This window comes from Corticium candelabrum, chromosome 6, assembly GCF_963422355.1.
Source record: "Corticium candelabrum chromosome 6, ooCorCand1.1, whole genome shotgun sequence".
In the NCBI taxonomy this organism is placed as follows: domain Eukaryota; kingdom Metazoa; phylum Porifera; class Homoscleromorpha; order Homosclerophorida; family Plakinidae; genus Corticium; species Corticium candelabrum.
In genome coordinates, this window is record NC_085090.1 from 771586 (window position 1) to 1047487 (window position 275902).

Consider the following 275902-nt stretch of genomic DNA (forward strand, 5'->3'; position numbering starts at 1 on the left):
ACATTCTGTGAGGAGTTGCTTGCTTGTACTATGTTTAAATTATGTAAACTGAAGAAATGAATTTTTGTGATATGTTGTATTATAACTAGCCTACACCTGGCAAGTCCGAGCGCATGCGGTGGGCAGTAGAAATCCAACCTACCCCGCCTTGATTCTAAACCCCGTTTAATAGCATGATGCAACTTTCGCGACGAAACGAAGCCCACCTGCATCGAGTCCCCAAGTGGGGTCCTGGGAGAGTCGAGCACTAAGCCAAGTTGAAATTGCACCTGTCCAGTAGCATCGGCACATTGATCCAATCCGTCCATCTGTCCCGCGCTGCACTGCGTGCATACGGATGGTCTACTTCCCGTTTCCGGACATGATGCCACTTCTGCGTACGGATGGGACGGGACAAAATTGCGATTGTTGTCGATTTATAGAATTGGGGACATAGATAATATATTAGGCATTACAATTTTAATCCTAATTATGATTTCTGAATTTTGTTAAATTGTGGAAATTATAGTATTTTTGTCTTTTGCATTTAGTTGTCAGTTACTAAATTTATTGTCTTAACAAGTTTTCTTGTTGTAGGCATTGATGGTGTTTATGGCTTTGTCAATGGCAAGGGATGAGGTGGTGTGGCTTGTTAGACACAGTGGGGTTGAGGCACAGCCAAAAGCTAGAGGGAGAGTGAACCCATCAGATTATAAGGACAAGTATGTTTGTACTGGATAAGGGTAAAGTGCTTATAGTTACGTTGCAAGTTTGTGTTTCTATTGTAGAGGCATGCCGGAGCTTCTCTTCTTTACTCAAGAGCTACGAGGTGTTGTCAGATTGTTGCTCAGTAGATATTCTGAATATATTCTGGTCACATGCACACGAACGGTTGCTTGTTTGTATGGTGTGACACCTAACTTAGGAATTAATTAAATGCTTGTTGGCAAGTAATGAAAATGAAGGTGTTTGTAGGTTATATGGAAGGTGACCATTTGGTGTTATTTTCTAGCTCTTGTGAGGAAGTATGCACAAGTGATGCAACGCTACTTTGTGCAATACTTGTCGAAGTTTGATGTCACATCACTTAGAAATTGTGTCCAGGTGCTGTGCTTTGATTACGATATGTTTATTGCTGAATAATTGGTTTGTCATGGAATAATTACAGAAAATTGCTGTTTGTCCGGATGATGAGAGTTTGCTGCTTACTTCCTTTATTGAAACAATGCAGAATCTAAGCGTCAAACAAGGTAGGCCACGTTCTAACAATGTCAAGATGGGAAGTAGACGTGTAGACATGCTTGTTTGTTCTCGTTGTAGTTGATGCAAGAACCGAGTTTGATCTTCGTGGATTCAGACTGGATTGGTGTCGATTTCAGGTAATGTATGCTGAAACTTGTGATGTAGCATACTGTTGGTAGAATTCTTAGTTTGTATTGTTGGATGACTTCTCAGCAGTAGCAAATAAGGTGCACCAATATTTAATACATTCTTCACACAGTTGATTAATTAATTAATTAATTTTATAATGTACATGTTTATATCCTACCTATGAAAACTGACAGTGGTATACTTGTTTATTGTCTTTTGGAATCGTTGCCAGTCTTTCTGTTTGCTTAGAATGGCACCAGCATGTTCAAAAGCACTGGTTTCTGACATGTGTGAGAATTTTTTTGTAACTTGCAGAGACTAAGGACTGGGAATGAGTCTATGTAGATACTGCACTGATACCTCTTTATCTTTTTGCGATATTTATAGTTGGATAGTGTTTCTGTTGTGTTTGTGCTTATTGTGCTATACTGTAGGCTTACACAACTACTGCAAAGGCTTCTTTGAATCTTCACGAGTATCATGAGGTAGCATGTTTAATGAATACAGCTGTCTTTCATTCAAAACTTGTTGATCAACTAGAAGAAGTGAGTAGTCTGCTATTGTCTTACATTTATTGGTAAATGTAGAAATGTTTGTGTACAGCTGCTTTATGAGACATCTGATCTCTCTATTCTTTGGTGAGTATACAGCAATTGTGATGTAGTTAGTACACAATAGTGCGTGTACTGGTAAATGTAGGAGGATTGCCACTATTATCAATGAATTTTTAGTATATTATGGTTTGATGTAAACAAGGGCAACATGAAATAAGTGGTTTCTTACAAACAAACAAAGGAAAGGACGGCATTTAAATTTGGAGAAACGTTTATCCTGATTGTATAGGAATCAGTAAGGCTGTACAGGATTGAGCAGAGTAACAAAACAGTTTGTACATAGCAGAGACTTTTAATATTGATGAACGTTGGGAGACAGAGGCCACATCCGTAAACTCTGATGTTACTGGCATACCTACACAGTGGCAAGTTGACTCACTGTTGTGGAACTGTCTGATTGAAGCCTAGTTAGTGCTCATTTTATCATTGGTTATAAAATTATAGATTAAAAGTGGACGTGGCTTTAGAAAGAGTTTGTGTGTTTCTATAATTCTAATTCTCTTGTAATTTTATGAAAACTTTGGCACCCCTGATGTGGTTTGTTGCAATAATCTGTAAATAATTGTGAAAGTTTTGGAGAAATTTGTTTACTTGTGAGGAGCAGGCAGAAAGTCTAAATATTGTGAGGAAAACCAGTTAAGAAATCATGAAGTTTGACATTTCAAATTGGTAAATCTACCTGTCTAGGAATTCTGGAGTATTTACTAGTGTCTGGTTTTGGAAACGGAAAGTGAATCATGACATGGTTGATCACGAGTGGATTGATTGATTAAATAATTTATTACACAAAACATAAAGTAGAATTATTAGTAGTGTTTTACTTGGTTATGATTGTAGGATCACATAGTTTCATTGTACTGTCTATCTCTGTGATTTTCTTTGTAATTAATTAAAGTGAGTGTGAGAGACTTGAGTAATAGGAACAGCATGCATAATTAAATGATATGCTACTCGTGAATCAACTGTTCTAAGGTAGAAATATTAGGGTGTCGTAGTTTTTTATTTAATTAAGGCAGTAGTGTAGTCAATATGTATATGTTACTTGTTTTTTGTCTCTAGCTTTTATCCAAAAGCTATTGATGAAGCTTTCAACAACTGTATAGAATCAGCAACAGAAGCAAGGTGTGCTGTGTTGTATTTGTTCGATGCACATAACTTTAGACTGCTAGGATTTATTTTGGTTGTTTGCTAGATTCTCTATAGCATTTCCTCTGATAGCTTGTCAGTTTATGGACTGTACTCACCCTCTTTGTCCTGAAGAGGTATTGAACTTGATTGTGTTGCTTGTAGTTGACCGTAAATATGTAGTTGTAATATTTACAAAGTTTTTTAAATAGTAAAGCTTGTGACTTAGCATTTGTGCATATGTGGTTTACTTAACAATATCAAATTACTTTTATTTGTTCCTGTTTTCAATGTTGTGATTCAGCAATGTCTGTAAAGCACAGATAATTTGAAGTCTGTGGCTTGTACTGCTTATGTAACAAACTAGTCGGGATGTTTCTGTTGTTGTAGCGTCTTGCACAAGGCGATCGTTGCCTTTCTGCTGTTAATCATTTTCTGAACACAATGTCTAAGTTGGCAAAAGGCGTCATTGCTCGAATATTTGAGGAGTATGCAAAACTTAACTCACAAGTATGTCAGACTCCATCTTTATGACAGAGCTGTGGGTGTAGTGTACATTTGGTTAGTTGTTGCCTGTCAAAGCAGCAGATATTATGCTGGAGGCGCGTCGTTCAAGGCGGGAGAAACAGCAGGGGAGATTGCAGCCAACACAAAGAAAACCAGGAGAAGAAAGCATCAGGAAGACAAGAGAAGAATCAACGGAGTAAGATGATTTTGATTGACTCGTGTTTTTGGAATGAAAGGCAGAAGGTTTTCTTGGTATTGCAAACGGCAAGTCTGTTTTACTCTAGTTCACGTGCATGCACACACACACACACACACACACACACACACACGCACACACACACACACACACACACACACACACACACACACACACACACACACATGTAACAGACAGTCAATTGGTATAGGATATGTCTCATTTGAGTTTCGTACTTTCAGACTAGACAACCACATGCTAATGCTGATTGGAATTTGCTCTGCACTGAATCATGTGCCAATGCTGACCGCATGGGAACACAAGTTTGTACCTCGCGAGTATCTTGGTTCTCATATAGAAGATCTCTTGTCAAGGTATAATTGTGTTCTTTGCACTGAATTTAGTACATGGTTTTAAATCTCTATGCACCAGGCATGTCATGTCTTTGCTTGGAAACTACCAACAGCTCGGGGAAATTTCTCGACCATCTGAAGTACTATCGGGTATCAAGGTAGGCATATGAATTACTGGTTGTGGTTGCTTTGTGAGTGTTGATACTGATAAGACTAACTTAGTCAATTGATCGGTTTCCAGTTCCTGTTTTTTGGTAGTAACCATATTTGGTTATCATCACTCCCTCTCTTGCTCATTCAGCAAGCTACCAAGTCTGTGTGGTGTGGTCTTTGATTTCTTTGATGCCTACCACTTGTTCTGTTTGTGAATGTCTAAATTACTCTGTCGGGCAATAAAGTATTGTATTTTTGCTCTCACAATGTACCCTTAGGTTTTCACAAGTTTCACTTTGCTAACACCCAAATGGATCATTCCTTGATAATGAAGCCACTTGTGATGCTTTGATGGCTTACACTTCAGTGTTCTGGTGGATAATTTGGTTTTATTTTTAGAAAAACGTCAAACATGTTGGATCTAGCATTGCAGAGTTGATTTTAGACAGTTAATTTAATTTTAGAATGTGTTTTTAAATTAAATGGAATATTCCAAAGGTGGTAAATACCGAAATGGGATGCTCAGCATATGTACTACTTCAACAACAGGGAAGCTGGTCAATTTGACATGAGAAATTCAGTTAAAAGGAGATAACTTAGAAGTACAAATGAACTAACTGGCGTAAACCATGTTTGTTCCCTAGGATTTCAGAATAGGGATGGTGATCGTTATCTATGGTACTTGTCTAGTCCATGCTCACAATTGCATCTATATCTATGATTAGTAAATATAATGGGCGTATGCATTTGTATGTCTCGACTTAACTGTTGTAATTCGTGAACCGTATTACCTCACCGTCTTGCTGCATGCTGGTATAACTGTATTCTACCAGAAAGTAGTGGGAGCCTATCTGGTAACTAAACCAACATGTTGGTATAAGGCGGAGGAGCGCTGGTATAGGTGGGGCACGGGATACCTGGTATGCAAGGAATACCATTGTTCTTGCGCATGCTCTCAACGTGGCCAACAACATTGACGTCGTTGATGTTGAGCTTAAACAATTGGTATGTGCAGCTGCTATGGAAGGATCGGTACTGGGAGGTGAGAACATTGTCCACAGTGATTCTGTTGCAGTAGAGATACGTACGTATGTCCATGACTGACAGCGTCTTCTCTTTGGAGCACGAGGAAAGTCTTAGTTTCTCTGATCCAAGCTGTCTAGGGTTAGAAAGTGTGAGAAGTGACCGACAATTAAATGTCAAAATGCGGCGACCGAGTGATGATGATACGGCAAGGAATCACGGCAAATTCCCTCATTTAGAAACAGATATCGTCACATGGATTTGGAAGTGGGAGGAACACTTTATTTTCTGTTGCTGAGCCTTATAGCTTGTTCTCACCTTGTAGTTTGCTGCATGCTGTTAAACTCTGGGGATTACTGGCAGTTTAGTAAACCTTAGCCTATACCAGCATGCAGCAAAAGGTGAGGCAATACGATACTCTTAACTAGAGGCAATGTCTTTGTCTGTATGAACACGTGACAATTATTAAAATTTTGTTATGATTGCTTTGCTGTTTTCAGAATTAATTTGTACAAAGTTGACTTAATTTTTTTTATTTTAGAGGTAATTTAATTAAATCATTTGCAGTAATGGAATATGTAATTATTGTAGGCGTACATGTCAGTATTGAAACTGGTGGAGAACTATGGTAGGTTTATACATTGGTAGTTGGATTTCTGCGATACCAAGTGTAAGCTGTTTTATTTTGTAGTGAACATTGACATTGTGAAAGCGTTTCATTCGGTTCTACTACAGCAGACTCAACCTCTTGATGTCAATGGACAGCCCACTCTGACAAGTGCCTTTTCTCAGTGGTAATACAAACTCTACCACATCTAGTGTGATGTCAAGTTTAGATTTACCTATCTCATCTTGTAGACATCCCCCCCGTGTGCACATGCGCAACGAGGGGTAGAGTGATTCTCTGTCTGTCTGTCTGTCTGTCTGTCTGTCTCAATACATATATTTTCCATTTAAATCAAACGTTTTCATCATGAGCAACCTAACACAACAGGACCATTATGGTCCTGAAGCATACACAATTATACTGAGCCTGTCTGTTTGTCTGTCGGTCTGTCTGTTGGTCTGTCTGTCACCTAATCATGCTGATTTAGATAGATTATTTGATTTTGACAGATTATTTGAGTTTGACATTCAAGGTCAAGTCCATTAGTTAATGACTTTGTTGTTTGCAAGGACTGATTTGTATTTTAAAAATCCTAGCATATGTACAAGTAGAATCTGTGTGAGAATAAATTATCTGTCTGTCTGTGCCAACTTTTAGGCTTATACAAGAGAATGGCACCATATTAGTAACATTTTTGCACTCAGACCATTAGAAATGAAATTTCTGTATATTATCTTTGTTATTCACAACAATTAAAATGTTAATTATTTTACAAAATTAATGAAGTGCAGTAGCCTGTTGAATTAGTTTGTTGTGTACGTAGTTATGTTGACATGGTGTTGAGAGAAGTTACAGTTAGTGGCAATATCTGTTTCTCACCGTGGCGAAAATCATTTGTCAGTCGTCATGCAATGGCTTTCAAAGCAGAAGAATTTACAGACATTGCAGGTGTGTGATTGACGGGGGTTGTAACTGCAGATTCTCATGTTTGTTCTCTACTTTTTTTAGAATTAAAGGCATTAGCTGAGTTGCTGGGACCGTATGGAGTCGGTCATTTAAGCTACAGGATGTTGCAGCAAATATCTAGTCAGATGCAGGAAATAAAGGTAATAGAACAATGATGAGGATGTTGTTTAAAGTGAAATGAGGAATTTATGCAATTGAATCAATAGTTACTTGTTGATTTCTCACAGTCTAAGGAACATCCCACTCTTTATCTTTCAAGAGTTCCCACATGTTTGGCACTTCCGCCGAACATGACGTATTGTTTCTCCAAGTCCTGAACTGTCATGAACACAACCATGTGCGTCAAGTGGCTGCTCCAGCAAGATTTTACGATGAGGATCCATTCAGCGGGCGAGATAATGGCCACATTGGCTAACTAGAAGACTTCAGAGGGTGTCTCAGACATAACATGCAGTCCAGATGCAGAAAAAGATATGAAGATTGAAGTAAATCATGATACTACTGGAAACTGAATAGCATTAGCAACATATATGTCCTGCCTACTATAATTGGCATACAAGGTGAAATACGGATATTGCTGAGCACCCTAGACACCACCAGAGAACGATGATTCTAAACGACTAGTGGTAAACAAAAGATCTACATCTTTTCTGATCATTGGACAAAATGCAGGGAGGCTCAAAAGTTGGGCTCCCACACCGTAACATGTTGACAAGCCTCAATAAATAAATTATCCCGTGAGTACCCAAAATCGGCAACAAGCGCGTTAGAATGCCACAACGGCATGCTATAATGCCTACAGAGTTCAAGAAAGTTGTAAGTACTTTAAATGATGAATCATTGACAATAATGACCACTTGAAAACCACAAACTTCCAGTCGCTAAGCGCCTTGTTCCTCTTCCTACTCTGTGCACTAGAAGAGAAGAGTCGTACTTGAACTCCTTCAAATAGTCAACAAAGGTATATGCCACCGTAGGGTGATGAACACTTTGTTGCTGGCTCGGTACTTTTCGTGGACAAAAATTGACAAAGGAAGGCAGTTTGATTGCCATGGCAATAAAACACCCCAACGTTTGCCATCTTCCCATGAAGGCAAGTGGTCTGACACACTCCATGTGTCAAATCGATGCCTCTAGGCTTCCTTTTGCTATTGACAACAGCAATTGGTGAAGGAAGGCTCTACTGAATGCATTTATCACTCGTGAAGTATGCAACTTCGCCAGGTACTTTTATACGGGCCTTGGCATTATAAGAGGATAAGGCTTATTTGGATCTTTATTTGGAATATAATGTGATGGGAGTTTCCAGAGACTGTCATGTGTCTGCTATTATATAATCCTTTGCTTATCATGTGCTAAAGGCTTGCCATTGTCTCTCTTTAATTGGTTGTGTATTTGCAACATACAGTATTTATATTTCTGGTAATTTTGTATATTTGCTAATGTAATTTGGCATCACAAAACAGTATGAGACACAAACTTTTTCATGAACAAGTGTTTGTGTAGTCTCGCGTAGCCAAAGCCTTCCCACCTACATCCTTCCGGTGCTACACGAGACTATTGTTTGTGTGGATGTCTGCTTTGTCAGTTGTTATTCACGCAGTCAGAACAAACGTTTACAGTTAGTTCCGAGCAGGTCTAATAGTGGCAATAATATTGAGTGTTTGCTGTTACAGCACTTGATGTAACAAGTAAGTTATAATATTTAATTCTCTACCTTTGAGCAATGTATAGAATTGTAGCCACCAGACACATTATGCCAAATAGTTGCAGTCAGTAGTTGAATTCCTTAGAGCGTGTTCACAGTGGGCCTAATCATGATTAGTTTGGCATTAGTGCACTAATGCCAATCGTTCACACCGGTCTTAATCATGATTAGTGTAACGTCATTCTAATGCCATTCTAACGCCACAAAGAGTAGTGTTACAACCGCATTAGTGGCATTAGTGGTTGCATGTAACTTTGGCACGTGAGGTAGTATGCAAGAAGAGCACGCTGCTGATGTTTCTGATGTGGTGTTGTCTGTTTAAATGTACAAATGCAGCAACAACATGGCGACTTATACGGGAGCACAGACGGATGTATACTACGTGCGTGCCTCTACATGTGACAACTTTCTGTCGTCCCTGAAGGAGCTGCCAGAGAAAGCAAACTAAATGTTTCCCTCTTCAAAACATACAGCAATGGTTCGTCAAGACAATTCATGCGAATTCTTACTGGATATGACGAATGAAAACGGTTGAGGCTAATTACACTCACGTGCCCACGTGACTTACTAATCATTGTTAGTCCAGATGTCGGTGTGAACACACTCTTAGTTTTGTATGAAGTAATAAGTTGTCATCATGCACTGTGAAATATTGAGCATGTTGAGAAATGTCAGTTTTTGCTAAATGTGATATGTGGTAGGATAGCGAGAGCCAGGTTTTTTCATACAATTGCATGAACTAAAATTTCTGTTTTGTGTTGCAGCGGATAGTTTTGGCCAACAAAGAAGCCTTACATACCCTCCGATCAAGCATCGATAAACCCGATGTTTCAGCCGACTTGATCAAGAGACTCAAGCGTATGATTTTAATATGACAGCATGATGACTGTTTAGTTAAAGGAGCGCTTCACCGATTGATGCACGCGCATTAGCTAATTGTTTCTGTCTTTTTTCGAGTTGGGAAGTTTGGCGCTATCTCAGAGCAAACTTGATAGCTGAGCATTATGATAACGCAAAAAAATATTGTACGAGACGTTTTCTTCAAATAACGTCCATCATGTGTAGGTTTTGTTTTACCGCTTTGTGTAAACTTTGATATTTGCATGCGAAAGTAAAGTGTGCTTTTGCATCACTGACTCACCTTCAATTGACTGCGAAAAGCACACATACGGCGATGGTTCGGCTGTAGAATGAAGACACTTTGTAGACCGAGCGATTGCAAGTCGCTCAAGACGATCATGTGGAGTCTACAACGTACGAATTACTAAGTCGCTTATGAACTGTAGCTTCTTTTTTTACTGTTAGAGTCGCCTGAAGTGTCTAGACCCGTCTCTTGTGTACTCTCGTAGTTGGCCTCGGAAAGCAAGACCGAAACAATGCGCCGCACAACACAGCAAGCATTCGGTCCGCATTTCCAGGCCTTACCGTACGTTAACGTCTACTGTGCGTGCGTCAATCGGTGAAGTGCTCCTTTAAGTAACTTCCCATTCTACAGAACCTGAAGATGTTATTTCTCGACTCACGACTATTGGCTGCATTCTTGCCTTCAGGAAACTTCTGATGGAGGCTCTTCGTAGTGTAAGTCACGTGATTGCACTAGACAGACTTTTGTCTTAGAGCTTTTGATATGTTTTATAGGTACTTGAAAGGAGGATCCCATTTTTGTTTGGTACTATCAAAGACTTCAAAGATCACTGTCCCAATGGTCGAGATGCAATGGTCAGTGAGTTTGTTTTGCTATAAAATAAAAGTTATTTTTTTGAGTAAGTGCTGCACTTACAAGAAACATTTATTGACTGATTTATTGAGGTAGACAATATGAGATGATATGATATAGTGCAGCACTTGTCATAGGCAGTACAGGAAAACCTGTGTAATACAACCACAGACGGTTCCACAAATAGTGATCACATTAGACAGGTGGTCTTAGTAGAAAGATTGCCTTGCATCCCCGGATGTTTCACCTACAGACTCTCCTCTTCTGCAAGTTTGATAACTTTAATACGGTCTCTGAGGGTCAGCTCTTTTTTTGTCTCTTCATGACCATGCGTAATACCAGAGATAACGCTCTTACAGTGGAATGCAAAGCTGACATCGAGCTTTTAAATACTAAATATCTCATAAAGGATGGCGTACTCTGATGGCAGTCAAGCCCAGTTATGTGGGAGAGTTGCATCCAGTTGACTTACAGAGTTTGAGGCCTCGGCTTGGTCACCATGACAGTGGTTGCTGGTCACGTTAGCCATTCGGTCGCATTAGCAAGGTCATTTGTACTACAAATAGTGTGTGCACAGAGTAATAGTTGCTTTATCTAGGTGGTTGCACTACTGAGGTGGTTGCAACTACAGGGTTTACTGTAGCACCAATATGGAATGTCGTGTCTGTCACAGGTGCCGAAGGAAAAGTAAATCCAATATGAGAAAGCTAGACATGTTCTATGTGATTGCACTGAAACAGCATGGAATTTTTGGTAATAGTAGAAGCTGTAGGCAACTTTGTGTTATTGCTTAATTAAGGAATAATGACAAACAATTTTCAGGCAAAAATTAAGTATTGTATTGCAATTGTGGTTGTAGAGTGTGTTCATTGCAAATGAGATTGTTAATTAAGTATTGAGATAGATGGATTATGATAGCACGTGTGAGATTTTGGTAACCAATTTTTAGTTACGAAAGTAAGCACACGATAGGCAAGATCTTTATTCATTGTTGGTACTGTTTCTATACATTACATATTGGTGTTGTACACTGGAGTACATCACAAGTCTCTGCTAAGTGATGCCCTCCTTTTGAAAAGAAAGATTTGAGGTGATTGATAAACATTGAACGTCATAACTTTTTGCTTTGAACCAATTTGGAATTAACTTTTGATATAACTGAGTATTCAGAGACAGTCTGTATTGTAACTATAGCTGGTAATCTTTCTTAGTTAATTAATCATCATACTTTAAATTTTTGCGAAACTTTTAGGTGACCTCATTGAGACTGATTAGACTACCATTTTGCATGAAGTCAGTATTGATGTAACCAGCTTATGCTTGACTAGTCTTCACTCTGTTTTCAAATCGATATGCCTTAACTTTAGACAGAAGGTACTTTGAAAACGTTTATAATGCAAGATTATAGGGACAGAATTTATTTTTTGCAAGACTTCATTTTATATACCATTTATGTTGTGACTCTTTGAGCAGGTGGTCGATGAGATGGCGACTGCTGCTGGCATAAAGTGTGATGTTGATCCTGTTTTGAGTCGTGCTTTGGCACAACATTGTAGTAAGTGTAGCACGTATTATTGTTTGATTGTTGCGATTTAATTGGTACTTGATTATGCTAATGATGGCAGCTCATCCTCAAGAAGATGCAGTGACTTGGTCTCTCATGTTGGTAAGTTGCAAGTGTGTCGTCGTACATTTTTGTGCCATAATCATCTGTTGTTGCAGGTGCTAATTGGTGTTAGTCTTCAAAGTCTTGCTTCCGATTCTCAGTGTACTTACCGCTATATGCTAGAAGGTAATCCTGTTGTATACTGTAGACGTGCCATGTTGACTGTATCTCATTACTGTGGTAGAAGTCAGTATGTAGCAAGGTGCAATGTGTTGTTTGCTATGCAGGTTCCTTGTCTACCCATCCATGTATTGATGTTATAGGGCTAATCGTGCGATGGGATCATTTTGACTCTCACTTGTAGTTAGTTGAGTAGAAGGGGACTGACAAAGTAGTGATCATTGTGACATGGTTGAGTCGATTGGATGCTGTTGCCAGTGATGTTGGCTTTTCAGTGCTTATTACTTGCAGCTTGAAAGTTACTGTATAAAGATTTTGGTCTTGCATCATGTCGTGCATACAAAGAGGTTTTTTCTTCAATCATAATTTCCCAAAACTTGTCCCCTCTGTTATGCAGTATGGTCAGGTGGAATAACCAGTGCTGGCAAACGTTTTCAAAAGACAGTGTCATATTGTCTGTATAATAAATATTCACACCTACTGTCAAAATGAAAGCATCCGGGCTGCTGATGCCTCCGTGCAACTGCTTTGAAATTTGGTAGGACAAACACACAAGGCAAGTTGTCGTATACTTGTACTGTGCGTACACACTGAGAAATCACTGATAATCAAGAACAAAGCTTTATCTTGCAAATCCAGAATCTAAATAAGAAAAACATCACTTTGTATCCATAGAAGCCCTTTGTCCGTTAAATTCATCGTGTATTAAAGTAGATACACTAGCAACGTGCGCGCGCGCACACACACACACACACACACACACACACACACACACACACACACACACTAGCAGACTACAGATGCTTCATTGTGCATACGCACTGAGGCATAATTGAATTATAAAAGTATAAGTAGTAGATAGATAAACTAGTGAGGGAAGGCTTTAAGAGCAAATATTAGAGTAATCAGCCGATACAGCTATCTGTATAGCATGTGAAATTTGTTGATCTGTTTTGTGTTGTATGTGTATGTGCTAACGTGTTCCAACTGTGGTATTTCTCTGATGTTCACTCGGTTTTCATAGCACACGAAAACAATGCTCATTGCATTGCAACAGCTTTGAACAGTCTATCCGGCGCTCTCTTCAGTTTGTGTCAACTTTCTCATGTTCAGATAGCCGATAAACTAAAAGAGTTTCTAGCGGTATCAAACTCATTCATAGTTATATCTTTGTCATCTCCTCATTGAACTCTATTTTCCTAAGATTGCTTCATCTAGTGTCTTGAAGTTGGGAATGGAGACAGATAAAGAGAAAGACCCAAAGTGTCGTGAAGCTGTGTACATTCTTCTAGATCTCGTATGTTTGAATGACACCCTTGTTTGTATATTACCAGACTCGAAGATTGTGATTTCGTTATATTTGCAGATTGTTCAAGAGTCTCCATTTTTGACTGATGACTTGCTGGAGCGATGCTTTCCTTATGCGTTGCTTCGTGGAGCATACAGTGTTGTCTATAAGGTTCTTATATGCTGTAGTTGCATCTATTGTTTGAGAGTTCGTATGTTCGTATTCTATAGCGTCGTCCAGCATCATCCAAGAAGAGAAAGGGCGTGTCGGATGACACACAATATTAGAAACTGTAAACTGATCGGAATGTAGACTGTTGCAGTGATTGCCAGTATTTCACTAGGACGATAAAGTCATACTTGAATCACTTTGACTTGTTTAGTAGTCTTATTTGATGCAATGATTAATTTTTCTCAGTTTCGACCTTACAAATGGACATGATTGATTCTGTGCCGTAGGTTGGCCAATAGTGATGAGAATATGTTGGTGGCTGGTGTTGAACTGCATACCTGTGTGAATTACTTGTGTTGCAGACAGACTCTGCCTCCTTAAGCGCTCCGACCGTCTGGCCACGCGAGACTAGTTAGCATATTATTTTCAAGTTTTAATGAATTAAAGAAATAAAATGATTCTTTGCTTATTCTTTGAAGTTTGGAATTAACTATATGGCTAGATCCCTTCAACGCAGCAGGGTGAGGTTCAGAATCGCTTCAGTGTGGACTCTACCTCAATCTGTGCTCTTGCCAGATTCCTCGCACATACACAAAGTCGACTTTGCTTTGTATGTCTAGACACCGATAGACTGATGCACTGATGACCAACGTGGTCAGTTAATTAATTAATGTTGATAGATTGAATATTGTTGTTTCAACCCGTTGATTTACTTTGTTTGAAACAGTTTTAGCTAAACGAGATGACGTCTTGCACTTACACTCACGTAGACCACATACTCGGCAGAGGCGGAGGAACCGAGGGGGAGAGATAGGGGCATTTGCTTTCTCCTATTTCAAGCCGATGGGCAATGCCTTTCAACTAGTGTAATAATTATCATCCAGAATCGACCTACTCTAAAACAAGAGCCTACGTCACACACACACACACACACACACACACACACACACACACACACACACACACACACACACACACACACACACACACACACACACACACACACACTTTGGAATTAACGAGATACCGTAAAGCTTCAAAAACATGACAGCAGCAGTCCACACCAATTCAGCAGCCCTGAACATCTTCAAGTAAATGCTAGACAAAGACAACCACACACCTTCTTAGGCTCTTAAAATATTAAGGGCGTATTGCAATAACGTAGACCTAGCACCATTGTGCTCCCAATAACTCTCAGACGCGTACCTAGGGGAGGTTAGAGGGTTGCGAACGAACCGACTCACTAGACGACCAATCTGCATGCAATGTGTGCACCAGATGTCAATGTAGCCAGTCCTAGAGCTATAGCTGCATGATGCCAAAATTGTGGCCTCAAAGCGCTTTCCGGTACACTTGATTAATTAATATTAATAGTGAGTGATATCAGAAAATTGATCAACTCGAAAAATCAGCTATTCGAGCAAACCAAACTGCATGCTCTAAACGATGCTTCTCAATCAATAATTGCAAAATTCTCTATATACAGTGCTGTTCATCTGTGGCCCTTAGATATGAATGCCACAATTTTGAATCCTGGTGCCACATTTGGTACCATTACCATGGCAACGGCATCCTTAGATGTAGAAACTGTAACTGCTAGAGTGCTGACCTCTGTCCCACGTTCCAGCAATGTAAGCATTTAGACTTCAAAACTCCTTGGTGCGCAATATGCGGTGTTTAGCAGTATTACATATAACGGTATACTATATACTTATATTTACCAATGTCTTCCATTAGACCTGTAATTAATAAATAAAATAATTTAATAAAGACTGTCTTATCGACTTTGCTTGCTACTGTTTCGTGGATATTAAAAATAGACAATACAAAAAGTTGCAAACCTTAACAGCTAGAGCGTGCAAGCGAAGAGTGGGCCTGGGCCAAGACAAGGCAAGCTGATGGCGACATACAATAAGCTAGATATTTCTCCGAGAATTGTTCTTGCTTTTTTTTACGTTGGATATTTAGCTAGCTGATCGTAATTGTTATTCTATGGTTCGACGGACGGTGTTGGCACTTGCCGATCGAATTTAACAGTGAGGTTTAATTGTGGCGTCAGGCCCAGAAGACTGCCACAACAGTTAATATTAATTTATTTTTAAATCATTAATAACAAGTTTGGTACATTTTAAGCAAAACATATTAATTAATAATGTAACACAAGATAATCGATTGTCCAAGAGTTGTTGTAAAGAAAACAGTTGATAACATATACTCATTCGATAAAATTCTTGATGTGCTGTATCTTTTCAGGTCCGTGGAAGACTGCAAACTTGCAACTAGAGATGGGCCGGCACTGCTCCTTTATTACATTGGCAGTCTCGCCTTACATGGCAGAGTGTGCATGGTTTAGCTAACTGTCTTGTTACTCAGGGGTTGTTAGGGTTTCAAAGTTAATATCAATGGTAAAGAAGCATATTTATTAGCTTAATTAACTTAAAACAATTATAAAAATTTTCTATTAATGTCATTTACTTTAATTAATATCTCTTTATCATTTAGCTATTTAAACACGACATACCTTTTTTGCCCGAGTACTTTCCAAGTCATTTCAATCGTACCACATGCAACTTGTCTACCCACCTTAGGTGCTTAATTAATTAATATTTTCTAACAAACAGTCAAGCTCTGAAACCTGGTTGTAAACTGATAACTTTTGCCTGGGGCCACAAATTTTAATTAAATCTGAAACAACAATTTTTGTCACCATAGCAACGGCAACCCTGCGTGAATTTTAGTGTATTTCATATATAGTTTTACAAACATCTGTCGAAGATCTACTTATCGTTCTTTGCAATTTATTCCTAGATTGTCAACTGCAGCCAGTCCTTGCATGACACAGACAGATGCTCGTCTAGACACGCACACACTGCACTGGGAGAAAATGCAAATTTATACTCTTTTGCTTTTCGAAGCGATCAGGTAGACTAGATATAGCCCGTACGTATCTAATGTGAGACACTCGGCTTTAAGTTTTCAGGAAAGTTTGCCGTTGGCCAATACTCCGCTACTAAGTTTAGAGACTCATGCAGACTATACGTGTATAGCTTGTGCGCCTCATCGTTTCTGTTGCGACATGTAGCTGCATGTATAGAGCATCGTAAAGGTCATGCAACGTTTCTATCCGCTCTACTTGATTATATACGCCAAAAATATTTTTGCTTGCAGACATCTAGATTCCAACATTAGTAAATTAAATTTATAGCGTGGGTAACTTGTAACAGTCAACATCTCTACGTACAACTCTGCCAAGCTAACAATAATACTTCGTGCTAAAGCCATGCATATATATGCGAGTATTTTTAGTATGTATGCCCTACGTCTGGAAAAGGATTGGTATACATCTCCGACCGCAATTGCATGTGCATGTAATTGATGGCAACGTATAGTTTGATTGAATAACTTTCCAACCACGAAAATGCTTCTTCGAACACAGTGACATGTCTAGCATGCAGTAAAACGGCGCTGCAAAACAGCACTATCTAGTATAGAGGATGTCGGTAGAAGTAAAAACCTTAATTAATTAAGATTGTGTCTAAATATATGTGCTATAATTATTGAGGGCGTTGTGTTAGTGTGGATCTGATTTTGTACTGGTTTAGCATTGAGTTATATAAACTATAGTGTCACTGTGGGATTCATTCTTTACTGCCTCGTCTGTATCGTTGCAACTGCATGAAGCCATCATGTATACCAAGCCTGCATGCATGCATTCTTATGCATTCTTAGATACATTCATAGAGGGTGATGCTGGGATGCTGGGATCCGTACAAGAATAGTGTTGTGAATTCAGGCTTCTATAAAGTAGTTGAAATTAATGTTTGCGCCTTTGAACAATTTAAATTAGCACCAACGAACCGGTTAGAAGGATTTCCCGCTATTGTGTAATTTGGCTTGTGATAGACGGTTCTCTCTTTAATTAATTTGGAGTTCGCGGTAAGACGACGTTCTAGATAGCAAGCAAGTGCAAGAGCTAACGTGTCCAGGCAAAGGCCAAATTTAGGAAATTATCATCTTGTAGACATTTAATGACGTTGAGTTAGGATACATAAAGAGTCGAGTCTTAGATAGGTAACTGTCATTCGCTCGAGCGTTGGTGCTCGATCTTTTCAGTCTAATGGCGAGAGCACGGCTTGCTCTTCTTCTCTTGACGGTGGGATATAATATAGAGAAATCTTTCGCCATTGATTCTGCGACGAATGACACGAATCACACAAATGGCACAGATCCCACTGGTCACGACCTTACAGATGGAGCGTCTGCACCTACGGCGCCTCCTGTAGATTCTTTGCACACAACTCCGCCATTTCTAGCTACAGATCTGCCTGAAACCGATTCTGTCGTCACGTCACCGACTCGTCCGATGGTATGGCTAATAGACGAAACCAACTTGGCGACGGAAGGAAACGGAGTCGCTCAGATATCTGCCAAACTGACGATCGACGCTAGAACCTTCAGCGCAAATTTGGATAATATCAATCTTCTTTTCACAGACGTGCCACAAGATTCTTTGACATACAGAAGTTACTACAACACCAATCAAACTCTTGGTTTTACTGCAAGCGGATCATCCGACGAAACGAAATTCGAGATGTCTTGTGACGGGGCGAGAGCAACGGTCGGCGGCATAGCCCACTCGGATTTATACGAAAGATTGAACGACGGCGGAGGCTACTACAGCCGTCAATATCACAAGAAAGACTCGAGCTCTTCCGACAGCGTGGAAGACGACTTTAGTCCGACGCAGACGGTAGCGGCGACGGCAGACGTAGAACTGACTTCCGCAGATGAAGTGGATTCCATGGAAGAAGACATTAACACGATCAGCACGTTGCCTCCTATAAACGGCACGCGTTATATGCGAGTTCGAATCAGAATCGTTCTCTGGATTCACCCCACCCAAGATCAACGCCGTCGAGGAATCCTTCCGGTGCGGATCGTCATAGTAAGAATCATCGTAACGATTAAGGTATAGATATGGTATATTTATACGAGTGCGTTATTACGCAATAAGTGTATGCGAATTCCTACGTTGGCAGGTTATTATTCTTCCATTGCCGTACGAGTATTATTTGTTCCCATGGCATATCAATTTCAAACGTCGCCTTTGCATACAACCGGTTCGAATTCGTTATCGTATCCGTTGCTTGCGTTACAGATATGCTAGATTCTGGTGGTTAAGACGGGTATGCATTCAATATCTTTACGGACAGACGGGTGCAGGTCTGCCGTTTGGTCAACCGGGAGCGACTACTCAATGGGGAAAAGTCGACGTCGTGTTCAACTATCGAGCGTGGAAGACAATTTCCAACTCAAATTTTTTGGTAGTCAGTGCGGCAAGTGGAGGAACGTCGGCCGAGGAGTCGTCTCTGCTCGGTCGAGTCGATGACTCTGATTGTATTGAAGTGTTTTTTATTAAAAGGTTTAGTCCGTCGAGTGCGCACGGCGGCGGCGCCACGTGGTGGACGGGGACGGCCGGTGCAAAGGTGATCACGTCGGATGAGCAAGTGCGATGCAGTCAGACTAAGGCGGGAGTCGATATTACTCACCTTGCTCATGAGGTCAGTCGTTCTATCAAGAGAAATACCAATTAGTATCTGTGTACAGACAAATCGACTCTAATTAGGTGCATGCCGAAGCCAATGAAGTGGGCATGCGTTCACTAGGTCACACTCGGGACGGATTACAATATAGTTCTACTGCGCATGTGCAACAAGAAATTACCTAATTAAGAACGAAGATTTATCTCGAATCAAAATCTCTATAACAATATTTTTACCCACAGAAACCAATTTTTGTCTACTGTGCAAGTAGATACAGGAGTACCACACTTGCAAACAAACAGATTACTAGGGGCATCTTCTGCACACGTGCACCGAAGCATGAGAAATTGCTCAGCCGACCGACAATCAGACTGGCACAAGTAGATGACCAAATTTTAACTTAGACGCATACCATAGATATGTATGACTATCAGAGACAAACTTACGCACTTACACTGTCAAATTAATGTCCGAGTGTCGCTCAAAAATCAATTAAAATTTTGATGTTCTTAGTTGGGTCACGTGCTTGGTCTGAAACATCCCGGAGATGGTACAGCAGCATTCCAAGGCGGCAGCACCGGCACTCTCATGTGTCCTTCAGGCTGGAGAAAGGACAATCCACGTCGCAATAGTGAAGAAAATGGAGATAATCTAAAACAGCCACTACTCAAATGGTTTGTCTCCTTTACACCGAGAGGTGTGGCTGACTGCACGAACAGCGCCAATTGCGGAACGTGTGCGGCACACACTGGACCGTCGTGCTAATCTGAAATTTCTGTGACAAATTAGGTAGTGCGTCTAGCTGTAGACATTGATGTTAAAGCTTGTAATTATAGAATAGAATATTGTCTGACTATTTTGAGAAACTCTGTAGAGCTGGTACAATCACTAATTATTAGTATTGCTGCTTTCACTAATTAGCTAACAGTCTTTAGTCGTGAACGGATCGAGTGTCGTGCGCTGTAATCGCGACGTTTATCACGGACAGATTCCGGGTGTATTACGTCGTAAACACTTAATTAAGTGAATTCAACAGTGCTTTCAGGGAATACTGTCGGATTACTGCTGTGATCACGCCCGGAACTACTTGTAGAGGCTCGGATATCCGGGCTAAGAGTACAGTAGTTTGGTGACGACCGACCGACTGTATCTAGACTCGACTAGCTCAGATGCAAATGAAGCTATTCCGACCAATACACGAAAAGTGGTGTCATTTACCGACCAATGGACACAAGTGATGTCATCATAAGACTCCACCTACCTCTCTTTGTTTGATAGCTGATACAAGAATTTGACCATCGGGTCGTCCATCCTTTACACATGTGTTTAGTCCTTTGCTTTTTGTAAAGGTTTAGCTCTTAGAAACAACGCCTAATCTACATTTGCACGTGCCTTTTTGCTACCAACAACCAGGCTTCTAGAGAGCTCGATGGTGATAGTAATTATTCAGGCGCCATACGGTACATGTAGCTGACAGCATGAATTTTCGGTGTGTCTGGCTGAGCGGTGTTTTTGCAGCTGCAATTATAGATGATATCGTCTTTAACAGAAATTTGGCGCTTTACGGAAATTTACGAAGGAGAACGTGCGTGCATTGTCCACGATAGACTACTGTACCGGTTCTTGACCGCCTTTGTAATGGTTATGGGAAGCTAAAACTACTTGCACGTCCCAGCTATGTAAGGGTTTTAGGAAGATAATACTGCTTGCACGAGCTGGTCTAAGTGTAGGTAGTTGTCAATTCTATAGCGCGTCGGCTATTGTTGCGCTGGTCCACCCACTCTCTCCAGTCCGCGAGTCTACGCGCACCCCCACTCGGCGCCCGAAACGTCTGAAGAGCATAGTGAAATTGCGTCCTATTAGACAAATGTAATCTATAGTATATACAAAGATGATATATCTCTACGAATATTCTTGCCGCTGCTCAAGCGGTGCGTTATCACGGGTCGACTCTTGCCGAATTTCCTGCATACACATAAAGTTCTAGAAGTCTATTGGTTGGGTGTTTGAATGCATCCCAAAGGGAGAGATTTCACAACAGATCAGTATACCCTTTCTCCTAATGAAGTCATAAAACTGCAGAGGAGGGTTATTGACATTGTCACAGCATATAATATGATAGAAGACACTAGGAAAGAGATCACTGATCTTAGAGCTAACATCGCCATGAAACATGAGCACTGGTACAAAGAAGCACAAGAAATGGCAAGAAGAGTGGGGGAAGAGATCACCATTCCCCGTATCACTGGAAAACAAATTTACAGGGGTAATGTGGAAATAACTACTACCAGTAACTACTATCAAGTCAACGTACTACACTGCCAAATTTGTTGACCACCTGCTCAGTGAATTTTGCACCAGGTTCAGCAATGATAGCCAAATATGGGTGTGAAATTACTGCATATACTACCAGCATATATATGTGCCCGACTTTTGGGCCACCTAGACCACGTCATTACCCAGGGCCGGATCCAGAGGGGTTTAGGGGGGTTGAAACCCCCTCTTTTCCAATAGGCGCGGTTCAATAATTTCATATTTCATTAGAAAAGAGAAAATTAGTAATGCTATAAATAACTGCTAACGGTGAAACCCCTCTTTCAAAAATTCTTGGATCCGGCGCTGTTACCGAATTGGCTTTCTGGGAAGATGACCTCCTTCATCCTGCTATGTTGAAGAATGAAGTGCATGATTGGGTTAGGCTATGGAAGGATCGTGCTGCTACTGGTCAGGAGCCTCTACCAACTAATTTGATTGATGCTCTGCAACAGTGTGACGCAGATATCTTTTCATGCATCTATCAGCTTCTTGTAATTGGTTGCACTTTGCCCGTTAGCAGCTGTGAGGCTGAAAGATCCTTCTCTGGTTTAATTAAGTTGCTGTTCATCAAGGTACAAACATGACGGCAATTTGATCGCTACAATAAACTAAAATGAAAACACAATAAAATAATTCATCTAGCTAACATAGTTGCTCCAAACCAAAGCAAAAACAAAGTCACAGCTTATGTGCTTCTTTCTATCTGTCTTTCAAAATATATTTCTGCTGAGCACTGTGGAGTTCCTGGATCTGGCAAAATATCATTCAGTAATGAGAAGTCAGCATGTGCCATTCCATCTTTGACACAAACTACAGGTTTGAATCTGAAACCCCAAAATATTTCATCTGGAATGTACGACACCAATTTCTGAGTGATCATTCCCGTTGCTTCCATCGTACCTTCCAAGTTGATAACAACTTCAATGTGAGCAGATTGTAAGTCTTCTGGCGACATTTTGTAAAACGGACTGTTGGAATCAATCTTATGTCGTACAATGACAGGAAGCAGAAGAAAGATTCGATCCCGACCAGTATCATACCCTACATCTAAATCTTCACATCGTATAGAAATTCTACTTTGTTCCGATGTAGACTCCCAATGTTCTTCCTTATGATAGAGTGATGCTCGTATATGAGCCTCCAATATGTGACTCTTTCTAATATCACCAACTCTACACATCAAGTAGAAATAATCATCTTCGTGATTAAGTACAATCACCGCCTTATCACTAAACACAACTGTCTGGCCTCGTTCTCGTGGTCTAGCAACCTTAGTAAAGATAACTCCCATCATAATCGCATCCAATAGAATGCCAAACAAACACTGTAGTGACAGCACGATTAGTCCTACAGAACAAGAGGAAGATATGATGACATCTCCAAACCCGATCGTTGTCTGAGTTTCAACTGAGAGAAGAAATGCAGTAGAGAAGTTGTGAACATTTGTAGTACATGGACGCTCATCAGACCCTTTAGCTGCTGACAAGGCCCACCAGATGAGTGCAAAACCAATCCAACTCAACATATAAACGGCGCCAAATGCTAATATCAACCAGTGCCAGGGGAGATGTAGCAATGTAGTAAATAAGTCTTTAAGGTAGAGAATGAATTTGTTCTCGACTCTCACGTTTGTCACCAGGGAATCTCCGTCCTTGCTGATCAAGCGGAATGGCTTTCTAGTCGCATAACTCAAAGTACTTCCAGACGGATCTGAAACTTGAACAAGTGGACTGTTCTCGTCGCTGCTTTGAATGTTTGTCGCACTTTTACCGCTCGTGGTCTCCATACTGGGTAACCTGCCCTCGAAGTACACTTGCGCTGCTAACTCCCCGTATACCGTCTCGTCACAGCGCCGCCGTCAAAAATAAAATTCAATTCTTTCGATAGATTATTATTATAGTTTATGCACGATCCGTTTAACATTAGTTTTCTTTTGCTAAGCTTCAGAATGTGGAGAAGTGAGACACGCAAGACCACACTACATACAAAAGCAGGTCGATGTAGCGTGCGTTAACCAAAGGCGTCAAGTGACAAACATGGTCTTTCTCACTCTGTTTGTGGACTAGTGACGATGATGTTCTTCTAATGCTGCTTTGTTTTGGTAGTCTGCACTGTTCAACTTTCAGAGTCTACTGGTTGTTATTGTTTTGCTCATCTGCACATGCACGTACATCCACGCCGTCACACCGAGGATTCTTGACAGATACAAAACTGGGTTGGTTGACATTGTTGCAATCCAATGTTTGACTAACGCCTACAACAGTGCATTCGCATGTTTTATAGAGTTTTAGGAACTTTTTGGAAATGTGCAAGAATAGGTGAGAATAGGAATTAATTAATTTAATATTGATTGATTCGGAAATCGATAAAAAAGTTATTATTAAAATTTTGATGTAATTAAAAGCAATATTGATCATGTTGGGGTTATTAACATTTAATGTGTACTGTATCTACTTGCCATGCTTTTGCTTCTGCAGTGTTCCAGCCAGGTACCATACTTTGAAGGGGCACAAAAACAAATAGGGGCACTTGACATAGGTCATTCAACTTACATCTAATAATGGCGTCACATCACGCAATGGTGATTTCATAACATTTGACAACAGTACATTTGCTAATGACATCATAACATTTGATTGAATTGACAAAGTGGTGTTTGTTAGAGTGACATAAGTGAAGTCTCCAGCCAGTCTTTCTTCTCGTGGAGGAGAGACGACCGGCTGGACACTTGAGGCTAGAACGATTTGGGCACAGCATACCGAGTATATACAGAGCAATGTGCAGAGCCATGCTCAAACAACATAGCTGGAACACTGCTCAGGGAATTGTGATTTGTGTTTGTGAATGTTTGCATGACCCAACTGACTAGGAATTACAAGTCAATAATAGACTTGCTGGTTTGTGATGTGATACTGGTGACTAATCTATATCAGTAGCAGCATGGATTGCTGAAACATTGGTTGGATTGTATATTGCTTATTAGAAACAACTACTGTATGGAAAAATCCTGTGGTTACATACAGATATGAATAGTGTGCATTTGAAAGATACGCCTATTATTTACGAACACTTCAAATAGGAAATTTTGAGGTGAACATTTTGGGTGGTTAGACAACGCACATTTGTAGGTAAATCAGCTTAACATGGATGATTTTAAGTTATGCTTTAGGCAGACTGCAAATATCTGTCCAGCTATTGCCAGGTTAATTATGATTGACAGTCAGTACACTGTAAGTGTTTCACCTGTTTGCCATGTTTGCACGTCATCTGAGTCTTTGTATATCTAATTGTGTTTGCATATTGTTTTCTACTCTGAATTTACTGCTGTATATCATTGCCATGATACTTTGTTTGATATTAATTAGCAAATTAATGCTTGTAGGACAGATTGATGACACGTTGTCATGCTACACTTCTTACAATCTGTAGAGTTTTTAGTTTACTGGTTTGTTTCAAAGAGTTTCTTAATGAAACCCTTCAAACACCAACTTTGACCTTACTCTAATGGTACTGGTTAGAATTTTTCAGTCTTTAGGTTTGTGCAGTGTTTAATTAATATTGAACATATGGTGAGATTATGAGCAGTGATTGTTGTACTATAGAAGTTGTAGTTTTTATTTTTATTTTAATTTGAAAGAAATCTAACAGACATACTTCTTCTAAGAACTGTTCATCACTCTAACTTGGAGACAGTTTGTTGTAACAGTCAGTCGGTTTGTCTACATAGAGTAAAACATCTGTAATGCTAATTCATAAGCAAAAACTACTGTTCTAAGCAGTTGACCTCCAAATTTAGTTAATTTACTGAGTGTTGTTGTTGATATCAGTAGACTAAAACACTATTGCTGGAAATATTTCAAGCTATATTTACGTCAATTGGTTGTTGTTATTATATCAATATTTTTGACATGGCTGTTGCCAGCAGACTAATAGTGCTGTGGTGTGTGTGTGTGTGTGTGTGTGTGTGTGTGTGTGTGTGTGTGTGTGTGTGTGTGTGTGTGCGCGTGCGTGCATGCGTGTGTGTGTGCCTGCCTGTCTGTCTGTCTGTCTGTCAGAGTGTCTGTTTGTCCAATACATATATTTCATACATTGAAACTAGTACACTCACACTAAACTGTAAAACAAACAAGCAAGCCCACAGGCCCTACGCTAAAACTAACTGCTAACGCCTAAACAAATGAAACGAGTACGACTCAAAATTACATGAGTTACACTGAGCAAGTCTCGAAAGTTTTCTGGTAATTACTGTTGCATTACACCGTTGCAATGCAATGGAAATACAGCGCCGCCAGTATACAATGAAGTCAGTGCTGTTGTTCTGTCCATCTTTGTTGACTGAAAGGGTTGATAGATTATGTAATAGACTCTGAGCTCTTCCACCCCAACGACCAAAGTGTTCAAACACAACAGGTATACATGTTGAAGAATTCCCAAGAATGTTAAACTGCTGACCATATTTTGTCACTTTCTGCTGCTCTCTTGTAGCTGCAGCTGCACCATCTTCCTTGGAAGCGAGTGATAGGATGTCACCATTCCGAGGACAGGCAAGCGATATATCCAATTCAACGTCAGTGCCATATTGAGGGTTGAAATACACAATATCTGGTCGACAATGGTTGCCATCATATAGGTCCCTAGGCTCCGTTTTGTGAGTAATGTGGAGATCGCTCAAACAATTTGCGTACATGTTTACAATGGAACCGTGTGTCCAGATAGGTCCACCTCCGTGTTTGCATGTTAGTAAGTGATATCCTTTACTATACAGCGATTGACCGCACTCACAACTATCAAGAGCTGCAGCAAGGGGCATGTCACACCCCAACCTCAAACGATTTGCAAGACAAAAGTCGGCAGCGTTCAGTGCAAACTTTGTTGAGGTTGGAATAGAATCCAGCCAGGTCCCAGCTCCTTTACCTTGCAGTGACCTGAAACGAGAAGCCTCATGACAAGACTGGGAATTTTCTTGAATTGAAGACATCATTTGTTTGAAATGTTCTTGAGATAGTTTGTGTTGCAACTTTTTAGGATTGATAAGGAGATCTTCCAAAGCCTTATTTACTGGTAAAGAAAGCTGCAATTCATGAGCAATCGAACCACCGACAGTTACATCCTTAGGACACAGGACTTCATTAATCAAGCTCTCCAGAGCTGGAAAACTATGAGGAAGATCAACCAGACTTCGAGCTCAAGAGGATACAAAGGAAATAGAACTGATAGATTGCGCAGATAACATGCCAAAACCACCAAACCTTATTGGTAAAGTTGCTTGCAGCCACTGTTGGTCATTAAAAACAGAACACTTGATCAGTTGCTGAAAAGTGGATCTTGTTATTTCATCGTGTTGCAAAGCAGCAGACTGCATTAAACTAGGAGCAACTGTTCTCCCAAGGTAATTCAAACGTGGCACATGACAAAACCGTAGCAGCAACATTCCACTTTGTGGCTCATTTAGGCCACAACTTGGTCACACAGAGACTGCCCATCCAAAGCACTGTCAGAGCATGAACTCTTGACGTATTCAGGTTGACCAATTGGCGTACCAAGAATCTTTGTTCCAGAGGAAGACACACGGATCGACTCATGAGAATTGCACATAGCAAACCTACCCCTGCTATAGATTTCACATTTGTTCATGGCTACTGACAGGCCAACTTCAGACATCTGATCTCTCAAGTCATCAACGGCTGGCAAAACATCTTCCAGTGAACCAAGAAGAAACACGTCATCTAAGTATGCTAACAGTTGAACTGAAGAGTGTCTCTCTTGAAGCTCAAGAAGTAAAGGATGGGTAGTGAGAGAAAAAAGAAAAGGACCAAGGGGATCCCCTTGCTGAACACCTTCTTGAGATGACAGCAAAAAAGATTCACTTCCCTGTTGAAAACAAGAGGACTGTATTCTGAGTACATCCCTTGTACATGCTCAAAGATATCAGGAAATGACTTTTTAACCATTGACAGTAACGAAGCTCTTTCAATGGAATTAAAGGCATTTTTGATGTCGGATTTTAGGAGAACCCAATCATCATGGGATTCTAAAAGCAAGTTCACGTGATGAACAAGACGCCCTGTTCCTCCCTCAACAGCCACTTCATGTTGAATAGGCTCCAAATAAGTGGCAAAAGATTCCTTTTTCTGTCTACAGATTACTTTGGCTGTAACACGACATAAGCACTCGCCTATGGCTATAGGCCTAACATCTCCAGTCTTGGGCAAAGCTATAAGTCTTGATCCAGATAACAATCCACTGACACTTGAAGGAAAAGACCCCTTGGCGATCAAGTCACATACAGAGAAAAGCTGTCAGCAATCACAGAATTACCGGACAAAACTTTTAGATGTTCATATTTCCACCCAGGAGGCCCACAGCCAGATCCTCTTGGAAGTTTTGCCACAGTAACAAAAAAATGCAGACCTAGATAGGGTGATTGGCTCACAGAATTTGGATGGTGTTGGAATCGCCTTTACTCTAGCTGGATGTTTGGAAGCTAGTTTATCAGAAACCGCCGCCGAAAATGGAGCCAGGCCCTGACTCACCAGCAATTTACCAGCTCTTGAGATCTCACCACATCTGACTAATCTGAGAGCTGCTCGGTGTTGGTTACTGGCATCAGAAGAACGAAAGTCTCTACTAGATGAAGTAGAGCCATGAGACAGAAGTTGCTCCCACCGGAAATCTAAGAAAGCCTTGAAATTGGAACGAGCCTGCTTTAGATCGCATGACCCTCCTCTAAGATGATGAAGTATCATTCTTGGAATAAGCATAATAGTTTCCAGCCCGCTGGATCCAAAGGTTCCTTTAGAATCTGGCGCATTGCCAGACCCGCGCATTTTTGCAGCAACAGTTTCCAAGGTTGGGGAACACCTTGCACAATCCTTGGCAGGTTATCACCAAGAATAGACTCAACAGGTAACTGTCTGATAAATGACCACGCCTCCTTCGCACTCGGACCACAAAAACAAGTCTCTTTGTCCGAAGCAGAGGAATGGAGAGAGACTGAGACGCCTTCACTTCCCACATGCTTCACGGAATGTGAGACGCATCCTCCGATAGCTGCATTCTTCACAAGATGTGAGACATCATCTCCCGACCAACTGGCGTCAAACGAATCCGACTTCACAGGACAAGACGGGCACTTGGAACGATGCTGAGAGAGTTTGGAGAACCATCTAAGACAGTGCTCACACTGCCGAAGACGAAAGCTGTTGATAAAGTGTGGAGGCAACTTTGAAGACTCGTGAACCTCACGGATGTGCGCTAAAACACGCTGGACGCTTCCCGACATGGGGCAAACAGCGAAAGGACACTCTATCTCCCCAGGCATATTGCTGTAGACTATTCCAAAGAAAAATTCCACAGCCAACACAATCAGTGGGCGCCAGCCATCTGTTTTCTGTTTTCTGTTTGTCTGTCAATACATATATTACCATTACAATGAAATTTTCCATCAAACTCTAAAAGCAAACCTAAAGTCCACTACATAATAATTACTACATAATAATACATTAGCCCCATAGGGGGGGGGGGATAAAACTTAAAAGAAGCTACTTAACTACAAGTTGTGCAAAGTCAGTGTTTCTACTAAGCGTCTTAGGTCCAGAACCGATCATCATAAGTTTTCTTGTCAGCTCTGTCTGTCTGTCTTAGATGCTGAAACAAGCATCTTTTAAGATCAAATTGGGAGGTTTTGGCATTACAACCTTGATGCAAATCTCCACTGCTGCCTTTGTGGGATCATGGTGTAATTCATTATGCAAAATTCTTCAAAGATTTCCATCTAGAGTAGATCTATGTGACAATCTAATCAACTATGCTAGTCCACCTCCTTTTTATCAGCATTTTTGTGAGGCAGTTGCAAGCCTCCCTGCCACAGAAGGATCGGATGGAGAGACACTCACACCTCAGACTTTGTCTGTACTTATGGCAAATCCAGTAAACTACAAAATTGCCTAAGCTCTGATACCACTGAAGAGAATGCTGCAACATGTATTATGCAAACGTCTTCTGTCAAGCATGCTGCAAGGACAAGGTCATGTCAGGTACGTGGAGCTGGTTCATTTCTTCAAGCTATTTCTTCAGCACCAAAATTTGTTATTAAATCTTCAGAATTTCGGTTGGCAGCATTCTTGAGACTTGCCATTCCTTACCTTCTTCTCAAATTGTTACCAAGTGTGACTGTGGCGCAAGTCTTGATGAACATGGTTCCCATCTAGTAACCTGCAAGTTTGGCCGGGGCCCAGTCTGGCAACATAACACAATCGTCTCAACTTGTGCTAAATGTTTAGATGAATTAAACATTCCTCATCAAGTTGAGCCTAGAAGCAGATATATCAACTCAGAGAACCGACTGGATATAGCAACATACGATCCCACTGAATATTCCACAACAGACTTGGATATTTCAATGGCTCACCCACATTCACCACATCCTACAATCAGCTGCCAAAAAATTAGGCTACTTGGCGGAGATGCAAGAACAGAGAAAGATGGCAAAATATGGTCAACAACAATCCATATCAGAGTCCACCACACCATGTATCCCATTAGTTTTTAGCACTTCGGCTTTTGGGGCCCTATATGGCTGAAGAATAAGATCTCCAAGAAGTCGAAAGATGAATATGGGAGGAACAATGAAGCAGACTTTGGAGGAAGCAACTGTCTGTAGTTGTACAGTCTTGCAACTCTCGAGTGATTTTTAAGAAGTTGGCAGAGTTGTCTAAGTGCAACTTCGATGACTTTACATATGTGATAGAGACATTCAACATTTGTCTATTGACTGTTATTGTTTTGCATAAATTAGCGCTTGTTATGGGTAGAGTAAGCGTTCAAATAAAGCAATCTGTTTGTCTGTCTGATGCGACGCAAAAGTTGTCCTCAGAAACTTCCAAATCCGTCACCCAATCATGGTGATTTAGATAGATTATTTGACTTGACATTCTAGGCCAAGTCCATTAGTTAATCTATGACTTGTTGTTTGCAAGGACTGGTTTGCTTTTACAAATTCTTAGCATATGTACAAGTAGAGTCTATTTGAGAATAAAGTATCTGTCTATCTGTCTGTCTGTCTGTCTGTCTGTCTGTCAATACATATATTTTCAAACATGAACTACGATACAATAGCAATAACCGCTAATTACTTGTGTCTAGGTAATGTTCCTAAAGCAACTGCGTACTAGTAACTACATAAAGGGACATAGATGTCCCTGTCTAAATAATTAAAGAGCAACTTGTGTCTGACTGTCTGTCAACGTTCTTCGCTTGACAGCTGATCTTCTTTGATAAAACTTTAGCATTACAGGATTGTAGAGCAACTGATAAGCATCGCCTCCAATAATTCTTGAACTGGCCTCCGTTTTTCTTGCCAAATTCATCAACTGATTTCTCAGACAGTTGATGGAGGTACTTGTGAGCCTCCCAGCCCCAACACCCATTGTTCCAGTGCTAAAGGAATCACTTTTGCGTGTCTTCCTTCTACTAGTATCTTGTCCTTATCCTTTTTCTCTTTCAGTTCATTCTCTGGCTTGTGCTGCAAACCCATCTTGCTCTGCTGCTCTTTCAATTATGTCTTGATTCCAAGGGTGATCCAGTGAAATATCAAGATCATAGGATGTTCCAATGCAAGCATCAAAAACTGAAATGTCTGGTCGGTCGTTGCTGTTAGCGTAACAATCTCTTAACTCGACATGATGAGGGATTGAAAGATGAGGGATTAACGATCTCAACCTCGACATGTCTGTTTGTCTGTCTGTCTGTTTGTCTGTTAGTCTGTCTGTCTGTCTGTCTGTTTGTCTGTCTGTCTGTCTGTCTGTCTGTCTGTTTGTCTGTCTGTCTGTCTGTCTGTCTGACTGGTTTTTGAATGTCATCCCCACTTCTGCTAATAATGCCCACTTCTGATAAGCACGCTTTAAGAACAAACGAATTTTCTTTAGCGTCTTACCTGAGGATGGGAGTGGCTCTACCTTTCACCAATTGGATTAAAAAGTGTGATTGTAGTCATGATTTGGATGAATACGGATACCATCTTTTAACCTGTAAATATGGGGTGGACCTGTGTGGTCTCACAATTCAGTCTTAAATGGGTGGAGTGAGCGCCTGTCTGACCTTCACCTTCCCCATCAAACAGAACCAAGACATCAATACATCAATATTGCAGACCGTCCAGACATTACAATGTTTGATCCAAATAGTGGACAGAATTTGTATCTTGATGTGTCCCTGTCTCATCCGTGGAGTCAGGGCATTATTAGGAGGGCTAGCAAGGAAAATGGTCATGCTGCCACGACAAGAGAAGGAAAGAATGAAAAAATATTCAGAAGAGCTTGTTCCAGGAGGATATGTATCAAGATGTGTTCCTCTTGTGAAGAACATTTTGGAAGGTGGGGCACGAAGGCAGAGAATATTTTGCAGCATTTTTCACAATAGTCAGCAAATCCAGAAGCCAATTTTAATGCTTCCATGTTCATGTCGTATTGGAGAAAATGATTTTCTACAATTCTGCGAAGATGCAATGCCAAAGTTATCCTTAGAAAACTTTCAAAAGTGTCACCTAATCATCGTGATTTAGATAGATTATTTGATTTTGACATTCAAAGTTAAGTCCATTAGTTAATGACTTGTTGTTTGCAAGGACTGATTTGTATTTAAAATATGTACAAGTAGAATCTGTATGAGAATAAATTATCTGTCTGTTTGTCTACCCAAATTCATGCTCATGTCCAACAAATGTATGGAATCACAAGTCCGTTGCTGTACTTCAATGGTAAATCTGTGTCAGTTATTCCATCAGAAGAAGGAGTTCACCCAGGTGACCCCTTATGTCCATTCCTATTTGCTTTGTCTATACACCCAGTTATCAATAGGCTTCAAAAGAAGCACAGCAATTTAACTATTTTGGCTTACTTGGATGACATCTTTGTGGTTGGCTATAGTCAACAGTATGAGTCAGTGCTAACTGATCTACGGAAAGAGTTTCAAACAATCAACCTGAAAATTTGTGATAGAAAGTGTGAAATATATTTGCCATCAGCCAAAGAGAATAATGTAAACAGATTCTCAGTTCTCATAGTATCGTCTGGTGTTGATATCCTTGGTGTGCCTATTGGCAATGATTCTTATGTCCAGTCTAGATGTAGCAAATCAGCGGCTGCAGGTGAAGGCCTTTGTTCTCAACTGCTCAACTTGAATGATCCTCAAAGTGCACTTCTCTTACCGCGGTATTGTCATGTGCCTACACTGAATCATTTAGCAAGGTGTGTGCCTCCTCCAGTTTTACACCAAGCTTGTCATATTCATGATCAGTTATCAAGAGATACTTTTGCAGCAATATTGGGGTTGAGTGCACTTGACGAGCTGACATGGAAGCAAGTTGGGAGGTTTTGGCATTACAAACTTGACACAAATCTCTGCTGCTGCTTTTGTGGGTTCGTGGTGTTATTCAATGAGCACGATTCCTCAAAGATTTTCATCTAGAATAGATCTATGTGACAGCCTCAACTGTATGAGTCCACCCCCTTTCTATCAGCATCTTTGCAAGGCAATAGCAAGCCTTCCTTCCACCTTAGGATCAGATGGAGAGACACTCATACCTCAGTCTTTGTCTGGGCTTATGGTAAATCCAGTAAATCTCCAAAATCGCCTGAGCTCGGATATTGCTGAAGGGAATGCAGCAACATGTGTTATGCAAGCATCCTCTGTCAAACATGCTGCAATGATAAGGTCATGTCAGGACATGGAGCAGGATCATGGCTTCAAGCTGTTTCTTCAGCACCAAAATTTGTTCTGAAGTCCTCAGAATTTCGTGTGACAGCAATTTTGAGACTTGGTATTCCTTTACCTTATTCCCAGATTGTTACCAAGTGTGATTGTGGTAGAAGCCTTGATGAACCTGGTTATCATCTATTAACCTGCAAGTTTGGCGGTGGCTCAGTATGGCAACACAATACAATCGCGTCAACTTTGGGCTAAATGTTTAGAGGAGTTAAATATTCCTCATCAAGTTGAGCCAAGAAATAGGTATACTGACTCTGAGAACAGGGCGGATATAACAACATATGATTCCACTGGACACGTGATAAATGACCTGGACATTTCACTTGCTCATCCACATTCTTATGACACAGTACAATCAGCTGTCAAAATATCAGGTTACGCAGCTGAGTTGAGAGAAAAACGCAAAATGACAAAATATGGTCAACAGCAGTCTATAGCAGGCTCTGATACAACATGTAGTCCACTGGTTTTTGAACACTTTGGCTTTTAGGGCCCTATGGCTGAAGACTATCTCGATAAGATCTCCAAAATTTCAAAAGATGCAATTGGAAAAGCAGCAAAACAGACTTTAGAGATAAATGGAGAAAGCAATTGTCTATAGTTGTACAGTCTTGCAACTCTCGTGTTATTTTTAAAAACTTGTTGAAGTTGTCTAAGTGCAATTTTGATGATTTTCTGTATGATAAAAATGACGTTCAGCATTTGTTTATTGACTGTTATTGTTATGCATACGTAAAGTTAGCGATTGTTATTGGTACAGTAAGAATTCAAATATATCAATCTGTCTTTTTGTCTGTCTGTCTGTCCGTCTGTCTGTCTGTCTGTCTGTCTGTCTGTCTGTCTGTCTGTCTGTCTGTCTGTCTGTCTGTCTGTCTGTCTGTCTGTCTGTCTGTATGTATGTATGTGCATGTGAAAAAGATAAAGATATTGCAGTGTTTGTTTTAAAAGTCATCAGCTTAATCGAAATATAGCAATGTGACTATGTATGTACATGTGTTTATTAAAAGCGTTACGTTTTGTATTTTGAAATACTTCTGTTATTAGGTGAACGATTAAGTCCGTATGTTTCTTTGTGCTGTGTTTTGATGGCAGTCAGCATTCTGTTCTATCAGTAACACAAGGCTTTCACACTACCTTCTTGAACTATTAGCGACAGCTTATTATCAAAGAGAATACTATACTGGTTAATTAAACGCATAGCGGATAATATGTCTTACAGATATTGTTTCAATATCTTTATAATTCTCAGGTGTTTTCTAGAGTCTACGCGTCATGCATACCAATCATCACTCAATTAACTTAACTTAATGTATGACTTAAAATATACAGTGAGTATAAAAACAGTTTGAGAAAATATTGGGTATGTAGAAATGGGTATGTAGGAATGGGTATGTAGGGATGGGTATGTACTTATTCATGCTCATCTCCTACATCACAATCACATCCATAATTACATACCCATGGTACTGTCACACATGACTGCTGCGTCAATGTATTACTATAGATTGTGATGCACGCAACTGCTGCAAGCGATCTAGGTAAGAAGATTATAATGTAGAAGATGGGCACACATACCCATCCCTACATACCCACCATTTTCTCAAAATGTAACCTGCATGTGTAATAGGATGTAATTAGATTATACACTTGTATAAGTAGTGATCATATATCACAATACAATCAGTCCTATAGTGTATGTCTAGAGAGCACATTGCATGTTACATGGTGACACGAGTGGAGCTACACACAGCCGAGAGAAGAGAGATAAACGAGCGAAATGGTTGAACAAGTGGAATTCCCGTTGCAACTAGTTGAAGAAGCACACATAGAAGCAGCTCGTCCACTCAGATTGCAGAGCAGGATACCGCTCCCAAAGCCACTAGTCGTGAGGGGAAACATATCCCAATCGTGGCGCGAATTTCGACAGATTTGGGATTCATACGAGATCCTGGCCAACCTCAAACTACCAGATATGAAGGAGCACAGGATCGCTACATTCATAACGTGCATAGGACAAGATGCTCTTAGAATATACAATGCACTGCCATTTGCAGACGATGCGGACAAGAGGGACCTGGATAAGGTTCTTGAAGAAATGGAGAAGTATTGCCTCGGGGAAACTAATGTCATTTATGAACGTTTCCGTTTCAACCAGAAAGCTCAAAGAGAGGGTGAGTCTTTTGATCAATTCTTGACAGACCTCAAAGAATTGGCCAAGACGTGTCAATTCGGACAGATGCATGATGAGCTACTGAGAGACAAAATAGTAGTGGGTGTTAGAGACGACACATTGAGAAAACAACTACTACAGGAAAAGGAACTTACGCTAGCGACATGTGTATCAGTCTGTCGAGCATGCGAAACGACAGCTGCACATATGAAGGAGATGGGCAACAATGAAACGCAACAGGTTCATGCATTCAGAGCCAAACAGAAGAGCTTTGGCAAGCAACGCAGACAATTACCACGTGCAGAAATGTCAACACACAAGGAATGCAAATATTGTGGTAAGGACCACAAGTGGGGCAAACAGCACTGTGCTGCGTATGGGAAGTTGTGCAAAAAATGCAATAAGCAGAATCATTTTGCACAGATGTGCAGGTCAAGTGCGAAATCCGGAACAAAGCAAGCAGCCGTCCACATGATGCGATATGATTCCGACAGCATGTATGAAGACAGCAGTGATGATCAACGCTGGAGCAAACAGCAAGTAGTGACACTAACGTTGACGCCGCGTGATGACGAAATCAACGTGTTAGATGGCAGAAGATATGAAAACAAGTTATGTACAACGTTGACAGTTGATGAAACGCCTATCCGATTTCAGATGGATACAGGTGCCACATGCAATGTCATCAGGAAACAAGATATTCCACATAGAAGATTGAATGACTTGCAGCAGACAACACAAACACTTACTCAATACAGTGGAGCAGAGATTAGACCACTTGGGAAGTGCATACTGCGTGTCAAAAATCAGAAGAATGCGCAAACCTATGATGTTCAGTTTGTTGTGGTGGATAATGCAGCTACTACATCCATATTAGGAGCTCAGACATCACAAGCCATGAGTCTAATCAAAGTGGACTATGACAACATCCAGATGATACAAGAGACTGAACAGCCACAGGGGAGAGTCACATGGAAACAAACCATGCTCACTAAAGAATTGATTACTCAAAAATATGCTGAAGTATTTGAAGGAGAACTTGGCACACTTCCAGGAGTAACACATTTGGACATCGACCCCATGATACAGCCAGTGAAACAGCCACCGAGACGACTTCCAATTGCCATGAAAGACAGATTGAAAGCAGAGTTGCAGAGACTTGAACGCTTAGAGATTATACAGAAAGAAGAGGCACCCACAGATTGGATCTCAAGCTTAGTAGTGGTGAAGAAGCAAAATGGGAAGCTACGAGTCTGTATAGACCCACAACCACTCAACAAAGCATTAAAACGAAGTCAGTATCAAATGCCGATACTAGAGGACATTCTACCAGAGCTATCAAAAGCAAAAATTTTCAGCGTGTTAGATGTGAAGAATGGCTATTGGCATGTACGACTTGATGAACCCTCCAGCAAGCTTACGACATTCAACACACCATATGGGAGATACCGCTGGAATAGATTGCCATTTGGGATCACGCCAGCACCGGAAATTTTTCAAAGGGCACTGGACAGTGCAATTCATGGACTTGCCGGAATATACACGATTGCAGACGATATTTTAGTAGTTGGCAGTAGCACAACACATGATGAAGCAAGGAAAGATCATGATGAGAATTTGCTACGACTACTACAGCGATGCAGGAATCAAGGAATAAAGTTGAACAAAGACAAATGCTACATTGCAACACAGAAGGTAGCCTACATGGGACACGTGCTTACGTCTCAAGGGATTGAGCCGGATGATGACAAGATAGAAGCAATAGTGAAGATGCCACCACCACAGGATGTACAGGGAGTGAGGCGATTTATTGGTATGACCAACTACTTATCAAAGTTCATGCCACACCTGTCCGACCTCCTCGACCCGCTCCGACAGCTAACTAAACAACACATCCAGTGGGAATGGACTGATGTCCGGGAAATAGCATTCAATGACATCAAGAGAACAGTAACAGCAACACCTGTACTCAGGTACTTTGATCCCAAGGACGGAACAACTATACAGTGTGATGCATCTCAAACAGGACTAGGAGCTGTATTGATGCAATCAGGTCAACCAGTAGCATACACCAGCAGGACTTTAACTGACACTGAGCAACAATATGCTCAGATAGAGAAAGAACTTCTAGCAATTGTGTTCGGAATGGAGAAGTTCAACACGTACACCTATGGAAGAATAATCAAAGTAGAAACGGATCACAAACCACTCGAGACGATCCACAGAAAACCATTGCACACAGCACCGAAGAGGTTGCAGAGGATGCTCATGCGCTTGCAAAAGTACAGTTTTACCGTAGAATACAAACAAGGGAAACAAATGGTATTGGCAGACACATTGTCCAGAGCCTACCTACAACACACACCACGAGACTGTGAACGCATAGAAGTATTCCAAGTAAAACATAACTTGGCAAAAGAGTGTGAACAAATAGATATGCTACAAGATGTTCAGGTGTCACAAGTGAGGCTAGCTGATATCAGAAATGCCACAAAGACAGACACGGCCATGCAGCAGCTGAAACAGACGATTCTACAGGGATGGCCCGACAACAAACATACACTACCAGGATCCATTGCTGAATTTTTCAATGTGAGAGATGAACTAGTCATACAGGATGACATCATTCTCAGAGGAAACAGAGTTGTGGTACCAAGAAGTTGCCGCCCAGATATGCTACAGCGGATTCACACATCACACATTGGAGTGAATGGATGCTTGAGGAGAGCCAGGGAGTCATTATACTGGCCAGGGATAACAGCCGAAGTAAAAAACCATGTTAGCCGATGTCACATATGCCGGACCTATGAAACTAGGCAAACAAAAGAAAAGTTGCAAACTCATGAGATTCCAGACAGGCCATGGGCCAAAGTTGGAGTAGACTTATTTACATTCCAAGGACGTGAATATCTACTCACAACGGACTATTATAGCAACTATTGGGAGACGGACAGATTGTTAACTACTACTTCAGAAGAAGTTGTCAAAAAGCTGAAAGCACACTTTGCTCGATATGGAATACCCGACATACTGATATCAGATAATGGTCCTCAATTCTCTTCCAGTTACTTTCGAACCTTTATAAGGAAATGGGACATTACACACAAGACCAGCAGTCCGGGGTATCCACAGTCGAATGGCAAAGTCGAAAACAACATTAAAACAGCGAAAAACCTCATGAAGAAAGCCTATCGAGCAAATGCAGATCCATGGCTGGCGATCGTAGATTTTCGAAACACCCCTACACAAGGTATGACCACTAGTCCAGTCCAAAGGCTGATGAGTCGCAGGACTAGAAGACTACTGACGACAGCAACATCATTATTGAAGCCCAAGGTCACTCAAGAACTTGAAGCTCTCAGACAATCCAAAGAACAACAAAAGAAATACTATGACAGAACAGCTAGAGACCTACCTGAATTAAAAGAACACCAAACTGTAAGAATTCAACCGTTTGGAAGGTCTCAAGAATGGCAACAAGCTAAAGTGATTAAACAGCTACCCAACCGATCTTACAACGTTGAGGCAGCCAATGGAAGAACCTACAGAAAAAATCGAGTTCATCTCAGAGAATCAAAGGAGACGTTTTGCAAACAACCAATTGGAGATAGTATGACTGAGCTAGAACTACCCACCAAGCAAACAACACCATCAAAGAAGACTCAAGAAACAACAGCCCCTCCAAGCAAACCAAGACCTCAGAAGACAGTTACTACCAGAAGAGGCAGAACAATCAACAAGCCAGTCTATCTAAAAGACTATGTTTTAAAGTAGAAAGAAACTGTTATGTTCTGTTTTGTTTTAGCAGTAATGTAGAGTTGAGATTGTTCCAAGAGTATAGAAGCATGCTAAAACTAAAAAAAAAGGAAAAGGGATGTAATAGGATGTCATTAGATTATACACTTGTATAAGTAGTGATCATATATCACAATACAATCAGTCCTGTAGTGTATGTCTAGAGAGCACATTGCATGTTACAGCATGGAATGAAATTTTCCTATAGTAATCATCCTGTACATTCAAGTCCTATCCGGGTATTAGAGGTGAGTTACAACTGTTGCATTGTTCTTCGCTGGTAGCACTGGTACTGCGACATCTATCATTCTCTCAATATTCCTCAACATTTAACTGGAAGTACTGTACTGCTCTGCTTTCACCCTGTGACAATGCACGTGCTAACTGGGGGAGTTGCGGTACGGGAACCGTCAACGGGAGCCACACCGTTTGACTCAACGCAAAGACTGGATAGGGCGTGGTTATACCGATGTCACTCAATATCCGCCGTAATTGGTATATATATATATATATATATATATATATATATATATATATATATATATATATATATATATATATATATATAAATCCCCAGTTAAAATATCCTATGATAGCTAAATTTCCCCGGATCCGGAAGTTCAAAATGTACTATAATGTCCCGGATGTTTTAGGCAAGAGCATTTTATTCCACCCTGAATATTCCGTGCTAAGCTTCTTATAAAAATATTTAGATTACTGTACTCAGGATACAGATTGTGTCTCTACATTTTTCCTCCCAAGCCATGTTCCTATACTTATACCTATTTTGTAAAATTTATAGTCTAATTAGTTTAGCATGTCATTTGCTAATATAGATATCACGTTTTAGGTAAAGTAGTAGTGGCTCTAGCGTAAAGGAGCAAGTTTACAATAGAATGATGTAAACATGCAAGGCATGCAGATTACAAGTCTTTCGAAACACGGCCAGTACAACTAGAGGTAAATACCAAACGGCAGCGAATCTTGGAGAGGGTCAGAAGTGAACTAACAGAGCAGAAGCAGCAAAAACTTTGTTGATTTAACGTCATGAAGCCTAGGAAGGGTTAGGAAGTTATATCGACAACGTACTGCACAATCAAGCCAACAAAGAGAAGCGTGGTAGATGAGATTAGGCGGAGAGATTCTTCCCAAAGCCTGCAGATTACGCCTTGTGTTTCTGGTCGCGACCTTGCGTGTGCTTAGAATGCCTTATCTTGCCGTGGCCGAGAAGGGTCATGCAAGGTCGGTTTTTTGCAAAGTCGGTTTTTTGCAAGGTCGGTTTTTTGCAAGGTCGGGTTTTTGCAAGGTCGGGTTTTGCAAGGTCGGGTTTTGCAGTGACAAGCTACTGCCGTGATACTGTGGCTGTTTGTATTTACGTTGCTAGTCTGAAAAGAACTGCTCTAGCTGTTGTAGGGTGCCAATACGGTCTCGCCCACGCATTTCTCACGCCTACTCCCCGCAATGTTTTCTTTCTGACGACACTCACGCAGTGATTGTTCAAAGGGAACGGTCTGAGACGTGAAAATGGCTCGCTAGATTTGATACTTTTATGGAGATGTAGTTTCTTGCTGAGTTTTGTGGCTGTTTACGAGCAATTTGTGTAGAGCTCTGCAAGAACATTTCGTGTAACACGCACGTTTCCTGGCAACCATTTGCCACCCAAGTCTGATATCCAACACCTGGCTGCTCTGCAATTCAATCTAGCTAAGTCAGCCAACAACCTCAACACACTGCATGTTTCTACATGTTTCCAGGGGCGGATCCAGGCATGGGCGCGAGGGGTGCGTGCCACCTTTCGGGCAGACTAAGGGTGCGTTCGAATACTAGTTCCAGTTCTAGAACTGGAACTGCCAGAACTGTTGGAACTCTTGCTAGCAATCGAACGCTTAGAACTGTCAGCAAGTTGAGCATGCGCAAAGGCTCATACTTCCTGTTAGCGTCAATTCGAAGTAGCATGACGTTTCGACTCCATTTGTTGTAGTCTGTTCGAACATCAGCAGTGCTTTCGCTTTCGGTTTTTTGGAGCTGCTCGCGCCAAGAAGGTCACTGTAATCAGTCCCAAATGTCGTTCTTCTGGTGTTCTGCAAGCCAATGGTCGCCACAAGTGTTCATTATAACAAACAAGAAGGTCCACAACGGCCTCGGCATCTGTACCCGTCATTTCACTTCGTCAACCTCCGGGAATTTTGAATTTAGGGCGTGACAGTTCCAACAATTCCAGCTCGTTAGGCAGAACTGCTAGAACTGTTCTGACAGTTCTAGAACTGTCAGAACTACCAATCGAACGCTATACTCCCCCCTACAATTCCAGTTCTAGAACTAGTATTCGAACGCACCCATAGTCTCTATGTCTCTAGACGCAGTGTCATACTATGTAAGAATTTATGTATGAATCTACCAGTTTCAATATTGTAAAGGCTTTTTGATTCTCTTTACACTGACAATCTCTGCGTACGACGTTGATTTGTGCGTATTAATTAGTATGCCAAAGTCATCTTTCAAAATCAGAAGCGGTGTGATCTCGTTGTTCGATCTTGCATTCAGTGATTGTGACTACACTTACGGTACATACACATTACATGTGCGTTCGCGTGTGTGCTTGTGTCATTTATTCTTGCATAGGATGCAGCTTGGCTCCCCTTCTTAGTTAGACAACTTTCTGACCACGCCCACAATTGACAAAAAAAAAGAGAATTGCTATACTTTGTTGCCAGAACTAATTAATGTGCATATATTCAATAAACGCTATTAAAAATTTATAAACCATCACACAGTTTTCTGAAGCTATGTCTGCAGCTCTGATTCCCATCACACTAAGACAACTCTGAGCGGCGTCTTCAAACTTTTGGCTATAGAAGCTAGGCTCAACAGAGGCCAGTTGCTCATAAGCCTCGCCAAACACCTCAGAATCAATAGGGCACAAGTAGTCCTGCGTTCCTGTAATTACAACACACACGCACACAAGTATAGGGCATCGTTGATGATGATACTCTCCGTTTTGTAGCCTCTGGCCACAAAGACGGTCTAAACTAATGACACACACACACACACACACACACACACACACACACACACACACACACACACACACACACACACACACACGCACAATTATAACAGGTACATGCTTTATATATATATATATATATATATATATATATATATATATATATATATATATATGTCCATTAGCAATTACAAACAATTCATCATGCGCGCACCGGTTAGCTGAGGCAAAGCAAAGATATCCTCTGGAATGCCGCCGGGACATTGACCAGTTTTCGTCTTCCTCATTCTGTGGGTGTTCCACCACTGACGAAATGCGTCCAGTTCTGCTTCTAGAACGCCAGTGAATGCATACCAAAAACAACACCTGTACATAAACGCATTTAGAACGCTGTAACCAAAACGGAATAATAGTGCACATTTTCAGTTCATCGTTGGAACATATCCATCCACCATCCATTAGCTCTTGAAATTTTGAAATCCACTGGTCACTCATCTGTGCTCGCAAGTGGGACCAAAGACCTTCTATTCTCTAGAAGAAATTAAAAACTGAAACATGTACAGTACAGTCGATCCGCCAAGTGCGCTACGGCGCTCTCTAGATTTTCTAGCGAGGGCATCCGCGCCCCCGCAAAAGAGTACACGTGGATGGTTGGGCACTCGAGGAAGAAAGTAATCAATAAATAATCATATGTACGTCCTCGGACAGTCAGATACTCGATATCCGAGACTGCAGTGTACGGGTACTCTAGAGCCACACACACATCTTTTTTGGATTATCGCATCGACGTAGAAGCTCTCTTCCAATTCGCGTGCCTAGTCGTCGCGTGGGATGGACATTCTGAAAGAATCGACTACTTCAAGAGAACGAGCGTGACACACACTACGGCACTTTCCAAGATGGTGGGGACACTATTCGCCTGTACTGCAACAGTATTGTCGAATTCGAACCCCTCAACAGACGATTTTGCACAGATCTTTTTCGCGAACGACTACGGGCAGTTTGGAGGTATGACACAGCTAATGCAAGACGTTTCGTTCCTTCGGAAATTAGTCACATCAAACGTACTTTCAGAGCACCAGAAATGTTTTTTCTTTGTTTTCTCTAACTTGTAAGAACTATAGTGTGATGTAGTTGTCAACTACACCTAGATTCTGTTCAGTGTATGGTCACCGCTCTAACATTCATAAAACTCCATAACACAAACATTGCACACGCAAGCTTATGAACCAAGCAAAGACAATAATTTGAAGTACTCCGTGTCTCAATTCTATCAAGTGATTTCACGTTAGTTGGAGTAGATCTTTCCAGGTCTTTGCTGTCAAATGAGCTCTGCGACATCTCAGTAACCTTGAAATGACACAACATCTCATGAAGACATAGTACACAGAACTTGTTTGTGTGCATATACATTATTTATTATTATAATTTCTCATTATTATTGTCATTATTAATTATTTTCATTATTATTTTTACCTGGGATAATAATAATAATTATTATTATTGCTGTTGTTGTTAAGATAGTCTACAACTCATTACAAAACATTCATTTAGAATAAATAAATTAAAACTTATTTCAACAGCCTCTAGGAAATGACTCTCTCTGATAAATTTGGATTTTTGAAGAAGTAAAATGGACTTTCTTCTGGTCGCACAAATGATGAACACATGAGTACAATGATAGCATGAAAGCCACAACAGTCAATAGATACTTGGCGAAAAAGAATCAGATGATGAGGGCTCTTCTTCCTCAAATTCTCTTGGCACATCTGCATCCATTTGCACACATATGCAAAAAATTTCCCACTTCTGTCTCAACTATCTACTACACTTTGGAAACAAGCAAGACTGCATATCAAGCTGAGATGACGTCATGATCCACTCCTTGAATTCTTCATTCCAGTTGTCTGGATGACAAAATCTGCCTCCACAAACACTACATGACACACAATTCCTCCCTGGGTGAACACCCTCTCCTCTCTTCCACCTGCTCATTTTAGTGTTGAAAAACACTGGAAAACCTAGGACTATTCTTGCAATACAAATTTTATTGTCAAAGTTAGAAAACGGCAATAAGAGTAGGCATAGTTGTCACCTACCTCTGGCTGTTGCAGTAAATAAAATCCAAGAACTATTGGTAAATACAACTACACAACTAGAAACGCGACCCAGATCAAGAAAGTCGCTGAACAGACACAAGATAATCAGCTCTAATCGATTGCAAATCGAGAAGCCCGCCAACTACTGCTCAGGCGCAGAAATGTGGTCTCTACACACTTCTCCGTGCGTGACCACGGTCGCTAAATGGGGCGCTTTGCTGCACCTGAATTGGTAAAAACGCCAGTGCACACAACATCATAAAATCACCAGTAACGTTAATTCGTGTCTTCTACTTGTTACATGCGATTTCAAACAGAAATAGCCCAAGAGACAAAAGTGCACAGACAAAGAAGTCACCTACCCCCCGGAGGTGTTCGCGCTCCTTCCCATCTGAAACGCAGCTGATTCCAGTCAAACTCATAGAAATGATAGATATTTAACAATATCCATAGTTTCAGCACACGTTGCTGGTTGTAACGGTCCTCGTTTTTGCTAAAACGATCAGGCGTCTTCGCTGCAGCAAGCGCATAATCCCCGGATATTAGAAAATAAATTTTGACCTCGCCTACGCAAATAACGCACTTACCAGGTCGACTGTGCAGAAACATGTGCAGTGACTGTGTGTTGAGGGTGTTGGCTGACTTAGCTAGATTGAATTGCAGAGCAGCCAGGTGTTGGATATCAGACTTGGGTGGCAAATGGTTGCCAGGAAACGTGCGTGTTACACGAAATGTTCTTGCAGAGTTCTACACAAATTGCTCGTAAACAGCCACGAAACTCAGCAAGAAACTACATCTCCATAAAAGTATCAAATCTAGCGAGCCATTTTCACGTCTCAGACCGTTCCCTTTGAACAATCACTGCGTGAGTGTCGTCAGAAAGAAAACATTGCGGGGAGTAGGCGTGAGAAATGCGTGGGCGAGACCGTATTGGCACCCTACAACAGCTAGAGCAGTTCTTTTCAGACTAGCAACGTAAATACAAACAGCCACAGTATCACGGCAGTAGCTTGTCACTGCAAAACCCGACCTTGCAAAAAACCGACCTTGCAAAAACCCAACCTTGCAAAAAACCGACCTTGCAAAAAACCGACTTCGCAAAAAACCGACCTTGCATGACCCTTCTCGGCCACGGCATTATCTACATAGCATCCGTAAAACTGTTTATTGCGAAGCTCTATACTGCGTAGCAACTGCTAGAAAAATAATTTATTAATAAAAATAACAGGCTGTTGTCAGGTCTACAATTATTGTTGCTGAGATTAGTGTCTCATAGTATCCGTACTAATCTTTCTATTTCCTGTAGGTGTGTCATGTCAATTTTCGTATAAATTTTGGTGAGAACTGCAGCAGCCAGCAGTTGTTGATAGCAGGTCAACTGCAAAGGTCTATAGTTTGAAGCTGACGGCTGATAGAGATAATATGAGGACTTTATATATTGTTGTCGTTGCTGCAATTGTGAATCCCAATCTTCTACTTTGCGTCTCAGCTCCTAACAAGAAAGTGTTCGACAAACTGTCTACAACATGTACGTCGGTAGCAACATATATTTTGTCTAATGTTTTAACTCTTCCTGTTGTGCGTGCGTGCGTGCGCGTGTGTGTATGTATACTTGTTGTCTATAGATGTTCTAGTGGACGATATTATTTCTGATCAATCAATACAATTTGTGATCGACGAAGTGGCACGACAAACAGTTCGTGATAGTTGGAACTTGACGAAAATCCATCACTTCGAGGTAGTCAACGTGGAGAAAGACGGTGAGTGATGAAAATTATTTGATTTGACGACAACGTAATTTGTTGACGTTGATCCGAAAGGATTTAGCGTCAAGCAAAGGTCACGTTTCTTTGACCTCTATTCGCTCATCTGCATGATGAAGCGAGTAGCCATAGAGAGATCGAGGTATTTGTTTCCATATCAATTGACGTTGGTGGAGCTTCATCAGCTAAAGCTTCACTAGTGCTTCACTAGTATGTATAGCCTCGTACCAGACCTTCTCGCGCGTCGTGTTCGGTTCCCGTATAACACGAAAACGCTGGAGAGGGTCTGGGATCATACCGCCTACTTTCTTCACCTAGTGTCACCCCACGTCACCAACGTCAATACTTTCATACTATTAGTTCATTATGCTGTAACAATACACCTTTCTATCAAAGCAAATTAGGCATTACGCTATCTGTGATATCCCAGAATTGCATACATTCATTGTTTGTTTTTCGTTCGTCTATGCGACATGGAAACCGATTCATTCACAGAGCGATCTCCTGAGTTCGATTCACGTTACCTGAAGCTGTAAGGTCCAATGTGATTTGATCACCAGTAGCCTGGAGTCTATGCATGCACTAAGCGCTGCTCTATGACTGTGCTAGGCTACAAGAACAATATGAGTCGGGAAGCTCATCAGATAGAGTTCCAACGAAAGTGGTAATGAACAGCGTCAACTGCAGCTTGTTGGCCGCCGGAAAGGCAACGCTGTCTTCTGTGGATGTTGGCAAGCTAGTGCGCCTTGCCTTTGGATCAACTGTAGAGAGGAAAAGCGCCAGAGTTCACGGCTGCCGCTCATACGTTTACTGCGGTATCCGGAGAAAGAGTGATCATGAGGAAAGTCCAGCCAAACGTTCTTGCATACAAGAGTCATCAAAGGATATTACATCACCGACCTCTGACCATCTACTACGAATTACACAATTAGAAGCTGAGCTCAAACGTGAAAAGAAGCGCGGACAAGACTTGGAGGCTGAACTGCAACAATCAATTATTGAGAGTCAATCTATCCAGTGGCATCAAGTAGATACAGAAATTAACGCAGAGCTGAATGCGCTACAGAGAGCTGGAGGAATCATGTCAACAGGTCCAGTTGATGCAGCAGATGCATCTTCACTGACTGCAGACTTTAGTTTACATAATCTACACAGCCAATTACTTACACACGCTCCCAAAATTACATCACTGCTTTCCTCAATAGGCCAAACTGACACCACTACAGGACCAAAAGATATCTACAGCTTGGCAGCAGTCTGCTTACTAGCGAAGAAGGCAAGTGACAAGGTCAAAGGTTTTCAGCTTCTAGTTAGTTTGATGTTGGTTGCCAGGGCAACTAGTAAACAAGTCATTACTACTCTTAACCATATGGGTGTCTGCTTGTCATATAGTCAAACTTTTAGGTATGTGGAAAACGCTGCAAAGGCAATAGAGCAGAACAGAGAGCTTCAACATGGAGACTGGATCGTTGCCTATGACAACATAAATATCGAGAAACGTGTCACCCATGAGAGACATGCCAGACATACAGAGGCATGGAACTTCACGAGCCGTTTGGCTGTCAAAGTAGCCAGACTTCCCCCACCTGATTACAACATAACAGAATTACCACAATGCACTCGAGGAGATTTAGCTGTGGAAGACATTCTACCGAATGATGATGACGACAAAACATTTCACGAATCTGCTCAGACAAGAGTTCAGAAGGTACTCATACACAGGTTCAAATGCTGCAATCACCTTAAAGCAAGACATCAATATGACAACCATGACCACCCAACAACAAAATCTATTATCCACCCTATTGCAGTGATAGACATAGATGAAAGTTACACTGACAATAATGTTACTATTCTTGAAGAATTTCAAAAAATGCTGGAGATAGATGACACTGTTCAACAATGTGTTGTCGGTGACCAAGCGACTTGCAGGGCAATTCGTGCAGCTCGGCGTAGAAGGGTAGCAGATATTCCTTCAGCACGCCTCCTATGGGCGAAAGAGAATCCTGGTGATTTCCACTTCGCATGGGAGTGCCTAAAAGTCATCTTCCTCATATTTTGGGAGTCACATGATTTTCCTGGCTCATTGGCTCATCTCAGCAAACTGATCAACCGAAGTGGAGTCACCGCTGCTGCAAAAAAATTTCAACAATCCGATGAGTTCCTCAAACATGCATTAGAAGCACATCTGACTGCATCCCTCATCACCTTTCTCAATATATCTGCTACCTCAGATTTAATTGTACAAGATGCAACCATTATAACGAACTCATGGCTAAACGAAACAGCAGAGAGATTCGCCAATGACGTGCTAGTTATAGGAACAGATGAAGATGACCATGATGCAGACAACCTGTATAATTTCCATCGTTCTTTTCTGCGCATGGCCCTCCTTTATGAAGATTTGAGGGAAGCCATCAAGTACGAAGATGGCCCAAGAGTTATCCAACATTGGCGAATGTGGTTACTGTACTTCCTCGCAACAAAGAGAAGCAACTACAGCAATGAAGCAGCAAATCTCTTAGCCAATCTGAAGGCTGACTTTTCCAAGAGGCTTGCTTACATAGTAACTCACAACAGAGCTGTTAATTCTCTGGGCATACCTGGTCATGGGAAAGCAATAGACATGGCAGTAGAACACCACAATCTTGTCATCAAAACAGCTTTACGATCTTCTGGTGGCAGTATCACCCTCCATCATCTAAGAGTAATAAGCTTAGCATCTCAGCTATTACATGATGCTGCACTGTTATGCGATCAGGAAGTTCATGCTCCTCATGTAGGTACAAGGCATACAAGTACAAGTGCTGAAAAAGACATCCAAATGATGACATCCAATCTATTGGCCAGTCGAGTCACTTGTCGGATTCCCAAAAGAAAGTTGCCATCTAACAGACATTTCACAACACCAGAGAAAAAAGGATATGAAGTTGCCTTATCCAAGCAATGGATTGCAAAGTTCCTAAGTAAGACAGACCTGAGAATTGAGGACAATCAGTCCACTGAAGACCATGAAGAAATTGATTTTCTTGATGACATACAGCTATGACAGAAATAGACACATGTACATAATATCGTAACTACTTGTATTGAGAAACATAGCCTAAAGTGAGTTACTAGTGATTTGTAATCTCTCCTAAAACATGTCTACAAGCTGAAGTGCTCCTTGTACCATCACTACTAATATTGGCTATAGTGCAAGGAATGTGAAACTCAATTAACTTAAAAACTGCTAAACTGAAGTCCCTTACAACTCCTAGTGACCAAACATCATTTTCTGATCGAATCTTATTACATTTTTTACTAGTTTATCAATCACTAACATGGATAAGACCCCATCTAGTCCTCTCATTCTGTATCTTGTGCCACCTGCCGTCCTTCTAAGTTCAAGTAGTGCTTTCCTCAAAGCACCTCTCTGACCAGCAACAACACGATGTGATCTCAACGGTGCAGATCTGCATGGAATAGGAGGAAGTGGTAAGGTGCAATCCACCTCTGGCTGAAAAATATGAGGTCGCTCATCAGATGCATTGCAGAAGGAACAGCACAAATCACTATCAGATAATGGCTCATCTGACTGCAAAATCTTGTAAACAAGAACTCTTCTCAAACAGACCTTATTGAAGGCAAGAGTCACAATTTTGTTGTTGCACACTGACAGCCTACGGTCCTGAGAGTGTGCCACAAACCGAACAAGGCACAACCTTAGTGGATCTCTCCCTCCATGTCCAGCAAGTTGCACAAGCTCAGATCCACTGTCTGGCAAACCGAATAGAATAACTTCACTGATGTCATCAATGTCCACACCAAGGCCAAACGCACTAGTAGCTACCATGACTCGCTGCTTGCCACACTTGAATTCTCCATAGTGTTGAGATCGCCCCTCAAGTGTCATTGTGGCATGGTATTGTCCTACTGTACCCCTGGTTATACTACTGCAGCTGTACACAAGATGAATATACACTTTATACAAAACATCCTTTGATCTGCAAAATATAAGAGTTTTTGGAATATCTTTAGAATACTTTACAGAGGACAACATAGAAGCTAACAAGTGGAAGACTGACGAAATAGAGGTGGATGAATCCAAAGAAAAATATAAGTTTGGACGATTTAGAGATCCAGATACTAGAACATAGTCAGGCATATTCAGATGTTGGGTTACAGAAGTAATAAGGAAAAGTGGAGCTGTTGCTGAGAGAGCCATAATAGGGACAGTAGGCAGGCAAGAACGAATAAAACTTAGTTCCTTGTAAGAAGGTCTAAATGTAGACCCCCACTCTTCGATCAGATGTACTTCATCAATAGCAATGAAGGAGATTGCTGTCTTCAATTGCCTAGACAATGCGTTTCGCCAAAAACTTGATGTGATCGCTTCTGGAGACGTATAAACTAGACAAACCACTGTTACCCACCATTGCCTGACCAAAAAATTGTCCAATACTACTCACTTAGTTTGTACTTGCTGGAAGAAATGTCTTTCAACAGTTTCTCGTCTGACAAGGACTCAATTCGTGTGACAAACACTCCCTTTTTTTACCAGTTTGGCGACCTTGAATCATCAGGAGGCTAATAACTAAAGCAAACTGGCTGCTTCAAGCAACTACACCTACCTGATCATGCATCAATGATATCAGCGGGCTAATGATCACACACACTCCGTTCAAGAGAAGGGCAGGCAGTAGGTAGCACAAAGACTTGCCGCCCGAAGTCTTCAGTCGAACAAACACATCCTTGTTCGAAAGAATCGCCTTGGAGGCCTCAAGCTGACCTTCACGAAAACTATGGTGTCCAAATACGTCGGAAAGAACAGATTTCAGTCCGAGTTCAAAATTCGCGCTTTCAGAAGCCATTCCGTGCTTTGTGAAGAGTCTGCGCACAGCTGTGCGGATCAAGTACCCTATGCTATGTCTGAGACCTACCACTCTGGTACTAATAAAAAGATTCTACCATTCCGTAACAGCCTACCCAAAGGGTTCCCACCTCCCAGCTTACCGTGTCTTGTACGTCTTCTGAAAACATCCTGCAGGTTGTTCAACGTAAGAGATATATTGGCGATCGCAGGAGAAACGCGTCCACGTCCAAGAGACTTTCTGTGTGACACATGAGAATAGCACTTACACTAATCGTGTTAGTAGCCCGAGGCTTTGTGACATACGAGCTAAGATGATCGTCTAACAGCATAAACGGTAGGCGGTATGATCCCAGACTCTCTCCAGCGTTTTCGTGTTATACGGGAACCGGGCACGACGCGCGAGAGGGTCTGGTACGAGGCTAGTTCTGTGCCTAGTCTTTGTTTGGCTAATCAACACCATCTTCAATTCTTTCTGGACACATCTTACTTAATTAAATTTAAGTTGTGGAATGATTTGAAAGCCACGGTTAGCTAGTCTGTGTGACAGTGCTCGAATCGACTCCACCGACGGATGCACGCCCAATCTATATGCCCTCGAACGATGTGCGGATATTTGTCGACATGGATAATGTATGCATGGTTGTTCGGTGACATTTTGTTGGTCGTTATATCTGACTTAATGTTACCGTCAAGGTGTATACTATTTCCTAAAGTGGTTAAGAGAGAAATTTCGTAATCAGTTCTTCATCCGGATTGCAGAGACCGAACAACTAGTTACTTAACCGTACAAATGGTTAACTGGTTAGGAATCGGGATGTCCCATTTAAAATCTGGACGTCCGATTGATTAACCGGCGTCCAGTTCATTAACCGGACAGGTTATTAATCCGGATATAACAGTATTAAACGGTGTTTGTAAGAGGAAGTAGGTGCTGCCACAAGTACCACTTGACAAACACACGTGCACGTGCAACGAAATAACGTAAAAATTGTACCAGTAAAAAGTACTAAGGTACTTTTTCTTTAGATAAAGCCTGCCAATCGTGCTACATATTTCCCGTTGTTCATCTAACCGAAAGATGTTTGCCCTCCCGTATGTCTCTCAACCCACCCGTCGCTTCTTTTCCTGTTTCAAACAACAAGACATCGAAGCCGTCCGTGTTTCACATACAATTCGGATATGATGACACATCAGAGATTCCGGCCGTTCTGGCCGTTGCTGACAAAATGAAGTGGACGTCAGCTGTGTACGTGGGTGACAAACATGCAGGTAAACATACAAATATATTAGTTGATTACAGACTGCAAGTGTATGGAGACTAAATATCTACAAATTGGGTTCTTACTTGTAGGTTCGTTTTACGATTCGTTGCTGCGTTGGGCAAGGACATTTCGCATATTGGACGTGGTATCAGTGAATGACGACGTAGACCTTGCACATTTGCACACAAAGATTTCTCGAAGGGAGGTTGACTTTGTGATAGGTCACTGTCACACGTACGCGTGTTACAAAACCGTGAAGAAGGTAAAACATGCATGTTCGGCTATCGTTTTGTATACACGTGTAGGTTGTACTTCACGTTTGTGCAGTTGCTCGTTCTTCATTCAGAAGAATCAATTGGTAAATCGAGTGTGCCATGGTTGATAACCGAGGCAATAACTGAGAAAGTAAGTTCAGTGGTGTTCTTGTTAACCCGAGACGCGCATATGCAAGATCGAATCCTAACTTAAACAATCTCTAATGTAGTAAAAGTTCCATTTCCTCCAATACTACTCTTTTGTTGCAGATTCGAGAGGAAGGCGCTTTTACTTCACTAAATGTTCATACAGCAGTTTACGGACTGCAACTGCCTCTTCCTGGTCTTCCTGTCATCGACACTCTTTTGGAAAAAGTTCCGTCTATTTACGATAAGCAACAAGATTGTCGTCTCAAGAAGCATTGCGCTGTAACTCTAAGGAAACAGGTAAAATTCGTTTTGTGCATGTCGCTAATTTGTTATAAACGTTTTAATTAACTTTAATCATGCGTGTTTGCTTTAGTTGAATGTTTTAGACTTTTACGACGCTTTGGTATCGACGATCTACAAAGGCGGACAACATATGTCTACAGACGACGAAATTGTGTTTCAGTTCGTCAACAATACGGTAAAAAGTTTAGCAAATAGTTGGGTGTGTTTCGCGTAGTGACTCTCCACCTATTACTGTATAGATAATTGACACAAAATAACGTTACGACATAAATTAATGTAATATTTTGCATAGACTTGTTAGAGTTAGGCACCAACCTTGCTAGCAAGAAGTTAATATCACTTTGGCTGACACGTTCTATTAACCATTACACAGGACGATTTTTGGTGATGTGACTGTAATGTTTACTGTGTATAATATCTAAATATCTTAGCTGTAATTCGGTCAATGGCAACTTATCTTATACTCATGTTTACATTAATTCTTTTCAATATTCTTTAAAAACTACGGAATGAATATGGAATTCTTACTTTATAAAGTTTCGTTTTGACACCCCACACGCACACACGCGCGCGCGCGCGCACACACACACACACACACACACACACACACACACACACACGTACGTGTTTATATGGCTCGCCTATGCCCATTATCTACTTACTCATATTAAGTTAAGACGTTTGTTCTAGGATGATTTCCGGAGTATTCGTGGTGCCATACAGTTTGCTGAGACTGTAGAAAGAGTATATCCGACAGTCTACAACGTTCTAAAACTTTGTCAATTTTCAGTTGATATCGTGCCCATTTCAATTCTACTTTCTTTACCTAGCTAACTATTGACATTCGTTTCTATTGCACAGGTTGGAGTATACAACAACAGCGACTCAGATTGGTTGCACGATCTAAAACCTCTAATAAACGAAACTTACAAAAATCACCCAAGACGGTACCGAAGAGAAGCGAAAAAATGTGCACCAGCTGGAAACCATTTTATTACAACTACCGTTAGAGTAAGCAAGCAACTATAGTTATTGTTACTTTAGATGCTTGACAATTTTCTTCTCTAGGATCCTCCGTTTCTTTTTTATGATCCCAATAATACAATGGAGGGATATCATCATGGTCCTTTCTGTGGTTTCATAGTCGACATGATGGAGTGGCTTGCAGCAGAAATAGGAATTTCGTACACGCTGAAAGAAAATCCGTATCTAAAATTCGGATCTGTGGATGAGAATGGTGTCGGCAATGGAATGGTTGGAGAACTAATGAACTGCGTAAGTGTTAATGATAACAATGTGTAATGACATAACGTAGGCGTGTCGACTGTTTTGCAAGTGATGGGCGGTTTGCGTGCGCAAAGACTGGATTAGATAACGTGCGCTAACCATACAAAGTTGTTATACAGAGCCGTTTACTCAGACCAACTTACTAAGTTTTACAACACAGATAATCTAATAGACTAATACATTAAACAAATGGGCTTTGCTACTCTATACACACTTCTACCAATATAAATTAACTATTTAGTTTAAATTACCTTGCAAAAACGGAAGTATGTGTTAATGTATCGCTGACTGACGTACAGTGTTTTTGAAAATAGTGGGTCTTTGACTCCTACTGTTCTGCATGACAGCTCTGCTTTGTTTCAGTTTCTAATTTTTGTCGTCAGCGTTATGTTATCTTATGGATATTTACATTTTTAAAAACAAACAAACAAATGGGTACACAAATAGACATACAGATAAACAAATTTATTATTAGCTCAGGCAGTCAGCTTGCTGAGTAGTGATTTGCTAATGCGAGTGGATACGTTGAACGGTTTGGCGTGCGTGTGCACGTATAATTGTGACTTCTGTTTCATATATTCAGTTGTTTAATTACATTGCATTTTCTATTGACTTACCAACTTGTTAATTCTTTATTGTTTTTAAATTAATCTCTAGGAAGTGGATTTAGCAGCTGCTTCCCTAACTATCACCAGCAGTCGATCTCAACACATTTCTTTTACCAAACCTTATATCGATGTCGTGTCGGCAATTCTCGTTTCTAGACCCGAGCAAGAAGGATCCGACATCTGGTCGTTTCTCAATCCATTTGATTTTGCTACTAAAGTAGTCATTATCGCCTCTCTTGCGACAGTGTCGATCGTGTTTCTTGTTTTGCAAAAACTCAGTCCATACTTCAAGTCTAGTGAAACAACGGCTGGAGAGGAAGCATCTCCAGGAGACGATCGAAGAAATACATTTTGGTTTTTCTACACTACTTTTGTTCAGCAAGGCCCGGATGATGCTCCATCTCTGTCCGGAAAAATCATCGTTGGTGGTTGGTATTTCTTTGCGCTGATCATAATAGCAACATACACCGCCAATCTTGCAGCTTTCTTGACGGTAAAGAGTTTTGCTCAAAGCGTTAATTCGATCGACGATCTCGCCGCGCAAACAGAAATTATATACGGGACATTGAAAGACTCCTCAACTCTCGAATTCTTTAAAAATTCGCCCATAGACGTGCACAGGCGGATGTACACGTTTATGACAAACACTGAAGGCTCTATGGTAGACACCGTTCGAGAGGGACTTCTTCGAGTGCAAAATAAACGAAACGGTGAGTACGCGTTTATATCGGAACGACCAGTTATAGACTATTTTGCATCTCACAAACCGTGTAAAACTCAAGTGGTCGGAAGAGGATTCGACTCTCATGGATTTGGTTTGGCTCTTCCTCGAGAAATGCCATACGAAACTAATTTTTCTTTAGCTATTTTGAAAATGAGAGAGTCGGGCTTTATTGAAAATTTGAGCAATAAATGGTTCGAAAAAGGTGAATGTGCAAGTTCAAATGACGATTCGTCGTTGTCTGATGTTGAAAAAGTTCGCATTACGGATATGGTCGGTGTGATGATAATTCTTGTGTGCTCGATTGGTGCGTCTATTGTGATTGCAATCATTGAGCGTATCTGGTGGATAACAAAAGAAAGGAGAAAAAAACTTGTATCATCTGACGTAAGTCAGTCAATAACGCCATTTTAATCGACATTCGACGTTTTCAATTTTAGATTTCTGAAGTTGATGATCTAACGCCATCAGTCAAGGAGACTTCTGTCGTCTACGTGTGAAGAAGGAAACAACTGCTGTCACATACACTTTTGTTCAATTCGCTATTATCGTTTGAGGGAAGTTGGCAGCAAACACTATTAATAGACTTTCTAGCTGTTTCTCGTTTATGTCAAAAACAGATATAAATATATACGTATCAGCGTAAGTAGATTTCTTTTTATTTCTTTCTCATCGTTGTTTAGCCTCTTAGATTTGAAACGGTTTTTCTAGTTGAGTATTGCACTATGCTATTTAGCAGTTGTAGATACACCCTAATAAAGTAGGCCAAGTGTAACTAATATTTGGATTTTCTATGTGATGTTAACATTGCCTAGTAATTGAAGCTGTGTTTAACACCTTTGCTTCCACATGCAGCTATGAACCTTGTGGGCATGCATGACCGACATCGCTTAGTGTCTCAAACGTGGCGTCTTACGCATGCGCCTGGTAGTCAATGCCTCTAGTAAGTGTGACTTTTATAGACAATATACAGAGTCTCATACAACGTAACCCCAGCATTTGGCTTTTCAATTTCTCCAACGACGCCCTTGTCTTAACTAACTAGGTTCGATTTGTTCATATCCGCGATCTATATATATTTTGTGATAGGACAACTTTCGTTCACAGTTGATTGTCTAGATAGCGAAAGCTTCCAACCAGATGCAACAAAGCGAAAGCATTTAAGAAAGAAAATGGATAAGTTCTATGTTTGATATATTTTGTAAAGCATTTTAGTTTACTCAGTTGCGCACGTTTTATGTGCTAAGTATTTGACATTCTGGTGAGTCCACGTCATTTTTTCTTGCATTTAACATACTCTGTCATCGTATAAAAAGATATATTCTAACTCTCGCTTTATTTTTGCAAGTAAAACAGTCAGTTACGCTTAAAGATCAAACTCACTAAAACCGTGTCTTTCCGTGTTTGTCGTTCTAGCGGCAATTGTTGTTTGACCAACCATTTTCCTTAATTAGGAGCGCACGGTCAGTATCGCAACAAGTTTCTGGTAGCAATGTAACTAGAGGAAAGACGCGACAAGTCGGGTTTTAGTTACTTTTAATAGCTTGACTTTCCGCATCCGTTCCGTTATGATTTTGAGTCTACCTGCGGCACTTTTCAATCTCCTAACCATAATTTGAGTTAAACAAATCTAATTTCGAGTAGCTTCAAAGATATCCTCACTTTATCTTTGCTTGACCAACAATCTGAAAATGAAATTAACTAAACGGCTTCTTCTGTTTTTTTTTATACTTAATTACAACAGCACTCACGCTGCCTCACAGTAGTAACCTTTCAAATAGTTGGTAGTAAAATATCATTTCTGCAGGCGTGTCATTTCAGTTGCGCTTGCGTATTAATGAAGTCTTTTGAGAACCGTTGCATTGTGCAGTTGCAGCTAGAGAGTCCAACTCTTCACATACAAAACTGTTGCTCGTGGACGGTTATAAATAACGACAATATGAGGGTTTTCTATTTTGTTGTCATTTTGTCTGCAATAGTCAAACCGACTCATCTAGTTCATGTTTCATTCACTGAAAGAAAAGCGCTGGACAAAGATTTCACAACTTGTACGTTGCTAACGACATTCTATTGCGTTGATCTGGTAGAACGTGTACATGTTTTTCGTTTTATGTCTGTGTTGTCTGTAGACGTTCTAGTAGACGATAGTGTTTCTGATCAAGCTGTACGGATTGTTATCGACGAAGCGGCGCGAGAAACAGCTCGTTCTCGACGAAACTTAACGAAACTGAATCGCTTCGAAATAGTTAATGTGCAGAAAGAAGGTATATATATATATATATATATATAGTAATTTCTAAATGTATTTGCTGTGTCAGCTACGTTTGATAAAGAAACTACCAATTAATTACAATTAGGAATGGAAGCTATAAGATACGGAACTCATTATCTTTGGAGCTAAATTTGAGTTTGGTTGTACTGTAGATGACAACCACAAACAGTGGTCAGACGACCAATCAAAAACCTTCAAGAATTTTTGCTACCTCATTCGTGTTTGCAATTACTGGGTCTTGCATTTGTTGAAACAAAAACGAAAGATACCCGTCTGCTTCGACTACTAACAAAGGAATCGTTTTCTTGATCGTGGCTCACTACAATTCTAGGAGAACCCAACGTGCTAGGAAATTCATGTCCCGTATGATAGATACATGTCTACTTTAATTAACTATTTTATAGATGTAACAATGAATTGGTAACGGTATATAATACAGTCGATCAAGTAGTGCGTGTCGAAACTAAAAGGGTAGAGTCCCGTATCTAGTTTCGGCTAACAGCTAGATTCGGACGCGAGATCTTGGTCCAACGCAATTGCCTATGGATGAAATATAGGACAACGTAGAGACGTTAGGTAACTATTCTTGATTCGCGACAATCAATGGATTTGGCTCGTTCTAGCGAGAACGACACTAGACTAAACGTCTACCACGCCCTACCTCTAGACCCGGACAAATACCTCTAGTTTCGGATGGCCTCTCGTGTAGAGCTACCAAAGCACAGACACAAACCGAATCTATTTGTTGCAGTAGCCTAACATCTCATCTTCCAAACGATCGTATGGCCAGCGTCGTCGTGTTTCGTGCGTAGCCGTGCTAGTCGTCAGAGTTGAGTGAAGTCACGCCCTATAGTTTCGGATGCCCGAAACACGGTAGATCGTCATTTGACGAGCAAATTTAAACACTCTGGAAAGATTTTGAGCATAGAATCTCGACGTCTAGTGCTAAAATCAACTTTCAAGACATGTTTAGACATGTTTCTACGTATTTCTAGCCAATTTCTCATCTCTCTCTGCAGCGTAGAGATCGTACGGGTGCCGTTTGAACATCCAGGGAACAAAATTTCCCTTTGTAGCAGTATTTTACTGGCTTGCTACGCAATCTAGAGTAAAAAAGATTCGACTTGCACAATCAAAAGTAGGGTATTCCCCTCTGATAGTGGATATCTTCTAGTTTCCTTTTCTCGTGAGATGGTAGGACTAATTTGTTCCACTTTTCATACTGCATTTCCTATAAACACGCGTTCCTGACCTCTCTTTTGCTTTAGGAACAAACAGGGGTAACATACGGCTGATTTTGTAATTGGCGCTACATTGGTCTGGAAATCTTAGGCCAGGGCGCGCAAGAGAGCCCGGGTACGAGGCTAGGTATGTCTTAGCCTCGTACCCAGGCCCTCTTGCGCGCCCGGAGAAGAGGGCCTGGTACACGTTGTATCCGCATGCGCGCATAAATTAGAAGGAAATCGTGGTAATATATGCACGCATGCGGAACCGACATTGTTTAGAATCTCGAGCCGATAATGTCGCGCGCAATGAGACCCAATTTGGCAAATGGTGAAGGCAGAGCTTCTGGTTTTGATAGGGCGTTGCACTACGCTCTAGGCAAGCTTAATGTAGAGCTGAAGGAGCAGTAGCGTGTTGTCGTAGAGCACATCTGCAACGGAAACGACGTGTTCGTCTGGCTTCCTACAGGATACGGTAAATCGCTGTGCTATCAACTTATACCGTCTAGGGTTGACTGTAAGCTAGGGAAACGTGGTGAAGAAGATTGTGGATATGTCGTCATTGTCGTGTCTTCTCTAGTATCGCTGATGACAGAACAAGTCAAAGATTGTGTGAACGCGGAGTTTCACTTGACCTGTGGTCTAGATCTAGGGCTTCGTCACTACTGAACACGGAAGCTGTTTCACTGTCGATTGAGCGCGACATTATCGGCTCGAGATTCTAAACAATGTCGGTTCCGCATGCGTGCAACATTACCACGATTTCCTTCTAATTTATGCGCGCATGCGAATACAACGTGTACCAGGCCCTCTTCTCCGGGCGCGCAAGAGGGCCTGGGTACGAGGCTAGGTATGTCTTGCCCTCGTACCCAGGCCCTCTTGCGCACCCGGAGAAGAGGGCCTGGTACACGTTGTATTCGCATCTAGACCAGCCGCATGTTACCCCTGTTTGTTACTGAAGCAAAAGAGAAGTCAGGAACGCTTGTCTAAAGGAAATGCAGTATGAAAAGTGGAACAAATTAGTCCTATCATCTCACGAGAAAAGGAAACTAGATATCCAATAGCAGAGGAGAACATACCTTACTTTTGATTGTGCAAGTCGAACCTTTTTTACTCTAGATTGCGTAGCAAGCCAGTAAGATACTGCTACAAAGGGAAATTTTGTTCCCTGGATGTTCAAACGGCACCGTACGATCTCTAAGCTGCAGAGAGTGATGAGAAATTGGCTAGAAATACGTAGAAACATGTCTAAACATGTCTTGAAAGTTGATTTTAGCACTAGACGTCGAGATTCTATGCTCAAAATCTTTCCAGAGTGTCTAAATTTGCTCGTAAAATGACGATGTAGCGTGTTTCGGGCATCCGAAACTATAGGGCGTGACTTCACTCAACTCTGACAACTATATAGCACGGCTACGCACGAAACACGACGACGCTGGCCATACGATTGTTTGGAAGATGAGATGTTAGGCTACTGCAACAAATAGGTTCGGTTTGTGTCTGTGCTTTGGTAGCTCTACACGAGAGGCCATCCGAAACTAGAGGTATTTGTCCGGGTCTAGAGGTAGGGCGTGGTAGACGTTTAGTCGAGTGTCGTCACGAATCAAGAATAGTTACCTAACGTCTCTACGTTGTCCTACATTCCATCCATAGGCAATTGCGTTGGACCAAGATCTCGCGTCCGAATCTAGTTGTTATCCGAAACTAGATACGGGACTCTACTTAGCTAAATTCGTAGAGCTTCGCGACAACAGTAATTTAAAAGTTTTCTAGATGTGAAAGCGAGGGTGCATGCAAACACAATGTAATAAGTCTTTCTACTTTGTCATACAGACTAATGTAGCGGGGTTACGAAATTAATGATTACTTATACGTATGCACCAACGGTCGCTTTCCAATTGTAGGAGTTCACAAGTAGCGAGCTTGGAAGCAAAATGGCGGCTAACTTTGCAGAATAGTCTGCGACTAATCAATCGCGGTTTATCGAAACCTAAGCCAGGTAGTTGAAAATGGGGGGGAGGGAGGGGGGAGGGAGGACTTACATTCAGCTAATAACGCTGGGTAGGAAATGGCATTGGAAGATCTGTACCACAATTGTCTGTATTGGTTGTGTAAGCTGTGCATGGACGCAACTTTCAAAGTATATATATCTCGATTTTCTGGACGAGTTTAAACCTGCATGTGTGATATTAATTTTTATTCACCGGCTAAGAAATATAAATTTTTACAAAAAGGATATTACCTATTTTTCAACTCTAGTTTTATTGGCAATGAAATTAAGTACATGCATGTCTCATTAAGGACACTTCGCAATGCTACAAGAAGATGTCAATAAAACAATTTTGGAATACTAAACGAAATCTAACATCAGTGGACCGACTATACAAATATCGGTGAATGTAGATATTTTCGCGCAGAACTCAATTGCAGTACTGTAGTGCTATTTCCCTCAAAATTGTAACCATCCGGAAATAATGCTAATTTTTTTGTTATCTCGCTGAAGGAATTACGTTCCCTGTTACAGCCTTAGCTCTCTGCTTGTTTTTGAGATGTGTGTGTGTGTGTGTGTGTGTGTGTGTGTGTGTGTGTGTGTGTGTGTGTGTGTGTGTGTGTGTGTGTGTGTGTGTGTGTGTGTGTGTGTGTGTGTGTGTGTGTGTGTTGGACTATGACACACACACACACACACACACACACACACACACACACACACACACACACACACACACACACACACACACACACACACACACACACACACACACACACACACACACACACACACACACACACACACACACACACACACACACACACACACACACACATATATATATATATATATATATATATATATATATATATATATATATATGAGAAAGGGGGTCAGGAAAGGTCTCGGCATGAAGAAATGTGACTCCATTAACGATCGGTTTAATGAAACATTCCAAGAGGCAGAAAAAAGAATTAGGGCAGCGCAACAAAGTTATTTTTAAAAGAGCTTTTTATTCAGTAAACAGGTTAGTGAGACGAATGTTCGCAGCAGCTGTTGACAAGAAGTTGCAATTAGGTAGGTGTAAGTAACTAGGGTAGGTAGCGGGGAAGTTTTAGTGTGTTTGCTTGCCTGTTGTTTGTTAGTTTGTTTTGTTACTCATTGTTGCCCCCAGTGAAAACTGAAAAAATTCAATATATATATATATATATATATATATATATATATATATATATATATATATATATATGTTGCAGTCACACGGACGTCTGCGAATTCGGTCAACACGTTCACCCTGAGTGCAGTCCTCGTACTAGAGCAACACATGCATGCAGTAATTGTTTGCTGCTTTGACTGTCGCTGTATGAACTCACTCGGACCTTTCCTCATACACAATGACTAACGTATTTCTTGCTTTATACTCTACTATAGATGACGCATGCCAATTGTGCTACGCATTTCCTGTTGTCCACCTAACCGAAAGATGTTTGAACATGTCGATGAACACACACGTGACTTCTTTTCCGATTCGAGACCACGAGACATCTAAGCCGTCTGTATTTCATATACAATTCGGGTATGATGACACATCAGAGGTACCGGCCGTTGTCGCAGTTGCTGAAAAAATGAAGTGGACGTCAGCTGCTTACGTGGGCAACACACATGAAGGTAAAATATAAATGCGTCAATTAATTATGATTAGAGTTTGCAAGTGTGGGGCGACAAATATCAATTACAAGGTCTCCATTTTTGTTTTGTAGGTTCGTTTTTTGATTTTTTGATGCGTTCGACAAGATCATTTCGTATATGGGATGTGATATCAACCAATGATGACATGAACCTTACACATTTACAAACAAGAATTTCTCAAATGAGAGTTAACTTTGTGATAGCTCACTGTTCTACATACGTGTGTTTCAGAAATGTTAGAAAGGTACCATATAGTTAGATATTGTTAATTGTCTGTACGCTATGCGAATGATTTATTTGTGCAGTTGCTCGTTCTCCATTCAAGAGAATCGGTTTCTAAATTGAGTGTGCCATGGTTAATGACTGAAACATTGACTGGAAAAGTAAGTCAAATTGTGGTCTTCCTTTAGGATATCAATGCTTTTAGTATCATACATCATTTCTGCGCATGAACACACACACACACACACACACACACACACACACACACACACACACACACACACACACACACACACACACACACACACGGACACAAACGCACATACACAAAATGAAAAAACTATATCTTATTTTATGCTATAATGTCTATTTCAGATTTTACAGGAAGGCACTTTTGCCACACTCAGTGCTCATTCAGCTACTTACGGCCTCCAACTGTTTATTCCCGACAATCCATTCATCGACACTTTATTTCAAAAAGTTTCATCTATTTACGTTACTCAACAAGACTGTCCTTTAAAGGAACACTGCGCTGTAACTTTAAAGCAACAGGTAACAACCATGTGCTACTATCTGCATGTGTGCTGCATGATGTTTTGTTGCAGTTAAAGGTTTTGGACTTTTACGACGCATTGATCACAACAATCTACAACAACAGTCAGCATGTTCTTAAACAAGACCAAACCATGTCTCAGTTTGTCGGAAATATGGTAAGAATTTTATCTAATAGGTTTGTGTATATAATGTTAGTATAGACGTGACATTCCACGTGTTTCTCTCGATGCACGAACAACTACAACGCATAAGTCAAGACCTAGTTGATTGAAGCATACGTAAGCAGATGTGATTAAGCTTGCGTGCTTTGTAGTCTCACAGTTTATTTATGTCTTTTAGTGATCTTATTGCGATTGCATGGCGCAGCTAATGAACAAAAATCGTGCGCAAAAGAAACACTCTTCAGTGCCATAGACAAGTTTGCTCGCGAATTAATACAGAAGTATACTTTTGGTAGGGTACATTGTTTTAGATATTAATCCATATTAATTAAACAAGGACTTAACTTTATGTATACATATATATATATATATATATATATATATATATATATATATATATATATATATATATATATATATATAGACACACACACACACCTTGGAATTGTTCGCGAAAGATGTACGACTCGTAGGTTGTAAATCTTAGTGCTTTACGATTACAGGCTAAAAAATTAGTTTAGGAGTGTTACAGAATTTGTAGTCAAGTGGAAAGACAATCGTTTCTTTTTAGACACATTCTAAATAGTGTGCTCGGAAGCAAAATGGCGCCTATACTTATCACTAATTCGCTTCAAATTAATCGATTTTTAATTTCTTAGACAGCCCATATAGGTGTTAGGAAGCAAAACTGAAACACAAATTTAGTTAGTACTGTAATGTATTGTAAACTATTTGCCTATGTCAATGTTTGTTTCAGAAGAATTTTAATGGTATCCGCGGTCGCTTACTGTTTGCTGAAACTATGGAAAGAGTCTATCCAACACTGTACAACATTTTGGAAATCAAACCATTTGCAGTCGATATTGTACGTACGCTTAACTTATAGTTTTCCTTCTTGCCCACTATACCTGCTAACACATACTCTCTACTGCACAGATCGGAATATATAACAACAGCAAGTCCGATTGGCTTTATGATCTGAACCCACACACGAATGAAACATTAAACAACCAAGTACGACGGTATCGAAGAAAAGCGCCCAAACAAAAATGCATCCCAGCTGGAAAACATTTTACAGTCACTACCGTGAGGGTAAAAGACACATTGATTAATTAATAGAATGTATTTTTTAGTATAAATAGTACTAGCGTTATCAACTGTGTTTAGGATCCTCCGTTTCTTTTCTATGATCCCAACAATACAATGGAGGGAAATCATCATGGCCCGTTCTGTGGCTTTGTAGTCGACATGATGGATTGGCTTGCTGCAGATATGGGAATCACTTACACTATGAAAGAAAATGCGCAATTAAAATTTGGATTCATAAACGAGAATGGCGTGGGCAATGGAATGATTGGAGAACTAATGAACTGCGTAAGTGCTAATGATAACCGTCAAAGCATCATTCATGCTCAGTTACCATTCTTTGTCAGTGCAGGTTATTATACACAATATATTAATGTAAGCTACGTGACTGCTGGAACAAGCTTGAGTCCTAAAAACGGATGATGACGTATGAAACTCCGTAAATCTCGTAAACTTTTCTGTCAAATTTTCCATTGGTGGCAAAACCTTATCAGCCCATCGAGCCATGGGCGAAACTCTTTCCAAGAATATATTTTCGTCAGTCGTCCACTAGCGTTTGCCTAGCCTCGATTTGCTTCTCCGTCCCAGTCTACTGCGTATAGGTCGAGGTCATCAAGTTGCAGTTAGCCACGCCTGCGTAACGCACACTAAGCCTGATCGCTCTGCATTTGCTTCCACTGCCCCTGAAATATGATCAAGAAATGGTATAGTACGGTACTATATAGGAATTTCTGTATATTATTACATTCGTTCTCAACCTTTGCCTTCGACGTATATCCTCTAAGTATGTCCTTGACACACATCAATAAAGTTAGGCAAACAGTGAACAGTGCATGCAGTCTGCAAGGTTGGAGTGCCTACGGGCACGTGCTCCATGTACCCCACCTTTGATATGCCCTCATGCACATGTCTTTCTGTAATAATGCGCTGCGTTGGAGTGCGCGTGTGAATGTGTATGTTGTGTGTTTCTTCATTGCCGCTTGTCTTACTCAAATTTTGTCCGTGAACATTTTTAACATATTTTACCATCTCTCTTTTAGGAAGTGGATTTAGCAGTGGCTGCGTTAACTATCACTCGAAACCGCTCTAGATACATTCATTTTACCAAGCCCTATCTCGATGTGGGATTGTCAGTTCTCGTGTATAGACGCGGAGAGGACGGTTTCGACATCTGGTCGTTCTTCAATCCGTTCGATCTCGCTACCAAACTAGTCGTCGTTGCATCGCTCGCCACAGTGTCAATCGTGTTTCTGGCCTTGCAAAAAATCAGTCCATACTTTAAGTCTAATGATGAAACAGAAAAGGAAGAAGCATCGCCAGTAGAGAACGGAGGCAATACATTGTGGTTTTTCTTTACTACGTTTATGCAGCAAAGCCCGGATAATGCTCCATCTGTAGCTGGAAAGCTAATCATCGGTGGATGGTATTTCTTTGCGCTAATCGTGATATCAACATACACCGCTAATCTAGCCGCTTTTCTCACCGTCAAGAGTTTTTCTCATAACGTCAACTCGATTGACGATCTCGGTTCGCAAACTGAAATCATATACGGGGTATTGAAAGATTCGGCGACTCTCGAATTCTTTAGTAATTCTCCTATAGAAATACACAGGCGGATGTACACGTTTATGACAAACACGGAAGGCGCTCTTGTCGATACCGTGCGAGAGGGATTACTTCGTGTGCAAAACGAACAAGACGGTGAGTACGCGTTTATCACCGAACAGCCAATTCTCGACTACTTTGCATCTCACCGACCGTGTAAAACTCAAGTGGTCGGACGCGCGTTCAACTCTCACGGATTCGGCATTGGTCTTCCGCTGGGAATGCCATACAAAACGAATTTCTCTCTGGCGATTTTAAAAATGAGAGAGACGGGATTTATCGAGAGTTTGAGCAGAAAGTGGTTCGAAGGAGGCGAGTGCGCAAGCGCAGATGACGCATCGTCGTTGGCCGACGGTAAAAAGATTCACATTACGAATATGGTCGGTGTGATAATTATTCTTGTGTGCGCAATTGGTGGGTCTATTGTGATTGCAATTATTGAACGGATTTGGTGGACAACAAAAGAAAGAAAGAAAAAGTTTGAGGTAAGTCGGTCAACAGTGCATGCTATACTAGATACACACACACACACACACACACACACACACACACACACACACACACACACACACACACACACACACACACACACACACACACACACACACACACACACACACACACACACACACAGATATATATGTTTGACTCAACATCACACGTTCTCTTTAGATTTCCAAAGCTGAAGATTTAACGCCATCGAGCAAGGAATCCCCTGTAGTTCATGTGTGGGTTAATCCTAGCACGGACAACTAGACTGAAGAGTTTTGCAATATTTGCTATTGTTTGCAAAGATTTATTAGTTAATATCGACAAAAACTTGCTGTTTGTCTTTTAGGTAAAAGTAGAAGTATATATATACCTAGCTACTAAGCTAGCGTAATATAATTGACGGAGCTGCTTTAGTTATTAAGGTCTCTGTAGCATTTTAAGATAGCAACTGTTTATACACTATCGCTACCACAGCTCTAGGATTGTTGTAAACATTGAGACGCTATTTTCCCTTTCAATTATGGTCGCCACTTGTAAACTGTATCTATCTAAGTTCGTACAAAGAGACTGTTGTTTAGTTTACGACCGCAAATCCCATAAATATTCTGTAGTTGTCAAGTTCACAAACTAGAGATATCCCATACGAGACGTAAATATCGATTGTGTAATGTTAGGTTCCCGTATAAGCAATGTAAGCTAGAAAAACGATTGATTTCTCGTTAGCAGTTGAAGACAGGTACGTTTTGTCCTAACGACCTGGTAATCGCAAACATATGTTGAGAAGCTGCCTGAGAGCATTATATATTCACAATCATCAGTGAATGCAGTTGAGTCGCCTCCCTCGCCTCCCTCCCCTCCCTCCCTCCCCTCCCTCCCTCCCCTCCCTCCCTCCCCTCCCTCCCTCCCCTCCCTCCCCTCCCTCCCTCCCCTCCCTCCCCTCCCCTCCCTCCCTCCCCTCCCTCCCTCCCTCCCTCCCTCCCTCCCTCTCTCCCTCCCTCCCTCCCTCCCTCCCTCCCTCCCTCCCTCCCTCCCTCCCTCCCTCCCTCCCTCCCTCCCTCCCTCCCTCCCTCCCTCCCTCCCTCCCTCCCTCCCTCCCTCCCTCCCTCCCTCCCTCCCTCCCTCCCTCCCTCCCTCCCTCCCTCCCTCCCTCCCTCCCTCCCTCCCTCCCTCCCTCCCTCCCTCCCTCCCTCCCTCCCTCCCTCCCTCCCTCCCTCCTCCCTCCCTCCCTCCCTCCCTCCCTCCCTCCCTCCCTCCCTCCCTCCCTCCCTCCCTCCCTCCCTCCCTCCCTCCCTCCCTCCCTCCCTCCCTCCCTCCCTCCCTCCCTCCCTCCCTCCCTCCCTCCCCCTCGCCTCCCCTCCCCCTCGCCTCCCCTCCCCTCCTTTCCTCCCCTCCCCCTTTCCTCTCCTCTCCTCCCCTCTCATCCCACTTTCCCTTCCCTTTCCCTTTGCCTCCCCTCCCCCTCCCCTTTTCCTCCCATTTCCTCCCTTTTTTCCTTCCCTCCCCTCCCTCTCCCTTCACCTTTATATATACTTGTTTCAAACAATTTTTGTATTTTACAGAAGTTTATATTCTACAGTAGACATTTTAATAAACATCCTAAAAAATTATTTTGTGTTTAAAATTAATTAATTAAATAACTTTTGTAGCCTAAAGTATCTCTTATAGCACAATTTGTTTCCTTGACAAATTGCAAGCTCTTAGCCTCGAACTTCCAGACCAGAGAATAGTCTGAACCAGAACGCCACTAAAATGATTTCGGAAATATTCTTGCTAAGCCAATCAGCGTCTTAGAACCGGAATGTTGGTTGTAAATTCTGATTGAGTTTGCAGTAATTGGTTATGCTATAAGTGCACTATACGATCATGTGAAATCCTCTTGGGCGGCTAAGTGCACAACAGAACGAATCTGATGCACGCACGCGTTTTAGTTTTAGTTTCAGGTCCAGTTCCTCCATCGTTTCAAGCTTAAACGGTGACAGGACATGCACAGCAGCGTCGCTAGTTATAAAGAGCATTACCTTTCAAGGCTTTGACAAGATTAACTGTTCGAGCGGTTAGCTTAGCTAGTGTTCTGTCACAGAATCAAAGAGTCGTTGTTTCATTCCGTCCTCCAAGATATCGGCCGCAAACACGGCAGACGTCTCTTCTTCATTCGTGCATGAGATTCGGTGGCATTTACAAATAATATCCTTGTATGCGTAATGCAAACGCACGGCAATACCAAAAGGTAATCTGGTAAACTGGTACCAACCCCTGTGCGTGTTGATAGTTACCAACTCTCTCTAGAGACTCTTCATTCAGTAGGACCTATTGATAGGTATTGGCCAAATCAACTTTGGAAAATTGTCCTCCTCCTACCAAGGTAGCGAAGATGTCATCAGGCTTTGGCAAGGGATACTGGTTAACAGACAGCTCGGGATTAACTGTAACCTTGTAATACCCTCAAATGCGGACGCTGCCATCATTTCGGAACAGATCTATACTATTGGTGTTGCAAGCCGACTAGTATGGTGTCGTTCTAGTACTCCATTTGCTTCTAGACGTGAACCTGAATTCCACTGAGCTAGTTTTGCGTTGTTACAAGAAAAATTCCAGACTATTAGTTTGCTTTTTTTCTAACCTGTTGTATCAACGTTGTTTGTCTCGAAAACGCTTCGTTTCAGCGATTTTCCAAAGTCTCGAGCTCTCTCTCGTAACACATCATCAATAGCAAAGTGTACTGCTTCATCAGACATGCTGGTATCCACGAGAACGTCTGCAACAGAGTCACGGTTCAGAATATAGAACTGTACGTTCCTTATTGTATTCCACCGTGAACTTACAAGCTTTGCTGTTTCCGTCAATAGCTGCAGCCATGTCAGTGACTTTGCCAATAAGAGTCAGAGATGGTTTGTCGATTGCAGTCAAGACGACGACAAGATAGAGACTTTTCATGGTATGTCGACCACTAGACTTGTTACGCACGTAATCCCAAGACTATTTTCGAAGAAGAACGTATAACCTATCTGCAACTGCAGAATGCAACGGTTTGCAAAGCTCTTTTCTAGTAGCAACTCTGATGACACGGCCACAGAAAGGTATCGTTTTCTCTACATACACTTACATACTGGGGTATGTCTGGGAACGTCACACCCATCTCTTGCAAACATGATTTGCCACGAAAACACGGAATATAACTGTCTAGGCAATCGTAGTCACGACGACAACGAACCGGAGAATTCTTCCCAATCAAGCGGCCTAACTTACGCATGCGGAGTCGACAAGACAGATCCGCGATATGCGAATATTCTTAATTGTATCTGTGGTCTTTGACAACCCTGATTGGTCGATACAGCGGGTACAAATCATTTGTACGCTGGTGTGCGCTGATACCCTATCTCTTCTAGAGGAAACGCGTATACCATGGTATACCCTACCGTTGCTATGATCAACAGCACTGACACGCAGATGATTTGATATGCCCGGTATGCACCTAGACTCCGTCTAATTGGTTACAAACGGTTACTGACAAACAAGTAAGAAATAAGATTTACGTACTCACAGCTCGGTAATGCAAATAATCAATGGCCGTGTTCACACTTGGGTTAGCAAGCTCGAATTTGCGCTAATTGCCGAGGCTTCTAATCCGGGTCGCACAACAGAAAGGGACGAGGTCGTGTGTGTGTGTGTGTGTGTGTGTGTGTGTGCGTGCGTGCGTGTGTGTGTGTGTGTGTGTGTGTGTGTGTGTGTGTGTGTGTGTGTGTGTGTGTGTGTGTGTGTGTGTGTGTGTGTGTGTGTGTGTGTGTGTGTGTGTGTGTGTGTACACACAAATGTCAAATTTCTCCTCCCCACGACCACGCTTCATGATAGGACCTGTGTAGCCTCGAAGTTCCAGACCGTCTCCCAAAAGAAATAACTTCGAAAAAATTTCTTTTGGGAGACGGTCTGGAACTTCGAGGCTAGGTTTTGGAGACGGTCTGGAACTTCGAGGCTAGGACCTGTGCATCTTTCATTCTGGATCCTTCGTGCAAACGGGATTCGAAAGATTTCTTGCAAATGGGATCCGAGCCACGTGCTGATACCGACAGCTTCAACCTCTTCATCGATAGCAATGCAACGTCTCTACGCTTACTAGTATAGCAGTTGTACGGCCGCGCTCTTTACGGCGACTCGGAGGTCGGCATTTGCATAATACTTTCACTGTGCCAAATGCACCGAAACATGTCACAGATCGCCTTCCAACTATTTTTTGCAGACTCTAGAAAATTAAAGAAGTCAACAGAACAAGTTTGGAGTCGCTGTGTTGTTTCCTCGCTTTACTACAAAAAGGATTCCGTTTGCACGAAATTTCTTGCAAATGGGATCCGACATGTTCTGATCTTCCATTGTACTCCGCTACACAATTTGACACTGTATATACACACATTACGAGAAATAGAACAAATAGAACAAAATGAAAACTAGACTGCAGCTGTTTACGCACACTACAAAAATTACTACGATAAGTTTCACAATTTGACCTCGAGAAGTCAACTAGGAGTTACTGCATACGTTAGATAGATGGCATGTTTTACGTTCAAGGGTGCCTTTGTTGTTGAACTAGAAATAATTTCTTTGTGTGACTACAAATCACAAGTGTCTACCCCATACCCACGAAAAGCATTTACTAGAGAGGAGGATCACTTCATATCCTAGGCGTAGAAAGCCACTCACCAAAGCGCTGAGGATAGATTGGAGCCTATAGCTAGATTCTACAGCATACGTTTCTCATTTTTACCACAACTAACACAATGCATTGTCTAAACTACGAAACTTTCTCGAAGAAACCGACAGCAGGTATACAACTCATCTCCTACATATCAACATTTCCTGTTATTGAATAAGTCTTTTCATTAGATAGTCACTTGTAACTTGAGACAACCAATAGTCTCACAGAAATCATTTCTAAAATGACTCTAAGACTGACACTATTCGAATTCTCTTGTCAAGGTTTACTTTTGGATCATGGAGGCAAAGGTGTTTTTGCGAGACCCCCCTCCAGACACCAATCTAGTATATTAGATCCATTTCATTAAAATAATACAAAAAATTGATAATACATATGTCTAAATCTATCTATTACATATAGAAAATTTAATAAGTCTATAGATTAATGTTTAGTGAATAAATATATAAAATCAGATAATGTTGTACTTAGTTCTATCATTCAAGAATATTTTGAAATAAGTCAACAGATTTCTATATTTTTAATTTTTAAAAAAAATGGAATAAATATATAATATAACAGATAATAAAAATATTTAAATACTTACATATGATTCTATTATAAGTAACTAACCTTTCATAAATTTTATGTAATCGTGTAGAATAATATTTAACTAGACAAATTTTTCAATTGTTATAATACAAATTTGTTTTCGACTACTATTGTTTCAATCTACAATTTTATAAATAAAACAATTAGCCATGTAACGTTTTTACATCAATGTCATTATTTGTGGTACGTTTAGAGTTGTGATGTTTTCCGTAACTGCTATAGTTGTTATTGAAATGACTTGAGCCTTCAAATTTAATTTTTGCATATAAATAGTTTCTATAATATAACAAGACTTCTGTTCAGTACACATCAAATAATTCTTTGCTTTATCTTGATGTAGAACCGATCTCAAGTGGCTTCTCTTCACTTAGATACTCAATCTGTCACTAATCTATATTTCAATTTTGTAGCAATGGCGTTCGAGTTATTTTTGAATAACGTACTTATGTTACATATAATACATTATATTAAATCTTAATGTACTTATACTAAAAGCTTAAAAATAGTTGGAAAGCGATCTGTAGAGGAGAACATGTCGGATCCCATTTGCAAGAAATTTCGTGCAGACGGGATCCTTTTGTAGTAAAGCGAGGAAACAACACAGCGACTCCAAACTTGTTCTGTTGACTTCTTTAATTTTCTAGAGTCTGCAAAAAAGTAGTTGGAAAGCGCTCTGTGACATGTTTCGGTGCATTTGGCACAGTGAAAGCATTATGCAAATGTCGACCTCCGAGTCGCCCTAAAGAGCGCGGCCGTACAACTGCTATACTAATAAGCGTAGAGACGTTGCATTGCTATCGATGAAGAGGTTGAAGCTGTCGGTATCAGCACGTGGCTCGGATCCCATTTGCAAGAAATCTTTCGAATCCCGTTTGCACGAAGGATCCAGAATGAAAGATGCACAGGTCCTAGCCTCGAAGTTCCAGACCGTCTCCCAAAACCTAGCCTCGAAGTTCCAGACCGTCTCCCAAAAGAAATTTCTTTCGAAGTCCCAGACCGTCTCCCAAAAGAAATTTCTTTTGGGAGACGGTCTGGAACTTCGAGGCTACACAGGTCCTATCATGAAACGTGGTCGTGGGTAGGCTCGTCCTCAGACTCTCTCGTGCTAGTCTTGTCCGGTGCCCGTATGACAACTCCAGGCGCGAGAGAGTCTGAGATCATCCCGCCTACTTCCTGCCATATCTCCTTCAGGCGCGGATCCAGCATTCAATTTCGTTTAGTGCCCAAGTTAATATTAATTAGATATTTGAACCTCCCCAATTTAATATTAATGAGAAATTTGAACTTGATATTGTTGCTAATATTAAATTTAAAGAAGAACAATACGACTTCATGACAACGAATACTATCAGCAAGAGCCATCCTGTGAAAATGCTTCATCAATAAGGTTTGTAAGTTCCATTCTACGAGGATGCTTCCTAGCAAAGTCATTAATGATAGCTTCATAGTCAATGTCTAAACCATAATGAAAATGCATGAGTGCGAAACCATTAAGGCGGAGTTGGCCAATGGTTGACCGTAGGTAAGTCTTTAGGCGGCGGAGACCACTGATACTTCTCTCACAACTGCATGTTGTGACAGGTATGGTGCACATTAACTTCAGAAGTACGTTGATATTAGGGTAGTATAGGCTACCGAATATCGATGCATGCAATCCACTGATATCTACTAGTAGAGCTGCGAAGTTTCACACTTTCTTAGCAGGTATATACTCGTACCCAAGTACCTGTCAGAAGCACTGAGTTTCCGCCCATTTGTATATCCTATAAGCCCAAGATCATATGGCGGATCGACTGCATCCAGACCATCCAGAGGAGCATGCGATGGTGCTGCAGTTCTCCTTGTCGGGCCTTCAACTTCAGTATCTGGTAAAGTGTCGTTACTTGTGTTTTGAACCTCCAACCGAGGTACTTTAAACCCGAAGAGCTCTAAACTTGACTGCCGCTTAGACATCGCCGCCAAACATCCGGGAAGAACGTCCGGGAAATGGGTGACACACCCCCTAGGGACCTTGGTGCCCGGGCACCTCGGGCCTTATGGTAGATCCGCGCCTGTCCTTACTAAATGCTCACTAAGTGTCACCCCCAACGTCATCAACTGTTACCCCAGCGTCATCAACTGTCACCCCAACGTCATCAACTGTCACTCCAACATCATCAAATGTCCCGTAACTTCAAATCAAATTAGCGTTAGTCTAATCCAATAAACGTACCACACGGGATGCTATGACCTAGCCTCGCAAGCCAGGCTCTTCCGGGCAGTCGCTGAGCTAACCGCACGTGAATCACACGAGGAGGAGGAGGAGCTTTTACCGGAATTGCTCCAGCGCGAGAAGAGCCTGGTCGCTTTCGAGAACGTCATAGTGACGTGGGACCCCCGATCCGGTTTCATAGCTTGCATAAGGCTAATTCGATTTCCTAAAGAGCTCGTTAATGTAATTGCGCTGATACATGAAGCAGAGAGGTAGCCCTTCGCGGAGAGCGCATGAACATGAAATCCAGTGAAGCCGTTGATGGACAAAGTGCTGGTAAATAATGAGCGTAGGAATGGCCTACATGGGACTGGTCCGCTGAACCTACACTCTCCAGCAACGTTTCTTTCTATTGAACTCATCTGCAGGTTTGCACGAATTGAAACCGACGTAGAACTGTTCACCACTCCTGCGCGTCTACTCTGACATCTATAGTCTGTGGGGGAAATGGTGTGAGAACTGCCGGCCCAGTTTCACTCAACGGTTCATCAAAACAGTGGCCTAGAGCTTGTTGACCTCTTCACGTCGTGATCAGATTGGCGTGTATTGCTAACGCAGTCTATGTGACGTACTTTCGACTCAGCAAGCAGCACTTTTGTACGATATTGGCTCTCCTCACGGTGAACTGGAAACATCTAGGCATGGGAAAACAGCAGTGCAGTGGACCTACCATGTTCAGGAAGTGTAGAGTTGAGTCGTAGTTGCACGTGTACTACGTACGACTTCTTTCAATGCACGGACTCTGACTGCTACATATATACACTAACCGCGTACAATGAGTTCATTTCACAAACTACCGCGCTGCAGATCTAGATTCGGCGGTGTGCTGTTGGCGAAACTGAATGCTGAAAAGGAGTCGTGACACTGCAGAATATTACATGGCTGAGCTGTCTACATACGTACTAGAAGCGAACGATGATGTCAACTACGTACTTCGTGCAAAACAAGCAAGTGCGTGAAGCGATGTCGCGTGTTCTCAACTTTCATACCTACATGCTTACCTAATAGAGTTAGCTTTATCAAGCTATGAAACCGGATCGGGGGTCCCACGTCACTATGACGTTCTCGAAAGCGACCAGGCTCTTCTCGCGCTGGAGCAATTCCGGTAAAAGCTCCTCCTCCTCGTGTGATTCACGTGCGGTTAGTGACTGCGCGGAAGAGCCTGGCTTGCGAGGCTAGCTATGACCATTGTTTGGTGTTTGTGGCATATCCAGCACTTGCAGACAACTGAAGCATCTTGAAAAGGTAAGTCTATGGAGTGTTGGTGACGGGTGTCGTGTAGGAGACCTACAATTGGCGGAGTGATGACCTTCTACCTAGTTCACACGCGGCCATTAGCGTTTGCGCGCAGACTAGACTCTGTAGCAAAAAGCGCGCAATGGCAAAGGAAGGCGTTGATCTTGACATGAAACTAAGATCTGGAGGGTCAACTTGAAGCTTCCAGGGCTATTCTTTCGCGAAAAGATCTATTTGTTTTTATACTTGAAGACTTCTCGAAGGGTAGACGGTAGTTTCATGTCAAAATCAACCCCTTCTCTTGTCATTGCGCGCTTTTTGCTACAGAGTCTAGTCTGCGCGGAAATGCTAATGACTGCATAGGAGATGCGCGTATGAACTACGTAAAAGGTCATCGCTCCGCCAATTGTAGATCTTAGACACAAGGGTAAACGCGACACCCGTCACCAGCACTCCATAGACCTACCTTTTCAACATGCTTTAGTTGTCTGCAAGTGCTGGATATGCCACAAACACCAAGCAATGGTCATAGCATCCCGTGTGGTACGTTTATTGGATTAGACTAACGCTAATTTGATTTTGAAGTTACGGGACACTTGATGACGTCGGGGGTAACAGTTGATGACGTTGGGGGTGACAGTTGATGACGTTGGGGGTGACACTTAGTGAGCATTTAGTAAGGAGATATGGCAGGAAGTAGGCGGGATGATCCCAGACTCTCTCGCGCCTGGAATTGTCATACGGGCACCGGACAAGACTAGCGCGAGAGAGTCTGGGGACGAGGCTACAGTAGTCGTGGGGAGGAGAAATTTGAGATTTGTGTGTACACACACACACACACACACACACACACACACACACACACACACACACACACACACACGCGCGCGCGCCCCTTTCTGTTGTGCGACCCGGATTAGAAGCCTCGGCAATTAGCGCAAATTCGAGCTTGCTAACCCATGTGTGAACACGGCCATTGATTATTTTCATTACCGAGCTGTGAGTACGTAAATCTTATTTCTTACTTGTTTGTCAGTAACCGTTTTGTAACCAATTAGACGGAGTCTAGGTGCATACCGGGCATATCAAATCATCTGCGTGTCAGTGCTGTTGATCATAGCAACGGTAGGGTATACCATGGTATACGCGTTTCCTCTAGAAGAGATAGGGTATCAGAGCATCGACCAATCAGGGTTGTCAAAGACCACAGATACAATTAAGAATATTCGCATATCGCGGATCTGTCTTGTCGACTCCGCATGCGTAAGTTAGGCCGCTTGATTGGGAAGAATTCTCCGGTTCGTTGTCGTCATGGCTACGATTGTTTAGACAGTTACATTCCGTGTTTTCGTGGCAAATCATGTTTGCAAGAGATGGGTGTGACGTTCCCAGACATACCCCAGTATGTAAGTGTATGTAGAGAAAACGATACCTTTCTGTGGGCGTGTCATCAGAGTTGCTACTAGAAAAGAGCTTTGCAAACCGTTGCATTCTGCAGTTGCAGATAGGTTATACGTTCTTCTTCGAAAATAGTCTTGGGATTACGTGCGTAACAAGTCTAGTGGTCGACACACCATGAAAAGTCTCTATCTTGTCGTCGTCTTGACTGCAATCGACAAACCATCTCTGACTCTTATTGGCAAAGTCACTGACATGGCTGCAGCTTTGACAGAAACAGCAAAGCTTGTAAGTTCACGGTGGAATACAATAAGGAACGTACAGTTCTATATTCTGAACCGTGACTCTGTTGCAGACGTTCTCGTGAATACCAGCATGTCTGATGAAGCAGTACACTTTGCTATTGATGATGTGTTACGAGAGAGAGCTCGAGACTTCGGAAAATCGCTGAAACGAAGCGTTTTCGAGACAATCAACGTTGATACAACAGGTTAGAAAAAAAGCAAACTAATAGTCTGGAATTTTTCTTGTAACAACGCAAAACTACTAGTAGCTCAGTAGAATTCAGGTTCACGTCACGTAAACATGGCGACTACGTCCGGTAGGCATTTCATTTTACCGGACGTCACTAGGTGTGTTCACACTATGGTTTTGCGAGAGATTGTTATCATAATTGAGTTAGTGTTAAATGTTGCACCTGCCTCATGAAATGCTGGTTTGCGCTGGGTTTGCAAACCGTACTTGCAAAGGTAGGTTTGCGGTTACTTGAGTCTGGTTTGGAGCTATCAAAACATTCCTAGCTGTTTAGCGCCTAGTAACCAGAGTAGCAGTCTGCCTAGCGCATAGCTACGAGAGTAGCAGTGGAAATCATCGTCTTACTGTGGCGGATGCTGCTAGAAACAGGGCGTCAACAGCAAGAATCTCGCGCGTGCAAGATGACAGATGACGTCGTTTTCGTCGTTATCGCAGTGCTAACACAGAGTACCGAACTGTTGTGTCGTTTGTCATGCGGAGTATTCTAGCTCTGTTGTCAGACGCCATGTCTAGAGATTCCTGCTCAAACAATGGATCACAATAGCGTGTTAGGTTGACAAACCAGGTAATCAAACCCAGTCCAGTCTGAACACAGGTTTGTACTGTATGCTAATTTATTTCCTGGTATCACGCAAATCAAAACATAGCACACCATGCATGGTTTGCAAACCATAGTGTGAACACACCTACGGTGTATTTAGAACATTTGATATGATATCCACCTGATAGGCCAGCTCCCATTTCCTACTGTAATGTGCAGTGTTTCTAGAGGTCTTTATCCTTTCAGCTGGTCTTCTAGCTTATCTAGAACAGCTGTGATGCTGTTCTGGCATCATCAGCGTAGGAACCGGGTCGATGGGGGGGGGAGGTAAAGCCCCCTCGCTCAGTGTAGAAATTGAAATTTTCTATGCCAGTGACTTTTGCATATCTGTTCACGGTCTGGCAAGCGAGGTAGTTTTGCTTACTCATACGATCCACATCCACTGTAGACCTTGCCCACAGCTATTAATGACTAGGCACTTCGCCCACAGCATATTGTGTGGTCTTTTGTATAGATAATAATTATTATTTATTAATGGTAACCGCTCTAGATTTACTAATTCAGTGCCTTGCTAGCTAAAACCAGGAACTATTTTTATCAGATTGAGTCTCATTGGCAGTGTTTTGTTGAAATCATTCTGATTAATTAACTAATGCCATTCTTTAGTAAATTACTGTAGTATGTAAACAGTTTTCTCACCCTATTTCAATTAAAACGTTTTCTCAAGTTTCCTTCTTCCGATTTAATTAGCAAAATATATTATGTAAAATACGTATATACGCACTGCAGATAAATTGGATTACTCATAGACAAGAAAGTCGCAGAACCTTCCATTAGCCACGGATAAATTGGGAGATATAACGACTCCCAACAGTTAAAAGCCTCTACAGCAAGCACACTAATCTCGTAATCTTACTAAGTACGCGTGGCACCTTTGAGAGTATATTTTCCATCTTTGCTTGCAAACCTTTTGACTGTCATAAATTTTTAATGCAGTATCTGCTGTTCCTTTTCGGAGCCCTAGACAATTTTTAATTAATTAAGAAACAAAGGCCTCGCAGTCCGAACAACTGATAGCAAATGAGTCACCAAAGAGAGCTGCTCTGCTGTTTGTGTAACTTATGCACGATATACTAGATGTATTAGACTCGCCTACTTATAAAGGAAAGTTTGGGAATTAACACAGAACATACTCATATGATTTGTCATATTCGCAAAATATTTGCTTACTCAAAATACGATCTGGCCCACCTGCATGCACTTGTTTTTTTATTATTTCCACATGCGGTATTAGCTATAGAATTATAGACTCGAGCCAGTCTCTCCCCGCCTTCGTCATTCCCCGGATAGTCAATCCTCGCCATGGACTATCCGGGGAATGACGAAGGCAGGGAGAGACTGGCTCGAGTCTAATAGAATTAGGCGTAACAGACAGAACTTCATATTTCTGACAAAAAGCTCGTTGGTTGTCGGAGTTGTTCGTATAACCACTAGTAAGTCATTTGTTTTCTGTTTTACTAGATAACCCTTGCCAATTGTGTCACGTGTCTTCTGTCGTTCATCTAACAAACCATTGTTTGCCACCAACTATGTCTCTAAAGACGCCCGTCGTTTCCGTTCCCGTTCAAAACAACGTTTCATCACCGACGTCCCTCTTCCACATTCAGTTTGGCTATGACGACACATTACAGATTTCAACCATTGTAGCCGTTGCTGACAAAATGAATTGGACATCAGCTGTATACGTAGGTAACACGCATACAGGTAAACATTTCAAATATAAGATAATTAAAATAGTAAAATTGTATAGTTATATTTATTATTTGCAGATACGTTTGTCAACAGTTTACTGCGTCGACGAAGATCATTTGCTGTACTAGACATAGTGCCAGTGAAAGAGAATGCGGACCCTACAGATCTCCATACGAAAATTTTTGAAAATAGGACTGACTTTGTGATAGCTCACTGTCACACCTACTCGTGCTACAAACCGTCAAACTAGTAACAATAATTATGATGTTGCCATTTGATTTGGAACCTAGAGTTGCCATGTATTTTTGTGTAGTTGCTTGGTATGCAAGCAAGATCGTTACAACATGCACGTGTGCCATGGTTTATGACCGAATCACTAACTGGAAAAGTAAGTCAAGTAATAATCCAGAGGCAGAAATGTCGCATCTTTTTCTTGTAAGTTGATTTACTCAACTTGCTGTGTGAAAAACAAAAGAGTATCCAGAGGTGCATGGCGTGCACTTGCAGTATAGGGATGCATGAATCTTGAATTATTAAAGAGGCGTTTCCGTCAGTTTACGCAATAATCATATAAAATTTGTGCATGTGTGATATATTTAAATAAACTAAGACCAGATCTTATCGTTTTGGAGATTTCAAAAACATTTGTCAGTGTGAGTACTTGACAGACTCTTAGTTTATTACAGCTACCGGAAACTTTTCGATCCCGGTTCTGCAAAACCCCAAGCAGCCCCCCTCTAGATCGGTCGTTGAGCAGCCTGTCGACACTCATTTACAGCACAACATCTTATTTCAGAAAAATTGGAAGCCCGAAAATATTTGTTTGTGTGTTTGCTTGCAGTACGCTAAACGTTTGCTTAAGTTTTATAGATGCTGACATTGAATTTGTATATCATGTACTGGTAGGGTTATAACATTAGGTAATCGGTCATCTTTGCATTTGTCCAGAAGATTCCAAGACAGTGTACGCTGTTACACGACAGCTTGCTTGACAAGACATTGCAACTAACTTACAAACATTAACAACAAAACGTAGCGACTCGTTAGTTAATTATGTTATATATGTATATACATATATATTGACTGGAGTATATACATGTATATTTCAACTTTCATACGTTTAGAACTTTGGGCATCTGACCTTTAGATTGATGTTGCAGATTCGGGAAACAAGCGCATTGGCTTCAGTGAACGTTCATTCAGCAACATGCGGTCTGCAACTGCGTCTTTTCTTGAAAATCCGATGGTTGAAACGTTTCTTCTAAGAGTTTCATCGATTTACGTTTCTCGACGTGATTGCTCAGACATGCGTCATTGTCCTGTAACTCTAAGTCAACAAGTAATATTGTCAATTGCATCTGTCTAATTAACTATTAATTGCATGCATATAATATGCATATAAAAGTAAAATAACTGCAAATCAAATTACAAATTAATATAATATTTTAAATAAATAAACATGAAATGTAAGTATTGATTAATTAATTAAATAATAAATGTTAAACTGGTTGTACTAAAACAAAACCATCTTGTTTACTGAAGCTCAAAGTTTTGGACTTGTACGACTCACTCGTAGCCGCCATCTACTTTTCTCACAACCTCAACGGCAAGTCTAACCAGCGCAGTTTCGACAACGAAAAACAATTTTTCAGCTGACCAACAACATGGTACGTATTCAATCATTGTGTTTCAACGTAGTGTGAGCTTGACTATAAGTGCATGCAGAAATGGGTGGTGACTCATTCGTTTACACTAGACTTACTAGACACTCTGCAGATGTCGTTTCTCGTCACTCGGCAGCGCATGCAAGCAAAAACATTCATTAGTGTAGTAGAGTGCTTACTAGTTAGCTTGAGAAACCACACGATATTGAAGGAGAAATATAGTGCACATCTGTTGCATTTATTATTGTATACTTGTATAATGTTTTCTTTTTAATTAAGGAAAGCATTCCGAGTATTCGTGGATCCATTCGATTTTCTCAGACGAAAGAAAGAATTTATCCGACTCTCTATGATGTTCTCGACGTCAGACAGTTTTCAATCGATATCGTACGTACTCTTCATCGACACATTAGATATCTCTCCGATTGTGCAACGTTTCTTAATCTACATTTACAGATCGGAGTGTACAACAACAGCAGATCAGATTGGCTCCACAATTTACAACCGCAAATAAATGAAACAGCAAACAACCGACCAGGACGGTATCGAAGAGCAGCACAAAAGTGCACACCAGCTGGAAAACACTTTATGGTCACTACCATTAGAGTAAGAAAATTCACAGACATGTAGCACCTACTTAAAGAGTTTGTGTACTAGTTTTAATTATTTGGGTTATTTTAGGACCCTTCATTTCTTTTTTATGATTCAAACAAAACAAGAGAAGGTTATCATCACGGTCCTTACTGCGGCTTTGTGGTCGACATGATGGAGTGGCTAGCTGCAGACATGGGTTTTACCTACACGATGACAGAAACTCCGGACTTAGGATTTGGTTTATAGACGAAAATGGCGTGGGGAACGGAATGGTTGGCCAGCTAATGACTTGCGTAAGTGTTACTGCATGATAACAGATATATTCGCGCGCGCACGCGCAAATACTAAACGTTCTCAGATATCCAATGTCATGGAGCAATTAGCGTTAATGTGTTATTGTATTTTGATGTAGAACGCAGACTTAGCAGCCGCTTCATTTACTATCACCGGAGAACGCTCAGAATACATACAATTTACTAAGCCTTATCTCGATGTAGGATTATCACTCCTGCAACTTAAAGGCGATCAAGAGACTGCTAGCATCTGGTTGTTCCTCAATCCATTTGACTTTACTACTAAATTGGTCATCGTAGCCTCTCTTGCTGCAGTATGGATCGTCTTTATGGCTTTGAGAAAATAAGTCCATACTTCGATCCTAATAATACAACGGAAGAAGAGAAATCATCTCCATTGGAAGATCAAGGAAATAAATTTTGGTTTTCTACACCACGTTTGTGCAGCAAGGACCAGATGACGCTCCATCTCTGTCTGGAAAACTGATTGTTGATGGTTGGTATTTCTTTGCACTGATCGTAATATCAACGTACACTGCCAATCTCGCAGCTTTCTTGACGGTGAAAGGATTTTCTCAAGGTATCCATTCTCTAGACGATCTCGCTTTGCAGACAGAAATCGTATACGGGACAGTAAAAGATTCGTCGGTGATCGAATTCTTTAAAAACTCTCCGATAGAAGCGCACAAGCGCATCTACACGTTTATGACAAACACGGAAAACGCTCTTGTAGAAAGTGCCGAAGAGGGACTGCATCGCGTGCAGAACAAAAGCGATGGCGAGTATGTGTTTATGTGGGATCAACCCATTCTCGACTACTTCGCATCTCATCAACCGTGTAAAACGCGAGTGGTAGGCACATCGTTCAACTCTCACGGATTTGGTTTTGGCCTTCCGCAAGGAATGCCATACGAAACGAATTTTTCTTTGGCGATTTTGCGAATGAGACAGTCGGGGTTTATTGACGGATTGAGCGAAAAATGGTTCGAAGGAGGCGAATGTGGAAATGCTGTTGATGCGTCAGAGTTGACTGATGTTGAAGAAGTTGGCATTACGGATATGATTGGCGTGATGATTATTCTTGTGTGTGCGATTGCTGGATCTATTGGGATTGCAATCATTGAATGTATTTGGTGGATAACAAAGCGAAAAATGAAAAGGACTTTCCATTCCAAAGTTAGTCAATAATGGATAATGTCTAATTCAATGTATGTTACTATAAATTGTTTGTTCTAGGACGTAGAAGATACACCATCGAACCAGCAGTCTATTGTCTTTTACGTGTGAAGAAACTGTTGAAATATGTGGACAGCAAATTTCGTAGTTATTGCACTAGAAATGACGGCATACTCTAGCAGACAAGGATGTAGGATGAATGAACTAACTAAAATGTACCTAGTAATATTTATTGATATTATGTATAGCAATATATTGATGTAGTTGAAATACGTGCAGGCATGTACTACAACTGCGATCATTACTGATAATTATTAATCTTTACCTGCTCTTAGACTAGACTTTTGCAATTGCCACAAACGAGAGCGACTTTCGTTCGCAATACGCAGACACGTGTAGACTAGTACAGATGTTGTCAGTATAGTAAGAAGACCGATCTGTTCAGCCGAACTGACTTAATGGACTGCGGCCCCGGGCACAATCTCTAGCAGAAATGAAAAATACATTAATTAAATATGCAAAAAGAAAGTAGCCAAGTCTTACAATCGACGTTGTTGATAGTGTGTAGACTCCAAAACAATCGAGACGTATATAAAGTCACGTACAGGTCAGTATGTGCTCTAGGTAAGGTTTTTTCAGATGACAGACTCTACCTCTCTCTAGAATGCATGTAGTCATCCAAAATACTGGTTTTGTATCCAATCCTCAATTGCCACGTCTCATCGAATTAACATAACACTATGAATGTAGCTCAAACTCCACAAGAAATGCGGCAAATCGCAACTAGGCTTGAATTGTGGGTTCCACGCTTGTTAGACTAAAAGAAGCCACAAGAACAGCACGTCAGTAAGTCTTTCCAAACTAAAAAAGCGAGTCCAAAGACAGAGTATATCTACCGACTACGTGGATCTTGTACACATATGCATGCATCTATACCTATGACAATATTACATCAAGGAACGAGTAAATAAATATTGCAAAATTGGCCAACTCGAATAAATTTCTAGCATTACGGTATTATACTTGTAAATTTTTTGCAAACTGTTCAAATGTTTGTCTTCGATACATGTACACACGCACAGACGCACAGACGCACAGACGCGCTTACGCACACACATGCACCATCCATTCATCTTCTGCCTTCACTTGAGTAGTGGTGCAGACCACATTGTTAGATCACTTCCGTAATCGGTAGAGAGCGTGCTACCCTTAATTAATGTAATCTCTTGATTCTGGTAGGATTTTGATAGCTGAACTTAATGGTCTCTATCCGTGGTGTCTAGAGTTTGGTGGCAACAAAAGAGGATCTTCTCAAATTTGAGCTTCTGCTCCATGTTTTTGTCGTTGATGATTGGCAAAGACTTGCCTTGTTTTGTGTTGTAAAGGTGCAACCAGGTTAAGTACACTGTAGGCCGGTTTGATCTGATAATTGCTTTTCTCCCTTCTTTCCTTTCTTTTGTCGTTTTTCATCTTTTCCATTTCCTCAGCTTCCTCATTCAACTTTGTAGCTTCAGCTTCCACTACATATCTGCACTTAGCACGATCTTGGCAATGTGCATCCATTCTTTGTTGAGCTTACATTTCTTCAAATCTCTCATCACAACATCTACCCATGCATCTCAGCTTCTGACCGCCTACAAAACGCTTACCCCCCTCCAACTTGCAAACCAGCAGTTGCTTTGGAATACTGTGAGGCTATATCCTGCTACGTAACCATAGCATTCTCTTTCTGATCGTTGTTTCACAGTCTCAAATATTATATACAGTACTTGCCTTAGACCGAACATCAGTATTCTTCTCCTTCTCTCTTACTATAATATGCCCAAGATGATTCGTAAGCAACGCATGCAGAAACCCTGCAGTGTCTTCATGTGCTAATGTACAAGTTGATGTACAAGTCTCGCGTACTGCCCTAAAGTAAAGTTGTTATGATCGCTGTCCTATTAATAAAAATTCAAGACAGAGGTCACCTTTCCATGCAGCCTTGTTTTCCCTTTGTGGTTTACAGATCAATTGGTTTCAGATCTGCAGGGTAATCAGCCCTAGGAGTCTGTTGCCGCTGACATGTAGCCATCCCATCAATAATGTTACCAGGGCCATGCACCGCGAAGTGGCGTCAGCACCAGCCACACACACTTACGACATACGCACGCACGCACACGCGCGCGAGCGCACACACACACACACACACACACACACACAGAGGAGCGCTCACATCTTTTCTATGATCAAAGCACTCGTGTCTATTATCTCAAAAGCATCAAATCACTTAGTAGTGAAGGTTCTTTTGCTAACAGCGTTTACCCAACTAATCCACGACCTACTAGTATACCACCTTGTGCGCATTAGTTGTACAACCTAAAATGCATTCCTAGTTGTTGCAGTCTAACAAACATAAATTTCATTAGAGGATATAACCTGTTCTAACTGCTCGAAGTAGATACAGTTGAACAAGAATACAGGAAGTTGCTTCTACATAATTCGAATTCTGCATTAGCGTACTCTAACAACTGGTGGAGATGGAGATCTGTCTACTAGATTGGGTTGTGCTTATCAACTAATTGACCCCGACGGAGCATGTCTGCTCAAATGTTAATGACGTCAATTCAAACGATTGCAGCAAGTTCGCAGACAGCAAATAAAACACCGGAAAGAACTAAAATAGCAGCAGCGCCAAGCGACAAATAACCGATAAATGCCGCTCTCACACGTTAATTGCTGCTTAAACACGAGTATTGGTTTGTTGGAATATAGCGTGCATTCCTTTAATCTGCAAAGCAGTTAGTCACTTATAGACAGTAAAAACAGTAAGACTATTTTATTACTAGGAAAGCGGTATGAATGATGGTATGCATAGTAATTTATTTAACTCCATTGCACACGACCTAATCACTCCATTAATCGTAATGTGTCATTACCAGATCTAATTTTAGGTTACATCCCTTGGTGATAAAATGACGTCAAAGTGAATGGAGCTCGCTATTGCAATAACAAAAGAAACTTGCACACGAAGCAAAGCTGTAGAGATGATATCAACACTGTCTGACGTCCTGCAAACTAGATGGTGATGAACCTAAAGCTATGGAAGCCAATTGATAGCTTTTAAGTTGTCGATGCCATCTCTGGTAAAGTGGCAATATGCATAAACACCTCCTGTTCACTTCCTGAAATAGTCTACATGAACGAAGGTGTAACTTGTCGTTCACAGAGACGCTTTTCTTTCTCGTGTTGTTATTGTACATCAATATGCTCTTTAAACAACGGTTGAGTCACGTCTATACATACTGTTCATTAATAAATAAATAATATGTTACAACATCCAACACGTGCGTACTATTTACATTGCAATATGCTCTTAATCAAGGGCCTCTTTACTAATTACAAAACTACAGCGATGACATCGCCGCAGCGCCTCTAGAAATGCTACTACGTAGTGCTCTCAAGCTGACTTCAGGTTGAAGGCTGCGGAGTCCACCAGCAGCTTGATTGTTCGTTATGCCAATTCCCACATACCACAAACTGTATTGCCGAATTATTTTGAATAAAATGTTTCGATCCCTTGCCGCCGGTTCTTGTTCTCGACTTCTTAGCGTGAATTCCCTGTCTTAGTGAGCTGGCGAGGTAATACGTCCTCGTCCCAATTTTAGCATCGGTTGTGGCCTCGAGCGTGGAATGAGTCACAGAAAAGCTGCTCACGTTGTCACGACATTTCCATGAAGTGGTCGTAGTGCGTGTAGTGCCGGACTCACACAGCGAGCCATTTGTATGAGTAAAGTAAATAGATTCATCTTGGTGAAGCTAGATGAACGTCACGTGCCAGTTAGCATGTTATCGAGCAAGGTAAACACAGATGCCACGTCATACTGTACCTGTAGGACGACTGAACCAGCAGCGTTAATACCAAGATACAACCCACTCATTGTTCGCAGCACAAAATAGAATCCTCCTTTGTTCATCGTCCTGAGCCACTCAAACTGTAGATCGTATTCTGATCTGTCCAGCCAATGAATTGTGGTGATGCTGTTGTCACTGGCAATAGCCACTTTACCTCTGGAAGCCACAGAGTAAAGTTCAACTCGTGTCTTTTCATTCTTTGCAGTCCTTCTTTCAGTAGGGCATCGCTTTGTGACAGGGCTGCTTTCACAGAAAAAGCAAAGGAAAGCTAGTAGGACGCACGTATAAAGCATGATGCACGTGTTGGCTCAACCCTAATGAAGCAATACATATGCTATCGGAAAGATAACACAGTGTGTTGACTACTTGAGATATGCAGTGCGTCGTTTCCGTTCAGTTTCCGTTTACTTACGTCCGCATCTTAACTTAAAACTTGCACCTCTCACGCCTTGTGGGTGATCTATAGAAATCTTCCGTCAGATCACAGTTGCAGTGTCAATTTGAACTCATCAAGAACAAAAACGCAGTCGGCACGAGAGCTAGACTTCCGAATCACTAGACGCAAATTGCTATTACAAGCTCAAACACTGTTCAACGGCTGCAACCCACTCAGATACACAGATCTACATATGCTAAAGACAACCAAATATCCATAGTCTACCTACTTCTCTCATTACCATTACTGAGACTTCAGTACAAGTCGGTTACTCCTACGTTTGAGCAGCCAAAACGGATTTGACTACCAGACTACAAATATTTATAAACAGCAACTGTGAAGTTATGAAGGATTTCTTACCCTATTACCACACAGCGTGAACCTGAGTGTACCGCTGAACCCAAGAAGTGGATAATTGAGCGGTTTTCGCTTGCTAAGTAAGGAGTCTGTTTGCCAAATCTAGAGTGCAACACCCGTGTTGCATGAGGCTTCCATACCTCAAACTACTACTACTTAATGAATTAATAAATAACAAAAATAGCAATATATAAGGCAGCCACTATGGTGGGTAATATTATCTTGTGTGCAAGTGTGCAAGTGTGTGTGTGTGTGTGTGTGTGTGTGTGTGTGTGTGTGTGTGTGTGTGTGTGTGTGTGTGTGTGTGTGTGTGTGTGTGTGTGTGTGTAAAGAAAACAACAGAAGACACAAAACACAGACACAAGAAAAAATACTAGAAACGACCCAACAAAGGGCAAAGACATCTACGCACACTGAGATAATAGAACCATATCAACGCAAGTAAATTCAATACAAACCATATATGACTATATAATAGTTCTGAAAATAGCTACCTAGACCACCAACAATAAACCTGCTAAGTTGCATCAGTAGCTACATTGTCTATTCTGCCTGTTCAACTTGAATTGATATCTTCAACCATCTTTATCTAAAATCAAAATGCACACTGTAGCGGGTACAACTTCAACAGAAAAGCTAAAGTCCTGTCAACTTTCTTCAATTACAGAGACAGTAAGTATGCAGTACTGAACAAACTCAACACAAGCACTACCTAACTAAGACATATCTTACAAACTAACCAATACAAAACATCTACGTAACAATCAAGCAAAAGACATAGGAATAAACAAACAATCAAAACGCCATACAAACCCACAAAGACAAACTCACTGTTACTGGTATCAAAGAAGCAGCCAAGCTAGCAGACAAACAAGCAAGCATACCAATACACAAGGCTGCCGGCCCTGCTCAAAATCGACACATGCAGCACACACACACACACACACACACACACACACACACACACACACACACACACACACACACACACACACACACACACACATCAGGTAAAACAATAGCTACCTCTTTTAGAAATGCTGCAACAACAAACACAGGTTACCTGAATCTGGCTCACATGTTTCACAATAAGCAGCATCAGCCATTACAAGTTTCAATATTGCTGGATACAGATGATCATTCCCTTCCCCCAGCATCTCTCCCACTTGCACAGCATGTTTGTCATTCACACTAATTGCCTCATCTTCATCTTCTTGTATTGCCTGCATACAATTTCATAAAATATAAAAATCTTTAAAGCTTAGAAGCTGACACAGAATGCAAATGCAGTGTAATAATGGTGATGTCAAGAGTACAAACGGAAAAAGTTCGTGTGCATACGATGCCTTCATCATACCATTTAATAGTTCATGGAGAAACATTATTTTAGTAAAATGTCATCAATTCCTAATGGCCTACAAAATGGCAGCTTCTGAAATCAAATACAATGAAGCATTTTTATTGACATACTGACATAGCAGTTTGAACCAAATAGGCAGTTTTCAACCAATTTGACAAAACTAAAAATGAGCAACTAGTTTGTTTGGATAGCACACAAATAAGCAACAACTCGCAACAAGTAAACCCCACATATATGTGTAGATACATCTGGCTACCCAATGCTGCGTTTCGTGAGATTAAACTTATTAAACAGTAAGTTAAAATTATCAGATAAAACCTTCATTCTTACTAAATCAATCAATCAATCAATAAATAATTAAAGTACGTACATACATACACACAGACATGTCACACACAAGTATGCATGTATGAATATTTATGCATGTAGGACATGTCATATGTACAATATGTTTGTTTAATAAATCATTTCAAAAGACACACAGCTGTGTTGTCTTTCAACCTTGCATACACTCCAGGCTCAAACAAAAAATTACCATAAACTAGCAATCTATTTGAAGCACAATTTCTTAGTAACATGCAACACTAAAACATACTCAAACACTAGTAAGTTGCATTTCACTGCCAAAATTTAATTAAATATCTGATCAACATGATCTTGCATTGTTACCTCAATAAATCTGTATGCCTTCATAAAGCGATCAAATCCAAGCTGTTTTTCAAGCTCATGCCTAGTCTCTTCCAGTCGTCCAAATTCACTAGCTACCATTGCCTCATTATCATCATTACTGACATCCCCTTGATCACTAGAGTCACCATCTAAAGCAGAGATTAGCATTTAATTAACAATTAATTAAGCTAATTTCATAGCAAAATTAATAAAACAATAGCTACAATTAACTGTCAAAACAGCAAATTCTTGCCTAATCTACAGAAATGCTATATTACCAACCTGAATTGGTCCAAGACTCATTTAGAGAAAATGAATTCTTTTGGTTGTCAGCATTACTTTCACCGTCACTATCTTGTTGACTGCCACTTGTGTCGTCTTCTTCATTTCCCACATCTCCCATGGTTTCTTCTTCTTCTTCAGCATCTACAAATCAAGGCCATTTGCAATCAAACTAGTTTTTGCCTCCGACAAAGTATATTTACAGCTGTCTTCTAGCAATGTCTTCATTGTTGCCAACATCTCAAGCATCTCCTCATCATCACCATCTGATGATCTACATGACACAAACTCGTGTTCCCACATTGATCAAAGCAATAATTACCATCCAAAAAATGTGCCTCAAACTGCATTAATACAACCAGTATCTCAACTCTTTACCAAAGTGACTCAAACTTTTCAACACAAACTTGTTTGCATTAAATTAAATTAAACAGGTAAGTGCAAGAAATGTAGCCTCGAACTTCCAGACCAGAGAGTGCGAAGCGCGCGAACTCTAGTCTGGACCAAGTCGATACTAAAATGATTTCGGAAGTATTTATCACTAGCGATGCTAAATGGTAGTCTAACAGCGTAGGATCGTTTTACCTAGATCAACATATCATTTGTAAATGCCATGAGATCTCACTAACAAAGAAGAGACGAGACGTCTGCCGTGTTTGCGGCAATATCTTGGTGGATGGCATGAAACCACGACTCTTTGATTCTTCGGCAGACCGCTAGCTAGTCTAACCGCTCGACTAGTGAGACTACCACTTGACCAGTTGTCAAAGGTGATGGTCTAGCAACGCTGCTGTGCATGTCCTGTCACCGCAAGCTTGAAAAGATCGAAGAACTGCAGCTGAAACTAAAACTAAGATGTGTGCGTGCAGAGTCTAATCACTGTTCTGGCGTGCACTTAGCCGCCCACGAGGATTTACACGCGCGCAATCAGCATTAGTGCACTTAGCAGAACCAATTATTGCTAAGCCAATCAGAATTTACAACCGAGACTTGGGTTGTAGGAGCTGATTGGCTTAGAAGGCTATTTCCAAAATCATTTTAGTATCGACTTGGTCCAGACTAGAGTTCGCGCGCTTCGCGCACTCTGGTCTGGAAATTCGAGGCTACAAGAAATGGTACTCTGGAGTCTCATCATCCCTCAAAAATGATTTTAACAAAAACTAAGCAGAGCATCCATTTAGATCTCAACAAACAATACCCATAAAATAGTGAAAACAAGTTTATACACAACTGGCTCATTGCAGTATTCAATCAAGTTTGCCTCCAACAACAGAATCTGAAATTCACAATGTTACAAGATAATAAAGATGGTTTATTGGTAATTCAAATTATTGTACTCGTTTCATACGTTAGCTGTTATAAGGCATTTAGTTAGCCTTAGCCTAGACACAGGAGAAAGCTATGATACACAAACATGGAAATACAAAGTTCATGATTAGGTCATAGAGTTCTCAAGAATAAATGTGCTTTGAGATGCATTACTGAAGCCTTGACCTACACCTAACAGGAATCCATGCAATCACTGCAAACAAACACAGTAAAAGTATAAAGAGCTCAACTCTGCAATAAGCAAATGAGAAAGGATGGGAATGACATCCATAAGCTACCAGCCTGATTTCGCTATTGCTTATTTCAAAGCTTGCTCATTTTATCAAGCTCAATGTATCATATTGCCACAACAGTTTACTAGATATCTTTCATGTCTGCACAGTCAACACAGAAACCCTTTGAAGGAAACCTCTAAAGTAAACAAACCAGCATTGTAAATATGCTTATGCCCTGCGTGTAGTTCCGTAAACTACAACCTAACAACAACTAAACAAGAGTGTTTACAACTTGGGAGGTCCAGGTAGGTAAAGCATTACAAATCTGAGCACATGCAAGTAAGGTGCACAAATGACTAAGCAAAAGATAAGCATTTGACAATCTGGGTTGAGTGCCAAAGTCTTGATATATGTCCATGTACAAACCAAACCCGATGATCAGTTACTTAGTAATACATTTGACCTACAATATGCCCTAAACGTTCTCTTGTCATTAGACAATCTTACTAGCAACTAACCTTTCTTATGTGTTTAATTGTCAGTCTTTGTGCAATCACAAAAAGTAAGCCTATACATTGTAATCTTAAATAAACAAAAAGATTCAGTGGCAGAAGAAACTCCCTCTAATTACATCACCAACACACTTCAACATACCACACCCTACAACTTTACATAATTCTTAACTTGCATGATTTCACCAAACGATTTGATAAGTTCCTTCATTAATGCATCTGATCACTGCCAGTAATATCATTTACTATGCTACAAGTGCATTATCAGCACTCCTTATATCAAATAGCAACAGACATTGTACAACATCAACAACCATAAACGAATGAAATAGTAAAGCCTCACATAGCTGCTTCCAAAAAGTTTCTCATTAAAGCTAATAAATTGTTTCACTCCCAAGTTTGCGGTCATTTGCTATAATACAAAACATTGACAAACTGTCCAGTTTGACTTGGTTCTCTGAGTTGCATATCCAAATAAGCAAGAAGTAAAATTGCTAGGCAGCAGTTGGCTTTCATCAGTCAATGTCAGTGATGGTACATTGTTGTACCAGTAAACAAATGAGGCTTTATCAATAACTAAGAAACATTAAAACATTCGTATTTGACTTGTTCCAAAAGCAGGAAGGATTACGCAACGACTACCACTGTAAGCTTTGTTAATGGTCCATAAAGCATACCCAACAATGCACATAATATAGCAGTAACAATGACTTTGAAAGATACCAGCTAAACAATCACAATAACACAGAACGTACACTTCTGGATGGTCATCTTTCAGCTGTGCTTGTTCCATTGGAACAACAGCTTGATCATCAGCTTCTGCAATTTGTGATCCTGGAATGTTGTTAGACACTGCTCCTTCTACATGATCACTTTCATCAATGTTCTTATGACCAACTACAAAATCCCCATCCTCAGGTAACTCTGCATTAAGCACCTTCTTTAAATCAGGCATAGAACAAGTACGAAGAATCTGCACATCACCACCATAGCATTGTAATAAGTACTGACCTTCTCCAAAATTCTGTATAAATTACCTTGACATTAACATCAAATGATCCCGTCTTTAAACCATCGGAGAAAGAGCTATTTAGACCACTGCCACTGTTATCGACTTCATCACAACTGCCCAAATCACTAACAGTCAATCAAACAAATACTATTTATCATGCTTTCAAAAACAAAGTTCAAGGCTTGTAGCAGACACAGCCATGAAAATACAAAATATACAAAATTGTCTCAAAATCAAATGACAACACAAAACAGAGGTATGAAGTAAGTTTAAAATTCAGCTGCCATAAGTGCACTATAATAACAAGAAGCACTATAATCGCTCTCTCACCTTTCTTTCTCTCCTTCGAATGCTGCATTTGCTAGCTGTTCAATTGGATTTGCAACCTTCTCAACTCCTTTATCAATGTCAGTCACATCAATATCAATCTCTTCCTCTTCACCAGGTGGAGTGAGTGTTGGAGTCGGAGACGTACGTGGAGGAGAGCCTGCTACAGCCATGGCACTGCAAATAGAAGTGGCCTCACTAGCACATTCAACATCTAGATTGTGTCCACCAGTGAAAGATGAAAATTCAGGTGACAATTCTTTAAGCTCAGAATCGGATTCGACTGCTTCTGAGTCAATTTCTTCAACCTAAAGAACAAAAGTGGTAACAATATGATGTTCCCTCATTGCCATCAGTAACATAAGTGCCATCTGATTGTATGCTAAATGAGTCTAGTTCATTCCTGCATAGTCCAGATAATTATTACTACAATTCAATAACAGTAGTATATCTAGTGTTCTATATCAATCCATTAATTGAACCATATGCCTGCACATTTACATTTGGTCATCAGGAATTAACCAAGTACCAGACGCACAATGCTAGTAATGTTCTCAACTTAAACGTAATTTAAAAAGATTGTACTTGTCTGTAAAACGTAGTATATCAGCTTCTTCTGGCTATTTTTCACAGCTTTGACATACCAATATACAATTACTATCTGCTCTAGCCAAACCAGGCCACAAGATGTAATCAAATACAAATGTGTAGTTTGATTTTATTACATTCACATACGAGTACTAATGTGCGTATTGCACTTCCTACTTCACAATTTTATGCAACTCTTTCTACACCAAAAATATACAACACTCACTATCACTGTTTACCTCTAAATCTCCTTCTACAAATACTTGCTCTGGATTTTGTTGACTACTTTCCTCTTGCTCTTCTTTAACATTATATTCTGTCTTTCCATCAGGCACATTGTCATCCATCTTTCTATGTTCAGAAGAACTGCCAGGTTTAGGTGGAGCATCTTCAGCTTTTAATACTTGATTGACAGTAACAGGTCCTCCGACTTTCTTGTTAGCTGAATTTGACAGAGTTTCAACTGCTCCAGTATGGTGATCCAATTTATCTGTACAAAGACCACATTCAACTTGCTGCAAGAATAGCAACTAGTGATCGAAGTGGCATGCATCACTTTCAAAAAATTGCACAAAAGGCATACACCAAAGGCATAAATCATAAATATATCATATGTAAATCATAGTAATGTCTATAATGTCATGTCTATTCCAGTAAAATCAAACATACGTACAGATCACATGACCACCAACCAAAACAAACATGAGAAAGTCTAAGAAGCCTAACCAAGTCTTAAAAATGACCTAACCTGTCAAGATGTTCACTTCCTCCTTGCCATCAATGTTACTGTCGCCCTCTATCGCTTGCAAAGGATTAATAGTGTGAGTGCTTTGAAGTGCAACATTGTCTACAGCTAAAGCTACAGCATAAGCTGGCTTTGCCCATTTCTTTCTGTCTGACTCTCCTGGACCTTCTTGTACAGTTTCCAACTCACTGACAGAAGAACTGGGAACTACAACTTTATCATTCGCACTAGTAGCTAAAACAAACATACACCAGAATCAACTCACGATTAACCTGCAAGATACAAACAACAACTTGGTCATAGTCTAATTATGTCTATAATTAAATGTTAGTCATACCCCAAAAATTGATGGCTACATAAAAATATTAGACTTAACTTTTCTCAGACTTTTGCATTTAGACAACCCACTAACCTGGACAGTTAAAATCTGACTCTTGAACGACTATATCTAATAATAATTAACTAAAGAGTGAATATGCTTTGTCAGTCTACACTACAAGAAGTGTTACAAGATTACAATATGTTGATCACCTAATCATCCATGGGTAAAGTAGAATAAGAGAGTAAGCTATAAAACTTAGCCATATAAGAATTTGAGAAGTGAAACTGTAACAAAGATGAGAATCAAAATATAGCTGCACCAGTAATGGGCACTTCATAATATGTTCACTGAACTAGTAATGCTCTCATCTCAAATAAGTCCAAGCTATCACTATTATTAGGACCTACATTCTCCATCAATTACTCCTCTAAACACACCATTCACCAACTAACTACCTACGTCAACAGAATTTACTTAGTGTGGACACTAATAACTTAGAACACTCTTCCATGGCTGTAACTGACAACCCAATTCATATACCACAATTATTCAAAATCAACTAAAACAACACCTCAAGGTACCAACTACAGATGATAATACTGGTATGTAATTAGTGATACCTGTATTGTCCTGTTCTAGCAACATAAGTCTAACTAGTGTGTTGCATCAAGTCAAGCAGTTTAGATGTTCTCTTAGTTAAATTGTGAATATTGTTGTATGGCATCATACATGCTGTAGTCAATATGGTTTGTGACATGCTTTAAAAAAGGAACCAAAATGGAAGTGTCAGTCAGGTGTGCGGCTATAAAACATGTAACTTAAAGTATAAACAATGTCAAATTTTAGTTACAATCAACCTCATGCATCTAAAGTAAACAAAGGACACAATTAAACTTAAGTCCAAACTTATGCAGTAAGTCACACCTTCCATATTAGATGAAGTAACTTCTAGATTCATACGAGAAAGGGGGACATCTACTGCTGCCTCTGCTGGTCGGTTGCCCCACTTCTTGCGAGACGCAACTACAATACAAGATAAATGTAGCAAATCAAGAAACGATAAACAAATATGAACAATATACCATCAGCAGCAATTTCAGAAACCATGTGAGCCTAAAAATCCATCAAATTACTACATAAAATAAGCAACTAAAACACAACACAACAAAACCGACAGACAGGCAACAAACAAAATAAACTGCAAAGGACAGATTGCAGACACAAGTCAACGCCGATCACCGTTCATAATTACAACTACTTTCTATCATAACCTGCTGAGAAGGCTTGACTACTCTTGTCACATTCACTTCCTTCTCCTTTACTGGAACACTGAATCCAATATCTGCAAAAACAATTAGAATAGTTCCTGCTGTCTTAGAAAAGTAAAGTAATATCAAGCTACAAACATTACAATATTGCACATCATCACTCACTCTGCTCCTGTCTCTTTCTATCTGTGTCCTTGTTTGCTTGTGCGTCTTGAACTTTGCTCTCAGCAGCACGTTTCTTCTCCAATTGTTCCTTCAATTGAGCTGCTCTCAGATCGGCTTGAGCCTAATAAAAAGAGCTTCAATGACTCCAAGGTCGCAAACATCCTCTCAATACACCTGTCCCTCTAATAGTTATGTGTTACATGTATCTGCAGTCTACAGACTCTACACACCATTTCGTTATGATTCCTCACATACAACTGCTGATTATACAAATGATATGATATCAAGAAGCTATTTCAGCAGCTTATTAATAAAATAAAATAATTACAGCAACTGTTCTCTTGATCATTCTTATTAACAAAACTCATTTCTCCATGCAATCATGCAACTGGTACACTGTCAATCCCTGTAATGTAAATAGCTAATTAATTAAAATTGAAGAAAGCTATAAAACACATGTCCTCAATACCATTCAAATATTTACCTTACCATTCAGTCTTGTTGTACAATAACATAACAGTAAAACCATTGACATTTGTTAGTAAATGACAACATCAAATGTCTAAAAAGTTTCCTGCTACTGTAAACAGTATCTAAACTAAAGCATATAACTTTCTTGGGGCCATATCAGCAGCAACTGCTACCATATTGATTAGACCCTCAAAAGTGTGCTTCTAGATGTGTGCTAACACATCAACTGTATTTCTCTAACTACATAATGTAATTCCTCTATCCAATTAATTCCTCCATAATTTCTCCTGGTGCTCAAACACCCCAAAAACCAAATTTACTCTCCCTGAATAATTCCTTAGTCCCAATACTTCTGAAAAATAAAATTTTCTTTTAAGATGTCATTCAGGTGCTGTGGCATCAATGAATACTCCACAAGATGAAGATATTGTATAATAATACGACTGTATTTAGAATGGGAGAGCATGTCAAAATGGTTTATGTTATGCAACAAAGGAAAAACACCTCTCAATAAGGACAATAGATACAGTGAGCATTGATCCTGTTGTTGTGATAGTGACTGATAACAGTTGTGAAAAAGCTCATTACCTACCAGTGCGGTATTCTATATAAGTAATTCCAAATATCAACAACCACTAGATATTAAATCCCTAGGAAAAATATTCAGACTATAATAACAGGTAAAATAAGTACGTAAATGAGCGATGCATATGCCTCTATTAGTAGCAACTGACTATGCATGCAAATATGTACTAATTGGTTGAGCACTGTGTCAACAAAGATTCATGTATTATTCATAGTAAACCTAAGGCAAATCTCACTACAAAGGATTTCATTAGCAATTAGACAGATGTAACACACAAATATGCATGCCACGATGAGATAACAATTATGGCAGGCTTTTATTGCAAATGCTTAGTGAGGTGGTAGCCACCTTGGAGCAATTAGCAAAAGAGAAAGAATTACTGTATGCATTAGACTGAAGCTAACTCTAGTTGATCATTTTGTAGCAAGTAAACAACACTGATCTCCACTTTCAAAACCCTCAGTATTAACAATACAAAAACCTATGATCAGTTCAGCTGACATATTTCTACATTTCTCTATTTCTTTAGATATTTACCTTCAAAGCAGCAATTTTCCTTCTCCTTGCATCAGGATCAAAATGTGGGTCATCTCGAGCCTTTAGTGGACTGGTATCATCAGCTGCAGGCTAAGAAAGTCAACAACTTGTACATTCCATAGTATAAAACATTGCTTACTAACAATGGCATCATCACAAAAAGACCACCATACTGTTCTCATACAATTACAGTGAAAGTCAAACACCAATCAATCTGGTTCAATACAAAACCAAACAATAGAAGTAAAGCTAAAAATGAAATATTCCAAACCTGAGCAACCAAATACAAAAATAAATCACAAAATAACTACGTCTGTCAAAACATGTGATCTACATGTACACACTTATGGTCTTGTGTGAGTTCTGAGCAATATACTTGCATAAATTCTCATGAATGACACATAAAACTGGACTTCGACCACAATTCAACTGTGCAATGGCAACACAACATAAGCTATAATAAAAGAGATAACACGGCTTTGCCGCAATTAACAGCATACAGACAGCTTGATTGAGCCCTTGTTTCACTCGTCACTACTTAACACACAATTTAGTCAGTGTGGAAATATCAAATAGTGCCTCAAATGTTTCAATAAAATACTCTTGCAATACTTTGCTGCTTGTGCTGCCTAGCTGTTATGCCATTCAGGAAAAATTACAAGTGTATAATATCATACATTGCTGCTACCTGATCAACATTAACAAGTATTCTAACCTTTCTGTCACTCCGCTTTCTCGCATTTTGTGCCCAGCGTTAGAAGAAAGTATATTGTATATCAAACTATCTTGCTAACTCTATACACTAATGGTTCACGTCTTTCAAAAGAATCCAATCATACTACCAATTTCCATAAAAGACCTTGTCTACATTTATGCAGAACCATCAGCTGTACTAACTTAATACATGTACAACACACTACACATGTCTGTAATTACAACTTGAACTGAAATGAGTAACAACGCTAACACAACATACAACTGAAGAGATACAACTTGTACCTCTGATACTTGCTGTCTATTGTTTCTCTGTAAGAGATTGCGCCTCTCTTGGAAGTTTTGTCGCCGAATAGCTTCAAGCCGAGCCAGATATTCTTTTTCAGCTGCATTTCTGCCTGATGGTTTCAAATGCGGCTCTCGATGCTGAGATAGAACATCACCCGCTTTAGGTACTACAAAAGACAATCAATTACTTAACAGCATGTAATAGACTGAACAAAGCTATTTGCAAAATCTGTAAAACTATATAGTTTTGGGAGTAAACAGAAAGAAATACAAAGCAGTTACGACAGCGCTGCTCCAGTCTTAAAACAAACAAAACCAACTCAAAGTATTTGTATCTCTCAAAATAAATGAGAAATATACATGTAACTGTCACAAACTGTATGCATTCATCGGTACATATCTGAGTCACTGCCATCAAGTGTTAATTCATTTGCCTTGTTTGTTATTACTAAAATCAATCCCTACATAACCATACTAAACAATGTAATAAGTACCATATGGCTAAGCAAACCCACCTGATTAAATAATTTAACTGCCACAAAATACTGCAAGAATTAGCTCATCTCAACAGCTAACATCAAGAAAAGTATCTGCTAACGCCATATACATGTATATTTACCCAAACAAAAGTATCAGGTAACACCTAGTCTGTTGGCAATATCTAACCTCAATTCAAGACAACAACCATTGTGAGAGAAAAGCATTAAACAAAGTGCACCAGTGCAATTCACAATCTATTCTACCTAATAAGTTAAAAATTAAATTCAACCTTGCACATAGCAAGCATATTGTTGATAATAATGCAAACACAAAACTAAATTAATTAATGGCTTACCTTCACTAAATGCCACAAAGTTTTTCATCTGACCCTATAAATGTAACAAAATTCAATCAACATAATCAAGATACAAATTTATGCAAAAGAAGCAATCAGTATAGTTACAGCAACCCTGTGCCTAAATCAACATGTCCTAGCCTTAGTTCTCAGTGTCTGAATATCTCATGTTGTCTACTATTTAAAGGCTGTCACAGAGTGATTGTAGTAGCCAAACAGCTGCCAATGGAGACAGCAACAAAGACAAACATTAGTTACTCTTAATATACATTGATCTGATTATGAATTGCTCCAAAATCTGGGAACAAACCCAGGGCATAATTTATCCGGTATGGCATCGCAGTTTGTGAATCAATTTTTGTATGTTGCGAAACAAAGTCAGCTAAGTGTCGCAAAAACTGCGATGCGGAATCAGAATGTCTCATCCAAGTACAGTAGGAGTCTAACTAAAAACCTCATAATGGTGCACCCTTGTACTGCAAAGTGATGAGAGGATACTATATATAATATACTATTACATCTTTATTCAATTATGAACCATCTGTACTTGAGTGGCCATGCTATGCAATACATGAAACTAAAGCACATTACGAGAACACCTGCCCAAACTATCATCTCATTAGCAGAAGGGATGGCAACAGAAACAGAAACTTGAAACAAGATAGCTATTGAGACTTCCATTGTAACTACGTAGCAAGGTAAAAAAGGAACAAAAGTAAGTAACAGTGTAGTCAATGTACTTGCACTTTTACATCGTAGCTAATGTCACTACCAACTAAAATAACAAACAATCATGCAATGTGTAGTTGCATGGGACTTTCCAATGTAAAGGTCAACACAAACAGCACTGTCACAGAAAGACGGGAAGTACAAACAGCACAGCTTTTCCAACATACTTGAAAAAGTAGACAAGCTTTAAGTTTGTGTTGCATATGCTGTTTTTCAACGCTCTGCTGAACCCTCTAGCTACATTGCCATGTCATCTGCAAGGTCATTCCGCTGACTTGCCTTTCGCCATTGCTAACTTAGACTCGGTTCATCTTATCTTTGAAAATTTGAAGGCTGACAACCCTGAAGTGCCATCGGAGTTGTCGCAGTTTATTGCAGCCGCAGAGAAAGATGACCAGCTGCATTTTCAAAATGTAAAGCTGTCAGGCGTACAGCCAAACGTATTTAGAGTGCATTTATGATGTCGAGATCACTTTTCACCAAAGCTATTGGGAAATGCATTCACAATCGTTGTGATGATTTACAACAGGGATTTTTTAAAGCAGTTTGTCTCCTTGACATTAATCTGTGGCTGACTGACCGAGATGATCTTGCAGCCTTTGGTGTAGCTGCTGTGTCTCTTGCTGTAGAGCACTTCCGTCGTCTTCTATTAAATAACAATGTATTGCTGGATGGGGTAATGACAGACTGGACCTTCTTCAAGATGTACTGGATCGATAACTTAATTGCGACACCATCCAAAAATACTCTATGGTCACTGCTTCTGTCCCAGTACAAAGAGATATTTCCAAACTTTGTGCAATTGGTGTGCATACTGCTGGTGTTTCCAGTCAGCAATGCCATAGTGGAGTGTGGTTTCAGTGCTATGAGGAGGATAAAAAGTGACCGGCGGACAAGTCTTAGTGAAGATACCTTAGATCACTTGATGAGGATTAGCGTTGATGGTCTGCCACTGGCACAGTTTGACCCTACACTTGCAGTCCAACGGTTCTTCAGCACTCCAAGGAGGCCACACGTTCAGCCATATGGTTAAAAAACCCAAAAGTTAATGAATAGCATATTTAGCTTCTAAAATTTGCATGGGCAGGGTGCCACTTGCTACTATTCAAATAACTTTGTTTCCACTTAGCTAAAGGGACTGGTGTTATAATAACAAATTTAATAGTATCATCACAATTCACAGTTTGGCACTGACTATGAACTTGTGCCTGTAGACTAGAAAGCATGAACTGTCTGGGTATTTAATTAATTAATTAATTAATTGCTCTGTTTTGCAAAAATATGGTTGCGATGCAATTTTGCATTACTGCTACTCAATTTGCAATTTGTGTAGCAATACCGCTACGCAAAAAGAAAAAGTAAATTATGCCCTGAAACCTAACATTGAAATATGCGTACATGCACTGTCTTCAGATGTCATTAATTGAGCTACTCTGTCTCTGATTATAATCATATTATGGCACCCACCTAAGCACACCCATTAGACCTAGCTTGAACTAAAAAAACAAAGTATAATATACTGTCTTGTTCTTGCATGTCTATTGCATAACTAAAACTTCCTGTCCTCATACTTCTCTTTCTCAAATTAATATGCACGCTTATCAAGCTACTACTATCGCATTAAACGCTTACTGCCAGCATGACTAAGCAACAAGAGGTGCTTCTAACAAACAAAGCACAGTTGACACAACATGCCAACAAATTAGACAACACGACTATCAAGCACCCCACATGACTATCAAGCACTCCACACGCTGTACACAACAGAGTCAAAAATAGAGTCAAAAAATAGAGTAAAAATAGAGTCAACTAGTCAATGCATAAATTGTGCTACAACTCCATCATCATCTTTACCCAAATAGTTTCCACTACAACTGAAAAGACAAGCACTAGCTGACTTCATGCCTACAACATATTTGATTAACCAATCTGTTGCAAGTCATTACTAAGCATGAATACATTACTGTACATACATACGACAATGCCAACTCCAATGTTACTGTTCACTTGCAAGTTCATGTACATATGTTTTAATTATCATGGCCTAAACTCTGTAACATCAACTTACCTTCCATCCAAGTTCAATTTCAGCTCGTGCTCTGTTAGCAGCTGCTTCTTTTCTCCTTGACAAAAACTCTTCAACAATGCGAGCACGTTCAGCTGCTACAGCAGCCTTTTCTCTACAATAAAAGTGCATATTACATACGGCATAATACACAACAACTTTGCAGCAAACTGGTCAGCCAGCATCCCAACCAGTGAAACAATGTCCACCAATTTCAAATAACATAATGAACAACTACATTGCAGAACAAGCACTATCAAAATCAAGTGTCTATGTTACAATAAATGTTCACTCTGTTCGTATCATTCCCCTAGATAATGTACAGTTTAGTGCAGTACATGTACTACAAACATTAGTAAGAGATGCTCAACAACTCATTACAATATTGTTATTACACCATTACCTCCCTTATCGGGCATCTTGAGACCAAACAAGTCTGTAAATAGGAAATGTCCATAGGTCAGAAACCAGAGTCAGAAACATAGCAGTTTAGCCAAAATTAAATGCATATAACATGTAATATTTTTGCAAATTCAATATTTTTATGCTTCACTGCACTGAGCCAGATTGGAGTGTCTAGAAAACAGGAATGCCTAAATCTCAAGAGCCCAGATATGGAAAATAAGAGGACACTATGACTAATGCCTCACATTATACCATAAACTTTATTCTAGACCTCATTACATAGGCATAGGAACCACGGGGGGGGGGGGGCATGAGGCCCCTGGCCAACAGCCTATAGTCACTATAGATAAAATGTCATCGTGAAACAAGCTACAAGTGGAAGAAAACGAGAAGCTCCAATAGCTGACAGTGCAAACTACACTTGCGTGCAGACGTCCTGGGTATGTGAGGCTACACTTGCTGCGCATAATTTGAGGTTTGGTCCCCCAACCTGGATGACATTCCTACACCACTGCATTATATCAAGAAAAGCAGTTATCACGCTGGTTGGTACAACAACATGTTGTATAATATATTGTGTTTAATCATATTACATCCTTTCCTCATTTCTGTAAGCACCTTGTGACCAGAAGATGTACACGGGAAATGTCCAGAATTTATAAGGCATTTTAGCCATAATTACATGTGTATATACAGTGTATGCACACAAAGTCAATATTTTTGTTGCATTGAATAAGGTGGAAAATTCTAGTAAATAGAAATACCACACCTCTAAAGTCCAAATATAAAGATAAGGGTGTATAGTCAATGACTGCTATGTACTAATATACCTGTAATGCCTTACATGCAAGTATCTACATGTGCAGCATAATCATAAATGCCTTAGCAAAATATTGTAACATGAAAAATCGTCATTGACGGAACATTCGTCACCATTTACCACCAACAGTCTATGCATAATTTGCATATGCAATTCAAAAACAGCATCGCTACTGAAATTTCCGAAATGAGATAATACAAACTCGCCACCCAAACCAAACATAATCTCTGTTGACTCAATCCACTTAGTGTCACCTCAGTACCTGTTTTATGACTCAAACAGCAATGCATCTACAGAAATAGGCACGTATGGCAAGCCATCACATAGTTGAAGTTTGATGCTTCAGATTACAAAACACAATAACAAACATGCATAATGAAAACCTTGTAAAGAATTTCAGGTGGACCAAAACAGGACATTTTAAAACTAAACACCAAACACTACTGGACCAAATAATTCTAACATTAACAATGAGTACTGTACCAATAATCTCTACTCCTCACCTGTCAGCTTTTGCTTGATAAGCTGCAGCTACAGCTGGATTGGCAGCTGGTTTTGGCAAGTCAAAACCTTCTTTCAATTCTTTGGATTGCGCAACACAAACAACATTCTCATTTCTTTTCTCATCACCTCCAAAACCTTGCTCTTCAGGTTCATTTGTAGAATCCTGAGGTTGTTTCAGTTCTGTGACTTTCTCAACAAGTTCATCTTTGTTCGCTACCAATGGATCAGGAGGTAACGGTCGTGTCTAATAAAAATAAATTTAAAACAGAACACATTTCATGTGGTGTTATTTGTATAAATGTTGTCTAAACTAAACTAAAATCTCCCATGTATGCATGCATACTGATTATTTCCCCACTTATCTGTTCCCATCTGCAGTTCCAAATTGTTTAACTAATTGTTTAACTCAAAGTAGCTCTATTCAACAAAGCAGCTCACCAACTGACACATTTTTGGCTTCAATAGAGACAGAGTATCGATTACTTCCTTTTCATTATCAACATCATGGTAAGAGTCAGAGCGATAATCAAACAATCTGCCTCCTGTAAGCTGTTTAAATGTGCTTTACTTAATCTACCATTGCTTATATATTGTACGCCAACATTTAATTAAGTCAATATTCCCTATATTCCAATACCCTATCTGTCTACATACACCTCATACATTTAACAAAAACTGTTAAATCAAGCCTACCTGACTTTTATTTTCATTACTAGCAACAGCTTTCACTCCCACTTTAGCTTTCTCCATATTATTTTCATTACTAGCAACAGCTTTCACTCCCACTTTAGCTTTCTCCATATGTAAAAGGGAGCTCCATACCTCACAACCTGATCCCAAACATGTCATGTAGCCAAAGTGCAATCAAGTACGACAATGTAAACACAGTTAATTATTACAAGTGGCTCCAGGAGTGCACAAGTTTATCAATTTTGATCCCTTGTGGCTGAGAAGACATTGAAATTATCATTCCAATCTTATACCAAAGCACTGGTTGTTGGCTACTCCAATGAAACAATCCCATAAACTGAAATGACTTACAGTGTGAGACTAAAGAAATAAATGTGTGTTCATGCATCTATAATTACTAGAGTTTCATACCATCATTGGAGAGCCATAACCTCAACATAAAATTCATCTCCTGATAATCAAGAGCCAAAGCAAACCATTGCATCAAGCTACTAGTTCAAATGCATCAGACAAGCAGCTAAACATACAATCCAATCATTATGCCCAGCAACAATTGGCAATCAAACACACTGAAACACATCAGACCTGCATTCCATTCCTATTGGAATACAGAAACTAAAATGTATCATCATGTTAACTGCTGCCTTTCCTTATTATACTCAACAAACCTACAAACATTATTTATATTATTTATACCTCTGCCATGGACAAAGTCTTCTGCCAACCTTTGGCTGATTCAGCTCTCATTCTCTGCTGCTGCCTATCAGCAATCTGTTGCTGACGCATTTTTACATTTGCTTCATAACGGTCTCTCTAAACAACTTGCATTATGTAGATTACAAAAAATTAACCCGCAACAGCAAAAGGAACAACAAACAAAATAAGAAACACAACTAATTACACCAAAAACTCATACAAACATGTGCCTGGCACACACCTACGCGTGCACACACACACACACACACACACACACATCAAGGGCTGGCTTTATCAAGGTCACTTGTCCAGCCGCGCAAGTGCATACACACACACACACACACACACACACACACACACACACACACACACACACACACACACACACACACACACACACATCAAGGGCTGGATTCTTTAAGGTCACGCCCCAGCCTTACCATCAGCTGGCTCCTGTATGCTACTCAAAGACTCAGGAAAGCTACAGGTCAGATGATCGTAGAAGCACGGGCTTGCAACACAAACTGAGGTGCGAGCACCCAAAGTCCTACCCGCTGCTCATCAGCTGATGGTCAAGTCACAGTCAGTGACCGTTACCATTGCCAGTCAAAACCAGGTACTCATTTATAGCCCCGAGTTGAGAGAGGCAGTTGTGTGTAAGTTTCTTTCTCAAGGAAATGACGCCTGTGCTCATCCAGGACTTAAACTTGCAACCCTAAGGTCCTGCATGTTTCCACTCTCCAAATGCAACTCTCTAACAATTGAGCTACAGATCTCTCCTCTCTCTCTCTCTCTCTCTCTCTCACACACACACACACACACACACACACACACACACAAACACACACACACACACACACACACACACAAACAAACACACACACACATACACACACACACACACACACACACACACACACACACACACACACACACACACACACACACACACACACACATAACACTACACAATACAATCACCACTAATGCCACCCAGAATAATAAGAAAACAGGCGAGTGCAAAAATAAAGTCGACGAATGACACAAACATAAACCAAAACCAATCTCTATGTCAACAATTCCAATCAGTACATACCTGCTCTCTCATATCATCTTGCTGCTTCTTATACCTTACTTCCGCTTCTTTCCGTTTCTTTTGCATTACAAGCATCTGAAATCACAATATTATGCATTAGAATAAAGAAGACAAGTACCACAACTGTGAACAGAAACAACTATCTCTTCAACTACACACACAGACTCATAGCATTCATTGACTTTTAAATTAGAAAACACACCACTGACTGTCACACCCCACCTTTTAAATGCAACTGTCTGCTATCACGAATTCTCACCTTTTCTTTCCTTTCTTGTTCTTTCCTTTCTTGTAGTTTTCTTTCTCGCTCTTTTCTCTCCTTTAGTCTCAAAGCAGCTGCTTTAGCACCATCTGCAGCAGGACGCCTACAATAGTCAACATCAAGTTAGTAACACCGCCTGCCCTTTTGTACTTATAATCAACAGCAGTGGCACATGGACAAATGCAGTATATCCCTTTACTTGTCTGTCATTGCATAATATAAGGAAAGCTGAGATAAGAATAACAAGGCTAAAAGTAAGGTCTACAATGACCGGTTGTAAATTGGCCCCAATACTTTTGCATTCCTACACCAATCTTTTTGGTATAACAGATAGATTACAAGTCACTAAGCACTAACGTACTTTTCTAACTGTGCTGGTAAGTATGTCTAACTTTCCTTAGCAACTGACTTCTCATCTGCTGATCACATAATGCATCTGCCACACGTACACCTTGCAACAGTATAAAAACATCTGCCCATTTCCTCAATAAAGTTACAACAACATGAGACTTGACCATGAGTAAACCAAACCAGCATTTTAGCAGCAGATAGATAAATAATCATTTGTATATGTTATCATAATAGTAACTAAGCTAAATTCGAAACATTGTTGGGGCGAGCCTCAGCGAGAACAGACACTAAACTGTTAACAAGTGATTAGTCAAATGGTTTTGCATAGAAGAAACTCGAATTTATACGTACTTAATTTAATTAAACACAAACTGATTTGTACATGTCCACAATGCAGAACACAAACCACTTTGTGGTATACATTGCTGTGATTGCTCACACTGTACATACTCTAGCAAAGAAATTCACCAGTGAATTCTGCCGCTTCCAATCCAGCTATGACTATTTCACAGCCGACATGGACTGGACATTACAGAGAACATGCACATATAGCTAATGTAAATTTCTTTGTAAAAGCGAAGTGTTCTTACATTTAGTTGCATTTCGGTCGCAGTCATTAAGCCATTTCTAGGAGCTCAAGCCTGTTTGCACATTCTCTTATTAGGCCCGTGGGACTGGCGTGCAGCAATCTGAAAAGCCGTGCAGCTATTACACTTACATCTGCATTGTGACATCACAAACCATCATGTCTGTGATTGGTTCAGTCAACGTCATTTCCAGCCAGTCATACCAAAAACACATCTCAACACAGTACAGTTAGGCTCGCTACAATGATTAGCATGCTATATGGCTTTTATTAGCATGAGGGCTGGGGTTATCAACCAAGGCAAAGCTGAGGGCTACAACTCAGCCCCTCATGCTTGTAAAAGCCACATAGCATGCTAATCCTACAATAAGTAATATATACCATGGTCACATGATGTGTATATGTATAAGCGAGAGTGCAATATTAACCAGAAGTAACTTGTTGCAAACTTGCCTTGCAATACGTCATATACACCATCTAAATACGTGCTCGTGACTGGTGGTATGTCATGTAACCATGTTATAATAGATATACTCATTTGCATTTAGAGCTGTGAGTGACTTCTAATATGTGAGATCAGTGGTCGAAAGCAACAGACAGATTAACTACGACAGAGAGAAAAGAGTTATCAAACTTGCAATGCATAATGTCTTTAAAGAGACAAGTGACTATAAAACGAAAGCCAAAACTAAACTACAAAAGTGAGTCTACTTCTTCATGTCTCAAAGTCTCAAAGTCATTTTATTCTAGGGTAGAATAGCCAAACAACTAGAGCCATTCCACAATCAATGGGTGTAGAAATATTTTACATTCATCAAAGTACAAGTTAATGACTGAGTACATCAGTTCTGTGCTTATTAAAAGTCTGTTCTTGTTGCCCTAAGACTCCACTAGTTTAAGAACGTAACCTGCATAAATAGTGATAAAATCCCTATACACTGTAGTTTCTTTACCAAGTCAATGGCTCATAACCTCAAATTGCAATGACATGACATAATAAAGTAAAAGATTAGATTTTATGTATGGTGTTTGTGCAAGATCAAGATCAAGATCATATGCAGCTCTACTAAGTTAAAATGGTGTAATGTGGTACACCTATACCAATTCTTTTCCTTTAACTTAGTGAGCTCACCAGGTGTTACCTCTACCTCATTACTCACTTCCGAGTTGACTTATGGGGAATAGAGACTAGCTAACTTGCAGAGATGACAAAGATGACGAAGGTAAATAAAACAGCTCTCAGTTCTCTTATCTACGAAACAAGTTGTATGAACCTTCTATTCCTCAAGTTCTTCAGTCTCAGCCTCCCCTCATAAGACCAACAACACTAACCTTGCTGCTACTCTTGCACCTGGTCTGGCAGGTCGCTGTTGAGGTCTAACGGGAGCTCCATATATTGCTGCCGGGTTCCTCCGATTAAATGGTGCTACAACAGCTGGTGGTGCCGGTTCTGCTGCTTTTTTGACTACCAAACCAGCAGCTTGTCTAACAGGTGCAGCTGCAGGAACTGCCGGTCGTCGATGAAGAATAGTGTGAGCAAATTCATCAGCAATAATCTAAAAAATTCATCGTTTATTGTACAAACAAAAGAAAAGGAACATGAATGTAAATGCCTATACTATTAAATAGAATAAAAATTGCAAGTCTACAAGTAAATTGCAAGTCTACAAGTACAGATGTAAAAAATCTGATCGATTACACATTTAGTAATCAAATAATTTGCGATTTAATAAACATTAGTCTCACATGCAGCAACACAAGGAACAAACAAAAAGTTAGCTTTATTATGGTGTACAATATTCATACATACAGTACATAGCACATACAAAACAGAGCTACATTAAATAATACATACACCCATATCCAATCATGTTGGGGCCAAACAATGCCTGTAAATAAGAGATGTCCACAAGTCAGCAAGATAGCCCTTTGTTCCATTTTAAGCCATAATCACAACACACACACACACGTGCGCGCGCGCGTGCACACACACACACACACACACACACACACACACCTGAAACCTGGATTCCACCAATACTCACTATGAGCTGAAACACAAACATGCATGCACACATGCACTCACACACACAACTAAGAAATGTCCAGGTTTTCAGAGTTTGCATAAAGAAGACAAGAGCGTATGTATATTACAGATACTCCACATGCAGTAAAATCATACCGACTGTGACAAAAAGCCTTCAATTCTTCTCTGAATAAATCCCATCCTGAGAATGGCATTCACTGTTGGGCGATCTCTAAAAACAACAATGTATTAAACTTAATACAGTGAAACTAACTGATCTCCATCAAGCCATAAAAACAACTCACGAGAGTCTCATCACAACACAACAATTTTATACCCAAATACAGCAAAGACACTACAGACAAATCAACTATCTATGACAACATGCAACCACGTAATCAAAGTATTAACAGTAATTTGGTTAACAAGTCTGCTTAATCATCAGAACACAACTGACTATCCGTTAACATTTACTTTACTATATCTACATAAATCTGTTAAACATTAAATAATAAACTAAACTGAAAACCCATTATAAAAATGTACAAACAAGGAAATACACGAAGAAACAGAGCTCTTAAAATGTGGAAGACAAATAAATCTTTCATCTATAAACATGGGAATTTGCAGCCCAACAAACATTTCCCCTGTCTGGATGCACTGATCACAACTAGATGCAGCAGCTACAAAGAGCTATTTACTACAAAGAGCTACTATTACCTGCAATACTATTTACTCACATAGAGCCCAACCTATAATGGTTAACAACCATACAAACCAAATCCCATAAATATCTATAGATTTAGCCAATTGTATTTCTTCGTTGATGTGTCTTCTACTTTAGTTAATTGATTGTTTATATCTAACACACTGTGTAACTAAACTGATATAAAATGACAAATGTGATAAAATTACCACTAACACAACTCTGCCCTTATTTCATTGTAAACCACTGACCTTGGACCCCGTTTAAGACACTGTGCTATCAGATGTCTGAGGTCATAACTGTAAGACGATGAAACTGGTGGATATGAACCTCTACAATGAAAACAAAGACGGCAATTTCTCAAGTGACTTCCTTTCAAGCCACATTACTCTAACAGATCTACCCAAAATACAGAGTTGAGTGAACAATAAATAAGCAACTGAATACAACAGATGATACAAACACCATATGAGAACTCGAAGAACGAATGTAGTAACTCATATGAAAATAGCTACTTCAACACTCCACCCTAAAGAACCCATTTACAGCAACCCTTAATTAAGACTAATTATCAACTCAGAGGTGACTTTTCAAAGTTCTTAATTAAAATGCCAACACAAATTGTCAAACATATCCTAACAGCAAACTTCACATCTATGCAATACCATACGAGGCCACATTAGAGACGAGTTTAAAAACAAAAATATTTTATGCAAATGGTGACAGTAAGCATCATCACCTACCTGATGATCTTCATGACAAGGTTCTTCATGTTTCCTGCTTCAAACTATACAATACGAAAGCCATGAGAAATGCTCTACACAGAGGTTTACTAGCATGGTGTCTTACAGCATGTTTAAGAGTCGTAGTTTCATACAACACACAGCCCATTGCCCAAATGTCGCTAAACAGACAAAAATAGTAAATGGCAATTTCAATGCATCATGAAACGAAATGAAACTAAAAAGTTAATAGAAGTCCTGAGTGTTTTCCTAATAAATTAAAAATATAAGACCAAGTAAAAGTAGCTTCTTAATTAATTTAATGAAAACAATAAGGGCAAAGACAGGCAGTTTCATCTTTCTGGTGCTTGCTGAAAGAAGGTAGTACACACAGCTAAAACGACTCTACCTTTTGTTGTTGTATGGGCGATTCTCACATATCTCTGGAGACAGATAGTATGGCGTTCCAATACAAGTTCGAGCCAATTCCACAGTACTACAACACAACAACAGAGTCATGTACACAAACGCACGCATGCACACACACACACACACACACACACACACACACACACACACACACACACACACACACACACACACACTTTGCTGTACTGTTGCATCTATAATACCATTGACACCAACTAGTACATCTTGGTTACAAATATAGCAAATTAATGGCTCATTCAATCAATCCATTTGTCTGCATGTCAATTATTTAATCTTTGTTTCTTATGAACACCAGGCTCTTGTACATGTACAACAGCTTGCTGCCCATTTATGCGCATATCTTCCAATATATAAATTAATTAACATCTAGAAACCAATACATCTGTAGCAGAATGTCACTTGACCAAATGCACTGACTGGCAGTTGTCTAAACGCATCAGTCAAGCACACTGGCACTGCATTGACGTACATTGCAGACAATTAGAGATGACATCTGTTATTCATAATATTCAGACTCATGAACGGTGTGCAAGGTGCCCAAGTATTCGAATAAGTGCCACCCTACCATACTGTATATGTCAACTAACTCAGGATATTCAACAAAAGACTAAACTACTTCGGTTGTACCTCACCTGTTCAGAACTCTTGCAATTCCAAAATCTCCCAACTTTACTCTACCAGACTTTGTCAAAAAGATATTCTAAAAACAATAACAAATGCAGCCAAAATAAGCATTAGCAAGAGGTAATCATCACATCCTGTCACCTGAGTCTTGATGTCTCTATGAAGTATCTTACGATCGTGAACATGTTTAACAGCCAAACAAAGTTGAACAAACCAGTCAACAATCTAATACAACAAACCATAGAGGGTAAACTCAAACCTACTGAGACACCAACAATAACAACAACAATAACATTCTCAACAACTCTACCATATATACAACTAACTTAATTATAATAATAAAAAAGTTTGTATTCCATTCATTAAAACCCTAACCAACAAAAGTGAACCCTAGTTTAATACCCTTGCCGAAAGTTACATACTTGCATGTTAATGACCAAGTTAAAAAATGTACAACTCTGACAATTTAGATAAAATTTCAATTCAAACTGACAACAACCACTTCATAGTTTGAATTCAAATCATCCACAAATGCATACAGTAGATGGTCTTTTAACTATTTCCCTCACTGTTTAAAGTTAAACACATTTTAAAAGTTATTCTATTGAATGGGTTGTCTGATACTTTGAAAAGCTTTGTTGAATTCAATAGACATCTGTGGCATTTCAATCATTCTTAGCTAAAGACCATATCTGTTGACCTTGCTAAATCATCTTCACTTTCATTTTCCTTTCTTTGTAATCAGTACGTGTAGCAACCACTTGTTGTCACAACCAAAAATATTCAAATAATCAATATTAAATATAGTTTTCCTTCTAATTACTTATTTATTATTTAGTTTCTATTAATTTATTATTTATTATTTACTTATTATTTATTTATTTATTTGGTTTACTTATTTATTTATTTATTTAATACTTATTTATTAAACTATTCTTCTCTAACATTTGCTTTTTTCCAAAATAACAATACTCGTACCCACAAATGTGTGTAATTGTCAACAAGCAAGATATAATGTCTTCCTTATATCCCAGTAGGACAACACAAAGACAACACAACACAAATGTAACAGCAAAGCATTAGTACAGTACAGTTGGCAACATACTTGATCTTCTGGAAAAGGTTGTCCTCGCTGTTTGTTGATTCTTGAGTAAAGATCACCTGAAAAAGAGAGACAAGTACTTATGTTATAACATAAAGTCATAGCAAATGTTCTGTGACATCAACACTAACCTCCATCACAATAATCCATCACAATGTACATGGTGCCACTTGCTATACAACAAAAATGTGTAGCATGAATTACAACAATAAGATTAATAAAATACAAACAATACAAATTTGTAGAGATACATATGAAAATAAGCGCGCGCGCGCGCACACACACACACACACACACACACACACACACACACACACACACACACACAGAGTCTCGCCACAGAAGATGCATGTAAAAATTTCATAGCTGCAACTTACATGCTTTTAAAAAGCAAACGTTTGGTCAGTACTAAGACAGTTTTTCAACATCAATTGCTCAATAGATATTATTTATCGAAATAAACTAATTACTATGATTTGAAAAGTAACTCCTACTTCTACTCATGTAGTAGTACATAATTTAGTGTGTCTAGTGTACCTTCAAATGACTCTCTATACGCCACTATATTGGGATGATGCATCTGAGCTAGGACTTTCACCTGTAGTCAACACCGCAACACACACACAAACACCTCTTTGGCACCTTCACTCACACACAGCTATTCTAACACACCTCCTTCTTAGCTTCTTCTCGCTCCTTGTTTCTCATCTAACACGCAAGCAAACAATTTCTGTTGATCACGTGACCATCCAAAACCAAAAATTGAGCATCTTACTCTTGACGTATTGACTTCCTTGATAACATAATGTTTTCCGTCTTCCTTTTTCTTCACAAGAAGCGCTTTTCCAAACGCTCCTTCACCTATTTTCTTGACTTTCTCGTAGTTGTCCATCATACCGACCTCAAGCGCGCTAAAAGGCAATTGAGCGAAGCGAGTGCGCAACATCAACAATTACCCAAATTGCTATGAATTAGTTTTAAAATTATATTATAAGTGTTATGATTAATTTTTTAAAAGAATTTGTGAGAACCGTACAGGCATGCCAAAAGGTTGCCAAAAGATGCGCCAAAAGGTTGTTTGATCTGGAATACCGAGGCATGCGTGGACTGAGAATCATATATAGCAGCTAGAAATTGAATGGATGTAAAAGAGGGCATTGCTAGTAAAACCAATCTAGAGAGACTGAAAGCAGTTCATCATCAGGTAATTATATTAAGCTCGAGCTCTAGATCTACTGTATGTTTTAGTAGACCATAGTCTGTAGTCTGACATATGTGTGTTACAACTCTCGTTCTAGGCGATCAGAGAGTGCCGTCAGGAGATCGACAGATGGTAGGGACAACAAAGACTTTCATTAGTTAGTAATAGGTGATATATGGTTATATCTGTATTTATTACCTTGCATTGGTTTTCGAGTGCGACGAGGAACTAAAATAAACAATACATGTACAACAGACAATAAAATAAACAATACAACAGACGATAAAATAAACAATAGAATAAACAATAAAGTAAACAATAAAATATACAATAAAATAAACAATAAAATAAACAATAATAAAATAAACAATAAAAAGAAATAGTTAGTATTTAAATGTCTGTAGTTATTGTCTGTATAATTTTCCAATCTCGACATTCTGAAGATTGATGTTAAAACCTGATTCTTGACCTACATGGCTACACACATGCATTTACACCACGGCATTCAGTATTGTCGGTATTATCTAGAAATGTTTGTACAACTTTTAACTTCACAACATGAGACGTAGGATAGTTCTGTGTACATGTATGTTTAGTAGAGTTCCACTTATCCAGTTATATAAATTATAGGGTGACACCAAAGTATTTTGATAAGTGATTCCTCTGGATAACAGATGGGAATTGCTATCACTACAAGTGGTCATCATTGCATGTGTAGCATGTAGATATTTGCAATTATCATAGTAAGACTGAGGAAATTTGTTCCACTACACTTAGTATTAGCCCTATTATGCAAGAGTCACTGATATTTATTTATCTGTCCCATGGCTTTGATTTTTTTGTCTTGAATTTATCGGCATGAGGTTTCCGGTAAACCAATACATCTGGATAAATGGAGTCTGGATGAGTCATGCTTTGCTGTACTGTACATTTGGAATCTATAGTAGATACAGTTGATACAATATACTGTGAAAGTCTATTTAGCAGCCAGCTGATAAGTGCTGCTTGTAAGGAACAGTTTGTCTCATACACCAGAAATCTGTAATCTATAGAACTCACCTTCATTGAGCATGTGAATGTAAATGGTAGAGAACAATTATAACGACTTACTACTTCAATACCAAACAAAATTGTTGACAATTTCATGAGGGTGCAAAGTGCACGCTAGGGTAGGGGGTTATGGCGTCTGTATGTTTTATAAAATGTTGATTGGTAGTAAGTGACTCGTGCTATAATTTCTCTGTTTCCTTTGTTTCTGTGCTAGTCTCCCTTATGTGCGGGATTTGCAAAATGTAGGACCGAGGCAGCTTATTCTGAAGTTTAGTTCTAGTACAACATCAGCTGTTCATATACAGATCTCAGCTGTCTGTACCACAACTTTGTCAAATGTTTGCGTCTTTGTCCATGTGACCGGAAACCTCGAGCTGACATCATTTGAGTGGGTCAACAGGAATGGATGATCGAAGAACTGTTTCAATGCAGAATTGTTGAAGACCACCCGTCAACCCTCTAATAGATAAAACCATGGTCAAGATATTGAATTGTGCATCAACAGTATTGCGTAGGCTTTGAAGAGGAGAGGAGGCTTCAAAAAAGTGTGCGCTTTGTATGCTTGTGAAATTGTTGATAATTTTGAATGACCCCTTAGTGTCTTTACTCTCACAAATGAATGACACGTGTGTGTGTGTGTGTGTGTGTGTGTGTGTGTGTGTGTGTGTGTGTGTGTGTTTGTGTTTGTGTGTGTGTGTGTGTGTGTGTGTTGATTTGCAATTTGTTTTGGAAACAGGAACAAATTTAAAGCAGACTATGAAGCTGTTCAGTCTCGTTTGGCAGTTTTACCACAACAATTAAAATATGATGTCATGGTAATGAATCATTGACACACTTTATGATTAGATACTATTACTATTCAAGTTGAACAGCACTTCTATCCGTACTAGGTACCTCTTGGTCGTCATGCCCTCATGCCTGGTCAACTAGTTCACACCAATGAGGTGCTGGTGTCACTTGGAGATAACTGGTTTGCTCACTGCTCTGCACAACAGTCAGTTGACATTATTGGAAGGAGATTACAGTGTAAACAATTTTTGACTAGCCTTTTAACTGATACTTTATTCAGTTTGTCTCATTTAGATGTCACTGAGCAACTTAAGAAACTTGCAAGTCAGCTGAAAGATCTTGAAGCACGAGCAAACTTTGCTGCTGATATTAATGAGACATTAGAAGTGAGGAGGCAGTTCAGAAAAACTAAGTGATTATAGTGTAGTAAACGATATGAAATAGGGAGGATTTATGGAAATCAGAGAAGAATGTCCAGAAGAGGAGCAACATGATAATTTAGGTACACTGACCGACTCTGAGACACTAGATCTAGAAAACACAGAACAGCTTGTGTTGAGACATTGTGAGTGGGTATAGTCAGATTCCAGATGAGTTTGACAACTCTGGGAGTCGAGAGGCTAGCAGGAGGCTAGTAGTCATGTGACTCTGACAGGAATAAAGATATATTATTGCACTCATGTAAATATAACTTAGACTTTTACATTTGTTACTAGAACATAAACCTTCATTTCATTGGTATCTTCAGTAGATGATCCATTGCTTTAAATATGGTAATACCACTCTTTTTAATTTATTTTATATTTATAGTTTTTTATGAGAACAGAAATAGTGCTGCTGACATGCATAGATCAGCTACAAAGAGACAGACAGATTTATCAAGACAGCTGGACATGTCTGATTTAATTGCTTCATAGAAATGCGTTTATGTCTAGCTAGCTTCATTACTAACTTTCAGACACAATAATAAGTGTTATAACTAGGTCTGCCAAACTACCGCAAAGCTCATTCTGGTACCCAAGTACAATTGTAGTCTGTGGATATCCAAGATGTTATTTTAGTATCTGGGTTTGCACACTTAAAACGTAGAGTGGTCACGATGAAGCAGTCAATACAGATGCTGTTCTGTATAGTATCTGTCATTTGCATCTATGTAATAGCGACTTCTCCATTACTAACATAATATTTTAGAACAACAATCAATAACCTTAGTTGTTCATAGCCGGGAGTTCTAATGATGATGAAGGACACAATACCTATTCCTTGTCATTACAATATATCCTTACTGCAAATATGCAGACATGGTATGTTTGACCATATCACTTGCTGCATGCAGATTTTAGTGCAGTAAGATATTCTTAACTAATGATGGTTGTGTGTATCATATCTACTAAAAGCTTGTGTTCAACACGTTTGCAGTTAGAAGATCAAGGCACAAGATTAGGCACCCGAAACAAGAGCCTTGTGGACAAAAAGATCACGTTGATGTCATGGCACATTTAGATGAACTAGAAAAGGCAGAGAGGCAGTCTAAGGACGAGCAAGAAACACAAGAACAGGAGACTGATCATCTACATGACAGATCTGTTGCCCAATGTAACCCTGAAGTGGTTACACTTCCAACAAGGTAATGATCATTTGGTTTAGCATTTATAAGTTGCATGATGTGCCACTCAGATTTGGTGTCTAACAGTAGGATAAATGACAAGAAACAGACGTCAAGGTCTTGTTCAGTCATTACGTTTCGACATACTCCAGTGGATCAGGTATTAATTAATAGACTTATTTGTTGGCTAATGAATGTAGTAAATTGTATAGTCAATTTATTACTTTACTGTTTTACTGACACTTTGAGATACTGCTAGCCTAGAAATATATATATATATATATATATATATATATATATATATATATATATATATATATATATATATATATATATATTCTCTCTCCAGGTGCAACCCAACTTCTTAGAATCTACCATGATATCGCACAAGGAAATGAAGATTTAATGATTGCATAACTATTAGTGGATGCCTGCAGCTGCACCAGAGTACATGTACAGGTGATTACAGTTAGTGATGTCTAGTGTACAAAACAAACCCTTTGAGGTTTCCTCTTTTTTTGAGGTCATGTTGTGTTTTACTGTATTTGTTGTAATCCATATAATTTAGCATTACAGAGTACACTGTAGTAACTTTCATTCTCTAGTGACAATGTGATTGTCTAACAGATTGGTGCACTTACACCAGTACTATGCTTCATTATACAGTTTGTAGCATGTAGATATCTTTTTGTCTCTAGCCAAATCTAAGCAGTACTGATGTGGTTGACTGTGACATATCTCCTGGCAACATTGTGAAACTTCACAGCAGCACAGTTGAAAAACTTAACCAAACCGAAGAAAAATTCTCTTCCAACCGGCATGTCTCATCGCGTGTAAGCAAACATGTTCGCTTTGCTGACGATTCAAGCAGCAATGTTGCAGAAAACTCTTCAAAACCAGAAGAAACAAGGGCTGTAAGAACAAGTCGGCTGGTGAGTGCATGTACAATCATCATTCATACAATTACAAGCTGCCTCCATATGACATCGAATGTGCTTGTGTCTATCTTGCAGCCATTTACTGGAGTGATTGTAGAGAAACAGACAACAAACTCAAAAGTACGTGTAGTGCAACAAGGCAGTATATAACGTTGTATACTCATTAAAACTTTCAACTAACATTGGCAAATCTCTATAGGAAACAATTGGTACAAAGCAGCCTGCTAGGGAGTCAGCATTCAAACGGTCAAGACAAACTAACGATAGCTAGTACTTTAGCTTACAATTTGTGTTATAAAAATCGTTGCATTCTTCATAGATAGTGAACCACTTCTTGCATAGCAAGTTTCACCAAAGCATTAAAGTCAACATCAATATAACGTCTCCAAAATTGAGTGCGTCCCCATACGTTTGCTGGATAACACGGTGTAGATATCCCTTGGAATATTCTTGCAATTGATTGAGGTCTAAACTGATTGCCATGTACAGACAAGAAGGTTCTAATATCTCGTCTCAATTGTCCTGCCATACTGTCAGCTAGAGTGTTATCATTTGGCATACAAGGAGGGTGGAATTCCTGCATCAAATAAGAGTTGATGTTGTGTTTGAGTTGAGAGCTAAGGTCTGATTTGGCTCGTCCTATGGAGGAATGCCACGTGACCTGAGCTGCATGCAAGAGGTAGTCATGAAGGGTCTTCAGCCTTGTAAGTGATCGTGCCACCTGGTCATGCACTTTGTCATTGACATAGTCACACAAATCATCTCGTTCATCATCACTGAGATTACCAACAGAAAAAAATCGGAAACTGAGGTCTGAAAACTCCACGATAACTCCAGTCTTCTTAGGACCGTATTCAGTTTGTGCCCACACTAAGCGACGAAGTTCTCTTTTAACAGCAGCTGAGTCCCATCCCATTCTACGGCTCATCTCAATAATATTGAACTTCACACTATTTACTCCATCTACATCTTGACCCTTCTCTCTACATAACAGAAAAGCAGCTGCCACAGCGGGAACTGTGGAAGCGAACTGTTTTAGCTGTCGTGCACCACGATAGCATGTGATTGAGCAAGTAGAATATGATTGGGGAAAACAATGTAACAACTTCTTTGGATGTAGCTCCAAATAGCATAGCAACGTCAACAGCGTCTCTTCCGTCAGGTCAAGTGACAAGCAAGTCTGTTGAATGATCACAGACATCTCATGACCACTACAGCTTTGACTTGAATCTACATGTTTTGAGCCCTCATCTGATAGTTTGGTCAAGCCATTCCTGAAAGCCTCCTTACACTGACACACAGGTAAGACCTTACTGATAAATTGTTTGATGGAACACTCATCGACAGCACTTGAGTACACATGACGTCTCAACTCACAGAGATCTGTACCCTACACATAAGAAATCACAGTTAATATGTCTTTCAATTCATCGCATGTTGTACGATCTGCTGTGTAAACAAATTGCCCTGAATTTAAAAGCAACACAATGTCAGACTTCTATTTCTCAACAAGAGATCTTATTCAATGTCAGTGCATGTACTTGATACATAAGCTTGTAACAAATGAAACAAGGAGAGGTCATCCCTGCATTTGTGCCACATAGAATTTTGCAGAATAACTAGTTTTTCCTTGCTGTCACTCACTTTGATATATTTATGTTACAGTGTTCCAGAGTCACACTACTTTCACTCTGAATTATGTTTCAGGCACGATCGACCCACAGCATGGCTGTCTCATACAGTGGTGTGTGTGTCTGTGTGTGTGTGTGTGTGTGTGTGTGTGTGTGTGTGTGTGTGTGTGTGTGTGTGTGTGTGTGTGTGTGTGTGTGTGCGCGTGCATGCGTGCATGTGATCTGTAACATTTTGATTTACCGAAGGCCAATACAGTCACAAAAATATTTACTTGCGATCTCAACATGCTGCTACACTACTTGCTCAAAAAATCTAGTGGGTCCCAAACAACTGGATGTGACATAAGCAGAACATCACAGGTGACTCACCTCTGCATCAATGAATGCATGACAGTAGGCAAGACTCCCGTCTCTGCCTGCTCTCCCTATCTCTTGGACATAATTCTCGATGCTTTTAGGAAGATTGTAGTGAATGATTCCACGAACATCTGATTGGTTGATGCCCATGCCAAATGCCACTGTTGCTACCACAACTCGCAACCGTTTGCTGTTAAATTGTTTCTGAACTCTTTGTCTTTGACAGGCTGACAGTCCAGCATGGTAAGCTTCAGCAGACCAGACAGGTGACTGACTCAGATTATCACCATTCAACTTTCGTTTTGATGGCTGAGACTGAGAGACTTGAAAATGCGTTCTCAACAATTGAGCTATTCGTTCAGTCTCTTGTTGTCGTGTACAATAAATGATAATAGGAGATAGTTGACTGAAACAACCTTCAGTGAGGAGTGATATCAATGCCTACAAAGAAAGCAATAAACAAACTATACTACTACTGTATTAATAGTGTAGTATAGAAGCAACAGCAAAAGACAACTCCAACAAACATTACAGATAAAAATCATCATACCAACTTGAAATGACCCGTTAGGCTGTACCTTCAAATTGCATTAGAACTAATGGACAAAGAAGTGCATAAGATGTTTACTGATCAAATCAGTTATGAACATATCTGAAGCCTTCAATAAATTCCTATTACCACTAATTGGTTGATGAAGCTGTACAAACAAACCAGCAACTATTACATGCAGTTTGACAAATTGTTGGTTTTATTAATGCTCTTTAGTACACACCTAAACCTGAATTTCAGCCACAGCCACTGAGGTTATACCTTGCAGAATAGATCGCCAAACTGGGCGATTGTGTGGATCTTCTATAGATAAGTTCAATACTTTAAATATTTCTAAACTACATCAATCCAGCGTTGTTGAGTAGTGTGAGCTGGACGTTTATGATTAAGAAGTCTACTGCGTGGAAGCTGTTTCTGGGGACAGCTGTTTGATATTCTTAGAACATGTCCCAACCACTGAAGTCATTCATTGTCTTTGAATTTTCACTTCTATGGGATCTTTTGCAATTACCAGATTTTCTTTGCTGGTTATTTCATGCCATTTAGACACTCCAAGAATCGTCCTAATACATCTCACGTGAAATGTGTTCAGCTTAAGAATGTTTGCTTGAGTCACAGGACAAGTCCCACAACAATATTATAGTACGGAAAACTTCAGTTTGATGGCTCTAGAGAAATTTCTATTGGAAGACACTGCACACGCACACACACACACACACACACACACACACACACACACACACACACACACACACACACACACACACACACAATGATAATTAGCATGTACGTATCACTTAGTAAGTTACATTTCCAATTAATATAAAGTTTCCCATTTCATAGTCTGTACAGTGGGCTCCTACTTGAAAGTGTCTACCACCAAGAGGACATTCACAAACAGGTGGCTCACAGGCAAATATACTAAAACTTCTACACTGTAATGACCTTGTCTCTATCTGTGTCACAAGATACTGACAATTGAAGATTGTCTGGAATTGTTCCTCCACGTATCACAGCATCAGACTGATGATCAATATGGAGATGTCTACTCACTGACCCAACTGTCTCGCTAGTTGCTGTAGCAGTGAGGCCAAGAAAACATCTCACACCATAACGTTCTCTCAGTACCTGCACAGTTAAGTTACACCATCAATTTAGATTGAAAAAAGCATGTAAGTAATGGAAACATAAATGACATCCTTTCACGTTACTGTATTATAACACCATACACAATGTTCTACAGACTAAAGTAGGAAAAGTAATAGCTGGCAGCGTGGGAAAAATCTTAAATCTCGCTAACTATACATCGCAAACAGATAATTCTAACATCATTAGGAAGTTAGTGATGACAAGAAGACAAATATATAGAGCTTGTTTCTGATCAGTATTGCACAACTACAGAATTGGCTACTTCCTGTATAGCACGCGATGTGATTACGCCCTCATGACCAATTAGAACGACCATCTGTGACTTCACATGCGCCGTCAGGTCAATTGTGGCATTCTAATCACTACAGGGGTCATCTGTTCCAGAAACAAAGGCTTCTTCGCTTTCCAAAGTCTCTTCTTCTTCACGCCTTACTTCAATGAGAACACGGTCGACCGCTTCTTCAACTATCCCGCCGGTCACTCGATGAACTCGCTTCCGTTTTGATGTGTAATGTAATCTGTATACCTTCCGTGATGCTCCTCCTAGGCTCCTATATCTACATAAACGTTTGCCGCAATTCCCACACTGCCAGCTATTGCTTTTCCTACTTTAGGTAAGTGATTGCTATCCAATACTATAAAACTTTAGTAAGTGATAATACATGTTATCAGTATTGTAGGGAGACAGAATTGATATTCAGCTCTAGAACATGACAGTAGCAAGACAGACAACAAAATAGACTTGCACAAAACTACACTCCCAAAAAGCTACTGTACCTCCAAAAGTACACATCATACCTCCTTGAATAGAATATCATGATCAAACAGAACAAAATGCCATTGTACAGTACGAAATGCCACTCTCAAACATTTTTATGACAGTAAAAGTATGTCAACTGTGCCATGCTCTTATACTCCAACTTCCCTTATCCAGACACCTTGGGTCCCTGAACCCAAATGTGTAAGCAAGCGAGAAGTGTCTGCAACTGGGATATGTCTGTATATTGGAGAAACATTCAGATACCATACGTTTCAGTTTCAACTTAATCTTGTAACTTTGTTTAGTCTAATTAGCCGTACATTTCACGTGTGACAATTAATGATACTGTATCTACTATATAGATATTGCTGATCATTGACTTTGCAACTCCAAATTTGTCTGCAACGAATCTCAATTTCCATGGACAAACTAAAGTTTATTTTCCAGAGTTAGCATGAAGTGCTTGGTTGTGGAATAATATGGAAGGTCCGGATAAGGGGGGTTTGTGTATACTTGTAAATACTATAACGTCAAAAAGTTACAAATTCCTAGTTCAGCACACAATACACCCATAAGTAGCAGGCGTGTCTAGTATATTACCCAACACGTGAAACGCATAGGGCTAGGGATAGTAACACCGGTTGGTCACGTGATTCTCAAATAAGTGACCAGATGTCAATCTCTTTCTCATGCTCTTCTAATTGGCTTTAATTACATTCAAGCTGCAAAGCTATGGCAAGCGGAGGATTTGCACTGTAGACTAGTGTTTCTTCATTTGTAATACTTTATAGCTAAACTAGCAGCGGGACCTGACGTTGCCCAGGTAATATTGGACACGTACAGGGTTGCCATTCTGTGCATTTTTAGATATTCCACATGTCTCATCAAAGATTTGTCCTGAAATACACCTCAGCCAATATTTCTCCTACAAGTCCCACTAGTATGCATGCAGCTGAAGACAGAGTGAATCTTCTATTCAGTTAGGGTCTTTTACTACGAGCAAATGTTTCTCCTAAAATACATGTATGCCTCAGCAAATATTTTCTACATATCTTGCTGCAGCAGTGGCAATTCTGTCTCCGAGTTGACAATATTCACAATCAGCAATAGAAGGATCTTTGCAAATACAGACGAGTTCCTAGATCTCAAAAGGAGCCTCTTTAAATTGTTACTCATACAACCAAAATGTGCATTTGCATTGTGGTGTGGAATGCAGTCTTCATATGTGGTTTCATGGCAATTAGCCTGGCAGTTTTGGCGGGACTGACGTTACAGACAGACAGATCAGCTTTCTATAAAGAGAGACTATCTAACCTAAAAACATCAAAGTGCACGTAAAACCCACAAACAATGAATCACACATCATGTGTCATCTGGCATCATTACTCAAATACTATAATATATGACATCACCTTGCAGAGCTGGAGATAGCATGGACGGAAATTGTGAGACCATTCGGATATACAGTGAACTTCATCAATGCAAGCAAAGGCGATAGGAGGTATTTGCTTTGTAAGCATCTCACCACCAATAAATCCACTGATAACAACCTCAGGTGACACAAGTAACAAGTCAAAATCTCCTTCTTTCAATCGACTTAGCACTGTCTGTCTTTGCTTGCTTGATAATCCACTGTGTAGACAAGCTCCTTGCAAACAAGCAGGAAGTCCACGTAGCTGCACAACAACATATACTACAACAAACTACTAAGAAGGCGTTAATTTAAATAGCATATCCACTACAAGAAACTACAAAACTCGTATTATTTATTTCACAAAACAATACGAACATTTATCTTCTTACTTGATCTTCCATCAGTGATACAAGTGGTGACACGACAAGCGTCAAGCAACGAGAATGTCTAGAGTACAAATACGCTGGCAACTGGTAGCAAAGAGACTTTCCAGATCCTGTTGGCAGTACAACAATAGAAGATAAACCTAAAAAAATGACACAAAGAAATCACACGTTCCCCTCATTGAAATTGCTTCAACATGTAATTAATTAATTAATAATATTGATATTACAAACCCAAAAAATTAAAAGATAAAATTGCATTTCATCAAGTTGCCTCTCACAGGGACAAGATTCACAGAAACTCAAGTGACATCCCAAAATGTGTCTACATGTTTGCAGGGTTTGACAAGCAATAACCAACAGTAGATCCTTAACAATATCAAGAAATTCACCAGCAGTACAACTTAAAAGACAATTCACAATGTTTTTGACTAACATTAAACGTCCTGATCACCCAAATGGAAGTTTTGCACTGTTCTCATAGATGTGTACAAGTGCTAATTACATTGCTTGATGATCAACTTCAGTGCTAACTCCATAGTAAATTTAGAAAAAAATGGACAGTCACTTGCTACTTACGAATACACAACCAGTTAGGACTGTTAAAGGAACACTTCACCAGTCCGCGCATCTGACTCCACCCTCGACGCTAAACGTTTCTGGTCACACATCAAGTTGGGAAGTTTGGCGCTATCTCAGAGCAAACTTGATAACAGAGCATTATGCTTAGGTTAGAAAACAAAAACGTAAGAGGTGGCTTTCCAATTAGTGTCCACTAGATATAGGTTTCTTTTCTCGCTTCGTCTAGACTTTGACATTTGCTTAGGCAAAAGTAAAATCTGCTTTCGCATCACTGACTCACCTTCAATCGACGGCGAAAAGCACTCATACAGCGATGGTTCGGATGTAGGATGAAGGCACATTGTGTCACGTGATTATATGTGGTGACGCACGTTTCCGTGTGTTTTCGCATCACGCATAATATGGCCTCCATTTGTAGAAAGAAACACGAAGAAAAGTGCGAAAGACCGAGTGATTGCAAGTCTTACAAGACGATCTTGTGGAGCCTACAACATACGAACGACTGAGTTGCTTATGAACTGTAACTTGTTCTCTTTCACTGTCAGAGTTGCCTAAAGTGTCTGGACTCGTCTCTTGTGTGCTCTAGTAGTTGGCCTTGGAAAGCAAGACCAAACGATGTGCCACGCAACACAGCAAGCGTTCGGTCCGCAGCCCAAGGCCTTAGCATACTCTATTGCACGTGCGTCAATCGGTATCGTGTTCCTTTAACTAGGTAGAAGAGAGACCTCTAGAGGCTGGACTGTGAATGCACACATCACACACACACACACACACACACACACACACACACACACACACACACACACACACACACACACACACAGAAGTCCGTCCACAAATTTCAAATTTCGAGTGCTGTGGGAATGGCAGTTTGGTGATAAAGACGTTAAAGGTGACCACTTACGATTCGCAGCGCACGTGCAGACACACCCACGCAAACTTGAAATCAAGCCTTTATGCACACAATATCCATTTACAAGTTTGAGAAAGCTTGCTGTTGAATGACAAAGTGATTTCTCGATCTTTTCCTTGTTGCACGTGACCCAAAAATGGGTAGAGCACAGAGCACGCACTATCGCAATGGCATCCGGAGAGACATCACGAAGTTGTAGACTAGCTTATCAGTGTACCAACGCATACATCTGACTTACAGTTGTTGAATTTCTGTAAAAGAAACACCGCTACCGGCACACGTATGTCGCTACGGGTATAGGCTAGTCCTCAATTCTAGCCAGCGATTGTAGCTACCATGTAAAGATAGATGCGTCATCTGCATTGCCGGCGGCATCCGGCACCTCTCCATGGCTTATTTCACGTTCCGAGTTTCAGATGCCATCACGTGATGCCCTGTGCTCCACCCCTTTCGGATTCACGCAACTAGAAAACAATCAAGAAAGCGCTTTGTCATTCAACAGCAAGCTATTTCAAAGATGGTAAATGGTCAATGTGTAGATAAAGAACTGAACACACTTGTCATTAGCTTTCCTAAAATGTCAAGTACGAGTAGCGAAACTGCCGTGGTGGACAAGAACGTGATTCGCCTTTCTCTTTATACTAGGAATAAAGGCTGTATGTCATAGAACGTGGTGCATCCTAAGATGTTCCCTTTTTCTGCTTCATTATGACACGACTTGCAATCGTGACACGTTTTCAAGTTTGCGTGGGTGTGCTGCGCGTGCATGGTGAATCGTGAGTGGGAACCTTTAAGGTAGCAAGAGGAGAAGTCTTGTAACCTGACATTGTTGGTACGACAACTTCAACTTTACATACGTACCAGTATAATAGGACAAAGTTAAAAACATTACTCTGACCCTCAAACTTCTGTTTGCAGCACCTGAACTTCCAATTTACCTAATACGTAAACACTTCATATGTATACATGTAGGCTAATTACACATACATGTAATTAGCCATATAGTTCCGACAGCCTCTGTGATCCTAGGCTCGAGTGTCCAGCTGGTCATCTCCCCCCCCCCCCCCCGCGGCGGAGAAAGACCGGCTGGAGACATTCGCCACTCAAAGGAAACCGCTGCCTCTCTATCTCCAATCAGGATTTTACACATTTGGTTAGTGTTTGTGCATGCACGTGTATTTACGATAACTGCTGATAGCAATGCCTGTCGCTATTGGCTCTCTACTAGTGGCTTTGTGACTGAGTAGTCAATTGCTTTTACCGTCTGATATCACATTTCGTTAGCGTGTGAGCTACACTTGCCTGTCGTCTTCTCTTTCGTCTTCCTTTTCATACTTGGAGAACTAGGCAGCGCATGCAAACAACTTCTAGTCCCTTAGGGTGTCGTACGTTGCATGCATTGAACGAGTAGACCTTCTACAAAGCGTGGTATTTGCACTCAACGCAGGGCAACGTGCAGAGCTATGATTTGCGTACGACCTTTGGTTGGCCTCTGTGGTAAACATTGAGTCTAGCAATCTTAGAACGAGAGACAGACAATGAGAAGAGCTGGAAAAAGTCGACCTGTTGTTCGTAGACTTGGATGGCACGTGTCGAGACTACACGCACTTGTGTCAGAGTGAAATTACATTAGCAAAGAGCCAATAGAGACATGCATCCCTATCGAGGATGCACAAACATTGAACGGCACTCTGATTGGAGGATAGAGAGTCGGCGGTTTGTTTGAGTGGCGAATGTCTCCAGCCGGTCTTTCTCCGCTGCGGGGGGAGATGACCGGCTGGAATCTCGAGCCTACTGTGATCCTAGCTGGTGGTAGACTAATGGATGAGGCTAGTTCCGCCTGCCCAACAGGAAATAGGTAATTGTAAAGCCAAGCTTAGCCAGATTGAATAGATGATGACCGATCTGGCTTCGCCTGGACAAGAGCTTTCTAATGATATGAGTAATTGCTCCCAGGGACGTCCCACTGCCTAGCTACATGAGTGTTCCCACAGTGTGTGAAATTTGTGGACGAACTTTAATGTCCTTGCTGTCGCCAGAAATTAGAATAGACGTACACCTGCAGTGTACACTACTGCACATACTTGTTGAAAATATTACATACAGCAGCTAATCTCACCACATAACACTCTCATCACAGCAGTCTCTTGTCCTGGACGAAAGTGGCTAAACCCAAGCATCTCAAGAGCATCGTACACATCCTGTGGTGTAGCTAGTAAACAGATATAAGACAACAAAACAAACATGACTTGATACATTACATTGTGTATAAAGTTAGTTACCAGCCAAAGTGTTGTCTTCTGACACTGAATGAAGAGGAGACACAGAGGCAGGTGGACATGGTTCGTCCCATTCATGAGTCACAGGTAATGATTCGGGTAAGCAGACTTGTTGACTCATTGTCAACAAATTTTCAGACTCATCATCTGCATTACTGCAGAAATCCTCCTCCGCATCAACAATCTCAGTGCTCTTACTGCACTTCTTCTGTGGGCATTGACTGGCCCAGTGTCCCTCTTCATTGCATCTAAAGCATCTACCATGTGCTAGATCACCACCAAGTTTTTTCTTCATCTTGCTCTTCCATATTTGTCTCTTGATGTGAGCACCAGATAAACCATGTCCTTTCCGTTTATAAAATCGTCTCTTCAGATTTAGTCGTACAAAGTTGCCATTGTCCTTACTACTGTATACACAAAGACAAGTAAATTGTCATTAATTTAAACAGTGAAATATATGACAAAAAAGAGGAAAACAGACAAACAAAATAACTGAAAGAGAGAGACAAACAACCAGAAAGACAAGGGCAGAAATAAATACTTTAACAGTGTCAATCGCCAAAGCTGGTAGGAGATTGTGCGATAATTGTCTGATAAACAACCTGCAATGGTCATCATTGCTACACACCGTCACTATCCAAGACTTGACCATCTGACAAAAACTCTAACATCTCAGCAGCTGGCAATGGCTACAACAGTGCATCTGATAAAACTTGCCTTTAAATCATGAGCTTACAATCAATCTCAATCGTCAAAGAACCAATGGTCCTGGTGAGTGTACCATACAAGTTAGAAATGAGAAAGTTAGGTTGTCCTCAGATATAAACACTAAGTAATGACGTAAAAACCCTTCTTCATACCCAAACAGTCTTGAAAATCGTGTGATGACGAAGGTATATACAACACAGTTAATTTGAGGGAAACTGGGAATTTGCTTCAGTAAATTATCCTCAGATGTGAAATGCACAAGTCATAATGACTAGACTAAACCCATCTCTATCTCAATGCTACAGTAGCTCTTCTCTGTTTGCTGCATACAAACTCACACTCTCATGCGTCAGTGTATGTGACATATAATGAGTAATAAATAAAAGATAAACAAATAGACAGACAAATAGATAAACAAACAAACATACAAGTAAACACATCAACATCTACTCACACATACAAAACACAGTAAACTACCCTTACCTGATAGTTCTAGTTCTGTTTCCCTTCTCCAGCATTGGAGACTTGGAGCAAGCTACAGTCATACTTTTCAACTCAGATTCATTCATTCTACTGTGATTTTCTTGCCTAGCAGCTTCATCTCCAACAGACAACAACCCAAATACCGACTCATCAGTGCCATTTGAAACCAAATTTGGGAAGGCTATCTCATCATGCTGCATGAAGGTATTTTCAAAGGCATAACTCGTTTCCAAGACTGTTGACTGTTTAACATCAATTCCAGTATCAACTTGTGCATGTGATTGTATTAGATGAGTTACAGCTGGAGGTGCACACAAAGACGGTAACACCGTATGCTCTTGGTTCAGTGTCTCAACATCAAATTCAACAGTCGATGCCAATTTTTTGTCAATCATCAAACTTTGTGTTTCTTTGTTTGGATCATGTTCATCCAACCATTCTGCCTTCAAGTTAAATTTCCTTTTCCTACTCACTCCAGATCTTCTTGACAAACCACAAGACGATCCATGAAATGTAGGAAGTACAACCACACCTTCATCACATGCTACCTTGTGCAGCTGACTTGACCCCTTCAGCTCTTCTAAAGTAGCAAAATGGTCCTGAAGTGGTATATTAGAATCAAGATATTTCAGTACATTATTATCCTCTTCTGGTTTCGACACGATGCCTACTGTCTCTTGTCTAGGAGAGGAGGTCTGCTTGCTCTTTGCCAAACTGCAACTCTCCATTGCCCAACGTTTCACCCGCTTCATCATAATTGACTCGCTGACTTCCTTCCGTTCTGTCCGAGTGTCTTTGTCTATAGATCTTGATTTATTAAATGCCGCGCCAAACACTCCATCACACATATGGCTTTCTCGTCGTTCCTTCTAAACTCCAACAATCCATCATATACAGTAAATCCAGAATATAACGATCTTAAATTTTACGATTCGACCCAAAATAACAAATTTTGAATACCAATGTTTATTATTTTAACAAATTTTGACAACCAACCAATGTTCCTTAATTGAACGACTTAGTACATTCTAGTACTTTTCCAGTATTATGTACTGGAACTCTAGGTTCACTAAGTAGGAAAAGCAATAGTTGGCAGTGTGGGAATTGTTGCTATCGTTTAGAATGAGACAAGGAGGGGCATCAAAGAAGGCATACAGATTACATTACACATCACAACACAAGCGAGTTCAGCTCCTAACATTCTAAAGTTTTGATTGTTATACATAGTCCAGCAACAAATCATTCATTCTCTAGGTCATGTGTAACATCCAAAAATTCCAAGTACCTAGAGCTCTACAGTGCGTGGTGGTGTATGTGAAGTCACAGGTAGTCTTCTAATTGGCCACTACGGCGTAATAACATGGTGTGCTATAGAGAAAGTAGCCAATTCCGTAGTTGTACAATACAGTTATACTGATAAGAAACAAGCTCTATATCGTCGTTTTCTTGTCATCACTAGCTTTCTAATAATGTCTAATTTCTAATAATAATAATAACTGCCCACACTAGACCAGAATGGATAGCGATCCGATCAGGATAGCGAGTGTCCACACTGCACTTTGAAAATGCTACCTCCGCCTCATTTTCGATATCACGTGACTGATAACTGGTGTATATGCGTGGCTTCTTTGCTTGTGGAAAGCATTGATACAATGACGTAAAGTGAGCGAGAACAAAAACGAGTGAGGAGTGTTAGATGGTCCGACTAAACGCATAGCGTATGTGGAGGTAACGACCACTATTTCTAATTGGATTCAACCGATCGCGATCGAAACCACCTCGCGATTGCATCGCGATCCGATCGTGATCCAGTTGCCAGTGAGCAGGCCTTTAGAATTAGCTGATTGAGGTGTATACATTGTGAGATTCAAGATTTTTCCCATGCTGTCAACTATTGCTTTTCCTACTTTAGTACTAGTAACCTGTCAGTTACTGTGTAACATATTTAATACTGTATTCTGTCTTTCCAAGCTCTTGTTAACACATTTTCTTGCTTGATGGCCATTCCATGTTCTGGATATGCACTACCACACGTACCCTCGCTGTCCAAATGGCTTATGCAGATGTCATCAATGCGCATGCTCAAAGTAAAACAATTAAAAAGTTACATTTTAACGACCGACAATAAATCATTATATTGTTAACATTAAATGATCTTTATATGTTCTGGATTTACAGTACCCTGTATTATACTGTACCCTGTATTATTATATTACCAAGGGTATCGGAAGGGCATCGACCAAACCACATTTCATGAAATGGATTTTTGTCAGTCACCCATAACTTGATAAGTAGAGTTTTAGTTCTGTTTTAGGGGTAGGTGAATAGCTAATATAATATATGTTTACCACATCATGCTGCATACTAGTTTAAAATATTCGAGGTCATCAATTGGTTCGATATTCGGGTTTCCAGTTTCAGAGTGATACGTGTTAGTGAGGAGCAACTAAGGCTATTTGGCAAGTCTGCAAGTATTATAGTTGTTGACATGAGAACTAATTAGCATGTGTACTTTTCATATGACTACACCTACTTTAATATATTATTATTATTATAGTGTGCATTAGTTGGGACCTGGCCACTCTACATTTGCTTCCGATGCCGCTGATTACATTGACTCAATCAAACAAGTTATCATATTAAGATGTCTTACACTGCCATTTATGTCTTGTGATTTTGATTTTGATTTCTTCTTCAATTGTTTGTACTTTTCATACTTCTCTATACAACACAAAGCGTATGTTTCATACTGCAATGATAAGAGCTCTATTCTTCTAATGCTCTAGATTATAATTATAATTAATTAATGAATAGAACTATGAATGTCTGCCTATTCCATCCAAACAATAAAGTGATACCTGAGATAACTTTCATAACACAACCATACTATTACCTGAATGCTGCTTCATTGTTTGTCCTTTGGATTTATTTGCAGACAGACAGACAGATTATTGTATTCTTCGATAAACACTATTACATGATCTAGTTGCAAGAGGTAACAGTTCTAGAATTTCAATAAATGTCTCTGTCATATAAGAAGTCCTCTCATGAGTCAACTTAGACACATTTCTACTGATCACTCTTGCATTGCAGCTCTGTATGCACACTGATTAGCGATCTCTGACGTCTCCATCTGTCTCGGAAATCAGACAGACAGACAGATCGACAGACAGCGAAGAAACTACGTGCTATTGGGATGGTCTCACATGATGGTATTTACACGTACAATCTCTGCCATTACAACACATGTATCTTGTAAAGTATGTAGATATATCTATTCAAATTCTCTTCTAGAGCATGACAATACAATTTCTTACCTCTCACTTCCATCGGTGCAGCATCAACGTCAACCTGCGCATATAATCCTATCCAAAATCTAACAATCTCACACACCCTAGTAGAGATGCACAGACCTTGGTTGGTTTGTGTGCATGCGTAGAGAAGAACTCGCTTTCCCATTCCTTCAGCTTTCGTCTCAATTCGCCGTATTCAACTTCTAAAACACTCCAATTGTTATTTACAAAAGCCTAAAGACGTTGAATTAGACAACTAGTTACCTTCCGTCGACATCCCAAGTTTCCCGCGTAAATGCCTTGTAAACCCGACCGCTTTCTCGCAGCTGCCATTTTTAGACTAGAGATTCAACAAAAAGAAAAACTTTATTTTACTAAAGAAAACATACTACTTACTATTTTAAAATTACTTAATACTTCTATAAAGATAAAAATAAAATTAAATAAATTTAGGCAAAAATTAAATAATAATTATTAATTAAATAAACATTAATAATTAATTTCTTAACTTAGTCATTAATAATTGCTATTTAATATTATTAATTAATATAATAATTATTAATGTATAATAATTATTAATATATAATAATTATTAATATATAATAAATAAATAAATTAATTAATTAAATTCTAAAAAGATAATTTTAAATTTTACTAGACTTTTAGCTTGACACCTGTCCACATAAAAATATCATAAACGTGAGCTAGAGAATAATTTATCACCTAAATATTCACCATCAGAGTGTATGGTCACTCTGTCCAATTATCCGGGTATTACATTATTAACAATACAAATTACTAACCGACCAATCGCAGCACACAGCGGTCCGTGTGATTTCTCAAATCTCGCACTACCCTTACGCGTAGACGCGGACGTCGCTCAACTACTAGACAGCAAGACACGTTTACTACGTCGCACGAGCTCTCGTCTGTGTTGTGTAGCAACGCAACTTGCCACAATGTTGCTCTCACTAGCGCAGACCGCCGTCATTATGGAGGACGAAGATTACGGCGACGACGACTGCGACTCACGTTGCTCGGTTGAATCTTCACTTTTCGTCAAGAAACAAACAGGAACGAAGCAGAAATGGACGAGAGATGATGTAAGCCACGCCCATCGACCACATATGTTCCTTTCTTGTGTCTAGTTCGCCGACTCGAAGAGTTTTTTTTGTTAGCCACGTTAAATTTCTTTTAATTTTTGTTTTGTTAAAATTAAATTTGTAAAATAGAGTGTAATTTGTCTTTGTTATCCGGGACTTTTGTAACGGTTGCAACAATGTAGCTTGCAGCTGCGCTTTGATTTGCGCTGGTGCTTGCGATTTGAATGCAACTGTTGCCTAGGCTTTGACATTGATAAAATGCGTGTGATTATATCTTTTTTTTCTAATTTTTCGTTTGTAAAAATTCTATTTTTTATCCGGGCCGTTATTAGCGGTTGCGTAGCGCTCAGCTGCGCGTTGACTTGCGCCGAGGCTCTGATGTGTATGGAACTGTAGCTTGTCATGTATGCGTGTGATTTGGTTCGTTTTCAGCTGTTAGTCGAGTGTCTGGTGTAAGTTATGCTAACAGTTGTGTTGCAATTATGTGCACAAGTTTGTTCTATTTTTGAGCACACTCTAATTTTAATAAATCTGTGAATCGATGCTAGACACTTAATCGCACGTGTTTTATTGTAAACAAAATTTTGCGCTCTCTGTATGCATTGTGTTTGACTAGATAATCTATTGAAGAAAAATTGTGAGATGCATGTTGCTACTAAGATTTTTTTACATTTTCTTCTATTTGTTGTACGTTTGATTTAGGATCAGCTGCTGCTTCTTGTCATAAACAGTGATCGTTGTCAACATCCAATCAACTGGCAAAATGTGTCTCAAAATTTTTCTGGGAAAAGTGCTGGAGATTGTCAGCAGAGGTTCCACAAGTTGAGGCAAGCTGAGATGGTGAAAGGTGGATGGACTAATCAGGTTAGATTTTGTTGAATTGAGTATTACACACAGTGACACACACACACACACACACACACACACACACACACACACACACACACACACACACACACACACACACACACACACACACACAGTGACACACACACACACACACACACACACACACACACACACACACACACACACACACACACACACACCTTTACCTTCAGCTTGAGAGCCGTCCATTGAAGCATCAATGATAACGGTGTCACCGAAGGGGCAAAAACCAGAAACAAGGTATTTTTATTAAGTGACTGTCACTGTGTTGTCACTGAACAGAAACGAGAATGTCGTGTTTGATCTCCCTGTCTGCGGAAAGATCTTCCGCACAGGCATCTATACATTGTTTCTTTTTGGTTAACATTTAGAGCAGTATGCTATTGATTTTGTAGACTTGCTATGGCTATAGTTGGCCGACAATCATTGACCAGAGTCTTCCACTTAGCTCTATCTTGAGCGAGGGTGTATCAATTTGCCTCGAACACATTCATGGTTTCAAGTCATTTGACAGTGCATCCTTTCATCTCTTTTTACACACACACACACACACACACACACACACACACACACACACACACACACACACACACACACACACACACACACACACGAGTTATTGGAGCACACCAAATCAGTACACAGATGCACTAGTGAAGAGACAGAGTTCTTCTCTACCACTTGTTTCTTGGTACATGTAGGAACTTGGCATCTATCTGTTTATACATAATAATTGGCTGGTGTGTGTGTGTGTGCGTGTGTGTGTGTGTGTGTGTGTGTGTGTGTGTGTGTGTGTGTGTGTGTGTGTGTGTGTGTGTGTGTGTGTAAAATCAATCACACCAAAACTGTTGCCTCAAAACCTTGCACAAAGACTGCACTCTACACTCCAATGTACAATGAAAGTTTTGGTTTTATGAGGGAAAACGCATTTAATTTAATTAAGGAGATCCCTTTCAAGGTCTAGGAATTGAATCTAATAGTGAGGATGCTCTTATTGCTGTTTTAATTAACACTGCAAATTTTGCAGCACAAATCTGTGAATCTGACCAACAAGTCTTCTTGTTCTGGAGGAAGCGTCTCTTAATTAAAGGTGCCTGCTCACGATTCAACACGCACGTGCAGACACACCCACGCAATCTTGAAATCGTGTCTTTATGCACACATTTATTCATTTAACAGTTTGAGATGACATGCTGTTGAACGACAAAGCGATTTCTCCTTGTTGCACGTGACCCAAAAATTGGTGGAGCACAGAGCTCGCACTAGCGCGATGGCATCCGTACAGACATCTACCCATGTATGAAGTTGTAGACTAGCTTATTAGTGTACTAACGCATACATCTGACTTGCAGTTGTTGAATTTCTGTAGAAGAAACACAGCTACCGGAGTATCGTTTGTCGCTACGGGTATAGGCTAGTCCTCAATTCTAGCCAGCTCTTGTAGCTATCATGTAAATATAGATGCATGATGTGCGTTGCCGGCGGCTTCCGGCACCTCTCCATGGCTTATTTCACGCTCCAAGTTTCAGATGCCATCACGTAATGCTCTGTGCTCTACCCATTTCCGAGTCACGTGCAACTAGAAAACGATCGAGAAAGCGCATTGTCATTCAACAGCAATCTATTTCAAGATGGTAAATGGTAACTGTGTGGATAAAGAACTTAACACATTTGCCGTTAGCTTTCCTGAAATGTCAAGTATGAGGAGCGAAACTGCCGTGGCGGACAAGAATGTGATTCGCATTTATCTTTGTACTAGGAATAGAAGCTGTATGTCATAGAACGTGGTGCACTCTAAGATGTTCCCTTGTTCTGCTTCGTTATGACACAACTTGCAATCGTGGCACGTTTTCAAGTTTGCGTGGGTGTGCATGCACAGACACACCCACACAAACTGGAAATCATGCCTCTAGGCACACATTTATTCATTTACCAGTTTGAGATAACTTGCTGTTGATGGACAAAGCGATTTTCCTGGAGGGTTTCTTGTTGCACGTGACCCGAAAATGGGTGGTGCACAGAGTGCGCACTAGCGCGATGGCATCCGAACAGACATCTACCATGTATGAAGTTGTTGACTAGCTTATCAGTGTACCAACGCATACATCTGACATGTGGTTGTTGAATTTTTGTACAAGAAACACTACTACCGACAGGGTTCTTGCTACAGCATCGCTACGCTCAGAAACGGCGGATAGGAGTCCAAAGTCTTACAGCTAAGAACTGTTTGAGAATTCCATACTACTGAAACACGATACTAAAGATGACAATAGCCACAGATCTAGGCTCTTGCAAAATAACGCAGGATGATAGCCTCGCTCCAGATGTACGCACAAGTGTTGATTACAGTCTTGGATGCCCTTCCAGTGACCCGGAAAGCACATCTCTTTAGGTTCTTGTCTGGGAAGCGTGCACCTAGAATCTACTCTAGACTAGTCATGGCTTTACGGGAAGCAACAACAGTGGTCCACGTCAATCAACGCCTGACTAGACAAACTTCCTGTAGTTCGTCAAAGAAACTTGCGGATATGCAATGAACATCGCTAGAAAGGGCTTACTGGCAATCGAAGTTTATTTCCTTGCCAGGGCACTTGAATGTACGTTACACGCAATAGCTACAACGCAAAGTCTACCTCACTTGAGATCAGCTCCAGTGCGCATGTCTGACTGTAAAGAACAAGGACTGCATGCGTCGTGGACCTGCCCATCCCGCCACATTCTCAAAAATCTCTAGCGAAAGCCCTGTACCGGCGCATCGTCTGTCACTAAAGGTATTCCTCAATTTTAGCCAGCTCTTGTAGCTACCATGTAAAGACAGATGCGTGATCTGCGTTTGCCGGCAGCATCCGGCACCTTTCCATGGCTTATTTCACGCTCCGAGTTTCAGATGTCAGCACATGATGCTTTGTGCTCCACTCATTTCCAGGTCACGTGCAACTAGAAAACGATTGAGAAAGCGCTTTGTCGTTCAATGACAAGCTATCTCAAGACGATAAATGGTAAATGTGTGGATAAAACCCAGCAGACTTGTCGTTGGGTTTCTCGAAATGTCAAGCGAAACTGCCGTGGCGGACAAGAACACGATTCACATTTCTCTCTATGCCAGAAATAAAGACTGTATAGAACGTGGTGCACCCTAAGATGTTCCCTTGTTCTGCTTCGTTATGACACAACTTGAAATTATGGCACGATTTCAAGTTTGTGTGGGTGTGCCTGTGCATGTACGGTGAATCGTGAGCGGGCACCATTCATCTTCATCTCATTTTGATTGACTGCGGTTCTACTTTCTGACATCTGGGAACCGCAGAATGTGTGAAGTTGCATCAGATAGTCATGGTGTGCCACTATTATCTAACTAATATTCCCCGGGCAAAGGCCGGATCCTCCACTAGGTTCAGATTGATCACATTTGTAACAATATTCGACTGTACTGATTTTTGCATTTGACGTTCTAACTTTATTTATTTATTTGTAGGAGGACGACCAGCTGCGAGTACTTGTTGAACGGTATGGACCACGTCAATGGTCTAAAATTGCAGAACACATGCCTGGTAGAATCGGGAAACAATGTCGTGAACGATGGCACAATCACATCAACCCAGAAGTGAGGAAGACAGCCTGGACTGAAGAAGAGAACTGTAAGATACTCAATCTTCACCAAGAACTGGGAAATAAATGGGCAGAAATCGCAAAGCATCTGCCTGGAAGGTTAGACACACGCACGTGCCCCCCCCCCACACACACACACACAACTCGTGTGCCATACCTAGATGTGAAAATTGGAAACGAGTATCGAACTGAAGCCAAGAACACGGCACAAGCCTTGTCAACCAGAAATGATTGCAGTCGTTTTAATTAGAAAATGTTAGTTGTGACCAATGGGTCAGTAGATAATAGCCATAATGTGCACAGGCCATGTGAACTGATGGATCATCTTGGTGTATCTAGGGGCCCACATTCATTGACTTTCAAGTGTAGGTTTAGTATGATCTCACACTTGATGCGGACAGAATCATGAGTGACTGGACAAAATATTAGTTTGTATGGTAACTGTCTGCATCATGAGGTCCAGCTGATATTTCCCGTACTCAACCTTCACTCATTGATGACTGCTGATAGTATATACGTATACTCAGCAGCATGATACATCACTTACAAGTTGTTTATCATTATTAAATTCATTATTAGATTTTGTGTTTTTTGCTCTTGCAGAACCGACAATGCTATAAAGAACCATTGGAATTCTACTCTTAAAAAGGCTGTAGAGAATGGGTGGATGTCACAAAAACAGGTTTGTTTTCATCTTTATATATGTAAAGCTGGTGGCCAATTTGATGCTGTGGAAGTTTGCTTGTGGTAAATGGCAGGATGTCAAGCATTGTTGGTGTTTTGTTGGAGGGTTGTACTCTTACAGTTACTACCATGATGGCATTGCTATAGTTAGTTACTGCAGACTTTCATTTTTAGGACCGTGGTCACACTTGCTCTCCTTAATTCTAAAGTTGGAGTGCATTCTGTAGTGCTCCCATGTCATTAGGACGACTTATGTCTGAATCTGTAGCTCATGGTCAACTATAGCCTCGTACCAGACCCTCTAGCTGTCGTGGTAGTTTCCCGTATGTTACAGCAACGCCAAATAGGTCTCCGAGGCCTGGGTTTTCATATCTACAACACGTAGCACGACAGAAGTTGTAGCAGTGGTATTAACTATGGCAGATCTGAAAGAGCCACAAACGTGTAACTTGCTAAGTTCACGAGTTGAAAAGTTAACCATTCTTTTGGCTTTGAAACTAAGAGAGAAGACAGTCGCTAGCTAAGATCTGCTGTAAGTATTGGGAGAAAATTACACGAGATTATTGTTTGAAAGCAAGCAAAACATGACAGCTCCCAAGTTTGCCAGTGGTACCGAGTTCGTGACAAACACACTATCACTAGCCATCTTGGATCTTTGGCAGTAACAACTGGTGACTCCGACTTAGAAACTCTTGATCCTTTCTATGACATAGACACGGGTTAGGATGGCTGTGTTTAATTAATGCACATGTTATGGTAACTTATGGCATTTACTAAAGTGTAGCACCCGTACAGTAGATGTGTCTATGTAATCTGAATTGTAATCAGCAAAGTTTTAGTATAATGCAGCTGCTGAATTGTTGTCACTGAATGTGTGACTTGGAGTGACACTCTTCTTAAACCATGCAGGAGGGTGATTTGTCACTCTCCTTTGATTCTCAAACGTGAAGTCTAGTCTACTACTGCTATATAATTTACACAGTGCTAGAAATAACAGACAGACATTGGACGTTTCTGATTGGTTTGACAGCTTGTTTGGCCAGCTTGGATGTCGTTCAGAAAACATGTGACCCTACAAAAAACTAGACTAAGAGTCCACAAGTGAAATGTGAAGAAATTGAAATGATCAATGTAGAGGAAAGAGATGCTATAGTTGTGTTGGAAACACTCCTAGTAGGCGACATCAAAGATATTGTGCATGGCATGACCTGGACAACTTTTATGGTTAAGATGTTGCAGTAAGATTGCATTAGACCATGCCTAGTGGATAGGCCTTTAGATATACATTTAGTTCTCGGATTTGTCTGTCTGAAACTACACTGCAGGTTGGGTAAAATTTAATGGCACTTAATTAACATGAAGTGACTTATATGGGTATTATAGTGGTACTCTACATTTGTGCTACTTTCTTATGGTACTACCAGGGTACTATATGTTTTCACCATTCTAAGCATTGATATCACAGTCAACTCTTGTTTTTGTTTAGAATTCTGGGGTGAAGTTGGCTTCTGCACCTATACGAAATGGTCAGTACTGTTTACCTGTTTCACACACACACACACACACACACACACACACACACACACACACACACACACACACACACACACACACCATAAACCAGTCCATCTCAAAACTGCTGCTTCTTGCCAACCCAACAGTAGAGATCGCTCGCACGCACCATGACCATCGTTCTACTTCTTTCTACGCTGGAGATCAACTTCTTTCGTTCATGCCGTGATGCCATTTTCACTGCTGGACTACGTGCATATGGCCTCCGTCTCCAACGGCGATAACCGGAAATAGACGTAAAGTCGAGAAAATGAGTACTTCGATGTTGCAAGCAATCGAAGCACTTTACAACGTGGGAGTAGCACGACGGGTGTTCTTCGCAAAGAAACATGTTGCCGTAGGCTCGCTCCCAAACGCTGGGTGTGGCACTCCTGTCGATCTGAGATGGTTTATCTTGATGAAAGCCAGATGGTAAGCCGAAGAGGGTCAAATCTTCCAGAGCCGACACTCTCAGGAGGCTGTCATGCTACATTCGGGAACACACACACACACACACACACACACACACACACACACACACACACACCAGGTGACTTCTTTGGTTGTATTTACAGCAATTTCAAGAGGTGCGTTTTCTGATTCTACTAATGTGTGTCAACGCACACCAGATAAGGAAAAGTATCAAACAACAACTCGCAGTCCAGTAACCAGAGGAGAATGGTCATTTGATATTCCTGGACCCAATAACACAAATCGGGTAAAATACAACATGACAGTGATATCTGGTATATTTGTAATTAATTAATTATAATAATATTATTATCCTTTTATATTCAAAATGAACTTTTGCATGTTATGGTTAATTTAACTAAGTGTCAGACCAATTTTGGGTTTGCTTTGCAGGCATAACATATCAAATTGTAGTGTTCAGTAAGCCCCTGTTTACTACATGTCTGTTTCTCATCACTCGCTTGCATCCGAACGACAGGTTGCACTAATTTCACCATTACACGAGTGTGAGATACAACCAGAGCATGTGGATTGTATGTCTCGGCTTCTTCTTTGTTCGATTTTTGTGGGATGCTGAACTACATTATATATTGGTGTGGATTCCCCAAATCAGACTTCTAGTCTAGTACCACATAGACTAAGAGTAACTTTGATCTGTTGTGTTCCTTGAGTAACTGTGGCTGCTGGCTTCCGGTGTCACATGTACATAATGGATAATTGAAAGCTACGAGTCAAAGGGATGGGACTTCGAAGAAGTCACGTAGGGATGGGAGAAATCACGTGTCTTACGAGGAGTGGTATACTAATTCAGCTATGAGCCTATAAGAAAAGGACTTTGTAGAAGTCACGAGACTTAGCGAGTAGCGTACTCTAATCGTATAGGGCTGAACTGACTTCCGGTCTGGGGACTATGTGGCTGACTATGTCTGTCACACTGCAGGAATGTGCTACGCTTCCTTAGTGTGGCCCAATCACGAAACATTAATTCCTTTACGTCGTATGTGGCAACCAAAGATAATGGACGAACAGCCAATTGTATGCGCAAAACTTCCTTGAGAGAGTTTCTTACCAGAACAGTGCAATTCATGTTTGCAATTGTTAGTTAGTACTTGTCGGAAATAAACAAAAGAACTCACCTGTCTACGACTGATGACCTAAAATCGTTCACTTTCTTGGTTTTATGATATTGATATGATGACTCTGTACAGACATTTACGGACTTCGTTTTCATGTGAAGCGACGTTCGCCATGATTTCAAAACCGACTCTCTAGGGTGAGGAGGAGCGAAGCAACTGGTGGGACTGGAGCATCCACCTGGCAGTATTCTGTTCAGCACCGTTGCCGGTGTTGCCAACAGGAGTTGAGACAAATTCGTAGGGCGGTAGCATCCGCTTCCATTCTGTCTACAGTCGGTGGAAGGAGCAGTCGGCAGCCGGTGTTACATATGATCACATGATCTATTTGCGTAGATGAGACTGAAAAGGGAAATTTGCTCCAGTATTGCTTCGTAGCTTTCATTTGGAGCAACGCTCGACGGATGTTCATATATTGCTAGTGGTAATGGCTCACCTGCATCAGTTTGGGAGAGCCTGGCCCAGTGGGTGATGAGAAACAGTCATGCAACAAATTGGGGCCTTATCACAAGTGATGGTATTGAAAATTACGTTTTGTACCTTTGAGTGGATCAGTACTAGTCAATAAATCTATAGATATTTATAGTTTATTAGAGATTGGGGTTTAGATTTTATTTACTAGTTATCGTATGGACATGTTTAGGATTTTATGTACTAATTATCATATGGACATGTTGAGGATATCGTTGTTATTTCCTAAGGGGAGTGGCAGGTAAAAGTGAGATAGTTACTGAGGTGAAGCTGAAGTAGTTATCGATAGACTTGACCCAGTCTCTCTCCGCCCTCGTCATTCGCCGGATTGTCAATCCTTGGTGCAGAGAGACTGGTTTCAGACTGCCCATTGACGTCACTAAGTGCACACTATTATTGCACCTAGTTACCGATCTGTATCAGACACGGGAAGTCATCAGACATATGTTGTTCCAATAGACATCTCCTGGGAGCTGATAACATGCCTTTGCAACACAGCAAGGGCGGGTATCAGGGATGTGGAAGTGTGCCCAAAGCAGCTGGCACACAGTGCACACTATTGGCAGCATTTAGTGACGTCAGTGGGCGGTTTGAAACCAGTCTATCTGCGCCGAGGATTGACAATTCAGGGAATGACGAGGACGGAGATAGAGAGACTGGGTCGAGTCTAAGTTACCGAGACAATTAGCTGCCACTCACTCGATGCGGAATAACAACGATATTCGAGAGTCGTCCATACGATGAGTGATTTGTATCATGCAAGGCCATTGGTTGGTTTGAATTACCCTCATTTTGAGCTGTGAGTATGTAAATCTTACTTCTTACTTGTTTGTCAGTAACCATTCTGTTACTAATTAGACGGTCTAGATGCATTGGCCGTATAGTAGCTCATTAAAGGCATATCAAATCATCTGTGCATTATTGAAACCAGCTGTGTTGTGCTGTGATCAAAGCAATGGTAGGGTATCAGCGTACAGACGATTTGTACCCACTGTATTGACCAGTCAACGCTTGCAAAACCCACGTGACATGATACTAATGATAATTTTATAATAACTAGATTGGGTAATAGGCTGATTGCAGTGATGTCGTTTCAGCTATATATGAGCCATAACAAAAAGGATATTGTAAGTCACTTGACTTATTGGGTAGCGTTTTCAAGATGTAGGAGCACTGTCCAGATTTACGTGCATACTCAAAGACATGCCCTTTTAGGGCACGAGATAGACGGGAACTGGAGGCTGTGAGTCAATAAATAGAGTGCCATGTGTTGTGTTAGTTTACAGAATCTGAATGTGTAGAAATGCGGATTGTACCAGTACTCTAGCTAGTGCTAGATGTATTCATCACGTAGTTTACATTTACCACGATTGTTGCCTAGGCGCTACGGACGTGTGAAGATTGAACTACTGTCAATGTGGAAGCATTTTTTTCAGTTGTACATCTTCTGCGTAGAAACATTGTCACGGCCCTTGCAGTTCTGCTTCTACTCGCACGCCATTGCAGAATATGATATTCCATCGTTTCTGTCCTGAATGCACTTTGAAGTGCATGAACAAACGTTATGTGACACTTACTTTCTGAACGGCATTTCCACACATTTCTACGTGCAGGATCAGTAAAATTAGCTGTCTCTTGCGATCGCTGTTTGCGTGCAGCCCAAACTTGCAATATATTACAAGTCCAAAAATTCTGTGAAGTAAGAACGTAGAGTTTGTGGTAGGGTATCACATCTTTTAAGTGTTGTCGTGCTAAGATTGTCTGATTTCGAGATTTTGATTTTGTGTATACATTTTTTCAATCCGGTATCCGAGGCACCAGCGTGCAAAACATCTGGATAGTGCTAGACTATATGTGTGGATGTGTAACTTACAACAGACTATATTAATTAGTTTATGCTCAGAAATGTGTCATGCTTTAGTGCAGTTTTATCACAGAGCAGTATTTGTGTTTAGTTGTACATGGTAACCAGACACAATAGACGTACCGCCAATCACATTTTTTGCCAGAAAAGTTTCATTTGTGTTTGCAATTACAAGGCCTAGTCAGAAATAAAAACAGAACTTACTTGTCTGCAACTGTTAATGTGAAATCTATATAGACAGGTTTGCAAAGAAGCCTACTTGTTGAGCAAACAGAGCAAAGATTTTCCAAGCAGTCGTGATTTTAGTTATGCAAAACCACTAGCTGTGGTGGTGTAGCAAATCTTAGAAAGACATACAGAGAATGAAAGAAGGCATGCCAGATAAAGGGATCTAAACGAAGTCATAATGAGACACGTGATCATAACAGTAAGATGGTGATTTGTGTAATTTTGTTATTTTTAGGCAAATCAATTGAATATCAGAGAAGTTATGCCTTTATTGACATGTATTTGTGAAGATGAAAAGCATGTACAAGAATGTCCTGTTGACTCATCGTGTTTCTCAATGTACACTCATTATCCTTTTTCAATGGATGTGCTCAACATGTCTTTTAATGCTGGTGAAATGAAGGATACAGAATTGACTTTAACGTCAACAATGCTGCCTTCTCCTCACAAACAACTGGACAGGTATGAGAACACTTGGAATATGACTTACTATTAGCCTCGACACTAGGCCTTTGCTTTCGATGGTTCATCCACGCGAGGATAGCAATGGGGTGGTATCACATGATGTTGTCTCCGTAAAGCAAAGGGAGGCCTAGTAGCTCTTTATGTCATTAGACAATTTAACTAATTATGTCATTAGGAAACCCACTCTTTGTCGGTTTGTTTCATATTGCTAAAGACTTGCAAAAAAGATCAGGTGTGTTTTCGTTTACAGCAGGTATGCCATCATACCAAAGGTGTTGGAACGGAAAGGCGCGAAATGCAGTCAGTAACTATGCATGCTGGCCTTTGCGATGCTGCTTACTGTTTAGTTAGCGTAGAGAAACGAGCACAAAGACTGTACGGCCATGTTGTGCGCAAAAAGACAACGCGCAGACTCTGTCATCTCTTGTCGTTGACTAGAAGACTACGCAATAGCGATTAGGCTACTGTACATGTACACTTTTGTCTTAAACTATCATCGTGCTCCCGGAATTGATCGAAAGCCATTGCGACTACGCGTGAAATTTTTACGTGGCTGATGTCAGCCTGAAGCTACTCCAGAAGCAATCACTGCACACGACTAAAAGAGATACCTTTACTCAATGCGATGTAGGGAGAATACTGGAACTGTTTGCAACCTACAAACGCCCCCAAACGATATTCTTTGGTCGGTACATGTCTGGCGCACAAGCTGTTGTAGCACACTAAATGACACCTGTGACGTGGACGATTGTTTGCTGATCTCCACATGTTTCAGAGGAAATAATCAGGAAGTAACTCAAATGTGATTTACAGTCGACCAATCATCATTTGCAAAATAGGTCAGCTGACAAACTAGTTTGTCTCATGACATAAAGAGTTACTAGGCCTCCCTTTGCTTTACGGAAACGACATCACGTGATACCGCTCCGTTTCTATTCTCACGTGGAAGGACCACCAAAAGCAAAGGAAGGCCTAGTGTCGAGGCTAACTTACTAGTAAGTCTTTGTGGAGTTTTGTTTTTTGTGTCACTCGATTTGCAATTCACACTTTAGCAGACTTGTGTGTGTGTGTGTGTGTGTGTGTGTGTGTGTGTGTGTGTGTGTGTGTGTGTGTGTGTGTGTGTGGTAGCTCTAACTTGTACTGTTTGTCAGTTTCCAGGCTATAAAAGTCAATTTTGCAGCACCTCCAGCAATTTTAAGGCGTGGTCATAAAAGAAAGGTAAGCATCTTTATATGAATGTCATCTGGTTATAAGTGCTGAGTATAAATGTATACTGTAGATTTCTGAGTGTCAATCTGTACCTCATTCTGTGTCTGTCTCTACTCCTCAAAGCACTCCAATAAAGTCGTCATTTTCTCCATCGGTTTTTCTGAATAGTCCAGATACAGTCAACAGATGTCGTTCAGTAGCTAAAGAATCTGACCCATGTGCAGGACCATCATATACATCGACACCAAGGTTTGATTTCAACGAATACTTTAGGTTTTGTTAGCAAAGTCATCCTTGACCTGAGTGTTGATAATCTCATTCTCTCAAACTGCTCGTAGTAATAACTAATTATCTATAGTGTGTACCTCTTGTATAGTTGCATTAGATACAAAGTCCCATTTAGTTACCATATTGTGCAGGTGCAGTGTGGACAGTGTTAATTTAGATGATTGCGTTCATGTGATTATTAGTGATCAAACTTTTATTTACCATTTGGTAGATCTACTGTCAAGTCTGGTCGCTGCACACCATCTGCCAAGAGACTTTGTAGTAGTACTGTCAAGATGGAAAATGTTAACAAAAGTCTTCTGGATTGTTCTCCCTGCACTCCTACACCACTTAGAACAACAATTAGCAAAGACAGAAAAGTGGGACGAGCGTCAGTCAAGGTGTGTCACAATGTCGTCGATATTAGAACAAATGAATGAAAGAATTCTCGTTTAGGTTTTATCGCACAAGCTGAACGACATTTCCTGTAAATCAGACATTAAATGTAGTGATTCATCAAAGTTATGTACAGAAGATATGTCACAACAGTCAGAAAGACGTACGTTAGATCTAGAGGAAAAGTTTCAGCAAAAGTTACAATTGCAGCCGGTTGCTGATGTTACATACAGACCAACAGATGAACCATCATGTGACATTGCACTGGTAAGGCTGACAAGTTTGTCTTATTAAAATTAGTTAATTATGTAGGAATATGTAATGAAATTCAATGTAGCATTAAGCGTGTGTTATATATTATTGAGAAAGTGATTAAGTTATTTTGAGATATGAATGGACAAACAGAAAAATGAGTTTACTATTTACATTACAGTCAAAATGCGTGTTTCTAGGGAGTTACTCCACTGGAGGATTATGAGCGAGAGTTGTATTCTAGTGAACCAGCGTTTGCTCTCAACAAGGTTTGTGGCCTATGAATGTAAACCTGGACTGGTTTGTTGCAAACTATTGTTTGTCTTACATTTGTTTGCTTCTATGTAGCTGACACATTGGGAGCAAATAGCTTTGGGTCAATCAGAAGACCAGAAGACGCTGACTCTTCAAGCTCGCCGTTGGATTCGTCATTGTAAACCTCGATCTCTTTGGCTTTGATAGTCTGATGCCTGTGAATAGCAGATTTGTTCACTGTACAGTGACTTATTATTCATTTGTTGACGACGGACACAATGATGAATGGAACTTATATATATATATATATTATTGAAAAAGGACACTTTTAATTGCAAACATGACTTGTGCGTTCGCTCTGTTGGTACAACTAATAATCAACCAAATATTTCTTATTGCTTCTACAGGTTGCATGTTTTCACTCACTCATGCCCTTGCAACTCAGAAACTAACCTAAAACTTTAACTATTATTGGAGATGGCAAGGGCATATGGAAGGCATAGAAAATCATATTGCTGACTGTCTCTAAAAAGTTTAGTTGTGTTTACTCTAAGTTGGATATTCACGTGAAATCACTACTAGGTAAATCCATCTGTTTCAATATGATCACATGTGAGGTACTGCCATCACAACTCAATTTAGATGTTGCTATCTTTATTCAAAACGTGGGTGCAGTAACTAGCTATAGACTTCTGTAGTTACAAGCTTCAAATAAAAAAGACTTTGATGTCTTGGCAGGCACACGTTGTCTCTGTCCTTTCAACATACTTTACCAAGTCTGCATCAAATAAGGAATTCGCCTGAGCTTTCTTGTGCATTCTAAGAAATGTTACAATAATCAAACGACATTTAGCTTCTCTGTCCAGATCATTGGTCAGTCATTCAGCATTTGATGAGCTTGATGAAACAACAAAAATCTGTGTTCCTGTTCTATTATACTGACTGTTGACGAGGTAAACTTGTCTGGAGCAAGCAGTGCAGCAAATTTTTTCCAATAACCAGAAATTTCATGAGCTGAAACAACCAGATGTTTTCCACTCAATTTGCAGTCAGCCGCCAGCTTCATTTCTGTAGAAATAGATTTAGGTGATGCTACAGCTGCTGCAACACTTGATACTAAAGAAATGGATGGAAATTAGTACAGAACTTTCTAATCAATTATATATCATTTATATGAAGCTCTATTAATCTCTTAAATTACTTCTAATTTGCAAGCATTTGCTAAACAAGGTGCAAGCTCAGCAGTTCCAAGACAATTGCTAACATATTCAGTAAATATCAAAGAAAACTCTAACTATAAATAGCACACTTGTCACACACTGTCACCTAAAAACATGTAATGGCCTCTGTGAACACTCACAGTTCATGTATTTACTCAATGTTTATACTAATCACACAAAATGCACTACACTTACTAATTCTGTAGCCTCGAGATCCAAGCCTTGCCCCGTGACGTCGCGCAGTGCGCACAAAGGAAGGCTTGGCTTGCGAGTCTACTAATTCTGCATCCCACACTGAGTGACCATCTAGGTGCCATACCCACTCACATTATATTAAATGATCTTATATCTCCATCTCTATTGTGATGCTTGTGACTCATTGTTAATACTTTACAAGTCTGTCCTGTTATTAAGTCATGTTATCTAATAGGCACCGCTCATCACATCAGGTTTCACTGCTTCTTTCTTCATAGACAATACTATTTTGGTTTTTATTTTAATGTTATCAGTCAGTCTGAATATTGTTACTAGTCAATTTCAAAGATGTCACCTTCATTGTCTTATTCCGATATACAGAATATTTAAGTAGATATCCTGTAGAGATCATAAACTGTTTATCATTATAATTTGTGTGCTCACTTGCCAGTTGATCCATCACTGCCCCTATAATTGGCTGTGGAATATTACGAAAACCTGCTAGCAGTTGTTTAGCTGCCTTATATCTCGTCCTACTTCTCATGCCTTTACTTCAAACAAAGCCTTCAACTTGTTGGGACCAACAGAGATACCATTTGTATTATCACTGACTTTGCCCAATGTAAATCCCATCTTCAGACCAATAGAGAGCCAACAGTCACACCATTCTGCTATACAGTAGACAGAACCATATCTGGATCATAAACACTGCATGTCAGCAACAACTGTCAAGAAAAGAAAAATAATCAGTCAATTGCAATTCTACTAGTCTGTTGTGTACCCTCTGTTGTATCACTAACAGAGATGTCGTGATACCACATATCAAGTTTAGCAGGGGAGCCAATAAGTCAATGTTGTTTGTCTATCAGCATGTCGATCATCTTCTGGATAGTCATCCAGTGAAGTCAATCATTTCAGATCATATTCGTCTGGAGCTTCATCAACTGTGGCATGAACACAGACCTCAAACTGAAAGCCATATGCATCCATACCTCGTTCTATATATAGTGGCCGGCCTGCATGAGTTTTTCTATTATAGAGTCACGTATTAGCACATTGTCACACATTGGACAAAGCGCTTCATCTGGAGGTTAATTGTTGCTTGCAACTGGATGGACAGTAGACGGTAACAATGACAGCCTTCACAGTGTAGACCAACTCCAGATTTACATCTTTGGAAAGATGAAGCATCACCTGGTTTCTGCTGAGCTGAGGGCCTCTAGTGTACTTGCTGATCAAGCGAGTCACAAAATAGTAAAAAAAAGAGGTTTGAGAAAAGCAAGAAAACCAAAGAGCATTGAAACCCTTGGGAATAAAGAACAAAGATAGAGGAGATATAGAAAAGCAGAATGCTGATTGGTAGGCAAAGTGGCTGGTGATAAATTCTGTGATGACCATATAGAGGTGAAGAAAAAGTTCTGACCACGTTGAGCTGTGATATCTGCAGTGACTGAACGAGAAGCCAAGAATAATCCGGAAATTATATTATATTAAACAGCTGCAAGAGGATAAGAATGACATCATGGTTCACTTCTTCTACTTTTGCATTCTCCACCAGATACTTGGCAAGATCCCAATGCACGATCCCTTCGTCATGAAGCTTCTTGAGATCATTCCAAAACTGAGGATGAATCATTGACCGATCACGAACTGTGACAAAAATGGCCAACACATCAGCAACCCACTGTAAACGTTAGGAAGCACTTTCTTGTTGAGACCTGCAACATTGTGGTAGAAATTAATAGTTTCAAGGGTGCCAAAATATCGCTGAGCATGTCTGCATTCCTCACCTGATGAGATATCACACACCCTGGCAGCTAATTGGCAGACATCTTGCAGATCGAGAACTTTGTGCTTTTTCATTCTCAAAGGCCCAAACCCTTATCCAGCATGGCTTATGGTAATGGAATCTTCTCTTCCTCATCCCAATATTCATGAGCTATTTCAACAATCATTTTCTTAATGAGGAAATCGTTGGATCAGGATTGCCTGTTCCTGACTTTGTTGTCAACATGGAACAGCACCTGATAAGGACCTTCACTAAAGGGCACAATGTGATCACTAAAATTCTCTTCAGCGATTATTTCTTGCACTATTTGCTCCTGTCTTGCCATTAAACTTTTACCTCTTGCTTCGTCCTTTCTAGCCAATGATGTCTGAGTAGACGGTTCCGTTCATAGAGTTATTGAGAGAGGATGCCCCATGGGTTTGGAGCGCCAAGACCCAATTTGCATTCGATTAACTCAAGCAACGGTGTATGTCCTTGCCAGTTCTAACAATGTATAACCCAAACCTTTCTAACCCAACCAGATGGGGAAATATATTACCAATATAGCCCAAAAATCAGAACCACTAAGAGTACTCCTTAGCTCCAGGGCCACTTGGGACAGGGGACACATGCAAGAGCATGCAAGCATTTATCAGAACAGACTCCATTCAGCCCATCAAGAGATTACCAAATGCCGTCTGCGAGCAAGAGAATCGGTTTGGTAGCCTGTACTAAACAAACAGTTGAAAGATGTGGTCAAATCTTGTCATATTTGTACTCAAGAGAAAAGGAACTATGCAGATCTCGAGCCTATGATTGCATCAACGCTTCCGAGTTGACTCATTCGAATAGAAGAACAGAAGTTATCTACTCGTGATCGACTATTATTCATGATACATTGAAGCAGTGCCACTTGCTGGAACAACCTCCTCCGCTATAGTTTGCCATTTGAATGCAATATTTGCAAGACTGAATACCAGAGTTGGTAATCTCTGACAATGAACCTCAATTCTCCTCTCTTGCATTTAGGGCGTTTGACTTAAATTATCATACGGATTCAGACATAACACATCAAGTCCTCGGTACGTACCCCCAGAGCAATGGAGAGGCAGAGAGGGGAGTTGAAACAACAAAGAACCTAATCAAGAAGTCAGCAGATCCATATATAGCATTGCTAGCATATCATATCACACCACTAGCCAGTGGATTTAGCCCCAGTCAACTTCTGATGGGACGGCAGCTGCGCACTACTATTCCAACTCTCAAAGCAAACCTAATACCATGCACCGTCTGTAATCTTATTCAAACAAGCCAACGACGGCCTCAAAGAAAATCAAAAAAGCTGACTTCGATAAACGCCACAGAGTCAAAGAATGAACACCACTGCTAACAGGTGATCGACCCTGTCCAGACAACCAAGAATACGGAGAAGTTATCAGGCAGGCAGCGCCTCGCTCCTACCTCGTCAACAGTTCAGAGGGAATCATCAGAAGAACAGAAGACACCTCAACAAATTAACTTTCGACCACCGAAAGACAGAAATCAGATCAGCATGCAGACATTGTCCATTGATACTGAAGAGCAAGAAGACCAGCAGCCTACCCCATACGACAGGAAGCAGAGCCACTAACCCTGGGTAATGACAAAGAAGAGGGACAAACAGGGATGCCGTCGGGAACTCAAATCAGACAAACACAAGGCACGGTAAAAAGGTCGGGAAGAATAATCATTCCTCCTAAAACGATTAGATCTGTAGTACACAACACCTAGACATGCTTAGAACACTTAGAAAGGGAGCTGTGGTATAGTAAACTGTAGTAGTGTATAGTAAGGATGGACGCATACGGGGAAGTACTTATCAGAGGATAGATATACTCATCTAGCTAGCGCGGGAAGCAGTGTTCAGCACTACAGCACATACTACTAGTAGACTCACCCTGCATGTCGCTGGCGCCTTTGTCTGAACGTGTACCTCTCTACCATTCCGTCTTTGGTGTAGCAAAGATGCGCCGTCTTTCGAGTGGTTGCCATCCCGTCCTCGTCGCCAAAATGTGGTGTTTGTAAAATGACAGCTAGTATTAATACTAAGTATATATATATAGTATATGCTCCGTACGCTAACTCAACCAAAGCAGGAATGTCCAACCTCTATCCACTCATTCTCACACAACCTTCCCGGATGCAGGAAACCATACAACACCTGGTTAATTAAATGCGATGCCTTGTTAGCAAGTGTTATTTAGCACTGACTAACCTCAAAATTTGCTTGGCGTCTTTTCTGAGGTTGGGTTTTCCTATTTTAATGGTTGCCAGCCTGAATGGCCAACAACGTGCAATTTTGTTGCTTCCGTAGATGACAGCGATGCCACCTGTTAACTTGTAAAACAGGAATGGACCAATGTAATGCCACAAAGTTTTGGCATCTGTTTGGTCTGACTGCTTCCGAGAGCTCCAAATTCACTACCGCAGATCGAGGTGATACACCAGTTCGTATTTACTAAGCCAGACATCATATTTTTTGTTTGGTTTAGGCTACAACATTAATCTAGATGTTTTCCTCGCTCATTCATGGAGTATACTACTAACATTTGCTCGATGGTTGATAGAGCCGCGGCAGCACGGAGAGACAAGACGAAGAAAGAGAAGTATAGGAAAGGTGTTATCAGGAGGGCCTAGTGCTCAAGTCATCCCACTAGTGTTTGGACATGCCAAGAAATCTGCTGAAGATGTGAGGACAAATGGAGCGGAGTTTGTTACTAGTTGGAGAAACGAAATTCTTGACACGACTCTAAACTACGCAACGCAAGGGTTTGATGAGACTGTCACTAATGAGACTGTCACTGTAGGGGGGAAAAGCACAGTTGACTTATAAATAATTATTTGAAAATTAGTTTTCTTTTTCTTCTCCGTACCCAGGACACGTCATGTTCGTGGGTTTAGTTTTAGTACCCGTGCATGTTGTTCTAAATATACCGTTTACGTTGAGTTTCATAACTTGAAATGTATTAATTAAAGTGAAATGTTTAGATATATGTATTGACAAACAAATAGACAGACACCAGCCACATGTACAGAACACAGAAAGCACACGCAGGCACGGGCGAGCCCATACACACACATGCACACCCACAAACATACAAACAAACAAACCAACATGCATTACCATGCGGTCTTGGCCTACCAGAACTAAACGCATTACTCACTTCTAGCAAGATTGATCACTTAGGAAAAATGCTAGATTTTTACTTGATCCATATTTTCCCGTAAACAACAGCATCTGCTCTGCAATTCAAGAGAGACGATTTATGTCTAGAGGAAGAGAAGTTGAATTTATAGAGCCACTCGCAGTTACTGAACGCGTCTCCAACTATTCCATGTCTGCTGGTCGTGTAGAATCTCCCATTCACTCTCACGACGTGTGCCTCCCAGTGATGCAGCTGTTTACTCCTATTCGAGTCAGTTAAACTGTGAGTCACGTGATTATACGGATTACTCAATCCGTCGCGAAAGTAATTAAGTTTGTAGTCGCCTTTAGTCCTCACTCCCCACAGCGGCACATACCGAATGGCGCGAAATGCGTCAAAATTAAGCTTTTCGTTATCCATCTTTTGCAAGTAGTATGTGCGTGGGCTGGGCGACCGATCACCTGTATGCACACTAATAAAAGCCGACGTGTAGACCCTCATGATCGTGTCGTTATATGCGTTGTAGACCTGATTGAGTTGAATTTGACTGAGACTAGCCCACTTGTCTGTGCGATCAGCCAACATGTTGTCCTCGTTTAGTCCGTTTACTGGGTATTTCTTCTCGTACGAAGCATTGGCCGCCTTGACGACCGTCACCAGGCTCCACCCGCCTCCGTCCGTTAGCATGTCGCAGTAGACCTGGAAAGCTTTGCTCGCGTTGCCACTCGCACTCGGATCTATCCAATATGATCCGCTTGGTAGTTTCCCACGCTTTTGCAGCACGTCCCGGCAAGTGATTCCCGCTGTTTCGGGTGTGTCGCCAATCTGGTTGACCCTCAGCGCTTGCGACGACAACCGTTTTATTTCCGTCTGGAGCGCATCGACGGAGTCAACGAGAAAACTCGAGCAGCGGTAGCGATTCTCTCCCACATTCCAGACGAGAATCTCACCGTCTCGTGTGCACTCGGGCACCATGGGCACACACACATCTAGAGTTTCGTTGTAGCTCATCCCCTTCCTCTGGCATGCAATGAACCCCTGCAGACGAACATATGCGGATGCTGCGCCGGATTTAAGTGTTTTCAATTGAGAAAGAGCCTTTTTCAATTGGGATTGTAAGCCTAGAGTCTGTTGGCTGAGGTTGGAAGAGCAGGAGAACGTACTGGTTGTGTGTTCCCAAGCTATCACCTCTCCATCACCGGAACAAGAAGGCAGCGACAGCATGCAACCATCTGAAGACACATTGAGCCACAATCCTTTTTTAATTGCGTCGTTGCAGTTTGCTGCTAAAACGGAAGAAATCTGGTTTCTCATAAGTTGAAGTTCTTGTCGCACGTCGTGCAGACTCGTTTCATTCCCACTGTTGTGGCGTATTACGACGTTTCCACTTGCTGCGTCCAGAACCAAATCGTTGCCTCGATAGTATATTTCTGCCTCGTCGACGTCATCGGCGTAAACGAGATAAAGCAGAGATAGAAGAAGAGACAAGAACAGTGAAGGCATGCTAGCCTGCAGCGTCGAAGCGTTTCGTGGTAACTTGATAACGGAAGCTGACCATAAACACGTGCTTCCTGCGAAGCTTGTCTATAATTTGCGGTTCGTTAGAGTCTTCTGGCAGGAGAAACTGCAATCGGCATTGCGAAATACGAGAGAGAAGAAAGAGAAGTCAGAGACACATTGTCTGAATTCATGACTTGGAGTGTAATTTATAGCCTAGACATGCAGCTAGTTGACAAGTATGTTGCAAAGAACCTTGAGACGGGTATACTGTTGGACGGCTGCCAAGCAGTGTCTGTCTTCTTAGTTAAATAAAGACTGCCTTCACGAATACTGTACTACAGTAGTACACTACGCCAAGAGTTTGCTCTATATACCCTAGCTAGCAAACTACACTGCAGTAGTAAGAGCAGCGTGCAATTGGTATCAATCTACACCATAATAAGTATGAAACAGCAAATTTGAAATGACTGATGTGACAGATTTGAAATGACTGTAAATAGAATTTGAAATAACAATTAAATGACTATATGAAATGACTGTGAATGAATCTGATTTGACTAATATTAGCATAATGACAATTTGAACTGACAAAGTACGAATTTGATCTGACTTAATGCAAACTTGAAGTGGCTAATTGCGAATTTCATGTGAAAATGATGTACAACAAAACCGAAGTAGACGCGCTGCCGCAGTCGTACATGTTTGCAAATCCCGTACACACGGGTGACTAGCACGAGAATAATGCATGATGCAATTTCGTCTATGGGGGAGAAAGAAATTAGCACGAGCCATTTGCTACCGATCGACATTTCGTAAAGCGTACAAAGGCCAGTAACCCCTTCTCTCTATTGCGTGCGCTTTGTGCGCTTGTGACATCCTCTATAACTTTAAACGATCCCAAATAATTAAATGTTGGTACTTTTTCTCTTCCCTAGTTAATTCGCAGACGAAATTGTGACGAGTTTCAATTAAACGGTTAGCTTTTTCACGTAGTAGCAAGCAAACAAAAAGTGGTTCGGCTTAATTAATGTGTGCTAACAGGCATGTGTAAGGTAAACTCGTATTTCAGCGGCCTCTGGGAGCTGCAAAATTGGTCTGGAAGTTTTGAGACTATACCCGACTCTAGTCGACAATTGCAAAATGTGCAGTTTGCATGTATGTGTCACAGTGATCACTAACGTAAGCTGTTTTTATTATATAAATAGACTATATTTATCTGAAACGGAAGTAGATACTTATGGCTTTATATAAATAGACTATATTTATCTGAAACGGAAGTAGATACTTATGCCTCTGGTGAAAGTCCAGTCTAGAAAAATGTGGCTCGATACTACGGCCCTGTAAGTACGGCTTCGTCTCGTAGGCACGAGTTCTTACTGATTTGGCTGGCGCACTCCTTACACCAGTCCACTTTTTGAACATCTTTTAGACATTTGAAACCCTATACAAGTATATTTGTTGTATTTCCGCAAATGTACACCACTCCATCCCCATATAAGCAGGACATCCAGTTAGCTACTAGCTAGGTAATCTGCATGGTTATTAGAGTTAGGGTCACAAACGGGACAACAGCTAACAAGCCGGTTAGAACAGTTCTAAGGAGTTTTTCTATAGTTATATCGTCGCGTTAATTAAATGTATTTGATTTGTTGCGTTGCAACACTGTATAGTCTGATAGTCAAGTAGGCTAATGAACTTTCAGCAGATTGCTGTCAGTAGGAACAACACATGGGCTGGTACAGTTCTTGCTTGTGTGTCCGTGATTGCTATAACACAGATGAAGAAAGCTCATAGCTAGGGGGTGCACGCCTACCGCCCACTTTTCATGATTGGGATAGAAAGCATAGTGAACAAGAATATCATGCATTCTATTAATAGTCAGTTATTTGACTCAATAATGAAGTAACCATTGACGATTGTACTGTATTATAAAGTGCTGTATTGACATCTGACAGCGAGCTACTGACAAATTTCTAGTGTATTAAATTTAATTAACAAATATTGGTCTTGTTAGTGCATGGTAACCTAATTTACTCTCTATATAGAGTTGCTAATTTTGAAACAAAATAAAACAAGTGCGCATAATTTCATTTTAAATAATTCTAATCGTTTAGGTAAAGATTACATTTTGAAACTCCCATATAAAAGGCCATGCTTTTCTAGAAAGAAGCCGTATGATTTTACTTACTTTTTGACATTGGTCTGTATGGTCTAATTGCGCGAGATGCATGAGTAATATTAATAGACAGCTCTAGCAGTAGAAGTACTTATGTGATATTTTGGTCAGTCAAATGTCACGGATAAGCCATAATCCCTTGGTTATTAGACAGTCTCGACTCTTGCGTACTCCGACGTAGCCATGCAGCCTCTCCCCCTTTTACTTCCGGACGACGAGGTGCAATATGTGCGATTCATTGTGTTGAGAATTAGACACACTTTTGTAGCCATCATATTTTCCTGTTTTGTGATTATCTTCAAATGCGTTTAACTATAACGTTGTTTGATAGTAATGAGAAGACGGCTACCTGGGAAGCCAAAAGTGATTCAGAAATATATCTGTTCACAAGTATAGTTTAACTAAATAATTATAACAGGTATACGCAATGGCTATTGCACAAAGATCCAGTTCATGTCAATCAAAGTTGGGTCAACAGTTCTATACATATAATAGCTTAGCATTATAATTAAGCATGTACCCTAAGTAAAGTCTGCAGCATTGAGTAGTAACCCCTTTTAGAAAATGCCGCGTCTAACAAAGATATGGCATACATATTAAATGTATTAGGTGCCTTCTTAATTGCCATGCTGGAAAATCATTTGTTAATTAATTAAGCGCCTTCCATTAATAAAAGCACTTGATGGTTTTGGTGAATTTCTACTCCTAATAAGTTTTCCACTTGAAAAGATACTGCTGTAATTAGACAGACAATAATTATTAGTTGTCAACATTCACAAGACAGTCTATTTTGTAACTATAGTCAAGTGAAGTTGTGGCAGTAATTATTGTACTACAAGATGGTCTCAGTAAAATTGTTTCAACAGAAAACTACATTTACTATTAAAGAGAAATGATTCAGGGGCGTAGCGTGACCTCTAGAAAGTGGTTAAACTTCACGATGCTACAAACCACGCCCACTTTTATAAACACGCCCGCTTTTATAAACACGCCCACTTTTATTTTGCTTCTAATTGACTGGTACAGTAGAATCAGTGCCAGGTGTATATACTATACACGGCTGTGGTCCTCACACGTATTTACAGTCCACAATTTTTATGACCACGCCTACAAACAATGGGGCTATATATCCCGGTCTAGCCCATGCTACGCTACGCCCCTGAATGATTCATTTTACCAACAACGTATCATTATGACTGGACTAACTCTAGGATTCATATTAAAAAATACACAAACGTTTGACTTTAAATTTCGCAGTTACTTCTGCATTGTGCTTTGGTTGATTGGAGAGAGAGATAGAACAATAGCTTTATAGGCAGCCTATGTTTTTAAGGAGTGAATGTCTCTAATTCAGTAGCGTAATCCATTGTAGTTAAAACAAGAATCCACTTTATAATACCATCTATAAAAGGTATCTTTACTTACAGTGAAGAGACCAGGTCGACTACATTTCATTCTGCTGTGCTCTGAGATACTGTCTCAAACTCTTGCTCCTTGACGTGATGGTTATATCGTCTCATTACTAAATTCAATGTACGTCTTGCAGTTGCAGTAAGCAATCATAAACCCAATTTAAACAACTATAGAATACACTTGAATGACTGGAGTTTGATTTGTTATTATTGTTTCAATAGCTCTATTCATTTTATATACGAACATGATATTGACGTCCAACACGCAATTGATGTCTGTGACAAGCTATATAAATCCGAAGTCCAGTTTGATCTACTCTTAATCTATATTGTACTCTTAAATTTAATTAATGTAATCTACTAGCATTATTTTTGTATTGTATACAAGCCTTTGGTTAGACACCATCTTATTTTTGTGTGTGTGTTAATTGTTGTCAGAATGCATGGTAAGATCGAGACTATACCAACTGACTGCTGATAGTACTAAGAAGTCGACTGAAAGCAATAGTAAGACGTTAATTTAAAGAGACAAGGTACCATGTGTAGAATCGATGGGTTGTACTGTCAGGATGAACAGAAGTATGCTTTTCTGTATGCTGAGGGCACAGTGAAATCGCAGAAGTCATGAAACTGTGTTTTATTGGTTCAGAAGGAGAAGGGGTAAACGAAACTCCTAGAGGCTTTCAAACGAGGATAGTTGAAGTGGATTTTCACAGACGAGAATCAAGCAGATGGCCCATAATATGAAGAGAAACGCACAATTAATTGGTATCAACGTGATGACAGCCGATGTTCCCCAGTAGTAGGTCGCTTCTCACTGGGACCATGCAGGTCAAAAGAACTTCCACAAAACTCACCGTCTCTTTTTGTCTCCAACTCGTTCTTCATCCTGCTGGTGAGTTTAGTGAGAGAAAAAGAGAGACGACTGTGCAGTGACGAGGAGTTATGACAAGAGCTTCATGCAGTACTGGCTTTCGTTTCTTAGAGCCAGCCTTGACAAATGTTTTCTATACCCATAGTGTTGATAGCTGCCAGGAGATTACTGTCCCGGAAGACGGGAGGTTTTACAGCGTGTGGTTGACGTCTATTGTAAGCTGTTCAAGGCAAGATCCACATCATTCAAGCTTGTTTGTTCTCGACTGCAGAATGAGCAGGTCACCTGAAATGAAACAACTAAGAACTGTTCTCTGTGATGTGAAGCGCCTGTTACATGAGGTATGATCATAAGACTAATTTTTCGAACGTAGGGGCAGCTGTGCCTTGTCAAAAGTCGTGGTAGTTGGGCGATCGAGACGGTTAGCTGCTGGACGCAAGAAATTATCCAGTTTGTTATGCTAGCTTGTGATTACACACGATGTGTTCTTCAGTATTTTTGTTTTTCCATTTCGTCACCTTCCTCGCTCTACATGTGCAAGAGCATTGTCATTTGCACGTTCCTCGGCTGCTAAAGACAGAAACTGCGTTTCTATAGTGTTTGTTTATACTTTCAGAGTTAATTTAGCCTGTAAGGAAAGTCAGAGGTCCAATTCCTGATGAGGTTATAGCACTTTAGATCATGATGGCTGGTTCACCTTGCTTCTTGTGCCTAAAGTGACGACTGGTATCCATTCTTCCAGTGATCTTTCTTGACACGAAAACATTACTTTCTACATTATTGGAACCAATCAGCCTACGCCTAACAACTTCACTAGGTTGAGAAGAAGATACTGGGGGAGGTCTGGTCTGCATGCTTTCCTCAGTCTGTTAATTAATTTCAATAATGCAGTTGCTACTGACAATGATAGATTTGGAATCAAAAGCAACTAAATGTAACCCAAACAGAGTACGTTGTACTCAGCTTTTGATGCCTCCTTTCTAGTTGAATCTGATCTGCAAGCTGCTCTGAAAGCTTCTCGTTTCCTTTGTAGTAAGGCAGCCTTTTTTCACAAAGTAGAGTTCAATGGTATTTTCTATTTGTGCTCTCCTTTTTGCTGATGTCATAGCTAGCATACTAGCAATGCTTGCAGGTAGAGGAGAGAAGAAGACAGACAACGTGTTTCTAGACAGCAATAAATCCAGCAATGAATCATTTATCTTAGCTTGAGATATTCAAACAGATTTTACCTCCAGAGAACTTCGCAACGATTCTAAAAACTACACGCACACCCGGATTCGAACCGATTTCGTTCTGAGAGTAAACATGCGCAGTAGATGCATTCTTTCGTTGCGAGGCAACAAACGCCGCCATTTTGCTGGTAACGGTGTGCAGTACAGCGTTGGCGAGGTGGACATTGACGGTAGAAATCGACACACTCCCCGTGTAGCGCTCGGTGCAGGGAACGTGTAAGTTGGATTCGGTGCAAATGCAATCAGAATTTAGAGAGAAACGCTAGCGGTACAAGAGCGGCTGCAATCAACATAAGGCCTTTCCACACTTGCAACTGGATCGCGATCCGTCCGATCCACATCTAGCCTCTGTTGTAGACGTTTTCCAGTACGTGCTACTGCACGTGACAGGTATATGGGGTCAAAGTAGGAGGAGAGATCATCTGGTGTGGGCGAGTATTCGAATAAACTGGAAGGTGTAGCGTTCGCGTCATCGAAAAATTTTATGCGGAAGTTGGTCCCTCGAGAGGGGACCATGCACTGCAATGACAAATTTGAGTAGTCATGGAAATGCTCCGTTGCAAGCGCAGAGGTTTGGTATAGAAATCAGGTTTGTATACGTAGCATAAAAGGTTGATGCCGATACCCGCTCTTACAGAAGAACTGAACACAAACTCAACCTTACGTACCAACGCTATAAAACAAATTGAAGATAACTATATATATATATATATATATATATATATATATATATATATATATATATACAAGCTCCAATGCCCGGCTTCGCCCGGGGGACAACACATGCCAGGTGCTTCTCCTTTCCACTTCATAGCGCCGCAGTTGACACACACGTTTGTCATAGAGCCAATACAACACAGAAGTGGAGGAGAGACAGGTCGCCTCTATTTATAGGTAGAGATTATAGCATTAATGACAGACAGACAGACAGACAGACAAACAGACAGTCGGGTCGCCTTTATAGGTAGAGATTATAGCAGAAAGTATCTAAAAATGCGTTTGATGGTTGGAGAGGCAGAGGGGGTGAAGCCAGGTCACGTACAGTTTGTATAGAGAACCGTTTACTGTCACTAATTAGCCGTGGTGTAAGTGCTTTTACTGTACCGTTTAGTAGCAGCCAGACAGAATTCTCATTCATAGTTATATCCCATTCAATTGCCGTTTCCAAAATCCCGTTGATTGGATTAGCGATTGGTTGAAACCATTTCGACTTGGACGTTGCTGCCGTTGCGAGGAACAGGTGTATCGAACTTGGCATCTATTCGACACGTGTCCAGTTTCAAAAAATCCCGTTGATCGGATTCTAGTGATCCCGTTGAAGCCATTTCGACAGTCCCGTTGCGAAGAACAGGTGTATCGAACCTGGCATCTCTAATTTCGACGTGAATCCCGTAACGTGAAAGTCACGTGCAAAACTTACCCGGATAATCCGTTCCCCGTATATAACGAATGCCGACTCTCGCCATTTCGACAGTCCCGCTGAACGTCGTCTCTTCGAAGACGTTGCTGGCGTTTCGGGGAACAGGTGCATTAAACACGGCAGCTCTTCGACGGTCGTATCTAACGAAGTCACAACGCGTACCGACTCTCGTCATTTCGACAGTCCCGCTGAACGTCGTCTCTTCGAAGACGCTGCTGGCGTTTCGGGGAACAGGTGCATCAAACACAGCAGCTCTTCGACGGTCGTAGACTGGCAAATGACTGTGGGCGTATTTTTTCAAGACCCGGATATCAGCAAAAATATCTTCCGTTTGCCAGCGTCGCCCGCAATAAACGACACGCTTAGCGCGTACCGTCCGACGTCGGGAACGGGCAGTCTAAATTCGGTGGAGATACGATGCGCCGTTCCGGAGATATTCGCGCGCGAGCGGAAGCGAGAGCGATCGGCGGGAAATGGCGTCGTCGTGGGAGAAGTCAGGAAGACGACCACGGTCTCACTTTCGAGATTAATGAATTCGGCGTGCGCGAGCCAAATTCGGCCGAGATCGGACTCGCCGTCTTTGAGAAACGCTCGTACGGACGGACAGACAGACAGACAGACAGACACCTCTCCTTTATATATATAGATATTCATTACTTAATGATACTAAAGGTATCAGTTTACTTGTATGCTTAGATGTATCATAATACTGAGCCACCTCATTCAATGTCTTCCTAATTTTTATGCTGTAACATTTTCTGAAGAACTGTCTCCTTCTAATCAAAACACTTGATGGTTTTGGTCAAATTCCACATACTTTAGTAAGTTTTCTACTTTCGCATCTATTGCTAGAATTAGACGTTCAATAATTATTGTTCATCAACACTAACAATCTATATAGTCAACTGAGGTTGCTGCAATTGTACTGGTCCCTACATGCATGTTCTTAGTGAATTTTTTTCAACAGAATGCTACATTTACTACTAAATGATTAACGATTTCTCACATAAACAACGTGTCGTCACGAATGAACTAACCCTACTGGGTTGGGATTGATACTCTCCACAAGAGTTTGACTTTAGAATATCACAGTTTGTTGCTTCTACATTGCAGTCTGATTGATTGGAGAGCAAGCTCAGCATTTAGCTTCTAGTCAACCAATGTTTTTAGAGGACACGTTCGATTTGCAGTTGCGGAAGTTTTAGCTAGAATTGTCGGAACTGCTGGAACTTGAGTTCTATTCATCGCATTGTCGCAAATAAAAGCCGTGACTATTTTGGTATAATTCGAATTATATTTCCAATTGCAATTTGCTGTTCCCTGTACTGTCTCAAAGACTTGCACCTTTACTAGATAAAGTGATAGTCACTTTACTAAATTCAATGTACCTCTTATAGTTGCAGTAAACAATTCTAAAACCTATTGTAACAATTTCGTTTAATATTTGTTGTAATTGGTTTGATACCTCTTACAATGGGTGCTTTCACACTGACCTTAGGTTAACCTAGGCTAAGCTAGCTGAGTAAACACTACCAAATGGAACATGTAATTACTGGGTAATTGACCTAGGTTAGCTAGTTGAATCAATAAACAGAAACCATGTGGGTAAGTCAACAGTCTAGCTAGACAAAAGGATGAACAGTACTTCATATATCTAAATAGTATGTCACTACGAAGCTGTCGACATCAGTCAATAGATGTAAGGGATCATTTTGTAAGGCACAGCTTCAGTGTACTTCTTCCAGTACGACTTGTACTTGTTTAGACAGCGACGATCATCACGATTTGTCCTGTCGACCAGGAGCATGGTGAGATATATAACGTAGAAGTATGGCAACCCGCTCTCAAACAGACAGGGCAGTGTCCAAATAAGCGATGTCAAAATCTCGGGAATGTAATGAAAATGTTTGCTTATACCCCACCATCCAGACACGAGAAGGATCTGTGAATGCTCGACTTTGTTTTCGTCTGTGTACTTTGCTCGGATCATCTTGGGTGGTTCTCCCCAAATCAAACACCTTCCATCACTCTTTCTCACTTCCTGTTTCTGCCAGTCGGCCTGATAATTCAATCCAATACACAGCAGACCAGAAGCTATCAATGCAGCTGCGACGAGAGTAGGTAAAGAATTTGGGTTTCTCACAAGGTACATAGCTGGACTCGGATAGATGCTGGGTACATAAAACATGCATCCCCAGCAGATATAGTAACCAGCACGATCATGCATCATATCCAATGTCCTCATATATCCCGACTACCAGTGAAAAAACTTTGTAAGATAGGCAAACTGTAGGAATGCAGCCGTCGCCATGGAGTTAGAAATGTATCCATAAATTTCCCATTGTTTAGCCATACAGGAGATCACGATCAATGGCCATATCATCATACCAAACCTACAGTTGGTGACTTGCTTGAGCTCGAATCCCATTACCCTGGGATGAACCTCACGACCCCAGTAGAACTTTAAAAGAAGACTCATCTGTTCATTAGCCGATTCAGTTCTTGTTCCTGTGAGTGTGTTGCTAGTCTTTCTTACAGCCAGCCACAGACACAACACAATACTAGCAATCTCGGCAACCCACAGTATCTCCAGTAGATTGTCATAGAGGATTGTTGCAGGAAACAGGCCGAAAACGATGGAAAGTAAGACGTAGCCCGCCGTTGTTAGAAAGAAGGAAGCTAGGCCGTTCGTTTTGTAGACAGGAGTGCGGCCTGTAGCCGCAACTCCTTCCTCCTCGCACCCGGGAACGCACCGCAAAACGATTAGCTGTGAGGCGACAAAGGCGACGAAGATGGTCCATGCGGTTGGTGATCCCAATCCTTGAGCAATACCAACAGCAGTGGAGAATTCGACGAGTGAAGAGCCGGAGTCGTTACTTGAACGTGAGAAGTCATGGAATACAGCAGCCAGAGAGCCTCTCAGACAGCCTGCACAGATGGTGAGAGCAAAAACGGGAATGAAGGTCATCATGAAGATGGGACCGAGGATGAGCCTAAATCGGCCCTGTTTGGTGTCGTTGTCCGTGCCCATTCTTGCTTGCCTACGGATGAGCAGCGGCGCTATGCATCAAGCTCTGACACGTACTGATTACTGATTGGTAATTTCTAGATCTATTCTAAGGATTCATAGCGACTGGTGGAATTGAGTTAAATAATTAGACGTACACCGTAGGGTGCGGCCTACAAAAAGTGCTTGTAATGTTTTTATATCCCCTAGACTTTAATACGCCAACCCACGCATCCGTCTGTCTGGATGGATGGATGTTTGTAACGCGCCGATCGACACGACGCCGGTCCCCGATCGTCGCGAAACGCGGCGGCCCGCTCGAGTTCGGCCGTCGGAGACGGACGATAGAGTCGGATTTCGCCTACACTGCCTCCGACGGGCAGAAACGAGACTTTGGCGGCCTGAAATGAGATGCGCTGGAGTTTGTTCAATTAATTAACCTTATTCGCGGAAGTGGCGTACAACGATTACACGATATTTGGGAGCGGAGCTTCTACAGCATGCGCAATCTCGAAAGTAAAGCCTGGTTCACAATATGACGCCGACGCTCAGTTGAGTGTCAAACTTCAAAGAAACAGCCTCGACATAGGCGGCATCCTTTGATGTTGACGCCGACGTCGACGCTGGAATAGAATTCATTTCTATTGTTGACGTCGACGTCGACGTCGGCGTCAATATTGTGAACCAGGCTTAATACGTACCTTTCGCTGATTTCGCTGTACACAAAGTCCACATTTCCGGGTCTGATTCTGGGTGCTTTCACACTGACCTTAGTTTAACCTAGGTTAATTAAGCTAGCTGAGTAAACACTACCATGTGGAACATGTAATTACTGGGTAATTGACCTACTCTCTGTTCGTAATGAAGCATCTTTGTTGGTTTAGAAAAACTTAACTAATTGCCTGTGACCTACTAAGTGATTATGACATCAATAGCTTGTTTACTGTGACTCCGGATTTACTGCTGCTGACACAGACGTGTTTTACTGTGACTTACAATACCTGCAAAACACTTAGAAAAAATAAAATTTCTAGAAAAAGATGGGATGCAGGAAAGACATCAATCATGGAGAGCTATAACATCACAAATGAGATAGATGACGACTATGAAGTGACGGAAGTCGATAGTGATGTTACATTGACCAGCCAAGCCCAGACGAACACGACCAAGCGTTGCTGAACGCATAAAGCTTTGCACTAGAGTAATTAATAGTAATGAAGTAATTGACATGGCGTCTGCTTACGTGACCACTTATCTGTAATCATATCCTAACCATAACGTTCTAATAGACTAGTGGTCTTTGATATGAAAAAATCTTATCCTCCTGGCTGTGTCTTATTTACATGCTATGTTTAGCGTCTAGAAGAAATCCAGCCTCTTGCGCTTTAGAATGATGCCAAGATCGTCGCTTACCGACGAAGGACACAGGAGTTATAGCGATTTTGTGAATACACAGTGAACGCGAACAGAGAGTAGGTTAGCACTGAGCAGCGTTCACACAGCACAGAAATGGCCCACTAACCAATCTAGATACTAATTATGTATATCGCTTGTCATTGTTGCCCCGTCAATGTCTGGAAGGTTTGGAGGGTTTCGTCCTCTCACTAGAGACATGATCTTTACAAGCAACATCTGGTGGTACATTTTGCACAGCAACACTAGGAGAGTAGTAGAAAGGACCTCTCGTTGCCGACGCGCTTTTCTTCGCCTTCTCCTTTTCCACTGAAGACGCGCCCGTGTAGCTTGAAGCGTTTGTAACACATTCTAGAAAACGCACCATTCTTCGCTATGCCCAGAAGGCGGAGTGACCTAGCTGTAGGCGGAGCAACCGAGTTCTAACCTAGCTTGCAAGTGGGTTAGCGTTAACCGAAGCCATTAATTAGGACCAATTTGTTAAATGGCGTTTGGAGCTAAATTAATTAGAGTTGAACTAGGTTAGAAACGTCGTGTGAATGCACCCAATGAAAAAGCACTAGAAGTGCAAACCCTCGGCTGCTACGCAGCTTGAATGTAATTAGTCGCGTCATGACAGAATTCTATGTACAGGTATGTTTACTGCAGGGCCATGTATGCAACGCTAAAGGAAGAGCCACCATTCTCCTAAACGCTACTTGTAAACACACCAGTCTAGTTAATAGTTTTTTCAAACATGACAAAAGGTACTGAAGATAGCTTCAAATTGTTAGCTAAACTCTGCAAAGGCATGCCTAAGACCTCTAGACAAAGCTTTATCATACGTCTTACACATGTAATATATATATATATATATATTAAATAAGCACCATGCAATAAAACTAGCATACAGAGTATCATCGCCCAGTACTTTATCTAAAGACTCTAGGTAGTTTTTTACTTATTCCTATTCAAGACCAGTATATTCTTTCTGTACATTAATTAAACGATGACAAGACACACAAACATCAGGCTCTTCTTTGCTTTAGCAATAATAGTATTGATGGCAGCATCCTTTCTGAAGCTTTGTATATAGAGACACGGTGTTTAGCAACCGATTCCTTTTTACGCATTCTATGTGCATCAGCTTGGTCAGCTGTTTCTACAGTTTTCCTTGTAGTTGCCTGTTCTCTTTGACGCCTTTTACGTACATCAGCTTTGTCTGCCGCTTCTGCAGCTTTTCTTGTCAATGTACCATCCCTCCTAGGCTTCCTACGTCCATCAGCTTGGTCTGCTGTTTTACAGTTTTCCTTCTGGCAATCCATTCTCGTTTACGCTGTCTACATGCATAGAGGTGATCTGCTCTATCACCAGCAGGTGCAAATAACTGTAACTCACTCTCTAACTCGAACCCTGACTCTAACCCGTTGTTTCCGGGAGGCGTAAAGCGGCTACTGCCATGCTCACTCATGATGGACTGTGAAATAATAAAGCTTGCCGCTGATTATTGCTTCCAGAAAACGAAACGTAAAAGGTCGTAGTTGATTATAAACAACGCGTGATAGCTACAAACACAGTAACCGACAGATGTTACAAAGGCACCGTCAAGCAAAGACGATCGAACGAAGCCTATCAACTTCGTTCACCAATCTTTGTTCCCACAACACTGATTTTAGCCGCGACAACACATCACCGATAATGTACTTTACACGCAAGAACAGCGGCGTAGCCAGAGCAAAAATTTTAACATTTAATTGTTCAAAATTAATATTAATTTGTTCAAAATTAACTGTATATGTATATACGTAAACATTTACAAACTAACAACGTATCATTTCGGTACTGTATAATTATGTACATAAATCACTCTATTTGACTATAAAAATTGATGAGCGACCACCCCCCTAACTGAACCCACAAAGAACTCCCTGTAGCTGCACCACTGGCAGCAACCGACTACAACACTGCAGAGGAATCCTACGAAACAAGGAAAATGTTACAGTTTACTTAGAGACACTTCAGCTACATGTACTGGGCCGTAAATCTTACTACTAATCAGAGAGTGCTACCACACTCTCTAGGTAGGGATGCGACGATTTTAAAATGGCCGCCCTTACAAAGTATACAACACGTGCTATCCAGATTTCTTATAACTCAGTAAAATATCTCAGAGCTACCTGACCCTCGACTGTAAACGGTCCGAATGGTAGTCTGACTACTAACGCGGACACTAGACGCCTGAGAAGCCGTATATCGGCAAGTAAAAAATTCGATTTATTCTTTCACATTCTGACTCGCTTTTGTCAGTCAGGCTAGCGCCTCACTCGAACAGCTATGCATGCAGCTAGACAACAAAGTCACCAAGTCAAGTGTTGCCCACCAGTCTGTGTTCTTAGTCTCTGATGACGTCTAATGACTTCATCCTTGATCGTAGCAGCACAAATTGGAAAGCCAATACGCTGGCAAGCCCGCAAGATTGTAAGAACAATATTGCTGGCACCAACAGCAGCTGCTTTTGCTATAAGTATAGCATGCAGCTTGCAGTGAGGTGCAGTAATTGTAGAGGTAAGGGAGGTAAGTTCAGGCAATGTGTAGCCTAACTCGAGTCCAACATCACTCCATTGATCACATCCAAGCGCCCTAACGGCATACATGATATCTTCTGCAAACAAATGAGAAACGTTAAAATCGATGTTTCTGATACGTAGCAACTACCACCTCTCACCTGGTGACTGTGACAGCAACCAAGATTCATCAGACATGTTGCTTTCAGCAACCTACATAACAAATGTTGCTACAGATACCACCACGCGCGCGCGCACCCACGCACCCCCACCTATCCACCCCTCCCCACACAGACACACAAAGACACAGACAGACACAGACACAGACACAGACACAGACACAGACACACACACACACACACACACACACACACACACACACACACACACACACACACACACAGACACACACAGACACACACACACACACACACACACACACACACACACACACACACACACACACACACACACACACACACTCAGTCGCAGTCAGTCCAAACAAATTCTAAACAAAAAGTCACCTACTATAAAATGTTTCAACAACAACTACCTGCCTTTGACCTTAAGGCTCTAATTAACCTTATCAAGTAAAAGCAAGGTAAAGAATAAAACCGTAAATGAAATAAACTACAATTGTCAGATAAATTGAAAAGGAAGCACTCACATACTAAACGTTATCAGTCGTACATAACTACAACCCTTACAATAACTTTCTCAAAAATTTAATAGTGAGTATTTGCTTAGAGTTGATAACATGACTTCACCCGTATGTCTTAAAGTGTAAATTACCTACAAGTTGACTATACAAGCAAGTTTAATTACCTCCTCTCTTTGCTGAATCTCATTTACAGTAGTCACTTCAATCTCACTGACTGATTGTGTCAATGCTTCTTTCATGTTTTCGACTTCTCTTTGCAAATCAGCAATCTATGTGTGCAGCAAAACGACAACGTGAAAACAGACAAATAGAGCTGACAAAGTGACATTACTTTCTGTTGGTCTTGCTGCCTCGTAACAGTCATGTGAGACAGCACATAAGGATGACATCTCACTGCAAAAAAGGTGTCAATGAAAATGCCCAGAAAATAATGCAAATGCATAGTCACCTATGCACACTTATAATCAGTCACACCGAAATCATTTCATAAATGAAATGTGACCGTTATAAACCACACTAGAAACCCACTTACATCTTATAGCTTTTTCCATTATCTCAACTACACGCCTGTGACCACGTTCCTTAGCAATATGCACTGGAGATACTTCACTCTTACTATATCGCACAATTACATTAGGTTACTATAATATTACTGACTGAAGAACACTAACTAAATGCATCACCTTGCATATTGAGGACACGCTCCATGCTTTAGAAGAACAGTAACACAACGTGCAGCACCATTATAGGCAGCATACCACAACGGCGTACAACCATCATTATCGATTACATCAACAGGAGTAGAACGAGACAGAAGTCTCTTTACAATAGTATCGTGATTGCATCTTGCAGCGATATGAATGGCTGTCCTCCCAAACTAAGTAAGAAAGAAAGTGATAAGGTAATGAGAGAGTTTTTATGCTAAAACGTATAAAATTTTAGTAACATGTACACATTCCGTTTAACCCACGCAATTAATTAATTAGTGAAGCATTCAAGAGAAAGATCATAATCACAACTAAAGCAAAATGAATGCATGCCACTCACATATATGTTTCATTAATACATGCACAACAGAAAGCACAATATGAACCTAACCTCTGAATCCTTAAACTTACAATGTCTCTCTGCATAATATTAATATCTTTAGCCTTCAATAGCTCTGACGCTATTTCTTCTCGTCCATTGGCTGCCGCTATAATCAAAGCGGTCCAGCCCCCCTGCACATACAAATATGTATTATTATATCGTTATTTCTTTATCACAAATATATACCAGCTGAACACATGCGTACTGCTAGGAAAACGAAATAGAAATGAAAACGACCTGCAACTCATGTAAATTTGGCAAAAATAATCTCCATCACTCTAAGTTTAATTAATGATAGCACGATGGATGTAGAAAGTTTGGTCAGTTGGTTGAGCATGAGTATCTATTGCGCGAGATCTATACATACCTGTTTATACTACGTACCAATAGAATTAATTCTGTGTCGAGCCGCAACACACTTTCTAGAACGAGACAGTGACGGCAGACTCAACACTACCGGCAACAATGAGATCCGACCTAACGCCTAAAAAGCAGGACCATACTATTCCTAAATACCCTCGATGCGGTGCTATAGTATACAAAGACTTCAAACGTATGCATGAGTTCGAGATGAATCAGACATTCAAAGTAAATGCAACGCATTTTGCAAGACTCCGATAAATATTGCGATCACGTCATCTCTGCTAAACGTCTGCACCATACATGAGAAAGCCATCACTTACATGCCGCCACCAAATAACTTCGACTAACTAGCGCCGCTTCCTCAAAACATAGTTTAATTAAGTTAATATTATGCAAAATTCCTCCTTTATCTGGCTAGTCAACTGGAGCCTCTACATCGATTGTACTGCAAAAGGTCGTGGAATGGATTTGGGGCAGGGAACAAGAACGCATCTTCAAAGGCCTTACTGTCACAATTACGATAGTGTCTTTTTGAAACGGCAACCTAGAACTAATTCTGACTGGCGACGTTACAGGTCGTCGTATGGACTTAGAGCAGCTCTGTTTCACTGAATGCATGGAGGAAAAAATAGAGCGACCTATTGCTTATTTAAGTGTCCGGAACTCTGACTGAAGTCTGTTTCTCAACATGTGCCGTTATAAGCTGCGGGGCAACAAGCGACGGGTCGCGCTTCAGAATTGAACGAAAACGGTAGCATTGCGAACAAATAAGCGTAGGAACCTACATTTGGTTGAGGGGACACACGTTTGCCTAAGTGGGCGTGTCTCTGCACAACCCGGCTAAATATGTTATTAAGTTAATTAACCTAATCATATCAATATGCATGATACAAAGCAAAAACAGGAAACCAACATTATTGTTACTGCAGCAATACTGTATGTCATGTCAGTGTTATCAGTTTCTACGTTTTTCATCCTTATACATTAGCAGGTCACGTGACAGCTGGAAAAGTTAGAGGCACGTGCCCCAGTGCCTTCGGTTCCCTACGCTTACGGAACAGATGTCGCGCGGCAAACGCGGCAAACTTCAAATGAGAGCGGTGTGCCACTGAGGATAGACTAGTGTTTTATGTCTGCAATTAACCGCACGCTCCCGTTACGTTAAACTTGACCTAGGCATAATCTATAACACGAAATATCGTTTAAGGTTAAGGTTTTCCGCGCGGGTACACTGTAATTACCACGGTTCGGGAACCAGACAAAAGAAACAGTTGCAAAAATGTTATTTGTGAACAAAGACTTACGTGAACAGAAGCAACTCGTTTGCGGAAGACGTCAGCAGTCGCTGAAGTCAATGGCACATATTGTGAATCAGGCGAATGCTCCCGAGTAGAAGGGGAGGCCTAGAGACTGAGAACGGCGAAAGTATCAAAAGCATACTTGGAAGGACAACCATTCACTAAGGTGACGGACCACAACTAAAGGCTTTTTACAGTAACTTATGGAAGTCGAAAGTAAACCCAGCGACTGGAACCTTAATTCTTCTCCCTCCTTCCAGGCTACCGTGGCTGGTTCATGGTCCAATTTAAGTCCTTGACTGATGGACCATGCAAAGCGGCTGATCACAACTAATTCATTCAATGAGATCGTCTAGATAGATGATTGCGCACACGTGTCTAAAATTTGCATGTTCTGAGCTGAAAAGCCACGCTCACCCTCTGTTGTGTTGATTGGGAGAGTGGCAACCAGCAGCACCAAGCGAGCTAAAGTTGGAAAAGATCATGCACTGCAACTTAGAATTGCTACATTTTGTTCTTTGAGTTGTGACCATGAACAGCTCCTCCCATTCATTATGCCTTACCAACGACACCACCTTCCCCTAAACAAAATCATTATTTTCATACACAAGAAACGTAGCAAAATGACGTGCCATGAGTTCAATCTTCTGGGAGCCATAATTGTCACCTTTGAGGTTGCTGGCTGGCCAGCTCAGCGGGTCAAAGATGTCACATACTGTTACTACAGAGTCAGTCGGTATCTCTTTGAAACGGCCTTTCAGGTGTTGTATTGTGCATGATGTTCAAACAGTATCGGCATCTGCTTTGGCAAGCGTTTCTTAGTTTGTATCTAGATTTGTGAAGTGACAATGCTTTGTAATTCATTTTTTTTCTTTGTCTTAGGAGTCGGTGCAAACAGCATGTTGTCCACTTGGCTTTGGTGAAGTTCCTAACTTTCAGTCGCTTTACAGTTGCTTCAACAGCACTGGGTACACGCAAATACAATTGTCATCCGCGCTGAAACTCCTCAGAGAGTTTGGTAACATAGCAAAATGCTTGGTCATAAATGCAGCTTTTAGCCAAAATGGTAATCTTTAAGTAAGGTTAACACGAGGCCCAGAGCAGAGGCATTTTCTTCGGTTGCTCTCCTATTCACTGCATTATTTTTTAAATAGAACACTTGAGTCTTCCAGATTACAATTGCAGTACTAATAGCTCGCTGCTTGCCACCTATTGAACTTGCTTGATATCATGAAGATGACGCAAGAGTGTTGCAGCACGTAACTGATAGCTGTCAGATTTCTGAGGCGTTTGCTTGAGTAACAGTAAAATTTGAAATTATTCTTGATTGCTGGTTCAAAAATGTGACCAACGTAGTACAAGTAAGCTGCAAATCAAAACTGCAAGATTCAGCACATGGGGAAGAGTCTTAGACACTGAATTGTCACCACGTGGTATGTTCGAACTTGATTACAAATAGAACATTTTTTGACACTATTGCATCAAAGTATAACACTATAGCCGTTTCTGTCCCGAGCCCTATCATGTATGCACAATTCATCCTTTGCCGGGCAAAGCAGTCCTTTAATGCAGACTTGGGCGAGCGCATCCTCTATGGTGCCAAACTGAAGAGTTCTGTACACGGGGACTCATCTAGGTTGACGCAGAAGCAAACGTAAAAGTTGACATTCTCCACCATCGTGACATCGCAGAAGGACTCTGCTGGTAAGTAAAGAGAATACCACACAGGTTGGCTTTTAAGCTGCTGACAAGCCATCTGTACTGCTCATGAAGATAATTGCAATCTACTTCACAATGTTACGACATTGCATTCGTTAACAGTGAGTGATATTCACCTAATTTGTACTGCATTTGAACCACATGTGCAGAGTCAAATATTGGTCGTTCATACTTGGCCTAAGCTGGGCACTCATTTCACTGTTCATCCTACTATTCTGTAAAGCAGTTGCGAGTGGCGTTTTCTGTAGATCTTTACTTCATAGCTAGTTCAGATTCTTTATGTGATCAATTGACTCCTTTCGAAATGCTGTAAAGCCGTGAACAAACGTGCATAATTTAGTGATTAGTTTTGGATAACCTGCAAACACAAGGTTTGACTTGATGTAAACTAGCCATGAGTATATCGAAAGCTTTTGCTTGCTCCATCTTTTTTAAGGCTGTCTGTGTCTGCCATGTTTTGCAATAAAGAACTCCTTGCAGGTGATTCTGTTTCGATTGACAGTTTAGGTAATACTTGAAGATCTTTTGTCGAAATTTAGCTTAGAGATAGGAAAAGTGGAGATGGATTTGTGAGAGTCCATGCAAGGAGGAAGCAAGAAAGGTAGACTCCGCTTTAGTATAGCTTAGGTAGCACTTTCAGGTCTAGCGTCTTCGAGGCGGGAAAATCCATTACTGCATGGTTCCGTGGGAGAAAGCAGCGGTGGTGGACTGGCGGACTTTCGTTTGATTGACAGAGAATTGAAGTCTTGGAGGAGATGCCGACACTTCCAACAGCCATCTTACATGTCGATCTTCGCTTGCGGCTTTCCACTTGAAGGCGTTTTCCTCTCAACAAAATTGCAGATCGTAGCTTGGCGTGGCTTTTCTTTTTAAAATTTTTATAAAAACTGCCTTGATGACTGGCCATCATCTTCCAGTAGCACTAAAGGAACAAACTGGTTTGGCTGCCGCCACTCCATTTCTTGGCTGCCAGCAGAACGTTCCCAAAGGCGAGACAACTGGACCACCTTTATAGCGAGGATGTGTCGTCGTCTGCAAAAACGGTCGCAAAGCAGGCGTCGTGATGGGTAAACGCTATCCAATAAAATGCCAAAATGCTTGACAACGCCTACCTGTGTTTTAGAAAGGCGAACGTACCGACTGTTGGGTTGCACCATGGCAAATCCAATTTATCAACGCCTATTAGAACGCAAAGGCTAAATCAGAGCTTCTCGGTTTCTTCAGCAAAAATTCCTCAAATGCTTCCAGCTGATCTCCAGTAAAAAAACGTTAACGAAAGCATCGCCGATGACGAATAACAATTCAGTGCTCAGTTGGCACGATTGTGAGTTGCCAACTCGGTCATCTTGTAACCGTAGAAATCCGAGTGAGTGACCAGTTTCAATATAGCAGGCAGACGGAGCTCTGCGTAAAAGTTTTCATCACCTGTCATAAAGACGGACGCAGCGCGGAAGAGGCAATTGCCATCGCCTATACTTGAACCGGCCGTCGCTCCTGCAGGGGTCTGTCATGAGAGAGAAGAGCAGCTGCGCTCCGATCGACAGCCAAGGCGTTCCATTGCGTCAGCAAATTTGGACACAGCGACTGAACATTCCGTACCTCACGTTCGAACTAATTTCTTCAGCAAGTCAAAGAGCTGCGGTCTCTCAAGCAGCAAACGATATATATATACATCTCGACAGAACTCATAAACAAAAATCTTGTAAAGCACAGAAAGATTGGGGCTGTCAGCTTCAACGGTTTGCAAACATTTCAAAGATCAAGAAATGACGCAGCCACTTTATCAATGAAGAAATCATAGCACTAAAGTTCTAAACCCTCGGTTGCTAGTTTTGGTTACGAAACAGCTGCTGCATGCATACGTACTAGCAACTACTATAATTAACATGAAAAGACTAGAAAAGGAGCTGACTGCCACGTAGAATTGTCGATCTGGCAGGCTACTTAACATCAGCCATAAAAGATGAGCGCATGCGCTGGAATCCAATTGTCCGGTCGTCGCTTGGTCCGGCCGTCCATAGAGGCATTACTGTAACCCTAGCGCAAGGTGCCTTGGGTTCATAACCAAAGCAACGAAATTCAGTAAATATTTCTTTGTATGCGTATACATGTGCTTGAAGTTAGCTTGCACTATATATATATATATATATATATATTTATATATATATATACACACACACACTAGTATACATGGCCCGTCCTTCGTACGGGCAAGATACTGTAGTGTAAAGATAGGTCTGTGGACACGTCACGTGCAATCTTTGTTGCGAGATCCCGGATATGCTGAATGAATTCGAATCTTGCTCTTCGCGTTTGTTTTGATAGAAATCGACACACTCTTCGTGTAGCGCTTGCTGCAGAAAACGTGTAGGTTGGATTCGGTGCAAATGCAATTAGAATTTGGAGAGAAACGAATGCGCTAGAAGAGTAAGTTTCGTCGGCAATAGATATTCGATTGCTCGAAGCTTTGCGAAGGACGGCGATGCATACAGTCTACACAGGACTGGTGTGGGCGTGTGTTCGAATAAACAGGAATGTGTAGCGTTTGCGTCATCGAGAAATTTTACGTGGGGGTCGATCCCTCGAGAGGGGACCCAATGCATTACTTTTCTAATTTTTTACGCAAACCTTCCTCTGTGCGTGCCGAGTGTGCGCACCGATTTCGGTTGCAAACGGACAAAAGACGTGGCCCCCAAACGCGAACACACACACACACACACACAATATGAGTTCTCTCTCTCTCTCCCTCTCCCTCTCCCTCTCCCTCTCCCTCTCCCTCTCCCTCTCTCTCTCTCTCTCTCTCTCTCTCTCTCTCTCTCTCTCTCTCTCCTCATATATATATATATATATATATATATATATATATATATATATGTATATGCCTGGCTTGATGTTAGCCTTTGAAGTTTCCTACTTGTGTTGCGTTGACACTTTAGGGTCGAGGTTACGGTTAATTAGTATGCTGGCGATTCTCCGCTATTTTACGCGTGTACGTTTTGCATTGCTTTGTAAGTATGGATAACATGCTTGTTTCGCACTACTTTCGTGTCCCGCGTTTCCACGTTGATTTGATCGATTGTTTTGCGAGCAAGCTAGACAGCGGGCCACATACCTAATGCACGTGCCGCAGTTGTAGGTGTAGTAAAACGTTATATATTGACTTGTGCCCTAACGATTGCCGTCAAGTCTCTGTATATACCAAGTCGATCAAATTGACGACCGATTTATTGCTCACTAACCGTGCTAGTGTATACGTGAATACGGTATACGTAGACGGATGCTGAGGACGAGACAATAGGACCAGTATAGATTAGACAGAAAAAGTGTAAGGTAGAATTAAGGTAGAAGGATGGGTGTGGATATAAGGATTTTGTAGATCATGCATACATTTTCTGCGAATAAAGTGCGGTGGTGCCAATCTTGTGTTGGGGTCGAGACACACGCACACTCTAGAACGAGACGTATCTAGAGCACATGAAACATAGAACTGTCAACAACAACCTTATCTATACGCATATCTCCATGAAATAGCTCTAGCAAGCAGAAATCAGCGCTTCTGCTGGAATCTGCTTCTGGATACGAGCAAGAAGAACTGAATGTTGATTTTTGGATATATCTAATTGATATCTATCATCTTATCACAGTTTCACACGCTCAGTCAACTCACCTTGCCGCTCGTCTCATTAATATCTGCTGAGTTAGTGACCAACAACTCGACCATCTTCGGGTCATTATTCCAGCACGCTTTCATTAAAAGAGTGTAAATCTATCATATTTTGAGATCAAACGACATTCGGTATATTTTAACATCGAACACACACACTATAGCTCATAACACATACTCCATGTTTATCACGCCCATTGATATTAACTTCCATCTTTAGAAGACGCATGGCCGTCTGTATGTCACTTATTTTGACAGCTTCCCATAATTGATTCTGTCTCATTTGATATGATCTCTTGCGTATACCCCACATATCTCAAGTCAAAAATACTCAACTCTACAAAATAAACAAACAATAACACTACACCAAATATAACTTTTATAGAATTTACGTTAGTACATTATTAATTTCTCATCAAACGTGGAAATCTGCTACGCAATTTACAACTTTTGTAGCAATAACTGCTACTCAAAATGTAAACATTAATTGACACATACATTACAACAGTGATGTTGATAGAAAAGCAGAACATACACATTATGATTAAAAAAACCGCACTGGTGGACAACTGATAAATTTCGTCGGAAAACATGCACCGCAGTACATAGGGAAGAATCAGTAGAAAGTGACCTAGGCTTACTCGTTACTATGCCCTAGCGATATATTTCGATATACATATATTATTTTATTATATATCTTTAACACCCACATCTAGTCATCCACTCCCTAACTTTATACTTAGTAATACAGCGTCGTGTCATCTAAAGAAGAAGAAACATCTCAAAACGCAAGATCATGCTCTAATGCAATTCCCTTTAAGAAACTTAACTTTACAGTACCCCAAAGCTTAGCCGCTAACTGTTCAGAAAGATTTCGGAAAGCTTGATTCAAAGTAGTCCCAATAAATGCCGTTAATTTCAACGCAATAGTTTTAAGAGTCTTAAGACGGGCCGGAGTCCAATACCCTAAACTTTCTATAGAGATGGGGGAAAATGTACTCCACATCAGTCACATTGCACTCGTGTCTCGTCTTTTTCCATTTCTCCAGCATTTTCAGCTGCAAGGATTCAATAGTAGCAGCGCAGACAAAACGTGGTTGCATGAATTGCGGACAGTGATGTCAAAAAAGCTGGGATCAGGGTTCGAAAAATTCGGTCGCTAAGTCGCCATATGGCGACCACTTCTAGGTTGTTGGCGACAAAACGAACGGTGTGGTCGCCAATTTGGCGACTAGAAATATTTGGTAGTTTTTCAGTCATTCGCGTGCCAGCGGCTCTTGATGCGAAACCGTTTACTCAGCAGCTGCTTTTCGTTGCAATTAAGATATGTTGCCACCTTCTACGTCTACCATTTAGTGGCACTATGCGACGTACGCGACATATGCCGTCCACTTAGCACCTTCCTGCATATCGCGTCACAACGTATCACCTACTAGAAATCTATTGCAAGTTGTTGCTCTTCTCTCATTGGCCATCATTTTTATGGACTCTACTGCCTGTACCGATGTCAGTGGTCTCTGCCATCAGCTCCAGACAAACCCAACTAGAGACCAAGCGCGTATAATTTTTCAAACAATCGGTCACTCTTATTCTTCGTACGCTACACCAGCAAATCCAAGTCAACAGCTCTATCATCGACGAGACGCCATTGCGCAGCAGCTTCTCCCGAATGAAACACAAAATCTGCAGCCAATCGTAGTTGAAGGTGACGGCAACTGCTTGTTTAGATCCTTTTCTACGCTGTTCAAAGGAAACAAAGAATCTGACCATCTTGAATTGAGACTACGAACGGCGCTTGAGCTCATCACAAATGAAAACTATTACGTAGATCTTTGCAAACGGCGGGCGTCGGAAGTGGCAAAACAAACAGCTTTTTCCACAGCAAGCTGCCCGAGTGTCTTTCTATCAGAACAACAGGAGTTCGTATGTCTTCTAGTGCTACTAGGAAAGTTCGTTCAGACAAAAGTTTCTGCATGTCCAGTTCAGCAATTTAATCTAGATTTTGATTGATGCCACAAGCTATTGAAGCACTACAATAACAACAGTTTATCAGGTGCATTCCAGAGATTAAGCTAGCCATATGGGGTGTAGGGTTTCCCCTGAGAGTTACCGCAAATTAGATGCAGTAGCCGGATGTACTGTTCTCAACAAATTAATAGTGGCACTGACTCATCTAGAGAAGAAACGCGCTACTCAACCAAAGAATGTTCATGTCTTCTTGGATGGATTGCCACGATGTGGATGTCATGAGCAACCACATTGTCCTTAAATTAACATTTCAAACCACACAACCACATTTTTGTTTGGTTGTACAATCCACCTATACTGCAAATTGCTAGTTAGGTCTCAATTAGTTAGGCAAGAAATGTGCATGAACAAACTTCTCAATTAATTTTAGTTTCAATTACAAACGTGAAACCCACCTTTTGCTAATATGATCATTTGCAGTTGCAACTAAGGAACCAAATGAAACTCAGTCTGGGCTAACTAAATTGAGTTGACGACAGAATGTACATGATATGTGCTACTCTGTTGTAGGTGCAGTTGATGATAACTTCACAACAGATTTGAGAAAAGAGGCAGCTCTAACCTGTTGCCTGGGCAGGCATGCAACGATGCTGCATGTTTTGTTCATCACCAACGTGGTGGGAACCAACGACAAATGCATTTATCCTAGTCGCTACTACAATGTACTTCGTCCACTACTCAACTATACAGCTACTCCCTAAGCCAACGCGACAGACACTTGCGTAGCTCTAGTGTGGTCAAGCACAAGATTGCCTGCTACTTCATCTTCTCCGTTGCAATCGACTCCCAACCATTTGTTCCTCTACTGCCAGTTACGTCTATCCAAAAATGCTTGACTATAATGCCAAGCGAAGGCATCCCATTCCGGCTAGTCTAGCGGGTAGCAAATCACACCAACAGCTCACGCTGACAAGTTTCGTTACCACTGGGAGCAAAAAGAAGAAGCAGTGTGATGAAAAGGACAGTCCTTTGATCACCATTCTCTAGATGAGTCTTGCACCCTGCAGTGTTCTCAACAAGAAATGTCTGAATCTGGATCTTTTGTACTACCATCCATTACTAATAGTGATCATAGTACTGAACACAGTTACTGGTCCACACTGACCGTGTTGGTCAAATTGATAGCCCGGGTGCTCCGGACAACCACAAATATTGGATGGGCAACCAAAAATGCATCTGCAGGTAGCCCGGGACAACTACGCAATGTTTGGGCAACATAGTTGTTCTTTGCTAAGATCCAATAGTTTCTGTTGTCGATAAAGAGTCATACTGTTTTTACCTAAAGGTCTAGCTAGTCGTGTTGTTCTATCTTCGTTTCTTTGTAATCAGCAAGAGTGAAGGGTGTGACTACTAATAGCATCTATTGTTCTGAGTATCAATTACAATACTGGTCTAAGTCGGTCATGGGGCAACAAGTAACAACAACTTACTGGTGCCTTGTGATGGCAAATAGCCTTAGCAAGTGGCATTCAATTATGAAAACGCCTACCCAGTGGCTTACTGCTGTCAACAGTTGTTGTCAGCAAGTATATTGCTCCTACTTTTCTAGATATCGATAAAGTCATTGTAGAGGGCATGTAGATAAATCCTGTAGATAACATAAAACCTTTGATTTGTTGACAGTCACAAAACTGGTTCTTACTGTAAATACACTGTACAGCTAGCAAGGCATCAAGGTCAGATTCCTAGAAGCTGACGTGACTTCAAATTAATGGTTTCCTCTCTTGTAAGCTTAATGGTTGTGGTTAGTAAGTAGAGCAAGTATTGTAAGTTCCACAGCTGAAGCATAGTCCTTTGTTTCATGAGTGTTTGCCATTCTCTGCTCTTGGTTGGTTTTGTTCTTCTTCTTACTTAATTAATTGAGACTGTGTAACTAACATTACGTTACAAGAAAGGCTCATAGTAATTATCACCCACCAGATTACAACTATATAATAGGCAACCTGATATCACATGTAGACCCATGATGCTCCCTCACGTGGATGACTCAAACGGACAATGACTGTGACTCAACCGGATGATGACTGTGTCTCAACCGGATGACTAGAGTCTAGGGTATGCACTGAGTATGGGGCATGGAGAGATAATGATCCAGATAGTCTATGCCAAGTACACAATCTATATAAGAACACAGTTTCTAGCACTAGGATTAGAAGTAGTAGTTGTTACTGTTCAGCAAGTTCAACACGAATTTTAGTAGTGCGGTATGGCTGATTTTTTGTTTTCAACGCCCACCATTGGTAGATTTGAAATTGATCACGTTGCTACTCAGTTACTGCCAAAGGATGCTCCTGACAATTCAGTACCAGTGAAAGTGTTAGGAGATGGTAACTGTCTCTTTCGGGCTGCAAGCTTTCTAGCTTATGGCAAAGAGGACCACCATGACCAACTTCGTGGTGCTGTGATGACAGAGGTAGATGACAACGTCGAGCACTATGCTGATCTGTTTCTAGGCCATGCGCGTCAAGCCAGTGGTGACTGTCAATGTGTAGGTCTACTTTCCCAAACTCTTGGCGATGGACCAAGCCACACGTTTTCCTCATTGCTGATGCAAAAGTCTTCTCTTCGTGATTCATACATTGCTGACCTAGAAGCAGAACTGAGATTATGTTCAAAGTTGGGTACTTGGTGTGGCATGCTTGAATTAGCTGGCTTGGCTACTGTCTTTGGACGCTCAGTACGCTCTGTCTACCCAACAAAGTTTCGCTTCGCTTGCCATGCTTTCATGAATGCTACATTTTATCCTCGTCAGCTAGTGCAACAAGAACTGCAGCAGGAACAAATCCCCGCAATAATCATGTGGTATTGCATGACAATGTCGGCGGGAAAATCACCCAGTCCAAACCATTTTGTGCCCTTGGTCATCCCAATGACGGTCTCATCTGGAACCAAAAGAAAGTCAACGACCGAGTCCTTCGCTAAACCAAGGAAACACCTCTCAGCAAGGAATAAATCTTCTCATCCAGTTTCAAAAAACAAAGCATCAAACTTTGTTTGGCTTTGTAGGACTAGAAACAGAACAATCTCATGTGAAGATTCCATCACCTGAACATTCCATCTCATCACTTGATGAAAGTAGCCACGCTCAACATGACCAGAAATTGCAATTACTAGCAACCTCGCCTACGGCAATAACACAGGCAACAACAACAACAATAACAACAACAACTACAACAGCGTTGCGATTATCAACATCAGCGTGTTCTCTTTTTCCAACTATGAAACTGAGTGTGTCCTCATCAATAGAGTCCACGGATCCACAGATGGGTTCAGTCTGATCACGGGAAAACCAATCCGCGTATCATGAAAGTGAAGTAGACAAGGCACCAAAAGAACCGAAGGCTACATTTCGAAATTCTGACAGACAGTTGCATGGAACCAAGAGAAAAGCAACTCGACGCGGGCTGACCGAGAAGCTTGCTACATACAGTTGGCTTCGTCATGATGCAGAGAAAAACCATCTGTATTGTGAGATATGCCGGCGCCATTGCAAACCTGACTCGTTTAGGCATTGTTCTTCATTTGTTAGCGGGTGTTCTATTTTTAAGGTAGAATCTTTAGATAAACACCAATCCTCCGTTACCAACAAACGCTGCTCTGAAGCTGAGTCTGCCATGAGTTCTCTATCATCTTTACCAGCTGCAGTTTTTCGTATGAATGAGAAAACTACAAAGCAGCTGACAGTGTTATTCAATATCTCTTATTTTATTTTAATGAAAGATCGGCCGCTGTCTGACTCCCGTGATCTAGCCTCGTTACACCAGAAAAATGGTGTTGAACTGATTGAACAGTACATCAATGACAAACAATGTCGTGAGTTCATACGATGCATATCTCAGAGTCAAAGACAGCTTCAACTTGACAGAATCAACAACAAGACTTTCCAGTTCTCCATTATGCTAGATGCATCAACGGACAGTTCACAACACGAAAACGTCATCTTTTACATTCGTTACTGCTCAGACGAGGAAACAAAACCCGTAACCGAGTTTTTTGCATTTGAAAGTTTGCCCGGTGGAGATGCTGCATTATATATGAAAGTTTTGGAAGATACTTTGACTGATCGGGGCTTGCAGGACTGGAAGCAGAGACTGATTGCTTTGGGAACAGACGGCTGCAACGCCATGCGTGGTGTGCACAATGGCCTAGCTGCAAGGATTGAGCGACAGGTGGCTGGGGTTACAACCATTCATTACATTGCACATAATCTACAGCTGGTAATTCTAGATGCTTCTAGAGATGTACCATACCTGCGAGAAAAGTTTGAACCAACCAGCAAAAAGCTTTTTAACTTTTATTATTACTCTCCTTAAAGGCAACGTAATGTCCATCACATAGCTGAGGTGTTGGATAACCATATCATGCAGCTTGGAGACATACGTGCAATTAGATGGGTGGCAAGTAAAGTTCGGGCATTAGAAGCATTCAGGCAAGATTGGAGTACAGTTGTTACACATCTGCAGCAACTTGTTGCAAGTGGAGGGACTTCGGCTTCATCTGATGAGCGTTCCACGGCCAAGGGTTTACTTTCAACCATTTTGAGCAAGCGCTTTATCCGGATGTTGTACTTCTTGCTCGACCTTCTAAGAATATCAAAGAAGTTGTCTCTGTTCTTCCACAAGAGTAACGTATGTGCGTCAGAAATCCCAGATTCAATCAATTCAATAACCAGGCAGCTCAGAGGCATGCGTGAAAAGCCTCGAAAGGAAGAGGAGCTTGCTCTATATCTGCCTCTTTACCGTGCTGATGGAACATTTCAAGGACACAAACTTAGCACACCGACAATGAGACGCCATGAAACAATACTACCAGACCTTGTTCAAGATGAACAGAAGCTTGTAGACGCTGCTATTTGCTGTATGCAAGAAAGGTTTCTTCTGTATTCCAACATTCCATAGTTGGATCATGTGAAATATTTGATCCAAACAACTGGCCTCTTGATGATGCTAGCGAAAATTACGGAAACAACGAAATAGATGTGCTGGTAGAGAAATTTAAAGATCCTCTAAGTCAAAGTCTCAGTGGTAACATTAATGTTGCTGAACTGAAGGCCACTGCTAGGGACGAGTGGCAGGAACTCTTAGATCTGCTGAAGCGAAGAAAGGCAAGAACGTATGAAAGGGTCTACGAAGCAACAGTATGTGCCAAAGAGCGGTTCCCTATAGTGTCTCGATTAATTCAGCTGACTGCAATTCTTCCTATGTCGACTGCTGAGTGCGAAAGAGGCTTTTGACTCTCCAACCGAGTCAAAACTAAACTGAGAAACAAATTGGATATCAGCACCATGGATGACTTGATGTTCTCTCGCTGCAATGGACCCAGTCTAATTGATTTTGATCCTTCATCCGCAATCTTGATTTGGCAGAAAGCTAGACGTCATATCAGAGGCCACTGTGGTAAAATAGGGAGTGGAAATTATGTTCGAAAGAAAACGGAGTCTGTAAAATCTGATAGTGAAAACTGATTGACGTTCAGTAATTTAGATTAATAAGAACAGCATCAGTTGGATGTAGACGGTATCTTTGTCTTGTTATTGTACTAATGTCAATGCCATTTGCCATAGAGGTGATGAGTTTCGTAGGCTTGCAACAGAGGCATGCTGACTTTTAGTATAATAATGTGCTAGTCAGATTGTCTATTCAATAGCAGTGTAAGGTCAGTCTGAGCTAACGTGTGACATAACGGTGAACTACTCATGATTACATGTTACTATGAAGACCAACCTCAGGCTACGTTGACCTGATGTTGATGTTCATTGTCAACCCAGATTACAACTGTACACATGTGGTATCGTGAGTAGTTCAAATTCGGAGTAGTATGTTTCAATAAAGTTTGTTGAACAGTCCTGCTTTGTTAATATAGATGCATTACTTAGTACTATATGTATCAGCAAACAGCTTAGTATCCCCTTATTGACAAATTGAAAAATACTTTTGTGCCAAACGTAGAAAAAGAAATTAGAGGCACCAATGGAAAATTTAGAAACTTGCTAAGACTTATTCACTACATCTGAGTGACTTCAAAACTCCTTGGCACGTATTGTGCATTGTATATCAGTATTACATGTACATATACTATGAACATTAATTTAGCAATGTCTTCCAATAGACCCGGGAATATAAATACATGAACTCACTAGAGACTAATGGCTGGTTCACAATATGCGACGAAGATGTGACGGACAATGACGGAGTGTTACGGTGTACGTTCCGTTCCGCTAGAACCATTCCCGCGCTGCATGATTAGGTGATCCTCGCTTCGCGCTCCGCTGATTGGATAACAGTACCTAATCACTTCCTGTTGCGGTCCGTCAACTTCCGACGGATGGAACAAAATAGGATCGATTCTATTCGTCTGTCAACGCTCCGTCAAGCAATCCGTCCGTAGTCCGTCTTGAGTGGCGCCTTTGATGTGGTTTGACGGAACGGAACGGATTGCTCTCCGTCGCATATTGTGAACCAGCCATAGAAGCATGTTCAACTGACGGAAGGTCCACTATATCTAGAGAGCACTGAAAGAACCGACACATCAAATGCGTCAATTACGCGGCCCTACAAAGAATGACTAAGCTTAAGAGTATAGCATTGTTATGAAAATACGCTCTTCTGGCAATAATCTTCAGAAGCTGAACTTGCGGAGTATTGGCGACCAAGGATCAGTTAGTCTCGCGTAGCCAGACCCTTTCCCGTCGCGCCGTACTTCCGCCCAGAGTCTCCTGTGCTTGAAACCATGCTGTGATGCCGTTGATCTTTCTCCAGCTCTCCTGCATCTGCTGCCCCTGCGCAAATGCCTGATTTGATAAGGAAAGGTGGTTGTAATGAGTTCCTTGCAGTGAGGTCAAAGTATAGGTTGGCAGTATCATTATTTGATATATACGCTGCAAATGAAGCAGCTGCGAGGTTTGATGAATCGGAAAAAGACAACAGACACGCGACAATGTAACAGCAGCAGGCGGTCTTCTCTACCCTTTGGTGGTGGAGACCTACGGAGTATTGTCAACTCACAGTCTGGAAGTCATCAAATTATTGCAAACTCTTAGCAAAACTCTTTGCAACTTGCATGAGCAGTTGTCATGCAGATTATGGCAATACAATGCAAAGTTGATTTTAGAAAAATTAGCTTTAGTTGCTTTTGCCGTTGTCTCTTCTTTCAATTAGAACAAGGTGACTCTACTGGGTCACCATTAGTCTGTTACATATATGTTGAATATATATATATATATATATATATATATATATATATATATATATATATATATATATATTGCGGTATATACCTATTCCGTCCATTCAAACCCAAACTGACACCCAAACCTCCCCAAATAATCCGTAAATAATCGTTAAAATAATCTCCAAAAATTTCAAATCCTAACAGTCCCCACACAGTCTGCAAAGCGTTCCCAAAATTCTGATGAAGACGACTCCACGGCTCAAAGCGAAGACAGCTTGTAAAACTTGAGTCTTTGCGGTTGATTGATGAATAACGCATGTACGCATGTTGTTTTTGTGTAAAGACTACATAAACAGTGTCTCTCGTAGCTAGCTCCCTAAGCTCCTCCCAAATTCTCATTAAATTGCAGGAAGTAACCCTCTTCTAACATAGTCCTAATTAATAGGAAACCGCAATAGTGTTAGAAGGAAAACGAGTCATGAAACTCAGCACAAAGGTAGGCTTCCAAGAGTACAAACTCAAGATGCGATTTTCACGTGTCAGACCGTTCCCTTCGAACAATCACCTCGAAATTAAGTGTCGTCAGAGTCACCTAGTACATTTGTCTAGAAAATTCATCTAGCGTCTGTTTCACAAGAAGGAAAATCTCCAAGTAGGACTTTTCCCCATTCTGCAAAGCTACAACCAGTTTGAGAGAAGTTCACATCGAGAAAACAACGACCTCGGAAGCCTCGAAACACGTTCACAATGATGTAAATTTAGTTTTGCAACAATCACAAGTGGAAATAGAAGAAGCTGGTCCACAGCCGGGGTTTGAACTGACGAAGAGCGCGCAATTTAAAAACATAGCAGAAAAATGAGAGGTGTGCCTCTAGAGAGCTGTACACCTGAGTAGCATGCACAATACGCCAGTGTTCAACTGTTGTATCTTATCTTCTCTTCCATTTGTCTCACTTCGTAGAAAATTCAGGGGGTGTTTCCCAGAATCTGTCTTAGCTAGCTAGAGTTCCAGCTCAGCTGCTGGCAATTCCGTTACTCACCTGTTCACTTGCAAAGAGTGTTTCTCTGCGGTTTCACACGCTTTACCTTTGCTACCTCGTCGCCAATAATATTGTTGTAGTCTCACAAGCCTCGATCGTCAAGTCCAACTCTACTAATTTCCCGTATATATGTCTCCTAACTCCTAGTATTCCGGCCCTAGCTAGACACTATTCGTACACTGTACAACACAGATATCTTTTACTATGATCTAAGTATTAGCGTCAGTAAAAAACATGCAGCACTCACCGCCTACAGTACCTAACTAGACACCAACCGACACACCGAAGGGAAAGTTCATGACGTCGCGCATGCCGAACTATTTATTCGCGTGACCGATTAATTAAAAAACACGTTAATAGACTATACATATGTCAAATCATACCAAAGTGTTGTGGAGGCGCATGTAGAAACAATTATACACACAAGTTGACAACATATGTATACGAAGTTAGGGCATGCATGCATTCATAGAAAGTTATGACATATAACTAAATATGTTACTGTCCATGTCTAGTAATTAATTAACAGAAACAGTACTAGCTTTTCTCATGCATGCATGCAGTGACCAAGAGTCAATCATCCATCTTCCTGATGCATGCAAAGAGAATCATTGTGTGTTTAGGCTGCTGCAAGACACAAGTGTATAGCCTGTGAAGTCCATATAGAAATGATTGTTGAAACAGCGTATCTCCAGACATCTCTTCTTGTCTTGAGCAAAAATAATTGAAACTACACTACAAAACAGCCGATGTGACTATGTCAGTGACAGGCTACAATTAATTAAAGAAAGAATTGTCAGAACAGACCTTTTCTTGCACAGAACCCTTGCCTTGTATGACCTAGCTGTAGCACTATAGTGCACATGGAAAAAGGAAATGAATTATTTTCAACACCCCAAACGTACTGCAGACACACACACACACACACACACACACACACACACACACACACACACACACACACACACACACACACACACACACACACACATAGACAGACAGAGACATGAACATGGAAGCATTAAAATTGGCTTCTGGATTTAATTTGCTGACTGTTATGACAAATGCTGCAAAAAATACTCTACCTTTGTGCCCATATCTTCCTGGAACAAGCTCTTCTGAATATTTTTCTTTTTCTTTTCTTCTCTTGTCGCAGCAGCATGACCATTTTCCTTGCTAGCTCTCCTAATAATGTCCTGACTCCACGAACGAGCCAGGGACACATCAATATCCAAATTCTGTCCAGTATTTGGATCAAACTTTGTAATGTCTGGACGGTCTTCAGTATTGATGTATTGATGTCTTGGTTCTGTTTGATGGGGAAGGTGAAGGTCAGACAGCTAGGCACTCACTCCACCCATTCAAGACTGAATTGTGAGACAACACAGGTCCACTCCCATATTTACAGGTTAATTAAAAGATAGTATCCTTATTCATCTAAATCATGACCACAAGCACATGCACGTTTTAATCCAATTGGTGAAAGGTAGAGCCATGCACTCCCAACCTCAGGTAAGACGCTAAACAAAATTCGTTGTTTTTAAGTAAAGCGTGCTTAATTAGCAGAAGTGGAGATGACATCCAGCCATGCACCAGCCCCTCGTCCTTGCAGAGATCTCAACCGTGTTGCAGACTGTGTTTGTATAATAGTATCAGTAGCACTATCACTGGCAATCTTTGTAGATAATTGATGCTGTAATTTCTTTGAATATAACATAAAGTCATCAAGAGACTGTTGTTCTTCATTTTCGTGGTTTGAATTGCAATGAGTATTGGTGGTAACTAAGGCTTGATAGGAAGAGGCCACAGTAGAGCCGATTAACCCTGGCAGTGATTTACTGCTTTGAAGATAGTTGACTAAATTAAAAAACTGCTTTGAAGATAGTTGACTAAATTAAAAAAAACGACGGAAACCTCTCAGATAATTATAATTCTTTCATGGCTTAATTGACACTATGAAGATAAGAAAGCTGCTGGTGAAATTTGAATGATCTGTGTCAATCCAAAACGACCAAATTTGATCTTTAAAGTTGCTTGTTTCAAAGTGATATCATCCAGATGATTGTAACCTATAATGCTTTCAGACAGACAGACAGACAGACAGACAGACAGATAATTTATTCTCATACAGATTCTACTTGTACATATATGCTACGATTTTAAAAATACAAATCAGTCCTTGCAAACAACCAAAGTCATTAACTAATGGACTTGACCTTGAATGTCAAAATCAAATAATCTATCTAAATTACCATGATTAGGTGGCAGTTTTGAAAGTTTTCTAAGGATAACTTTGGCATTACATCTTTGCTGAATTGTAGGAAATCTTTTCTCCAATACGACATGAACATGGCAGCATTAAAATTGGCTTCTGGATTTGCTGACTGTTGTGACAAATGCTGCAAAAAATTCTCTGCCTTCGTGCCCCATCTCACACAGACAGACAGACAGACAGACAGACAGACAGACAGACAGACAGACAGACAGACAGACAGACAGACAGACAGACAGACAGACAGACAGACAGACAGGCAGGCAGGCAGAAAGACAGACAGACAGACAGACAGACAGACAGACTAGAATGTAGTAGTGTTGTTCTTTGAAAATATATGTATTGACAGACAGACAGACAGACAGACAGACAGACAGACAGACAGACAGACAGACAAACAGATAGACATGCCAGCAGGCATGATCGGCTTTTCATAGGTACAGTATAGAGATTATGTTCATGATCATGATTCATAATCTATATTGGCAGATGCATATGCACAACTTAGTTTTCGTTTGGGTGGTCTTTTAAATTTGTCTCCAAAAATCACACCATTTCATTGCAGAAAAATATCATCAAACTATGCACCACGATGTTGATTACGTGACGGTATCAATTGCTTTCAGAATAAGTCTAAAATCAAACTAAAGAAATTCTGAAAGGAAAGATCAGTACGCGTGGCGTAGCTAAGAGGGACACGAGGGAGTACAGTTAAAAGATTTGTCTGATTGACATTTACATTTGCTGGGATATCTAGTCCTCGATCTGTACGTATCTGCATGATTTCAGAAGCAACTGCATTCATACAGACAAATTAACGGGGATCAGGTAATATTCGACATAATACAGTAAGACAAATAAATACGAGACTTACCACGACACTAGTTAAAGAGCTATCTACATAGCTATACAACATGAGGTGCATGACAGTTCCTTCTTCAAGTAACAATCAACATTGATAAAGAAATGGAAACTCTTGTATATTGAAGGCCATCATGATTGCTTTCTTCTCTGGCAGATACTGTAGAAAACCACATGGCACACATTGCAGATGTAATGAGGACCACTAGCCAATATTTGCAATAACACGGATATAGCTAATTACAAATTGACCAGATGAAATAACCTTTCCTGCGAAAAATAGGCACAAACTAATATTTAGTAACAGTGCAAGTCAGTGCTTATCTATCTCCCCCTGTAATTTGAAAAGTCTGAGTTACAGGAATTATGCCATCGATAAAGCATACAATGCAAGGCATATTCAGTAACTCACGAATGTAATAGTTAGGTACCATTTTCATAAAATATATATTGTCTGACAGCAATAGAAGACATACCACACCAATACCAAAAGCAGTTATCTGACTGTTGCAACTAACATTCAGTAACCAAGTCAGTATTTCATAAAACAACCCTGTTCATCACGTGGCATACCCAAATGCCCGTTCACTCAAACTACCACTCCATTAGAGTTACTGTACATTCACATGACAGCTAGTTATACAATGATGCGAGATATCTCATAGCGTCCCAAACGTCCTGCTGTTCTTTTGCATTGATGACCATGCCATGAAACTCAAGCAGTTGCCCTTCCGTTGCTCTAATGATGGCACCAGGTTTAGAGTCATCAGCTAAAAGTTGCACTAAAGCACTCTTTACCCAGTCTGATAATACATGAGGTGAGTAGCACCGCATCTCCCACAAAATGTCACCTAAGTCGACAAATGTATACGATGGTAGTAGACTGGCACAACCAGTGATAACTTGGCATACAATGGTTGAACCAAATTCTCCCAACGTTTTCTGTATCTGAGTCAGTAAAGTGTCTTGTTCATCACTAGACTTAAATTTGTTGTTTCGACTTCTGAGAAGCTCATAGATAAATTTGCAGACCGAAGCGTGAGCCTCACGATGATGCAACGTCAGTGATGCAAGGGCGCATTCCATGATGTTCAAAATGACAGAAGATTGAAGAAACGGTAAGGCTGCATGTTGAAGAAATCTTGAACAGAGCCGAAATAGATCATCTACGGTGTCAGGGTTGTGAACTAGTCCATCGTCTTCAGCAAGTAATTTGAAGGCAATCGGACAGAAAGCTTGCAGCATATCAATTAATCCTTGAATACACGCTGGATCTTTCCCGTATTCGTCTACTAAAATGCTAGCGAGATACAGAAGACTCGAGTGAGGTTGCATTGCATATACAGTAACCATTTGATTCGCTAGAGATCCAATCAAGCCAGACGAATGAGAATGGAGACAACGTAGACCATACTTGACAGTGCGACACCACCGCTCCATAATCTTTGCATCGTCGGTAAAACAACCACAACAAGACGACAGCATCGGCCACAATTGCTCAATAACTGATTGGCAAGGGTGGCTGGTAGCTCCATCTTCAACTACGGGTGTTGTGTGGCGAAATATAGCAGCCAGACGATCAAGGCAATCAATAATGCTGACACCACCCTCTTGCTTCTTCTTTCTCAATGAGACAAGCTCTTGAAGAGGAATGGAAGCAAGACTACATAATTGCTGCATGTGCACTGTGACTTTCTCAGCAGGTAAAAGAGACAATACCTCGCATGCTCCACGTAGAAGACCAACAATCGCCGACTTGGTCATTTTTAGAGAATCGGCTGCTGCAACTATCTGTAGCAATCCATCAAAGTGTTGTCCTAACTTCTGTTTACATCCTTGACAAAGATGATCAAGAGCAAATGCAGCCTCTGAAGCCAATTGCGGCATTTTCAATGCACGAACAAGATATCCTAATACAGCCTCTAGTAAGTCACTGTGAGTGTTGAGCCAGTCGGATAACTGTCCTACTAATTTCAGTGCTGAATGATGAAGTAACACGTGACTTTCAACTGGTAAAACAACTATTGCTTGCATGACTTGATTTATAATATCATCATCACAGGCAGTGTTGATTCGTTTTGCTATGGCTTGCATCACGTAAAGAGTTGCTTCAACATCAGGCCATGCAACCTGTGAGCCAGAAATCAAGCTGAAGAGCTTTTTGAAGCAGGTAAGAGATCCAACGGCAAACACAATGTCATATACCAGCTCGATGGTGTGGTGACGAAATTCAATAAAATCATCTTGAGAGTCTGGAATATCCTGACGGTCATCATCAAATCTACACTGGCCACGAAGTGCTTCAATCAATGCCTCAACATGAGGCTTAAAGAGATCCCAGAACTTCATATCATCTCGTTGATATAAACGTTCAGACAGTCTGTACCAGAAGTTATACGTCTTCTCTGCAACTTCATAGTCGGTATGCTTTACACACTCTAAGACCAACGTGAGAGTATTAAAACTGCCCAAACTTTCATTTGGACTATAAATCAAATAGTCGATGAACGATTCGGCCATTTCAGTAAAGATACGACAGAAATTGATCGCCCTGTCTGTGTCTTCATCTGCCACTGCTTGCTGATAGGATGGAAACAAAGAGTAAACATGAGGTTGTAGGAATTGAGCTAAAGCAACATTGTTAGGTGAGTTCTCGCAAATGTAAAGAGATGAACAAATACTATCAGCAGCCGCCTCCTGAAGTTGGCAGTCAACATCAGAAACAGTAAGGTGTTGAAATGGCATCAGCATGAGATGAGAATTTACGAGAGATTGCATTGGAAAAGCTTCAAGACACATCCAGCTTGCTAAACAACGAAATATCTTGACAGTAACATTCAAGTCTGCATGAAACGTCTCGTAACAAGTTGACAACAACGACAACACAGTGGAACCAGATTTCCTCATCTCTTCTGCAACCTCTCGACGTCTATTGCTTCCCAGTTTGAACTGTGGACTCTCCACCTCTTCAGGGAACAACGTCAGAGTCTCAAGTAACATTGGCATATTGCTTCTATCCTGAGCCAACTGAGATATCAAATTCTCAACAGCATCCTTCCACTCGACCATCTGCACTGCTAGATCAGCAACAGCAAGAGCTAGTTGAGTAACAACCGGTTGACTTGCAGACCCAAAGCGTGTCAGGTGACCGAGAAGGGAATCTCTCAACGACACTCTCGAATCTGCCGGCAGCTCCTTGTAGTTGTAGTAGACTTTCGTTCTCATCGTGTGAGCAGCAAAGTAGCTGACGTTTGTGTCGGCGCTGAGTTGGTGTAGCAACTGGTCAGCAACCTCCCAGGCAAATGGAGATTTCTGCAACTGATTGAGAAAGGTCGACGCCTGCTCTTTGGACTTGGCGTCTGGGTCGTGGTATAGAGCTCCCAATGCCTGGGCGACAAGCTCCAAAGACGGTTTCTCCATCGTTTCCGCGCAAATTCTGTCGTCACGTGGACAACGGCAACACGTGAAGCGCATGCGCTTTAGTTATTCTAACCTACAGTACTGTAGCGATTTCGAAATCGCTAGTATCTGAATCAAGCAGAGCAAACTGGTCTTATTCGAAGTGTTGGACTACGTTTTTGGCTTGTAACCTGTCGTAACGCGCGTTACCAAGTCCATATAATGTTCGTAGAATGAAGAAATGTACTTCTACTTACGTGTAGTATTGTTGCCGTGATATTTTGTAGTTCAGCGCACATTTTACAGGAAATAAACTGACGCTAAACAGAGGGAATTGACGGTATTTTTGTACCAGAGACTTAGCACATGCGCACTGAGGAAACGTGGGCATAATGGATATCGCTCGTCTGTTCTCTTCGATGAGTGATGCGAAGGAAGACAACAAAGGCATTACGAAAGAGGATTGGATGGAGGAACTACGAAAAGTACGTATTCAGAGAAGTGAGATGAACCGTATTGTGTTGGACTACCTCGTGACGGAAGGATTCAAAGAAGCAGCCGAGAAATTTTCACAGGAAACTGGTCTGAAACCGGCAGTAGATTTAGATATGCTTGATGATAGAATACGGGTCAGAGAAGCTGTACAGAGAGGAGATATTGACGAGGCCATTCAGCTAGTCAATGATTATGATCAAGAGATATTGGACACAAATCCAAGGCTTTACTTTTTCTTGCAGCAGCAGAAGCTAATCGAGTTGATACGAGAAAGCAAATTTGAATCAGCTGTAGAGTTTGCACAGACAGAATTATCAGATATTGGAGAGAAAAACCCTGAATTTCTCAATGAGTTGGAACGAACAATGGCTTTGATGGCTTTTGAAAAGCCCGAAGAGTCACCATTTGGAGATCTCCTTCATGTTTCTCAACGGCAAAAGGTAGCTGGTGAGTTAAATAGTGCGATGTTGGAGACTCAGGATCAAAGGACGACATCGAAGCTGTCGAATGTGTTGAAGTTGTTACTGTGGTCGCAGAGTCAGCTAAATGAAAGGAATGTGAAATATCCTATGATGACAGACATAGCTACAGCAACTTTAACAGAAACACAGAAGAAATGAGCATTAATGTACATGTTTGGTGTATATAATTATTTACATGTATTGCTTGATCAGCTCTGAAGACTTTGCGTGTGTTACATTTGTACTCTAGTAAATAACGGTTTCTGGCAAGCTGGCAAATATATCAGATCCTGTCAGACACAGATCAGAATCTGTGTTTAAATTCTTAGTTAATATAGCTAAGTGAACGTTTGGTGTATTAGATGATTTTTGTTGACACAAATCTGAAATCGAATAACCACCATCATCAAATTATATCTCCCCCTTCATTTGCGTCTGTCGATGAGAAAGAATAAGAACAAACAAAGACCTCTGCCCTCGCATCCTCTCGAGCTCCCACTCATTTGCACATGTGAACACCTACATATATACCTAGACGACACACGACAAACAGCGCCAACGACGTTTCTAGAACGCGCCACTCTTCAGCCTATCCACGATGGAGCGATGATGCGTCTACTGTACTGTTTCTACATCAATGCTCATGCGTGGGTGTACACGCGTGCGTCAAAGGTGGGCCGCAAAACGCCGGACGAGTACGCATGCGCGTTCTTATGCAAGCCATCGCACTGAAGACGTTCGTTCCCTCTAAAAGATGAACGGAACAGGTAATGCGAGATTCGATCATTGACAACGTAGAGCCTACCGTCGATGACGAGTGGTGCTCGTTAGAGTGTTTGTTTTGCGACGTCGTGTCGTCGGGTGACATTTTGTCTCTCCGCTCGCTTATTTCTTCTTTTTTTGTCTAGATACGCAGTGTAACTACGAGCTAGACGACTACATGGTAGGTTGTGAGACTAATTGACGCGTAATATGGCGTCTGTTGTTTCTGGTGACTCGTTTTCTCAATATCCTCCTTTTTCCAGCTTGATGTGTACGGGTTGAAGCCGGAGGCGAAGCGCAAGCGCATTATTGAAGACTTTGGGACGTTTTGCGGTCTTGTTTTAGCCTGGGAAGCAAGGCAGCAGGTGATGAGATGTGCATGACGTTCGTGTGTTGTCTTCTTGCTCTCTGAGCGCTGGTTTTTTGGCGGATTTCGGCGTATCGCACGCGTGTGCGGACTTCTTGTTGGTTGCTCGTGCCGATCGCTACGTTTGCGTTCGCATTCACGTTGGCTGACGCTTTCCTTTGTATGGTATCGCGGGGTTGATATCAATAATTACTATTGAAGGGACCATCCCCACCACAATCATCATGAAAAGGATGTAGAGTGACATCCGAGATTTGGTCTTAGTAGTTGATTTAGTGTGTTATCAGTGTAGGTATATACAAGTTGAGCAGCTTTTTTGAACACCAGATTATTTCAGAATTTTCTTTGGCGGCAAATATTTCTGAAACAAAAATATAAATACTCGGATATTTAGCTAATGCTTCCAGATATATACAAAGTCCACACGATTTTACTTTTGAATGACAGGAAGTGTTTGTTGAAAATCTTCTGAAAAAGAACACAACACCAAATGTGCTTGTTTCCTGTGACCTTTTGGAGAGTTTGATCCAGAGCCATTATTGCAACCCTGTTAGTAGTGTGAAAGTTCCCTGACACATTGCAATGTTGGCTTGCATTTTGGATCCATGGCCATTTTATTTTGTTATCAAATTTCAAAACAGCTGTCACTTAGGGGTCATTCAAAGTTATCGACAATTCCACGAGCGTACAGAGCGCACGCCAGGGGAGGGAGGGGTTATGGCCTCTGTACTCTTTACAAAATGTTGATTGGTAGTAAGTGGCTCGTACTAATTTCTCTGCTTTCAGTGGCTGGAATTGCATCATGGATTGTTCCCATGCTAGTCACCCGTATGTACGGGATTTGTAAACATGTATGAGACCGTGGCAGCCTATTCTGGTTTTGTTCTAGAACAACATCAGCTGTTCATAAAGAACCCAGCTGTCTCTACCATGACTTTTTCTCAGTGCTTTTGTCTTTGTCCACTTGAATGACCGGAGGAAACCTCGAGCTGACATCATTCGAGTGGGTCAACTGGAATTAAAGAAAAACTGTATCACTACAGAAGCATTGAACACCACACATCAACCATTTAGGAACCCATGTCAAGCTATTGAATTGTGCATCAACAATATTGCGTACACCTTGGGGGAGGGGGGACTTCAGGAAAGCGTGTGCTTTGTATGCTCGTGGAGTTGTTGATAATTTGGAACGACGCCAGACTAGGTAGGTGCCTCGTTTTGGAAATATATGCAACATCTGTACGTGTTTGTAATTTCATGCCGTAATAAAGCTTGGCCCATTTGATTTGAATAACCCCATCATCAGTTGTTAGAGAGCTTTCAGTTAGGTGAGTCAGAGTGCTAAGTTGAGACACCTTAATGCAGTAAATAGCTTAGTAGTTGACTCCTTGGTAGCAGTGTTGGCTCTGTCATGATGTATCACCTTTTGATAATATTTCAAGGTCTCAGTCGGTTATGCAAGTGCAGCACGATATATTGCACCTAGTTTGTCTGGGTATCCGAGGGTTTCTAACATGTTTGACACGTGAACGTTGTGAAGCACGTGCAAATAGTCCTGTCTACGCTACAGTCACTTGATAGCTGCCTTGAATCAATGCTAGCGTAATGTCCTCAGATCTTGTTTTGCAAAAGCAAATATGACATTGCCAGGCTGGCAGTAAATTGGGTTGGAGAGCAACGAAGATGGCAAGCGCAAAACGTCTGACACAGTGATACGTTGCACCTGCCATAGGAAGTCTCTTGCAAGAGCAGCGATACGAGCATGATAGACCATTATGTCATCATCATCCTACTGACTACAGCAAGATTAAGGAAAGGAAAGCTCGAAGGTTGTGTTGATGGTCCAGCCAACGATAAGGTGACAAGTTTGCAGCCACTAGCAACTATAGTCGTTCTTCCTGCAGGTAGAAAGAGCCAACGGATGTTGTCACGACATAGTACATGGCTAACTTTAGACGTAACCGACTGAAACCAGATATGGTAAACATGTTAGTGTTTTTATCCAGAATCCTCTAGCCCTACTGTAGGAAAGAGTTATGTATGTGAAATGTTGAGCGTCTTTGCAAGATGGGAAGAGTTATTGTGAGGTTGCAAATTTGGTGTTGCAAATAGGCATTATACTTGATATTGTAGACTAGCTGACAAACATATTGCGGGTGAATATTCTGATATTGCCAACACTGCTTGGTAGAGGACTTGAGAATTGCCGGGCAGACTAAATCATAGAAACTTGTGTCGTCAACTGCATCTGCTCTACATGGGTGCATTTACATGGCTGTGATTCTTGGACATACACAAAGTCATCATTACTTTATCTATTGAATAATGTCTGTTGGATCTGTTGTCATAGTACTAAGAAACCATTGTTAAAGAAAGGTTTTGTCAGCCTTTTGTGGTTGTGCCTGGTAACTAGGAATGTGAAAGAAACTATAGATATGCAGTGTGCGAAATAGCCTTTGACCGACCACCGGACATCATGTCCTGTCAATTTAAAATTTGCCGGACATTAGAAATGTCTGGTCGGACATTCCAATCCTGGCAAATACTACTTATCATTTACAATTAATCACATATATATACATATATTTAACAGACTGTATATATATATATATATATATATATATATATATATATATATATATATATTCTTGCCGGGTCTAATGGACACCTGCTTGGGAGTAAAGACTTTGCAATACCTTTTCCAGGAGTGCATCAATGACACGTGCAAGCAGACGTGTACACACACTGATCCCACCACATCTTTTCCAACATCTGAGTCCACCACACTAGATATGCAAGCACAAAGAACAAAGTGATTTAATTGGGTGGAGGGAGGCATATGTTTCCCCATTTCAGATCTAGTTACTGTAGTGGATCAATTCATGACGATTATCATGGGTTGCCGCAGTAATTCGAGGTTGACACACATGTCCATCTCTTTGTGTTGCCAAACCAAATCTTTGGGATACTCTGCACGAACAGGTTGACAAAGACTTTTGCCACTGCAGCTAGCTCGAGGATATGCCTGACCAAGTGCTAGGTTTCATGGCTCTACATGACACTTTGATGTTGCAAGCCTTTGATAAAGAGTGATGAGTCCGACTCATATACACGCAATTAGTACAACCCACTTGACAAATTTACTAAAAAAGTCTGACTAACCATTGACAGACTTTCATACCTCTGACAGCTGGTCATCCCCCTCCCCCTCGACGGAGAAAGACCGCTAGACTACGCCTTGGCTACAAACCCATCCACTTATTAATTAAAATGCTGCATGCCCATTCAGTTCTTCAATTGTCGTACCTAGTGAGTTTTGGAAACGTCATCATTGTCCGCATATGCGCCATACCTCTAGACGTGGAACTGCGATCGTTCCAAGAACATGCAGTACGCTATGCTAGTAGCAGTCTAGCTGTGGTCTACCGTGATATGTAGTTTAGTGACTTTGTGCTATGCTATCAACCTACTCATCTTCAGGTTCTTACAGCCCCTACAAGAAACATTACACGCAAACATCTCTGAGTTTCCTATCCTGCCGTGTTCACCGTGTACTGTACACGTATCTCTATGGCCGTGGCTGTCCGTTGCATTTTTGTTGTGCACGCAACCCTTGGAGCCCCAGCGTGTGTAAGTGGCCGCTACATCCGGGATTTGACAAAATACACATACAGTACAGCATGCAACTGTACAGTGTACATGACGACGCGTGGCTGTTCGTGTTTGTTTGGTGCGCGAACACCGGAAACTACGTTTTTTGACATAAAATTGGGATGTGTGAGGATGTGGGTTGCTCATACGGAATTCCACATCTGATGCTACTCCACCGGACAAAATGTCCGGCAAAATCACGAGTGGCCGGACAAATGCTTCGTTTGGTCGGTAAATGTCTGATGTCCGGCCGTTATTTCGCACACTGGATATGTTGTGGTTGCCACCTTAGCTAAATAGACATGCTAGAGCTACATATGCAGCTTTCTTCTTAACCTGTTGATGTCTATTTGTGTTTTATGAAAACCATGCCTTTCTATTTTGTTGGAAACCACCTCTTAAATTTAGATTTGGTGTAATCATATAGCTTGATGAGATTGTTACACGTTTTGTTACTCGAGCAACTTGTAGTCATTGTAGCTTTACTGTTTTCAAACTTGTTTGTATATGTGCAGCAACTAAACAATTGTCATAAGACTTCAACAACCAAGGACAGGTCGACTTCCACAGCCAAACAGCAAAGAAGGCTCTCAAGTAACGGTGTGGTTGGCCCTCGGCCTCGAACACCACAATCAACTACTGACAGTGAATCGACAGTGGGGAGTAGTCGTGATGATAGACACAGCAGCTCACGTAGTCCTGACTCTGTTGTGGATGAGAACATTGATTACAGTTCAGGTTGGTTTATGTTTGTCTCTCATTGTCTCATAGATTGGATGGTATAAGTACTGTAGTGAAGTTAAGCGGCATTGCTTTGGAAACATAAGTTTTATTATCTGAGAGTGCGCTAACGCTCTGTAAGTAGGGATGGCACCAGTCGTTAATATTAATCTGATATTTAATATAGCTCTGAAATGCTTACATAAAATGCCCCAATTTTTATATCATCTTGTGTGGCTACGCAGGGGCCATGCTCTTGGTCTACCCCTTGGCGCTAGCACGTTTGGACGACGTTGGGACTACGTTTTTTACTGTAAAATTTGCCATGCCATTTGCCACGCCTTTCTTTGCGTGTGACATAGAGTGGCATGCATTTTCCGACTTGCCAGTTTCGTGGGATCTTCGCCGTTTTTGAAGCTGCTCACAGGATGTGCCCTTCATTCATTCTGTACGACTTGAAACACTCGACAATTTAGCATATTCACGAAACTTGAGTGCTGATGATTGACTTGCCAGTTTGGATCTTTGTTTCATTCACGGGATGTTTGTGTTCCTCACAGGATCTTCGTTTTCCCGTTGTTTGCCTGTTACTTGAAACGCTCTACAATTTACTCGCGAGATCTGTCAGTGCTGTTCAACTTGTCGACATTTTTTGTTGGATTTTCGCTGTTCTCTGCGTGGTCCCGCAAACAGGATCTCCGCATCCCTCACAAGATCTTTGCAGAAAACTTGCACGTGCATGTGATAGAGACCGTTCTTTCTAACTGGTAGAAGAGAAAGTACGAGTCCTGCTTGCATGAGACTTGAACCCATACACAGATTACCATATCATAATCGAATTAGCTTGTGATATGGAAGTCAAAAAGGGGAGGGGCTGACTGCGCAAGACTACTATCGCTTTGCCTGTACTGTACACACTGAAACTCTACTCCTGTATAGATCTAGAGTAGAAGCATTAACATAGCAGTCTAAGCGGTTTTTAAATATACTATGAGTTGTGACATGTTTCTTTCTAATAGATTATCCTGTGTACTATTAATTAATGTTCTAGCATTGCCTGCTACTAATGAAACTTTACTTCTGTATATAGTATTAGAGTAACAGCAGTCTAAGGAATTAATTCTCAAATATACTATGAGTTGTAGCAATGCATGTGTTTCTATAAAAAAGGACATGAACAAGAATACAAAAATATTTATGTAATATATAAAAACCAAAGTAGGGATCAGAGTTTTCCCAAGGGTGTTTGAGCGTAGCGCTGCGCTATGCTTGAATTTCTACTTCGCTCTCAGAGATCACTGACTTGAAATTGTCGAGATACGCTCCAGATACCGGATAGCAAGTGCATGTGAGGGAAACATAATCTTAATGATGTAATTTGCATGTTTAGAACCTACCTACTAAGTAGGTGGCTTGAAGAAAGCCAAACTGAATTAGCCTCGGAGCCAGACTGCTTTAGCATGTGAGGGGTGGATGGGAGGACGGAGAGAAAAAGCGGTCTGGGGTAAAACCTAGTTCGGAAGAGGAGGGCTCTTCTTTGCTTACTTGCAACTGCGCCAATCTAAACCCACGCCTTGAGAAAGGCGGCCAATCGGTGATGAGCATGCTAATAGCAACGCAGCAGGATGACATTAATGCGTCTGCAAGTGCAAGAGCTGATGAGGTAAGTGATCACATTTACAGCTTTAAGGTGTTGGTGTGCGAGCGCCTACGAGTGGCCGTCCAGTGTTGTCTGTTAGCTAGTTAGGGATGACTTCTGAGCAATGCCTGATGATGAAGCCATTACAGCCACCGCATCCAGCATTTTGCCTCTGATCGGCATGCAAAATTCAAGCCACTGCAGATGATTTCTCTTCGCCTCCTTGTGTACGGCTTTGGAAAGTTGCTCATTTTCATGTTCTCCCGTAATCGTTTGTGACCGACTAGCAGCCAATGGCTTCCGGCAATATCCCGCGGATTCTGTGGTGCTTGTGGTAACTCCGTTGAAGTCGCTGATGAGAGATCAGGTCACTCTTATTAAAATAATATTATGGGTAGACCTCCCCTGTACAACAATGATCAAGTATACTCTAAAACGACATGAAACATCGGAGTGCTATAATGCAGCTAAGATGCTGGAAGCTAGTCTCTGCATGTCTAGAGAAGATAAAAGGGATACAGGAAGTGTTTGCAGCGTTAATGGGTTACTGATAGCTGACAGCCTGTAAACAACTAGTATAGACAATTTTCATGGGCAAGTCTAATGTATTGTTAGTAGATTAGTATTGCAATTGGGGCTTTGTCGTGATGTTATTGGATGGGTGTGGTCTTAGGGAAGGGGCTAGCGCTACACTTTCCTGAAATCCTGGGGAGAACCCTGAGGAATGGCTGCGTACTTTATGCTAGTGCTTGAAGAACTAGGGGTCAACGCTTTTGCAGACAAGTACTCATACTTTATATCTGAACCAATCTCCCATAATTAAACCCCTACTTCACTCTGTTTGCTTTCAAGGTGACTGCTTGGATAGGAGTGAAGTAGGGATTTAATTTTGGGAGATAGGTTTCAGATGTAAAGTATGAGTACTTGTCTGCGAAAGTTTTGACCCCAATTTCTTCAAGCACAAGCAGAAAGTACACAACCATCCCTACTTTGTTTTTATTTATTACATAAGTATTTTGTATTCTTTATGAAGGTGTATTATACATGTATATTATACATGTATATAGTATACCAGCCCACCATCCTGTTCTTCCCACGGAAAATTAGCTATTAATATAACTAATGGTTACTAAAGTTAATTAGTCTAACGTTGTATGCAAATTTATGTTGTTGCTTGAGTTCACATGCATTTTTACTCCATTCTGAAAAAGTAGCGGCCAGACGGAATTCCCATTCAGAGTTATATCCTGTTCAATTATATCCTATTCTGAGAATTTAGCAAGAATCGAGTATCCCAATGTATGCAAATTTATATGTTGTTGCATCACGAGTATCTCGTTCTAATTTATCATGAACTGTATCTCTGAAGAATTATTAACCTGACAGAATGAAGAATTTCGTTCAGAGTTATATCGCGGTCAAATGGTATCCTGTTCTGAGACTATCGATTGTTATATAGTATCCCGTTGAAGACAAAGAAAATATAATGGAGTGTCCTGTTTCCCAAAAAATCTCGTGATTGGATTATTGATTGGCTAGTCGAAGCCATTTCGACATTCCCGTTGGACACCGCGTCACTTCGAAGACGTTGCTGCCGTTGCGAGGACAGGTGTATTGAACTTGGCATCTGTTTGACACGAATCCTGTTCGGAAAAATACACAGCATAGACTTGTTAGTCACGTGCAATACGTACTCACCTGGATAATCGGTTCCCCATATGTACCAAGTCACGTGTCTGACACTTGCCATCTCGACAGTTCCGTTTAACGTTGTCACTTCGAAGACGTTGCTGGCATTGCGGGGAACAGGTGTATTGAACTTGGCAGCTCTTCAATGGGTGTAGACGGGCAAACGACTGTGGGCATTTTTTTCAAGACCTGGATATTCACAAAAATATCTTCCCTTTCCCGATGTCGCCCGCTTGTACCGCCTGACGTCGGGAACTGCAGTTTAAATTTGGTGCAGATCCAATTGGCCGTTACGGAGATATTTGCACGTGAACGGAGACGGGTTCAAGGCGGGTTCTGTCAGCTGGAAAATGGCGTCGGCACGGGAGAAGTACGGAAGACGACGACAGCTTCACTTTCGACCTCTATGGATTTGGTGTGCGTGAGCCACATTCAGTGGAGATCAGAGTCGCCCTCTTTTTATCCTGATTTACACACAGACACACGCTTAGACACACACACACACACACACACACACACACACACACACACACACACACACACACACACACACACACACACACACACATGCACGCGTGCACACACAGACAGACAGACAGACAGCTCTCCTGTGTGTGTGTGTGTGTGTGTGTGTGTGTGTGTGTGTGTGTGTGTGTGTGTGTGTGCGTGCGTGCGTGCGTGCGTGCGTGCGTGCGTGCGGGCGGGCGGGCGGGCGGGCGGGCGGGCGTGTGTGTGTGTGTGTGTGTGTGTGTGTGTGTGTGTGTGTGTGTGGTGTGACAGCACATGAATGATTCGTTTAGTAAGGCGTATCAGGCATCTTGAATTTTTGGCTTATATTTATTTCTAGACAAAGTCAACGTATGTGTATGACATGCTATATGGTGTATCAGCCAATGGTAGTATGCGGATCAATATTGACTAGGCACAAAGCATCTTATCAATGAACTGAAAAGCCTGTTGTCGTTAGTATGTAGAACTGTGTCTTTGTGTGCATGCATTTGTGACAATTAGCATAGCACATTTGATGTTACCGGTGTTTCATGCACACATATGAAGACTTGACTTGAACCTGTCCATCGTAAAGTGACGATAGCCTTGTCTTTGAGCATAGAGCTCTGGACAAATGAGTAGAGCGTTTCATTTACTACAGAATCGGCTGTGTCTGGTGAGATAGCCCTTCTGACGAAAAAGTCTACCACAGGGGCAAAGATGGTCACTGTTTCTGTTGTTGGCCACGCAATCATTGGTCCTCTTACTTTGACTTCTAGTTCTTTCATCGCAAAATGTGTGCCCCTGAGATCTATCATGTGCTAGACTATCCCCAACTCCAGTGGCTCACAGATCAGATGATAATCCATCACACCACCTCTTCTTGGTCCCATGGCATTGTCTCTTCTTTCCAGCTCTCCAAACAATAACATCTTTGGTAGTCTTTCCTGCACACACACAGTAAGTAAACTAACTAAACTAAACGTTAGGAGCTGCCAGATACTGGTCACACTCCACTAACAGCTGGGCTCCTGTGCGCTACTCGGGAGAACTCTGGTCCTGTAGCAATCTCCTGGGGCTGGGCCAGGTACTTACGGGAGCATCGGTTTGTGAAGCCAACTGTGGTGTGAGCACTCGAAGTCTCACCTGGACCCCAGTGGATGGACACACACACACACACACACACACACACACACACACACACACACACACACACACACACACACACACACACACACACACACACACACACAAGAGAATGGAGGTTTAAATACCTTTCTTGGGATTTCATTAGTCTAAATTAAATCAGTGTGTATTGATGGTAGTGAAATGATTTGTTGATTGGTGAAGTGTAGTGCTCTCCTTGATCGTTGTCGAGGGTAGTTACTAGGTCGCAAAACGCTACAGGCTACTTCACCTAGTTGAAATGCTCTGTCTGCTTTATAAAACCATAATACACTTGTGCCTGTTTTTGAGCTTGTTGACTTCCTTTTATAGATGACGAATCATGGAATCTTGTCACCTGTTTTTGTGAGAAGCCATTTGCTGGTCGTCCAATGATAGAATGCAACCAATGCAGTACATGGATTCATCTTGCATGCGAAAGAATTCGAGAAGACCATGTTCCGAGCGTGTTTGTCTGTGCAAAGTGTCGTGGTTCGCCTATCCCCGTGAGGCGGCGTGGACGGAAACAGCGACGAGCAAGAGACACACAGGAAACGGAACAGACTGCGAGTACATAGCATGTCAGTTGTAGATTTGCACTATATTGTTGTTACATATTGTAGAGTGTATGATCGTTGTGTCGTTGAACACACACAATGTTGTTGCTGACCTGCAGCTGTAGCAGTGGTTGTCTAGCAGCAAACTCGAGTAGTTGACGTATTTGTATAATAAACTGTACACAATCAAATGAGTAAATTTGTGCACATTGCAGCAATTAGATTGGATTGCCTTTTCATGATGGTTTGAGGTGCAGACAGCAGTGCTATGAGATTGTGATTTTTGCTGGTGGGTAGTTGTCTTATTCCAAAGCAGTCATGTGTCATAGAGTGTGGATGCATGTATTGCACTGCTGAAGTGTTTTGTGGTTTGTGCAGTTGTCGTAGACATGTGATTGACGATGTTGGAACATGTCTCCATCCAGGGACAATGCAATAGATTTAAAATATTATATTTAGTGTAAATTTAAAATTATATATTAACATTTTTAATTTAATTTAAAATTTATAGAAATTGCAGAGTGTCTGTCTTACTTTGCTGTGACCGAGAAAAGGTAATTTTCACATTGTAACTAAAGCAACACATTGCCATCAAACTTTGTTGCCATAGACTTTGGGATTCAACAGCTTACTAGATATTTGACTTGTAATAATATATCTTCATTGTTTATGTTGTTGACCACTTGCTCTTTTAAAAGTCTAATATATATATATATATATATATATATATATATATATATATATATATATGTTATCTGTGTTATCTGTGGGCGGATATGTGTTATCTGTGTTATCTGTACTATATACAAATATATGGTTTATATATATATATATATATATATATATATATATATATATATATATTCATAAATATTTGTATGTTTATTGCTTCTGGATTTAATTTTTCAAGCGTCTTTATAACTACTGTGCATGTACATCAGTTAATACGATGAACGCGTCAAATTGCAACGTGATGACAGCTGCCTCATTTATTGCTCTTTCCTGATTTCATCAAAGGATACTTGAAAATACATCCGGGAACGTACGACAATATACGGGTTTGTTTCGTTCTACAAGCATGCCAGAGGTCGTAACTGTAGCTGAAGAGAACAGAGAACAGCCAACGTCTAAGCCGTTGGTGGGAATCATCTATCCTCCTCCAGAAGTTAGAAGTATCCTTTACGTGAACGCTGCAGCACATTATTCTAACATTGTCGTTTCAGTCTTTTCTGTTTTTTTCCGGTTTGTTAGGATGTGAGAGTGTTGATTGTGTCGTGATGTTACTTTTACACACCTGCACGTAGGTTTTAGCATTGCGAGAGGTCATTTTGCTGCTGTGTGTTTGTTAATTAAATGCGCATGCTCACTGAGTTGAGCCACTTTACAGTTTCATTTCGGGTGGATGGGATGGATAATTGGCTTAAATTATGGCTGTGTCGTTTGTCTAACACTTTATATTATAACAGAGCTTGAGAAACGAAGTTGAAATTTAAATTTTTATTAAATTTGTCAAGTATATCCTCGACAATTTTGTAGTCAGACGGAAATAGTAACATGACTGGCACTGTTTGGCACGTTATATGTAGACTGCGTCTCTTGAAGACATTGCTCCTGAACTGACCAGTGTCTGAAGTATTTATTGCAGTGAAGTGGCTTGATTGGTGAGGGAAGCGAGTCTGTCTCGTCAGTTCAAGTCGTGATATGTAGTTTATTTATTTATTTATTTATTTATCTATGCATGCAGCAGCAATTGTCATATAGATTTGGGGCAAAACGGGGAGACGGATCAACATAATGATGATGCCAGGTGAATGCAATATTGGCTCAGCAACACATGCGCTAAAATTTGAATGAAGGGTCCCCTCTTGTGGAGTTGACTTTATTAGCATTTCTTTGCGATAAGAGTATATTGACTCTTGATTTTGCTGTCGTATGCAACTAAGGAGAAAGGAGACTGAAACTTGATGAAATGAATGGGAAGGAAAAGGTAGAAGAAGAGGAAAGTCTGTTTTCTGAGTTCCCCCCCCCCCCCCGTGTTACTTTGACAGAAATTATGGCTAGGTAACCATTGTTACTTGACTAAGTAAAGACAGAATACTTTCTCTGGTCTGTTAAACGCAATGTTACATGAAAATTTAGCTAGACTACTGGCTGTATTTGGGATGTGGTCGTAGTGACATGTTTACCTGTACAAGGATGTAATCTTAAATTCACAATTACCTATTGATGCACATTTAGTGCAACACTGTGGAAGAGCTAGTCCTTCTCAAGCTTTTGATTCCACAATTCACCCATGACAGGTATTTTAATTCTGATCTAATAATTACAGTATATCTTTATGTTTTGGAGGAAATTGGCATAGTTTTTTTACTTTTGAGTAGTCACACTTAAATATGCAGATTTTTATTGCCACTTGATTCCAATTGTATTAGAAAGAAAATTTTTAATTGAGTCAATGGACTTTAACCATTTCTCAGTTTTTCAGCACATGCTGGGGTTATTTCAGAGACAAGTGCTCAATATATGTGAAAGCTAACAGTGAAGTATGCTGCAAGCAAAAATTGTCTTGTTCAGTATATTGTGTATTGCTGTGCCATGACTGGCTAATGTATGTTATACAGACATGAAATGCAAGTGCATCATACTTACACGTGTAGCTATTGTCATTAGTTAGCTCTTGTGCTAATTCTAGAGATTCGTAGATCTGTTGATAGTCTTTCCTTGACGTATTTTTGTAAGATATTGTTGACAAGACAGCTAACTTTGTTGCTCGTAATGGCGTCGAGTTTGAAATACGCATCAAGCAGAATGAGCAGGGAAATCCAAAGTTCAATTTTTTGAATGCTGAGGACCCATACCACGCATACTATCAACACAAGGTGAGTACAGGGTAATATTTGGGGTAATCTAGCTATTTATTTTAGTGTACTGGAGAACTGAGTGATCTTCAATACTTCTAAATTGGCTTTGTAAATGGTTGCTGTCCACTTGTATTGAATTGCTTTGCAGTAATAACTGTACTTACACTCTTGTTTGGAGAAACAGAAAGTTTGTCCTTTGTTTTGTTTGTTTGAAAGCTGTACAGTATTGTCTTTGCAGTGTGTGTGTGTGTGTGTGTGTGTGTGTGTGTGTGTGTGTGTGTGTGTGTGTGTGTGCACTGCATGTGTGCATGCAAGAGTTAAACCTCATTGTGGGTATGACTGAATTTCAGGTTTAGGTGTGTGTGCATGAATTGTGTGATTATGCTGAATTACTTGTCCTAGCTGCTAGAGTTCTTGATTTCAGCAGAGACAAGACTTGAATCATAGAAGGTGTTGTGTAAATTAACTGAATGTTGCAAAGAAAGCTTTGTTCAAAAGACCGAGTTGGCGTTGTTGGTTGCTCTGCACACATCTGCACATGTTAGTTAATCTGATGTTAGTGTTTATGTGAGACACTTGCTGGCTTGCAAAAAATTGTCGACAGGTAGGATCTTGCCACAGCAACAACAGAGAAGCAAGTCGTAATGCATTGCTTAAGCATCTCACGCTTCTTGAATCGTATGACATACTTTGTGACATGCATAGCTTGTGCAATTGTGAATTATTTACAAACAGCACTGAGACCTAGGCACTTTAGTGCTCTTTATTTTTGGTTGTTGTGTATCTCTTTTATTCTGAGAATGTTGTTTCTGTGACTTTGAAAGCAGATTTTTTTATCTCTGTGCATCTGTAGATGAAAGAATTCAAGGAAGGTAAAGGGCAAGAAACAACACCGGGTGTACAGAAGGTAGTGTAAAATTACTTGTATGTGTATTATACTTGCACTTAGTTAATTAATTTGGTAAGTATTTGCATAATTTGTAACTGTGCGCTTGCTACCTATCTGTTTGTCATCAGCATCAACATCACATATTTAGTGGTGTGTGTGTGTGCGCACGCGCTAGCATGCATGGTGATGTTTATGTGCGCATGTGCAAATCTACTCTCTGCTTTTTGTGTGTTTGTTATTGATGCTCAGCCGTTACACTTGCTGAAATTGTCCTAGGTTGCAAAGCCAGTTCAGCAGCAGAAAGTGATTGAAGAGATCCCAGTGCCTACCGAGCCACCTTTAGAATGGGAATTCAGTGCAGAGCCTCCTTCAATTTCAGCATTTGACTTGTAAGAGAGTGTGATGGTATTTATGTGAAACCTGTTGCTTTAAAGTTGCTGCCGTTTGACCTAGTTCTTTATTTATTGCCAGAAACTGTTCTAGTATATCATGTTGAATGATCCATTTATAGTTAAATATCTTACAGCAGTGAAAATTTAGTGTTTGTGCTGGATGCCGCCAAATAGCCAAATGCTACAAATTGCTGTCACTGGCGATAAAATTGTAAATTACTCCTCACCAATTTGTCTAGCTGTTAAGTCTGGTTCACAATATGCAACGGAGAGCAATCCGTTCTGTACCGTCAAACCACATCAAAGGCACTGCTCGAGCCGGATGACGGATGGATTGCTTGGCGGAGCATTGACGGACGGTTAGAATCAATTCTATTTGCCAACAGGAAACAATTAGGTACTGTTACCCAATTAGCAAAGCACAAAACGAGGATGACGTAATCATGTATCATGAGAATGGTACTTATTGGAATGGAACGTACACGTATTGTGAACAGGATGTAGAGCTGTCCATCACAATTCGTCACGTCTTCGTCACATATCATGAACCGGCCTTTACAGTGTACTGTGTACACTTTCCTGTGGATTGTGCAAGCACAGTTGCTGTACAGTGTGCTAAGAATGGCCATTAGCGCAAGGTATTGGAGCTCCATGGCATAGAAGCCCGATCTATCGTGCATGCTATTTATGTTCAGCACATTGTGGGCATTCTCTTTGTGTATGGCTTGCATAAGTGTCGAACTAGAAATGAGTACAGTGAAGATGACAGTCGTGGTTCTGAAGACGACTGCGTGGAACTAAAACAGAAGCAGACTGATGGAAGAAACAACGAGGAAGATGATGATGATAATGATCTCAATAATGCTAAAGTTTGATGATGCTGAACATAGAAGGGCCGAAACTTCAAGACTTGGATCTTGACAGAGCTTCAAGATTTTGGTAGAAAAAGGCAAAGAGGATGGCACTGAATCTATTTAGTTTGTTGACTTACACCCTGTTTACACAAGCACTTGTAAGTGAGCCAGGCTGTGCTGGCTCGGTTTCTATGGTACGTGTGAACGCGGGCCAAGCCATGCCAGCTGGTCAGGCACATCGTGTAAACGTGTAGCGTGCTGGAAAATGAGCCGCACATGCACATTTGGTACAAATGGCGTGGAGCAAGACGGAGACTGAGCATCTTATTCGATTATGAAGTGACCGAGATGTGCAAGAAACAAATCTTTTGAACCATTGCTGCAACAGTAGGTAGTTGGCGATGGATCTACGTCTCCTATGAATAGTTCGATGTCTCAGATGTCTTACGCATTTCTTAATATGGCTGTTGTAAAGCCATCGAGAAAAAGCCGAGCAGCTTGGCTTCTGTCCATTGCAAACATAAGCTAATGCGAACTATGTCAATCTCCAGTAACTAATACACGTTAATGACACACCCATTAAAAGCATTGGCTTGCTTCTACAGAGTGTGTTGTGTACATGCGGGCTTGCATGCTGGGCTGGCGCCTCGGCTCGGCTTGCTATGTGTGCTCGTGTAAATGGGGTATTAGTTTTATTAGTGTCATGTTACTTTGAGAATGGCATGTGTCAGATTGTTTCCATTTGTTAAGTTGACTTGTGACAATTGGTAAATACTGCCTGTTATTCAGACCATGTTAATCTTGAATCAGTAGTAGTAGTGAGTTGGCTATTAGATTGTTAGCTGTTGATATTTGGGCAATTTTCTTCGCTCTTAAGTATAGTGCTTGGCTACAAACTAACAAAACCCTTCAGCCAAGTGGCTACTAATCGAAAATTTCCGGCGGAAACACTGAAGTCTGTGAAATGAGCTGATAGTGAGTCTTGCTCAAATAGATTTTTGACTTGGAAATTTAAGCGAAGGTCTTTGTCTCGATTACTGCACTGTAGTTGTAGTTTTAGATTTTCAACAGTTGAATTTCTAGGCTATTGCAATATTGCATGCACAGAATTTATAGTGTAAGGTTAAAGAACAGATATTCCTGTATTGGGCTGTGATCTCACAATTTTAGAGGTATAAATAAGTTAGTTAATTACACAACATTCTGGCTGGTGGCAAATTGCAAGGAGTGATTTTGTCTCTTATTTCATAGCACTAGGGAAAAGGTGTGAAATATTGGAATGAGTTTGACTACAATTGGGTTGCGGTTGAGGGTTTACTTGAAGGATGTGCAGTACTAGGGCAAGTGCAGTAATTTTGTATAGTAGTCCTGTACATGACTTTTGGATATCTTTGGTATCTGTGATTCTATTGACTGCCATTAGTGCTTTGACTGCTGCAAGCATGGATCCTCTTGTCAAACATATGAGACAGGAGATGTTCTGTTTGTTTAGTTGTAGCAGTTTTTTATGAACGTTATTGGAAATGCTAAAGCTAAAAAATGTTGTCATCACACGAGACTCTCTTCTAGCAAGAAAGAGACAGTTGCTTGTAATTATCGACCTTTATGCATGATCAAGGTACTGCTTTACTGAATGTTTGTTTAATTAATTAATTAAATGGACTGACATTCCTTGGTGATAGATTGGATACTTCTGATTATTCTGGTAGTGTATTGTTTGTTTGTAGACTGGATTTAATGCATTCATTAATTACTAGTGACTTTGTTGTTGCTGCAGGGATTTGGTGAAATTAACTGCACAGTTTGTAGCTCGTAATGGAAGACAGTTTCTTACAACGTTGATGAGTAAAGAACAGGTGAGAGTGATAAATGACAAGACTTGACGTTTTCATTGTTTGTAGCTCCAGGTAGTTGTTGATGAGTTTTGGATGTTTATACCATTGCACAGTTACTGTCTTAAGAGATGGTTGCAGCGGTGTAGCCACACATATGCGAAAGTTGCAAGCGAAGCAGCTGGCAGAGGGGCGTAGTCTGTCTCTATCAGAGTATTTGCCAGTCTCTGATCTCTTGATTTTGTGTGGTATCCCTGTACTTGGAAAATTCAGTTAAAGGAACACTTCACCGGTCTGCGCATCTCTGACTCCACCCTTGGCAATAAACGTTTCTGGTTGCACATCAAGTTGGGAAGTTTGGCGCTATCTCAGAGCAAACTTGATAGCGGAGCATTATGCTAAGGTTAGAAAACAAAAACGTACGAGGCGGTTTTCCTAATAACGTCCACTAGGTGTAGGTTTCATTTACCCGCTTTGTGTAGACTCTAATATTTGCTTAGGCGAAAGTAAAACGTGCTTTCGCATCACTGACCCACCTTCAGTCGATGGCGAAAAGCTCACATACGGCCATGGTTCGACTGTAGAATGAAGCCACTTTGTGTCACTTGATTATGTGCGGTGACAGACATTTTTGTGTGTTTTTTGCATCACGCAAGCCCTTTTGTACTGTAGTATGGCCTTCGTTCGTACAAAGAAACATGGAGGAAAGTGCGAAAGACTGAGCAATCGCGATTCGTTCAAGACGATCATGTGGAGTCTACAACGTATGAACGACTGAGTCGCTTATAAACTGCAACTTGTTCTCTTTTGCTTTAGAGTCACCTGAAGCGTCTAGACCCGTCTCTTGTGTGCTCTAGTAGTTGGCCTCGGAAGGCAAGACCAAAACAATGTGCCGCGCAACACAGCAAGCATTTGGTCCGCAGCCCAAGGCCTTAGCGTACGTTAACGTATACTGCGCGTGCATCAATTGGTGAAGTGTTCCTTTAATGTACTGTACAGTTGTACTAAGCAGGTACAGTGCATGTAACGTTCATTCATGATGGAGCATCTCTTGGCTAGCGTGTGCTAGTCTGCTATATGAGCATCAAGTGATTAGTGACTAATGTTGAAAAGTGAGATGGTACTGTTGCTGTGGAGCATAACTCCCCTTTCCGAAGCAGCTGATGTAGACTTGGCAGTGAGTGTGTTTACATCAGGCCTAACGCCACTCGTTCACACCTGTCCTAATCATGATTAGTGTAGTGCCATTCTAACGCCATTCTAACACTGTAAAGAGTAGTATTACAACCACGGTGGCGTTAGTGGTTGCACGTGACTTTGGCACATGAGGTAGTATACAAGAAGAGCATGCTGCTGATGTTTCTGATGTGATTTAAACATACCAGTGCAGCAACAACACAGTGACGTATATGGAAGCACAGGCAGATGTATACTACGTACGTGGCTGTACATGTGACAACTTCCTGCCGTCTCTGAAGAAGCTGCCAGAGAAGCAAACTAGAAGTTTCCCTCTTCAAAACCTAGAGCAGTGGATTAGTCAAGCCAATTCACGCGAATTATTGCCGGATATGACAGATGAAAACTGTCGAGGCTAATTACACTCACGTGCCTGTGTGACTTACTAATCATAGTTAGCAGTGAGAACGCGCTTGCTCTGATGTAGGCCTAATCATAATTAGCCTAATCATAGTTAGTCCACATGTTAGTGTGAACACGCTCTATGTTACTGAATTGGTGACATTAAAATATTAATAGTTGCCACGATCTAAGAGTATTTCCGTTTGTTAGTTAATTTATTGATATCTTTGTAGCAAATGTAGTTTTGTGCAGCCATTAAAGCAGTGAAGTTATGACTTATAGTGTTACGAAACTTAGCTTACAAGACAAAGTGGCAGAGATACATGCAGTGTTACATGCACATTAGTGGACTGTACAATTCAAAGTCTTGTGATTTACATTCGTCAGAGATGAAACACAACTGCTGCTTAGTCATTTAATTGACTGTTGTGTGGCAGAGCTGGATGGTCTAGCTATATACAAATGGAAGGGGGTACAGTGCTTCTTGTGTTTCTTGGGGGCACTGTACTGCTTTTTTGTTCTGTTCTGTGTTAGTCTCTTGTGATGTACAGTTTGTATATCAATGCTAGGGTTTAGAGACTTCCATGATGGGAATATGCATGTGGAATAACATATGTCCATATTGTCTGATATTTATGCTTCTTTTCTTTGTCAATTATGTAGCACTTTCAAAGGTATGTAAAGTGTACACATTGCCAAATTTAGGGACAGAACTTACTGGACATTGGAAATCTACTTTTGAGCAACCACTGTAGAAGGTTGTGATATCTTATTCACTCTTTTACCTGGAATTTGAAAAATTATGATATGTTGACATGTCATTCATTGTTCATGGTTTTGCAAGACCTTTGTATCATTGTATTTATTGTCTTGGTATCATGATACAGTAACCTAAGAGAAACATAACTCATGGGCATTTTATAAACGCTTTGTCTATCAGCTGCTAAAGTGTTTTCATTTGCGTTTACTGTGGAATACTTTTTCCCTTTACGTCTTCCACGTTCTACTTATAAATCACATTAAATGACTCTTGTTTACTGGTATTTTGTGTGATCAGATAGACTTGTATGTTTCATTGTGTGTGCTGTCTTAATTACTGTAAATCCACAAATTTTCGTACGCATCTATTTTCGTACCTTTGACCAGAAGACCTTTTGTACGCATCTTATTTTCGTATGGGCTCTAACGGATAATTTTAGCGCACGCTACAGTAGACAGTAACTGTTCCATTCTGTACATGCTTCATCGTACTTAATTTATGAGTGTTAAGCTAAAGAAACATTGTATTCATGCTTGGCTCAAGACAAAAGATCAAATAGAACTACCACTACCAAGGAGATTGCGAGCTGCATTTGGGATCCAACAAGAGGACACCGCACACTAGTTGTGTAGAGAAAGCGCTGGATTGAGATCACTTGGCATCCAAGCACAGAAAGAGAGGACAACATCACATCTATGACTACAAGACTAGGCTGACCATTGCCCAAGTTGCCGAAGAAATGTGGACTTTTATGAGGTCACGAGCTCGTCTGCAAAAATTGTTGAATCAAAATCACAAAAGTCAACAGTTCAATCAATCTGCAATGTGTATCAAAGACAGTTACTAATATCGGATCGACGGCTTGAAGAAATGGTACAACTAATAATTTTAGCAGAAAAAGTTGCGGCAGCTAGACGCCTTCTTCTTGGACCAACATTGGACGAAAAAGTGATGACTTATTACTTGCATGCCTTTCAAGACAGCAGCTGCATTGTCAATCGTAGTGTTGGAGTGCGTATTGGGACTACTATTAATTTGAAAGAACAAACCGTCGCTGCTGCAAGAACATTAACTGTCTGTTGATGCCATGCTGGATGTCTGTCAGAGTACTTTCAGAAACAGTTTGAGTTGAGTGATATCATAACGTTGCAAACTGGACATGCTGTACGTAGAGAGTTTCATTTTTGGTCATTTGTTGTTGTAAAGCTAGTGTACTGTTCAGTTGGATCTTGTGTTGTCGTACTGTACATCATCAACATCAATATAGTGGCAGTTTGTAATAACAGTTGTCATCCAAGAAAACTTTAGTATGCTTTTTATTTTAGTACATTTAGGAGTTGTACGAACAATACGAAAATTAAATGCATATGAAAACTTGTGGATTTACAGTATTGCATATGTACTTGTGTGCCTTACTGTTGTGCCTGACTGTTTGCTCATTGTCTTGATTAATTTTTTTGTTTTTACCAGTACAATGCCCAGTTTGACTTTCTGCGACCACAGCATCATCTTTTTCAATACTTCACAAAGCTTGTTGAGCAGTATACCAAAGTAGAGAAAAATGGCAAGTTTACATTTGAAAGATAGGAGTGTTTGCATTGCACTAGATTCTTATTCCGGCAAAAGACTTGCTCGACAGATTAAGGAAAGAATCTCAGTCTCCAGGAGGGGTAATGTTTTGTTTGCTTAGAGGTGTAGTCACTGACTGATTGAGTGTTGGTTGCAGCTACTTGACCATGTTAATAATCGTTACTACTGGGCTCGCCACCAAGAGAGACAAAAGAAGAAGCTAGAGGAAGAGGCAGAGAAGGAAAGAGGTTATTTTAGCAAATTAGATTGTTGTGTCAACTGTCAAGGTAATGGGTATTGTATAGACATGGTTCTCTCTTTAGGGTCTTAAGGCTCCACCCTACTTTTGAGTGCATTGATAACAAGTTTATTGTTGAGACAGTCAGAGGCATATATCTATAGCTTCAATGCCTCAACTGCTGTTTGCATGTGAAGTGACAGGGAAGGCGAGCGATAGTCTTGCATAGCCAGACCCTTTTTGTCACATCATACTTCTGGGCAAGAAAGGTCTGGTGAACAGCCTTTAAAGCGCTGTGTTGCTGCTTCTCTGAAAATCGGTGATCTAAATACCGGATTTGGTTTCTTAGACGCTTCACTAGAGATCAGATTTGTATGCACACAGTGTAATCCTATCTCAATTTTCTTTTTGTGTTTTGTAGAGAATAGACCGGTTGCACTCACATGAGCTAAACTGACCACCCCCAAGCATGGAGGACAGCCGGGACATTTTTGATAAGTTGGAGGCCAGTTCTTCTCGGTTTATCGCGACAGATTGGTAGATTCCGACAACCGACGTTGCTACAATGCTAAATTGTGGTACGCTGATCAACGAGACTGTTACAAAACTCTTCTTAGCGAGTTGTCCGAGGACATCGACTTGTGGCCGTGGCGTTTAACCTGCATCCACGACGGATAATTTTTTTTCTCTAAAGTAAACCGCTTTCAAACTGGAATGCCGTAAATTGCTGCAAAGTTCCTCCGGAGGCAGTCCAATGGCTTCTTTAGCCTGTCAACATAACACGCTAAATAGCTCTGCAAGGTCCTGCTCCTATTGTTATCAGTTTCAATGTCGTCTCTGTAATTTTGCTTGCACATACACTGCTATTCAGTGGAGGAATGGTTTCGCCGTCTTCTTATCGCAGTCTCTTTGCATCCTTTGCCGTACTCGTTCCGTACCGTTCTGTGGTCACTGGATGCCTTGATGAACATCGCAGTTTTTGACTAGGAACCAATCCAGATTTGTTTCGTCTTCCTTTGCAGATGGTTTTACGCTTATGAATTGATCGGAACAAACGCGTGTGTACTTCAAACTGATCTGTTTCAGGTCGTTGCTGGTGATAGCAGTGATTCACGTCCCTCTTCGCTGTTTCGTTGGTTTTTGAAATTCCTTGCCTTGGCCATCACAATCGCTGGCAAACTAAAGTAACTAATGTCTTTGTCACGGTTGCCACAACCCACAACAGAACAGAAGTTTACATTGCGATATTGAAGTCCCGAATGTCCTCCAGCACATGCGCACGTGAGTAAGTTCACGCCCACTGCAACCGGTCCATAACTCGAAAACTTCAGCTAGTCTTTACTGTTTGTGAAATCTGCATGTCTACAGTAGCAAACACGACTGAGGGAATGTTACTGTCGATGGGCTTTGATTTCATGCAGTCATAATCGACATCCAACGTAGCGTTGTGCACTCGTGTTACAATGGAGACTGAATGCAAATGTACTGGATGGATGCGAACGTACTCGATGCTGTTTGCAATGCATGAAACACATCCGATTACTACCCAAACAAAGAAAAGCGACTTACAGTGTGGAAAATAGGGAATTATTTTGGCTCGGACAGACTGAGCCTAAGTAGAACATTCTTGTATGGTGTTACATGTATAACTACTGAGCCTAGGTAGGACATTCTTGTATGGTGTTACATGTATAACTAAGTGCCTCCCCTACTGCAGCCATCTGCATGCAATTTTTTACAACCAACTTCCAAGGGAGAAATGGTGTTAAAGGCAGCTGAAGTTTTTTCTGGGTAGGAAGCACCCAAATTCATGAAATTAACAGTTACACCATTGGAAAGGCCATCACATGCTAAGAGACAAGGTTTACACTATGATATATGTGTAAGAATGGATGCTTGTCCAAACACACCCAACACAGGTGCAGTATTTGGTCGGACAAGCAACACATTTGGTAGGACATTGTCCTGTGTGCTACAGTTATTTTCCACACTGGACTCATCTTCTTTCGATGATGTCAGCTCCACTGAGCCCTTCCAGATATCTCTCACATGGACGGTCTGTGGTCGCTTTGGACAAACAGCATTGAGGACATTTGTGTCCAATCTTCCGTAGTGACACGAGTGCATAAAGCTACGTTAGACGTCGATCATGGCTGCATGAGATAGAAACCTTGTTGACGCAACATTCCACTGGTCACGTTTGCTACTGTAGCATGCAGATTTCACAACACAGCAAAGACTCTAGCTGTAGTTTTCGAGTTGTTCTCTACATAACAAGTGAAGATAAATGAGATAGGATTGTACTGCGTGCATATCAATATAGTCTTTAGTGAAGCATTTATTATAAGAAACTTAATTCGGTATATTTAGATCCAAATTTTGGTGAAGCAACAACAAAACGACATCAAAGGCTGTTTATCAGACACTCTCTCACCGGGAAGTATGAAGCGGCCGAAAGGGTCTGGCTATGCGAGACTAGGCGAGTGAGACGGCAGGGAGAGAAAAGGGCCTTGTGGCTTTTAAATTGTTTTCATCTGTAAAAGAGGATGTTCTGCAGAAAAGTCTAGGAAAAAGCGTAATATGCATGTATTTCTTTGGTAATACCATTCAGACTGCTGATTGTGAGCATGATTAACCAGTTGTGAAGAGAGTGAAGACTCCACTTAGAAACAGACTGAAGACAAGCTAGGGTTGCTTTCCGAGAATCACTATTGAAGGTCGGGAGCTTGAAGACTTTGATTTGAGGCACAAGTCAACATGTTGGATAGCAGAAAGAACAGAATGGTTGATTACCTAACATTGGGTTAATAAGCTGGCAGGGAGAAATAAATACTTCATTAGCAACACGTTTATAGAAGTTACGAATTTTAAGAATTGACAATAATAACGTATATGAGCAAAAGTATCCAAACCACAAACTTATAGAAAGGTGTGTGGTCCCACATTACTGTATTCTAGGGAGAACTGTGGTTGACATTTCACTGTGTGTTTTGTGTTTATTCTAGTTGCGTTTGCTCAAGTTGATTGGCATGATTTTGTGTTGGTGGAAACAGTTGACTTTCCTGAGTCTGACCCAGGTTTGTTGCAATGTTCTGTTACTTAAGTTAAGTCAATGAGAAATTTATTAGACAGTAACAATACTTGCATTATCTAAATTTCTTGATTATAATTTATTTTACTCGAGAAATTTGCGTTTCTATTGTCTTGCTTATTTTAAGTTCTTTTGTGCTGTTTACCAGTGCTGTGTAGTCAAATGCTACATAGGCTAAAATGGAAGGATGATTATAGAGTTATTGCTAAGTGTATGACATACCTTTGACTACTTTCCGGGTTTGAATACTTTGGTGGTAACTGGTGGTAAAATGCACCCTTGGTAATGTACCCTACAGCCTTGTGACTCTTTGCAATTTTTAGTCATGTGTTTGTGGCTTTCAAGCTATTTTGCTAATTAACAACAATAAGTAATATAATTTGACCTGCACTAAGGCTGTTCCACAAGAACTGCTTCCTGACCCTTAATTGCTTCCATGACAAACAGCTATGTGTGAAACTTTTAAGCTTTGCTGCACTTCCAATAGAATGGTAGTCAATTTAGCCCCAGAAATGTCAATCAAAGGAAATTTGTCATTACAGAGTCACTATTGAAAAGAAAGTTTATAATGCACTCACTGACTATGTCATTATGTGTATATGTCATATATGTTTACTACGAAACGTGGTTGTAAGCTAAAATGTGGTGGTCACCTTATGGATTCGACAACTGGAAACCCATCAGTTGCATAGACAGGTTGTTGTTTGCAGAGTGAAGATATCAATACATGAGGAAGCAGCTTGATGGCTTTGTTAAAGTATACAATAACCCACAGCGGGAGAAAGTGGTCGGTATACAACAAGCCATGGTTAACTTTCCTAAACTGTAGCATGTACTAGAGGGTGAGAACAATGTAAATAATCCAATAAATTGTCATGACAGATAAAAGATCCAGTGGTTCGGTGCATTTGAAATACTTAAGAATAAGGACATCCTTCTAGGCTGGTTTCATACTATAGCCTTAAGCTAGGTTTACAATATGACGCTGGCGACGCTCGAGGATGCTGGCAAGGATGCTAGCGACGACGCTCAGGCAGGTGTCATATTGTAAACACTTGCATGTCACGTCATGAGCGTCGTCAGCGTTGCCGACGCTCGAGTTGATTCAAGTTCAACTCTAGTGTCCAAACCGGAAGTGCTCTAGCATCTACCAGAAGCACGTGCCTTTTTTTGAAAAGTCAGAAATCAAATCCGGGAGTGAAATAACAGGAAGTAAACTATGGAAGAGAAGCCTACCGAAAGTGTATACGTGTATGTATGGCTGCTTGCGGCAGATCAAGTCACGGTAGCTTAGAGATGAGAGGCGCAAAAAAACACTTGGAAAACGTATTGGAAAAACCGGGCTCCCAGCAGCAGGCTGCCAAATAATGTGGAAGCGTCTCTGCAACAACTTGGTGAGGGAGAAATTCTGGAAATGAAAACCAAATCACAGACTTTTGTATATGATTATTATGAGCATGCGCATAGTGGCTCGTCGCTGACGCTCATTAAATGATATTGTACATGGTACAGCGTCAGTGTCAGCTTTTTGACACGTACTCGGTGTTTTCACGTGAGTGTCTTCGCAAGCGTCACGGGTGTCGCGGGCGTCATCAGCATCATATTGTAAACCTAGCTTTAGGTACCAAATTGGAATTAATTTAAAAGTGCTACAATAGAATGTATATCTTGTTTGGGCATACCGTACACACATGCACAAATGGACTCACATTAGTCCTGTAACAAATTATGAGCACATTGACACGTAGAGTAACAGACAGATTACTATGTCTGGTTGAGTAGTTAATCGTTATTGTTAGTACTAGTATGTGTATTGACACTTAACTGCATTCTCCCACGAGCTCAACTAGTCCGGGTGACACTGAGTTGAGGCTTGGAAGAGATATGCAAGACTGATTCCATTACTTAGGAGGCCATCACTTTATTGTAATGGTCTTCACCTGCTTTGGGTACATACTTCATAACTAAAATGGGTTTATCTTGTTATCCACTTAATTATTTAATCACTTGGACCTAATGGATCTAACCACAGGTTGTTATGGTGATTTATTTAGCTCTGAGTTATCCTCCTCCTGTCACGTTGGAGCAACTGGGCAGTCGAATTCTTGCACAGCAGAGATATGATCAGCTGCAAGTTAGTATTTGTTGATTGACTTGTTTTTGTTGTTATATTGTTTCTGATGGTAACAGGAAGAGCGTCGAGCTATGGCAGATGACACGGCTATGGATATCGATGAGGATGATGACGACGACATGACAATGGGAGATACGTCTACAAGAGAGAGAAAGGTATGTTGTTACACTGCATATGGCAATTGTTATGACAATTATTTTAGCTTTGTGTGTCGTATTGGTATGAGCTTTACGTCTGTTGAATTTTGTAGAATGATGCACCTCCCCTACCATCGACTCCTGCTCCACCTGCTCATCCTCCTTTACCTTCTATGCCACCACCACCTGCACCACCTGGCACTCAACCAAAGGCACCAGGAGTACAAACAAACACACCTATCAGAAAGGACTATGATCCAAAAGGTAACTCGACTTATTTGCCAGGTGTTTTTTATTGTTTGATTAGAATTTTAGTCTTGCGTTGTTTTTTCTTTGCTGTTTGTGCAATTGGCTGGTTCTCTTGTCATAGTGCATTTGTTATGTTGAGCTTGTTTTTTTTTGTAGCTCCAAAGGTGCGTCCACATGCTCCCAAAGGTCCCACAACAGATGAGTACATGGTTTCTCCAATTACTGGTGAAAGAATCAGAGCTGACAAGTTTGAAGAGCATATGAGATATGGTGAGTGCTCTATGCATCTTGCATTCTAAGCCTACACTCTAGTTCTTTCACGTGATGTCACAATAATCCAACGCTTAGTTGTTCGATGCTGAGACTTCGAGCGAATATCTGATGTATTGGCAATGAACAGTGGTTTTGCATGCTGTTACTTTTTGTCTGTGCTATTTCATGTTTGTTTTTAGGTTTGTTGGATCCACGCTGGAGAGAACAAAAGAATAAGGAAATTGAAGAGAAAAGGGAGCAGGAAGAAGTATTTGCAGCTGGTCAGTTTATGAATTTAATTATATTGTTGTGTACTGTGCTTGAATTGTTGGTAATATATTATAATGATATTTTGTTGAAGTTGTGAGTCAACCTTGCATTTGAATAGTTTGCACACTTAATCCACTTTTGAGGCGATTGCCATCAGATTGCAATAAATTCATTTCACATTGAGAGGTTGATTCAATCCACATATTGATCAATGTGATATCGAGCGTAATTGGTTGAATTCAATTACAAAAATAGTGGGCGTTACCTTCCTGTGTGCTGTGAGTGTAGTCAGAACATCTTGCTGGGGATTGATGACTGAGTGGAGCAGAGAAGAGGTGAAAGCAGTGGTGTGCATTGTGGCTATACTTTCTCCTTGTCTGTAGTTGTTGCTCAAATCCAATTTGTCTTCTACAATACACTGTTGCCCTTCTCATTCTTCTTTGTTCTCGCTTAATTTCAATTGTCTGAGAATGCTGTATCAATCAATGCTTTCTACAAGCAATGAACCCAGTCGTTCACGTTTGCCAACTTAAGTCTATTGATCACCTGATACTGAAGAGAGGTGGAGATGTTGTTTCAAACTGAGTGTGGATGCTCTTTGTCCTGATCAGATTGTCATCATACTTGGATTGCGATCCAATTTTGGCCTAGTGTGGACAGGGCTTTACATTTGATGGGTTTGGTTTTGTCAACAAGTTGTTGAAACAATAAAGTTTGGCTGGTTCATAGGACTACATTATAATTAGCCTTAGCCCGGATATCCGGGCAAAAGGGTACAATAATCTAGTGTTAACCGACTGTACGTACGACCGTATACTCGATTAGTGCAGATGCAAATCAAGCTATTCCGACCAATAGACAAACATGATGTCATCATACCGCTTCACCTCTCTTTGTTTGGTAGCTGTGCTGTGAGAATTCAGCCATCGGGCGTCCATCCTGTACATGGTGTTTAGTTCTTTAGGTAAGGGTTTAGCACTTCTCTCTGTTTGCTCTCACTTTGGACTTACAAAAATGGCAATAAAATTTAGACTATAATACAGCGTTATTGTTACGGTATCCAAAGTGAGAGCGAACAGAGATGCCTAATCTACATTTGCACGTGCATGTTTTCCCACATTAATGTTTTGTTTTGGCTTTGGGGGCTCTGGGGTCAGCTATGCCCACACTTAGAACTGCCCATAGTGGCTCAATATGACAACCTGTGCCTGTTTAGCTGATAGCTATGTAAATACCGTAGGCGTAACCAGCATGTGAGGAACTTTTCAATGGTGTCAAATTCATGAGCGTACGTGACTCCTGATCCTCGGATGCCTTACCTAGGTTGTACACATGTCTTAGCATGTGGTGTGCACGTGACCCTGAGTCTCATATGAGAATGGAATGACTGATTCAGTTTACTCGCGTCATGAAAGGCGACGTGTGAGAAAGTGATACATTGATATTGCAACCTCAAAAGGTGCACAAACAGCAAGGAGTCTAGAAAGCGATGGTGCTGGTAAGATTCAGGCTCTATGCGGTACTGTAACTGAAATGTACCTGACTTGTAACATTTTGCTTATCATGTGACCAAACATGATTACATACACCATCGGAGTGTTTAGCACTGTAGTGCTTCTCTATTCAATTAAGTAATGTTATTTGTTATGTGGGGTACTAATAATTATTCTAATTACACAGCACTTTTTAGGAATATGGAACACTACGAATTTTATTAGTTAGGCTTAGAAGTAATGTGGTAGTAAGTAGTACAGTCGCTTTGTATAACAGCTGTGCTGTTTTAATAATTAATTTGTTTTAGGAACGTCTGTTAGCTCAAGTCTTAAGCATCTTGCTGAAAGACGAACTGATATTTTTGGTCAGGAAGAGACATATATCGGAAAGAAGGTGATATCATGCTAATTTCCAAATTTGTGTTTGATTGTATTAGTGAATGTTGAGTTTAGGTAGGAGAGGAAGAAGAAAAGAAACAGAATCAAGAAGCATGGGATGTACGGCCAAGGTGATTAATTATATGATATTTGTATTTTGAACATGACATGGTGCAAAGTAGTTAACTTACGTATATGTTTGTTAGTCCCGATCACACTTCAACAGGAATGGGTTCTTCAGTGGGACTAATCCAGCTACCACCAAGACCACCAGCACCACCTACATCGATACCCTTTACACCTCCAATGCCACCCCTTCAAATGCATCCTCCTCGTTTGTCATTTCAACCTCCACTTCCTCCTCCACCTCCTGTTTCTGTACTTCAGCCACGAATACCAATTGGCATGGGTATTCCTCCACCACCACCTTCTATAGAAGAGTCAGCTGCTAAAAGACCGAGGGTAGAACAGGGTGAAGGAAACTTCATTCCCGAGCAGCAATTTATTTTATCTCATCCAGTAAGTTCATTTTTATGGGTTTTTATGTAGATTAATTAATTGCTTGTCTGAGAGGTTTCATGATTGTTTGAATTGATAATTTTGACATTGTGTGTAGGCATATCCATGGTCTTGAGTAGATATCATGCACTTTCACTGAATATATTCTAGTAGTGTGTTTGGATATCATAGTAATTTTGTTGTGATAAATTTTTTGTTAGGGTCCTGTCACTATCAAGGTGCAAGTGGCTAAGGTTTCTGATAAACCAGAATGGAATCTGAATGGACAGATTTTGTCACTTGCTTTTCCCATCACAGATCAGGTTGTTGTTATGTTGTTGTTGTTGTTGTTGTTGTTGTTGTGTATGTGTGTGCACGCATGAGTTTATTTACAATGTAGTGAATGAGTTTGTGCACAGGTGTGTCATATACTGTGGTGTTGTATGTGTGCTTCAATGAGTGACTTTTTTGAATTGCAGGTATCTACTATTAAATCAAAGCTCAGTGATATGCTTGGAATTCCTCCAGGAAAACAGAAACTGCAAATGGCGGTAAGGGCGTTCACTGATGTAGAAGCACAGCATACACCAGTAGTCTTGAGAAGTATTGTTTCTTGCAGCGAACATTGGTTGCCGTTACATAGATCTTCTGTAGAAATAGTTATGTAATCCATTACCCTAACGCACCTACTTATGGCAGCTCCTTGATGGCACCATCTTTGTCTGAAATTTTATTCGAAAGCTTCAATGAAGATACTGTTGGCAATGGCAATTACTGTTTAGGCACACGTAACGAAGAGTTTTCAACTGTTGCATCATACACTGAAGTGCACTACTTGCATCATAATTACTTGTAATAATGCAATATAGTGTCTGTTTCCAATATTGCTGGAACTGTTCAATGGAACAATTGTAGGTTGCCCTTATTATGGTGGCAGAATCTGAGAGGGTTATACAGCTAGTTTTATGGGTTTTAATAGTGTCATCTTATGTTTTGGGAATTCTCATGTAGCTCCATGAATAGGTTCTTGAAGGTATAACGTATAAGATGAATCATTGGAGGGAATTTATGTGTGGTTTGCTAAGAAATTGACGGTAAGAGCATGTTGATCGATTTTATTTCGGCAGTTAGACATCGTTGTTGTAGAATTGATATATGTACGATATTGCCCATCTTATGTGTGACCTTCCTGCTAGACGGGTTATAAGCACAACAGACGGGAAGCATGGTGTACCATCTTGTGGCTTCATCTGCGTGATGTACCACATCATCATGATGCCTGATCCACGTGGATGATGCCACATCAGCACAATCCAGTGGCCAAATTGATGGCGGATTTGAAATTGGCACTCACTGAAAAATCCGCCAATCTGTCAAATACAGTTTTTCATCAATTGTTCATCTTATATGGTATTTGAAACCAAGTTCGTAAGAAGGCGTATGAATTAATAGTGGAGTTCTCTGCGTAAAAGTAAGAAAATCGAATTGCAATTGGAAGCCAGTGGAAGATGATTTGTCAGATGTCAGATGTGTTTGATACCTTTATGAATTGATGATAATTAACTCTACAAATGAATACCAGGCACTGTGAAAACTGGTTCACAGGTGCATTAGGTTAGACATGGATTTCTACTTTAATTAAATAGTGCTAATTACTCTTCCTGAAAGTCAACATTTGGGCAGACTAACATGCAGACATATTATGTGTATGCATAGATTTTTACCTAGGAAATGTAGACACTTAATTAATTAACTCTAGCCAATCTTAGACAAAGTTGGTGATCATCAGATTTAGAAGCAGTCATGGGAACGTTTGTAAATGGCAGGAGTCTGTTAGGATCAATTGACTCTGGTAATACTTTCACGTACAGAATAATGGCGTGGCGATGTGAACCGCAGATCAAAACTGACTGCTGCATCTTGAGGAGTGCTCTATGGGGGATCGCGCATGATTTATTCATTCATTCAACATCTTGGTTTTTGCAAATTTATTGTGCACTGGTAGATAGTATACAAAGTAAAACTTTTAAATTAAGTTTGCAAACAGCCGCCAAGTCTAGATCAACTGTGCAATTTCAGTTGTTGATATTAAAATTAACTAACCTTGTTCCAGACGCCTTCCCGTATGTACTGTACTACAGGCTAATGATTGGGTGGGTATGCAGGCCCGTAGCCTGGCTTCCGAAGCGGGTGGTCCATAATACATCAAAATAGACCAATGACGTCATGTACATGTTACTTTTAGCCTTTCGAATTATATATGTACACACACACACACACACACACACACACACACACACACACACACACACACACACACACACACACACACACACACACACTAGCGGATATATACTAGCTGATTAGCCCAGTCTTCACCTGGGCAAATTCTGTTAATGAACACAAATTTCCGCGTATATATAATTGGGGCATCATACAGTTCGCTTATTGGACGGAAAAAAAACACAAAATACCGGATAGTATGTAACCCTGTATAAGTAACCAAGTATTCACGTGAAGCTGTTTCGACTGTCCCGATTTAGAAGTAGCTTTCGTGATCCGTCTACGGGCACATGTGCTGCACGTGCTTCAAGCCGTCCAGCAGCTTCGTCGTCTTTTTTCTGCTGCAATGTTAACTTTTGCGAACTACAGACAAACGCATAGATGCAGGGGAACTGCCATATTTCAAAGTGTGAAAAGGCTGCGTGATAGCTAGAGGTGGAGCCCAAAATTGCAGCTGTTTGCGAGCGCATGGGGAACGAACATTTTGCGTTACGACCTACAGACGAACGCCAGCACAAAGCAAAGTACAAGAATCGAGCCACCGGTATGCAAGGGCACTAGTTGCTTTACGAAGTAGAAAAGGTCGCGTGAATTTAAGAGTGAAAAGGAGCAGATAGCGGTTTGCGAACACATATGGAACAAACAATCATACGGCTGCGTCCATGCATGGAGCACTTTTCGTTAGACCTGTAGGCACTGCAATTAGAAACATATTCTAGAGAAAGGAGAAATGTAGGGATTGCATGAAAACTATAGAGAGAATTTGACGTAATAGGAGCGCATACAAATTTAAAAGCACCTTTTGTGTACTATACGCGTCAGTATATAATACATTGGATCGAAAGCGGACCTTCAGGGCTGAGCGGGCGGTTCTCCCCAGCCTACGGGCCTGGTATGATCAAGCAACCAGAGTAGTACTAGTTTTTACAGATCACAGTACTAGTATTTACTGTAAGGCATATCCAGTATGTGTTACTGTTGTGCTATGCTGCTGTTGATTTTGACTAATCTACTGATGTGTTTTGTAGAACATTTTTATAAAGGATTCAAACTCCTTGGCATATTACAACATGACATCTCAAACCATTGTTCAGCTGGGTCTCAAGGAACGTGGTGGAAGAAAGAAATGACAGTAACCAGTTCGTGTATACCTGCAGGCTGCTTTACTAAATAGATAACTTTGATGATGCATTGTGTTCATTACGTGACTCAGCTCTAATATAATATAGTAATAAAAATTAAGTTTGGTGGTCAATGCAAGTGATCTAAAACAAACGAAAACCCTATGCCGAACCAGTGACCGGCAGCTTGTCTGCCTGTACAGAATGACAACGTCAGCCAACGAGGCAATCCGGGAGATTGAGTCACATACGGGATTTAGCCGACATTCTAACATGGCTGCTTCCATGGTTCGCTGTTTGCGCTCAGCGAAGCGTAGTTTTCGGGCTTTGTCGCCATGCTTGGGGCGTTACGTAGTGATTTAGTTAGCTAAACACGGCTAGTTTCAGTTAGGACGTGGAATTTTTACAGGGTATCTAGAGGAGCCGCTTTGCTTCCAACAGCCATCCAATTGTAATGCTAGGGAAATGGTTTTGCCTGCAATGGATTCATCGCCTCGGTCCGGGCAGTAGATGGTGCTGGCTTTGCCGCATATTATTATTGTACTTGATCTCGAGTTATTTGATCATGAACTAGAATTGAACTAAGCAATACTACTAGTAGCTAATCAGGGGCGGATCCAGGATCTGAGGAGAGGGGGTGCACGGACATGAAACGCTAGACCACACCCATTTCAGGGAAGTAGTATAAGGTGAAAGTAGACTTTGCAACCAAAAATGACGGTAGATCTGTTGTCTCGATGTTGACTGCAACCATCAAAGACAAGCAGTCCACTATGGGGGCGAGTCAAACAGCTCAAGCGCGGATACAGGAGTTAAACGGGGGCACGGGGTACACAGAGTCAAAAGAGAATTTCTTCAGGACGGTACGAAAATTGCAGTATAACGTGAAGCAAGTAGTTGTAATATATTCAAGGCAGATCTCTCACATAACTATTTAACAAACAAACCATTGCTAACAAAACTCGGACAGCTGAAGCCGCCGTGGGTTTCGCTTTGCAAATTCTTCCACGACGGCTTCAGCATCACACGGGATATCCCGGTGAACATGGAGCAGCGTTAGGCCATTCAAGCGTGACTCTCCCATGCCGCTACGCATGCAAGTTTTCAAAAACCGCAGACGGCTAATGGAACGTTCGCACTCCGCACTTGTTACCGAGAGTGTGCATGCTATCTTTAACAGCTGCCCAACATTTGGAAAGAAGTCCTTGTCGATTTGGTTGAGAACCTTCGAGGGTGTATCTTTATCTGCTGCAAACTGTACCGACCCGCTCCATTTCACTGTCCAGCTGTGAAGCTCCGTATCCAGAGCAGCTGCGGCTGGTAAATCATCGCCATACATCTTGACCAAGTCGGGAATATCTGCTGAAGACAAGATGTTGTCACTCACTGCCAAGGATGGTGGCAAAAGACGCGTGATTTGAGAAACAACAGCTGAAGAACTTTCGCTAAACCGGTAACCCATTTCATTGATGAGATGGTCCAGCATTGGGATGGTCAGCTGTTTCCGGTAGTAATCGGATGCAGAAGATGCAGGCACATTGCCGCGGTGCTGTTGACGTCCAGTCGTTCTTGGCAAGCTCTCTTCTACATTAACCTTACCGGCTACTTCCAAAGCCTTTTGATAGACTCGTGAATGGATTGTAGTGACATTCACCCTGGCACTGTGAAGTGTGGAAGTGACAAACCTTATTTTCTGGTATGCCTTCACTATGTCAACATAACGGCCCTGCAACTTGACACTCAGGGCTTTAGTGTACGCTAAAACATCCTTTGTCAGTATTAAAGTGAAGATGAACGGAAATCTTGTTAAAGCCAGAAAGAATGACTGTGCATCAGCTCTGGTTTCTCTGTTCCACTCCACCGAATCTTTGATCTCTTCCAAACAGAAAATCAATGGCTGTAAGAGATCTGCGAAGACCTCAAAGGCCTGGTGCCTTTCCACCCATCTAGTTTTGCAAAGTGACTTTATTCTTTTGCGATGCTCACCATCCAAAACCGCTCCTATCGACTTTTCTAAAGCAAGCTGTCTCTTTGGCGAGTTGGCAAAGAAACGGCAAATCCTGTCAGCGGTGTCCATGGCATTCTGGATTTCACGAATGCGACAACATTTTACCACACAAAGGTTGAGAACATGCGCATTGCAATGCGTATAAAGAGCCTTTGGGTAGAGCTGTGTTATGCGTGCTGCTGCTCCTTTCTTTCTTCCAGCCATGGCTCCGGCACCATCGTACGTCTGACCGATGAGATTATCGGCTGGAAGCTGCCAGTCGACTAGATGCTGAAGAATGCGATCTGCTATGGCTTCTCCAGTTACGCCAGTAACACACTCACTAAAACCTAAGAATCGCTCTTCGATACTTCGTGTAGCCTCCTTCACATACCGGACACTGATAGCCAGCTGCTCCTTATTGGCAGCATCTGTTGCTTCGTCTGCCATGATTGAGAAAAAGGGGCATCTCGGACTTCGTTTAAAATGCGGGTGCGGATTATATGATCACATACGTCAATCAACTCATTTTGAATGGTTTTGCTTGTGTACAGAGCGTTTCCTTGGTAACCACCAGATTGAAGGTGATCAGCTAAAACTTTGTCTCCACTCTGAATCCGAAACTGAAGTAGGGCCATGAAATTTCCGTGATTAGCGTATGGCGTTTTCTCTAACCACTTCCAATCATCGCGATGGCCTCTCAAAGCAAGCCCTTGCCTGCCACAAAGTATAACAGTTTCTGCTACAGATCTTAGGATTTCTCTGTTTTTGGCAATACGCTGAGCTCGAAGGCTGGAAAGTTGCTGGTCAACTGGCAACTGTTTCTTTTCCATCACAGCCTTAAAATTCTCTGCCTTTTCAACAGCTTGTAAGTGGTACTTCCTTGCTGAACTCCCTCCGACACCAATGAAATGGTTACGCAGCTTCTCACTGGCCTTCTGGAGATTAGTGAGTGGTTTACTAATCAGAGTACCGGTAAAACTGTACACAGAGTACGCAGCTTGACCAAACAGGACACAGTATTTGCAGTAGCTTCCCTGCATTGTCTCAGAATACACAAGACCGTTATATTGGTGAAGCCAGTCATGTTGAAATGCACGCTTCTTCTTCCCATAAAGAACAGATGGAAAGCGGTAGGTAGCGCTGGGCCGGAAATGGTTAGTAAGTAGATGGTACTTTTCCTGATCTGTCAGAGTTCGTTCTTCCTTCAACTGTACAATTGTAGCAAAATCTCCGGAAGACACAGCTGGATGGATAAAAGTGGCATCGTCTGGTCTTTCCAGTGATGGTAAGCTACTGTTGTCTCCATGCAGATCGTCACCTCCAACATCCGGTACCCTGGATGAAAACATTTGCATGAGCATCCTTATCACAAACGTTATTTGCTGCCGTACCAACACCATATCCTAACCTAAATACGTACTTAGATACCTACCTACCTACCTACCTACCTACCTACCTACCTACCTACCTACCTACCTACCTACCCACCCACCTACCTACCTACCTACCTACCCACCCACCCGCCCACCCACCCACCCACCCATGCACCCACCCATGCACCCACCCACCCATCCACCCACCCACCCACCCACCTACCTACCTACCTACCTACCTACATACATACATACATATTGGTCGAGTGGTTAGCACTCTGGTTTGCTAGTCCACACCGACTTACTTTGTAGAGTCCGGTCGTCTGTCCTCCTCATCCAAGCGAGGCCGCTTTGACACAGAGCCAAAATACTTCGTGAGAGTCTGAGACTGAGGGTTGGAAGGACGACTACGGGAAGCCATGTCAGACTTTACAGTACAATGAGCCTGTCACAAGAACGATCATCTCTAGTAAGCCCGTAATAGGACAGCATGCAGCAACCACGTGCTGTCACTTACGGTTTGCGATCGACCCCACGCTAGGACACGAACACTGCACGTGGCAACGTATATACGGGAAATACAAACTCGCGGTTCCACGCAGCGACACAGTGCGCAGTTCACAGTTGTCAGTCAGGTTGTCAGTCAAACACGAGATGGACACGTGATCGATAATCTTCGCATTAGCTCGTACTCTGTACCCAGACGCAATTCTTCGTGCACCCACATATTTCTGCTACGTGAGTGCGCCGCAAGAAAATGGGTATGGAACTTCGTGGCTATCTAGACCTTCCTCAAGACTGGCGGAGGGGGGGTGCACGTGCACCCGGTGCACCCTCCCTATATCCGCCCCTGCTAATTATAATGCTAGTGCGCATTTCTTTGTTCTCCACGACCTAATCCGGTTGTGGTTGTGGATCTCTACCGGGTCTCTTTATCGCCACCACCTAATTCTAGGTCTGTTCAGTTGAGCTCACCCGAACTCGGCAAACTAATCCAGTGGGACCGGACTAGGTGGAGAATAAAGAAATACGCCCTAATTAGTAAAACGTAACGTGCTACATTGCCTATGACATCATATGTTCAATTTTTTATGCGCGCCAAGGTTGTCGCCAGAATTTTTCAAGGCGTAGCAGGATAACGTCATTAATTAAATTAATTTTGCGTTTTAATTAATATCGACAAGAAATAGATAACAGTGTTCGAAATTCGCGAATATGTTTAGTCGCCAAACAAATTTAGCGTCGTCCTCGAAGTCCCGACCATGCAAAATGTACAGCGTGTCGCGTGGTAGTGAACAGTTGCGTTGAATTCCATTGCCTCAGCGCTTACATAAATTTAAGCTATTGCACAAAGAGTGTTGAAGTTGTACCAACGTACACGTGTATACAGTGCTACCAAATGCAATTTAGGATATCACCTATTCCGAAGATTTCTCGACGTAATTCTATGCACAAACACTCAAGCTAGTTAGTAAACTAAAACAAGCCATACACGTAGAAAGGTTAACTAAATCAAGGTGATCTTTGCCAACAACAATTGCATGGTGTGTACTACAAGAGTCACCTAGGAAGTTATATACGTTCACGTGTTGTTGGTTGTACTATCGTTTCGTTGCTAGTTTTTTTGCGTGTTTGACATGTGGCTTAATGTAAGGTCGTCTTTCGCACTCACTGGAGCTTAACCATGTGTTAATGAAGGGAGTAGGGTGTATGTCTAGATTTATCTCAGATAATTTGACTGTCATGAGATCAGAGACTGTTGATGGTGCCAGTCGATTACGCCAATCTGTTTTAATTCGTTTAGATAATGAGAAGTTTCTTTCCAACTCAGCAGTATGCATGGGCAAAACCAGCATTATCTCCACAAGGCCCAAAACATTTCCGATGTCCAAAGATTCACTTTGATCCAACCAACATCTTCCACAAGGAATTGTGTTACCATTGTTTATTCTTGCCATTAGCATATCGAATATGGTCGCGAACTAGCTGCTTAACCTCCGTCCATTCAGACAAACAAAGAGAAGGATTTAATCCTTGTTTCTCTAGAGGAGTTGCAAAGTGTTCGGAAAGAAACACAATTTGTTCGTCACCAAATTCGATATCGTCGCTATCGTCTGGCCACAGCTGAGGCGAAAATACAGACAATGAACTCAATATGCGGTCAGCAGCAAATGAAGCAAACCTTTTATTTACTTGGCCAATGACAACGTTGCGTACCCTGCTAAAATGTGACTGTACAGCTTGGCATGTTTGTTCTATGCTCTTCTGGTGCATACAACACCTCGATGGACTGGTGCACCTTCTTCTGTATCTATATTTACATCACCTGGAATTGCATCAGGATCATCACTATCAGCAGAATAGGGCTGAGCACATTCTGTCTCGCTTTCATCACTGCTGCTGCTGCTTGTAGTTACAGTTGGCTTTTCCAGTGGCGAGTCTCTCTCAACTCGCGAAAGTGCTTACTCTATGCGCTTTTTTTGGAAGACTCTTCACGACCAATCTTGTGAAGTTCAGTTTTAGTGGCTTTTATTGACCTAAGAACGCTGTATATGGTAGCTGTGTTCTTTTGTAATGCTGTACTTAACCGGGCCAAGATGACAAGAAGGTCTTGCAACAAGTACATAAACATCAAAACATCAAGTCTGAGGATCGTTGAGTTCAACTTCACTGCTCGACCCCGCATAGCAGTGCGACCTAGCCTTACCTGGCTCGTGTGTTCTGCCAGGGCTGGCCATATGCGAAGGACCACATCTAGAGCTCTTTTTCGATGACCTATCTATCGTGTTCCTTTCAATTTGATGGGTTTCACGACAGGCAGTCCCAAAGCCAGCCCTGTTTTCTGTAGTCCCCTCCAGCAAAGAGGAGACTTATGGTACATTTTGTAGACGTTTTCCATGGCGTCATCAGCGAGAGACATCAGATTACAGTGCTTTAAAGAATCTCTTATGGCTAATTCTAAACGGTGTGCACAACCATGTATAGCTATTAAATGAAGGACGTCTGCTTTGAGCTGTACAGCTGCTCCGTTTCGATTACCAAGGTTTACAGGAGCACAATCAGCGCCGAAAGCTACAAGCTTGGTCTTCCAGTTAGAAGAATACTCATCTAGACCGTTAGATACGGCTCGGACTATTCCTGTAGCATCACTACTTCTCAAGGGTCGAAAATCAAGGAATTTAAGCACCAGGGTGTTATCAACGAGCCATCTCACAACGATGATTTCTTCATCAATAGTTGCAGAGTCTGTACTTGAGTCGCAAAGAACGGAAAAAATGAAGATGAAGACAACATTTCACAAGTTTGCTCTCTAATGTACTAGGATATAGCGTGAATAAAAGTGTTAGCTTGCTTGTCATTCCGATATATCTTCAGTATTTCGAGACCGTTTTTTCTTGTAAATCCGGCAAAGCAGGAAAATCAGAGAAGGGACGTTCTTTAAGCGCAAGATATAAGCTTGTTCTAAATAAGACTTGTAGAGTGGCCAATTCTTTCTCGCTTACTTTGTTGACACGGTGAAATCCTTCTTCAATAGTTCCTGGTACATCGCTAGATGATGACAACTGAGCTCTCTTCATAGCATTAGTGTGAGCCTTCTTGGCATTCAAATGCATCTTTGATATGCCATGTAATACCACTGTTTCCTTTTTCTTTATTGTAACCCCAGTGGTAAAATTGCTTTTAGAAGTAAGGAAGTATTTAGCACACCATTGACAGAACATTTTGGTTTGGTCATCATTGGTTTGTAGCCACGGTCGATCAATCTTCCACCCTTCTTGGAACAACCTTCCTTTCTCATTGTCATTAGGGGCTAGTGTTTCACTACCTGGAAGACTAGACGGACAAGATGTTTCTCGAACTGCAAATGAATCAAACTTTCCTGTCTGTGTTTTTCTCAGATGAGCTCTCTATAGTGGATGGAGATGTTAAGCCGGGTTTTTTCTTTGATGGAACCGATGATGATGCCTTTTGTATTCAGTTCCAGAGCAAACTGCCTGAACCTGACAGGACTCTTTTACGGCTTGGCCTACTCACCACCGCTGTTTGGTTTGCGGCTTGACCCATGCTGACTAAAGGTACAAAGTGGTTTGGAGACCACATTTGTGAAGTGGGGACACTCCCAAGAGGACACCACAGGACGACTTTGGTCGGTAGTTCCTGTTGTAGCTCAAAACAACGCGGACAAACGGTACAGTTATAATGCGCTCGAAGTCCTCTTGTGTCGGGATGATTAGAATAAACTGACTGAACATTTACCTTGCAAACACTTGCAACAGCCATGAGGGTCAACATAGAGCTGTATTCTCCAGGTATTGCAGTCTGCCTAGCGTCAACCAAAACTGCATTTTGGATACACTCGTCAGACATGGATGGAACTTCTGTCATCGACTTGTTAGAGAACACGGTGGCTAAAATATTTTAAGGATTGTTGGACTTTTGCTGAACTGATGCCCACGCAGTAAGACGAGAAGCGTAGTACGATGAGTGCAGCACAAGCTTGCACGCGGTCATGAGACGTAGCTGGAGGTGACGACTGCCATCAGAAGAACCGTGCATGTGAACTGACATTGCATGAAAAAGACAATTGCCATCGCTGTGACACTTATCGGAACATGTCCACTTGGTGCGTCTGGTGGAATCTGTTGTTGAGCCACTAGGTTGTTGGGCATGCTTGCCAATGGTTTTCTCACGAGAGAACAGCTAGCTGATGTGTCCAGTGAAGCTAGTATTTCTTGTGCCACATCTTCAGTAGTACTTTCAAACAGCTGTTTGCACACACCTTTGAGAGTCTTCTCATTCATTCTGTAGATTCTGGAACATTGGTCTGAGAATGAAATAGTTGGGGAATCAGTTGTCATACACCAGGCAGGGTTCTGCCGTGGTTTTTTCTTGTATGGGTCATGAGCGATGGGGGTTGGGGGGCGAGGCCCCCGAAAAAATTTTGGGGGGCGTGGTTTTTACGGATAAATTTTGACTCCATTTTTCACATTTATTTCAACAATCCAAACGCTTATCGACATGCTTTATTTTACCGAAAGTCTGCGATTCTTCTTTAGAGCCCACAGTTTCGCAGCATCTTTCACGGGAAAATTTTCCAAAGAAGGACCGTTTACGGCAATTCTTAGCAGTGCGTCCAGGGTTCTTTCGCTCATTCGATTTCGTATATCCGTTTTTATCAAGTTTAGTTGAGAGAAAGTGCGCTCAACACTGGCTGTGTGCATCGGAATAACTCTGCAAATGCATGCTATTGATGAAAGCTTGGGAAACATTCTTTTGGTTGATAAGTCACCGCATAGATCGTCCAGAACTTCTTTGCAAGTGTATGACGCCGATTCTCTCCTATTTATCGCTAGACGCTCCTTGTAGCTTGACCATTCCTCAAGGCTTTCCTCAACAAATTCGTCTACGTCAGAAGGATGAAAATGAGTGAAGAGCTTTTCTATTTCACCGTTGCCGTACTCGGCAAACTCTTCTCCAGAATCAGGCAATGGCAACGCATCCGGATTGAAGACGGTAAAGGACGTCATTACTCCTTGATCTTCAAATCTTTTTTCGATGTTAGAGAGCAGGCTGGAGAGATAGGGTGTTTTGATGTTATTTGTGAAAGTCATTTCATTGTCATTCGGGTCACGTGTAATAACGATCCCCGATGACTTCAGTTTCTCCAAAAATTCCGGCAATTGGCAAAGATGCATACCGTCGACAGTTTTTAGTCGCTTAAGAGCCTCCTTCGTCAACAAAAGCGCTCCTGGAATACTGCTATAATCGCAGTGTTCATGTTGAAATATTTTTTAGAGGCGCGAAACGTGCGGCAAAGCATCGCACATTAAGAGCATGGTCGTTATAAACTTGTGCTTTGTTATCATTGCGTTAATGCCCAAAGCTCTAGCGTCGTGTCTCTCCTGCGCCTCTCGCTGGAGACTGACGCTGACAGATGCAAAGCAGGCTTTAAGACGGCTGACACTTCGCTCGATGCTCAGCCATCTTGTTGCGCAAGGTGCAACCATTTTTCCCTTTTCATGAAGCAGCGCCTGGATTGCTTCCAACCCTGCCGTCCTAACGGCACTATTGTCAAAGAAATCAAAAATTTGACGAAGAATATTGTCAAATGCTTTGACGTATGGCACTGCCTTTGATGCCTGAGTTGATGCAAGATTCAGTCGGTGTGCCGCACAGTGGACTCCAACAGCAGTAGGAACCGTGCGTTTTAGCCTAGCAACTACACCGTTTCTGCAACCAACCATTGTCGATGCACCGTCTGTTCCAATTCCTCTAAGTCTTCTACGGTCTACGCCCGAAACCTCAATAAACTCTTCGATGCGACGTGTAATAGTTTCTGCTCCTGCTCTAATGCAGCTATTCCCGCCTGCAGCAGCGCTCTCAACTTCGGGTTGCAATAAGTCCACTACTTTTAAGAAAGTGCATTTGAGTTCTCCTGTAGCATTATCAATGTAGCGACCGTGAATTGCCAGCTGCTCTTGCGTAGTGCAATCCGTCGTCTCGTCAAACATTAAAGCAAAATGCTCAGAATCTTTCAATTCGTCGAGAGATCTTTTTTCAAGGAGCTCAGATATGACGTAAAGCATCTCTTGTATCGATTTATGACTGGTGTAGATAGCATTTCTAGCTACTCTAATCTTGCTTTTAATTTCTACTCCCAACCACGAAGCCAGATCTAGGATCGGTTCAAAATTGGTAGTGTGAGCCAAACGCCGCTTAGCAATGAAATAGAGACAACCAATTGCTTGCTCGATTCCTTGAGCAGGAACAACAGGATGGATAGCAGACGCAACGTTTGGCTTGGAAGCGAGACGCTCCAACCTCACACACGTGATATGTGACTCGCATTCTTCGTGTCTAATTATACTTTCAAGCCGCAATCGCGTACAGGGCTTCTTTAGCCATGATTCGTGCTTGAATGGCCGAGCTCCAGAGCAGTGCTTCTGGCAAATATTACACGTCATACCCCTTGTAGAACGATCGTACTTAAGCCAGCTTCTCCCCGTCAGCCACTCAATTCGAAATCGGGACGATCGCTTCGAATTCGAACTCTTAGAAGTAGGATGACTCGAAGTAGACGCCGCTACTTGAATCGCATTCTCGGCGTCGTCGTCGTCGTCTATAAGCTCGCTGTCCGTGTCGTTATCGTCGTCGATAAGCTCACCGTCTTCGTCGTTATCGTCGTTGATAGGGTCGCCGCAGAACTGCGACGAGCCTTCGTCGTCGTTGGATTCTTGATCAGAGACCAAACTAACTTGGGAGATTTGAGGCTGTTTTTCGTCTTCACTTTCAGAAGAATCCGATTCCTCGATTCGAGATCGCTTTCGAAAGTATCGCAGGAGAGACATGAGTGAAAGAAGAAGCTCCGCAAAAATCACGTGAACAAGCAGGAGAGAATCACGTGATGTGGCAAAAGATTCCCGTACACGACCTCCATGAGAAATGTGTACGCTCTGCGACAGCCGCCTCGATTTAAATAAGGTAGCGTGCTCTCTGTACGCTTATGTGTTGCCTGTATGCTCGCGGCAATTTTATTCATATGGGTAAAAAAGCAGCTCATATGGGTTCAAAAATGGGGAGTATGGGTCGATTTGCCCCATACCGCCCCATGTGGGCAGAACCCTGACCAGGCTATTTCCTGTGGTGAAGCGATGAGATACGAGGTGATTATGGTATCTGCTACCTCATTCAAAACATCTGCTAGAGATAACCACGAAGGGAATGATGATTGCCAGAATAAAACAGAGGCATCTTAAACAAAAGGCGTGGCTATCTGCCAATTATGCTATATAACACCTGTACCTAGGCGTGTTGTTCCTGATATCAATTACAAGATGGCTACTTCACCCAGTTGAACATTGAACTCGCACTCACTATCACCAATAATATTCATGTCTACCGAAGAAGAGCCTTTTGCATAGTGTAAGGAGTCGTTCTCGTGAGTTTACAAAGTAACATATTGTACAATATTGACACAGGTGCATTTCATTCTCTAAATCGCTTCCTGTGACAAGTCTTCTTCATCCTACGTAAGACTACCCCCTCTCCTCTGCACTTTCTACATATTACACTACACTTTCTCTGTCATAATCATAACGTCTTATGTAAACACCCAAAAAGGCCAGGTTGCTTGTAATTGTTAGTCATAACAAGCTGTGAGAACTGTAGCAGAATGCAGCTAATGAATTGCGCACTATACTTCTTAGTTTAGTTTTTCGCTCCGCTAAATTGAAATGTTTTCTGTCCCAGTTTCATCTTGTTGCAAAGCAGAACTTCATTCTCAGAAGGCATTGTAAACCTGTAAACCTACCTGCCTAATTGCCTTACCAGTTTTCAATTAATTAGGTAGCATTTGTTTATTCTAGCACTACCCCTCTGCGTTTGTGGTATATGGTTTCGATTCTGATTGCCCGTTAAACGCACTCAATCTAACTCGTTACCTAGTAGAATAAGCCTCATGTCACGCTTACTACGATTATTCAATACACAACACGCTAAGACGGGCACAATTAAAGTATCTAATCGCGGTACACTGATACAGAGAAGTGGACGAGTCCCACGCAAGGTTTGGCGACTAACCCCGTAAAGTCTGGTCGCCAGACGGTAAGTCTTAGTCGCCTAAACCCCCCAATTTCGAACACTGGTACTCGTCCGTCAAATAGGCGTAAAACACTTACAATTCAATTCATGGTGTTGATCACGTAAAAGTTTTGACGTTATTCCGGTGAATTATGTCTGGGACACTTCAGTGAAATCTACCTTGGTTTCAGCGAATACTGCCGTATTTCTGGTATGACCCTAACTGTAAATACTCGTGATTACTGCTGTTATGGTCTCCGAAATATTCGTTAGTGTTGTTCAAAATTGTCAACAGCTTTACGAGCGTATTAACCCTAGCTTTCCTGAAGCCCCCCTTCTCCCTTTTATTTATTGTTTAGCAATAGGTTTGAATGTATTTGAAACCTTATACGTTGAGGTAGACATTTCTCTAGACGACTTCTTGGAGCACCACTTTTCCAGTGAGGGGTGGAATTCTTAACTGATCGTCGAGTTCCATTCTCGTGACTGCTCTTGGGCATGAGACACAATTCATTGTACATTCCAGAGATAAAGTGGAAATTCGAATGAAACGTATCATCTAGTCAAAAGTTTTGACAATAACGTGAAACAAAGCTAAGGGATAGGTAAATATACACCTCGATTACTATGTTTGTGTTGTAAGATTCTAAAATGCTTGGAATGCATGTCTGTTATTGGGTGAGCTTGGTGACGTCATTTTCTACTCGAACGATTTATCTTTTATTATCTTTGTTTTAGACATTTTCTAAAGGTGTACGCAAAACCCGACTACCCTCCAAACCTGAGCAATCTCTACACAGCTGTAGGGTACTACCGTGAAATGACTTAAGTCGATGTCACTGATGTGCGCTAAAACTTGTACGTCCTGACGCTAACTGCAGACGAAAAAGCAATCCCATCTGCCTCAAACTAACACACATTTTTTCTCGCGCTGAGGCCATTGGTGAAATTGGCATTAACTGTGGCTAATCGTCGATCGCAGCCAGAGGCTTGATCTCGGAGTTGAAGTTCTCTAAAAGACCTCTGCGGATAACGATGTTTAGCTGTTTACGTTTATCGGATACCAGTTCGTCATCTGCACTGAGAGTGTCGCATCTCTTTATTTCAATCAACCATTATATCGTCACGAGCAATACTAATGGTACCATCAACATTCTCTTCGTGGAAGTGCCTGATGTCACCTGCTTTTTTCATGCTCGGTTCAGCTTCTCTTTGGCCGCGTCGCGTAGTGCCGTCACGTGATTTTGAAATGGATGTTCTCCCATGGAACCTGGCATGTTCATACAGCCACAAAAGCGCTGAAGCGGTTCTAGTCCACACCCTATCATCCTCATTGCAAGAACCACTCGTCTGTTGACGTCCAAAGCTCCACGCTGAGTCTTCTTGCTAGTGAACGTGTTTTCTTCGTGATGGCATCTTTGGCATGTCAACACGAGCTTCGAAGCCAAGCCCATTCGCTCGTCTTCGGCTTCTGAAAGGCTGACTTGTACATGGCACCTCGCGCAAACAAGATTAGCACCCAAGAACGCTGCCAGCACGTCCATTAACGAAGCGGTAACCTTCTAGCTTCGATGACGCACTGCCAGAGGAGGACGGTCCCACGTCGTACGACACATCGCGCAGTTTGGCTTCAGAGCGCGACATCTCCATCGCTGGCTTCTTCGGCGTACTATGCTGATTACCATGAAACTTCATTTACGCCGAAAAGCCATTCCAACAATCGCAAAGATCAAAAACAAGAGAACGAACACGGAAGTCAAGCGCAATGAAAATACCGATACACGAGTCTGACGGTTGCGCAATAGCGATTTACGTCATATTAGCGTGCTTAGAGGTAAATGCCCAGATTATTAAACCTTACTTGATCGGTTTTTGCCGATTTTTCCTTTCCAACGGCTCAAAAATTTGATTTATGTTAGTCACGTGACTTATAAACACCTTCAGTGACGACTAGTTGTGTTCAACAATTTTTTGGACGTTTTCTCGAAGAACAAAAACGCTGATATTTGGCATCAAGCAAGGTAAGGATGCTAAAGTTTACAGCTAGCGAATAATGTAGAATAGCAATTTTCTTCAGTCAACTATGCAAATCCGCCTTAAGAAATGTAAAATAACTTCAAAATATGTTCTTATTATCTCTTCCTGGTACATCTTCAGTAGTAATAAGACTCATAACCTCTTTGTTACTTCCGTAAGCGATATGTGCATACAGTGACCCTTACAAAAAAAGGAAGACGCATGGAGGACAATGGAATGATAATGGTATGCGCCCGGACAATGATAATGGTATGCGCCAGGACAATGATAATGGCATACGCCAGTATTCTCCCGACAGTTTTAAATTAGCGAGAACGTTGGGCAGCCATATTTTGAATTAGGTACAGCAGAACTGGTGTACCTGAGAAGAGACTCATTTCAAGAGTGAACACATTTTCTAGTAGCTTCGTCGTAAACTTTTTCACTAGTACAGCCATTACAAGAGTTACACCTCCTATGAGGCACATGTTTCCGCGAATATGTTGGAGTGTCTTGTCGCAAGCTTCGAATGCTGCTTTGTTAGATACGATGCACTCATTCCAGACAATGAGCTTCCACTGGATCAGAACTTCAGCAAGGCCCGTGCCTTTGGAGATGTTGCAAATTTGAGCTTCAGTCAATGGACTCATTAATTAAGGGATAGTTTGAAGACTAATAAATCTACCGGTCAGATGAGTAGCAGCAATTTTTCAGAGGATACCACAATAAGCTTGTTTTGTTGGACAGCTGCCAAAAGGAAGCTGATGACAAGCGGTTTTTCTCTACACTTAATGATTTTTTGTATTCTGTATTCTGGTCATCCACCAGCTTTTGCTAATTCTCAGCGACTAATTTAGCAAGTTCTATGATGTTGTAGCTGGTTTCTCTAAGAATCTCAATTGAAGCTGTCCCTTGTTTTCTGTCGTTTTTAGAAAGACATTATTCATCAAGAATTTTGCCTCTTACTGAGATCACACCATCTTTGATCAGGATGAGTGCCTGGTTGAAGACGGTGTTGCCAAAATCGAAGGACTTGCTTCAGTTATACTAGCGATCACGATAGAGGATGTGTTCAGAAAGGCTCTTACGGGATTTATCCACATTGTTAGAGGGAAAGAAATGTTACAGTTCTGAAGCATGATCGCAAAGAGCCTTCGGAGCCTGCATGGGATCTAAGAAACTGATGCTTCTTGGAGAGTCTCGTCCTAGTGATTGTTATCTTCCAGCAACTGTCTCTTCTTGCAACGTTTCCTGTAAGTTCGCAGGGGCGTAGCTCAAGGGTTTCCAGAGGGGTTTCCAAATCTTACGAGCTTGATATCTGTAGTGAATATGATAATAGCATAAACGTTTCACACAACTTCAAAATTGTAAACTAAGTCATTTAGCTGTCTAGCTCAGTGTCCCACGTGTCTTCTGGTGAATCAGTATCCAGTACAAAAGTGTTAGCTAGTTCACTGTCTGAGTATGGCTCTCCAAAGTTTGGGAGAATAATCTTTCTCGGGTTCCTGGCAGAAAATAAGCGGATCACGTCCAAGTGTGACAACTTCCTGTTGTAATGGACATGCAGCATGACAAGTCCGTTGAATCGGATCTGCGACATGGATGCCCGGAGAGATGTCTTGACGCGATTGAGAGCACTTATAGACCGCTCGCACTCACAGGACGTCACAGGCCAGGTGCAGACAAGGCGCAATAGCCTCGACACAGTTGGAATTAGTGGATTACCCATTGCCAAACGCAACGCTTCTGCTACAGTAGCGGGGTGCTCTGAAATGGGCAGTGATTTCAGTATGGCAATCCACAAGTCAATTTCTGCAGACAGCGCATCCAAGTTCGGACTCGCAGTAGGAAAATCACTTTGATATGCCTTTCCAAATTCAAGAATATCTGCTTTGGCTGAAGCATCACGTAGCAAAATCGTCGGCATAAATGACATTCCTTTCATAGCTAGTTGTTGAAGGTTTCCAAACCGGATATTCATTTGCGAAATAATGTCATCTAGTAGCGGTATACTCACGTTCAGGCGATAGTAGTCAACTGGCGTTTGCGCTGGAATGTTCCCACGGTACGTCTGCCTACTGCAATATCTTGGGAGACTCTCTTGCACTCCAGTCTTCAGACACAAAGCCTGAACGTCTGTCCACCATTCACCATGCCTGTCGTTGATGTTGTCCCGCATATCTTGAAGAACGGAGATGACTCTAGCGACGTGTTTGTAAGCCTTTGCAACATCTGTGGCTTTCTCTTGGAGACTTGATGTTAGGCTTTGAATTGCAGCCATCAATTTTGATGTTATCACAAATGTTGCAAGAAATCGGAACTGGGTTAGGTTATTGTGGAGAGATGTAGCAGAGGAGGAGCTAGTAGCGTTCCATGTAACTGTTCCACCCCTGTTTCTGCTGATTGTCTCCAACGTCGTTAAAACAGCTGGATAAAGCTCAGCAAACACGACAAGGGCTTCATGTCGCGCTACCCACCTTGTTTTGCACAAATCAACCAACTTTTTCTTTGAGTCGCCACCCTCTCCTTGACGCCATTCATGAACTATCTCAGCCATAGCATGAGCACGCTTTGGTGAATATTTGAAAAAGATGTTGACGTCTAACAATGATGACCACATAGACTGGATGAAAGGCAGTTTGCTTAGCCTTATTATACACAGGTTGAGACAATGTGCACTGCAATGGAGGTACAGCGCTTTTGGGCATTCTGCAGTTACTCTGCTTGCACAACCCTGCAAAGGTCCAGCCATATTCCCTGCACCGTCGTAGCCTTGTCCACGAAGCTTCTCTTTTGGCTGCAAGCCCATTTCCGTCATTGTGGTCAGTAGCAGATTAGCTAAAGCTAGCCCGGTGGTGCCATCAGAGCAACAGAGAAATTCAGCCAACTCTTCACGAATGAGTCCAGACTCATCGACGAAACGAAGAACCAGGGGCAACTGTTCTTGGTTGCTGGCATCAGCAGATTCGTCTGCACACACTGAGAAAAATGGTGCTTTTCTGACATCTCTCAATATGTCTTCTTGTATAACCTTCCCACAGCACTCAATCAACTCGTTCTGTATTGTTGGGCTCAGGTAAGACGCACGTAGTCCTCGAGCAGACTGAGACATATGGAAGTCCCTCAACAAGTGTTCATCACCTGCGTCCACACGAAAACGCAATAGAGCTAGAAAGTTTCCAGGATTACATGCTAACTGTTCGTTGGGGTCCCAAGTAAATCCTTTCTCTCTGTGGCCACGCAAAGAAATGTTCTGGCGTCCACAAAACTCTACAGTCTTGATCAAGGCACAAAGCTTGGCTATATTTTCCTGTTTTTGCTTACTCCCTTGGTCTACGACAAGCTGAAGAATATTTGCCTGACCATGTCTCCTGGTTGCAATGAAATGGCTGGCCCTGGTACAGCAGACCTTATGACATTCCTGTTGGTCATGCTTTCTAAGGGTCTCAGACGCTTTGGTGAACTTTACCATTGCTTGTTTGCAGAGCTGGCCTGTTGATTGATCAGTGCTGAAAAGTGCACAAGGTAGACAATATCCACCATTTTGGCTTGGAGAATAAACTAGCCAGTTATACTTTTCAAGCCATTGTAATTGAAAATAGCGCTTGGTATCTCGCCCACTCTTCTTCTCTTGCCGAGGAGGAAACGGAAAGTGGCTGTCTGGAACAAAATGACCCAACAGCAAGGAGAGCTTTGTATCATCCTGCAGTTTGTTTGGATCTACCAGTTCTCCAACATCGTTTCCTACGACATCATACGATACACTATTTATTACTGTACAGCCGCCGACTGCAGTACACTCACTAATCGCTCTGCAGGCTTCAGCAGGATCACGTTCATCCCCATTGACAAATGCAAGCACTTCAACACGATCGCTTACATGATCCCCGCTGCCACCAGATCCAGTGACTTCTATACTGAGGTCTGCAGTTTCATATGCTTCACTTGTCATTGGGTTCAGTTCCAAATTGATGGAATGCGACGATGCCCGCTCAGAATCTACACTCTCTTGAGTGGGGTCCCCGCCTCGAGATCTCTTTCTAGCAGCTTCAAAGAGAGCACTGATGGTCAGTTGGTCTTTAGAACGCCTCTTCATTGTCCACAGTCACTTTCGGAAATTCCCTCTCTTCACGTGTCAGGAGACTACGAAAGGTGCCCGCCACGTGCAAAGTTGGAACACTAGCGCGCGTTAGGCGTGCCTTGACGTCCCTGCCGGTCACGGAGCGTATGTAGGGTGTACAGTACACCACAGGAATCACTGCCGAATCTATATCAAAAACTGTACGGGAGAAGGTGTGACGTAAGACAATGAGTTGATATTAGACGGCTGTTGCTTGGGGGGTTTCCAGACCCCCTGGAAACCTCTTGAGCTACGCTACTGGTTCGACAAAGATTGCTAGCAACAATGTGGATATCTTGGAATGACTTCGGAACTTTGACCTCGAAGAGAAGCACGTTCCAGAAGAAGCACTCGAACTGATTTGGATGGATGCCGTATACCCCTCCTAGAATTTCAGAAGACTTGATGACTGGGTGACTCTCGATCTCCTCTTCTGCCTTAGGCCTCGGCCACTTTTGGCTGTTGTATTTCCAGGTATAGTTGCTTGGTACCTTTCCAGTAAAAGACAGTTTTATCAAAGACGTCTTGAGAGAGCTTGAAAAGGCTGTGGGTGCTGTCTCTTTGGGTTGCTCTGTGCCATGTGTGCAGCATAGCATGCTGTAAAGTAAATTTTTTGTTTGTTCTACAGATGAACTGTAAGTTGTTGAATGGCTTGGTGGCGTTAATGTGTAGGGAAGCCAAGGGTTCTCCACACTGCTGCGTTGTTGCTGATATAGAGTCCGGTTTGTTACTGTTTGTTCTCAGCTCTTTCTGTTTCCTTTAAGTTGAAGACTACGTTGCCCGACCTCTTGTTGATGTATTTTGAGACATATTTGATTGACTTAATTGATAGAGATGCAATATTGACGTTTAGAGTTGCAACACACAACCTGTTCCTAAAGACCTGCCTAACTTAGAGAAGACTTATTATACATTTTGAATGCTACGACAGTCATAAGAAAGCATGACCTAGCTGCACTCTTAACTTAATTGCTATCTCAAGCTTTTGTACATGACATGAACGTGCGCGGCCACAAGATGTAGTACAACATCTCGAAGCTGGGTTGCTGCTTCATTGTTGGATGTTAACTGGAGTACCATCAGCTCCGAACGACAGCAGCGTCTTCTTTCAGTCGGCAGATTGTTCGTCGAGGCAACCTAAGACCGCATCGCATAGCTTTTCCCGTCACTCTGTTTTAAAGGACGGTAGTCTAACTAACATTTCGGACTGTCACGATATCTTCGTGTATTGTTCTTGTGTTCGTGATGTGTGTTCCGTCTCCAGACAATGCTCACATGGCGCTGGAGCGTACTGCGGCGAAATAAAAAGGTCGCGTACAGCGAAGTGGTGGTTGGCCCCATGGCAACAATATGGGTGGGATGCCGCGTATTTTCTGAACATGACGCCGTATTGCAGCCATCCCTCGCCTCTCTGACAATTAATCGCAAGTATGCCAGTAGATCTTGCGCTTTCTCTGAAAGCATTTCTGTTACCATGGTGGTATAGGTTACGAAACATTGGACCCACGACAGCAGGTGCGTCACCTTCCGCGGACGTCTTCTGTTAGTAGGCGCGTCGCCTGAGGTGCTTCATTCTTTTCGCAGGGGCAGTTCTACTTTCTCTGGCAAAAGGTCCGCCATATCAACAAACTCCAATGACTGGATCCTCTTTACCAGCCTCTGTGGCACCGGTGGAAACGCTTCCCTGAGTAAAAACGGGCTGCTACTGCTAGCGTGTAGCTGCTCTTGGGCACTGCCTTGCCGCGTCATCTCTTCGGGGCGAGGAACTGCAGGTGCACTACCGATCCCGCGTCGGGCAGATCACCCAGCCCTGCAAAGACATCATTATGTACTTGCAAGCGACCTGCCTATACAGACCGACTACCTGATTCTGACGGCACCTTGCCAGGTGATCACTCAGCTCTCCGCACTGCGCCCCACCGTGACGGACATTGCCCGTAACTGCTACCGGTTGTGCTGCTTACTGGTGATACCGGTCTGAAACCTTCTCACGCTACGCTTGTTCACGTTACGGCGTACAGTGCCTTTTGGGATCGCGACCAGCTAGTTGTTAGCTCGCACTATACTCGACCTAACTCACGTGACCTCATCTGCCGCGCGTTCACGCCTCCGGGACACTCGTGTGCCTTGCCCCGAGTGCACGCCTTTTCCTTCTCCGGAGGTTGACGTCCTGAGACAAACCGCGCGGGGCAAAGGCAGAAAACCGAACGCAAGACGATTCACCTGCGGTGTCGTGCTTGCTCGTGACCACCTCGTGAACGAGGGTGCGGTGGTGCAACGTAACGATTCAACGTATGTGCTGTCTGTTGAGATGGCTAACTGCTCGCCGATCCCCGGTGGACTCCTTGTACGGCTAACAATACGCATCTTTTGTCTGTCACATGTACCTCGCTCAACTACGTTTAACTAACCCATTGAACTCCATGTGTCGAATGTTTGAAATACTTGCACATGTCGGTGATCTAATCGCTGGTGTAACAGGGTCCTTGATCATAATGCAAGGTCGAAGAAATGCCATAATTAAGGATCGATCCAGGTGTCATATATTAGGAGTACGGTAGTCTGTAGAACATTCTCTACGTGCTAAAACTCAACACAACCAAACAGCAGTCTCGCGCGCATGCGCAAGCAATTATTACTCTACATCACCCTTTCATTCATAAGTCTAATTTGACAGGTGGTCTTATAGGAAGCGGCAGAGGCGGTGACTGGATCTTGTGGTCGACCACCTCTGCTTGAATTATGTCTTTGAGCTTCCTGTTGAGCATCGATAAGTTGTTTGACCAGAAGCTCTTGAAAGTCCAGGTGTTTCATCTACAGCATGAACAACAAGCTATATACAACACATAAGATACAACAAATAAGAATCCATAACTATGACACTTACTGTTGGACCGGTGGTCAGTCTGTACAAGTGCCACGAATTCGCAGCGGCGGTCTCAAGGAAGTTGTAAAGAAAAACGTTTGGCCAACAGCAGACCTTCCTCGAGACCGCATAGCCACCTGTCGTCTGGTCAAAAATGTCCACCACCACCCATGTACCGATTGTAGTCTGGGACGACTGGTGGGCAAGGAAATTCCCTTAGCTTTCCTGAAACCAAAGTAGGTAACTCAATTTACAATACAGGAAAATTTTCAAGCTACTTACCACTGCTTTTGCCCTTCCTCTTCACTGTCAAGTTGTTGCTCGACCCTTGGTGAAGGGTTGAGCAAAAGACATGAAGGCTGTTGTCGACCCAGACTAGGTACAGTAGAGCCTCGCTAATCCGAATAGCTCTGTACCAGACTCCGTTCTTACCTGTTCGGATTACTGAATTTTGTAGTATCAAGCGATTGCGGTTCAACACGGAGATTGCTGACACGTGGTCTATTGACTGAACACAACTCAAGACAAAACTACGCATGCCCGTACCCGTAGTTAGTATCCCGTATTGGGGAACGCCCACTACATCTCCCCCTTTTATAAGTCCAACCTTTGAGGGGGGCGACTTACTCTACCCGAACTCGTAATTACTGGACTGTCCATAATAGACGTTCTAGGTTCATGCACCCGTACACTACAGTCTGGTTTTTCTGAAGTCTCTGCCCCTTGCTGAACAGGTACACTACTCCGTGACACTGGTTGATCTTCACAAGGTACTTGGCTTTCTTTTGTTACGTCTTGAGACTGCTCTGTTGATGTTTGTGAAGCTCCTTCTTCTAAGGTTATTGGTCTCAGACTTCTTCTGTTCCTACGGACTTGCTTTTGTGGTGTGGTAACTATGTAGGACCTTGGACTAGCTGATGCAACTACCGTGCCATACTGGCGTTGATCAGGCACCCACACCTTCGTTCCCGGTAGGAGTACTGCAAGATCCTTTGCTTTATGGTGTTTGTCAAAATCTTGTTTCATTTTGTTCTTTGCTCTCTCTTCAGTATTTCTAAGAGCACTGAGATCTGGAACTCTCGGTCTCAGTTGGTCAGGAATCATTGGGACGTTCGTTCTAAGCTTCCTGCTCATTAGGAGCTCCGCTGGACTGAATCCATTGTGCAAGGGCGTAGATCTATATGACAGCAATGCCATATAGGGATCGTCTCTCTTCTGTAACAAGGACTTGATAGTTTGAACAGCGCGTTCTGCCTCGCCGTTGGCTTGCGGAAAGCCGGGACTGGATGTCACATGTGAAAATTGGCACTCCTTTCCAAACTGTCTAAAAGCTTCTGACGAAAACTGAGGCCCATTGTCGGAAACAACTATTTCCGGGAAACCGTGCCGAGCGAAGATAGACCTCAGATGGTTAATGACCGCTGGAGAGGTTGTAGATGAAAGTAAAGCAATTTCCACATACCGTGAATAGTAATCAATCACTAGTAGGTACGGACGACCACGCCATTCAAACAGGTCCATAGCAACTTTCTGCCATGGGTATGCTGGAAAAGGTGTGTAGACTAGCGGCTCAGCTGGATTTCTCCTTTCTCTCGCACACGTAACACAATTGGCGACTAAAGCTTCAATCTGTGTACTGATCCCTGGCCACCAAACAGCTTGTTTGGCCCTCTCTCTACATTTGGAAACTCCTTGATGACTACCGTGGAGCGTGTGTAACACTTCTGCTCTCATTGTGGGTGGAATGACTATTCTAGATCCCCTGAGAAGCAGTCCATCGTGGATATGTAATTCATTACGAAGGTTCCAATAAAGTCTGGACTCTCCTTGAAGTAGATGCGACTTTGGCCACTCGGTTGTCACATATGTCTTCGTTTGACTAATAGCTGTATCTTCATTCTGCAACACTTTGATCTCTTCAAGTCTCTTCTCTGATGCAGGTAATGTCTCAGAGAATAAAGACGTGAAGTGTTCGACTTCTTCTTCTACAATCTGGTCCACCTTGCTCGGAGTTAGGATTGGTTGTCGAGACAAAGCATCCGCAGTGACAAGCTCTTTCCCCGGTATGTGACGTATAGAAAACGAAAATCGGAAAAGACGCATTCGAAACCGTTGAATCCTTGGCGGGAGATCGTCCAAACCTTTGGATCCTAGCAGGGGGACCAGAGGTTTATGATCCGTTTCTATAGTAAAGTCTCTTCCAATCAGGTAATGCTGGAATCTCTCCGACGCCCAAGTTACAGCTAACGCCTCTTTCTCGATTTGCGCGTAGCGACGCTCTGTTTCTGACATCGATCGAGATGCATAAGCAATAGCCTTATATTTACCGTCTGATTGCTGCTGTTGTAGTACAGCGCCTAACCCATACGACGATGCATCAGCAGACAGAATAGTTGCCTGGTTTGGGTGGTACAGAGCAAGAACTGGTACCGTAGTAATCTTTCGTTTGATTCTTTCGAATGCCTCGTTTTGCGGTCCACCCCAATGCCAGTGACTCTTTTGTTGTAAGAGCGCACGTAGAGGCTCCGTGATCTCAGAAAGATCTTTCACATATTTGGCTTGATGGTTGACTAATCCCAAAAACCGTCTTAGTTCTGCAACGTTCTTTGGGGTAGCCATCTCAGTGATAGCACTGACTTTCTCTGGATCAGGCTGAATTCCTCCTTGGCTAACTATCTGTCCAATGAACTTCACTGACGGGACTGAAAAGACGCACTTCTGTTTGTTTAATGTAACTCCAGCTGCGCGAAGTTTCGTGAGAACTTGTCGAAGTCGCTGGTCATGTTGTTCTTGGTTAACCCCAAATACCAGTATGTCGTCAACCATACAAACGACACTCTCCAGACCTTCTAAAATCTGGGACATTCTCTTTTGGAAATGTTCGGGCGCCGACGTAATGCCGAAGGGTAGCCGGTGAAAACAGTATCTGCCGAAGGGAGTAATAAATGTAGTCAGCGGAGATGACGCTTTTGAAAGACGCACCTGCCAAAACCCTGAGTTGGCATCCAGTTTCGTAAAGACTTGGGCGTTTCCCAGCTGTGCTAATGTGTCTTCTACTGACGGAAGGATGTGTCTTTCTCTTCTCACACTCTGGTTAAGCTTTGTCAGGTCAACACAGATACGGACGGTACCGTTAGGCTTGGGTACCACTACCATCGGCGCGCACCAGTCTGTCGGTCCCTCCACTTTGGAAATGACGTCGAGTGCTTCCATTCTAGACAATTCTTCCTTGACTTTAGGCAAGAGGGGTATCGCAATCCGACGAGGTGTGCTCAAGGCAAATGGCTTGGAATTCTCTTTCAGGCATATGTGATATTCGTCGTGAAGGCTTCCCAACCCTTGAAAAACATCTGAGTATTCTGTAACAATGGATGGAACTAGCTTATCTGAACGCACAGACTCGATTCTAGAGAGTAGGTTCAACTTCTCAATAGCAGGTCGTCCCAGAAGAGGATTACTGAGGTTCTCCACCACGTAAACGTTATCCTCTACACTGCATTCTCCCTTTTGTAAGCGACAGACAAAATAACCAGTAACATCCAGTAGGTTCTTGTTGGGACCGTGTAAATTCCTATCAGGTGCTGTAAGGGTTGTGTTCCACTGTTTGTTGAACCTGGAGAACAGTTTTGCCGGTATGACGGAAACGTCTGCTCCCGTGTCTATCTTGAATTGTACTGGTGTGTTTTTGATCAAAAGTGAGACCATCCAAGGACTACTACTACCAGGCGCAGTGAGAGCTCCGAGGAAAACCCCATTTTCAGTATTATCAGTATCAGAAACGACTTCACTGACGAACTTACTACGGCATTGTGCGCCATAGTGGCCTATCTTCTGACACTTTGAGCATTTGGCTTCCCGTGCGGGACAATTAGCCCTGTTGTGGCCTGGCGTACGCCCACACCGTCCGCAGGTTTCCTTGAAACTGGTTGTAGTCCTTGTCTCTGTTGGCTTCTTCTTACCCTTCTCAACGGCGCTGACATCCTTGCCCAGTGTGCCGCCCGTTGGTTCCTCTGAGAAATGACTGCGTAGCGTTTTCTGTTGTTGTTTCACTGCTTCTGACTGCCTAGCTGACACTACTGCTTTCTCCAGCGTAAGTTCATGGTCTAGCTGTAATCTTTCTGACAGTTTCAAGTCTCTCAAACCAACTACGATACGATCTCGAATGAGATCATCGTGCAATACGCCAAACTGACAGTGCTCAGCTAGAGTATACAGCGATGTTATAAACGCGTCTACTGGCTCACCCTCTCCTTGGGATCTCTGATTGAAACGAGCTCGTTCGTAGATAATGTTTCTCTTCTTTACGAAGTGGCTCTCGAACTTCACTTTTACCTCGCTATAGCTCTTCATCTCCTCTCCTGACAATGCTAGCAACGTGAGTACGTCCTCAGCCTTTTCTCCCATTGCGTAGACTAATGTAGAGACTTGTGTCGGACCTTCCTTCTTGTCCAGCCCTGTGGCTTCTCGGTACCGCTCGAATCGTTTGATCCACCTCACCCAGTCTTCTGGATGAGTAAAGTCGAAAGGCGTTGGCAACGGAAACGTCGAGTTCGCCATCTGTCACCATGTAGTATCAAGCGATTGCGGTTCAACACGGAGATTGCTGACACGTGGTCTATTGACTGAACACAACTCAAGACAAAACTACGCATGCCCGTACCCGTAGTTAGTATCCCGTATTGGGGAACGCCCACTACAAATTTGTTCGGATTATCAAAATACGAAGCCTTGGAGACCCAGACATAGCCTTGACAATCCAGACCGTTTGCGCATACATATGTCAACAATTACATGCCTACGCAGGGACAAGAATTCTTGCAACGCAACGAACTAAGTAGGTAACCCAACAACAAGCAAAAGCAACTCATTTCTCAAAGTAGTCCGTCACCCGCGTCTGTTCAAGAGTGCTTAGTCTCTTTTTAGCTGCAAGGTCACGTAGGCTCCGAAGAACACTCAAGCTGTATTGAGTTGCTTCTGTCTGTTCCCGAAACCATGTCAAACAATCAGAGAGCATTTGAAATGCACTGCCATGAGAGATGCCAGACTGGTTTGTGCTTGAATCATGATCAGAACTTTGCATTTCATCTTCATCTGCAGCAGTCTCTTCATCACGACCGTGAGCCAAGACTTCAGTGACAATTTCATCATCATCCAAATGAGTGTAACCAGGATCCAAATTGTCTACCATTAACCACTCCTCAATTTCTGTTGAAGTCATTTCATAACCCAAAGCAGAGAAGAGAGGGGTCAAATTAGAAGAAGGCTCTTCAAATGACTCTCCTGATTCTGTGATGCCAGCAGGTTCCTGACTGCCTTCGTCAGGATAAATGGGTAGAATCTTTCTCCAAGACAATCGAATTGTTCTAGGTGTAATTTCATCCCAACTAGCGGAAACTTTATCAGAAATTTCCATCATGTTGATTCCACAAACAAAGTCAATGATTGACACACCTCTATCATTTTGAAGAATAAGATCTTGAAGCATCTTTTTCCTGTATCGGCGTTTAATGGATACTAGCACACCTTGATCCATGGGTTGAATTAACGAAGTGACATTCGGTGGAAGGAACTTTGCGATCACTTTGCCATCTGCTGATATCAGGTCTTCTTCATTCGGATGAGCAGAACAGTTGTCAAGCAGAAGGACAGCTTTATCATCCAAACCCTTTTCCCTTAACGTTTCCTGCACTACAGGAACAAACTTATGATGGAACCAGTCAGAAAATATTCCTGTGTTCACCCAAGCATTAGACTGGTTGTAGTAACTCACTGGCAAGTGATCACGATTGACGTTTTTGAAACAACGAGGATTCTTGGATTTACCTATCAAGACCAAGGGTAGTTTTATGCTACCAGACGCGTTTGAGCAGGCACTGATGGTAACACGGTCCTTTTGAGTCTTGCGCCCATCAGCAGACCTCTCAAAGTGACCAGCAAGCGTTTTCTGAGGCAGCAGCTTATGGTACAAACCTGACTCGTCACAGTTGAATATTTGTTCAGTGCTGTAATCACTATCCTTGACAAAAGCTTGGAAACGTAACACAAACTGATCAGCAGCTGGTTTATCGGCAGACAGCTTTTCTCCTTGTAAGGCCAGCTGTCTAATGCAATGACGCTTACAAAATCTCCAAAGCCAACCAGACGAGGCAACAAAGTTGCCGAAATCCTCTTCTTGAGAAGACTCCTTTAATTTCTCGTGAAGCTGCAAGGCCTTTGCTTGTAGTAGTGGGCCTGATACAGGAATGCCTTTCTCGCGCGTCTGCCGAAACCACATGAAAACAGCCCTCTCCAGCTCCTCGTAAGTAGAAAGCTTCATTGTTTTGGCAAGTCGACTCGTTCCCATTTCGGTTAGCTTCCTTTCGTATTGCCTCAGTTCAGACTCTTTCCTCTTGATATCGCTAATGGTGCTTCGACCGATTCCATATCGTTCACACAGCACAGAATAGGAGGCACTTCCCAGTTCATCCAGTATTGCTACCTTCTGCTCTATTGTTAGAGTCTTGTGAGCCCGTTTTGTCTTCTTTGTTATATCTTTGTCTGACGACATGAGAACGTGTACCCGGATATGATCAGATGTTTGTTATTTCCCGGATATGAAAGGACGTTTGCACAAGGCCTCGGAATTCTAAATGCTCTCTGGAAACTCGAGGTCAAGCAGTTAGGGACATTCGGATTAGCGAGGGTTCGGATTAACGAGGTTCGGATTAGCGAGGCTCTACTGTACAGGCAATCGCCCTCACGTGACCAACATCAATTGCCTCTCCTTTTTTACGATGGGCCCCGATATTTGCGGTGGTAAACCGGAGCATCCTCGTTGCATCGTTCCAGCTGCATATACCACCTTTTCCTTGAGCTAGCGAAATAATTTACCTACGAGGAAACATAATGCCTACTACAGCAATGCACTAAAAATAGAAACCATACCGAAAGTGTTGTTATGGTCTCCGAAATATTCGTTAGGGTTGTTCAAAATTGTCAACAGCTTTACGAGCGTATTAACCCTAGCTTTTCTGAAACCCGCCTTTTCTTCCCAAGGCGTGCATAATATTGTTGATGCACAATTCAAAGCTATAAATTTATTGGTTAGCAATAGATTTGATTGTATTTGAAACCTTATACGTTGAGGTAGACATTTCTCTAGATGACTTCTTGGAGGACCACCTTTCCAGTGAGGGGCAAAATTCTTAACTGATCGTCGAGTTCCATTCTCGTGACTGCTCTTGGGCATGAGACACAATTCATTGTATATTCCAGAGATAGAGTGGAAATTTGAATGAAACGTATCATCCAGTCAAAATTGTTGATAAAACGTGAAACAAGGCTTTAAGGGATAGGTAAATAAACACCCGGATTACTATATTTGTGTTGGAAGATCCTAGAATGCTTGGAATGCATGTCTGTTATTGGGTGAGCTTGGTGACGTCATTTTCTACTCGAACGATTTATCTTTTATTATCTTTGTTTTAGACATTTTCTAAAGGTGTACGCAAAACCCGACTACCCTCCAAACCTGAGCAATCTCTACACAGCTGTAGGGTACTACCGTGAAATGACTTGTTTCGATGTCACTGATGTGCGCTAAAACTTGTACGTCCTCACGCTAAGCGCAGACGAAAAAGCAATTCCATCTGCTTCTACATATTATACACTGATTGTTCACAGTACAAGCTGGCAAGTCATACCTGCTGAAGTACAGGTTGGATCTTAAAAAGCCGGTCTGTTGTTGGTGTAGTGGCACCCTTATCCCCAAGACTGAGATTGGGTGCCACCTGGCCCTCAGCACCTGGGCCGGCTGGTTGCTCTGTTTCCTGTACCCCAGTGCTGGGGTCAGGGACCGGCTCTGAGGCGTGCTGTGTCCTCTGCTCCAATCTTCTGGGACGACGGGTTTTTTTTGAATGATAAACTCATTCAACTAACCAAAAACATCCTGTAACACTTTCCATTTTCACAAATTGTTTATCTACTAACCTTCAGTGAATGAGAGATGGCAAGAAACCGTCGTCCCGATATGGTGTTTTGAAAAATGAGTTGGCCCCAAAAATCACTTTTGGATCTGTAGTGAGAGATCTGGCGCAGACGGACTAATCCCATGCCCAAAACAAGGCCAAAATAGGCTCTGAGCTCCTGGGGGTGGTGTCGTGCTGCCATTGGAAGCTCTTCTCCGTTGCTTTTCTATGCCGTCCCTTGCTGTTCGTCCAGGCCACTATCTTCTGAAGGATGTTGTCGTCGAAATACAGCGAAAAAAGGTCGAGAGGTGTAGAGTTGTCGGGAAGGTGACGGGGTAGATGGGCGCCGACAGGACGTGTGTGTTGAAAGGGTGGTAAGGTGACTTTAACGTCTTCACAGTCGGGGTGGTGTGCTTCTAATTCAAGTAATCTGCTACAAATACATATAATTACTGTTACCTTGCCCGCCAACTGTATTATATAATTATTACAAACTTCTTCTCTTCAGTCCAGCCGGTTTTAGGCGGGGTTGGCCTAAACGTACAACGATCTACGTTTCTAGAAAGTGCAGTATATAAAACTAAAGAATTCTTTCGCACCTACTCTCTCTCTCTCTCTCTCTCTCTCTCTCTCTCTCTCTCTCTCACACACACACACACACACACACACACACAATAACAACAGCAAACAAACAAAAACAGTCAGATGTTTTTACTTACATTTCATACCACCTTTTCCCTTCCTCGACCTCTTCCGTCCACCGCTGCAACTCCCTCCAAATGCTGACATTCCTCTCCACCTTCAAACTTTCCGCTAGAGCAGTCCGGTTTAGAATCTTGTCTACGTCGGTTTGCAATCTTGCCTACATACGTCCAGGCTGGTTGTTGCTCTCAATGTTGTCATCCTTGGAGGTAAAGGTGGGAAGGATCCTCAAGTCTCATCAGTTTCGTCTCATATGTCTCATGGGAGATCTCATCTAGGACTAGTGTGTCGAGTTGCCACCGTTCCTTGACGAGGTTACTCTATGTTGATCCATACTGTAGCATCATCAGGTAAGGCAGGAGACTCCCTTACACTGTGACGTCACTCATGGTGTTTCTTCTATTTGGCATTAAAGCTCGCCTCTGCACTCTTTGATGTGGTGCCATTACGGTTGTATGCAATTAGTGCCATGTGTGGGTCATACGGATTGTTCTTACAGCTCTTTCAGCCAACCATTACTTTTCGAGTTACGGGCTACTTGTTTGATGGGAGAAATGCATGCGCTGTTGCAAAACTGCTAACCCTTGTGATGAATACTAAGGGCCATTGTCCTTTATTATCGAGCAAAAATATTTTTGAGCGATACAGTCAACCTCACATTTAGCGACATCTGAAAGGGCATAATATTTAGGTCGTTATTTGCGATGTGTCGTTGAACCCAATGTACACGTTTACGCACAGTAAATGCCTTATAGAGGCTTACTAACAGGTTTGACATTTATTTTAGTTTAATATATCAACTCGCGAGCAATCTAGTTTTCATTTATGGGTTTAAAGTACTGTTCAATGCGCTGTTGCTTTTGGTTTTTGAAGTATTGGTCCACCATATACTCACGAATATTTGCCAATTTCAGGCACTCTGCCTCTGACCCTTGAATTGTCCGAAGATAGTCCAATGCTGATCCAATGCTTGTCATAGCCTCTTTGAACGATGGTGGAGGAGAAGTATCAATTTCTTTGACATCTTCGTCAGAGCTAGTGCTTTCATTGAGTGGTTCTCTTGTTTCTGGAAAGACTGTGTCTAAAATATCATTAACGGAGTCTCCCTCACTGCTAGGCCCCACAGCAACACATTGGTCTACGTCAACGAATTCGGTCCAGTCAATCCCTTGTGTGAGACCAGCATCCTCTGCGTTGCTCCAAAGCGGAAAGGAATGCGGAAGACGCGGCTCTTCCACTCCTTCACCCACGCGGCGAAATCCTGCGTGGCAATAGCAATTGCGAATGACTTGAGCATCAACCGATTCCCATGCTATTTTTAGCCACTCTAAAGCGTGAAGAACGTTAATTGCAAATGGCGTTTCCGTTTCGTAGCAGAGCAATCGCTTCTTCATCAACAATCGCCTATAGTGAAACTTCAAGTTCTTTATAATGCCTGCATCCATTGACTGGACTATAGACGTTGTGTTTGGAGGAAGAAAGAATACTTTCACGTTTGACAAGCCAACCTGAGGGTGGCCTGAAAAATGGTCAAGAATCAACGCAATTTTTCTTTTCTGGCCAAGCATTCTGCGTTTAACTTTCTCAGCCACGGCTCAAATAACTGCTTCGTCATCCAAGCAGTTCTGTTAGCATCGTAAGCTACGGGAATGTTTGCCACACCGCGAAAGCAATGTGGTTTCTTGCTTTTGCCAATAGCAAATAGAGACAATTTTTCTCCCATAGCGCTGGCGGCGACAAGAATTGTTAGGCGTTCCTTAGAATGTTTTCCTCCTCGGCACTTTTCACCTTTGAATACGAGGGTTCTATCAGGCATGAGTTTCCAAAATAGCGCAGTTTCATCTGCATTAAAGATGTTGTCATCAGAGAATTCTTGTCGAATCAATTCCAGCTGATTTTGAACCCAATCAGCTGCAGCATTTTTGTCAGCTGATTGACTTTCGCCGTGCATTTTCTTTGATGCTATCGCATTCCTCTTCTTCCAGCGATCCACCCAATTGAGATCGAGGCAATTTTCGTCAAACGACTCGTAAGCAGCAACTTCTCTTCTTTTCAGCTCTTTTCCTATTGCGGTTGCCTTCGTTAGAATCTCCAGACAAGTTATCGGAGTTTCTGGACAATTGGCCCTAATTCGACGAAACCACTCAAGCAGAGCAGCGTCGATCTGAGAATATCTCGATAACTTTGAACTCTTAGCAGCTAGGCTCGTTCCGCTGGCAACTACTTCTTCTATTCGACGCCTGTCTTTGATGATGCCAGCTAAAGTACCGTGAGGGACGTCGTACTTCTTTTCCAACGCATTCCGTGACACGCCGGAGTCGAGTTCGGCCAAAATCGCGTATTTTTCTGAGAATGACAGCCGTTTTCGCTTTCTGGAAGCCATGCTCAAGACACGTGATCGGCGCATGCGTTACAAAATTTACATTGGTCGGTATAAACGAGGAAAGTAGTACTACACCGGACAGTTTAGACAGGTCGGTAAATGCAATTTGTCACTATATCCGCTGTCGCTAAACCCGAGGTAGGAAGACATATTTTGTACTACCTTCTTGATAGGGTAAAACGTTTCGGTCGTTAATACCAATGTGTCGCTAAACCCAATGTCGCTAAATGTAAGGTTGACTGTACTATGAGCCCATCACATACGAAATACGCTATCGCGAAGATGATGTTGGACAATTGTGTTAGTTGAATACAACAAACGATACTGAATTAGTCAGTGCTTACCCAACTAAATAATACAACAGTAGCAGTGTTGCCGTTGCTGTTGCTGCTATTATTCCTGCTGGTGTTGCTGTTGCTGCAATATGTGATTGTGCTGCCATCCATGCAGGTGCTGCCGACATTCGTGCTTAGTACCGTTCCTGCTACTGCTGTTCGTCCTGCAGTTGGTGCAGTTCGTGGTGCTACTGTTGCTGTTGCTGTTGCTGTTGCTGTTGCTGTTGCTGTTGCTGTTGCTGTTGCTGTTGCTGCTTTGTTTCTAAGATACACGGTCTCTATAGCAGCACAGTCTCTTGTACACTTTCGACTGCATCAGCTTGTACTGCCAGCTACAGCTTTCTTTCTGGCAGCACTGCTCAGGTGCATCAGCTTCGTTTGCTGTTTCTTGCAACCCTTCTCTTTTAGGCTTTGTACGTGCATCAGGTATAGCTGCTGTATCAGACTGAACGGGTGCGCTAACTCTAACGCTAACACTAAGCTAATCCTTTGTTTGCGATATGCGTACACCAGCTACCACCTTGCCCACTCATGGTGGACTGCAAGCAAACATGTGTTCCGTACATTAATTTTAACCGTTTTTATACAATTCCTTTTTCATAAAGAAAGAGGTCCCGTTCACCGAATTGATTATGTGCACTGCTGTCCAACAGTTTCAAGGGGGCAAAATCTTTATTTTAATCTGAATTCAACACAAGTTGTCCGTCGAATCCACACAACGGCTGATGCTCATTATTTAGCCAATATGCTAATGCAATAGCTTCTTACTCCTTACTCTTTCTTTCTGCTTGAGACTGATTGTCTTTTTCTACTTCTTGGCCGTCACAGTCACAGCTTTCGTAGCGTTCACGAGTTCTTCGTCGTACTTTCCTTGCTTAATTAAACAGTGGTCCAATTTTCAGGCCATGAAATAGTAAAACATTGTAATAACTTGTATTTTTAGTGCATCTTCAAATAATTACGCTGACCAGCTGATTTCTCTACGGCTGAGTGAAAATTCTGAACGGCTCGCTCATGGGTAGACCTAAGAGAAAGGGTTCAGTCAGTGAACGAAATGAACACTTTCGTACTTATCCGTGAAATAGGCGTAAAACACTTACAGTTCAATTCACGATGTTGATCACGTAGAAGTTTCGACGTTATTCCGGTGAATTATGTCTGGGACACTTCAGTGAAATCGACCTTGGTTTTAGCGAATACTGCCGTATTTCTGGTATGACCCCAACTGTAAATACTGGTGATTACTGCTGTTATGGTCTCCGAAATATTCGTTAGGGTTGTTCATTGTCAACAGCTTTACGAGCGTATTAACCCTAGCTTTCCTGAAGCTCCTCCCTTTTCTTCCCAAAGCGTGCGTAATATTGTTGATACACAATTCAAATCTTGAAATTTATTGTTTGGCAATAGATTTGAATGTATTTGAAACCTTATACGTTGAGGTAGACATTTCTCTAGATGACTTCTTGGAGCACCACTTTTCCAGTGAGGGGTGGTATTCTTAACTGATCGTCGAGTTCCATTCTCGTGACTGCTCTGGGCATGAGACACAATTCATTGTACATTCCAGAGATAAAGTGGAAATTCCAGAGATAAAGTGGAGCGTCCGGTTTGTTACTGTTTGTTCTCAGCTCTTTCTGTTTCCTTTAAGTTGAAGACTACTTTGCCCGACCTCTTGTTGATGTATTTTGAGACATATTTGATTGACTTGATTGATAGAGATGCAATATTGACGTTTAGAGTTGCGACACACAACCTGTTTCTAAAGACCTGCCTAACTCAAAGAAGATTTATTATACATTTTGAATGCTACGACAGTCATAAGAAAGCATGACCTAGCTGCACTCTTAACTTAATTGCTGTCTCAAGCTTTTGTACATGACATGAACGTGCGCGGCCACAAGATGTAGTACAACATCTCGAAGCTGGGTTGCTGCTTCATTGTTGCATGTTAACTGGAGTACCGTCCGCTCCGAACGACAGCAGCGTCTTCTTTCAGTCGGCAGATTGTTCGTCGAGGCAACCTAAGAACGCATCGCATAGCTTTTCCCGTCACTCTGTTTTAAAGGACGGTAGTGTAACTAACATTTCGGACTGTCACAATATCTTCATCTATTGTTCATGTGTCGGTGCTACTCTCACACAGAACCGAATGCATCTTGTTGGTCTTTACACGAAGCTGTTCAGCAATAGCATTTGCGAAATACTGGGCTTACTTTTCACTGCGGTAGATGTCCTTTAACCGTTACATGACACAATTTTGCAATTTGCAGTTTTATCATTAGTATCTTGGTACAATAATTAAAGTGCAAGAAGGATTTCAGAAACAGAGCATGCAAGAACTTCTGTAATTTGTCAGCCCTGCAGTGGCATCAAAGTTGATATCCTGAATTATTATTCACTTTCCTAACTAGCTGTGGACAGGCTAGGGTCTAGATGGTGCTTACAAGTTTATAATCTTTTCTCTAATAGGCGTGGTTTACCACTGCACTGTTAACATTTGGAGTGTAGTTAGAAAATACCTCCTGTCTGACATTTCTATTCCTGATAAATTGCAGGCTTCCCCAATATGACTTTGATTCCTGTTCCAACATCTACTTACTATTAATTGGATGCACTTTCCCTAATACTTCTTATTAGTTCAGAAGGTAATTCCTCTTTCTCTCTGATGAGGAGAATCAAAACAATTTTATGTAGAAGAATAAACACTTTTCAAATTTGCAGTAATAATTGCATTCGATGAGTTACAGTAAATGGTCAACATTGACGAAAGATGTCGTGCGTTTGTACAAACACACTCAATAAAACGTTTCAAACTTTATCTGTTTATGTCAAAAATACGCACATCGTGTGCACAATTAGTGATCACTTTAACGAATTAGTAACGCTGCTGATTTTTTTAATTCTACATGTTATTGCATTATTTTACTTATATGAACGCCAGTGTATTAGTAGCTGGTAGATTATAGTTTTATTACAGGAAAAGCAGATAGATTCTTACTTGGCCGTTCGCACGCCTCACTTTACGAATTTCAACAACTACTAACACATCTGAACACACAGAGCCAAATGGGAGCACCAAAACAAAATGCGAGAGTATCTAGAAGCAAACAGCTATAGCATCATATAACATCATACCAAACAAGGGCAATCTAAAAATATTAGCAGGAATACGTTCTTAATTATACTTACTAGCTCAAGTCAATTTATATATATATTTCTTTCTTGACAGTCTTTGCAATACCATTTTGGTTGTTGCATGACGATTGCCTCCCTTTCTTTAAACGAATAAAGGCAAGCGAAGTGGAACCAGACGAAACAAGTGTCACATTGCATCATTTCCTACCAGGTTGGTACAAATAACACAGACAGTGAATGCCAATTCTAAGAGTAATTTTTCCTGACTACAAACACCTATACAAATGTTTTTGCATATTAGTATATGAGCCGGTCTGGCTAGCTGCTTCAGAAACAACTTTTGTTTCGACCCCCTAGTGGACGTCATTTCCTTTCTAGATTAGCTTTGTTCTATAAGTATACAATCCGAAAATCGATGTTTGCGGTCGCAAACCATTGCGACGATTGCAAACAGAAGTGTTTTTGTAAACACGGTCGGGACACTGAGGTCACGGGCATACTCAGCGCATATCAGACAAAGCAGGCAAATCAGCATTTCTACGGCTTCGCAACGGTATCGTATTGAGTGAATTTGTTTGCTTGACACTTGTTATGTATTAATTTTTACCAGGGGCAAGAATATGTCTAGACCGGATGTGAGGAGACGACTTACTTTGGCCTTTCTCTTCGGCGTGTAAATACGTACACGTACCAATTAACCGGTTTCTTGACCGATGACTTACTGATAGCTCACGTTTGTTCACTTCTTGGAAGTTCATGTAATACGTTCATCTCTGTTGAGTCATAGTGTCAGTTCGAGATCGATCAGTGTCAAAATTACTCTAGCTGCAGACTTTGTTTATTCGTTTCTTCGTAGAGCGAAATTTGTTTACCTTGTAATCGATCTTGTTTGTATCTGTTGTTTTTGAAATACAGTACTATTGAACACAACTGCCTTTGAATCAATTTGTGTACCGAGCACCGTCTACGTTTCTAGCTATCACCACCATAATTTTGTAGTAATGGTAGTCGATTTGAGTGGTCAAGCAGACAGTGGTCATCTGCAGAGGAATTATATGCAGTTTCGGCAAGTTTGAATCCTCCAGCCGCAAAAGTACCACTTTTTAGTTGGAGCAAATGCATTACTCATTCCAGCGGGAAAGTTCTGAGTGGTTTAGACACAAAGTTGGTAGCCATTTCTCAGCAGAGTTGGATTCGCTTGCACGAGGTAGCCACCACCCGAGGAGACAAATTGCATGCGTTCTTCTCAAATTGTGCTGTGACACAAACTGATCGACCTAGAGGTTTCTACCCTCGAAAGTGTTACCAAGAATACACAAATAAAGTCAACATTGAGCGGTTTATTCGAAAGCAGCAACCTATAGCTACTGTGGTGCAAGATGCGACGGCTAGCCAAACAACGCTGCCCTCTCAGGAAAGATCAAGAAGCGCAAGTCTAGCAACAAAGTTTGCTTTGTGCGTTATTTGTCAACGGAACCAGCAACAGAAGCGATCACAATCAACGCATCATTTCTATGCATAGCTCACTGGCACAAAACTACGACGCCGTTGCATTAGTCTCACGGATATCGCTGTCAATTTGGGCGAAGACATGTCAACTGCACTTCCTGGCATATGCGCTTTTCTTGATGCGACGTGACGAGTGCCTTTGCTGGAACAAAGATCTTTCGCTTAGCTTCTTAAAACGACTGTTTACGCTTTGCGATGACCAGATTAGGATGCAGCTAGGTTGGCTCCGACTGAAGAGTTGTTTACTGCATGTGCGAAGTTTGTATGCCATCTTTACGGTTTGCCAACTTGTACCAATGTCAGCGAGGTTCGGTACAAGTTATTTCGCATGAAGTGCTCGAAAGCTCAGCAGATGTCACCGACTCAAGATGCTCTTCGGCAGCATGTACTACGGGTTAACTATTAAAGTTTTGTATGGATGCTTTGTGCTCCATGCAGAATCTGCCTAGTCCGCATGGTCACGGATGGATTGTTGAAACTAATGGAAACGGTTCTCACATACATGTCTACTGGAATACACAGCTTCTTGCCCCGAAAGCACTGTTGGAGCTTGTAAGCGCAAATGCAATGTCGGCTGTACCACACAGCAATGTTCGTGCTTTCGTTTGCTGTACCGATGCATGTGATTGCAGAAATTGCAAGAATTCGAGCAAGCAAATCGTCCTTTCTAGTCCAGTACTATTGGAAGAAGAAACTCCAGAATCAGACTGATGATAGAGATAATGATGACTGTAGTGAAAGCGAATAAGTGATCAAGTGTATGATTGCATGCACGCACGAAATAATTCAATTATTTTAGTCTAGTAGATCAAGTTATTTCTAGAAACAAACCGATGCAATAATAAATCTAAACAGATTAAATTACAATACGAAAAATATAGACATAGTGTTGTACTCGCAAGAATGCTTACTTTGATTCAGCGATACCTATTGCTGTGAAGTAACTCCAAGGCTGTAGCAATCGGAGTATCGGTATTTGGCACCATGGACTCCAGCGTGTGTTAGCGACAAGCTAGCGCGTTACGCTCAAGTTGCTGCGAGTCGAGAGACAAGCCAATTCCGAGACAAGACGGATGCCTGCTCTGGCGAGACCATGAGTAATCCACCATTGATGTAAAGAAAGGTTAGTAAAGTAACATAGATCACTCTCATATATGTAATTAATTAATCTAATTGAACAGTACACTGCAAGTATGTACACTTCAGATTTACTGTCACGTAACTCACTTAATAGACTAACTAGAACAAACAAACCGTTTACCTGGCCGTTTCAAGTTAACAAATTCATAGTGGAACCAGTTTTTACACTGGTCACACTGGACGTCCAAATGTTTCTGTCATTCTGCATGAACAATATACAGGAAATGCAAGAACAGAACTAGAACATCTTCTGATAACTTGTTTTGAGGGGAAGTTTCGTGGAAAACTTGTTATAGTTCCTTGCTGAATGCATGTCTTCAGGTGTTTTCTCATTTCTGATTGTATGTAATTAACATACTGGGGCTCTATACCATGGGCAAGATCGAATGCAAATGCAACTGAAAATAAACCACAATCGCTTCCTTCCTTCTGCTGTTGAACTCTTGCTACAGAGACTGTCATTTGTGGCTCATTCGCTTTATAAATGCATGCAATTTGCTTCTTCAAATCGTTGGATAGATCATTGCCTTGTCGAAGGCTGTCATACAAGGTTACATCTCCTGTCTCGTTGCTTGATGTTGCTACCCAATGGTTGCGGCTCCCAATATGGTGGATCTGGATCGAGTTTGTCCTTGAGACAGAGAATTTGCATCCTTGAGACAATAGGGTGTTTTGAAGCCCTCTCTGTTGGGGAAACTCTTGCCTAAGAAGCTGCTGGGCGTGGTTTACTATTACGTCATCCAGCCACAGTGAACTATCCAAACTGCTTAGATTCATTGTTGCATGTTGTTGGACTACCTGTTGAACTGGTTGTGGTTGTGCTTGTTGTTTTGGCTGTTGTTGTTGTTGTTGTTGTTGCTGTGCTTCTTGCCGAGCGTAGCGAGGCTTCTAATCCGGGTCGCACAACAGAAATGGGCGTGGTCCTATATGGGTCTCCATCGAGCTATTGGTATATATATATATATATATATATATATATATATATATATATATATATATATATATATATATATATGTATATACATGTGTGTGTGTGTGTGTGTGTGTACAAATCTAAAATTTCTCCTCCCCACGACCACGTTTCATGATAGGACCTACCTTAAAAAATCGTTTCCGTGTCCGACTACAAATGAGTCTAACAACGATTCGTGCACGTGACCAAACGACGGAGAAAACGCTTCATGAAGTTCCATCGCCCCATCCTTTTGTATTGTAGCTAGGGACTGTGTGTGCTTGACAACCAAGGAACACCTTCAGGAGTTGAATGCCACCTACAGTCAACTATCACACGTCCCATACTACAATCAATCCTTTACTTACACTGTGCTGCATCTAACACTGTTGATAGTCAATGTTTGCCGATGTCAATGTCAATGTCAGTAAATACCATACCACTGTCGTTACAACGGAACTGAGTGCATACCTAGACTGTACATTTCAATTGTCTTGATCACAATCGCAAAACGACGACTACCTATACCAGGCCTATATACGTAATCTAAGCTACTAGGAAGTTTGCATGTTTACTTCCATGACAGCTAGGGTTGCAGCAAATACGTATTGTCTAGCTAGGACTCGGCGTTTCAATAGACGGTTTGAAAACTCTGTTGGATGTGTTGCTTACGAACGCGAGGCGCGTACGGATACCGTGCAACTAGTACTTTGGAGAAGATGTTTCGCTTTAGTGATCTGTTTACAAAATAAGGCTACAAGCTATATCCATCTTTATTAACATAGGTAATTCAATGACTCACCTGTCTACGTGCCAACGACAGAGAAGATGTTTTGTTTTGCCTCCAAGCAACTCTAGCCCCGAGTCAGCCAGTGTTGTCTACAGCAACATTTCATTACATTGTCACATAAAGTAAGTTAAATTTCAATGTCAAAGTTGACTGCTAGGCATTCTAGTTCTAAATTATGCTTGTGTACTGTTAACCATTGTATGGTGCTATAGATATTATACTGTAGTATATGTAGTGCAGAATGCTAAACTGAACTGTTGTTCTGTCTTCTGTACTATGCTGGATATGCATGGGAAGTGTAACTTTTTCTTACCATCATCAGTCATGATTGTTTTGACAATAATGGTTGGTGAGGCATCTATAAAAGCTTGCAGGAAACATTGAACATAGCTTCTTTCTTCTCGACTACAGATGCACCATCCAACTGTTCTGCCTGTGAATACAGCTATAGGTAGGCTCTGAAATTAATGCCAGTAGCAAAGTAGTACCGTACAAACCCTACCCAATCTGATCTGCAACAATTACAGTGATAAGTTTAAAATCATGTTAGTTTGTTCCATGCGTGGAATTCATGCAAACCACTTTTGAAGCACGGGCTTGAAATAGCTGCTGCTGGTGTCTTGTTTGAATTGCCAAGAGAAATTAATCTGCTGGGAGGTCAGGGAGAGATTCACATTCTCGACCAAATTCCTTGTACAAAAGGACTGGATTATGACTCTTGTTGCAACTGTTGAACAATGGGACTCGGCGTCGTTAGAATGACCACACATAGATAAATCAATGCAACTCTTCTGAATATTCCGAACGTCTTGTCTTGTAACAAAATGGTCTCTCCTGGCTGCGTCTTGGAAGTCATCCCTTACATCTCTGTTGCCTATTTCCTGCCTGAATTCTAATATAATATGGTTATGTAGAATCTATGAATTATTGCAGAGAAATGAGAATTTCTTGCTTAGATTGGATGGCTTCATGGAATTTCTCAAATCTGCATTTACTGTGAAATGCTGTCTTCATTCTCACCTTCAACAACATTTGCCATTGTAATACCAGCTGACAGTTTCTGTACAATTCTGTCCTTTGCTGAATTTGAAAGTGGCAAAAACCTGCACTCCTGAAGGTCTGGGCTGTGTCCTGGGTGGCCACTGACATAAAAGACATCAACTTGCCCACTTTTCTCAATGCACACATTTATTCTGGCTAAGCAGGGTGTGTTCATCCTTTAGACAGCGGAACAGCGGAGAAAGACAATGTCCCGGCAGACGGCAGGCGAGACAGCGGTCTCGTAGCGAATAGACATAGTGAGAACAACAGTCCCCGCCGCCGGGGGTTCTCAAGACGGCGAGGTGTGGCACTGCTGGTGCAACGCGGTTCCCGATGTTACTCTCTTGCAAGCTGAAGGCGAGCTCTTGCAAGCTGAAGGCGAGCTCTTTCAAGACGGAACGCGGTAAAACAACGGATAAGAACGCGAGACGCAGGAATGCAAAAGAAGAAACCGCGCACGCCCGTTATCGACCGCATTAGATAGAGTAACACGGAAAGTATAAGCGCGACAGCATAAGCGCGGCGGACGCAACACGCGCCTACCTCCCCGCCAGGTGGAAAAGACTCGAATTGGCGAGAGAAGTGTACGACCCACTGACGCCAAATGGAATGAGCGACACTATGCCCGTCGTATGACACTGCGCCAACTTCACCAACTACAAGCTCCGAAAAAGATGACTGTACCTGAGGCTGTGACAGTTCCGCCTGAACCGCCGAACGGGTGGTTTTCTCCATCAGCTCTTTCAGCTCATCCAGAGGGATGACGACTTGGTCTATCGGCAGCTAACGAGTCGGAAGAAGACTGCTCGGACATCGTGAAACTGCGAAGCGATTGAGAAGCGGACAAGGTGTGCTACTGTCGCGCGTAAATCAAGAGCTGAGTTCGTGCCGCGTATAGCGCACCCCTACTAGCGTGATCACACCCTGACCGCACGCAAGCGCGGCTCGGGGGCGGAGTCAACCTCGTCTAACTACGTTAGACACCATGCAATTGCAAATAGGCCAGTTTCCTTGACCTAGCCTTTTTGTTGTAAGGATTGATAGTCACTTTAGTGTCTTCGTCGTCTTCTGCAAGTAAGTTATACAGATCAGCGATCTGGCGACGAAGAGGCAAGACTATTCCACTTGTACATACATAGACTGTCATAAAGGTACACAGTATTTCTTATTAATTTTGCTATTTAAGCTACCCAACGTGGGCACTCAGTGTTATGGATTTGAATTGCGCATGCATTGACTGGCTTAAATCCGCTTCTTGTGTTGCCGTCCAAAGGCGAATCCAATTCGCCAAATGTTTTCGAATTCCTGTTTGTAAGCAGCTTTTTGCAGCAAATATGTACATGTTCTGCAGCCAGTGTCTACTCAACAATCGACGTTCGTCGTTACGTATAAGTTGCAGATGAGGTAGCTACCTGTGTTTTGGTGTCAAGTGTATCTTCTGTATCGGTTTCCACCTGGATCGCCTCATCATGTTGTCTGATCATCAATGTCTCTACTATTGTAGAATTGTAACACTTTCGACGACGATGACGTGTTGGGAACACAGAACTCAATTCAACTTGCACCCACATTTCCTCAAAACAGCGCAATTAGTAAAACACGTGCAATTGGAAATTGGTGCACTTGTGCCAAACATTGTACTCGGCAGGCTTGTGTTAGAAATACATGCTGTACCTCTTGCTGTGTTACTTTTTGAAGAATGATGATATGCGAATGAGTGAATGATGTCGTTGCTTTAGCTGTTGTGTTCACCAGTGGATCTGATTCATCAGGAAAATATTCTTTGTTGTAGTATGACCTACATGAGTTAAACATTCATGTGACTGTTTGCAGCAGTAACTGCGGTCAGCTCACGCCAATTTGATAAAGTTATAACATTAGTTGACTACACTTACATCCTATTTAAACATGTTTTTGTTTCAGTTAGTTCAAATGCATTTGTATACATCCTATTTAAACATGTTTTTGTTTCAGTTGGTTCAAATGTATTTGTACAAAACTGAAGAAAGCTAGTGCATGATTAGTAACTAGTACGTAACGTGAGTCTCACTTGAATTGAAACTCGAATTGTGTGCATCGTGCATGTAGACCGCGAATATTAATACCTATATCGAAACTGTGAACTATCAAAAGAATCAGAAACGGCTATATTCAGCGTTCGTACGACCCTATGCTCAGAAACGCCAAATTGCACTCGGGGTTTCGCCAATCTTCAGTCTGCGTTGTACAGGCACTGATTGTATTGCCCATATAGACCGCTGCTACGGGCAACGAGTAAATAATGGTAGAAAGACACCGTTGCTACTCGTATTACCACAGCTGCACTTTTTCTACTTACAATCCCTCTCATTATAACCTAACACATCATACTGCAAACCGCTTATTACATGGCGGGATTGTGTGCGCAATGATGATTATTCAGTCTGCTCATAAATGAGTCTAATGTCGTGCGGTCTTGTGTCCAGGTCATGAAGATGTCGTCAATGTAGCGGAACCAGTGAGTTGGTGTGGTTGTCTCGTTCGCCATGAAGGTCGTTTCAAGGTCGGTCATGAAAATGTTAGCAAATGAAGGGGCCACTGGTGTCCCCATGGCCGTGCCGTGTATTTGTCTGTATGACTTGTTACCAACCCCACCCAACCACCCACTCATCCATCCAAAGATACTTACATCTGCAATAACTTTCCGTTATCCAGCGTGCACTCTGGAGCCTTCATGTATGGGTATGAGAATATCATAAATTTCAGACACGGTGGCTACTTTTAGCCAGTTCCCAAGCAAAGATGTCTTTGTTTCACTTCCCTGTTACAAAGATAGCAAACAATACAGTATATAACCACATCAAATACATACATATTCCTATCTAATTAAGTTGGCAAACAGACGAGCAGGTATCTGCTACATGTGAGAAGAATTGCAAAGTTAATTTCTAATCTAATACAAGTAGCGACATTACAATGACTCATATATCTGTCATACACAAACAAACAGACTAGCAGGCAGGCAGGCACAGTCGACACATGCACATGCATAACATACATATGAAATTCAGACACATCTGACCTTTGGTGCAGGCACACAAAGAACTTCTTTCAGCCCTAGCACGGGCAGGTCAATTACAGCGAATCCCTTGCTACGAACATAGAATCTGAAACGAGGGCTGTCAACGCGCGCTTGCTTTTCATCTCCACTCGCCAGAACTCGTCGGATTCGCATAGCCTTCTCTTCACTAATTAATTGCGAGTTCTGTTTCGCTGAAAGAGTCTGAAGAAATTCGCGGAAGCTGTCCCGACGGCGATCAGCCATGTCTAAAACTAACGCGGGTTCGTATTTCGCGAGACTATTCGCGAATGGGTTAGCCCGTATGAGAATTCCCGAATGGGCTAGCCCATTCGCGAACGGTTCGGATTCCTACTTGGATCGTATCATTGACTTGCGTGGTCTCGGGCATTCCCTCGCTAATTAGCCTCAGC

The 275902-nt window shown here is 41.4% G+C and overlaps 28 protein-coding genes and 2 long non-coding RNA genes across 34 annotated transcripts in view; 10 read left to right on the top strand and 20 right to left on the bottom strand.

The window, feature by feature from the left end:
- The window catches only part of LOC134181487 (nck-associated protein 1-like), a 22718-nt gene extending 8819 nt beyond the window's left edge, over nt 1-13899 (top strand). The window contains exons 12-38 of the mRNA XM_062648761.1: nt 577-701; nt 768-808; nt 992-1083; nt 1148-1229; nt 1300-1358; nt 1785-1895; nt 1954-1988; nt 3024-3086; nt 3157-3226; nt 3480-3599; nt 3656-3792; nt 4035-4166; nt 4225-4303; nt 5913-5949; nt 6013-6115; nt 6752-6876; nt 6937-7034; nt 9367-9460; nt 10098-10180; nt 10241-10321; nt 11793-11874; nt 11945-11985; nt 12042-12111; nt 13130-13248; nt 13310-13402; nt 13472-13564; nt 13624-13899. Coding sequence (XP_062504745.1) covers nt 577-701; nt 768-808; nt 992-1083; nt 1148-1229; nt 1300-1358; nt 1785-1895; nt 1954-1988; nt 3024-3086; nt 3157-3226; nt 3480-3599; nt 3656-3792; nt 4035-4166; nt 4225-4303; nt 5913-5949; nt 6013-6115; nt 6752-6876; nt 6937-7034; nt 9367-9460; nt 10098-10180; nt 10241-10321; nt 11793-11874; nt 11945-11985; nt 12042-12111; nt 13130-13248; nt 13310-13402; nt 13472-13564; nt 13624-13680 — 2322 coding nt within the window. The 3' untranslated portion in view covers nt 13681-13899. The remainder of the gene's footprint in view (nt 1-576; nt 702-767; nt 809-991; nt 1084-1147; nt 1230-1299; nt 1359-1784; nt 1896-1953; nt 1989-3023; nt 3087-3156; nt 3227-3479; nt 3600-3655; nt 3793-4034; nt 4167-4224; nt 4304-5912; nt 5950-6012; nt 6116-6751; nt 6877-6936; nt 7035-9366; nt 9461-10097; nt 10181-10240; nt 10322-11792; nt 11875-11944; nt 11986-12041; nt 12112-13129; nt 13249-13309; nt 13403-13471; nt 13565-13623) is intronic.
- Nucleotides 13900-21938: 8039 nt separating this feature from the next.
- Nucleotides 21939-23231, bottom strand: LOC134180976 (G protein-activated inward rectifier potassium channel 2-like). Its single transcript, XM_062648154.1, has one exon. The coding sequence runs from the start codon at nt 23207-23209 to the stop codon at nt 22109-22111; it is 1101 nt and encodes a 366-aa protein (XP_062504138.1). The 5' UTR covers nt 23210-23231; the 3' UTR covers nt 21939-22108.
- Nucleotides 23232-34966: 11735 nt separating this feature from the next.
- On the top strand, nt 34967-39303 carry LOC134181491 (uncharacterized protein K02A2.6-like). Its single transcript, XM_062648766.1, has one exon. It carries the CDS (start codon nt 34967-34969, stop codon nt 39131-39133), a length of 4167 nt encoding a protein of 1388 aa, XP_062504750.1. The 3' UTR covers nt 39134-39303.
- Nucleotides 39304-41856: 2553 nt separating this feature from the next.
- LOC134181593 (uncharacterized) lies at nt 41857-42736 on the bottom strand. The gene is made up of 3 exons (XM_062648863.1): nt 42580-42736; nt 42376-42527; nt 41857-42091 (listed from the first exon to the last, which is right to left on the bottom strand). The coding sequence occupies exons 1-3, from the start codon at nt 42654-42656 to the stop codon at nt 41871-41873; spliced, it is 450 nt and encodes a 149-aa protein (XP_062504847.1). The 5' UTR covers nt 42657-42736; the 3' UTR covers nt 41857-41870.
- A 490-nt stretch (nt 42737-43226) lies between these two features.
- LOC134181026 (uncharacterized) lies at nt 43227-44458 on the bottom strand. Its single transcript, XR_009970060.1, has 2 exons — nt 44261-44458; nt 43227-44193 (listed from the first exon to the last, which is right to left on the bottom strand). It is a non-coding gene; the product is annotated as an uncharacterized LOC134181026 (long non-coding RNA).
- Nucleotides 44459-45603: 1145 nt separating this feature from the next.
- On the top strand, nt 45604-56286 carry LOC134181025 (glutamate receptor 4-like). Its single transcript, XM_062648224.1, has 12 exons — nt 45604-45788; nt 45886-46020; nt 51905-52147; nt 52230-52402; nt 52468-52545; nt 52665-52841; nt 52918-53022; nt 53538-53645; nt 53709-53858; nt 53916-54122; nt 54792-55850; nt 55904-56286. The coding sequence occupies exons 1-12, from the start codon at nt 45683-45685 to the stop codon at nt 55961-55963; spliced, it is 2601 nt and encodes an 866-aa protein (XP_062504208.1). The 5' UTR covers nt 45604-45682; the 3' UTR covers nt 55964-56286.
- A 20799-nt stretch (nt 56287-77085) lies between these two features.
- LOC134181492 (glutamate receptor 3-like) lies at nt 77086-83751 on the top strand. Its single transcript, XM_062648767.1, has 13 exons — nt 77086-77227; nt 77295-77429; nt 79536-79778; nt 79844-80015; nt 80080-80154; nt 80927-81105; nt 81309-81433; nt 81710-81817; nt 81887-82036; nt 82112-82317; nt 82437-82661; nt 82738-83493; nt 83554-83751. The coding sequence occupies exons 10-13, from the start codon at nt 82294-82296 to the stop codon at nt 83602-83604; spliced, it is 1056 nt and encodes a 351-aa protein (XP_062504751.1). The 5' UTR covers nt 77086-77227; nt 77295-77429; nt 79536-79778; nt 79844-80015; nt 80080-80154; nt 80927-81105; nt 81309-81433; nt 81710-81817; nt 81887-82036; nt 82112-82293; the 3' UTR covers nt 83605-83751.
- Nucleotides 83752-86721: 2970 nt separating this feature from the next.
- LOC134181632 (uncharacterized) lies at nt 86722-87800 on the bottom strand. Its single transcript, XM_062648898.1, has 2 exons — nt 87363-87800; nt 86722-87291 (listed from the first exon to the last, which is right to left on the bottom strand). The coding sequence occupies exons 1-2, from the start codon at nt 87678-87680 to the stop codon at nt 86944-86946; spliced, it is 666 nt and encodes a 221-aa protein (XP_062504882.1). The 5' UTR covers nt 87681-87800; the 3' UTR covers nt 86722-86943.
- Nucleotides 87801-88599: 799 nt separating this feature from the next.
- On the bottom strand, nt 88600-115134 carry LOC134181258 (serine/threonine-protein kinase Nek1-like). Its single transcript, XM_062648501.1, has 35 exons — nt 115015-115134; nt 114912-114947; nt 114777-114837; nt 114371-114412; nt 114243-114298; nt 113279-113362; nt 113146-113213; nt 112473-112559; nt 112191-112245; nt 112085-112128; nt 111593-111673; nt 110792-110867; nt 109942-110165; nt 107670-107775; nt 107411-107485; nt 106315-106431; nt 104928-105172; nt 103203-103314; nt 100406-100439; nt 99568-99737; nt 98569-98658; nt 96975-97095; nt 96813-96883; nt 96624-96654; nt 96466-96564; nt 95223-95453; nt 94714-94964; nt 93890-94194; nt 93585-93684; nt 93303-93520; nt 90695-90765; nt 90492-90635; nt 90210-90358; nt 89244-89403; nt 88600-88769 (listed from the first exon to the last, which is right to left on the bottom strand). The coding sequence occupies exons 1-35, from the start codon at nt 115132-115134 to the stop codon at nt 88756-88758; spliced, it is 3948 nt and encodes a 1315-aa protein (XP_062504485.1). The 3' UTR covers nt 88600-88755.
- Nucleotides 115135-115333: 199 nt separating this feature from the next.
- Nucleotides 115334-120161, top strand: LOC134181131 (unconventional prefoldin RPB5 interactor-like). Of its 3 annotated transcripts, none has more exons than XM_062648341.1 (11): nt 115334-115443; nt 115538-115572; nt 117227-117305; nt 117381-117516; nt 117574-117665; nt 117724-117781; nt 118699-118906; nt 118973-119045; nt 119584-119817; nt 119899-119943; nt 120023-120161. In XM_062648341.1, exons 1-11 carry the CDS (start codon nt 115378-115380, stop codon nt 120092-120094), a joined length of 1098 nt encoding a protein of 365 aa, XP_062504325.1. In that variant the 5' UTR covers nt 115334-115377; the 3' UTR covers nt 120095-120161. The 3 variants fall into 3 exon arrangements, with proteins under 3 accessions (XP_062504325.1, XP_062504327.1, XP_062504326.1); XM_062648343.1 differs by having other exon boundaries at nt 115362-115443; nt 115538-115608; XM_062648342.1 differs by having other exon boundaries at nt 115362-115443; nt 115538-115597.
- LOC134181130 (ATP-dependent DNA helicase Q4-like) lies at nt 120137-134608 on the bottom strand. The gene is made up of 12 exons (XM_062648340.1): nt 134590-134608; nt 134446-134528; nt 134350-134383; nt 133686-133753; nt 131033-131901; nt 129845-130248; nt 129682-129774; nt 126074-126210; nt 125683-125946; nt 123307-123489; nt 121824-122252; nt 120137-121213 (listed from the first exon to the last, which is right to left on the bottom strand). Exons 1-12 carry the CDS (start codon nt 134600-134602, stop codon nt 120137-120139), a joined length of 3654 nt encoding a protein of 1217 aa, XP_062504324.1. The 5' UTR covers nt 134603-134608.
- A 561-nt stretch (nt 134609-135169) lies between these two features.
- LOC134181032 (myb-related protein B-like) lies at nt 135170-149541 on the top strand. Of its 2 annotated transcripts, none has more exons than XM_062648229.1 (13): nt 135170-135428; nt 136131-136292; nt 139792-140024; nt 140529-140607; nt 142096-142135; nt 142736-142878; nt 146563-146789; nt 147944-148010; nt 148072-148250; nt 148501-148669; nt 148725-148931; nt 149117-149185; nt 149265-149541. In XM_062648229.1, exons 1-13 carry the CDS (start codon nt 135285-135287, stop codon nt 149373-149375), a joined length of 1830 nt encoding a protein of 609 aa, XP_062504213.1. In that variant the 5' UTR covers nt 135170-135284; the 3' UTR covers nt 149376-149541. The 2 variants fall into 2 exon arrangements, with proteins under 2 accessions (XP_062504213.1, XP_062504214.1); XM_062648230.1 differs by lacking the exon at nt 135170-135428 and adding an exon at nt 135626-135880.
- Nucleotides 149542-149781: 240 nt separating this feature from the next.
- Nucleotides 149782-154740, bottom strand: LOC134181033 (uncharacterized). Its single transcript, XR_009970061.1, has 3 exons — nt 154291-154740; nt 151031-151280; nt 149782-150287 (listed from the first exon to the last, which is right to left on the bottom strand). It is a non-coding gene; the product is annotated as an uncharacterized LOC134181033 (long non-coding RNA).
- Nucleotides 154741-155363: 623 nt separating this feature from the next.
- On the bottom strand, nt 155364-157063 carry LOC134181139 (uncharacterized). The gene has a single exon (XM_062648350.1). It carries the CDS (start codon nt 157040-157042, stop codon nt 155597-155599), a length of 1446 nt encoding a protein of 481 aa, XP_062504334.1. The 5' UTR covers nt 157043-157063; the 3' UTR covers nt 155364-155596.
- An 8376-nt stretch (nt 157064-165439) lies between these two features.
- Nucleotides 165440-166806, bottom strand: LOC134181585 (uncharacterized). Its single transcript, XM_062648855.1, has one exon. It carries the CDS (start codon nt 166396-166398, stop codon nt 165844-165846), a length of 555 nt encoding a protein of 184 aa, XP_062504839.1. The 5' UTR covers nt 166399-166806; the 3' UTR covers nt 165440-165843.
- Nucleotides 166408-167184, bottom strand: LOC134181493 (uncharacterized). The gene has a single exon (XM_062648768.1). It carries the CDS (start codon nt 167182-167184, stop codon nt 166408-166410), a length of 777 nt encoding a protein of 258 aa, XP_062504752.1.
- A 3625-nt stretch (nt 167185-170809) lies between these two features.
- Nucleotides 170810-190251, bottom strand: LOC134181483 (E3 ubiquitin-protein ligase HACE1-like). The gene is made up of 10 exons (XM_062648756.1): nt 190149-190251; nt 180089-180247; nt 179914-180012; nt 172896-172997; nt 172461-172654; nt 172310-172392; nt 172109-172170; nt 171942-172046; nt 171278-171329; nt 170810-171214 (listed from the first exon to the last, which is right to left on the bottom strand). The coding sequence occupies exons 2-10, from the start codon at nt 180221-180223 to the stop codon at nt 170910-170912; spliced, it is 1137 nt and encodes a 378-aa protein (XP_062504740.1). The 5' UTR covers nt 180224-180247; nt 190149-190251; the 3' UTR covers nt 170810-170909.
- On the top strand, nt 185459-187171 carry LOC134181494 (zinc finger protein 862-like). Its single transcript, XM_062648770.1, has 3 exons — nt 185459-186199; nt 186254-186795; nt 186837-187171. The coding sequence occupies exons 1-3, from the start codon at nt 185553-185555 to the stop codon at nt 187169-187171; spliced, it is 1524 nt and encodes a 507-aa protein (XP_062504754.1). The 5' UTR covers nt 185459-185552.
- Nucleotides 190252-193492: 3241 nt separating the features above from the next.
- LOC134181298 (transportin-3-like) lies at nt 193493-196711 on the bottom strand. Its single transcript, XM_062648545.1, has one exon. It carries the CDS (start codon nt 196699-196701, stop codon nt 193915-193917), a length of 2787 nt encoding a protein of 928 aa, XP_062504529.1. The 5' UTR covers nt 196702-196711; the 3' UTR covers nt 193493-193914.
- Nucleotides 196712-196768: 57 nt separating this feature from the next.
- LOC134181186 (glucose-induced degradation protein 8 homolog) lies at nt 196769-198042 on the top strand. Of its 2 annotated transcripts, none has more exons than XM_062648409.1 (2): nt 196769-196904; nt 196968-198042. In XM_062648409.1, exon 2 carries the CDS (start codon nt 197073-197075, stop codon nt 197793-197795), a length of 723 nt encoding a protein of 240 aa, XP_062504393.1. In that variant the 5' UTR covers nt 196769-196904; nt 196968-197072; the 3' UTR covers nt 197796-198042. The 2 variants fall into 2 exon arrangements, with proteins under 2 accessions (XP_062504393.1, XP_062504394.1); XM_062648410.1 differs by having other exon boundaries at nt 196784-196904; nt 196987-198042.
- Nucleotides 198043-198333: 291 nt separating this feature from the next.
- Nucleotides 198334-208883, top strand: LOC134180692 (PHD finger protein 23A-like). Its single transcript, XM_062647876.1, has 5 exons — nt 198334-198403; nt 198545-198579; nt 198662-198763; nt 202932-203154; nt 208451-208883. Exons 1-5 carry the CDS (start codon nt 198391-198393, stop codon nt 208693-208695), a joined length of 618 nt encoding a protein of 205 aa, XP_062503860.1. The 5' UTR covers nt 198334-198390; the 3' UTR covers nt 208696-208883.
- An 852-nt stretch (nt 208884-209735) lies between these two features.
- LOC134180691 (splicing factor 3A subunit 1-like) lies at nt 209736-231621 on the top strand. Its single transcript, XM_062647875.1, has 20 exons — nt 209736-209846; nt 211414-211553; nt 212389-212442; nt 212701-212813; nt 215448-215526; nt 219311-219391; nt 219448-219510; nt 219567-219657; nt 222653-222724; nt 224793-224872; nt 224929-225027; nt 225123-225273; nt 225415-225528; nt 225711-225791; nt 227582-227667; nt 227727-227782; nt 227858-228170; nt 228371-228472; nt 228629-228700; nt 231461-231621. The coding sequence occupies exons 1-20, from the start codon at nt 209753-209755 to the stop codon at nt 231560-231562; spliced, it is 2043 nt and encodes a 680-aa protein (XP_062503859.1). The 5' UTR covers nt 209736-209752; the 3' UTR covers nt 231563-231621.
- Nucleotides 231622-232460: 839 nt separating this feature from the next.
- On the bottom strand, nt 232461-234982 carry LOC134181208 (52 kDa repressor of the inhibitor of the protein kinase-like). Its single transcript, XM_062648438.1, has one exon. It carries the CDS (start codon nt 233988-233990, stop codon nt 232506-232508), a length of 1485 nt encoding a protein of 494 aa, XP_062504422.1. The 5' UTR covers nt 233991-234982; the 3' UTR covers nt 232461-232505.
- A 4811-nt stretch (nt 234983-239793) lies between these two features.
- On the bottom strand, nt 239794-240634 carry LOC134181615 (uncharacterized). The gene has a single exon (XM_062648880.1). It carries the CDS (start codon nt 240610-240612, stop codon nt 239941-239943), a length of 672 nt encoding a protein of 223 aa, XP_062504864.1. The 5' UTR covers nt 240613-240634; the 3' UTR covers nt 239794-239940.
- A 74-nt stretch (nt 240635-240708) lies between these two features.
- Nucleotides 240709-242564, bottom strand: LOC134181495 (zinc finger protein 862-like). The gene has a single exon (XM_062648771.1). The coding sequence runs from the start codon at nt 242263-242265 to the stop codon at nt 240709-240711; it is 1557 nt and encodes a 518-aa protein (XP_062504755.1). The 5' UTR covers nt 242266-242564.
- Nucleotides 242565-246692: 4128 nt separating this feature from the next.
- On the bottom strand, nt 246693-249648 carry LOC134181620 (52 kDa repressor of the inhibitor of the protein kinase-like). The gene is made up of 2 exons (XM_062648886.1): nt 249317-249648; nt 246693-249256 (listed from the first exon to the last, which is right to left on the bottom strand). The coding sequence occupies exons 1-2, from the start codon at nt 249606-249608 to the stop codon at nt 246894-246896; spliced, it is 2655 nt and encodes an 884-aa protein (XP_062504870.1). The 5' UTR covers nt 249609-249648; the 3' UTR covers nt 246693-246893.
- A 3108-nt stretch (nt 249649-252756) lies between these two features.
- LOC134181496 (uncharacterized protein K02A2.6-like) lies at nt 252757-257055 on the bottom strand. Its single transcript, XM_062648772.1, has one exon. It carries the CDS (start codon nt 257053-257055, stop codon nt 253093-253095), a length of 3963 nt encoding a protein of 1320 aa, XP_062504756.1. The 3' UTR covers nt 252757-253092.
- A 291-nt stretch (nt 257056-257346) lies between these two features.
- Nucleotides 257347-260366, bottom strand: LOC134181426 (jerky protein homolog-like). The gene has a single exon (XM_062648704.1). The coding sequence runs from the start codon at nt 259043-259045 to the stop codon at nt 257363-257365; it is 1683 nt and encodes a 560-aa protein (XP_062504688.1). The 5' UTR covers nt 259046-260366; the 3' UTR covers nt 257347-257362.
- Nucleotides 260367-260632: 266 nt separating this feature from the next.
- LOC134181497 (uncharacterized) lies at nt 260633-262591 on the bottom strand. The gene has a single exon (XM_062648773.1). The coding sequence runs from the start codon at nt 262589-262591 to the stop codon at nt 261959-261961; it is 633 nt and encodes a 210-aa protein (XP_062504757.1). The 3' UTR covers nt 260633-261958.
- Nucleotides 262592-262683: 92 nt separating this feature from the next.
- LOC134181499 (tigger transposable element-derived protein 4-like) lies at nt 262684-266649 on the bottom strand. The gene has a single exon (XM_062648774.1). It carries the CDS (start codon nt 263551-263553, stop codon nt 262684-262686), a length of 870 nt encoding a protein of 289 aa, XP_062504758.1. The 5' UTR covers nt 263554-266649.
- Nucleotides 266650-275902: the final 9253 nt, after the last annotated feature.

What these genes read in the sequence shown, in the direction of transcription:
- LOC134180691 (XM_062647875.1), top strand. Translation starts at nt 209,753, where the DNA reads ATGCCAGAGGTCGTAACTGTAGCTGAAGAGAACAGAGAACAGCCAACG. An exon ending in CGTTGATGAGTAAAGAACAG is followed by an intron (nt 215,527 to 219,310) that starts GTGAGAGTGATA and finishes TGTTTTTACCAG; the next exon opens with TACAATGCCCAGTTTGACTT. An exon ending in TGAAGAGCATATGAGATATG is followed by an intron (nt 225,529 to 225,710) that starts GTGAGTGCTCTA and finishes GTTTGTTTTTAG; the next exon opens with GTTTGTTGGATCCACGCTGG.
- LOC134181491 (XM_062648766.1), top strand. Translation starts at nt 34,967, where the DNA reads ATGGTTGAACAAGTGGAATTCCCGTTGCAACTAGTTGAAGAAGCACAC.
- LOC134181483 (XM_062648756.1), bottom strand. Translation starts at nt 180,223, where the DNA reads ATGTGGGGTATACGCAAGAGATCATATCAAATGAGACAGAATCAATTA. An exon ending in TTAATGAGACGAGCGGCAAG is followed by an intron (nt 172,998 to 179,913) that starts GTGAGTTGACTG and finishes TTGTATGTGCAG; the next exon opens with GGGGGCTGGACCGCTTTGAT. An exon ending in GGCAGCAAGACCAACAGAAA is followed by an intron (nt 172,047 to 172,108) that starts GTAATGTCACTT and finishes CTGCACACATAG; the next exon opens with ATTGCTGATTTGCAAAGAGA.
- LOC134181130 (XM_062648340.1), bottom strand. An exon ending in TGTGATGAGAGTGTTATGTG is followed by an intron (nt 126,211 to 129,681) that starts GTGAGATTAGCT and finishes TCATTTTTTTAG; the next exon opens with GTTTATCTTCTATTGTTGTA. An exon ending in TATCACTGATGGAAGATCAA is followed by an intron (nt 125,947 to 126,073) that starts GTAAGAAGATAA and finishes GTTGTTGTGCAG; the next exon opens with CTACGTGGACTTCCTGCTTG.
- LOC134181632 (XM_062648898.1), bottom strand. Translation starts at nt 87,680, where the DNA reads ATGCTTTATACGTGCGTCCTACTAGCTTTCCTTTGCTTTTTCTGTGAA. An exon ending in CTGGTTCAGTCGTCCTACAG is followed by an intron (nt 87,292 to 87,362) that starts GTACAGTATGAC and finishes ACGTTCATCTAG; the next exon opens with CTTCACCAAGATGAATCTAT.
- LOC134181186 (XM_062648409.1), top strand. Translation starts at nt 197,073, where the DNA reads ATGGATATCGCTCGTCTGTTCTCTTCGATGAGTGATGCGAAGGAAGAC.
- LOC134181496 (XM_062648772.1), bottom strand. Translation starts at nt 257,055, where the DNA reads ATGGCGAACTCGACGTTTCCGTTGCCAACGCCTTTCGACTTTACTCAT.
- LOC134181298 (XM_062648545.1), bottom strand. Translation starts at nt 196,701, where the DNA reads ATGGAGAAACCGTCTTTGGAGCTTGTCGCCCAGGCATTGGGAGCTCTA.
- LOC134181492 (XM_062648767.1), top strand. Translation starts at nt 82,294, where the DNA reads ATGGTTGGCCAGCTAATGACTTGC. An exon ending in TTGGCCAGCTAATGACTTGC is followed by an intron (nt 82,318 to 82,436) that starts GTAAGTGTTACT and finishes ATTTTGATGTAG; the next exon opens with AACGCAGACTTAGCAGCCGC. An exon ending in AAAGGACTTTCCATTCCAAA is followed by an intron (nt 83,494 to 83,553) that starts GTTAGTCAATAA and finishes TGTTTGTTCTAG; the next exon opens with GACGTAGAAGATACACCATC.
- LOC134181497 (XM_062648773.1), bottom strand. Translation starts at nt 262,591, where the DNA reads ATGGATGCAGGCATTATAAAGAACTTGAAGTTTCACTATAGGCGATTG.
- LOC134181131 (XM_062648341.1), top strand. Translation starts at nt 115,378, where the DNA reads ATGGATGTAAAAGAGGGCATTGCTAGTAAAACCAATCTAGAGAGACTG. An exon ending in CGTCAGGAGATCGACAGATG is followed by an intron (nt 115,573 to 117,226) that starts GTAGGGACAACA and finishes TTTTGGAAACAG; the next exon opens with GAACAAATTTAAAGCAGACT. An exon ending in GACATACTCCAGTGGATCAG is followed by an intron (nt 119,046 to 119,583) that starts GTATTAATTAAT and finishes TTTTGTCTCTAG; the next exon opens with CCAAATCTAAGCAGTACTGA.
- LOC134181585 (XM_062648855.1), bottom strand. Translation starts at nt 166,398, where the DNA reads ATGAGGACATTGGATATGATGCATGATCGTGCTGGTTACTATATCTGC.
- LOC134180692 (XM_062647876.1), top strand. An exon ending in ACGAGCTAGACGACTACATG is followed by an intron (nt 198,580 to 198,661) that starts GTAGGTTGTGAG and finishes TCCTTTTTCCAG; the next exon opens with CTTGATGTGTACGGGTTGAA. An exon ending in CCTGGGAAGCAAGGCAGCAG is followed by an intron (nt 198,764 to 202,931) that starts GTGATGAGATGT and finishes GTATATGTGCAG; the next exon opens with CAACTAAACAATTGTCATAA.
- LOC134181139 (XM_062648350.1), bottom strand. Translation starts at nt 157,042, where the DNA reads ATGCCTTCACTGTTCTTGTCTCTTCTTCTATCTCTGCTTTATCTCGTT.
- LOC134181499 (XM_062648774.1), bottom strand. Translation starts at nt 263,553, where the DNA reads ATGCGCCGATCACGTGTCTTGAGCATGGCTTCCAGAAAGCGAAAACGG.
- LOC134181495 (XM_062648771.1), bottom strand. Translation starts at nt 242,265, where the DNA reads ATGTCTCTCCTGCGATACTTTCGAAAGCGATCTCGAATCGAGGAATCG.
- LOC134181258 (XM_062648501.1), bottom strand. Translation starts at nt 115,134, where the DNA reads ATGATGGACAACTACGAGAAAGTCAAGAAAATAGGTGAAGGAGCGTTT. An exon ending in TGTCTTAAACGGGGTCCAAG is followed by an intron (nt 110,868 to 111,592) that starts GTCAGTGGTTTA and finishes TGTTGTTTTTAG; the next exon opens with AGATCGCCCAACAGTGAATG. An exon ending in TTGTAGAAGGAGATTTAGAG is followed by an intron (nt 94,195 to 94,713) that starts GTAAACAGTGAT and finishes TTTGTTCTTTAG; the next exon opens with GTTGAAGAAATTGACTCAGA.
- LOC134181493 (XM_062648768.1), bottom strand. Translation starts at nt 167,184, where the DNA reads ATGGGCACGGACAACGACACCAAACAGGGCCGATTTAGGCTCATCCTC.
- LOC134181025 (XM_062648224.1), top strand. Translation starts at nt 45,683, where the DNA reads ATGAGGACTTTATATATTGTTGTCGTTGCTGCAATTGTGAATCCCAAT. An exon ending in GTCAATTTTCAGTTGATATC is followed by an intron (nt 53,646 to 53,708) that starts GTGCCCATTTCA and finishes TCTATTGCACAG; the next exon opens with GTTGGAGTATACAACAACAG. An exon ending in TTATTACAACTACCGTTAGA is followed by an intron (nt 53,859 to 53,915) that starts GTAAGCAAGCAA and finishes TTTCTTCTCTAG; the next exon opens with GATCCTCCGTTTCTTTTTTA.
- LOC134181615 (XM_062648880.1), bottom strand. Translation starts at nt 240,612, where the DNA reads ATGCATCTTTGCCAATTGCCGGAATTTTTGGAGAAACTGAAGTCATCG.
- LOC134181620 (XM_062648886.1), bottom strand. Translation starts at nt 249,608, where the DNA reads ATGAAGAGGCGTTCTAAAGACCAACTGACCATCAGTGCTCTCTTTGAA. An exon ending in TGAAGCCTGCAGAGCGATTA is followed by an intron (nt 249,257 to 249,316) that starts GTGAGTGTACTG and finishes ATGATGTCGTAG; the next exon opens with GAAACGATGTTGGAGAACTG.
- LOC134181426 (XM_062648704.1), bottom strand. Translation starts at nt 259,045, where the DNA reads ATGTCGTCAGACAAAGATATAACAAAGAAGACAAAACGGGCTCACAAG.
- LOC134181208 (XM_062648438.1), bottom strand. Translation starts at nt 233,990, where the DNA reads ATGGCAGACGAAGCAACAGATGCTGCCAATAAGGAGCAGCTGGCTATC.
- LOC134180976 (XM_062648154.1), bottom strand. Translation starts at nt 23,209, where the DNA reads ATGGAGACCACGAGCGGTAAAAGTGCGACAAACATTCAAAGCAGCGAC.
- LOC134181593 (XM_062648863.1), bottom strand. Translation starts at nt 42,656, where the DNA reads ATGAGTGACCAGTGGATTTCAAAATTTCAAGAGCTAATGGATGGTGGA. An exon ending in TCCAACGATGAACTGAAAAT is followed by an intron (nt 42,528 to 42,579) that starts GTGCACTATTAT and finishes GTTTATGTACAG; the next exon opens with GTGTTGTTTTTGGTATGCAT. An exon ending in TGCTTTGCCTCAGCTAACCG is followed by an intron (nt 42,092 to 42,375) that starts GTGCGCGCATGA and finishes TTGTAATTACAG; the next exon opens with GAACGCAGGACTACTTGTGC.
- LOC134181032 (XM_062648229.1), top strand. Translation starts at nt 135,285, where the DNA reads ATGTTGCTCTCACTAGCGCAGACCGCCGTCATTATGGAGGACGAAGAT. An exon ending in TTCTGCACCTATACGAAATG is followed by an intron (nt 142,136 to 142,735) that starts GTCAGTACTGTT and finishes TTGTATTTACAG; the next exon opens with CAATTTCAAGAGGTGCGTTT. An exon ending in GGCGTGGTCATAAAAGAAAG is followed by an intron (nt 148,011 to 148,071) that starts GTAAGCATCTTT and finishes TGTATACTGTAG; the next exon opens with ATTTCTGAGTGTCAATCTGT.
- LOC134181494 (XM_062648770.1), top strand. Translation starts at nt 185,553, where the DNA reads ATGAGTTCTCTATCATCTTTACCAGCTGCAGTTTTTCGTATGAATGAG. An exon ending in GTACCATACCTGCGAGAAAA is followed by an intron (nt 186,200 to 186,253) that starts GTTTGAACCAAC and finishes CTCTCCTTAAAG; the next exon opens with GCAACGTAATGTCCATCACA. An exon ending in TGTAGACGCTGCTATTTGCT is followed by an intron (nt 186,796 to 186,836) that starts GTATGCAAGAAA and finishes AACATTCCATAG; the next exon opens with TTGGATCATGTGAAATATTT.